We start from the raw sequence: 288,358 nt of genomic DNA, 5'->3' as shown, positions 1-288,358 counted from the left end.
ATCCTGTGCACTGCGGTGACCCCCGGTGCTGTAAAGTGCACTGCCGCTTTGCACAATGGCCAAATGATCAAAGGAAATAAACACCAGACAGCATGCAATAAAAAGCTATGTTTCACTGAGCAACTTCCCCACACATGCAATGCCAATTACAAGCAAAGCACTACATCAAAAAACATACATGAATTTGCATAAAGGGGGGTACTCACGGAGCGATATTCTAAGCAATCTGACTAGATTGCTTAGAATTTAAGCATTATCGCTCCGTGTGTACCCCCTACAGCAGGGGCGGCCAGACTTTTGGAGTCGGTGATCTACTGTGAAAGCGAAAAAACTTTAAAAGGGGCGTGGCATAACAAAAAGTGGGCATGGCATAACAAAAAGTGGGCGTGGTATAACGGAAAAAAAGGGACGTAGCCTTGCTGCGCAGAGTGTAATGACTGCCTCACACGAAATAACACATTGGCCCCCACAGGTAAAAACCTCAAACACATATGCCCCCACAGTGCCAGATACACATGCCCCCACAGTGCCATGTGCCCACAGTGCCAGATATGCCCCCACAGTGCCAGATACAGATATGCCCCCACAGTGCCAGATATGCCCCCACAGTGCCAGATACAGATATGTCCCCACAGTGCCAGATACAGATATGCCCCCACAGTGCCAGATTACAGATATGCCCCCACAGTGCCAGATTACAGATATGCCCCCACAGTGCCAGATATGCCCCCACAGTGCCAGATATGCCCCCACAGTGCCATGTGCCCACAGTGCCAGAAATGCCCTCACAGTGCCAGAAATGCCCCCACAGTGCCAGATACAGATATGCCCCGCAGTGCCATGTGCCCGCAGAGCCAGATATGCCCCCAGTGCCACATATGACCCCACAGTGCCAGATATGCCCCCACAGTGCCATGTGCCCACAGTGCCAGATATGCCCCCACAGTGCCAGATACAGATATGCCCCCACAGTGCCAGATATGCACCCACAGTGCCATGTGCCCGCAGAGCCAGATATGCCCCCAGTGCCACATATGACCCCACAGTGCCAGATATGCCCCCACTGAGCTATGTGCCCACAATGCCAGATATGCCCCCATAGAAGAGCTCACCGTTGGTGTGTGGAGAGCGCAGCGCGCGCTTCTCCTGTCTGCCGCTCTGCCTCCTCAGTCTGATCTCCGGCGGTGACGGCAGCGTGTATGGCTCAAATCAGGTGCCGGTCCACGAGCTCTCATTGGCTAACGAACCGGCACCTGATTTGAGCTATACACTCGGCCGTCACTGCCGCAGACTAGACTGTGGAGGCAGAGCGGCAGGCAGGAGAGGCGCGGCTTCGGGTGGCTGGGCGGCGGATCGCGATCGACTGGTCGCATGTCCGCGATCGACCAGTCGATCGCGATCGACTGTTTGGCCACCCCTGCCCTACAGCGATAGCGATGCGCAGCCCCACGCATTGCTATCGCTGGTGCTAGATTGTCCTGCCTTGCAGGCCAATCTAGCAGGTCGCTCACTTCACCCGCTGGGTGAAATGAGCGGCCCCCCGTCTCCCCCCGCACGCTCAGCACACATCACGCTGTGCTGAGCGGGGGGGGGGGGGGGCCTTAAGAGAGAACTGTAGTGAGCAGATTGGGGATGTCTTTTCATAGTTTAAAAAGACGGATAATATACATAAGATGAATGACATACTTTTGAGGCTCCTTTAAGGGAGACATCTTGTTTGGGGAAGACTTAAATAAAATTGTGTCTGGACTGCCGGCTGCTAAGACTGCCTTTCTCCCAAATACTAATCCTTCTGCACAGAAGGCAAAAGGTACCACTTTTCGCTCCTTTTGACCTCGAGGGAAAGCAAACGGTCAGGCATACCCAAGACAATCTCGTGCTTCCAAAACCACTAAGCCCAAGACAAAGCAGTCCTGGGCGGCCCGTCAGTCTGCTTCTAAGCAAGACATGTCTGCCGCATGATAGGGTGGGAGGCCGACTTCTGCAGTTCACCCAGGTCTGGTTAAAGACCACTTCAAGAAATGTCCCCCTTGCCAGTTTTGCACCATGGTCATTCCTTCGAATCCACTAAAGGCGCAAACTCTGCAGCAGGTTGTGAGTTCTCTCCTGGATACAGGAGTGGTAGTGCCGGTACCTCTGTGCCAGAGAGGCAGTGGTTACTACTCGACCCTGTTTCTAGTGCCGAAACCCAATGGGACTTTCCGGCCTATACTCAACCTCAAATTACTAAATAAGTTTGTGAGAGTGTCCAAGTTCCATATGGAGACGCTGCGCTCAATTGTACTGGCGATGGAACTAGGAGACTATATGGTATCCCTGGATATTCAGGATTTGTACCTGCACATACCTATTGCCAAGTCACATCAGCAGTATCTGCGGTTTGCTATTTGCAACCTACACTATCAGTTCCAGGCTCTGCCATTTGGACTGGCTACAGCTCCTCGGATCTTCACCAAGGTTATGGCTGTAATAACGGCACATCTCCGTCGCCAGGGTGTCAGGTCAGGATCCTGCTATATCTGGACGACTTGTTGATCCTGGCAAACTCCCACGATGTCCTCCTCAGTCATCTACAACTGACGGTAAGCTACCTACAAGTCCACGGGTGACTCGTCAATTGAAAGAAATCCTCACTGGTCCCAGCTCAGAGCATAGTGCACCTGGGAGCACTCCTGGAGACACACAGTCAATGTCAGTTCCTGTCTCCGGAGAAAGTCCTGAAGCTTCAGGACAGGTTAAGATGCTTCCTTTGTCTCCCGAGAGTGTCGATACATTCAGCGATGCAAGTACTTGGCCTGATGGTGTCGGCTTTCGACATAGTGGAGTACGCTGAATTTCATTCCCACCCCTTGCAGAGGTTAATTCTTTCTAAGTGGGATGGCCTATCTTATCAGATCAGATCTCACATGATTACTTTGACTGCGGAGGTTCGTCATTCGCTGACCTGGTGGCTACAGGACCAGCAGTTGAGCAGGGGCCATCCCTTCTGGATCCCCAACTGGATCCTGCTGACAACGGATACCAGTCTGCGGGGATGGGGTGCGGTGTTGGAGCAACACTCTTTTCAAGGTCGTTGGTCCAAGGAGGAGTCACTCCTCCTGATAAACATTCTGGAGCTGCGGGCGGTGCTCAATGCGTTAACTCTCGCCTTGCCTCTGATACAAAACAGGCCTATTCAAGTACAGTCAGACAACACCACCACAGTGGCATACATCAACCATCAAGGCAACACTCGAAGCCACATGGCAATGTTGGAAGTGTCAAAAATCCTTCAATGGGACGGAACGCCATCTGCCAGCAATATCATCAGTGTTCATTCCGGGTGTCCTAAACTGGGAAGCGGACGTCCTCAGTCATCAGGATGTACACGCCGGAGAGTGGAGTCTTCATCCGGAAGTCTTTCAACTCCTAGTGGACACGTGGGGCCTACCAGATGTAGACCTGATGGCATCTCGACACAATCACAAAGTTCCGGTCTTCGGATCAAGGACTAGGGATCCTCAAGAACTTTCGGCTGCCTAACGTGTTCCCTCCTGTTACTCCTGCCCAGGGTCCTGTGGAAGTTCAAGCAAGAAGGAGGAATACTACTTCTAGTCGCTCCGGCGTGGCCCAGACGGCATTGGTTATCAGACCTGCAGGGTCTATCGACAGAGCATCCTCTTATACTTCCTCAACGATCAGACCTCATTGTACAGGGCCCTTGTCTCTTTCCAGACCTGGCCAGACTGGCTTTGACGGCGTGGCTCTTGAAGCATCACTCCTGAGGGCCAAAGGATTCTCTGAGGCGGTCATCCAAACTATGTTGAAAGCCAGCAAACCAGCATCTGCTCGGATCTATTACAGGGTCTGGAATTCTTACTTCACCCTGGTGTGCTGATAAGAACTATGATGCGTACAGATTCAAAACATCCAGAATCCTGGCTTTCCAGCAACAAGGCCTGGACTTTGGCCTTCGTCTGGCCTCCATCAAGGTTCACATGTCTGCCTTGTCGGTATGGTTTCAGAGAAAAATTGCATCTATACCTGATGTTCATACATTTACTCAGGGTGTGTTACAAATTCAGCCTCCTTATGTCCCTCCTGTGGCTCCATGGGATCTGTCTATTGTCCTGAAAGCCCTGCAAGAGTCTCCTTTTGAACCTCTTGAGTCAGTGTAAATGGCTCACAGCCAAGGTCCTATTTCTACTGGCTATTGCCTCTGCTAGAAGGGTGTCGGACTTAGCTGCATTGTTCTGTCGACCACCCTTTCTGATTTTTCAGCGTGACCGGCCGGTTCTTAGAACTCGCCCAGGTTATTTACCTAAGGTGGTGTCATCTTTTCACCTTAACCAAGAGATTATGGTTCCGGCCTTTATCTCTTCTGACTTGTCCCCCAAAGAGCGGTCTTTGGATGTGGTAAGGGCTCTCCGTATATATGTGGAGAGGACTGCCTCTGTCAGGAGGTCAGATACCCTTTTTGTATGGTTTGGTTTCCACAAACGTGGCTGGCCTGCGAATAAGCAAACTTTGGCCAGATGGATTAGAATGGTGATTGCACAAGCTTATGTGCAGGCTGGACTTCCAGCTCCTACCACTATTAAACTGTTGGACCTTCTTGGGCGGCCCGCTGTGTCGCATGTGCAGAACAATTGTGCTAGGTGGCTACGTGGTCCTCAGTGAACACATTCATTAGGTTCTATGCCTTTGATACTTCCGCCTCCCAGGATGCTTCCTTTGGACGCCGGGTTCTCATACCTGCTAAGGCGCGTCTCCTCCCTTGAGGAACTGCTTTAGGATATCCCCAATGTTTCCTATGGAACACAGTGTACCCTGCTGCAGAAAAGGAGTTATGGTAAACTTACCATTGTTAACTCTCTTTTTGCGAGGTACACTGGCTTCCACAGGGCGCCCACCCTGACGCACCTAGCTTCTATGGGTTTGTATGGCATTAGCTGCTGGTCCCTTCTCGTGTCGTGAGAATGTGGTTCTGTGTGACTAACATCTGCCTTCTCTTTTACCTGGTCCTACATTGGACTGGTTAACGAAACTGAGCTCACAGTGCCTGTAGACGGGGTTATAGAGGAGGCCCAAATGCATCCTGGGACAGCCTAAAGCTTTAGCCTGTTGGTGCCTCTGGATCAAGATCCACTCTACATCCCCAATGTTTCCTGTGGAACGAAGTCCACCATAACTCTCCTTTTTTTTTGACCATTGAGTGATACATAGGAGCCCTTAAAAACTTTTGCCTTGGGGCCTGCAATAGATCTTATTATGCCCCTGGACCTTCTCTTTATAATTTGGCATAATATGAACTGGGGCACTGTATAGGGCAGTACACACGGGGAGAGATGTGTGCTGAGCGATCTGTCACATACCGCTCAGCACACGTCTCCCCCGCTCCGCACACAGCGTGATGTGCGCTGAGGAGAGGGGGGGCGCTCATTTCACCCAGCTGGTGAAATGAGCGATGTGCTACATTGTGCCTGGGGCTGCGCAACGCTATCGCTGTGGGGCATACACACGGAGAGATCCGTGCTTAACTTCTAAGCATCTTATGTCTAATGTGAATTGCACGTACTATGTTGCATACTGTGTACTGGCAGCCCTACAACTAGGGCACTACTACGCACTGGCGTAACTATAATGGGTGCAGTGCACACGGGCCCCTGGTTCCAGAGGGGGCCCACACTGCACACACTGCACCCATTTCTTCTATACTTACCTTTCCGGTGTCCATCGGCGACCGTGTGTGGGCCCCCTCCTCTCCCGTAGCCATCACCGCCGCTGCTAGCGCACTGAGCGCTAGAGACTCTGGAACAGTGCCAGAGTCTACAGCGCATGCGCAGGACTCCGGAAAAATGGCGTGGCGGCCATTTTTTGGAGTCCTGCGCATGCACTGTAGACTGAGTGCCAGAGTCTCAGCGCTGAGAGCGCTAGCAGTGGCGCAACGGCTACAGGAGAGGAGTCGGCCCACACACGGAGTCTGCACACGGGTCCCCGGTTCAGAAAATAAACTAGAGTGCTATTATGGGGCATAAAATGAATGACTGATGCGAAGAAGTTTCTCTCTAGCAGCATTGGGATGGGGTCCCCTTCAAAATTATGCTATGGGGCCCACAAATTTCTGGCTTCGCCTCTGCATCCATTAGATATCCCACACTTCCCCATTTATAAGTTGTCTCATCTTCTATTCTTCTGTTACAGTCTTAAGAACAAAAACAATGGGAAGCTGATCCCGCCGGTTATGGAACAGACGATATCCTATTTGAAACTGAAAGGTGAGATCTCGTTTGTGATGACAGTAGGGATTTTTTTTATATGCTTTGTCCTTTTGGTGTTAAGTATTAAAAACAGTCAGAGTTCGGGTATTAAATGTAGTTTGGTGAAATTCTGGGGTGGCTCTGATGACATTAATATTTATGTCTGTACAGGGCAATGACCATAACTGCTGATAATATGAAGACATGACTGAAAAGCACAGGACGTAGTTATAATATAAACCATATGTTTAATAAAAGCTGCATGAGGACGCATATAAGTCCTTAAATTAGTGATTGGAAGGTGGGAAGACACGTTAAGTTCAGAGGAACTAAGTTGATTCTTCTAGTATGTAAGATGCAGACACGTCAGTGTGGGCGTAGCCAAAAAAGTTATGTACGGCAATTTCCCGATTGTCCTCCGGTTGTCTCCAAGTGATACGTTGTGCTCTCCAGGTGATTCTTCATGTGGACCTTTTCTATAATGATCCATTTAGCCAGCACTGATAATGAGGTGCATGCCATTTTTTTTATTTCCTTTTTTTAAAAGTATAGACCTAGTATTTACTGTGCCAGGGACCACCACAGAGTTCTTAAAGGGAATTTATAACCATGATCTACACAGACTTTTTATTTATTTGTATTACATACCATATTACCTGCTCTCTCCTGGGCAAACAAGGTCATTATGCTGCATCTTGTATGTTGCTTTGATGCTCCAAATAGGATGACTGGTTAGATTGTGTTTTGAAGACTCAGAAACAATATTGCAGTATGAATGTGGGGATGCCATGCTGTGTTGCAGTAGGATTGTGGGGTGCTGTGTTACAGTATGAATGTGGGGATGCTATGCTGTGTTGCAGCAATTACTGTGGGGATGCTGTACTTTGTTGCGATATGAATGTGGGTATGCTGTACTGTGTTGCGGTATAAATGTGGGGATGCTGTACTGTGTTGTGGTATGAATGTGGGAATGCTGTACGGTGTTGCGGTATGAATATGGTATGCTGTGATGTGTTGCAGTATGAATGTGGGGATGCTGTACTGTGTTGTGGTATTAATGTGGGAATGCTGTACGGTGTTGCGGTATGAATATGGTATGCTGTGATGTGTTGCAATATGAATGTGGGGATGCTGTACTGTGTTGCGGTATGAATGTGGGGATGCTGTGCTATGTTGCAATATTAATGTGGGGATGCTATGCTGTGTTGCGGCATGCATATGGGAATGCTGTACTGTGTTGCGGTATGAATGTGGGGATGCTATGCTGTGTTGCGGTATGAATGTGAGAATGCTGTACGGTGTTGCGGTATGAATGTGGTATGTTGTGCTGTGTTGCGGTATGAATGTGGGATGCTGTGCTGTGTTGCGGTATGTATGTGGAGATGCTGTGCTATGTTGCTGTATGTGGGGTGCTGTGCTATGTTGCTGTATGTGGGATGCTGTGCTATGTTGCTGTATGTGGGATGCTGTGCTGTGTTGCGGTATGAATATGGGAATGCTGTACTGTGTTGCGGTATGAATGTGGGGATGCTATGCTGTATTGCGGTATGAATGTGGGAAAGCTGTACGGTGTTGCGGTATGAATGTGGTATGCTGTGATGGGTTACAGTATGAATGTGGGGATGCTGTGCTTGTTACGGTATGAATGTGGGGATGCTAGGCTGTGTTGCGGTATGAATAAGGGAATGCTGTACGGTGTTGCGGTATGAATGTGGTATGCTGTGATGTGTTGCAGTATGAATGTGGGATGCTGTGCTGTGTTGCGGTATGAATGGGGGATGCTGTACTGTGCTGCGGTATGAATGTGGGGATGCTGTACTGTGTTGCAGTATGAATGTGGGTATGCTGTACGGTGTTGCGGTATGAATGTGAGCAAGGGCATATTAAAAAAGGAGGGGCCCATGCTCCGTCTCTATTCGAGCACCCTCTAGCCAGCGGTGCAAGCGAGTAGACCCTGGTACTATGTTATAGTCTACCGCATCTGTGCAGATCTCTGGGAAAACGTTGCGGTGCCCATTTCCCCAGTGATTTATCTATTGCACATGCACATGCACATAACACTGGGAAAATACCCGCTGCAACATTTTCCAGGTGATTTGCGCAGAGCTAGCGCTGCTGGCACGACATTCTGGAGTGGTAAGTATTGAAGAACATGGGTACAGGGTATTCAGTGTGGCCCCTGACCCAGGAGCCCACGTACACAGCACACCCTGCACCCATTATAAATACGCCACTGGATGTGGGTATGCGGCACCAGGCTGCAATGTGAATGTGTGTCTAGTATTCAGTATAAACATTATCCACTCTACTAAATAGCACAGTTAAATATAAATCTATCAATACTACTGCAGAAGTGGCATCTCTTACTGGTAATCTTACTACCATATCTTCTGTTTATATTATGTTGACCTCATGGTGAGCGGCTTGTCTCTGTAGCAGAACATAATGACTGCATTTATCATGGTGAGTCAGCCTCTGTAGGGTCTCTAGTGCTCTCCCTGAGTGCTATCCAGGTACCACGCACACTTCAGTTATACCTTACTATTAGTCCTTGTTAAAGCTGTGCCGGTATCATTGCTGTGTGGGTAGGAAAACAGTTCCTACAACTGGGACATCGATATCAGTCTTTTCTTTCTCCTTTTAAAATACAAGTATTAGAAGATAGGTATTTTTTGCGTTAGAAGATGGGTAATTTTTTTATTTTCTGCGAGGTGGGTGGGTGGGGGGGGGGGGATTTTTAGTTTCAGTGTGCAAAAAAAAAATGTTTTGTATTGCAACTACATCTAATTACATCTGCTTATTATCAGCAGAGTCACAATGGTGGCTGTAAGGGTGATTTTCTTGTTGCCTGTCCTGGCGGTTCTGGCCTGGAGGTTGCCTTCCCTGGCGGTTCTGGCCTGGAGGGGTAAGGGTTTAAATAACAACCCTCTCCACTACCACCACCACCGCCTCCTCCTCCTCCTCCCAAGTCAGTGAATCTGTTTTGAGCTGGCACTCCATTCCACTTGGCCAAGAAAAGAATGACTATAAAGTATACAAACATATATGTGCTGTACTGGATACATCTGCCTCTTTATACAAAAAGAGGCAGTTGTATCCAAAAGTGAAAGGAGTGGAGAAGTGGAACTTTATGGGAAACTTGTCCACTTCTCCACTCTTCTTTCTTTTTTTTTTCAGAGCTGGATACTGCAATCTCTGAAAATCAAGTGTAACTACGTATATATAGGGCAGAGCCGTAACTAGACATATTGGTGTCTCACTTCTAGTTGTGGGAGATATAGGATTAGTTAGATACATATATAAATAGCTAAATAGTTAGCTGCATCCTAGTGAGGAACATCACAGAAGAGGCATCACCAAGTTGGTGAGTTTCTATCACTGTAAATTATTTACATTTGTTTTATTTAATAATTAATCGCTGACTAAGTGCCACATTTTATTTATTTTCATTGATTTTAGGTTAAGGGGATTTTATGGGGCGTTTGTGAAACTGGAAAATGAATGATCATTATATTGTCAGTGTGTCACATTAATATATATTTAAAACGTATATATGTTTAGGAGAGTAATGCAAGTAATTTGCTGTTTATATTCATTTGGGCAGCTGACATTAATACAGAATGTGTTGCATTTGGGGGGGTATTCATTAATAAGAGCGGGGGGGGGGTTACATATTTTTATTTGTGTATATTTTTGTCCTGGAGACATGTAGCGCGAAGGACCTGGATCAGAGATTCTGGCAGTGTGTACAGCAGCTCCGTATTTGGACGGCTGCGGTGATAGTATTGACTTGCAGAACCTCTGCATACGGAGACGCAGTTGCGCATGAAGTAGCCCCCACCTCCGGATCAGGCCCATAGTGTAGCGTCACGTGGGTTGCATGTGTGTCAGGGGCGCTCTGTGATATGACGCATTATGGCCCAGATTTACCAAGCCGTGGTAAATTGCAAGGCTTGATAAATCTGGGCCTTATGCTGTTTCAGTGGTGTTGGCAAAATGTTGCCAAAAACATCAGGTAAAATATAGCATTTGCACCCATATGCAGGGCACCTAGAGGGGGAGGAGCGGCCCACACACACCGATGCATGTTCACCGGAGATTTGCACCCTGGTGGGGTACAGCCACCCCCCCCCCCCCCCCCCCACAGGGCCTGTTCTTGTGAGCTTGCAATCTGTACTAATAATGGATGTGATGATCGAGTAGGAGGCTGAACTACTACATAGCTCCTCATTTTTCATAATCCTGAAGAACCGGACATTTGCTTTTTAATGCAATTTAAAAAAAATGTTAAAATACATTGAAGTATTACAGTATACAGATAGTACTTAAAGATGCTGTTCCTCTGCAATGATATGTGTCTCCCTGTAAATTATATGGATATTAAGGTGGTCACTCCGAGTTGATCGCTAGCTGCATTCGTTCGCTGTGCAGTGATGAGACAAAAAAATGGCACTTCTGCGCAATGCGCACGCGCGTCGTACAATTGCAACGAACGATGTAGTTTCACACAGGGTCTAGCGAAGCTTTTCAGTCGCACTGCTGGCGGCAGAGTGATTGACATGAAGTGGGCGTTTCTGGGTGTCAACTGAACGTTTTCAGGGAGTGTTCGTAAAAACGCAGGCGTGCCAGGAAAAACGCAGGCGTGACTGGGCGAACGCAGGGCGTGTTCGTGACGTCAAAACAGGAACTGAACAGTCTGAAGTGATCGCAAGCGCTGAGTAGGTATTGAGCCACTCTAAAACTGCACAAAAAAAGTTTGCCTTTCGTTCGCACTTCTGCTAAGCTAAAATACACTCCCAGTGGGAGGCGGCATAACGTTTGCACGGCTGCTAAAAACTGCTAGCGAGCAATCAACTCAGAATGACCACCTAAGTCACCAAGAAGTTCTGTGACATATAGAGGCACAAAGTTTCACACAATTAACAGAAATCTAAGGTGACGTCTTGTACCTGGTATATCACATCGTAATGGGGGTGCATTATTCCTTCTAATACACGTTTCCCTAAGGAACATTGAAGCGATGACATCACCCGTCATCCATCTATGAATGATGACATCAGAACGCTCAGTACAGATATTAGCTACTGGAGATTATACGTATATAAACATCACGTGTGTATTATAACATTAATCTTACAGACCATGTAACTTCGTTTACCTGATGTAACTGCGCCAATGTCTCTTTCTTCCCAGGCATGCGGGCGGAGGGTCTATTCCGAAGATCGGTCGCTGTTCACATCATTAAAGACATCCAGAAGCTGTATAATCTCGGTCAGTGTTCCACAAAGCAATCTGCGGTCACCCGAGCGAGTCATCTCATTGATACTGAATCTATTTGCAGCTGTAGCGCCCGCTCATTTAATTAGTTAATCATAAAGCCATTTGTAATCTAGATGTCAGGTTAGCGGAAGATGTATTGGGGCCTCTGGGGAGACGGCGGCAGGGATTTACAGTGTGCTGTATGAGGGGGTGGGGGCTGATACATAGAGGAGAGAAATTACCAGTTATGTTCCGTGGTGGAACAGGTCAGTGTCTGCGGAAAACATTTCCCAGGGGTAATGCTTCCCTGTGCGGACATCATGGTGAGTGTCATGGGAGAATATACTGCCCTGGGTCCTGACACGGATCTCTGGCGGGTGAAATGTCACAACAGAGATATTAGTAATTATATTTTATGTCCTCGTCGCTGTCTATGTCATCGGGTGACCCAGGTTTCTATGTCACACCATGCACACTGTGTCAGTTCTACCTAGTCAATCATTTCCAGCATCAATGGGGGGATAGTAATTTTCTATTTTATATATAAAATTCACCAGTCTGTCTGTTTGTCCAGTTATGCATTCGGACACCCCTGCACCGATTGGGATGAAACCAGCACGAGCTGGTCCAGGTGGATCCTGTCCAGGTTTTAGGGGGGTATGGGTCCCGGATGGTACATGCAGGGCAGAACTTTGACCCGGCGAGCCTGTTCTGGGCCTTCCACTGGTTGGATCTGGATGAAAACTTCACAGAGTGGTAACATTAGATAAAAAAAAAAACATTCTAGAGTGTTGAGGTCCTGGTCGGACCTCCCGTTGGTGTATTCCAGACAGATCTGTGACCCAGTGAGAAAGGTAAAATATATACAGCGCTAATTGACACAATGAGATCTAAGCAAATGTGTATTTAATAATAGTTTAAAAAAGCTTATACAAATAAAAAAGTATCAATCTGAAATGAATATATATAAATATATATCTCACTATTGAATCTTTGGTGGACTTTGAGACCTGATTAATACTACAGTAGCACCAACTGGTATGCAAAGGCACCAATAGGCATATATATAACCAGCATAAATACAGTCATGAATACGGACCAAGTGTATAATAATTCATCCGATTGGATGTGGTTACCAAGTCTGTGTTCCGTTTAAAGAGGCTCCCATAGATGCAAATTCGTGTAGCAACGGCAGCAATAGTTGCAATAGTTGGAGTCCTGGTTCACAGTTCAATGGGTGCTCCGTGTTCCAATGAGTGGGTTCTCCTATAGGAATAGTAGGCGATGGCAGTGCCAATGTGGAGTCCTGGTTCACGGAGACAAATGAAGTGCAGGGTCCTGACTGTAGATGGTGGTGCAATGGTGGTGCTGGTCAGCAAAAAGTCCACACAGGTCTCAACCTGTGACCCGGGGAGCCTGTTCTGGGCCTTCCACTGGATGGATTTGGATGGAAACTTAAATGAACTGTAATAACTGACTGAAATACCATAATTCAATGACCGGTAATAACTGACTGAAATAACCATAAATCAATGAACTAAAATAAGTGAGAGAAATGGAGGTGGGAAGATAAAAATGTTGTGTACCCAAAAGCCTTCACATAGCAACATTGATAATAGAAGGAAAACTTTAAAACCCTTCTCATAATGGAAATGTGATTATAAAACTAAACAGAAAGGAAAGCTGGGGATCAGGGCTACTGGGGACATATTCTCTCCATTTCTTTATGATGGACAGTGCTCCAGAGGATTTAAAGTCATAGAAATCTTTGTATACCTTATTAATTTTTTAATAACCTTATCCAGAATTTGTTTTGAGTATTCTTTTGATCTTCACGATGAAGCTTTTGTTTCACCTGTTAGACACTTACGGGCTAATTCAGACTGGATCGCTGCAGCTATCCGTTTACACATCAATCCAGTAAATGGTGCGGATGTCACTACTGTCTTTGTGAAATTAATCCCGCTGAGCAATAACAGACTTTCCATACGAGTGAAGCCGCGGGCAAATGCTAGTGTTGAATAACATTTCTATCGCTTGATGTGAAGTCTCGCTAATGCCCTCTCTTTATGTTATATACCCTCAGTGGGCACTTTATTAGACACATCTGCTTGTTAATGCAAATATCTAACCTACCAATCACGTGGCAGCAACTCTGAGTCAAAAAAGCCTGCAGACACGGTCAAGAGGTTCAGTTGTTGTTTTGACCGAACACTAGAATATGGCAGAAATAATTTACTTATCTTTGAATGTGAAGTCATTATTTTATTCTTGCTTATTTATTTGGTGCCACCGACTATGCATAACTGTACAGAGAATCTTTGTTCTTCACATTCTTCACATCAGTCCTAGCATACAGTCTAAATTACCTAACTTGAGCACACACATACTGTATACACCAGTGTTCATTTTAGTCTGCAACCAATTAGTCTACCACTATATTTTTGGAGAGCGGCAGGAAACCAAAGCACGCTCTGGAAACTTCTTTTCTCAATTCTTACACATCAAACATGAAGTATATCAGTAACAAAGTAATGACTTCCTCTGTGGTTCTTGAGTATGTTATTTCACTGCTTGAATTACTTTCGAATTCCAAGACCCAGTTACTATTCAGGAGTTGTTGTGTATGTAAAACAATTAAATATTAATGAGCGTGGGGGCGTGGCCACGGCGTCAAGCGGGTAGGCAGCGGGACACAGGAGCTCCCCGGACCATTAATCCTTATTCCCTCCTTGGCCCTTCCTGGAGCTGCATTTCGGGTGCTGCAGCCTCCTGTCTCCCTGGGGCAACGGCGGGCGTCCTCTGTTCCCTCCTGTCTGCGTCTCCTGGCCGCGCCGGCTGCCTCCCGAGATTCAGGCCTAGGCCGCCTGTGCATTCCCGGCCTCGATTTTGCGGCAATCCTGTGTGTAGCCTGAAGTGTGAGGCGTCCCCCTGTACCCCCCTGGAGGTGTATACCTGGCTGCTTCTGGTCCCTGGCACTGGGACTCAATAACTCTGCAGGAGGAGGGGAGAAGCTGTGGGCCCGGCGGCCATCTTAGAAGCAGCTCTCCCTGCAAGTCTCCATAGCACTGCACTCTGGCTCTGAAGAGGCTGTGGGGCTGGATGAGGTGACCCTGGGCATACTGTCCTACTCTCCTATATTTTTGCCCTTATCAGGTATTTATCCTTGGGCCCCCCTGGTCCCCTCCCTCAACTTTTATTATTGCTGTTTGGGACTTCTGTGCCTTATTGATACTGCATATCCGGACCTTTGCTGAGTTTTCTGACACTGAATATTCGGGACTTGCATACTGTTTGAGCCTCTCTGGGCCCGTGTTTGTGACTAGTCAGGGATACAACCCTTGGTCGCCATGGTGAAAGACGGCCAACGCGCGGCTGCGGCTAAATTGGAGAAGTTTGCCCGCCAGTCCACAAGCCAGCCGGCGCAATCATCTCCTAAATCGTCTCTTCCTACCTGCCCTGATCCCCCCGGCTGGGGCCGACTCGGGCGCTGATACGTCACCCTCTGCTCCTTCCATTCAACAGGTCTTGGAGGCTATAGCAGCTAGTGAACAACGCTTGTCGGACAAAATGGAGAAAGTGCAGTGTCACCTTTCATTATTGCGTCAGGATGTCCAGCGCATCCGTGAGAGAGTGGGTGAGGCCGAGACGCGGGTTTCTAATCTGGAGGATCTCTGTGGCCCCCTGAAGCAATTCGTCTCTACAGTGTCCCAGCAGGTCTCCGCAATGCAAACCAAGCTCCTGAATATGGAGGGACGCCTCCATAGAAACAACGTGCGGTTTGTGGGCCTGCCTGAGGACTTTCTGGAGTTGTACGGAGCAGACTCCTTTACCTCCCAGTTTGCGGTGGAACGGGCCCACAGGGGTACCTTTTAGGCCGTTACCTCCAGGTGCCCCACCCCGATCTTTTATTGCCAAATTCTTGCACTACAAAGACCGTGACTCTGTCCTGCGCCTGGGCCGCACGAAGGGCCCCATGCTTCGAAATGGTGTCAAGAGTGTCGGCATTTCCAGATTTTGCAGCAGACGTCCAGAAAGACCGGGCCCAATTCCTGCCCATTAAGCGTCGTCTTCGTGACCTGAATCTCTCCTACTCGATGCTGTTCCCCTCCAGGCTGCGTGTAGTGGCGGACGGGGAAACCAAGTTCTTCAATTCTCCGAGGGAGGCAGCGGCCTGGTTGGACAGATATGCTCCGGGCGTTCGTCAGCTGGCTCCGGACTGACATCCAGTTTGTTTTGTTTTGTTTTGATTTATTTTACTACCTGGGCCTAAGTCAAGCAAGTATATGTCCGGGGAGCACCCTCTTGTTTTGGTGGTTCTGGACTTTGCTGTATAGTGTTATTTACACATATGGCTTTCTCTGGGACTTTAGGTTTTTATGCTACGCATAGGTCTGCCGTAGGCATTTGGATCTCCAGGGTTTGAGGTTTGGTTTGGGATATGTGTATGCCGCAGTTCGGGGAGGTATACGGGGAGGTTGGTTGTTGTTTGGGGGTTGTTCGTTTTTATGTGATCTCTTTTTTTTTTCTTTCTTTAGTTTATTGTTTTCTATATGTGAAGTGATGGTGTACTGTTTTGGCTGGCTCGGCTTGCGACCCAGGGTCTGCGGACGGCTTGGTCTCCGGGGTGTTGGGCTGTCACCTATGGGGTTTTCTGAAGGGATTGTTCTCCCGGTACGAGTTTTGAGTGGGCGTGTGTGTTCCTGGCTATTTTTGATAACAAATCTACCTATCCACCTTGAGTGCTGTATACGTGTTGTGTCCCAGATGACTGCACGGGTCCTATGCCTGCCTTAAAATTTCTGGTCTGGAATGTCCGAGGTATTAACAATAAAGTAAAACGGTCCCTTGTACTTAAAATGATTAAGAAATACGACCCGGACATTGTCTGTTTGAGTGAGACCCATTTAGAGGGGAATAGACTGTTGTCGCTCCGCAGACCTTGGGTGGGGTGGGCCTATCATTCCTCTCACTCCTACTTCTCCCGTGGGGTGTCGGTTATGGTTAAGAGAACTGTCCAGTTTGAAATGCTTACGGTGAACACTGACCCTTATGGCAGGTTTGTGTTTCTGGAATGTAAATTGAGCTCCAGACCTTATTTCCTTTTATCGGTATATGTTCCCCCGCCATTCACGTATGATGTTTTGCAGAAGGCCGCCTCATTTGTTGCCTCTTCTCCTCACATCCCTGTTATTTGTTTGGGGGACTTCAATAACGTGCTAGATGCCTCCCTAGACAGGTGGAAGTCTCCTCGGACCCCCGGGTGGCGGGTGGCCCAACTAAATTTGCAGACTTTGTGAATAGTATGCAGTGGGTGGATGTTTGGAGGGCTCGCTGTCCTACGCTTAAACAATTCTCATGTTTTTCCAGCACACACGGCTCTTTTTCCAGAATCGACCTGGTCCTGGTATCGCCTGAACTTTTGCCTAGAATATCAGATGTTCATTATGAAGCACGGGGCGTGTCAGATCATTCCCCCTTGATAATGTCTATAGATGTGGAGTGCCAGAGGGGACAGTCGTATTGGAAATTGCATCCTTCCTGGCTGGTTCAGTTGGGTGATTGTTCGGACCTGACGTCTCAATGGGAGGTTTTTTTTGCGGATAATGTGGGCTCAGCCCCGGCGCCTATTATCTGGGATTCGTTCAAAGCTTTTTTACGGGCACACTGATTGGTAAAATTGCTGCACACAAATTGACGTCTAGGGAGAGGGCTCTTGAATCTGAGTTTAGGGACCTTGAGATCCGCTATTTGGCAGAGGGTACTGCTGCGTATAAAACACAGTGGTTGGCAGCTCAGACGGCATGGCTGGCCCACTTATCCGATAAAAATGCGCGTTCTCTTTTGTTTCGTGCCACTAATTTATATATGCAGGCGGATAGACCAGGTAGCTTGTTGGCCCACTTAGTACATTACGACCGGCCGGGGACTACGGTTGCGCAGGTGTCTGGCCCGGATGGCTCTATTGTAGACACCACCCCAGACATTGCGCAATTGTTCCTCTCGTATTACAGGGATGTATGTGGGTCTCAGTTGGCATGCTCCGCGGATGACTTGGATTTATATTTGAGCAGTATACCCCTCTCCAGGCTCTCCTCTGAGGCTCGTGATTTTTTAGACGCGCCTTTGACTTTAGAGGAGGTGACTGCGGCGGTGGGTTTGTTTCCCAATGGCAAGTCTCCAGGAAGCGATGGTCTTCCCATAGAGCTGTACAAGCAACATATTGATTTCTTTGGCCCTAAGCTGCATGGTATGTTTCTGGATATATTTGCCGCTGCTCAATTTCCACCCTCGATGTCCGAGGCTGTTATAATAGTATTAACGAAGCCTGGTAAGGACCCCAGTCTCTTGGAGTCCTATAGACCGATCTCTCTTATTCCCACCGATGCTAAAGTCCTGGCAAAAATTTTGGCGGTTCGGCTTAACACGGTAATTAAAACTATAATGCATCAGGATCGGTCCGGCTTTATGCCAGGAATGTCCACGTCTATTAACCGGCGCAGGTTGTATACTGTTTTGCAGGCTCCACATGATTTCCCCTCGGATTCAGTTGTGGTCTCCCTGGACGCAGCTAAGGCGTTTGATAGTGTTGAATGGTCCTATCTGTGGGGAGTCATGAAATATATGGGTTTCGGCCCTAGTTATATACAATGGATTAGACTGCTATATCAAAGCCCAAGTGCCAGGATCTTGGTAAACGGATACATATCTTCCTCTTTTATTCTGTCTCGGGGCACTAGGCAGGGATGCCCCCTCTACCCTACCTTATTTGCCATAGCCATCGAGCCTTTGGCTTGTTTTATTAGGTCACACTCGGACATCGAGGGAATTGCTACAGGCCCCTGTATAGACAAAATTGCCCTTTATGCGGATGACCTGCTCCTGTTCCTACATGTCTGTGCTGTATCCATGCCTATTTTGCTGCAGGTCATTGAGGAATTTGGTGGCTTTTCTGGTCTCCGTATTAATTGGTCCAAGTCATTTATTATGCCCATCATTGGCTCTCCTCCCCCTGTTCCGAAGCTCTCCCTGCCATTATGCTGGACGGACCAGTTTAAATACCTTGGAGTCCAAGTTACAAATGACCCTTCCGATTTTATACCTCTAAACCTTGACCCACTCATGCAGCAGATTATACGCAAGTCGAGAGCTTGGTGTAAGCTCCCGCTGACAGTGACTGGCAGGGTTAGCCTCATTAAAATGATAGTGTTGCCCAAATTATTGTATGTTCTTTTGCAGTCTCCGGTATATATTTTCCCGGCATTTTTTAGGAAACTGAATAGTATACTATCGTCCCTGGTCTGGGCCAACAGGAGGCCTAGAATACAGCTGAATACCCTCACTAGACGCAAAGCTGATGGCGGACTGGCCTTGCCCAATTTTCAGCTGTATTATTATGCTGCTCAGTTGTCACATCTTAGCCCTTGGATACAGGGTGGGGATGCTGGTTCTTTATATTGGGCATTTCTCCGATGATACTTTCCGGGCCTCTCTCCTGTGCAGGTTTTGCTGAGTGGTAGGGTTTCTCGGCTCTCTCCCCCTATTGTCTTCCAGGCTATGAAAATTTGGCTCGCCCTGAGGGGTCTGCTCAAGTTTGATGGTATGGACCCGGATACTCCCCTCTGGCACTCTACTTTGCTTCCTGAATTGGGGGTTCTTGAGGGTGGGGTGGTGTGGGTTTCTCATTCCATAGTTTCCATATCCCAGTTGTACAGTGATGGCACATTGAAATCTTTTCAGCAATTAAAGGAGGAATTTAATTTGCCCAATTCTTCTTATTTTTATAGATTCCTACAACTCCGACATGCCATGCAGGCACAATTTAGGGATTCACCCCCAGTGATTCAACCCTTTCCCAGAAAGACCTTTTTAAGTTCACTGAGACGAGTTAAGGTGATTTCCTTCACTTACTCGTACCTTCTTAACACACTTCACGCAGATCCTCTTTCGCGACTCCGTGCGCGTTGGGAGGGTGATTTGGGCCCCATAGATGAGGAGGATTGGGAGCTTGCTCTAGAGTACCCGTGTATGGTCACTAAGTCACTTAGGTTTCAACAAATACAGTTTTTTATTTGCATAGATCCTATATGACACCGGCTCGGCTGGCCAGGTTTGGGGGTGGCAGCTTGGCTGTTTGCCCTAAATGTGGTGCCGCTGGGGGTTCCTTTTGGCATTTAGTGTGATACTGTCCATCCATACAGGTGTTTTGGTCTGGGATTGGGTCGATTCTGGAACAGACGGGGATACCTAGACGTATGCTGACCCCGAGATTTTGTATATTGGGTATGGGGGGCCATGACTCATGGTCCAAATGGGAGGGCCTCTATGCTCGCAGTATCTGCGCCCTAGCTAAGGTGTGTATTGCGAGGTCGTGGATGGCCTCCAGTTGTCCTTCTGTGTCTGCTTTTACGACTCTGGGGAACAACACTCTATTCAAAGACCGCTATATTTATATGAAAAATAATGCTATTACTAAATATGAAAAAATTTGGTCCCCTTGGTTTGAATCTGTATATTCCTCCGCTACTATTACTCTATGAGGTGTGACGCCCTTTAGTGGTAATCAGTGCCTTGGGTCCTGCTGCGCTGAGTTGTGCTGCTACTCACTGCTTCTTCACTTCACTCTTTTTATTCTAGATGTCTTTAGGTTTTGTTTGTTTTTTTCTTAAATTTATGTGGGCTAAATTATGCACACTAGTTAGATTGCAAATTGTTTGGGGAGAAAACTAAAAATGGTTACTATGCTGTTTGACAACTTGTTTACAGATGTCGTCACATTCTTATATTATGCGACTGGAAACATTATGTGAGTGATATTTTATCAGTTGCATTTTTTTTTTCTTCTTACTCTCCTTCTGTCCAACTGTTATATTGGTGCACTGCACAAGTATGTTATTCTTGTTCTCACATGTAAACTGCGATATCTGTATATTCATTCCTTATTGAATAAAAATTACTCTATTTAAAAAAAAATATTCATGAGCGTAACCAATCAGTGTTCCCCTGTCAATCCGCAGGAAAACCAGTGAATTTGGATGAATACGGAGATATTCATGTACCTGCGGTCATCCTGAAGACCTTTCTACGTGAACTCCCGGAACCTCTGCTGACCTATGCCTCATACCGGCCTATCCTGGAGATCGCCAGTGAGTTACATCTGCCTGGTGTGAATCAGGGCATCCTCTGTAAGATACAATAGGCGGAGGCTTATTTGCAGATCTCCAGCCAGATATGACCCCTTTAACCTGTTACGCTTTAAAGCTGCTTTTCCTATTGACTTTTTTTTTTTTTTTAAGTCAAATTAATTGGTTCTACATTAAAAGGGACATTCCCTAAATCGGGGAAAAAGATGATTCAACTTTTCTTAGTTTTCTGATGGACAAATAAAACAACAACAACAACAACAAAAACATACTCTGAAGGTGTAGCTAACCTATATACCTGTGAGCACCTGAGCTCTTTTTTTTTTTTGTGCTAAAAAATATTTTTTCATTTTATTCCTTTATAATGTCTTTCAAAAAATTGCCATCTGAATGGCATAGACCAAGGAATCCCAACACTAATTTTTGTATATCCCATGTTGCTTCTGCACTGTGCTGGGTGCCTCCCGCCTCACTAACTGGTGGTAATACCACATACTTCTGTAGGTAAAGACAGATTTCAGAGCTCAAGTTATAGAGTTACCAGTATATGAGGAAATTCTCACCAGCAGGCTTTAATATACCAGGCAACTTAATGTACAGGTGTTGCAGACAATCCGTATGGACATCCTTCCGTACCCCTTAGCAGGCTTACAGAAAGCTGAGAAGGAACTCAGTGGAGGCACTAAGTAAGGAGGCAAGTTCTATGATACGTTAAAATGACACATGTTCAGTGTCAACATTCTGTCTCTTGACAGCTGATTGTAAAGTTAGGGTTAGGATGCGGTTAGGTTTGGTTCACAACTAAATAGTAAAATGCATTGTTGATATGCTTATTGTCAACATTTTATTTACTTTTTGAATGTTGACTTTTCATACCATACCCATTTACACATGAACAATACAGTAGGGTTGGCCATTGACCATCATTGATTACCCACCAATGTTAGATAGTTTTGGCATCAATGGTGGAGATCCAATGGTTCTCCACCATCGACGGCACAGAGACCCCACAATGTGTTTATTTTTTTTCTGTATTTTTTTTTACTTAGTTGCAGGGCATGGGGCCTAGCTACGCACCCAATGCTCCTGTGAAGCCCCGTCCCCAGTCTCTGATTGTCCCACAGTCCAGTTAGTAATAGAGCAGGGATGACCATCGGTGGGTGAAACCATCAGTGGTTCCCCTGTCTATGGTTGTATACCCTTGAGGTTCACCACCGATGGCACCATTGATGGTTAACCCACCTGTGATACATTAATAGGAAAGAAATAACCTTCTGGATTGTATTGGCTAAATATCCTAGATAGAAACTATAGAAATACTATGCAATAGCTTTGAAATGGAGCATTGCTTTTTCATGGAATTCCGTAGATTTTATCAATTAAAAAAAATCGGTTAAAAAATAAAAGTGACTTCTGTTTAAAAAAAAAAAAAATCCCTAGTGTAACTTGTTCCGTCATTTTGTTACAGATGTGGAGACCATTCTACGTGTCAACAGCTGCAAACAAATCGTACATCAACTCCCGGAACATAACTACGCCGTCCTGAAGTATCTCATGTGCTTCCTAAACATGGTAAGTTTCAGAAGCTTCCGGTGTGTTACTAGTTTTCTAATGCCGCTAAAACCTGGGTTATTGCCATTATAACCCAAGTTGCGGCTCAGTGGAAAGGGCTCCCCCCCAAAAAAATCTGGGTAGCAACCAGGGATTGACATGGGACAAACACAGGTTTAAGGACAGTATAAACGGGGAACCCAGCGCATTCGACCTGGATCCGTTTACAGTATGGGGACTGGGTAACAAAAAAGTAACTGGGAGGAAGAGATTACAGCCTCCCCATATGGTCCAGACCGTTCTGGTTTTTACCCCATCCCCGATTCATACAGGGAGGCTGTAATCTCTGCCTTCCAGTCTCCCCGGTGACACATGCCTCGCAACAGGTCGCAGTTCCAGGGTCCAGACCGTTCCGGTTTTGACTCAGTCCTGTGGAGATCTGGATTTCCCAGTGCTTGCAGGTGATGTCATTTTCAAGCACCCGCAGAAGAGAGAGACTGCACCAGTGTACAGTGTAAACGGCGCCGACCGTGTGAACGACGTCTGTCTCAGGTCTAACCTGGATTGGAACCGCGTTCCAAATCCTGGGTGACGGCCCTGGAATTTTGATGGAAAAGGGTAACGGCAGCGGCTCTTTCTAGATTTTTTTCCCTCTAACGTCCTAGTGGATGATGGGGACTCTGTAAGGACCATGGGGAATAGACGGGCTCCGCAGGAGACAGGGCACTTTAAGAAAGAATTTGGATTCTGGTGTGTTCTGGCTCCTCCCTCTATGTCCCTCCTCCAGACCTCAGTTTGAATCTGTGCCCGGACGAGCTGGGTGCTACTTAGTGAGCTCTCCTGAGCTTGCTAAAAAGAAAGTATTTTGTTAGGTTTTTTATTTTCAGAGAGATCGGCTGGCAACAGACTCTCTGCTACGTCGGACTGAGGGGAGAGAAGCAACCCTACTCTCTGCAGATAGGTCCTGCTTCTTAGGCTACTGGACACCATTAGCTCCAGAGGGATCGTACACAGGATCGCACCCTTGGTCGTCCGATCCCGGAGCCGCGCCGCTGTCCCCCTCGCAGAGCCGGAAGACAGAAGGCGGTGACAGAAGCAAGAAGACTTCGAAATCGGCGGCAGAAGACTCCAGTCTTCATATGAGGTAGCGCACAGCACTGCAGCTGTGCGCCATTGCTCCCACACTACACCCACATACTCCGGTCACTGTAAGGGTGCAGGGCGCAGAGGGGGGGGGGGGGGGGCGCCCTGGGCAGCAATTAGAGACCTCTTTGGCAAAAGTTTGCATAATATACAGTTGGGTACTGTATATATGTATGAGCCCCCGCCAAAATTGTACATGAAAGCGGGACAGAAGCCCGCCACTGAGGGGGCGGGGCTTCTTCCTCAGCACTCACCAGCGCCATGTTTTTTCTCCACAGCATCGCTGAGAGGAAGCTCCCCAGTCTCTCCCCTGCAGTTACACGGTAGAAGAGGGTAAAAAGAGAGGGGGGGCACATAGTTAGGTGCAAAAATCAATATATACAGCAGCTACTGGGTTAACATTAAGTTACTGTGTTATTCCTGGGTTAATAGCGCTGGGGTGTGTGCTGGCATACTCTCTCTCTGTCTCTCCAAAGGGCCTTATGGGGGAATTGTCTTCAGATGAGCATTCCCTCAGTGTGTGGTGTGTCGGTACGTGTGTGTCGACATGTCTGAGGTAAAAGGCTCCCCTAAGGAGGAGATGGAGCAAATATGTGTGTGAGAGGGTGTCTCCGTCGACAACGCCGACACCTGTTTGGATATGTGTAATTAAGTGCTAAGGTGAATTTATTGCACAAAAGATTAGAAAACAGACAAGAAATTTACCCATGTCTGTCCCTATGTCGCAGAGACCTTTAGAGTCTCTCAATGCTCACTATCCAAAATAATAGACACTGATATCGACACAGAGTTTGACTCCAGTGTCGACTATGATAATGCAAAGTTACAGCCAAAATGGCAGAAAAGTATTCAATATATGATTATTGTAATAAAAGATGATTTGCATATCACTAATGACTCATCTGTCCCTGACACAAGCGTACACATGTTTAAGGGGAAGAAAGCTGAGGTAAATTTCCCTCCTCTCATGATGAAAAAGAGCGGGAATCTCCAGACAAGAGACTGCAGTTTCCCACAAAGAATTCTCAAGCAGTATCCTTTCCCCACTAGGGCCAGGATATGATGGGAATCTTCCCCTAGGGTGTCACGTTTGCCCAAAAGGTAGCCCTGACGTAACAGCTATTCTCAGGGATCCTGCAGATAGCGTGCACAGTCTGGTACTCTACTCAGACCGGCGATTGTGTTGGCATGGGTTTATAGCGCTGTGGCAGCGTGGACAGGTACCTTATCAGCAGAGATTGAGACCCCCCTAGTATGTATATAGATATATATATGTATATATAGATATATATATATATATATATATATATATATATATATTAAAGATGCTGTCTTAAGAGATATGTATATATAAAACATGCCCAAAGAGACATGAGTATACTGGGTCCTAGAGTCAAAGCTATGTCGATTTCTGCTTGACGTGTCCTGTAGAATATGCAATGGACAGATGATGCCGACTTAAGAGGCATATGGAAGGCTGAGGATTGTGTGGAGAAGGGATCTCGGACCTGGTCTCCACAGCTATAGCTGGTAATTCTGATATTTTGCCTTATATTCCTGCACAGCCTAGGAAAGCACGACATTATCAAATGCAGCCTTTCGAACAAAGAAACAAGAAAGTCCGAGGTGCGTCTTTTCTTGCCAGAGGCGGGGGCAGAGGAAAGAAGCTGCACAACACAGCTAGTTCCCAGGAACAGAAGTCCTCCCCGGCCTCTACAAAAATCCACTGCATGTCGCTGGGGCTCCACAGGCGGCGCTAGGCCCGGTGGGGGCACGCCTTCGTAAGTTCAGCCACAAGTGGGTTCACTCCCTGTTAGATCCCTGGGCAATAGATATTGTGTCTCAGGGATACAAGCTGGACTTTGAGAAGATGCCCCCTCACCGATGGCCCTGCCGGCTTCCCCCCACGAGAGGCAAATAGTGTTAACTGCAATTCACAAATTGTATCTTCAACAGGTGGTGGTCAAGGTTCCCCTCCTTTAACAAGGAGGGGGTTATTATTCGACCATGTTGTAGTCACGAAACCAGACGGTTCGGTCAGACCCATATTGAATTTAAAATCCCTGAACATATACCTGAAAAGGTTCAAGTTCAAGATGGAATCGCTAAGAGCGGTCATTGCAAGCCTGAAAGTGGGAGATTTTATGGTGACTCGGGACATAAAGCATGCATACCTTCATGTCCCCATTTATCCACCTCATCAGGCGTACCTCAGAATTGCGGTACGGGATTGTCATTACCAATTTCAGACGTTGCCGTTTGGTCTCTCCACGGCCTTGAGAATATTCACCAAGGTAATGGCGGAAATGATGGTGCTCCTGCGGAAGCAAGGTGTCACTATTATCACGTACTTGGACGATCTCCTCATAAAAGCGAGATCAAGAGAGCAGTTGCTGAACAGCGTATCACTTTCTCTGGAAGTGTAACGGCAACACGGCTGGATTCTATATATTCCAAAATCGCAGCTGGTTCCTACAGCTCATCTGCCTCTCCTAGGCATGATCCTAGACACAGACCAGAAGAGGGTTTATCTCCCGATAGAGAGAGCTCAGGAGCTCGTGACGCTGGTCAGGAATCTATTAAAACCAAAACAGGTGTCAGTGCATCACTGCACTCGAGTCCTGGGAAGGAGGGTGGCATCATACGAGGCCATTCCCTTCGGCAGGTTCCATGCGAGGACCTTCCAATGGGACTTACTGGACAAGTGGTCTGGATCACATCTTCAGATGCATCGGTTAATCACCCTTTCCCCCAAGGCCAGGGTGTCTCTCCTGTGGTGGCTGCAGAGTGCTCACCTTCTCGAAGGTCGCAGATTCGGCATTCAGGACTGGGTCCTGGTGGCCACGGATGCAAGCCTCCGAGGGTGGGGGGCAGTCACACAGGGATGAAATTTCCAAGGGCTGTGGTCAAGGCAGGAGACTTGCCTTCACATCAATATCCTGGAACTAAGGGCCATATACAACGCCCTAAGTCAAGCGGAGACCCTGCTTCGCGACCAACCGGTTCTGATTCAGTCAGACAATATCACCGCAGTGGCTCATGTAAACCGCAAGGCGGCACAAGGAGCAGAGTGGCGATGGTAGAAGCCACCAGAATTCTTCGCTGGGCGGAGAATCAAGTAAGCCCACTGTCAGCAGTGTTCATTCCGGGAGTGGACAACTGGGAAGCAGACTTCCTCAGCAGGCACGACCTCCACCCGGGAGAGTGGGGACTTCATCAAGAAGTCTTCATGCAGATTGCAAGTCGGTGGGAACTGCCACAGGTGGCCATGATAGCATCCCGCCTCAACAAAAAGCTGCAGAGATATGGCGCCAGGTCAAGAGACCCTCAGGCGATAGCTGTGGACGCACTGGTGACACCGTGGGTGTTCCCGTCGGTCTATGTATTTCCTCCTCTTCCTCTCATACCCAAGGTGCTGAGAATCATAAGGAACCGAGGAGTGAGAACAATACTCTGTGTTCCGGATTGGCCAAGAAGGACTTGGTATCCAGATCTGCAAGAAATGCTCACAGAGGACCCGTGGCCTCTGCCTCTAGGACAGGACTTGTGCAACAAGGGCCCTGTCTGTTCCAAGACTTACCGCGGCTGCGTTTGACGGCATGGCGGTTGAACGCCGGATCCTAGCAGAAAAAGGCATTCCGGATGAGGTCATTCCTACGCTGATAGAGGCTAGGAAGGATGTGACGGCTCAACATTATCACTGTATATGGCAAAAATATGTGGCTTGGTGTGAGGCCAGGAATGCCCCTATGGAGGAATTCCAGCTGGGCCTTTTCCTTCACTTCCTACAGTCGGGAGTGACTTTGGGCCTTAAATTGGGTTCCATTAAGGTTCAGATTTCGGCCTTATCCATTTTCTTTCAAAAAGAACTGGCTTCTCTGTCTGAAGTTCAGACGTTTGTAAAGGGAGTGCTGCATGTTCAGCCCCCTTTTGTGCCTCCAGTGGCACCTTGGGATCTTACCGTGGTGTTGAGTTTCCTGAAATCACACTGGTTTGAACCACTCAAAACGATGGAAGTAAAATATCTCACGTGGAAGGTGGTCATGCTACTAGCATTGGCTTCGGCCAGGCGTGTGTCAGAATTGGCGGCTTTGTCACATAAAAGCCCTTATCTGGTTTTCCATGCGGATAGAGCAGAATTGCGGACCGCCCACAATTTCTGCCGAAAGTGGTTTCATCCTTTCATATAAACCAACCTATTGTGGTGCCTGTGGCTACTACTGACTTGGAGGATTCCGAGTCGCTGGATGTAGTCGGGGCTTTGAAGGTTTATGTAGCCAGAACGGCTAAGGTCAGGAAAACAGAATCTTTGTTTATCCTGTATGCTTCCAACAAGCTTGGGGCGCCTGCTTCAAAGCAAACTATTGCTCACTGGATCTGTAACACGATTCAGCAGGCTCATTCTGCGGCTGGGTTGCCGCTGCCTAAATCAGTTAAGGCCCATTCCACAAGGAAGGTGGGCTCTTCTTGGGCGGCTGCCCGAGGGGTCTCGGCATTACTGCTTTGCCGAGCAGCTACTTGGTCAGGTTTAAACACCTTTGCAAAGTTCTACAAGTTTGATACCCTGGCTGAGGAGGACCTTGTGTTTGCTCATTCGGTGCTGCAGAGTCATCCGCACTCTCCCGCCCGTTTGGGAGCTTTGGTATAATACCCATGGTCCTTACGGAGTCCCCAGCATCCACTAGGACGTTAGAGAAAATAAGATTTTACTTACCGGTAAATCTATTTCTCGTAGTCCGTAGTGGATGCTGGGCGCCCGTCCCAAGTGTGGACTTCTTCTGCAATACTTGTATATAGTTATTGCTTAAATAAGGGTTATGTTTGGTTGCATCAGGGTTGATCTGATGCTCCGTTGTTGTTCATAGTGTTAACTGGGTAAGTTTATCACAAGTTATACGGTATGATTGGTGTGACTGGTATGAGTCTTGCCCTGGATTCCAAAATCCTTTCCTTGTACTGTCAGCTCTTCCGGGCACAGTTTCTCTAACTGAGGTCTGGAGGAGGGGCATAGAGGGAGGAGCCAGAACACACCAGAATCCAAATTCTTTCTTAAAGTGCCCTGTCTCCTGCGGAGCCCGTCTATTCCCCATGGTCCTTACGGAGTCCCCAGCATCCACTACGGACTACGAGAAATAGATTTACCGGTAAGTAAAATCTTATTTTTTTTCTTCGATATTAACGTTTTTCTTTCCAGTAGCTGTTTGGTGGAAGCCCCTGTCCTTTACCGCCCGAGGGCATCACATACTGCATTGTATGGAAAGCTGCAATACGAGAAATGAGTGACACTTCATTATTGGAATTCAAAAATTCTAATTAAATATGTACAGTTTCAGTTAATCTCTACCTGGCTTCATTGACCTTAACGGGCGCTCTTACGGAATCCCTGCGCCACTCATTGCTGTTTGAAGAACGATCCTTTTCTGTTCAGCCGTGTGGACCCTGCACTGTGAATGACATTTGCTGAACAGTAGATGCATCATCTCTGTGCACTCGCTGAGAGCCAGGTACTTGAGGCGGTAATGAGGTGTGCGGAGATCCTCAATAATCTGTCCAGTAATTAGCCGGCGGAGCATTGCATTATGGACAGGACAGAGTACATTAACGCCCGGCCTTTCATTAAACCCACAGCCTCACACTCCATAACTGCGCCAGTCACTTGCTATCTGGATTGAAGGACGTGTCTGGATGGGCTGCAGGAACATAATTCAGACAAAATGTGTATCTCGATGTGTGCATAAATCTGATTACTCAATTAGAACAATGATATTAGCAATTCCCCATGTGACACATTAAAGTCATTAGTTTTGTAATTGCGCGGGTGGAACTGCATTATTAAGATAGAATCTATTATGCAAAAGCAAAATAAATAGATAACTCAACAATTATATACTAATCCCCCCTCGCAGATAATTTGCCTCCTAACACAACAGAATCATTCAATTTATAAATAAACACAATTTGGCTAAATGGTCGTTTTCTTCCACGTGGACCTGTGACCGAGTCCCGGATGCTTTATAATCCGGCTCGCATAGGAGAGAGCATTTTGTTTAGCTCACTCTTCTCCTCTTCCCAACTGTCATCTTCCAATGACTGCTGAGCAAACTGGGGGAAGCCTGCTCTGGAGACAGCCTAATGCCGGCCAGGGGAAAGCAGAATGCTTACAGCACCGTAGCTACAAACTGCTTGCCACATAGGGGGTCATTCCGAGTTGATCATAGCTGTGCAAAATTTTGCACAGCTACGATCAACTTTCCTGACACTTATCTCCTGATATACTCTGTGCTGCTGGGGACCCTGCTCCTCCCACTATATAACTCTCAGTCTGTGGCTTCCTGCTGCCTCCATTCCCCTCCTCACATCATGTCACTGCCCCTGTCACATGCAGCCCTGTCCTCCCTAACACATCATTCATCTCCTGATATACTTTGTGCTGCTGGGGGACCATGTGCCTCCGACTATACAGTATAACTCTTGTCTGTGGCTTCCTGCTGCCTCCATTCCCCTCCTCACATCATGTCACTGCCCCTGTCACAAGCAGCCCTGTCCCCAGTTACAAAATCACAGAAGCAGTTACTGCTTTCACAAACTCAGCATACTGATCTTTAAAAACACTTTGGGGCAGATGTACCAAGCCTTGGAGAGTGATAAGAGATAAACTATCAACCAATCGGCTACTGTCATTTTTCAAACACAGCCTGTAACATGGCAGTTATGAGCTGATTGGCTGTTTTTTTGGTCGATATAGAGTATTTTTACCATCGATGGGGGAGAACAAGATGGTTTCCCTCCATCGATGGCATGTCATAACCAAATTTTTTTACTAGGTGCCGGGACATGTAACATAGCTCCGCCCCTGACACCCACAAAGTCACGCCCCCCAGCCCCTTATTGTCCTGCGGCTCGCTCAGTACTAAAGTAGGGGGGTGACCATAAATTGGTGAAACCATCTAAACTTTTTTTCTAACACAAAGACCTGCTTCCACTTAGTATTCTAGTAAATTGGACTAAAATGAATTTCATTTATTTACAGGTATCTCAGGAAAACATCAACAACAAAATGACCGCTTCCAACCTGGCCTGCATATTCGGTTTGAATTTAGCGTGGCCTCGGGAAGGAACGCCCTCGCTGAACGCGTTGGTACCGGTGAATATGTTTACAGAGCTGCTCATTGAGCACTATTCCACCATCTTCAACACCAGGACGGTCCCTGGAGAGTCGCTGCCCTGACCCGCATGGCGGATGTTAATAGCGATCTCGCACAAATGAGATGACGATTAACGTTCTCCGCTACCCTTCTCCACCTTGTAAAGATGTTACAGAAATTTGCACTCGGAAAGGTCACGGATTGAATATTTATATATGAGATTATGTTACAAAGTTATTTCATGAAGATGTTTTTATGTAAAGAGAAAATACTGCTAACAAATGTCCTCACTGTGATTTATCTGCTCCCAGTAGCCAACTGGTTTTGAAGGACAGCTCAGAATTCTGAAGCCAAAATGAGGCGGAGCTATAAATAGAGGGTGGGGCTTCATGATTTGGAGGCGTGGCTTGGGAACGGCCTGTGTGGATGTCATGATGGAGTGCTAGGGGTATTAGCCGTTTGTTGGGACCCCCTCTCAAATCACACCCTCTAGAGGTCTGACCTAATGAGACTTGGGGGTATATTTGCCAAACAACGATTCTCCGCATCTTTGACCGCTGAATTTAAGACGGCAATTCTAGTAAATTCTTCATCAGGTTGGTTTCGCATCTATTGCTGTTGCGGTATTAAATCCAGCAGTCAAAGCTGCCAGGCAGTAATGCGCCATTTTGAAAAGCTGCTGATAAATAAATATACCCCGTGGACAGTGGACACATCTTCAGATCTACTTGAGGAGAGGGCTGGATTAAAGATGCTGGATGAGTTGACCATCAGCACTGTCTGTCAATTTTGATTGGTTGCTTTTGTATTGACCCCTCCTGCACTTTATTCCTTTGCACCACGGTTATATCATATCGAGTCATGGCTATTATTCATGTTATTTATGCGCCGTTCCATCTGCGCTGCTGCAACAAAAGAAGATTCCGCTTTAAGTTATAAGTGGTAAATGATTGGCCGTGGGGGGGTGTTCCTATTTTATTACATTTTATATTGAAAATTTGATTCTTGCATTTAACACTGTTCTTTCTTATGCATATACTTCATTCCATTCTATTGTGTACAAATAGGGTAATGCAGCGTTCCCATTTACTAACACTGTCATCACTGTTATTGTGTGGTGTAAGCGTACACATTTCTATACCTGATGTATTATTGACGTGTTGGGTATATGATCCTGGCGGTCAGAATACCGACACCAGCATGTAATTGGTTGACAGCGACTTAGGTCAACACTGTTAAAAGGTCAACATGTTTAAATGATCGACATTTCAATGGTCAGCACAAAAAGGTTGACACTTTTTTTTTTCTGTTTTAGTCCAAACCTAAACCTGACTCTGCCCGTAGTGCCTAACTACTAACCCCCTCCCTCCCACAGCCTTACCCCAATCCTCCCCCAACTTGCCTTACCCTAAATCTTATCCTAACCTTCAAAATTATGAAAAATCACATAAAAAGTACATTAAAAAAAATTACACCTTAATTGTGTCGACGATTTAAATGCAGAATTTTTAAACCTGTCGACCTTTTAACCATGTTGATCTAAGTTACTGTCGACCAATTACCCTGTCGACCTAATGTCACTGTTGATCTACCATCCAAATACCTTTTGAAGTTGGAGGTATCTTGAAAGAGACACAACATGCTTTCAATACTATTAAAGGTGGGAAATACTATGACTTTGTGTACATTGTGTATGATTTAGAATCATACACAGTATTAAAAGTTGAAGAAGCAGTTCTAGAGCTGTAAAATGATTCCATCAAGTGGAAGGTGTTCCAAACCTGCTTTCTATGAACCGCAGTTGCAACTGCGACATCTGCAGGCTAAACTCAAGTACTGCATGCCATTAAAAAGAAAATCCTAATGTAACACACGTGTGAAATATTTAAAAAAAAAACTTCACAGTTCACTTACATTTAGTTTAATACAATATATTTAAAAACCTAACTTTACAAAGGAAGATTTCTAAATTCTATATACTGTACTATGCCCTTCAGCTTCTTAATGTTGGCATGGATTAAAGCCGTCTTCATAAGTCGCTAGAGCACCTCGGAATCTGCTGCCTTTTCATTTCCAAATAATTACAGTACATAAGAGTGTCATCAGACCAAATGGAGGTAATAGTTATTAATACAAACACTTAAAGAAACCTACAAGGTCGCTTTTAGCGTGTTCTAGAAGACAGAAATTGCTTTGAGTCAGCAGCACTTAAGACCAAAGCTGGCAGGAATCAACTATGTTTCTGCTGTCTATTTATTTGCCGGTTAAATAAAGTTGTATTTGAATTGAAGACTATTTTAGGTCAATATAAATATATACTGTAAACTTGCGATTCAGAATGTTTTTTTTTTTTTTGCTTTTTTTTTACATTTGTTTATTTTTTTTTAAAACATGAATATTTCAAATACAGGTAGGTGTGTGATTTTGCAAACTTTAGTAATTCATTAGATTTTGGCTGGTCTTGTAAACATTTTGTAGAATATAGGGCCAAATGCAACGTAAAGCGACGTTGATCCCTGATCAGTAATATGTTCATCCTCGCTCACCACAGGTTCTATTCCCACTGTATGGGTGTCGTGGAAATAGTCCCTGTGGGTCGGCATTCTGTCTGCCGGTACTTTGATCGATCGGGATCCCGACTTCGGCATGGTGATCGCCGGGATCCCGAGTGCCGGTCACATGACCACATCCCTCTATAAGGAGCGATATTCCCTATCTGTAGGTGCATTCCAGCTGCATTTGAATAGAGGAAACATGAAGGCAGCAGACTTTTGGGTGTAAGTGGCGCGGGCAGCGGGTTTGAGGCATGATTTGCATCATCACAGCCACTCCTCCACTCTTCATAGTGGTGCAAATCGGGCATCACACAGTAAGGACTGGGCCGTGTGGGCTTCATTTGCAGCCAGTTCTGCTCCTAGGGAAGAATAGGGGAGAGTTCCCCCGCTCTTGTGGGAGTATGGGAGACCTCACGAAAATTCTGGAGTCTCCCGGACATGCAGGTAGAGTAGCCAAGTATGGTGGTAGGTGTTTATGCTGTGCGAATATTTCACAATGTGTAAATGGATTTAAGTTGGTGATAAGGCACCTGATACACTTAAGAGGACATCCTTATAACCTTCCAAGGGGCTGACCATTAACCTTATTAAAAATTAAGTATGTAAATAAAATAAAAAACTTTGTTTAATATATCAGCAGTTAGTGTATATAAGTGTTACAAGCTATAACAAACAAATGTGACCGTAAAGCAGGAAGAAACTAGGGGCTACTAATGGATCGTTGGAGGACCACCTGTTGCCCTAGTTGTTCATCGCTGGTTTAAGCAAAAGATTTGCTGGACACCGGACACAAGTTAACCAGAATTTCTGTTTCGTTTAAGGAACAAAAACCAAATGAAGTTTTATTCATTTCTGCTAGTGTTCATGGCCCTCATTCCGAGTTGATCGCTCGGTAATTTTCTTCGCATCGCAGTGAAATTCCGCTTAGTACGCATGCGCAATATTCGCACTGCGACTGCGCCAAGTAATTTTACAATGAAGATAGTATTTTTACTCACGGCTTTTTCTTCGCTCTGGCGAACGTAGTGTGATTGACAGGAAATGGGTGTTACTGGGCGGAAACACAGCGTTTTCGGGGCGTGTGGATAAAAACGCTACCGTTTCCGGAAAAAACGCAGGAGTGGCCGGAGAAACGGGGGAGTGTCTGGGCGAACACTGGGTGTGTTTATGACGTCAAACCAGGAACGACAAGCACTGAACTGAACGCAGATGCCGAGTAAGTCTGAAGCTACTCTGAAACTGCTAAGTAGTTTGTAATCGCAATATTGCGAATACATCGGTCGCAATTTTAAGAAGCTAAGATACACTCCCAGTAGGCGTAGGCTTAGCGTGAGCAACTCTGCTAAATTCGCCTTGCGAGCGATCAACTCGGAATGAGGGCCCATGTCCCTTCAGTAGTGATAAGTCACCATTCCTGAAACCTTCCCCTAGCATTCACTTATTATTACCAGTTATTTACATAGCGCACACATATTCCGCAGCGCTGTACAGAGAATATTTGGCCATTCACATCGGTCCCTGCCCTAGTGGAGCTGTCAATGTATAATTTTTGGATTGTGGGTGGAAACCAGAATACCCGGAGGAAACCCACGCAAGTACGGGGAGAATATACAAACTCCACACAGTTAGAGCCATGGTGGGAATCGAACCCATGACCTCAGTGCTGTGAGGCAGTAATGCTAACCATTACACCATCCATGCTGTCCAAGGGGTTAATATAATAGGGAACATTGTGCATTTCTCCAATGTTATCCCTCCCTGTACCAGCAGGTGTCAGGGAAAACTCAGAACGGAACATAAATGTCACAGCCGGCTTGAAATACAGGATTTTCATTAGAGAAGAGGAATGCGCTGCATACACCTAATCACTGCCCCCTCCATCTCAGTGCATGTTTTATTCAGCCTGTCAGCTCCTGAGCACTGTGATTAAATGTACTGTACACTGCAGATTTAATGTGTATATCCAGTCAATTCCTGCCACATACGTACACGCTGCATCCTGCAAACAATGCTTTCAATCACTTCCAACTTTATGGTTTATGCAGATTTAGGCCGGGAATAAAACACGGAGTCGGGTGAGATGGAGAGCGGAAGGCAGAATAAGTGCCTGTTCCCGGCGTTGCTGGCCGTCGGGCTAATCCGGCCTCCGTCATTATTCCAGCAAACATCTATTTCAAGCTGTTAGGTGTTCAACAATCTCTAAGGAGCATCTGGGGATTCTGCAGCCTTTCTGGATACTTATCTCTGTTGTTAAGGTTCTAAAGTCAGAGCATCTAATTGTTAGTCTTCATTCCCTCTCATCTGTCTCTGTGTACCTAGGGCCTAATTCACACCTGATTGCTGGGCAGCGATTCTTGCACTCCTGCGATCAGATACTCGCCGCCTACAAGGGAGTGTATTTTAGCTGTGCAAGTGTGCAAGCGCATGTGTAGCAGAGCGGCACAAACTGATTTTGTGCAGTCTCTGCGTAGCCCAGGACGTACTCATCCGCTGCGATCACTTCAGCCTGTCTGGGAACGGGTTGGACGGCAGACACCTGCCCTGAAAACGCTTGGGAACGCCTGCGTTTTTTCCAGAAAATGGTCAATTGCCACCCACAAACGCCTTCTTCCTGTCAATCTCCTTGCGATCGCCCGTGCGATCGCTTTTTTTCGCACCATCCCGTCGCTATGCATGATGCCCAGTGCAGTCATCTGACGCACCTGCGCATTGCGGTGCATACGCACACGCAGTTCGGACCTGAAAACGCAGCCTAACAATCAGGTCTGAATTACCCCCATAGTAGTGATGAGTTAATCGCTGTTCCATATTTACCTCATTGTGTATATGGATGGGTGCAGGATGTAGGACGTTTGTCCAGCACTATATGGCCTTAAGTGTTGTGCATATAATTCCCCTGATCATTTCCTCCCCTCTGGATGTTACCCCTATTACACTTGAACTTAAAGCAGATTGGACGGATATCATGGTTGCCCCAGGATTTACAGAAAATAAATTGTGGAATTGTGAGCCGGATACAAAGAAAAAGGTTGTACGGTAATGCACTTGCAGCTGTGAATTTGTGTGCAGCTAATGTGTGAAAGTGTGGTAATGCTGCCGCCTGGAGATTTATTGAGAGGCCCACCGGATGCTTCACGAGTCCAAGTGGCTCCGTACAAAGATGCAGCGTTGCTTGCGGATCAGTGGTGGATTATCACATTTCTGAGTGGCCGTGTGGTCGGCCGGTATGGCTGCGGGAAGTAAGACGCCGGAGCCACTGTTACTGCGTACCGGATCGCAAACACTCTTCGTGACACTCCTGCATTATTGATACCTCACCCAATTACATCCCCCATACAGTCCCTGGCTGTCAATCACTTTGCAAGTAAATACTCTCTGTGTCCGCTGTCGCAAGTCCATCGCGGCATATGGCAGTGCGAGCTAGACACATGCGCAGTCGGCCGATAATCGCTCCACTGCGAAAACATCTAGTTTGCTTACAGCTCTGAATCAGACCGCGCCATTGCAGAATGGTGACACAAACCCAATACTCAACGATTCTATCAGTGCGACCTCTGCAGAGCGGCCGGTTCCACCGCTACATGGCTCAGCTCTAGCCCAGATCCACCGCAACATCGCTCAGCTCTAGCCTAGTTCCACCGCAACATCGCTCAGCTCTAGCCCAGATCCACCGCAATATCGCTCAGCTCTGGCCTAGTTCCACCGCAACATCGCTCAGCTCTAGCCCAGTTCCACCGCAACATCGCTCAGCTCTAGCCTAGTTCCACCGCAACATCGCTCAGCTCTAGCCCAGTTCCACCGCAACATCGCTCAGCTCTAGCCCAGTTCCACCGCAACATCGCTCAGCTCTAGCCCAGATCCACCGCAACATCGCCCAGCTCTAGCCCAGATCCACCGCAACATCGCTCAGCTCTATCCCAGTTCCACAGCAACATCGCTCAGCTCTAGCCCAGATCCACCGCAACATCGCTCAGCTCTATCCCAGTTCCACAGCAACATCGCTCAGCTCTAGCCCAGTTCCACTGCAACATCGCTCAGCTCTAGCCCAGATCCACCGCAACATCGCCCAGCTCTAGCCCAGATCCACCGCAACATCGCTCAGCTCTATCCAAGTTCCACAGCAACATCGCTCAGCTCTAGCCCAGATCCACCGCAACATCGCCCAGCTCTAGCCCAGATCCACCGCAACATCGCTCAGCTCTATCCCAGTTCCACAGCAACATGGCTCAGCTCTAGCCTAGATCCACCGCAATATCGCTCAGCTCTAGCCCAGATCCACTGCAACATCGCTCAGCTCTAGCCCAGATCCACTGCAACATCGCTTAGCTCTAGCCCAGTTCCACCGCAACATCGCTCAGCTCTAGCCCAGATCCACCGCAACATCGCTCAGCTCTAGCCCAGATCCACCGCAACATCGCTCAGCTCTAGAGCCTGGTTATCAACTGGGTGGGAATAGGACCGACTGAGGTCAGACCACCTGAATCTCGCAGCAGGAGATGAGCTGTCCGCCCCTGTGATTTAGGAATGACAAGCAGCCACTGATGGTCTGATGGTGACTAGTGATGAGCGGGTTCGGTTTCTCGGAAACCGAACCCCCCCGAACTTCACGCTTTTTACACGGGTCCGAGGCAGACTCGGATCTTCCCGCCTTGCTCGGTTAACCCGAGCGCGCCCGAACGTCATCATCCCGCTGTCGGATTCTTGTGAGGCTCGGATTCTATCGCGAGACTCGGATTCTATATAAGGAGCCGCGCGTCGCCGCCATTTTCACACATGCATTGAGATTGATAGGGAGAGGACGTGGCTGGCGTCCTCTCCGTTTAGAATAGAAATAGATAGTGAGAGTGAGACACTTGATTTACTGGAGCTTAGGAGTACTCAGAGAGTGCAGAGTTTACTAGTAGTGACTGACCACTGACCACCAGTGCAGTTTTATTATTATTTAATATAATCCGTTCTCTGCCTGAAAAAAAACGATACACAGTGACACAGTATACCATATCTGTGCTCAGCCTCAGTGTGCTGCATCATCTATGTATATCTGACTGTGCTGAGTGCTCACTGCTCACACAGCTTAATTGTGGGGGAGACTGGGGAGCAGTTATAGCAGGAGTACATTAACAGTGCACACTTTTGCTGCCAGAGTGCCACTGCCAGTGTGACTGACCAGTGACCACTGACCACCAGTATATTGTGATTGTCTGCCTGAAAAAGTTAAACACTCGTCGTGTGGTGTTTTTATTCTATAAACGCATTCTGCTGACAGTGTCCAGCAGGTCCGTCATTATATAATATATACCTGTCCTGCAGTAGTGATATATATATATATTTTATATCATTATCATCCAGTCTATACTAGCAGCAGACGCAGTACGGTAGTCCACGGCTGTAGCTACCTCTGTGTCGGCAGTCGCTCGTCCATAATTGTATACCTACCTGTGGTGGTTTTTTTTTTTTTTCTATCTTCTTCATACTAGTAGTTAACTTTAGGAGTCTGTAGTGCTGACAGTGTCCAGCAGGTCCGTCATTATATAATATATACCTGTCCGGCTGCAGTAGTGATATATATATTTTTTTTATATCATTATCATCCAGTCTATATTAGCAGCAGACGCAGTACGGTAGTCCACGGCTGTAGCTACCTCTGTGTCGGCAGTCGCTCGTCCATCCATAATTGTATACCACCTACCTGTTGTTTTTTTTTTTTATCTTCTTGATACTAGTAGCTTACTTTAGGAGTCTGCAGTGCTGACAGTGTCCAGCAGGTCCGTCATTATATAATATATACCTGTCCGGCTGCAGTAGTGATATATATATATTTTTTATATCATTATCATCCAGTCTATATTAGCAGCAGACGCAGTACGGTAGTCCACAGCTGTAGCTACCTCTGTGTCGGCAGTCGCTCATCCATCCATAATTGTATACCACCTACCTGTGGTGTTTTTTTTTTTCTATCTTCTTGATACTAGTAGCTTACTTTAGGAGTCTGCAGTGCTGACAGTGTCCAGCAGGTCCGTCATTATATAATATATACCTGTCCGGCTGCAGTAGTGATATATATATATATTTTATATCATTATCATCCAGTCTATATTAGCAGCAGACGCAGTACGGTAGTCCACGGCTGTAGCTACCTCTGTGTCGGCAGTCGCTCGTCCATCCATAATTGTATACCACCTACCTGTTGTGTTTTTTTCTTTCTATCTTCTTGATACTAGTAGCTTACTTTAGGAGTCTGCAGTGCTGACAGTGTCCAGCAGGTCCGTCATTATATACTACATACCTGTCCGGCTGCAGTAGTGATATATATATATTTTTTATATCATTATCATCCAGTCTATATTAGCAGCAGACGCAGTACGGTAGTCCACGGCTGTAGCTACCTCTGTGTCGGCAGTCGCTCGTCCATCCATAATTGTATACCACTTACCTGTGGTGTTTTTTTTTCTTCTATCTTCTTGATACTAGTAGCTTACTTTAGGAGTCTGCAGTGCTGACAGTGTCCAGCAGCTCCGTCATTATATAATATATACCTGTCCGGCTGCAGTAGTGATATATATATATTTTTTATATCATTATCATCCAGTCTATATTAGCAGCAGACGCAGTACGGTAGTCCACGGCTGTAGCTACCTCTGTGTCGGCAGTCGCTCGTCCATCCATAAGTATACTAGTATCCATCCTTCTCCATTGTTTACCTCAAGTGCCTTTTAGTTGTGCCTATTAAAATATGGAGAACAAAAATGTTGAGGTTCCAAAAATAGGGAAAGATCAAGATCGACTTCCACCTCGTGCTGAAGCTGCTGCCACTAGTCATGGCCGAGACGATGAAATGCCAGCAACGTCGTCTGCCAAGGCCGATGCCCAATGTCATAGTACAGAGCATGTAAAATCCAAAACACCAAATATCATAAAAAAAAGGACTCAAAAAACTAAAATAAAATTGTCGTCGGAGAAGCGTAAACTTGCCAATATGCCATTTACCACACGGAGTGGCAAGAAACGGCTGAGGCCCTGGCCTATGTTCATGGCTAGTGGTTCAGCTTCACATGAGGATGGAAGCACTCAGCCTCTCGCTAGAAAAATTAAAAGACTCAAGCTGGCAAAAGCACAGCAAAGAACTGTGCGTTCTTCGAAATCACAAATCCACAAGGAGAGTCCAATTGTGTCGTTTGCGATGCCTGACCTTCCCAACACTGGACGTGAAGAGCATGCGCCTTCCACCATTTGCACGCCCCCTGCAAGTGCTGGAAGGAGCACCCGCAGTCCAGTTCCTGATAGTCAGATTGAAGATGTCAGTGTTGAAGTACACCAGGATGAGGAGGATATGAGTGTTGCTGGCGCTGGGGAGGAAATTGACCAGGAGGATTCTGATGGTGAGGTGGTTTGTTTAAGTCAGGCACCCGGGGAGACACCTGTTGTCCGTGGGAGGAATAGGGCCATTGACATGCCTGGTGAAAATACCAAAAAAATCAGCTCTTCGGTGTGGAAGTATTTCAACAGAAATGCGGACAACATTTGTCAAGCCGTGTGTTGCCTTTGTCAAGCTGTAATAAGTAGGGGTAAGGACGTTAACCACCTCGGAACATCCTCCCTTATACGTCACCTGCAGCGCATTCATCATAAGTCAGTGACAAGTTCAAAAACTTTGGGCGACAGCGGAAGCAGTCCACTGACCAGTAAATCCCTTCCTCTTGTAACCAAGCTCACGCAAACCACCCCACCAACTCCCTCAGTGTCAATTTCCTCCTTCCCCAGGAATGCCAATAGTCCTGCAGGCCATGTCACTGGCAATTCTGACGAGTCCTCTCCTGCCTGGGATTCCTCCGATGCATCCTTGCGTGTAACGCCTACTGCTGCTGGCGCTGCTGTTGTTGCTGCTGGGAGTCGATGGTCATCCCAGAGGGGAAGTCGTACTCGTAAGACCACTTTTACTACTTCCACCAAGCAATTGACTGTCCAACAGTCCTTTGCGAGGAAGATGAAATATCACAGCAGTCATCCTGCTGCAAAGCGGATAACTGAGGCCTTGGCATCCTGGGCGGTGAGAAACGTGGTTCCGGTATCCAGAGCCAACTAGAGACTTGTTGGAGGTACTGTGTCCCCGGTACCAAATACCATCTAGGTTCCATTTCTCTAGGCAGGCGATACCGAAAATGTACACAGACCTCAGAAAAAGACTCACCAGTGTCCTAAAAAATGCAGTTGTACCCAATGTCCACTTAACCACGGACATGTGGACAAGTGGAGCAGGGCAGGCTCAGGACTATATGACTGTGACAGCCCACTGGGTAGATGTATGGACTCCCGCCGCAAGAACAGCAGCGGCGGCACCAGTAGCAGCATCTCGCAAACGCCAACTCTTTCCTAGGCAGGCTACGCTTTGTATCACCGCTTTCCAGAATACGCACACAGCTAAAAACCTCTTACGGCAACTGAGGAAGATCATCGCAGAATGGCTTACCCCAATTGGACTCTCCTGTGGATTTGTGGCATCGGACAACGCCAGCAATATTGTGTGTGCATTAAATCTGGGCAAATTCCAGCACGTCCCATGTTTTGCACATACCTTGAATTTGGTGGTGCAGAATTATTTAAAAAACGAGAGGGGCGTGCAAGAGATGCTGTCGGTGGCCAGAAGAATTGCGGGACACTTTCGGCGTACAGGCACCACGTACAGAAGACTGGAGCACCACCAAAAACGCCTGAACCTGCCCTGCCATCATCTGAAGCAAGAAGAGGTAACGAGGTGGAATTCAACCCTCTATATGCTTCAGAGGTTGGGGGAGCAGCAAAAGGCCATTCAAGCCTACACAACTGAGCACGATATAGGAGGTGGGATGCACCTGTCTCAAGCGCAGTGGAGAATGATTTCAACGTTGTGCAAGGTTCTGCAACCTTTTGAACTTGCCACACGTGAAGTCAGTACAGACACTGCCAGCCTGAGTCAGGTCATTCCCCTCATCAGGCTTTTGCAGAAGAAGCTGGAGACATTGAAGGAGGAGCTAACACAGAGCGATTCCGCTAGGCATGTGGGACTTGTGGATGGAGCCCTTAATTCGCTTAACAAGGATTTACGGGTGGTCAATCTGTTGAAATCAGAGCACTACATTTTGGCCACCGTGCTCGATCCTAGATTTAAAACCTACCTTGGATCTCTCTTTCCGGCAGACACAAGTCTGCTGGGGTTCAAAGAACTGCTGGTGACAAAATTGTCAAGTCAAGCGGAACGCGACCTGTCAACATCTCCTCCTTCACATTCTCCCGCAACTGGGGGTGCGAGGAAAAGGCTCAGAATTCCGAGCCCACCCGCTGGCGGTGATGCAGGGCAGTCTGGAGCGACTGCTGATGCTGACATCTGGTCCGGACTGAAGGACCTGACAACGATTACGGACATGTCGTCTACTGTCACTGCATATGATTCTCTCCCCATTGAAAGAATGGTGGAGGATTATATGAGTGACCGCATCCAAGTAGGCACGTCAGACAGTCCGTACTTATACTGGCAGGAAAAAGAGGCAATTTGGAGGCCCTTGCACAAACTGGCTTTATTCTACCTAAGTTGCCCTCCCACAAGTGTGTACTCCGAAAGAGTGTTTAGTGCCGCCGCTCACCTTGTCAGCAATCGGCGTACGAGGTTACATCCAGAAAATGTGGAGAAGATGATGTTCATTAAAATGAATTATAATCAATTCCTCCGTGGAGACATTGACCAGCAGCAATTGCCTCCACAAAGTACACAGGGAGCTGAGATGGTGGATTCCAGTGGGGACGAATTGATAATCTGTGAGGAGGGGGATGTACACGGTGATGTATCGGAGGATGATGATGAGGTGGACATCTTGCCTCTGTAGAGCCAGTTTGTGCAAGGAAAGATTAATTGCTTCTTTTTTGGTGGGGGTCCAAACCAACCCGTCATTTCAGTCACAGTCGTGTGGCAGACCCTGTCACTGAAATGATGGGTTGGTTAAAGTGTGCATGTCCTGTTTATACAACATAAGGGTGGGTGGGAGGGCCCAAGGACAATTCCATCTTGCACCTCTTTTTTCTTTCATTTTTCTTTGCGTCATGTGCTGTTTGGGGAGTAGTTTTTGGAAGGGCCATCCTGCGTGACACTGCAGTGCCACTCCTAGATGGGCCAGGTGTTTGTGTCGGCCACTTGGGTCGCTTATCTTAGTCACACAGCTACCTCATTGCGCCTCTTTTTTTCTTTGCGTCATGTGCTGTTTGGGGGGTGTTTTTTGGAAGGGCCATCCTGCGTGACACTGCAGTGCCACTCCTAGATGGGCCAGGTGTTTGTGTCGGCCACTTGGGTCGCTTATCTTAGTCACACAGCTACCTCATTGCGCCTCTTTTTTTCTTTGCGTCATGTGCTGTTTGGGGGGTGTTTTTTGGAAGGGCCATCCTGCGTGACACTGCAGTGCCACTCCTAGATGGGCCAGGTGTTTGTGTCGGCCACTAGGGTCGCTTATCTTAGTCACACAGCTACCTCATTGCACCTCTTTTTTTCTTTGCGTCATGTGCTGTTTGGGGGGTGTTTTTTGGAAGGGCCATCCTGCGTGACACTGCAGTGCCACTCCTAGATGGGCCAGGTGTTTGTGTCGGCCACTTGGGTCGCTTATCTTAGTCACACAGCTACCTCATTGCGCCTCTTTTTTTCTTTGCGTCATGTGCTGTTTGGGGGGTGTTTTTTGGAAGGGCCATCCTGCGTGACACTGCAGTGCCACTCCTAGATGGGCCAGGTGTTTGTGTCGGCCACTAGGGTCGCTTATCTTAGTCACACAGCTACCTCATTGCGCCTCTTTTTTTTCTTCTTTGCGTCATGTGCTGTTTGGGGAGTAGTTTTTTGAAGGGCCATCCTGCGTGACACTGCAGTGCCACTCCTAGATGGGCCAGGTGTTTGTGTCGGCCACTTGGGTCGCTGAGCTTAGTCATCCAGCGACCTCGGTGCAAATTTTAGGACTAAAAATAATATTGTGAGGTGTTCAGAATAGACTGAAAATGAGTGGAAATTATGCTTATTGAGGTTAATAATACTTTGGGATCAAAATTACCCCCAAATTCTATGATTTAAGCTGTTTTTTAGGGTTTTTTGAAAAAAACACCCGAATCCAAAACACACCCGAATCCGACAAAAAAAATTCGGTGAGGTTTTGCCAAAACGCGTTCGAACCCAAAACACGGCCGCGGAACCGAACCCAAAACCAAAACACAAAACCCGAAAAATTTCCGGTGCTCATCACTAATGGTGACTAGTTTCACCACTAAGGGGAGGCCGCTCATGGAGAACATCAGATCTGATCGCAGCAGCAAATTTGTTAGCTAATGGGCAAAACCATGTGCACTGCAGGGAGGGGCAGAAGTAACATGTGCAGAGAGATAGATTTGGGTGTGGTGTGCTCAAACTGAAATCTAAATTGCAGTGTAAAAATAAAGCAGCCAGTATTTACCCTGCACAGAAACAAAATAACCCACCCAAATCTAACTCTCTCTGCACATTATATTTGCCTCCCCCCCCCCCCCTGCAGTGCACATGGTTTTGCCCATTAGCTAACAAATTCGCTGCTGCTATCAGATCTGAATTAGCCCCCCAAGTCCCCATGGTTGCGCACACTTAAATTATCAATGGCTTCTCCTCGATGTTGTAAAACCACCCATAGGTCGACCCTCCTGTGATTATATTGGTAAGTAGAGGGCTGCATGTGACAGGGGCAGTGACATGATGTGAGGAGGGGAATGGAGGCAGCAGGAAGCCACAGACTGAGCGTTATATAGTGGGAGGAGCAGGATCCCCAGCAGCACAGAGTATATCAGGAGATGAGTGATGTGTCAGTGAGGACAGGGCTGCATGTGACAGGGGCAGTGACATGATGTGAGGAGGGGAATGGAGACAGCAGGAAGCCACAGACTGAGAGTTATATAGTGGGAGGAGCAGGGTCTCCAGCAGCACAGAGTGTATCAGGAACATGATGTGAGGACAGGAATGGAGGCAGCAGGAAGCCACAGACTGAGAGTTATACAGTGGAAGGAGCAGGGTCCCCAGCAGCACAGAGTATATCAGGAGATACTGTAAGTGATGTGTCAGTGAGGACAGGGCTGCATGTGACAGGGGCAGTGACATGATGTGAGGAGGGGAATGGAGGCCACAGACTGAGTTATACAGTGGGAGGAGCGGGGTGCCCAGCAGCACAGAGTATATCAGAAGATGAGTTATGTGTCAGGACAGGGCTGCATGTGACAGGGGCAGTGACATGATGTTAGGAGGGGAAAGGAGGCAGCAGGAAGCCACAGACTGAGAGATAAATTGTAAGGATGTGCCCTGTGGGCACATCTGTGTTGTCCCTAGTTGGGGACAGCGCTGGGGCAGCTTGTCTGTCCCCAGCGCTGGGTGCGTGGCGGCGGCGGCAGGTGTCCGGTGCAGGGATTACCCTTTTCCCTGCACCGGACCCCAGGCTGGAGGGTTTGAATGTTGGTGCCCTCCGGGAGCCAATCGCGGCTCCCGGAGCGGCGGCCAATCAGGAAGAGACGCGGCGAGCCAATCAGCGCTCGCCGCGTCATAGGCCCCGCCCCCGGCGTCTGACGTCAGACGCCGGGCGGGAGCCGTTCGGACAGGAGGCCGCGCCGAAGAGCGCGAAGAAGAGAAGACACGGCCGGGAGCAGCGGAGGAGGTCGTCGGCGCGCCGGAGCGCAGAAGAGGATCCGGCGCCGAGGAGAAGACGACGACCGCGGGGAGAGGAGGTCCTGAGGCCGCGGAAGAGGCCAGAAGACGTCGGCCTGCAGAAAGAAGATGTCCAGCGGCGGCTGGACGCAGGGAAGAGACGGAGGCGCCGCTGGCCAGGACGGGTCAGCGGCAGAAGACGGTGGAGGCCCCCAGGTTAGGTAAGGCCTCAGTGAGGCTATCCTCCCCCTCCCCTTTTCCTCCCTCGACCACCAGGGACGGGCATTAGGCCCGAGGACACAATTCAGGCGCTAGGCCTGGGCGCAGTTAGGAGTTTGGGCCCCCAATATTTGATGAGGTGGTTTGGGCATTAGGCCCAAGCCACCCCACTCATGCGGCACCAGTTAGGCGGGCACTAGGCCCGGGGAACAATCTAGGCACTAGGCCTGTGGCTAATAGAGGGCGTTAGGCCCTAGGGTATTTGTGGCCAAATCAGGGATACGATAAGGTGACCCTGGGCACAAGGCCCAGGTCACCCAACGGGCGGCAAGTAGGCGGGCGCTAGGCCCGTGGGCAAAGTCAGGCCTCCGGCCTGTGGGCAGTTAGGGGGCGCTAGGCCCAGCGAAGCAGTGTTTCCCTGAGGTGAGTAAAGGTGGTACTGGGCGCTAGGCTCAGGCCACCCTGAGAGTACGGTAGGTGGGTGAGCTGTGCGGTCCCCACTACTGGGTGTTCTGGGTCGGGTAGATAAAGGGACAGCACCGTTTTATGTTGTAACTCCGATAGTGTGTTATATGTTGTTACCGTGCAGGGCAAAGTGTATGTGTTGTGTAAGTTGTGCAAAGTTGTGTTGCACCACACCCACAGAGCTAGTTTGAGGGCTCCGCTGTTGTAGATAGTATAGGGTGTGACACTAAGTCAGAGTTAGGCCCTGCACGGCTGTTTCTCTTTGCCTCCTTACAGGGACCTGTAAGTGGAGAAGATCGGAGTGCAAGACTCGTGACGGTGAGTAGCATCCGTGTACGTCTGTCCCTTGTTTGTCCCCGAGCGCCGGAGTTAGGATTGCTCACGGACGTGAGAATGCCTTTCATCACACTACGTGCGAAAGCGCGAGTGTGTGAAAGCTGGGTAGCTGAGGCTTTGTGCCGGTGATGACCATTCACCCAGCCGGTGAAGGTCGCAGCCACCCCTGGGGTATCCCCTGTTCCACTGGAAGAAGGGTCGATACCCCCTTTAATGTAAACCATTCTCTCCTCAGCTCGGTCGACGGTCAGCTCCAAGAGGGAATCGCCGTGTCCGGATCCGACTGAAGAATTCCAGGTCCGTTGAAGGTTCCGGTACCTGAAGGTGAGAGAGAGCGGCGCCTGGTGAGTACAGAGTCTACACCTGCACGGCAGCAGGCACCACCACACGCACCGCACCTCTCACACTTGGCGTAGTCGGCAGGATCAAAGAGACCGGATCACGGACACGATGTGGAACGCCACCAAGAAGACCTCCCTGCGGACGGCTCCGGAGAAGACTCACCCCCGGACGTGTGCGGACCAGAGCGACTGGGTGACGGTGTCTGGGGCAGACATCCTGAAGATGGTGCAGCGGTCGGTCCAGCGTGAAAAAGAAGAGCGCCGGGAGAAGGGGCGCAAGAAGGCCGCTGTGACGCCCTGCAAGAAATGTCGGCAAACAGGTCACTTTGCCGACGAGTGTACTTGGCGAGAGACGTCCCCAAAGAAGGTGGTCCAGGAAGCGGACCGAAGACGTCAGAAGGGCCAAGCGAAGAAGGAGTCCTGGTGTTTGCTCTGCGGAAACTACGGGCATGAGCACAACAGTTGTCCTTGGGACGAAGAGTTGAGCGAAGACGAGGTTGATTCCTGGTGTGAAAACTGTGGAGATCCCCGACATCGGCTCCAGGAATGTCCATGGACTGAAGACCGGACGGACTACGAGGCCACGGTGAAGCAGCTGACGGAGTCTCGTCAGCAGCTTTGGGACCGGGTGGCTGCAGAGCCTGTGTGTGCGCTCTGCGAGGCGAGAGGACATGCGCTTCCCGATTGTCCGTGGAACGAAGACCGGATGATTGCGGATGGTTGCGCCCAGAGATGGGAGGAGGAAACCAGGGAAATGGAGCGGAAGGCCTTGCTTGAAGTTAGTTCGCAGGTGCCCATTTCCTCTGAGCCGGAACCAACGGGTGAAGATTCCCCAGTGAAGGAGGTGGATCAGGAACCCGTCTTGGAGAAGGTGGCAGTGGCCCTCCCTTGTTGGAAGTGTCGGCGACCAGGACATGCGGCCAGTGAGTGCCCTTGGGAAGATGCCGGGGGCCTACTCTGTCCCAAGAAAGTGACCCCAGTAAGGCAGAATCCTTTCCCGCATGAGGCGGAGGTGGACGACTGGGAGGTGAAGAGACCACGCTGCGAAGAAAAGCGTGAAGACCCAGTGACTGAGACGTCTGGAATCTCTCCACGATTGAACCGTACACGACCAGGACGTGCGGAACAGGAGTGTCCTGGGTACCAAGAGATGCCAGCGGAAGCGAAGGAGTACGCTAAGGAAGTAACGATGCCAGCGGAAGCGAAAGAGTACGCTGAGGAAGCAGAGGTGCCAGCGGAAGCGAAGAAGTACGCTGAGGAGGAAAGTAATACCCCAGTCCAAGTATCGGAGGAGGACTCTGACTACGGTGAGCTGTCCGCCGACGAATCCCTCCCAGAACAGATGGAGGACGACTCTGGCGTCGGAAGCGCCGACGAGAGTGACTGGCAGGATCGGGTGGAGTCATGCTCCCAGTTGAATGCCCTCCGTGAAGAGGAGGAGATAGTCCTGGAGCAAGAGTACCTGCCGGGAGTGCCGAGATGGACCGACGTACGGGGACAGGACTGTGATGCCGTGGGAGGACCCGTTCCAGAGGAAGACACAGGACCTTTGGAGATGCCCCACGAGGAAATTCGACATGTGGTGGCTGTTGCCCGGGAGGAAACGGATGCCCCGGAGGATTCCGCTATTGGGTGGTGGTCGATACCACACCCGGAAGACAGGGACGAAGCCACAGACGATATCGGAGGCCAAGAGTGGGTGACTGTTGTCCCCGTGGAAGAAGATTCCCCTTGGTGGCCAACGTCAAGCGACCGTGAGGAGATGCCACTCCCCCAGAGGATCCGCCGATGGAGGTCAGGACGCAAGAGGAACCCGGAGCTGGAGGAGGAAGGATGTAGGGTCACAGCTGGTCCAGGCTGGGCCCCCGAATGCACCCTCGCCGGAGGGACCTCGGAATTCCCTGACCCGCGGACAATGGGCGTCGTGAGGAACTTTGTAGGGACTACAAAGGAAAAAGGGGGGGGAAATGTAAGGATGTGCCCTGTGGGCACATCTGTGTTGTCCCTAGTTGGGGACAGCGCTGGGGCAGCTTGTCTGTCCCCAGCGCTGGGTGCGTGGCGGCGGCGGCGGGTGTCCGGTGCAGGGATTACCCTTTTCCCTGCACCGGACCCCAGGCTGGAGGGTTTGAATGTTGGTGCCCTCCGGGAGCCAATCGCGGCTCCCGGAGCGGCGGCCAATCAGGAAGAGACGCGGCGAGCCAATCAGCGCTCGCCGCGTCATAGGCCCCGCCCCCGGCGTCTGACATCAGACGCCGGGCGGGAGCCGTTCGGACAGGAGGCCGCGCCGAAGAGCGCGAAGAAGAGAAGACACGGCCGGGAGCAGCGGAGGAGGTCGTCGGCGCGCCGGAGCGCAGAAGAGGATCCGGCGCCGAGGAGAAGACGACGACCGCGGGGAGAGGAGGTCCTGAGGCCGCGGAAGAGGCCAGAAGACGTCGGCCTGCAGAAAGAAGATGTCCAGCGGCGGCTGGACGCAGGGAAGAGACGGAGGCGCCGCTGGCCAGGACGGGTCAGCGGCAGAAGACGGTGGAGGCCCCCAGGTTAGGTAAGGCCTCAGTGAGGCTATCCTCCCCCTCCCCTTTTCCTCCCTCGACCACCAGGGACGGGCATTAGGCCCGAGGACACAATTCAGGCGCTAGGCCTGGGCGCAGTTAGGAGTTTGGGCCCCCAATATTTGATGAGGTGGTTTGGGCATTAGGCCCAAGCCACCCCACTCATGCGGCACCAGTTAGGCGGGCACTAGGCCCGGGGAACAATCTAGGCACTAGGCCTGTGGCTAATAGAGGGCGTTAGGCCCTAGGGTATTTGTGGCCAAATCAGGGATACGATAAGGTGACCCTGGGCACAAGGCCCAGGTCACCCAACGGGCGGCAAGTAGGCGGGCGCTAGGCCCGTGGGCAAAGTCAGGCCTCCGGCCTGTGGGCAGTTAGGGGGCGCTAGGCCCAGCGAAGCAGTGTTTCCCTGAGGTGAGTAAAGGTGGTACTGGGCGCTAGGCTCAGGCCACCCTGAGAGTACGGTAGGTGGGTGAGCTGTGCGGTCCCCACTACTGGGTGTTCTGGGTCGGGTAGATAAAGGGACAGCACCGTTTTATGTTGTAACTCCGATAGTGTGTTATATGTTGTTACCGTGCAGGGCAAAGTGTATGTGTTGTGTAAGTTGTGCATAGTTGTGTTGCACCACACCCACAGAGCTAGTTTGAGGGCTCCGCTGTTGTAGATAGTATAGGGTGTGACACTAGGTCAGAGTTAGGCCCTGCACGGCTGTTTCTCTTTGCCTCCTTACAGGGACCTGTAAGTGGAGAAGATCGGAGTGCAAGACTCGTGACGGTGAGTAGCATCCGTGTACGTCTGTCCCTTGTTTGTCCCCGAGCGCCGGAGTTAGGATTGCTCACGGACGTGAGAATCCCTTTCATCACACTACGTGCGAAAGCGCGAGTGTGTGAAAGCTGGGTAGCTGAGGCTTTGTGCCGGTGATGACCATTCACCCAGCCGGTGAAGGTCGCAGCCACCCCTGGGGTATCCCCTGTTCCACTGGAAGAAGGGTCGATACCCCCTTTAATGTAAACCATTCTCTCCTCAGCTCGGTCGACGGTCAGCTCCAAGAGGGAATCGCCGTGTCCGGATCCGACTGAAGAATTCCAGGTCCGTTGAAGGTTCCGGTACCTGAAGGTGAGAGAGAGCGGCGCCTGGTGAGTACAGAGTCTACACCTGCACGGCAGCAGGCACCACCACACGCACCGCACCTCTCACAAAATAGTGGGAGGAGCAGGGTCCCACAGCAGCACAGAGTATACCAGGAGCTGAATGGTGTGTTAGTGAGGACAGGCCTGCATGTGACAGGGGCAGTGACATGATGTGAGATGGGGAATGGAGGCAGCAGGAAGCCACAGCCTGAGAGTTATATAGTGGAAGGAGCAGGGCCCCAGCAGCACAGAGTATATCAGGAGATGAGTGATGTGAATACAAGGCAGCATGTGACATGATGTGAAGAGGGGAATGGAGGCAGCAGGAAGCCACAGACTGAGAGTTATATAGTGGAAGGAGCAGGGCCCCAGCAGCACAGAGTATATCAGGAGATGAGTGATGTGTCAGTCAGTACAGGGCAGCATGTGACAGGGGCAGTGACTGGATGTGAGGAGGGGAATGGAGGCAGTAGGAAGCCACATACTGGAAGTTATATAGTGGAAGGCGCAGGGCCCACAGCAGCACAGAGTATATCAGGATTCTCTCTCAGAATGTCCGTAAGACACACACAGTTTCCGGGGACTCTCCCAGATAAAAACTTGCAAGAGTATTGAAATATTTAGGGAACACTGCACACAAAATAAACTATGATGCAGTGATCTAATCTAAACTGGGTGAAACGCATTAGATCATCAGGGTGGTAGAACAAGTTTGAGTCACAACTACACAAACGTGTAAAAATCCAGCCACCTGCAAACTTAAGGACCCCTCTTTCATTAAATAAACTTTCTCTGTAATTATTGCAGGTGTACTTGTGATCCTAAAATATACCCCGCTATGCTGGACCACAAAGCACAGAACACACCCTAATAAAATTATAGACGGAGGTTACTTATTCTCCAGCACACAACTGGTATAAACATCAGATCCCACTGCACCCGCGGGAAATCTACCTCTCCTAGTTATAGGTAAAATCTTAATATTAATTTCACTTCTGGCCAATGAGGGGGCCCTGCCCTAATGATGTCACTGCGTCCTAGAGAATAGGCTGTTATCTCTCCATCATTGGTCTAGAGGAGAGAATGGCTTCTGCTGCAGTGCAAAGTACATGGGGGGTAATTCAGACCTGATAGTAGCAGCAAATTTGTTAGCAGTTGGGCAAAACCATGGGGGTCATTCCGAGTTGATCGCTCGCTAAAAACTTTTTGCTGGCTTGCGATCAAATAGTCATCGCCTATGGGGGAGTGTATTTTCGCTTTGCAAGTGTGCGAACGCGTGTGCTGCCGACCAGGCTGAAAATTTTTTGTGCAGTTTCTAAGTAGCTCTAGACTTACTCAGCCCTTGCAATCATTTCAGCGTGTCTGGTCCGGATTTGACGTCAGACACCCGCCCTGCAAACGCTTGGACACACCTGCGTTTTTCCAACCACTCCCTGAAAACGGTCAGTTGACACCCACAAACGCCCTCTTCCTGTCAATCACTATGCGTTCGACTGTGCGAACGGATTCTTTGTTAAATCCATCGCTCAGCAACGAACTGCTTTGTACTCGTACGATGCGTCTGCGCATTGCGGTGCATACGCGTGCACAGTTTTGCCGCGGTTGAGATGATCACTGCACTGCAAAAAGTTGCTAACGAGCGATCAACTTGGAATGTGCCCTGCAGGGGGGGGGGGGATATAACATGTGCAGAGAGAGTTAGATTTGGGTGGGGTGTGTTCAAACTGAACTCTACTGTAAATTGCAGTGTAAAAATAAAGCAGGCAGTATTTACTCAGCACAGAAACAATATAACCCACCCAGATCTAACTCTCTCTGCACATGTTATAGTCTCCCCCCCCCCCCCCCTTTCAAGGAGTCCACTCCAGCACTGGTGGGGTTATCGATGGCATTGAATAAACTCTCATCCATAATTCAGGGAACTTTTACAGTGAAGATTCATGTTGTAAAAGATGTGTTTGGAATTCAGTATGGGAGCGAGAAGCCGTGCTGGTCGTCCCCTGCAGTGTCTCTGATAACAGTTTCTCTTGACAAATAATAATTGCGCCATCGCGGCTCTCCTTTAACAGACCCTCTGGAGCATCTAGCCGGCATCAAAGGACAATTTTCAGATCATCTCTCTAGCTATAGAGAAGTTGATTACGGTGGATGACTCGGCACAGATGTGTTTGTCCGATATACTCTTCATTTCTCTCAATAAGATGGAATTTTGAAGAACAGAATTGGAGGGGGGAGTGGGCAGATTCTGCAGGAGCACCATATATCCTTTTTGTGTATCCCCCCCCCCCCCCCCCCAATAAGGTAATAATGCAAAAGCCACACACTGAGGAGATTTATCGTGGGATCGATATTGCAGTATTAAGTTTCTAAGCAGAAAATGACAGGTCATCGTTTTGTATTCCCTTCATAGCTGAAAATGACACGCATACATATACATATGGGCAGTGGCGGAAGCCGGGCCAGGGCAGCGGATGTAGAATTGTTGTGGTTTTTGCCCCCCTACCCCGGCCAATCATCTAACTCCATCACACAAGCCTACCCCCTATAAAGGAGTCACCGCCAATCTTGCTTGCAGAATTTGATGGGACAGATATGCAGAGTATTACCGTCCAGGACTGAAGAGGTCGGCATTCCACCCACGTCGGCGCCACCCACACCTGCTGCCTGAAGGCAAATGCTTCTGTTTTCCTCCAGAAGTTCTGTCACTGTATGTGAGCCATGTTCCCTATAGCGACTTCCCAGAATCCCCATGACCACCTGCATTTCAGGTGTGGCTTTAATGTCAGAGAAAACGCATATCAAACGCATATGTGTCCACTGCGCATTTTTACTAGTGAATTAGACACTGCACCAAGAGGGAGATGGAGATAAGCCTTGGAGAGAGATAAAGTACCAGCCAATCAGCTCCTAACTGCCATGTTGCAGGCTGCGTTTGAAAAATGACAAGAGCTGACTGGTTGGTACTTTATCTCTCTCCCAGGCTTTAGTGCATCTGCTCCCAAGTGAGGTGACAGAAATATTTTTGTTGATGTTGCACACTGAAATAAGTCCACCAATTGCCTCCACATTTGTAAATCGCAAGATTATATATATATGGGTGTGGTATGCAAGGTCGACAGGGTCTCTAGGTTGACAGGGTCTCTAGGTGGACATGGTGTAGGTTGACAGGTCAACATGAGTTTTTTTGTGTCGTTTTCTCCATACAGTGACCAGGAACCCCAATTAGTGCACCGTGTCCCCTCGCATGGCTCGCGGCTTTGGGCAAGGTGCCTCGCTGCGCTACCGCTGCACTCAGCACATGTTACTATTCCCAATCATAGTCCGCATGGATCGTTAAGTATGAAAAAGGTAAAAAAAAAACCTGTGAAAAACGCATGTCGACCTTTTGACCTGTCGACCCAGAACATGTTGACCTAGAGTTGCTGTCGACCTACTGTAAAGACCGGATCCCTATATATATATATATATATATATATACACAGTATATACATATAATGGGTTACTTCAGAGGTGGTTGGAGTGAAGCGAAAGATGGAGCTAGATTTGGCCTCTGCTGAGTATTTGACACCATTCACCAAAGTTCCGCTATGGCAAATGTCCGCGCCGCTGAAGGCTTACACTGGAGAAATGTATGACTTAACTGTAAACAGCTGATCCAGGGTTTTCAGCCAGAAGAGATCAACTGTTGGCACTCCGGGGGGTGCCGGGGTGCAGGGACACTGAGACATCCATGGGGTCTGGGTGTGGTGAGGGCATGGCCTAACACAGGAGGTGCCACCACACACCCTCCCAAAAAAATCAATGCAAAATACTATATGCCAAGTACTTCAGAGGGGGCCATTTACCCCACTCAGCAGCTGTCCCTGACCCCCGCCAGGCTCCTCCAATGTGCCTACTTCCCAACGTGCTTTCCCTACTCGCACCCCTGCTGAGGTGCAGCTCAGTCAAGGTGCCATTCAGCCTCCCTGTCCTCTGACATCACCATTCATCCAGATACTCCGCCCCTGTAATTGCTGACACACACGGCCTATGTATCAGGCTAAGGAATTTGGTTTTCCCAATATTTTTGCCACCAGCTATTTATAATACCGCTGTAGTTACACTGTTCCCGTTACCTGATTTGGTTTATAGTTTATGCTGCTCATTATATTCTCAGGGAAAACACGTCAAACACCATTCAAAAGAAGAGCAGGAGGAAAGAAGAAAAGAGCGTCCCGCTATTATATAATGACTCTGTTGCCGATACTTTACATGGAGTCAGCCATGACACATTCACAGACTGTTCCTTCATTAGAAATACCGCCACTGCAATAAGTGAGGTATGTGGTGTGGAAACCTAGAATAAACCAAGTGTATGTTACAACTTTATTGTATCTATTGCTGACACACAGCCAGCTGGGGAAGGCCATTGACCATCAATTATTCAAAATCATCGATGGTCTATGGCCAATGTAGAATCGTATACTAGAAGCAGATAGTTTCCCACCATCGATGTTACAGAGCAACCAATTTATTTTTCCTCAAGGTGCCGGGACATGGAGCTTAGCTTCAGCCCACAACACTCCCATGACACTCTGCCCCCGGGCTCTCATTGGCCCACAGCCTAATAAATTGTAAAGCATGGGTGACCATCGGTGGGTGAAACCATTGATGGTTCCATTGCAGGTGGTTTCACACCACTGAAGTTACCCATTAATGGTGCCATTGATGGTGACCACCGATGACCATCCCTACAGCCAGCCATGAAGTGCGATGCACAGGAAATGACAACACAACTTTAAGCAAGTTACAATAGGAAAGAAAATTGAATATAAAACAGAATATGGCGCCACCTGCTGTATGACTGCAGCAGCCCCCGGAAGCCTTTGTGGGACAACTCCACAAGTCAACCCCATCTGAAGAAGAACACTATATGGAATACAGCATACCAAATATAATAAATATATAACCTACACTAAATTATTAAGGGATGAACATTGTGGGTCTACATTTTTGGAGCACTATTTAAGACAGCACTAGATGAGTGTGGGGGTTTTACAAGGGCAAATCCCTCTTTGTGGACTGTTCTTGCTTTAAGTATAAACAAATGAACCCCTATCCTATGTATACTCATTAGACAGCAGAGAGTATCATTGTAAAATCGTTATTATAACCGCTTTAAACATCTAGAGGCCAAATTGCCAAAATCACAGCAGTGCTTGCAAACCGCAGGCTACGACATTTGGACCTATGTCATTGCGAGTATTTCCCATTTCTGGGATCTACCTAAACATTCAAACGCAAAATCAGCGTCCGTCCTTTGGCGGCTATTGACGTGCAGACATCTTTTAATATAGTTTTTTTAACTGCTCTGACCAAGACCTGCAGCAAAAATGTGCAAAAGAACTCATTAAGACCTAATTATTAGAGATGTGCGGGTTCGGATTTAACGCCAGAATTAACGCCAGTTCGGTTTAATACGGATTTTTTCTATTGGCTATCCAAAACACGTGACATCCGTGAGCCAATAAGATGCCGTTTTGAGAACCGAGTAAATCCGAGTAAAACCGAACCCGCTCATCTCTACTATAGGATGGTTTGCCCTAATGATCTTATACTAAACAAAAGCTGCAGAACCAGCAGGGGACAGATCTATAAATACAGGGGAATGACTGGTCAGAAAACACTTTAATGGGGTTTTATAAAAGGCAAAAAATAATTTTTTGGGCAGTGTCTGCAATGCTGTTTAGTGACATTTTGGAACCAATAGTTGTATGAAAAACATAATTTGGTAAGAATCTAAAGTCTGGGGAATGTTTTAAACTCAAATAGAATATAGAATAAAATGCTTATTTAGCAAAGACCTTTAACCATCCATGAGAAAGAAGGTTTCATTTTGTGGTAGAAAATAAGATTTTACTTACCGATAAATCTATTTCTCGGAGTCCGTAGTGGATGCTGGGGTTCCTGAAAGGACCATGGGGAATAGCGGCTCCGCAGGAGACAGGGCACAAAAAGTAAAGCTTTTCCAGATCAGGTGGTGTGCACTGGCTCCTCCCCCTATGACCCTCCTCCAGACTCCAGTTAGGTACTGTGCCCGGACGAGCGTACACAATAAGGGAGGATTTTGAATCCCGGGTAAGACTCATACCAGCCACACCAATCACACCGTACAACTTGTGATCTAAACCCAGTTAACAGTATGATAACAGCGGAGCCTCTGAAAGATGGCTTCCTTCAACAATAACCCGAATTAGTTAACAATAACTATGTACAATTATTGCAGATAATCCGCACTTGGGATGGGCGCCCAGCATCCACTACGGACTCCGAGAAATAGATTTATCGGTAAGTAAAATCTTATTTTCTCTATCGTCCTAGTGGATGCTGGGGTTCCTGAAAGGACCATGGGGATTATACCAAAGCTCCCAAACGGGCGGGAGAGTGCGGATGACTCTGCAGCACCGAATGAGAGAACTCCAGGTCCTCCTTAGCCAGAGTATCAAATTTGTAAAATTTTACAAACGTGTTCTCCCCTGACCACGTAGCTGCTCGGCAAAGTTGTAATGCCGAGACCCCTCGGGCAGCCGCCCAAGATGAGCCCACCTTCCTTGTGGAGTGGGCCTTTACAGATTTAGGCTGTGGCAGGCCTGCCACAGAATGTGCAAGTTGGATTGTGCTACAGATCCAACGAGCAATCGTCTGCTTAGACGCAGGAGCACCCATCTTGTTGGGTGCATACAATATAAACAACGAGTCAGATTTTCTGACTCCAGCTGTCCTTGCAATATATATTTTTAATGCTCTGACAACGTCCAGTAACTTGGACTCCTCCAAGTCACTTGTAGCCGCAGGCACTACAATAGGCTGGTTCAGATGAAATGCTGACACCACCTTAGGGAGAAAATGCGGACGAGTCCGCAGTTCTGCCCTGTCCGAATGGAAAATCAGATATGGGCTTTTGTAAGATAAAGCTGCCAGTTCTGACACTCTCCTGGCCGAAGCCAGGGCTAGAAGCATGGTCACTTTCCATGTGAGATATTTCAAATCCACCTTCTTTAGTGGTTCAAACCAATGAGATTTTAGAAAGTTCAAAACCACATTGAGATCCCACGGTGCCACTGGAGGCACCACAGGAGGCTGTATATGTAGCACTCCCTTAACAAAGGTCTGGACTTCAGGGACTGAAGCCAATTCTTTTTGAAAGAAAATCGACAGGGCCGAAATTTGAACCTTAATAGATCCCAATTTGAGACCCATAGACAATCCTGATTGCAGGAAATGTAGGAATCGACCCAGTTGAAATTCCTCCGTCGGAGCACTCCGATCTTCGCACCACGCAACATATTTTCGCCAAATTCGGTGATAATGTTGCACGGTTACTTCCTTCCTTGCTTTAATCAAAGTAGGAATGACTTCTTCCAGCATGCCTTTTTCCTTTAGGATCCGGCGTTCAACCGCCATGCCGTCAAACGCAGCCGCGGTAAGTCTTGAAACAGACAGGGACCCTGCTGAAGCAAGTCCCTCCTTAGAGGTAGAGGCCACGGATCTTCCGTGATCATCTCTTGAAGTTCCGGGTACCAAGTCCTTCTTGGCCAATCCGGAACCACTAGTATCGTCCTTACGCCTCTTTGCCGTATAATTCTCAATACTTTTGGTATGAGAGGCAGAGGAGGAAACACATACACCGACTGGTACACCCAAGGCGTTACCAGCGCGTCCACAGCTATTGCCTGCGGATCTCTTGACCTGGCGCAATACCTGTCCAGTTTTTTGTTGAGGCGAGACGCCATCATGTCCACCATTGGTCTTTCCCAACGGGTTACCAGCAAGTGGAAGACTTCTGGATGAAGTCCCCACTCTCCCGGGTGAAGATCGTGTCTGCTGAGGAAGTCTGCTTCCCAGTTGTCCACTCCCGGGATGAACACTGCTGACAGTGCTATCACATGATTCTCTGCCCAGCGAAGAATCCTTGCAGCTTCTGCCATTGCACTCCTGCTTCTTGTGCCGCCCTGTCTGTTCACATGGGCGACTGCCGTGATGTTGTCCGACTGGATCAACACCGGTTTTCCCTGAAGCAGAGGTTCTGCCTGGCTTAGAGCATTGTATATTGCTCTTAGTTCCAGAATGTTTATGTGAAGAGACGTTTCCAGGCTCGTCCATACTCCCTGGAAGTTTCTTCCTTGTGTGACTGCTCCCCAGCCTCTCAGGCTGGCGTCCGTGGTCACCAGGATCCAATCCTGTATGCCGAATCTGCGGCCCTCCAATAGATGAGCACTCTGCAACCACCACAGAAGAGACACCCTTGTCCTTGGAGACAGGGTTATCCGCAGGTGCATCTGAAGATGCGACCCTGACCATTTGTCCAACAGATCCCTTTGGAAAATTCTTGCGTGGAATCTGCCGAATGGAATTGCTTCGTAAGAAGCCACCATTTTTCCCAGGACTCTTGTGCATTGATGTACAGACACCTTTCCTGGTTTTAGGAGGTTCCTGACAAGCTCGGATAACTCCTTGGCTTTTTCCTCCGGGAGAAAAACCTTTTTCTGAACCGTGTCCAGAATCATCCCTAGGAACAGCAGACGAGTTGTCGGCATTAACTGGGATTTTGGAATATTCAGAATCCACCCGTGCTGTTTTAGCACTTCTTGCGACAGTGCTAATCCCATCTCTAGCTGTTCTCTGGACCTTGCCCTTATTAGGAGATCGTCCAAGTATGGGATAATTAATATGCCTTTTCTTCGAAGAAGAATCATCATCTCGGCCATTACCTTTGTAAAGACCCGAGGTGCCGTGGACAATCCGAACGGCAGCGTCTGAAACTGATAGTGACAGTTTTGTACAACGAACCTGAGGTACCCCTGGTGTGAGGGGTAAATTGGAACGTGGAGATACGCATCCTTGATGTCCAAGGATACCATAAAGTCCCCCTCTTCCAGGTTCGCTATCACTGCTCTGAGTGACTCCATCTTGAACTTGAACTTCTTTATGTACAGGTTCAAGGACTTCAGATTTAGAATAGGCCTTACCGAGCCATCCGGCTTCGGTACCACAAAAAGAGTGGAATAATACCCCTTCCCTTGTTGTAGAAGAGGTACCTTGACTATCACCTGCTGAGAGTACAGCTTGTGAATGGCTTCCAAAACCGTCTCCCTTTCGGAGGGGGACGTTGGTAAAGCAGACTTCAGGAAACGGCGAGGTGGATCTGTCTCTAATTCCAACCTGTACCCCTGAGATATTATCTGCAGGATCCAGGGATCTACCTGCGACTGAGCCCACTGCGCGCTGTAATTTTTGAGACGACCACCCACCGTCCCCGAGTCCGCTTGAGAAGCCCCAGCGTCATGCTGAGGCTTTTGTAGAAGCCGGGGAAGGCTTCTGTTCCTGGGAAGGAGCTGCCTGTTGCTGTCTCTTCCCTCGACCTCTGCCTCGTGGCAGATATGAATAGCCCTTTGCTCTCTTATTTTTAAAGGAACGAAAGGGCTGCGGTTGAAAAGTCGGTGCCTTTTTCTGTTGGGGAGTGACTTGAGGTAGAAAGGTGGATTTCCCGGCTGTAGCCGTGGCCACCAAATCTGATAGACCGACTCCAAATAACTCCTCCCCTTTATACGGCAAAACTTCCATATGTCGTTTTGAATCCGCATCGCCTGTCCACTGTCGCGTCCATAAAGCTCTTCTGGCCGAAATGGACATAGCACTTACCCGTGATGCCAGTGTGCAGATATCCCTCTGTGCATCACGCATATAAAGAAATGCATCCTTTATTTGTTCTAACGACAGTAAAATATTGTCCCTGTCCAGGGTATCAATATTTTCAATCAGGGACTCTGACCAAACTACCCCAGCACTGCACATCCAGGCAGTCGCTATAGCTGGTCGTAGTATAACACCTGCATGTGTGTATATACTTTTTGGGATATTTTCCATCCTCCTATCTGATGGATCTTTAAGTGCGGCCGTCTCAGGAGAGGGTAACGCCACTTGTTTAGATAAGCGTGTTAGCGCCTTGTCCACCCTAGGAGGTGTTTCCCAGCGCTCCCTAACCTCTGGCGGGAAAGGGTATAATGCCAATAATTTCTTTGAAATTATCAGCTTTTTATCAGGGGCAACCCACGCTTCATTACACACGTCATTTAATTCTTCTGATTCAGGAAAAACTATAGGTAGTTTTTTCACACCCCACATAATACCCTGTTTAGTGGTACCTGTAGTATCAGCTAAATGTAACGCCTCCTTCATTGCCAAAATCATATAACGTGTGGCCCTACTGGAAAATACGGTTGATTCGTCACCGTCACCACTGGAGTCAGTGCCTGTGTCTGGGTCTGTGTCGACCGACTGAGGCAAAGGGCGTTTCACAGCCCCTGACGGTGTTTGAGTCGCCTGGACAGGCACTAATTGATTGTCCGGCCGTCTCATGTCGTCAAACGACTGCTTTAGCGTGTTGACACTATCCCGTAGTTCCATAAATAAAGGCATCCATTCTGGTGTCGACTCCCTAGGGGGTGACATCCTCATATTTGGCAATTGCTCCGCCTCCACACCAATATCGTCCTCATACATGTCGACACACACGTACCGACACACAGCAGACACACAGGGAATGCTCCTAACGAAGACAGGACCCACTAGCCCTTTGGGGAGACAGAGGGAGAGTTTGCCAGCACACACCAAAAGCGCTATATATAACAGGGATAGCCTTATAATAAGTGCTCCCTTATAGCTGCTTTATATATATCAAAATATCGCCATAAATTTGCCCCCCCTCTCTGTTTTACCCTGTTTCTGTAGTGCAGTGCAGGGGAGAGACCTGGGAGCCGTCCTGACCAGCGGAGCTGTGAGAGGAAATGGCGCCGTGTGCTGAGGAGATAGGCCCCGCCCCTTTTCCGGCGGGCTCGTCTCCCGCTATTTAGTGAATCTAGGCAGGGGTTAAATATCTCCATATAGCCTCTGGGGGCTATATGTGAGGTATTTTTAGCCTTTATATAGGTTACATTTGCCTCCCAGGGCGCCCCCCCCCAGCGCCCTGCACCCTCAGCGACTGCGTGTGAAGTGTGCTGAGAGGAAAATGGCGCACAGCTGCAGTGCTGTGCGCTACCTTTAGAAGACTGCAGGAGTCTTCAGCCGCCGATTCTGGACCTCTTCTGACTTCAGCATCTGCAAGGGGGCCGGCGGCGCGGCTCCGGTGACCATCCAGGCTGTACCTGTGATCGTCCCTCTGGAGCTGATGTCCAGTAGCCAAGAAGCCAATCCATCCTGCACGCAGGTGAGTTCACTTCTTCTCCCCTCAGTCCCTCGTTGCAGTGATCCTGTTGCCAGCAGGACTCACTGTAAAATAAAAAACCTAAGCTAAACTTTTTCTAAGCAGCTCTTTAGGAGAGCCACCTAGATTGCACCCTTCTCGGCCGGGCACAAAAATGTAACTGGAGTCTGGAGGAGGGTCATAGGGGGAGGAGCCAGTGCACACCACCTGATCTGGAAAAGCTTTACTTTTTGTGCCCTGTCTCCTGCGGAGCCGCTATTCCCCATGGTCCTTTCAGGAACCCCAGCATCCACTAGGACGATAGAGAAAGACACATAACAAAAGACCTTTTCTTATGATCAGTTCCCTTCCCAAGAGCAAGAGATACTTTGTGACTTTTGGAAGAGGATTCACAGATCTCTCTGAGGACCGGATGTTCTTTTAATGACCCTCTTTCAGCAAAAATCCGCCAACTTAATACTGTAGAATAGATAACAAGTATTTCAGGACTAATTTGCTAAGAGTATTGGTGAGGTTGAGCGAGAACCCATTTAGGGAAAGGGCTTTGGCTAACCTTGCAGTTGTACAATCAGGGCAAGATATATAGTTGTACACAGCGAGGATTAATTTGCAGGTGAATGACAGGAAGCGTCCGTTGTGTGGGAGGTAACTGGGAGTGAGGGAAAAAAATGAGGGCGTGTCGGGACCGTTTTAGAAATCTTTATCAGCCGCTGACTGAGATCTTGGGGGTCATTCCGAGTTGTTCGCTCGCTAGCAGTTTTTAGGAGCCGTGCAAACGCTATGCCGCTTCCCACTGGGAGTGTATTTTAGTTTAGCAGAAGTGCTAACGAAAGGATCGCATAGCGGCGGCATAATTTTTTTGTGCAGTTTTAGAGTAGCTCAAAACCTACTCAGCGCTTGCGATGACTTCAGACTCCTCAGTTCCCGTTTTGACGACATGAACACGCCCTGCGTTCTCCCAGCCACGCCTGCGTTTTTCTGAACACTCCCTGAAAACGGTCAGATAACACCCAGAAACGCCCTCTTCCTGTCAATCACTCTGCGGCCAGCAGTGCGACTGAAAAGCTTTGCTGGACCTTGTGTAAAAATGCATCGGCTGTTGTGAAAGTACGTCGCGCGTGCGCATTGCGCCGCATGCGCATAACTGGCGTTTTTTTGCATCATCGCTGCGCAGCGAACATTTTCAGCTAGCAATCAACTCGGAATGACCCCCACAGTTCGATTTGCACTAACTTTCCTTGCGATTTTTACTATATTGGCAAAATCGCAAGGATAAATCTCACAGTGTGTATGCACCTTCAGATTCATCATAAAGAGGCAAATGCAACCCTGAAAGCCATCCGCAGAATGCTGAACCCAAACCATCCTTCAGAGGCCAAACCCAACCCCTCATTGAGCTGGATTTATGTAGAGGGTCGAATCCGTTCCGCCATACAATTAAATTCATATAGAGGGCCGAATCCGGCAAACCAATAGAACTGTATTAACAAATGTAGCAGCCATCATTGAGGGTGTGACTACATTTTGGTGATTAGTGTGCCCGTTGGCAGGCACGTGCAAATAGTCGCACCTATTGGAATTACAGTGTACAATCGCAGGGGCAACTATTCGCACCCCGGTGCACTAACTCGCTGCCACAATGTGGTTGCACATGCGCAAGCGTCGCAGCAAGGATGAGGGCTACAATATCTATATATAGAGGGCCGAATCCAGCCCCCCAAAGAACTGGAGTCATATAAAGGGCCAAATCCGGCCCCCTATAGCAACGGAATCTAATAGACGGACGAATCTGGCTCCTCATAGAAGTGAATTGATATAGAGGACTGAATCTGGCCCCTAATTGAAATGGATTTATGGAGGACCGAATTCAGCTCCTCATAGAGATACATTTTATTAGAGGGCCAAATCTGGCCCCCATAGAATTGGAATCTAATAGAGGGCCTAATCCGGCCCTCCACAGAACTAGACTCATATACAGGACTGAATCATGCCCCCACACAGAACCGGACTCATATACAGGACTGAATCAGGCCCCCACACAAAACCGGACTCATATACAGGACTGAATCAGGCCCCCATAGAACTGGACTCATATACAGGACTGAATCAGGCCCCCCCACAGAACTGGACTCATATACAGGACTGAATCAGGCCCCCCACAGAACTGGACTCATATACAGGACTGAATCAGGCCCCCCACAGAACTGGACTCATATACAGGACTGAATCAGACCCCCCACAAAACTGGACTCATATACAGGACTGAATCAGGCCCCCCACAGAACTGGACTCATATACAGGACTGAATCAGGCCCCCATAGAACTGGATTTATGTAGAGGGCCCAATCCATCCCCCATAGAAACAAATTCTAATAGAGATCGGAAGCTGGCCCCTTAACGAACTTGATTGAACTAGAGGGCTGATCTGTATAACCTGAATGTCGACATGTGAATATTCACAATGCTGACATGGAACTGTTGACACGGTCATTATATCCACAGTACAGGCTTAGGATATGGCTGTGGGTAGGGCAGGCTTAGAGCTCTAACACTAAATAAATGCTATGTGGCGGTCGTTGTCCTGGCGCCGGTCTTCTGAGCGGTGTCAGGATTATGGCATCGGTCACCTGACTGCCGGCATGCCAAATGTATCCCGTTAACATGGGTGTGATACCTTTTGCCGGCATTTGGGATGCCCTGGCGTCCCAAGTAGTAGAATTATTATTATTATTATTATTATTATCAGTTATTTATATAGCGCACACATATTCTGCAGCGCTTTACAGAGAATATTTGGCCATTCACATCAGTCCCTGCCACAGTGGAGCTTACAATCTATGTTCCCTATCACATGTACACACAGACACATTCACACTAGGGTTAATTTTAGTTTTGAAGCCAATTAACCCATCAGTATATTTTTGGATTGTGGGAGGAAACCGGAGTCCCCAGAGGAAACCCACTCAAGTACTGGGAGAATATACAAACTCCACACAGTTAGGGCCATGGTGGGAATCGAACCCATGACCTCAGTGCTGTGAAGCAGTAATGCTAACTATTACACCATCCGTACTGCCGACAGTTGTTGGGGTTAACTCCCCCTACCCTAACCCTCCCTTGGTGGCTGCAAGGGCTAAATCTAGGGGGGTGGCGGCTATGGCTAACCACCCCATCTAGTGCCTAACCCCCCTTATAATGTCTAACCCTCCCCCCATGGCCCTAACTATAAAACTCTCCCCAATACTTACTTGCAGGATGTCTGCAGTCGGTGTACTGGTGCCGGTCTTCTGAGCAGTGTTGGGATACCGGTGTCAGTCACCTGACTGCCGGCATACCGTCCACTGGGATGCCAAATGTATCCCGTTAACATGACGACTATCAACACACACCATGTCTAAATTATGACTATGGCAACATTCATGCAGACAGTCGACGGCAGCCCATGGGGAAGAGTGCAGACAACATCCCAAGGGGCAGAGGGCCAACTGCAGCCCATAGGGCAAAGTGCCGAAGGCAGGCCATCAAGCAGGGGGTTCAAATTTAGACCATCATGCAGAGGCCTGAATCCAAATCTAACCCATCATGCAAAGGGCAGATTCCAGGCCATCACACACAGGGCCCATCATATACAGGTCCAAATCCAAATCTGGCCCATCATGCAAAGGGCCGTAGCTGGCCCGTCATAGAAGGCTGAATCCAGTCACAGTGACTGGAAGCAGATGGGAAAGCCGCAGCCCGTTTCGGGATTATGGGGACATCGATGGTTGCCAGCCATTGGCTTCTAATGCCCATGCCTTCGACTGCACATGACCAGAAAACTTGTGCGCAATTGCAATAGAGGTGTATGGGATATGCACGGTCTCAGAAAGGTTTTGAAAATATATTGGACTTTCTTGGGGTGGTGGCTCAGCGGATGCATTGGGATGGTCGTGTTACGGGAGTGTCGCTGATAGTGGTTGCGTAGCGATGCAGAATCGCTCACAAAGGAGGCCATATGCAGACGGAGAATCAGCAGCTGACATAGCGCTGGTGCAAATTTTGATAGTGAAACTGATGGTGCAGCTAAATATGCAACAAGACTGCTGCAGAGCTTACTGGCTCTATGCAAATGTTAATAACAACATTATTATTAGTAATAAATTAAGGATCCTGTGCACGTTGCCGAATTCTAATTCACCAGCCACGAGCCCACCCACATCCAGGACATATGCACCAAATGTCATTTCAGTAATTGCAAAAATAAGTTTACGTTTAGAATTTAAAGTTGTATCGAGGTCACAGATTAATAACGGTTAAAGAGTCGAACGGCATTTGTAGCCAATTAACCTCAGACGCTTGCTGGAATTTTAATAAGTAGGGCAGAAACACGACCCTTTACAAAGGCGGCGGTAAACTCGCTTTTCAGAGCAAAACAGAATTAGCATACTGTGCAGAGCACAAATAAAAACAATTACTTTCAAAGTATCTGGGGAACGGAACAATACATTTTGCAAAAGCCCTATCTGTACGTTTCCTACCTAATGATGAAAAGTTAACTCAAAACAATAAACAAAGCACTACAATAAAGCCTTCAAGCAGAAGGCGCAATTAACTTCTGCAACTAACAATTTTGAAGTTCCTTGCAATAACCAGGATGTTAGATCTCAGGCTGTTGAAAGAAACTGACCCCTCCGGAGTGTAGGAAAAGAAAAATTGAAAATATTTCGGGAGATTAAAGCTCAGTAAATCTACATTTTCTTGAATCCACATTAATTATTGAGGCACCCTGCAGTGCAATGTAATTGGCTGCTGTCTGTTAGCGGAGCTGCTGAGTTTTTAGGTTAGCATTACAAATGTATTTTGATTTTCATTAAAAACTACTTTGGTTTTAAAGAGATTATTTTAATGAACACACAAAGGTCTGAACGGCGAGGCATCTACAAGCTCACAGCTGTCTTACTTTTTATCCTTTGGTCTCTGCTGGTCCAGCAAAAAACACAAAACAAAAAAACCAAGTGGTAAATTTGCTGCCACAGCTGCTGTAGGGAAGAGGATGGCTGTCCAGAAATGCTAAGCTTGGCAAAAGGAAAGCGAGATTCGCAGGCACATTTTTGTTTGTAGCTGTGATCAAAGCTTTGTTAAGTCCTATTGGCAAGACAGGCTTCTTGTTTATCCTTCCAGGATCCATCATATATTGTTCATTTATGTGACTAGACACACTGGGGCTTCATAGCCACAGTGGAGGCAGCCATTTTGAAAGAGAATTCATGAGCCTGCAGCTTGTCAACTTACAGGTAACCAGTGACATCATCAGTGAGCCGGTCTCACTGAACTGGAGAAGTCTCATGAATTAATTTCTGGACGACAGACAGGCTGCATACTCATCAAAATTATTTTAAGCCACAAGATGGCTGCCCCCGCTGTGTGTTAGTGGTGGGTACAATTTAAAGTAACAAGATCTCTTTTTTTAAATTCTGTATCAGAATTATCCCTGAAAATGTGATCTTTATGCACTGTTACAGCTCAGATTTTCATTAGATGGTCACAATTTTCCAAATTTTGACAATAGTGATGGGATATCAATAAATAGGGCATGATTTGGGTGAATAATGGCCCTCATTCCGAGTTGTTCGCTCGGTATTTTTCATCGCATCGCAATGAAAATCCGCTTAGTACGCATGCGCAATGTTCGCACTGCGACTGCGCCAAGTAACTTTGCTATGTAGAAAGTAATTTTACTCACGGCTTTTTCATCGCTCCGGCGATCGTAATGTGATTGACAGGAAATGGGTGTTACTGGGCGGAAACACGGCGTTTCAGGGGCGTGTGGCTGAAAACGCTACCGTTTCCGGAAAAAACGCAGGAGTGGCCGGAGAAACGGTGGGAGTGCCTGGGCGAACGCTGGGTGTGTTTGTGACGTCAACCAGGAACGACAAGCACTGAACTGATCGCACAGGCAGAGTTAGTCTGAAGCTACTCCAAAACTGCTACGAGGTTTGTGATCGCAATATTGCGATTACTTCGGTCGCACTTTTAAGAAGCTAAGATACACTCCCAGTAGGCGGCGGCTTAGCGTGTGTAACTCTGCTACATTCGCATTGCGACCGATCAACTCGGAATGAGGGCCAATGGGTGTGGCAAATGCCGGTAGTCATCTTGGATGCTTAAGGTAACCAATTCTAGGGGTCACTGGTAGGGAACCAGAACTAAGTATAACTCAGTTGGAATATATTTGCTCCACAAAACACAGGTGTAAAATGCATTTACTAAAAAGAAACCCCCCAAAAAACCTAAACTACAATTAACCACTTAACTGACGGTTTTTCCCTTCATTTTTTTTTTTAAATTACTATAGTTTAAAAAGTATTTTTTAAAATATTTAAATATTATATTATACACATCTACAGGACGAATCTCCTTGTCAAGAACTGGGGGGCACAGTGGGGCGGCGCAGTCGCATGTGATCTGACCGTGCCAGTTAAGTCATTAAATGTAACTTCTGCGAAATGCATGCAGGACAGCTTTAGTAACCTAAAAAAAACAACAAAACCAGCAGCAACAACTTTTTGTCCCGTGTAGAATTTTTTTTCCTATAAAGCACAAGCAATAAAAAAAATGGCCTATCAGCGTCAGTGTGCGCTCACAATCACCAGCAATTTGCTAGTAGAGGAGACGGTCGTCAGCAACTCATTAGCACCCGCCGTTGTCCACAAATAAAATAGTTGACAGGCAAAAATATGCTACCCAAACAGGCGTAGTACGTACGCTGCATCAACCCCAACGTGCTCCCATTGTTTCAGAAACCGTTATGCCCAAAAGATGGAAAGATGTGGACGTTTGCAGAAGTCAAACTATAACATGACACAGTATACTTCACTAGTTCACGGATAAACTGTACTGAGTACATATTACCTGGTTGGAAGGTTTATATAACAGCATTACACACAGGAGCGGATCTAGGCACGGGCAAGCCGGGCGGGGGCCCGGGGCGCTGCAGCCACTGGGTACAGTCACCCCGCAGGCGCCCGGAGCCCACCCGCACCCTGGCTGCAGTAGGCGCCGTGGGCCGTGTGGGCGCCCGCTTTAGCCGGCGCCATTGTCAGATGCAAGAGGTCATAATTGACCTCTAGTGTCTGTGCGGCGCTATGGGAGAGACGTCATGACGTCTCTCCCATAGATCCAAGGAACGGGCGGCCAGAGACGGAGCAGCAGTGGTCGGGAAGCAGGAGCGGGGCTGGTGAGTATTGTTTTGTTTTTTTTGTCTTTGTAAGCGGCACTACTAGGGGGCACAACTACTGGGGGCAGATCTACTGGGGGGCATAACTACAGGGGCACAACTACTGGGGGGCATAACTACAGGGGCACATCTACAGGGGGCAAATCTACTGGGGGCACAACTACTGGTGACAAATCTACTGGGGGCGCCACAAGTTCTAGAACCGGCCCTGATTACACCAATAAATCACACAATAATTGCGTATAAGCCCCAAGGGGAAAATTATCTATTCAAGATTTTTGGATGCTGCAATAATAATAAACATGAAACGCACGGGGTTTCATATATTCAATACTTCATATTTATATTAATTACTTTATCCCCTTTAAATGGCTAAAACCGTAAAATGACCACTTTTGAAAAGCGCTGCATAGTAAATTTTTAAGTGTTCTACAGGTTCTTCTAATTATAATTCACATTGACCATAGAGAATCTGTTAGAACGAAAGAAAAGGTGTTTTTTTTTTCTTTTTTGTTAGTGGCAAGTCCTTAAATAATCAATCATCAAGTTAAAGTGTATTTCCCTGTTCTATTGATCCAGAACCATTATGTTCAACGGTGTCTCTACAAGAGCCTTGCAGAGCAGTCAGGTCTCGCCTCTTATGTCTGCGCTCCGTGGGTGTGATAGCACCTTCATTAATGAACATACGGCTTTTAACTGTGTAGTAAAGAGGCACATCTCTGGGCCAGAGAACGAAACACTAGGGGAATTTATTATAAGCATTAACGAAGACCTGTCACTGTTAATTTTTACGTAACAGAAGCCGGATCGGGCCACTTACCTATTGATAACGCTTAACTCTACACAACGACAAAGTTGCTTCAAGCAGTGGTTGATTGAGGTCTACAGCTTATATTTTATTTGCCCAATTAAATTGTGTAGAACCTTTATCAATATTAATACTGGCCATTTAAAGAAAAAATTATGAAAACCCCCAATTATTACTATGAAACACTTTCCATTTTATTGATAGTAACTATGGTAAAAGATATGTTAGCATTACACTAGCGTGCAAAAGTCTCTGGCCAAAGCCAAACGTATATTGCTCTATCTTAATGAATACCAACTTTAATCGCTCCCTAAATGATTAGAAACGAGACTTTAGGACTTTACTTCAAATGTTTTATACTTAATTTATCAAATTATTTGTAAACACAAGCGTATTTCATTTTCATCGCAGACTCAAGAGTTTATTGATATGCTAAAGTAAGAAATTTAGAGCTGGTCATTAATAAATCTGGAATGTATGTCGATTCATTTTATTTAATAGGATTTTTTATATAAAATATATTTTTGTTAATTGAATATTTTATATTTTCCTTTTTTTATTTTAATTTCCTTTTTTAGTGTTAAAATAAATAACCTTAAGTTTTTCAACTCTTTCTGAAAGTGACTACACTCAATGACAAATTGCAAAAAAAAAAAAAAAAAAATTCCATGCTTTGGTGTAACGTATCCATTAGTTTGATACAAATAAAGAGGTACAAACGTGACTAAAACGTTCTGGATGACCCATGTGTACATTAAAAAGGGAATATAAATACATTATCGTAATGAACAAGTGAAACTGAAGACTTCCAGCAACTGAACTCTAAAAAATGTAACAAACTCCAGTTGATATGTAAAACACATCTACGTAATGTATTGGACACTGGATCACTGGAAAAAAGTATTGTGGACCGACGAGTCTAAATTTTTACTTTTCGGAACAAGATGACATCAGTATGTTCGAAGAATGGTTGGAGAACGTGTGTTAAGCTGGCCAAACACCTAATGATTTATCTGTCAGATCTGGCTGGTTGGAACGAAAATCTGGTAATGTATGAGAGCAAATGACAATTGACCATTTGCTCCTAAATGCTGTAACACTGACAAAAACGGTCATTCAGACAAATTGGTTAAATCAAATGGATTTAACCAATTTGTCTGATTGACCATTTTTGTCTTTTTTTCCAGTGTTTGGGAGCAAATGGTCAATTGTCATTTGTTCTCATCCATTACCAGATTTTTATTCCAACCAGCCAGATCTGACAATAAATCTGTAGGTGTATGGCCAGCTTAAGTTGTGTAAGTCATACAGTTAAACATGGTGGTGGCCATGTCATGATCTGGGGTGGGTTTGGTTGAGGAAAGGTTGGAGATTTAGTTCAAATAACATCAATTATGGATAAGAAATGATACCAAAGTATTTTAGAACATCACGCTGTATCAAGTGGAATTTAAAATATTGGAAAGGGGGTCACCATGCAAAAAGATAACAACCCTAAGCACGCATCTAAACTGTGCATCAATTATTTAAAAAGTAAAGAAAAGCAGAAAGTTCTGATCTTAATCCCATTGAGAAACTCTGGGATGAATTAGACAGAAAAGTTTGTGCAATGGCTCCAACAAATACTAAAAACTTATGGGAATGTCTGAACGAGGCCTGGAAAGGCATAACTTATGAAACTTTAGAAAAGTTGGTGTCTCGAATGCCCAAATTGTGTGAAGCAGTGCTACGCACCAAAGTAGGAAACACTGTTGAAAGCCAAATTTAAGCTGAACTTTAAGTTGTACTATAAAATTATAAATAATTTTGATAATGTTTAGTTACAATATCATATGAAGCATTATTATGAATAAATATTTTCATTATTTCACTAAATTTTGTCTTTTCTTACCAATATTTTTCCTTGGCCAAAGACTTTTGCACACTAGTGTACATAACTACTGTAGGACAACTGTGGACTAACCTTTGGAAGTAGTTTCAGCACTTAGTGGTACAATGCAAGATAATATATAAAAATCACTTGTATGATGTGTTTTGCCTCCACTCTTCATAGAACACCCTGAAAAATCAGCTCAATTGCTCCCTACAGAGTGTGGAGGCGGCCATTAAGTGAACTGGACCAATGTGTGACAAAATATATACTTTCTTTTCCCAGAGAACAAGTTACATCACTGAGGCATTAGGCCACTAGTCCTTATTTAATTAAAAAACTGAATGTTGGTTCAGCATACAAAATGGCTGCCTCCACTGTGTCTAAGTGCTCGGTATACTTTAAATACACAGGAATGACGTACAACTGGATGCATCAAACATATACAAATCCAATATCAATTTCTCTTCCAGCATTTGCGTGGTCACATTTCAAAATCTTGCACATACAGTGCCTTGCTAAGGTATTCACCCCCCTTGGCTTTTTACCTATTTTGCTACATTACAACCTGTAATTTTTTTTTTTAATATGAATTGTATGTGATGGATATGTACAAAATAGTCTAAGTTGGTGAAGTGAAATGAAAAAAATGTATATACAAAAGAATTTAAAAAAATAAACATTTGAAAATTGGCATGTGCATATGTATTCACCCCCTTTGCTAAGAAGCCCCTCAAAAGTTCTGGTGCAACCAATTACCTTCAGAAGTCACATAATTAGTGAAATGAAGTCCACCTGTGTGCAATCTAAGTGTCACATGATCTGTCAGTATAATCACACCTTTTCTGAAAGGCCCCAGTGGCTGCAACACCACAACGCAAGAGGCATCACACCATGAAGACCAAGGAGCTCTCACAACAAGTCAGGGACAAAGTTGTTGAGAAGTACAAGTCAGGGTTGGGTTATACAAAAATATCCAAATCTTTGATGATCCCCCGAAGCACCATCAAGTCCATCATCTTCAAATGGAAAGAACATGGTACAACAAACCTGCCAAGAGAGGGCCAGCCACCAAAACTCACAGACCGGGCAAGGAGGGCATTATTCAGAGAGGCAACACAGAGACCAAAGGTAACCCTGAAGGAGCTGCAGAGTTCCACAACAGAGACTGGTGTATCTGCACGTGACCACAATAAGCTGTACACTCCATAGAGCTGGGCTTTATGGAAGAGTGGCCAGAAAAAAGCCATTACTTAGTGTTGAAAATAAGAAGGAACGTTTTGAGTTTGCCAACAGGCATGTGGACGACTCCCCAAATGTATGGAGGAAGGTGCTCTGGTCAGATGAGACTAAAATTTAACTTTTCAGCCACCAAGGAAAACGCTATGTCTGGCACAAACCCAACACATCCCATCACCCCAAGAACACCATCCCCACAGTGAAACATGGCGGTGGCAGCATCATGCTGTGGGGATGTTTTTCAGCAGCACTGACTGGAAAACTGTTTCGAGTCGAGGGAAAGACGGATGGTGCTAAATACAGTGATATTCTTGAGCAAAACCTGTTTCAGTCTGCCTGTGATTTGAGACTGGGACAGAGGTTCACCTCCCACCAGGACAATGACCCGAAGCATACTGTTAAAGCAACACTCGAGTGGTTTTAAGGGAAACATTTAAATGTGTTGGAATGGCCTAGTCAAAGCCCATATCTCAATCCGAATGAGAATCTGTGGTCAGACTAGAAGATTGCTGTTCACAAGCGGAAACCATCCAACATGAAGGAGCTGGAGCATTTTTGTCTTGAGGAATGAGCAACAATTCCAGTGGCAAGCTCATAGAGACTTATCGAAAGCGATTTGCAGCTGTAATTGACGCAAAAGGTGGCTCTACAAAGTACTGACTTTAGGGGGGAGAATAGTTATGCCCGCTAAAGTTTCCTGTTATTTTGTCCTATTTGTTGTTTGCCTGTAATTGTAGTGTAACAGAACAGGACTCACACTAACAGATATGTAAAGTTTTGGAGCAAAAAAAGAAGTTGTAAGAAGATGTTGGAGGGAAAGATATCCACAGCTAAGGATTCAGCTCTCAATCAATGTCCAATAGGATAACATTCTCTATGGCACAGATCCAAACTTTCCTCCCACATGTTCTGCTGTCAGAAGCAGAGATCAGCAATAATAAAAGCTTAGTGTACATATTTACCAAATTATGTGCACACATTTGGTGAGGTCCATTTCATAGAAACATATGGAACACAAGTGTACCCTTTAATAATGGACTCACTATATCCATATATTAGGAATCAGGAGAATACCCAATAGTTTATCAAAGTATTCTACTGAATAACAAAGTTGAAGTACTAGACTTGGGGGTATATTTACTAAGGTCCCGATTTTGACCGAGATGGTGTTTTTTCTTCAAAGTGTCATCTCGGGAATTTACTAATCTCAAATCTCGGCAGTGATGAGGGCATTCGTATTTTTTTTAGAAGTCAAAGAAAAAAATTACGACTGAATACACCATCGGTCAAATACGCCTGTTATTTGGTAGAACTCGGTAATTTACTAAAAAGTGTAATTCACAAACACTGCCGGCAATAGCCAAACACTGCCGTGAAAAAATACAATTTGTAGAAAAATGCTAAAATAAAACAGACCTGCTTTTTTTTACCGTGTTCTGATAGGCATGCACGGATCCATGAGATCCGGGCATGTTTATCAGTGGGAAGGGGTTGGATTGTGTTAAATTTGCTGGGAAAAAATGCGTGGGGTCCCCCCCCCACTAAACAAAACCAGCCTCGGGCTCTTTGAGCCGGTCCTGGTTCACAAAATTTAGGGGGGAAAATGACCGGGGTTCCCCCATATTTCATAAACCAGCACCGGGCTCTGCGCCTGGTCCTGGTTCCAAAAATACGGGGACAAAAAGCGTAGGGGTCCCCCGTATTTTTGAAACCAGCACCGGGCTCCACTAGTCAGGTACATAATGCCACAGCCGGGGGACACTTTTATATTGGTCCCTGCGGCCCTGGCATTACATACCCAACTAGTCACCCCTGGCCGGGGTACCCTGGAGGAGTGGGAACCCCTTAAATCAAGGGGTCCCCCCCCTCCAGCCACCCAAGGGCCAGGGGTGAAGCACGAGGCTGTCCCCCCCATCCAAGGGCGGCGGATGGGGGGCTGATAGCCTTTTGTGAAAATGTGAATATTGTTTGTAGTAGCAGTACTACAAGTCCCAGCAAGCCTCCCACGCAAGCTGGTACTTGGAGAACCACAAGTACCAGCATGCGGTGGCAAACCGGGCCCGCTGGTACCTGTAGTACTACTACTAAAAAAATACCCCCAAAAAAACAGGACACACACACCGTGAAAGTAAAATTTTATTACATACATGCACACCACCATACATACATACTTACCTATGTTCACACGTGGCTCGGTCCTCTTCTCCATGTAGAATCCTAGGGGTACCTGTGAAAAAAATTATACTCACATAATCCAGGGTATCTTCTTTCCTATGTATAATCCACGTACTTGGCAAAAAAATAAAACGGAAACCCGACCACGCACTGAAAGGGGTCCCATGTTTACACATGGGACCCCTTTCCCCGACTCCTGTTAAAGAGGGTCCCTTCAGCCAATCAGGGAGCGCCACGTCGTGGCACTCTCCTGATTGTCTGTGTGCTCCTGGAGTGTCTGTCAGGCAGCACACGGCACAGATACAATGTAGCGCCTATGCGCTCCATTGTATCCAATGGTGGGAACTTTGCGGTCAGCGGTGAGGTTACTTTCGGTCAACCGCTGACCGCAAAGTTCCCACCATTGGATACAATGGAGCGCATAGGCGCTACATTGTATCTGTGCAGTGTGCTGCCTGACAGACACTACAGGAGCACACAGCCAATCAGGAGAGTGCCACAACGTGGCGCTCCCTGATTGGCTGAAGGGACCCTCTTTGACAGGAGTCAGGGGGGGTCCTGGCAGTCGGGGAAAGGGGTCCCATGTGTAAACATGGGACCCCTTTCAGTGCGTGGTCGGGTTTCCGTTTTATTTTTTTGCCAAGTACGTGGATTATACAAAGGAAAGAAGATACCCTGGATTATGTGAGTATAATTTTTTTCACAGGTACCCCTAGGATTCTACATGGAGAAGAGGACCGAGCCACGTGTGAACATAGGTAAGTATGTATGTATGGTGGTGTGCATGTATGTAATAAAATTTTACTTTCACGGTGTGTGTCCTGTTTTTTTTGGGATATTTTTTTAGTAGTAGTACTACAGGTACCAGCGGGCCCAGTTTGCCACCGCATGCTGGTACTTGTGGTTCTCCAAGTACCAGCTTGCGTGGGAGGCTTGTTGGGACTTGTAGTACTGCTACTAAAAACAATATTCACATTTTCACAAAAGGCTATCAGCCCCCCATCCGCCGCCCTTGGATGGGGGGGGGGGGGGCAGCCTCGGGCTTCACCCCTGGCCCTTGGGTGGCTGGAGGGGGGGACCCCTTGATTTAAGGGGTTCCCACTCCTCCAGGGTACCCCGGCCAGGGGTGACTAGTTGGGTATGTAATGCCAGGGCCGCAGGGACCAATATAAAAGTGTCCCCCGGCTGTGGCATTATGTACCTGACTAGTGGAGCACGGTGCTGGTTTCAAAAATACGGGGGACCCCTATGCTTTTTGTCCCCGTATTTTTGGAACCAGGACCAGGACACGAGGACATGCACTGAGACTGGAGGGGGGGAGGTTCAGGGGAAATTTGCGGAAAAATTATTTCACAGAAAGGGTAGTGGACAAGTGGAATAGCCTCCCATCAGAGGTGGTAGAGGCTAAGACAGTAGAGCAATTTAAACATGCATGGGATAGACATAAGGATATCCTTACAAAGAAATAAGGATCAAATAAGGTTAGTGATAAAAAAAAATAATATATAAAAAAAAAAAAAGGGGCAGACTAGATGGGCCAAGTGGTTCTTATCTGCCGACAAATTCTATGTTTCTATGTTTCTATGTTTAGGCGCAGAGCCCGGTGCTGGTTTATGAAATATGGGGGAACCCCGGTCATTCCCTCCCCCCCCCCCCCCCCCCCCCATTTTTGTGAACCAGGACCGGCTCAAAGAGCCCGAGGCTGGTTTTGTTTACGGGGAGGGGGGAGAACCCAACGCATTTTTGATTTTTTTTTTTAACAATTTTCTTTTTTTCTACGAAAGGTGCACAATGAAGCCCAGCACGGATCTCACAGATCCGGCCGAGATTCATTGTGTTAATGTCGGCAGTGTTTTACAATTCACTCCCGTAAAACACTGCCAAAAAATACGACATCGACATCGGAAAATTCGAAAATGCAGAATACGACAGCGTAGTAAATTAGTCGTAATAAATTCAAAAAGTTGCAAATTTACACTTTCGATATCATTCGTGTTTGAACTTTAACCTCATTCGGAAAAATACGAATTTTAGTAAATATACCCCTTGGTGTTAGAAGTGGGATGCAGACAGCTGTAGCAGAAGGGAATTGGCAAATTTGGACTATTATTCAAAATAACATTTAATTATATAGTGTCAGCATATTCCATTGCTCTTTACAATAGGGATCCAGCAGGCACTGGGTAAGATCATTTTTTGGTGGAAATGTTTCCAATCTACAGCATTAAACTATTGGGGATCCTAGGTGATCAGAGTATTATTTTTCCCTTTTTTATTTTAATACAGAGATCCCTTACAAAATTGACTATTGCTCTTTCTCTTACGTCCTAGAGGATGCTGGGGTCCACATTAGTACCATGGGGTATAGACTGGTCCACTAGGAGCCATTGGCACTTTAAGAGTTTGAGAGTGTGGGCTGGCTCCTCCCTCTATGCCCCTCCTACCAGACTCAGTTTAGAAAATGTGCCCGGAGGAGCCGCTCACAGCTAGGGGAGCTCTCCAGAGTTTCTCTAGTAAAGTTTATTTTAGAGTTTATTATTTTACAGGGAGGCTGCTGGCAACAGCCTCCCTGCTTTGTGGGTCTAAGGGGAGGGGGGGGGGGGGTAGCAGTGTCCGGCCTGCGGGGTTTGAGCCACTATCGCCGCTGACAGGACACTGAGCTCCTGAGGGGATAGATCGTTCCCCGCCACAGGGGATCGCTCACCCCAGCAGCATGCCGCCACCCCCTTACTGAGCTGAAGATCAGTGGCGAGTGAGTCACTGACCCCCCAAGCAAGCGGGGGGCCGGTGTGAAGATGGCGGCATCAGGGTAGGAGCGCAGTTAACACTCAGCAGAGGCTCAGCGGTACATAGTGCGGCGCTGTGAGGGGTGCCCTGAGCCAGCGCCTACACCCTACACTGGTCACACAGTCTGTCGGGGTCCCGGGACCTCAGCCAGCATAAATCCTCAGGCCAGTATAATCCTAGGAAGAGCATGAAGACAGCGCCATTTTGGGGGCGGAGCTTCTCCTCAGAGCAGATCCAGCAGCGTTCAGAGCCATTTTCCTGCCTGCACAGCGCTGTCCAGGAAGAGCAAGTCCCTCCAAAGCAACTCCAGCTATCTCTCACGGGACCAGGGGGTTGTAGAAGGGGTATATGGGGGGGGGGGGAGGGCTGCAAAACAACTGTGTAACCTATTAAGGTGCACAGTCAGCATTGATAGGGGGTCTCCCTTTATATTAAAAGCACTGTGTGTGGGTTGGATCCAATCTCTGTCTCTCTCTTGCCATTCTTGGGGGTGAAACTCTGTCTGTCCTCCCGTGTGTATGTGTGTGTGTGTGGTGTGTCTGTGGTCTCCATTAAGCAATGTCCAGGGAATCTCTGTCATATGCTGCAGAGGATATGTCCTCTCAGGATGATCCCATTCCATGTAATCAGGATTGTACTGGTTTAGCACAGATTCCAGCAATGGAGCCTGAGTGGTTATCCTCTATCAAATCTATGATTTCTCAGATTTCAAATAAGGTTGCACAAAATGATTCTGCAACTCAGGTTTTACAGAACTCTATGGCAGTCTGGCCCAGTTCTGGTACTGTACATCAGGGCTCCCCGCTGTATATTCACATAAACGTGCCCTTGCACAGATCATGCAGGATAATACCGATACTACAGACGGTGATGGGGATGTGTTGCAGGGGGCAGCATCTCTTGCAAAAGGGGTGTAGTTGATGATAGAGGCTATTAGGGATGTGTTGAATATTGCTGATACAACACCCGAGCAGGTTGAGGCTTACTTCACTGAAAATAAGAGTGCCTTGCTAACCTTCCTTGCGTCAATGGAATTAAAGGTTATTTTTGAAAAGGCTTGGGAAAACCCGAATAAAAAATTCCAGATTCCTAAAAGGGTTCTGGTAGTGTTGCCTTTCCCGGTAGAAGATAGGAAAAAATGGGAAAATCCGCCTATTGTTGACGCGTCGGTATCCAGAAAAAGGTGGTTTTACCTGTTCCAGGATCTACCGCCTTGAAAGAGCCGGCTGTTCGTAAAATTGATAATACGCTCAGATCCATGTACATGGCTTCTGGGGCAATCCTACGTCCCACTATTGCCAGTGCTTGGATTGCCAAAGCTATAGTAAAGTGTTCAGGCACGTTACTTGAAGACTTGGATACTATGGAGAAATGTGATGTTGAATTGTTTTTACGGAACATTCAGGATTTGGCAGGATTTCTCAAAGAATCCGTGAAAGACCTGGGTTCCGTGGCTGCGGGAATTTCTTCCATGTCTGTATCAGCTCATCGAGGACTCTGGTTGCGCCAGTGGTCTGCCGACGCGGAATCCAGGAGAAGTGTGCAGACCCTACCCTACACAGGTCAGGCTCTCTATGGGAAAGCGTTAGATGCGTGGATCTTCACGGCTACGGCTGGTAAGTCACCTTTTCTTTCCTCAGCTACACCTGCTCCGAAGAAACTCTTTTCTTCAGCTACATCACAGCCCTTTCGGTCTAACAAAACCAGAAAGGCCAAGCCGTCCAACACCTTCTTTTGAGGAGGTCGGCCCAAGTCCAAGAAATCTGCGGCTGCAGGTTCCCTGGAACAGAAACCTGCTTCAGGTACACCAAAGTCCTCCGCATGACGGTGGACTGCAAGCCCCGGTGGTGGGGCCGGTGGGAGCGAGACTCAGGCATTTCAGTCACTTCTGGGTGTCATCCAGCCTGGACCCCTGGGTGCAAGATATTGTGTCTCAGGGGAACAGGCTGGAATTTCAAAATCTCCCTCCTCACTGATTTTTCAAATCAGGCTTGCCAGCTCTGCTGGTGGACAGGACTGTCCTGCAAGAAGCCGTCCGGAAGTTGGTAGAGACACAGGTCATTGTGCCAGTACCACCTCCTATGCAAAACAAAGGTTACTATTCGAACCTTTTCGTGGTACCGAAACTGGATGGTTCAGTCAGGCCCATTCTGAACTTAAAATCACTAAACCCCTTTCTGAGGGATTTCAAGTTCAAAATGGAGTCTCTAAGGGTAGTGATATCAGGTCTGGAGGAGGGAGAATTCCTAGTATCCCTGGATATCAAGGATGCGTACCTCCACATTCCGATTTGGCTGCCGCATCGAGCTTATCTTCGATTCGCACTATTGGACTGTCATTTTCAGTTCCAGGCCCTACCATTCGGCCTCTCCACAGCATCGAGGGTATTCACCAAGGTGATGGCGGAAATGATGATTCTCCTCCGCAGACAAGGGGTGAACATAATTCCATATCTGGACGATCTGCTGATAAAAGAATCGTCCAAGGAGAAGCTGTTACGGTCCATAGCTCTCACGACCAAGCTTCTCAGGGAACATGGCTGGATCCTGAATCTTCCAAAATCACATTTGGAACCAACCAGGAGGTTGTCCTTTCTGGGAATGACCCTCGACACGGAAGTGCAGAGGGTGTTTCTTCCAGAGGAAAAAGCGTTGGTGATACAAACAATGGTCCGGGATGTCCTGAAGCTAACCCGGGTGTCGGTTTATCAGTGCATTCGCCTTCTGGGAAAGATGGTGGCTTCTTACGAGACCCTGCAGTACGGGAGGTTTCACGCTTGGTCCTTCCAACTGGATCTCCTGGACAAGTGGTCGGGATCCCGTCTACACATGCACCAGAGAATACGTCCGTCACCAAAGGCCAGGATTTCACTCCTCTGGCGGCTGCAACTGCTTCACCTTCTGGAGGGCCGCAGGTTCAGGATTCAGGACTGGATCCTTCTAACCACGGATGCAAGTCTCCGGGGCTGGGGCGCAGTCACTCAAGAGGAAACTTTCCAAGGAAGGTGGTCAAGTCTGGAAGCCGGCCTGCCGATAAACATTCTGGAACTAAGAGCCGTCTACAATGGTCTTCTTCAAGCGGCCCACCTTCTGAGAAATCGGGCCGTTCAAGTGCAGTCGGACAATGTGACAACAGTGGCTTACATAAACCGACAGGCCGGAATGAAGAGCAGAGCTGCAATGTCCGAGGTAACAAGAATCATCCTTTGGGCAGAAAAACATGCGTTGGCGTCAGCAATCTTCATTCCGGGAGTAGACAACTGGGAAGCGGACTTCCTGAGCAGACACGATCTCCATCCAGGGGAGTGGGGTCTCCAACCGGAGGTGTTCAAGGAGGTAACAGATCTTTGGGGCGTACCCCAGATCGACATGATGGCCTCTCGTCTCAACAAGAAGCTTCGGCGGTATTGTTCCAGGTCAAGGGACCTGCAAACAGTGGCGATGGACACCCTAGTGACTCCGTGGGTGTTCCAGTCGGTGTACGTGTTTCCTCCACTTCCACTCATCCCAAGAGTTCCAAAGCTCATAAGGAGAACAAGGGTTCAAGCGATCCTCATTGCTCCAGACTGGCCAAGAAGGATTTGGTACGCGGATCTTCTGGATCTACTGCAAGAAGAGCTGAGGCCTCTTCCTCTTCGGGAGGATCTGCTGCAGCAGGGGCCGTTTGCCTATCAAGACTTACCGTGGCTACATTTGACGGCATGGAGGTTGAACGCCTGATACTAGCTCGGAAGGGCATTCCGAACAAGGTTATTCCTACCCTGATACAGGCTAGGAAAGGATTAACGTCTAAACATTACCATCGAATTTGGAAAAATAAGAATTTACTTACCGATAATTCTATTTCTCGTAGTCCGTAGTGGATGCTGGGGACTCCGTCAGGACCATGGGGATTAGCGGCTCCGCAGGAGACAGGGCACAAAAGTAAAAGCTTTAGGATCAGGTGGTGTGCACTGGCTCCTCCCCCTATGACCCTCCTCCAAGCCTCAGTTAGGATACTGTGCCCGGACGAGCGTACACAATAAGGAAGGATTTTGAATCCCGGGTAAGACTCATACCAGCCACACCAATCACACTGTACAACCTGTGATCTGAACCCAGTTAACAGCATGATAACAGCGGAGCCTCTGAAAAGATGGCTCACAACAATAATAACCCGATTTTTGTAACAATAACTATGTACAAGTATTGCAGACAATCCGCACTTGGGATGGGCGCCCAGCATCCACTACGGACTACGAGAAATAGAATTATCGGTAAGTAAATTCTTATTTTCTCTGACGTCCTAAGTGGATGCTGGGGACTCCGTCAGGACCATGGGGATTATACCAAAGCTCCCAAACGGGCGGGAGAGTGCGGATGACTCTGCAGCACCGAATGAGAGAACTCCAGGTCCTCCTCAGTCAGGGTGTGCCCCTGACCAAGTATCAGCTCGGCAAAGTTGTAAAGCCGAGACCCCTCGGGCAGCCGCCCAAGATGAGCCCACCTTCCTTGTGGAATGGGCATTTACATATTTTGGCTGTGGCAGGCCTGCCACAGAATGTGCAAGCTGAATTGTACTACACATCCAACTAGCAATCGTCTGCTTAGAAGCAAGAGCACCCAGTTTGTTGGGTGCATACAGGATAACAGCAAGTCAGTTTTCCTGACTCCAGCCGTCCTGGAAACTATATTTTCAGGGCCCTGACAACATCTAGCAACTTGGAGTCCTCCAAGTCCCTAGTAGCCGCAGGTACCACAATAAGCTGGTTCGGGTGAAACACTGACACCACCTTAGGGAGAAACTGGGGATGAGTCCGCAGCTCTGCCCTGTCCGAATGGACAATCAGATATGGGCTTTTTTGAGACAAACGCCGCCAATTCTGACACTCGCCTGGCCGAGGCCAGGGCCAACAGCATGGTCACTTTCCCTGTGAGATATTTCAAATCCACAGATTTGAGCGGTTTAAACCAATGTGATTTTAGGAATCCCAGAACTACGTTGAGATCCCACAGTGCCACTGGAGGCACAAAAGGGGGTTGTATATGCAGTACTCCCTTGACAAACTTCTGGACTTCAGGAACTGAAGCCAATTCTTTCTGGAAGAAAATCGACAGGGCCGAAATTTGAACCTTAATGGACCCCAATTTGAGGCCCATAGACACTCCTGTTTGCAGGAAATGCAGGAAACGACCGAGTTGAAATTTCTTCATGGGGCCTTCCTGGCCTCACACCACGCAACATATTTTCGCCACATGTGGTGATAATGTTGTGCGGTCACCTCCTTCCTGGCTTTGACCAGGGTAGGAATGACCTCTTCCGGAATGCCTTTTTCCCTTAGGATCCGGCGTTCAACCGCCATGCCGTCAAACGCAGCCGCGGTAAGTCTTGGAACAGACATGGTACTTGCTGAAGCAAGTCCCTTCTTAGCGGCAGAGGCCATGAGTCCTCTGTGAGCATCTCTTGAAGTTCCGGGTACAAAGTCCTTCTTGGCCAATCCGGAGCCACGAGTATAGTTCTTACTCCTCTACGTCTTATAATTCTCAATACCTTGGGTATGAGAAGCAGAGGAGGGAAGACATACACCGACTGGTACACCCACGGTGTTACCAGAACGTCCACAGCTATTGCCTGAGGGTCTTTTGACCTGGCGCAATACTTGTCCAGTTTTTTGTTCAGGCGGGACGCCATCATGTCCACCTTTGGTCTTTTCCAACGGTTCACAATCATGTGGAAGACTTCCCGATGAAGTCCCCACTCTCCCGGGTGGAGGTTGTGCCTGCTGAGGAAGTCTGCTTCCCAGTTGTCCACTCCCGGAATGAACACTGCTGACAGTGCTATCACATGATTTTCCGCCCAGCGAAAAATCCTTGCAGTTTCTGCCATTGCCCTCCTGCTTCTTGTGCCGCCCTGTCTGTTTACGTGGGCGACTGCCGTGATGTTGTCCCACTGGATCAATACCGGCTGACCTTGAAGCAGAGGTCTTGCTAAGCTTAGAGCATTGTAAATTGCCCTTAGCTCCAGTATATTTATGTGGAGAAAAATCTCCAGACTTGATCACACTCCCTGGAAATTTTTTCCCTGTGTGACTGCTCCCCAGCCTCTCAGGCTGGCCTCCGTGGTCACCAGCATCCAATCCTGAATGCCGAATCTGCGGCCCTCTAGAAGATGAGCACTCTGTAACCACCACAGGAGAGACACCCTTGTCCTTGGAGATAGGGTTATCCGCTGATGCATCTGAAAATGCGATCCGGACCATTTGTCCAGCAGATCCCACTGAAAAGTTCTTGCGTGGAATCTGCCGAATGGAATCGCTTCGTAATAAGCCACCATTTTTCCCAGGACTCTTGTGCAATGATGCACTGACACTTTTCCTGGTTTTAGGAGGTTCCTGACTAGCTCGGATAACTCCCTGGCTTTCTCCTCCGGGAGAAACACCTTTTTCTGGACTGTGTCCAGAACCATCCCTAGGAACAGCAGACGTGTCGTCGGAAACGGCTGCGATTTTGGATATTTAGAATCCACCCGTGCTGTCGTAGAACTACTTGAGATAGTGCTACTCCGACTTCCAACTGTTCTCTGGACCTTGCCCTTATCAGGAGATCGTCCAAGTAAGGGATAATTAAGACGCCTTTTCTTTGAAGAAGAATCATCATTTCGGCCATTACTTTGGTAAAGACCCGGGGTGCCGTGGACAATCCAAACGGCAGCGTCTGAAACTGATAGTGACAGTTCCGTACCACGAACCTGAGGTACCCTTGGTGAGAAGGGCAATTTGGGACATGGAGGTAAGCATCCTTGATGTCCAGGGACACCATATAGTCCCCTTCTTCCTGGTTCGCTATCACTGCTCTGAGTGACTATCTTGATTTGAACCTTTATATGTAAGTGTTCAAAGATTTCCCATTTAGAATAGGTCTCACCGAGCCGTCTGGCTTCAGTACCACAATATAGTGTGGAATAATACCCCTTTCCTTGTTGTAGGAGGGGTACTTTGATTATCACCTGCTGGGAATACAGCTTGTGAATTGTTTCCAATACTGCCTCCCTGTCGGAGGAAGACGTTGGTAAAGCAGACATCAGGAGCCTGCGAGGGGGAGACGTCTCGAATCTCCAGTCTGTACCCCTGGGATACTACTTGTAGGATCCAGGGGTCCACTTGCGAGTGAGCCCACTACGCGCTGAAACTCTTGAGACGACCCCCCACCGCACTTGAGTCCGCTTGTACGGCCCCAGCGTCATGCTGAGGACTTGGCAGAAGCTGTGGAGGGCTTCTGTTCCTGGGAATGGGCTGCCTGCTGCAGTCTTCTTCCCTTTCCTCTATCCCTGGGCAGATATGACTGGCCTTTTGCCCGCTTGCCCTTATGGGGACGAAAGGACTGAGGCTGAAAAGACGGTGTCTTTTTCTGCTGAGATGTGATTTGGGGTAAAAAAGGTGGATTTTCCAGCTGTTGCCGAGGCCACCAGGTCCGATGGACCGACCCCAAATAACTCCTCCCCTTTATACGGCAATACTTCCATGTGCCGTTTGGAATCTGCATCACCTGACCACTGTCGTGTCCATAAACATCTTCTGGCAGATATGGACATCGCACTTACTCTTGATGCCAGAGTGCAAATATCCCTCTGTGCATCTCGCATATATAGAAATGCATCCTTTAAATGCTCTATAGTCAATAAAATACTGTCCCTGTCAAGGGTATCAATATTTTCAGTCAGGGAATCCGACCAAGCCACCCCAGCGCTGCACATCCAGGCTGAGGCGATCGCTGGTCGCAGTATAACACCAGTATGTGTGTATATACCTTTTTAGGATATTTTCCAGCCTCTCAGCTGGCTCCTTGAGGGCGGCCCTATCTGGAGACGGTACCGCCACTTGTTTTGATAAGCGTGTGAGCGCCTTATCCACCCTAAAGGGTGTTTCCCAACGCGCCCTAACTTCTGGCGGGAAAGGGTATACCGCCAATAATTTTCTATCGGGGGAAACCCACGCATCATCACACACTTCATTTAATTTATCCGATTCAGGAAAAACTACAGGTAGTTTTTTCACACCCCACATAATACCCTTCTTGTGGTACTTGTAGTATCAGAAATATGTAACACCTCCTTCATTGCCCTTAACATGTAACGTGTGGCCCTAAAGGAAAATACGTTTGTTTCTTCACCGTCGACACTGGAGTCAGTGTCCGTGTCTGTGTCGACCGACTGAGGTAAATGAGCGTTTTACAGCCCCTGACGGTGTTTGAGACGCCTGGACAGGTACTAATTTGTTTGCCGGCCGTCTCATGTCGTCAACCGACCTTGCAGCGTGTTGACATTATCACGTAATTCCTTAAATAAGCCATCCATTCCGGTGTCGACTCCCTAGAGAGTGACATCACCATTTCAGGCAATTGCTCCGCCTCCTCACCAACATCGTCCTCATACATGTCGACACACACGTACCGACACACAGCACACACACAGGGAATGCTCTGATAGAGGACAGGACCCCACTAGCCCTTTGGGGAGACAGAGGGAGAGTTTGCCAGCACACACCAAAACGCTATAATTTTACAGGGACAACCTTTATATAAGTGTTTTTCCCTTATAGCATTTTAATATATATATACATATCGCCAAATAAGTGCCCCCCCTCTCTGTTTTAACCCTGTTTCTGTAGTGCAGTGCAGGGGAGAGCCTGGGAGCCTTCCCACCAGCATTTCTGTGAGGGAAAATGGCGCTGTGTGCTGAGGAGAATAGGCCCCGCCCCCTTTTCGGCGGGCTTCTTCTCCCGTTTTTCTGAGACCTGGCAGGGGTTAAATACATCCATATAGCCCCCAGGGGCTATATGTGATGTATTTTTAGCCAGAATAAGGTACTATCATTGCTGCCCAGGGCGCCCCCCCCCCAGCGCCCTGCACCCTCAGTGACCGCTGCTATGAAGTGTGCTGACAACAATGGCGCACAGCTGCAGTGCTGTGCGCTACCTTATGAAGACTGAAGAGTCTTCTGCCGCCGTTTCTGGACCTTCACTTTTCGGCATCTGCAAGGGGGGTCGGCGGCGCGGCTCCGGGACGAACCCCAGGGTGAGACCTGTGTTCCGACTCCCTCTGGAGCTAATGGTGTCCAGTAGCCTAAGAAGCCAATCCATCCTGCACGCAGGTGAGTTCACTTCTCTCCCCTAAGTCCCTCGTAGCAGTGAGCCTGTTGCCAGCAGGACTCACTGAAAATAAAAAACCTAACAAACTTTTACTCTAAGCAGCTCTTTAGGAGAGCCACCTAGATTGCACCCTTCTCGGCCGGGCACAAAAATCTAACTGAGGCTTGGAGGAGGGTCATAGGGGGAGGAGCCAGTGCACACCACCTGATCCTAAAGCTTTTACTTTTGTGCCCTGTCTCCTGCGGAGCCGCTAATCCCCATGGTCCTGACGGAGTCCCCAGCATCCACTTAGGACGTCAGAGAAAAATATGTATCTTGGTGTGAGTCCAAGAAATTTCCTGCGGTGGAGTTTCAACTGGGACGGTTTCTCCTCTTCCTACAAGCTGGTGTAGATATGGGCCTGAGGTTAGGATCTGTGAAGGTCCAGATTTCAGCCCTATCCATTTTCTTCCAGAAACAATTGGCTGACCTCCCTGAGGTTCAGACCTTTTTGAAGGGAGTTCTGCACATCCAACCTCCCTTTGTACCACCTACGGCACCTTGGGACCTTAACGTGAATGTTGCAGTTCCTCCAATCGGACTGGTTCGAGCCTCTACAGGAGGTTGAGGTCAAATTTCTTACATCGAAGGCTGTCACGTTGTTGGCCTTAGCTTCTGCTAGACGTGTGTCGGAGTTGGGGACTTTGTCCTGTAAAAGCCCATACTTGATCTTCCACGAAGATAGAGCTGAACTCCGGACACATCAGCAGTTTCTTCCGAAGGTTGTGTTGGCATTTCATATCAACCAACCTATTGTGGTGCCAGTGGCTACTGACTCCTCAATTACATCAAAGTCCTTGGATGTTGTAAGGGCTCTAAAAATCTATGCGAAGAGGACTGCTCATCACAGAAAATCGGACTCTCTGTTTGTCCTGTATGATCCCAAGAAACTTGGGTGTCCTGCTTCTAAGCAGACGATCTCTCGCTGGATCAGGTTCACTATCCAGCATGCGTATTCTACGGCAGGATTGCCGTGTCCTACGTCTGTCATGGCCCACTCTACTCGTAAGGTGGGGTCTTCCTGGGCGGCTGCCCAGGGTGTCTCGGCTTTACAACTTTGCCGAGCTGCAACTTGGTCTGGGTCGAACACGTTTGCAAAGTTCTACAAGTTCGATACTTTGGCCTCTGATAATCTGAAGTTCAGTCGATCAGTTCTGCAGGAGCCTCCGCGCTCTCCCTCCCGTTTTGGGAGCTTTGGCACATCCCCATGGTACTAATGTGGACCCCAGCATCTTCTAGGACGAAAGAGAAAATAGGATTTTGGTTACCTACCGGTAAATCCTTTTCTCGTAGTCCGTAGAGGATGCTGGGTGCCTGCCCAGCGCTTCGTTTTCCTGCTATAGTTATTTGGTTCAGTACAACTTCGTTTTAGCGGAGTACTGCATTGTTACTTGGTAAGTAATGTTTCAGCGGTTGCTGAGTTTTCAAGCTAAGTTAGCTTGATGTGCATTGTATGTGTGAGCTGGTATGACTCTCGCCACTATCTGTGTTAAATCCTTCTGTCGAATCCCCCATTGGCTTGAATTTTTTACCTCCCCTCGTCTTAATTATGAACATCCAGATGCAGTACTAATTTAGTCTGTACTGGCTGCTTAAAAATACTTCCTTTATTATATAAACTAACATTGGCCACCTGTGCCCCCAGACACGTGATGTTAATGTATATCATTATGTGTTTGGTACTAGTTGCCCAGCAACCATAAAACTTCCTGGACCCATACCCCATTCAAGTTCCGCTCACGTGACCTTGGGGAAACACACGGCCATTCGTGCGTCCGGTCACGTGACGGTAATACACGTCACGGTTTCTCGGCACTGGTTTCCTAGTAACCACGGACTCCCTTCCTTTCCCTTTCATTGGCTCAGCCCTCCTGCTCCCGTCCACGTGACCCCGGGGGACGCGCTTGCTGTGTTCTACGGGATCCCGCTGGCGGGCGCGATCGTTTATTGCAGGAACGACCGTTCTAAAGGTCATAGATACAACTAATGCTACGGAGGTGCCCTGTCCCCCTGTAAGTAAAACACTGAGGATATATTTAGAGGTTAAACACAAATATAGGTGTCCCGGCCTCTGTGTGCTGATGGGTCACATGACTATCCTGAACTCTGACCTTGCTTGTTGCTTAAATGATTTTTTATTTTTTTATTTCCATATAGCAAACAAAGCTGTTTCCTTAGAATTTTATGTGGGTTTGCCTCCCGAACTGCCTAATATTTATATTTATTATAATAAGGAGTAAACTTTATTAAATTTTGTGGATGATTGAAATAATTAGTCACATCACACCTGATGGGCATTAGGTGTTTAAAGAGGTTTAAATAGATCCCATATTCATTCTGAGTTATACTTCTGATGAAGCTAGGTGACCGTGCCTAGGGAAACGCGTTAAGTGACAAGCTGCCACCAACATATGCATTCCATCCTGTGAGGATCCAGATATGGACTTTTAACACGAATATTCCTGCCTTGGAAATTTCTCTGTGGGACTGCATCATTACAACACCGATTGGAGATAATCAGCCTCTGCACAAAACATCACAGCTTGCCTGCTGTTACTCTTCAAGCTCTTGGAGGACTCCATCACCATGGGTAACACCAGCTGTATTTAAACAACATTATTCCCCAGGGAACTTTATTTCTTAGTCCGGGATCACATGTGGATGCATACTAGCAGCTATTCTCATTTTGATTCTCAGCTTCAATCTATGCCCAACTTTATTTGTTTTTAAGTGATATTTTAACTGTTTAGTGAATAAATTATTTACTTGTTTCAATTCATCCACGTTTCTGTTATTAATATTGGAGAAACTTCTACTAGCGCCAGTATACTTTTTTCAATATTGCATATACATTTGGGACTGACAATCCCTTACTGGCAGCTGTGACAGCGCGTCTGGTTTTTGCTTTTCTGTCGAAGATGTCCGTCTCCTCGGGCACAGTTTCTAGACTGAGTCTGGTAGGAGGGGCATAGAGGGAGGAGCCAGCCCACACTCTCAAACTCTTAAAGTGCCATGGCTCCTGGTAGACCAGTCTATACCCCATGGTACTAATGTGGACCCCAGCATCCTCTACGGACTACGAGAAAAGGCTTTACCGGTAGGTAACCAAAATCCTATTTTTTCCGCCCCACTAGTTTGCATATTAAAATTAAATGGGAATGTCCTATCTGCAAATGTAATATTTGGAATCAATAACTGCACATTAAAATCGTTAGACTTTGTTCAAGTAAAATGTAAAGATAGGTTATGTCTGAATCTTGCCAAACCATTTGTGTTTGGCAGGATTCTGAACTAAATCCTTAATCCCACACTTACATATTTATAATAGCAGATCTGTGTGCAGTTTTGTAATGGAGTATATAAAATGTAGCAGATGTTCCAGCGCCAGCAAAAGTTATGTTACAGCCCCGTGGAATGCAAATAAACAATATTCTTAATAAATCTACAGCCCTAAATAAAAGCAAAAAAAAAAAAATTGGATTTCTCTCCATGAACACAGTGATCAAAATATTTCAACACGAGTAACACAAAATTGTCAATCAAGTTTTAATGCATCATAGAAGTAAAACTACATTGTAATATTTAGGACAAACACTTTTTCTATGCACACTAAATGGACTGTCCCCTTAAATGAAACCAAAATAAATAAAACTACTTTTAACAGTCCAATACATTTCTTCATATATCCCCTGACATGTTCTAGCTGCACATTTTACATTTTTATTTAAGAATAAAATAAACTTAAAAAACCCTTTAAACCTAAAAAACTACATTGCAAGCCATATTTGAATGTGTAATTGGTGTAAAATAACCAATGTATAACAATTGTGTTTTAATCAAGTTTGCTTTGTTCATCAGTAAAAGAATATAAAAATCTTGGTCAACCCATTGGTAAGTGTATTAAAATAGATCTGTATAGTACTGCACAGTTTCTCCCGGAGTTGTGAAAATGGTGGATGGGACCATTAAACGTTATTAGTGATCGACCACCAAACCGTTTTGTAAGACATTCACAACTGTGTGATATGCAAAATGTACAGCAGAGCTGCCTTGTTTTGTATACTCGTCAATGATAATGATTCTCAATATGAGATTTGTGTGATATTTTCTTTTTTAAGCAGCCTATAATGAACGAAGCATGTATTTCAGTGTCAAGACTTACATTTTGTTTTTGTTAACAAATAAAATGTTGAAATGGGCAAGGAAGCCGGGTACATATGTGCATACCTCTTTGAAATACTTCATTAAAAAATATAATAATAAAAAAAAAAAAATTCCAACACTGAATAAAAGTGATCAATAACAGCCAACAATTTCGGTAAAGCTACTATAGTTTTGATATATAAAGCGAAAATAAATGGTTTCAGCAAAATACATTTTTGAAAGGTGCTTAAATATTTAGGTTTTTTGTTGTTGTTGTTTTTTTTTTTTAATGACTTTGACCATTTCCAAGCTGTTGATGTTGTAAACAATTAACTATCACATATGTCTTCATGAAGGGAACAAAACATGTATATTAAAATTAAATATCAGACATGTTGCTTATCTCTTGAAACCAAACGTAGTTTGGTTAGTCTGTGGCCTATTAAGGCGCTAGGCTACGCTGACCGCTGTGGTATCAGGAAGACTAGCTTTTGAAATATACAGCGGAAACAAAAATAATTTTCGAATAAAAAAAAAAAAAAAGTCTTCCCTGCCTGCACAATCCCTTCTACCTAATAACCCAAAGCATTAAACATTGATATGTAAAAAACACCAAAATGATATTATATCAGATATGAGAAACTCCATTTGAGGCAGTTTTTTTCTGTACCATATAAGCAGATACTTCTGCGAGCGTAAAATAAAAAATGCATATTGTTCCTTTCACATTACTTATTTTTATAATAAAAATGCAGTACAAAAAAGGTAAAGTTTTTTGGCATATTGTCTGTACTGGCAAAATAAATAAATAAATAAAAATAAATAATATTAATAATAATAAAAAAAAATCTGTTGAAAAAGATTTTTTTTTCTTTTTTACCAAAACGTAAATATTTCGACCTACCAAAGTTACCCACTTTGTCATTGTTAAATCTTTCAAGATGCAAAATAACAAAAACAAAAGGAAACCTTAATGAGAAAATACATCAATAGCAAAATAAGTAAAAATTAAGGAGTTTTACAGTCGTACTTTGTTAAATAGTTCAGCACGCGTATACACAAGCATGAAAATACTTCAATATCGCACTAGAAATGCTAAGTTTATACAGTTTTCTTTTAATATATCTGCAAACCTCAGCTGTATTAATACTGGAACAAAAAAATCAGCTTTTGTTTGAAGGCTCTGAGTAATTGCTAACATAACCCATTCCAACCGCCCCTTTAAACAATTAACCTGAATACATGTGGCAGATTTGATATGAAAGGGCTGTAAAGTAGTCCAAAAAACAATTTGTACAATTTTTGTTACCTATTCATATCCCCCAAAATAGAGTCCCGAAATCCCTTTCAGACTTAATTGTACTATAATTCAATCTTTTGACAAATAAACAAAAGGTGAATTGTTAGGCAAGGGAGCGCCTTTCATCTCGTTATGAGCGGAATTTGGCCCTTTCACACACAGTTTTTATTTTTCTCCATCTCTTAATAATTCAGAAGTATTTAAGGCCAACGTAAAAGGAAGTGGAAAAAACAAACAGACGATAAGCACTGAAGGTGGTGCAGCATCTGACGTAGCAATCACTGCTCTTTCCCCACCACCGCCGCAGTTGGGTCTTTCAAGACACGTTAATGTGTTTGCGAGCCCTCTTGTACATCGATGCAATGGGTGCGAGCGTTTCAGAAAAAAAAAAAGACAGACCGGTCTTTCATGTCTTTTTCTTCTTGGTGAAATTTGCTCAAAGTTATTGTTCCGTCTGGCTGTGTCAATTGTTACTGTGAGACTGCTGCAGGCCTTTGTGTAAAGTAGGGGTGGCGGAGGAGGGTTTGATCCAGGGGACCGTCAGCAAGGAAGAGGAGGTGGTTGTGGTCATGGTAACCTGAAGCATCTGCTCGTTCTGTATCAGTCTAATGAGAGATTTCAGACGTTCCAAAGATGACTGAGTCCCCCTCTGCTGGGCGAGTAAGCTATTCTTCAGCTCTAAGCATTTCTGTCACACGGGGAAGAGAATGAAATAGGATGGTTACATTAAAAACGGTCTCTACGCACAAATGGATAACACTAAACTGGATGGGTATAGTATAACGGACAATAAAGGACTATAATAAATGGTCGACAGGGTCAAAAAGATGACGGGTAAATGGTAGACAGTACAAAAGGTTAACAGAGTCAAAAAGACATGGAAATAGTCGACACAAAAAGGTCGGCATAAGTTTTCTATTTCTTTTTTGCGGTCAATTTGTATGTTTTATCCCCTGTGATGACAATTCGTGGTAACGTAGCAGTTCGTCATGTTTCGGGCAAGGTGGTTCGTTCCGCTACCACTATGCTCTGCATAAATTACTACTGTATTCCCAATGGTACTCCACATTAATGGTAAACCAAGCAAAAGTTGAATTTTTTTTTTTGAAACCTCCCCTCCCCAACAATAAAACTTATTTCTACCATTGCCATGTTGACATTGCCAAACTTTTGACCTCATCAACCCAATGCCTGTCGACCATACGGTGTCGACATATTGACTTTCTGTCTAGACAGTGTCTATCCATAGTCCGGAACCCTACCTTCTAGTGGTAAGTGAAGCAAAAACTGAATTGGTTTCTAACCTATCTACTTGTGAACTAGAGATTTCAGTGGCATCTCTCAGTTTAAAAGGATAATGGGCCTAATTCAGCAAGGAACGCAAAGCAGCAAAAGGGCTGGTCTCGCAAAAACTACGAGCAGGGGCGTGTTGTGGGCGTATGCTGATCGGTAGGCGGTGCATACGCAATTTTTGCAACTGAACGCACATTCAGACCGAAGCGAAGTTGCCCATCTGTATGCAGCAGCTGCACTCAGAGTCTGTACACACGCACCGGCTGCAGTGCGCGACCCTTCACCTTGTGGCCCAATCCTGTATTGACAGCAGCAGCCGTCGGGGGTGGGGGTGTCGACCTGGTATTTCGAGGGTGTGGTAGCGGAATTGGGGGGGGGGGGGGGGGGAGGTGTCGGGGGCGTTTTCAGGGCTGTTGAGTGCTGCGCAGGCAGGGGCCAACCTGGGCGGGAGCTTCCAGCATGTGAGTAGATGGATGCAGATCTTGCTGCGGGAAGGACGATCTGCATCCATTTCTGAATAACCCCCTTTGTTCCCACCACTGCAGCCCTATGCTAGTTGAATGTACCGCCTATATACAGACCCAATGCTCAACACTGCACCTTCTTTTGCCATCTATATACAGCCCAGTGCCACCATGATAACCCTGTATCCAGTGCCCCTACCTTACACTACTTTAGCAAGGCCAGTGTGCTCTCCATATTAGCTGGTTTAAAAGTCCGGCCAGTGCGGCCACACGAACGAAGAAGAACCCAAAGAGATGCCATCACTTCCATCCAATAAAATCACAGTAGGCTTCCGCCACTGAAGCGGCCATGATTTCACACTTAGATGCTTTAGCGGCGTTATATTCTCTTGTTGTCTAGAACTAATGAAACCACTTGTTGTCAACTTTATAGCTGGTCACAACCGTGTGGGCTATAGACGACCATCTGGGTGGGGCCCCCATTGGACGTAGCTGATCTCATGCAATACAGTATCTCTACAGAACACAGCAATCACGTCAAGGCAATGTAGACTAACATCACGTTTAATGAGGGTAACGTTCTCACCTTCATGGCATTGTTCAGGAGTCTCTCTTGATCTTCGAGCTGTCTCTGTTCGTGTTTCAGTTCATTGCCTTTCTTCATCAGCTTCCGCTTCTCTTCCTCTTTCACTGGAAAATAATACAGTGAGTAAGCCGGGGCGCGCACTGTACAAATGCATGCTGGGCAGCGACTTCCAGGACCGAGGTTACCCCCTACCCTATGCTGCTAGTTCTACATCTCTTGTGTTCTCCAAAATGCGTCTTTGCGCTCTACTGTAACAGAATATAAGCCTCAACCGTGAGGGTTACTTTTGTACATACAGTAGGACGTGTCTCTTTTATCCAAATGATGAGATTCTTCAACAACCACATGGAAGTGCCGGAATAAAACAACACAAGGAAGTGCCGGAATAAAACAACACAAGGAAGTGCCGGAATAAAACAACACAAGGAAGTGCCGGAATAAAACAACACAAGGAAGTGCAAACACCACTAGGAAGTGCCGGAATAAAACAACACAAGGAAGTGCCGGAATAAAACAACACAAGGAAGTGCAAACACCACAAGGAAGTGCCGGAATAAAACAACACAAGGAAGTGCAAACACCACAAGGAAGTGCCGGAATAAAACAACACAAGGAAGTGCAAACACCACAAGGAAGTGCCGGAATAAAACAACACAAGGAAGTGCAAACACCACAAGGAAGTGCCGGAATAAAACAACACAAGGAAGTTCCGGAATAAAACCCAACAGCTTCGTCCACATTGTTGCACTATAGTGATACTGGGCAATATACAGATGCAAATGGTGCGACTGATGTCACAAATCACATGGTTTGTCCAAAAATTAGATCTATGGGGTCTATGTACTATGCCTTTGAGAGAGACAAAGTACCAGCCAATCAGCTCCTAACTGTCATTTTTCAAACACAGCCTGTAACATGGCAGTTAGGGGCTGATTGGCTGGTACTTTATCTCCATCCACTTTATCTCTCTCCAAGGCTTAGTACATAGGCGAGAACTGTATGATTTTGTTGTTTTGCTGGGTAAAATATACCAATTGTTATGTTAACTAGAAACCTATATTATATTATGGAAGCAATACATTTTATTTTCCATAGGTAACATTTAACAATTCAGGTCGCGTCAGCAATACAGTGTAACATTCTAACTACACATGCAGCAAAACTAAACAGCCATAGCATAGTGTCCTAACGTGCTGCAATATATAAAGTTAGATTAGTCCAGTGTTTCTCATGGACGCAAAAAGTCAGGAGGGTGGAGCCAGGGCAGGCATAAAGTGTTGGGCCCCGCCCCATGGCATGGCCACGCCTCCTTCATGTGCCTTTTACAGCTCTTTTGATTAACCCAGTCAAACACTGTCCTATTGGAACCCTAGCATCAAGGTATCTTCAAGAATAATTAGTACCACCTGTAGATCTATTCTATTATGTTAGTCAATCAACACACCTGTGCTCCAGCTAGAAGATCTGGAAAACATGCACTGTTAGGGTTCCATTAAGAATGGGTTGGAGAAACACTAGGTCAGTCCAAAACACTGGAATAGGCACATGAAGGAGGCGTGGTCATGCCATGTGACAGGAACCAGTGCTTTATGTCTGCCCACCCTCCTCGGCTCTTGGCACCTCTGTTTGGTTGCTATAAGTTACAGCACAATAGGGCTCTTACATCATGACAATAAATACACCTCATAAGGGATTACTTACCTAGTACCACAGTGCATATAGCACAAATACAGTATCAGCTTTGATTAGACAGACAGTGCCAGACTGAAAAAAGCCTCAATCTGATTGGCTGTTATGGATTACAGAACAAATGAGCCCCACTGTCTCTTTATGTGCAAGTAATAAGGACAGAAAGAGTCACACCTGTTTTGTGTGTCACGTAAGACTGAACAATCGCAAGCGCCCCACTCCACGGCACCGTCTCCTTCTTTAATACCTAATGGTGAAGACAGGAAGAGGAAGATTAGAGTTACACATAATTCCTGGAAGGGAGGAAGGGGAAGGGAAGGGGGAAACAGAACAAGTTTCTCCTGCGATCGGTCTTAGTATGACAGAGGAGCTGACAAAATGGGCAGAATATAAGATGGGAGCGGATATACATTAAAATAAGATTTTACTCACCGGTAAATCTATTTCTCGTAGTCCGTAGTGGATGCTGGGAACTCCGTAAGGACCATGGGGAATAGCGGCTCCGCAGGAGACTGGGCACAACTAAAAGAAAGCTTTTAGACTACCTGGTGTGCACTGGCTACCCCCACTATGACCCTCCTCCAAGCCTCAGTTAGGATACTGTGCCCGGAAGAGCTGACACAATAAGGAAGGATTTTGAATCCCGGGTAAGACTCATACCAGCCACACCAATCACACCGTATAACTTGTGATACTATACCCAGTTAACAGTATGAAATATAACTGAGCCTCTCAACAGATGGCTCAACAATAACCCTTAGTTAGGCAATAACTACATACAAGTATTGCAGACAATCCGCACTTGGGATGGGCGCCCAGCATCCACTACGGACTACGAGAAATAGATTTACCGGTGAGTAAAATCTTATTTTCTCTGACGTCCTAGTGGATGCTGGGAACTCCGTAAGGACCATGGGGATTATACCAAAGCTCCCAAACGGGCGGGAGAGTGCGGATGACTCTGCAGCACCGAATGAGCAAACTCAAGGTCCTCCTCAGCCAGGGTATCAAATTTGTAGAATTTTGCAAACGTGTTTGCCCCTGACTAAGTTGCAGCTCGGCAAAGTTGTAAAGCCGAGACCCCTCGGGCAGCCGCCCAAGATGAGCCCACTTTCCTCGTGGAATGGGCTTTTACTGATTTAGGATGCGGCAATCCAGCCGCAGAATGCTCCAGCTGAATTGTGCTACAAATTCAGCGAGCAATAGTCTGCTTAGAAGCAGGAGCACCTATTTTGTTGGGTGCCTACAGGATAAAAAGCGAGTCAGTTTTCCTGACTCCAGCCGTCCTGGAAATATAAATTTTTAAGGCCCTGACTACGTCCAGTAACTTGGAATCTTCCAAGTCCCTAGTAGCCGCAGGCACTACAATAGGTTGGTTCAAGTGAAAAGCTGATACCACCTTAGGGAGAAACTGGGGACGAGTCCTCAATTCTGCCCTATCCATATGGAAAATCAGATAAGGGCTTTTACATGACAAAGCCGCCAATTCTGACACACGCCTGGCCGAAGCCAAGGCCAATAACATGACCACTTTCCACGTGAGATATTTAAAATCCACAGTTTTAAGTGGCTCAAACCAATGTGATTTTAGGAAACTCAACACCACGTTGAGATCCCAAGGTGCCACAGGAGGCACAAAAGGGGGCTGAATATGTAGCACTCCCTTTACAAATGTCTGAACTCCAGGCAGTGAAGCCAGTTCTTTCTGGAAGAAAATCGACAGAGCCGAAATCTGGACCTTAATGGAACCCAAGTTTAGGCCCATAGTCACTCCTGACTGTAGGAAGTGCAGAAAACGACCCAGCTGAAATTCCTCTGTTGGGGCCTTCCTGGCCTCACACCATGCAACATATTTTCGCCAAATACGGTGATAATGGTTTGCGGTTACTTCTTTCCTGGCTTTTATCAGCGTAGGAATGACTTCCTCCGGAATGCCCTTTTCTTTAGGATCCGGAATTCAACCGCCATGCCGTCAAACGCAGCCGCGGTAAGTCTTGGAACAGACAGGGCCCCTGCTGTAGCAGATCCTGTCTGAGCGGTAGAGGCCATGGGTCCTCTGATATCATTTCTTGAAGTTCTGGGTACCAAGCTCTTCTTGGCCCATCCGGAACCACGAGTATCGTTCTTACTCCTCGTTTTCTTATTATTCTCAGTACCTTCGGTATGAGAGGCAGAGGAGGGAATACATAAACCGACTGGTACACCCACGGTGTCACTAGAGCGTCCACAGCTATTGCCTGAGGGTCCCTTGACCTGGCGCAATATCTATGTTTAGGCGGGACGCCATCATGTCCACCTGTGGCCTTTCCCAACGGTTTACCAACAGTTGGAAGACTTCTGGATGAAGTCCCCACTCTCCCGGGTGTAGGTCGTGTCTGCTGAGGAAGTCTGCTTCCCAGTTGTCCACTCCCGGAATGAACACTGCTGACAGTGCTAAGACGTGATTTTCCGCCAATCGGAGAATCCTTGTGGCTTCTGCCATCGCTATCCTGCTTCTTGTGCCGCCCTGTCGGTTTACATGGGCGACTGCCGTGATGTTGTCTGATTGGATCAGTACCGGCTGGTTTTGAAGCAGAGGCCTTGCCAGACTTAGGGCATTGTAAATGGCCCTCAGTTCCAGAATATTTATGTGTAGGGACGACTCCTGACTTGACCAAAGTCCTTGGAAATTTCTTCCCTGTCGACTGCCCCCCAGCCTCGAAGACTGGCATCCGTGTGTCACAACTGAGGGCCTGAGCTGACGGGAGGCAGCCTCAGTTGTAGGGGCTGAGATGTACCGGAACCTGGGAGGTTGTATCAGACCCCTGGACATGTAAGTAGCATGAATAATAACTGCCCGAAGGCGTGACCACGACAACTTGGATAAAAGTCAATGATGTTTATTATGACAACTCCGCAACACAGCAGCAGTAAAAGAAAACGTAAAAGTCAGCAAAGAATAAATACAGTTCCTGGGTACTACAGGATGGCAGGAGCCACAGGGCACTGGTAGTGTGAGATAGTTCTTATGATCTTCTAGATGGAAAGTCCTTACCAGGCCCGACTGTAGCAATGGAGATAACCCAGGATTGTGCCAGCTGGTGTTCCAGGAAAAGCTGGGTTGCTGAAGATAAAACAGCTGCTGTGGATACTGGCTGGAACCAGACTGTTGTTAGCACGGAGTGGATACTGGCTGGAACCAGTTAAATAATAAATGAACTTGGGAGCGATGAAATATGAACTGAAATGTATAACTTGAGAGCGGAGAAATAATAATACCGGTGGAGAGTGGTAAAGTGTAGAAAGGACACCGGCCCTTTAAGGGAAGCTGTACTCTGCTGGAAGCTGAGCTGGAAGCAGGTAATGTTGTAGCTGGAAACAGATGAATCCACAATGGATTGGAGAGTCAGGCTACACCGCAGGTGGAATGCTGGTGCGGGTCTCTATGGTGGAAGTCTTGAGACAGGAGCTGGAACCTGGAAGACAATCACAGGAGAGAGACAAACAGGAACTAGGTTTGACAACCAAAGCACTGACGCCTTCCTTGCTCAGGCACAGTGTATTTATACCTGCAGCAAGGAAGGGATTGGCTAGGCAATTATGCAGATTAACAATACTGACAACAGATTGGAGGAAATGATCAGCTGACAGAATCCAAGATGGCTGCGCCCATGCAGACACTTGGAGGGAAGTTTGGTTTGTAATCCATGTGGTAATGAAAACAGTAATGGCGGCGCCGGCCACTGGAGACAGGAGACGCCAGGCTGACAAGTGCACATCCAACCACGCGGACACAGCGGAGGCCGCGGCTGACGTAATCGCCACTCTGACACTCTGCATGCAGAAGCTCAGGGACGGCGGCGGAGGCCGCGGGAGACGCCATGCCAGATGTAATAAGGCGTTACTGTGACAGCGTCTCAGAGAGACAGGAGAGGATGCAGGAATGTGAACATTAGGATAACAGATGGGATCCGGTCCTGGAGCGCTGAGCCAGCCTTAGGAGGCATCTGATGGGTAAGAAATGGCGTCCAGATACCCGGATCGTGACAGCACCCCCCCCTTTAGGAGTGGCCCCAGGACACTTCTTTGGTTTTTGAGGAAACTTGGAATGGAATCTCCGGACCAAGGCAGGAGCATGGACATCAGAAGCATTGGTCCATGAACGTTCCTCAGGACCATAACCCTTCCAGTCAATAAGATATTGTAGTTGACCGTAACGGTGACGTGAGTCCAGGATCTTGGCCACTTCATACTCAACGCCTCGTTGAGTTTGGACTTTCGGAGTTGGAGGAAGTGAGGAATGAAACCGATTCAAGATCAGCGGTTTCAACAGGGAAACATGGAATGTCCTGGGTATTTTTAAGAAGGGAGGCAACTGGAGTCTGTAAGCAACAGGATTGATGACTTGTTCAATCTTGAAAGGACCGATATAGCGAGGTGCAAACTTCATACTGGGAACTCTTAACCTCAAATTCTTCGTGGATAACCATACCCGATCACCCACCTTGAGAGCAGGAACTGCTCGACGCTTCTTATCCGCAAACTTCTTGTACCTGAACGATGCCTTGAGCAGAGCTGATCGTACGCTCTTCCAGATATTGGCAAACTGATGCAAGGTGATATCCACTGCGGGAACAGAAGTTGCTGGAAGCGGTTGGAACTCAGGGACTTTAGGGTGGAATCCAAAGTTAGTGAAGAATGGTGTTGAAGCAGATGAAGAATGATACTGGTTGTTATGACAGAACTCGGCCCAGGGAAGTAATTGAACCCAGTCATCTTGAGAGGAGGACACATAGATGCGGAGGAAGGCCACCAAGTCCTGATTCACCCTCTCGGTTTGACCATTGGTCTGAGGATGGTAAGCCGTGGAAAACTTTAGCTTGACTTGGAGGACTTGACATAAACTTCGCCAGAATTTGGCTGTGAATTGAACTCCTCGATCTGAGATAATTTCTTCAGGAAGACCGTGGAGTCGGAAGATCTCTTGTATGAATACTTGAGCCAACTTGGAAGCTGACGGAAGACCGGTGAGAGGAATGAAGTGTGCCATCTTGGTGAACCGGTCAACTACCACCCAGATGGTATTGAACTTGTTGCACATGGGTAAGTCTGTAATGAAATCCATCGACAAGTGGGTCCATGGTCGACGGGGAACGGATAGTGGAACCAGTTGCCCCGCAGGCGACTGGCGGGATACTTTATGTTGGGCACACCTTGGGCAAGATGCAATAAACTCCAAGACGTCCTTTTTCAGAGTTGGCCACCAATAGGACCTAGAGATAAACTCCAGGGTTTTTTGGATACCTGTATGTCCGGCAAAACGGGAAGCATGGGCCCAATGCATGAGCTTCTTCCTTAGCATCGGCTTCACAAAACTTTTCCCTGATGGGGGCGTAGAGTCCATCCCTACCGTGGAGAATGCCAACGGATTTATAATAGGATGCTTGTCTGAAGACTCTGACTCATTTTCTTGCTCCCATGAGCGGGAAAGGGCATCGGCCTTGCGATTCTGAGAGCCCGGACAGAACTGGAGTTTAAAGTCGAACCTGGAAAAGAAAAGTGCCCATCTGGCCTGACGAGGGTTGAGACATTGTGCGCCCTTCAGGTATAAAAGGTTCTTGTGGTCTGTAAGTATGGTGATTGAATGAGAAGCTCCCTCCAACAGATACCTCCACTCTTCTAGAGCGAGCTTGATGGCTAGCAACTCCTGGTCGCCAATGGCATAGTTGCGCTCAGCTGGGGAGAACTTCCGGGAGAAGAAACTGCAAGGGTGTAAATGGCCATCTTTAGCCCTCTGAGATAACACCGCTCCTACTCCAACGGAGGAGGCATCCACCTCTAAGATGAAAGGAGAGTCGATGTCAGGCTGTTTCAGAACAGGCGCAGAGATGAACCTTTGTTTTAAAAGATGAAATGCTTGCATGGCTTCTTCAGACCACTTGGACGGGTTAGCACCCTTCTTAGTGAAAGCAGTAATAGGCACCACAATGGTGGAAAAGTCTCGTATAAACTTTCGGTAATAGTTGGCGAACCCTAAGAACCTCTGGACCCCTTTGAGGGTTAAGGGTACCGGCCAATTTTGGATTGCTTGTAGTTTCTCAGGATCCATCTCTAGTCCGGAACCGGACACAATGTACCCTAGAAACGGAATGGACTTGACTTCAAAGACGCATTTTTCTAATTTGCAATAGAGATGATTGACACGGAGACGGGACAGAACCTCTTTAACCCAAAAACGATGTTCCTCTAAATCGTTGGCAAAAATGAGGATATCGTCTAGATAGACCACGACATGACGGTATAGAATGTCTCTGAAGATCTCATTGACAAAATGCTGGAAGACAGCTGGAGCATTGCTCAATCCGAAGGGCATGACGAGGTACTCATAATGTCCGTCACGGGTGTTAAAGGCGGTCTTCCACTCGTCACCCTCACGGATCCGGATGAGATTGTATGCACCTCGCAAGTCCAGCTTTGTAAAGATGGTAGCTCCGCTAACTCTGTCAAAGAGCTCAGTAATCAGGGGTAAAGGATAACGGTTCTTGATGGTAATGTCGTTCAAACCTCTGTAGTCGATGCACGGCCGCAGACCACCATCTTTCTTTTTTACAAAAAAGAAGCCTGCGCCGGCTGGAGAAGAAGAAGGTCGAATGAACCCCTTTGCTAGGTTCTCTTTAATATATTCCTCCATAGAATGCGTCTCAGGCAGAGACAACGGATAAGTTCGGCCTCGAGGTGGAACCTTCCCTGGAACGAGATCAATCGGACAGTCCCATTCTCTATGAGGAGGAAGGATATCAGCAGAAGCTTTACTGAACACATCCGTGAAATCTTGATATGGAGGAGGTGGAACATCAGACGACCTGGGGGAGGAAGAACAGACAGGCAATACTTTAAACAAACATGTCTCAGCACAGGAGGAACCCCATGCCAGGATTTGCGTAGTCGTCCAATCAATTGTAGGATTGTGAAGACGGAGCCATGGAAGGCCCAGGACCACAGGATGTGTGGCTCTTGGAATCACTAAAAAAGAAATAAGTTCGGAATGAAGAACTCCCACTCTCAGACGAACTGGTAGAGTCCTTAAAGAAATAACTGCATCAAAAATTTTGCTGCCATCCACGGCAGTTAAAGAAATTGACGAAGGAAGTCTCTCGGTGGGTAGGGACCACCGTTTAACATAGGCTTCGGTAATAAAGTTCCCAGCTGCTCCGGAATCAAGGAGGGCAATGACGTTCCGATAACGTTGAGCAACTGGAAGCGAGACTGGGAGATTACAATCTTGAGGAGATGGAGAGGAGATCATTACTCCTAGCCGGCCCTCTCCTTGGCGAGCTAGGATTTGGAGTTTCCCGGACGTTTGGGACAGGCATTAATGGTGTGTGACGGAGCTGCACAATAGAGACAGAGAAACTCGGAGAGACGTCTTCGGCGCTCAGCAGGAGTTAAACGGGAACGGCCAAGTTGCATGGGCTCATCTTTAGATGGTGACAGTTGACGAGGAGGAGGAGCAGAAGATTTTGGAGCAGATGATCTTCCACGCTCAGTTGCTCTCTCTCTGAAACGTAAATCAACTTTCGTGCAGAGTGAGATTAGCTCATCTAACTTAGAAGGTAAGTCTCTGGTAGCTAACTCATCTTTAATACGCTCAGATAAGCCATGCCAGAATGCAGCATACAGGGCCTCGTCGTTCCATGCCAGTTCGGATGCCAGGATCTGGAACTGTATCAGATATTGTCCTACAGTACGTGACCCCTGGCGTAAACGGAGAATCTCGGATGAAGCTGAGGTTACCTGGCCTGGCTCGTCGAAGATGCGCCTGAATGTTGACACGAAGGCAGTGTAGGAAGATAGCAGGGTGTCGGACCTCTCCCATAACGGTGATGCCCAATCAAGGGCTGAGCCACTGAGAAGAGAAATAATGTAGGCAATTTTTGTACGGTCACTGGGAAAATTGCCAGGTTGTAGCTCAAACTGAATCTCACACTGGTTGAGAAATCCCCTGCAGAATCTTGGAGATCCGTCAAATTTTGCTGGCGTTGGAAGATGAAGACGTGGAGCAGAAATGGGTAAGGTGGGTGGTGTTATAGCTGGAGTCACTGTGGTTGCCGCACCAGACGCGCCTGATCCACGGAGAGTTGTCTGAATCCCATCCAGCCGAGTAGAGAGATCCTGGAGACAGCGGATGATGTGGCCCTGTGCAGCCTCCTGATGTTCTAGTCGGGCTGCCAGTTCTTGCATCGGCCTGGCCGCTTGATCCTGGTCTCCGGCTGGATTCATTAGGTCAGTGCTTACTGTCACAACTGAGGGCCTGAGCTGACGAGAGGCAGCCTCAGTTGTAGGGGCTGAGATGTACCGGAACCTGGGAGGTTGTATCAGACCCCTGGACATGTAAGTAACATGAATAATAACTGCCCGAAGGCGTGACCACGACAACTTGGATAAAAGTCAATGATGTTTATTATGACAACTCCGCAACACAGCAGCAGTAAAAGAAAACGTAAAAGTCAGCAAAGAATAAATACAGTTCCTGGGTACTACAGGATGGCAGGAGCCACAGGGCACTGGTAGTGTGAGATAGTTCTTATGATCTTCTAGATGGAAAGTCCTTACCAGGCCCGACTGTAGCAATGGAGATAACCCAGGATTGTGCCAGCTGGTGTTCCAGGAAAAGCTGGGTTGCTGAAGATAAAACAGCTGCTGTGGATACTGGCTGGAACCAGACTGTTGTTAGCACGGAGTGGATACTGGCTGGAACCAGTTAAATAATAAATGAACTTGGGAGCGATGAAATATGAACTGAAATGTAGAACTTGAGAGCGGAGAAATAATAATACCGGTGGAGAGTGGTAAAGTGTAGAAAGGACACCGGCCCTTTAAGGGAAGCTGTACTCTGCTGGAAGCTGAGCTGGAAGCAGGTAATGTTGTAGCTGGAAACAGATGAATCCACAATGGATTGGAGAGTCAGGCTACACCGCAGGTGGAATGCTGGTGCGGGTCTCTATGGTGGAAGTCTTGAGACAGGAGCTGGAACCTGGAAGACAATCACAGGAGAGAGACAAACAGGAACTAGGTTTGACAACCAAAGCACTGACGCCTTCCTTGCTCAGGCACAGTGTATTTATACCTGCAGCAAGGAAGGGATTGGCTAGGCAATTATGCAGATTAACAATACTGACAACAGATTGGAGGAAATGATCAGCTGACAGAATCCAAGATGGCTGCGCCCATGCAGACACTTGGAGGGAAGTTTGGTTTGTAATCCATGTGGTAATGAAAACAGTAATGGCGGCGCCGGCCACTGGAGACAGGAGACGCCAGGCTGACAAGTGCACATCCAACCACGCGGACACAGCGGAGGCCGCGGCTGACGTAATCGCCACTCTGACACTCTGCATGCAGAAGCTCAGGGACGGCGGCGGAGGCCGCGGGAGACGCCATGCCAGATGTAATAAGGCGTTACTGTGACAGCGTCTCAGAGAGACAGGAGAGGATGCAGGAATGTGAACATTAGGATAACAGATGGGATCCGGTCCTGGAGCGCTGAGCCAGCCTTAGGAGGCATCTGATGGGTAAGAAATGGCGTCCAGATACCCGGATCGTGACACCGTGGTTACCAGGACCCAGTCCTGTATGCCGAATCTGCGGCCCTCTTGAAGATGAGCACTCTGCAGCCACCACAGTAGAGATACCCTGGACCTTGCAGACAGGGTTATCAGCCGATGCATCTGAAGATGCGATCCCGACCACTTGTCCAAGAGGTCCCACTGAAAGGTTCTTGCATGGAACCTGCCGAATGGAATTTTGCTTCGTAAAAAGAAGCTACCATTTTTCCCAGGACTCGTGTGCAGTGATGCACCGATACCTGTTTTTGTTTTAGGAGGTCTCTGACTAGAGATGACAGCTGCTTGGCTTTCTCCTGCGGGAGAAACACTTTTTTCTGTTCTGTGTCCAGAACCATCCCCAGGAACAGTAGGCGTGTGGTAGGAACCAGCTGTGACTTTGGAATGTATAGAATCCATCCGTGCTGTTGTAGCACTTCCCGAGATAGTGCTACTCCGACCAACAACTGCTCCTTGGACCTCGCCTTTATAAGGAGATCGTCCAAGTACGGGATAATTAAAACTCCCTTTTTTCGAAGGAGTATCATCATTTCTGCCATTACGTTGGTAAAGACCCTCGGTGCCGTGGACAGTCCAAACGGCAGTGTTTGGAATTGGTAATGGCAATCCTGTACCACAAATCTGAGGTACTCCTGGCGAGGATGGTAAATGGGGACATGTAGGTAAGCATCCTTGATGTCCAGGGATACCATGTAATCCCCCTCCTCCAGGCTTGCAATAACCGCCCTGAGCGATTCCATCTTGAACTTGAATTTTTTTATGTATGTGTTCAAGGATTTCAAATTTAAAATGGGTCTCACCGAACCGTCCGGTTTCGGTACCACAAACAGTGTGGAATAGTAACCCCGTCCTTGTTGAAGTAGGGGCACCTTGACTATCACCTGCTGGGAATACAGCTTGTGAATTGCCTCTAGCACAGCCTCCCTGCCTGAGGGAGTTGTCGGCAAGGCAGATTTGAGGAAACGGCGGGGGGGGAGATGCCTCGAATTCCAGCTTGTACCCCTGAGATACTACTTGAAGGATCCAGGGATCCACCTGTGAGCGAGCCCACTGATCGCTGAAATTTTTGAGGCGGCCCCCCACCGTACCTTGCTACGCCTGTGGAGCCCCCGCGTCATGCGGTGGACTCAGAGGAAGCGGGGGAAGAATTTTGATTCTGGGAACTGGCTGACTGGTGCAGCTTTTTCCCTCTTCCCTCGTCTCTGTGCAGAAAGGAAGCGCCTTTGACCCGCTTGCTTTTCTGAAGCCGAAAGGACTGTACCTGATAATACAGTGCTTTCTTAGGCTGTGAGGAAACCTGAGGTAAAAATTTTTCTTCCCAGCTGTTGCTGTGGATACGAGGTCCCAGAGACCATCCCCAAACAATTCCTCACCCTTATAAGGCTCTATGTGCCTTTTAAAGTCAGCATCACCTGTCTAGTGTCGGGTCTCTAATACCCTCCTGACAGAATGGACATTGCATTAATTCTGGATGCCAGACGGCCAAATATCCCTCTGTGCATCCCTCATATATAAGACGACGTCTTATGTTCGCAAAATAGTATCCCTGTTTGACAGGGTTACAGACCACGCTGCAGCAGCACTATCTGCAGGTCTCAGTCTAGTACCTGAGTGTGTAAATACAGACTTCAGGATAGCCTCCTGCTTTTTATCAGCAGGTACCTTCAAAGTGGCCGTATCCTAAGACGGCAGTGCCACCTTTTTTGACAAACGTGTGAGCGCCTTATCCACCCTAGGGGATATCTCCCAGCGTAACTTATCCTTTGGCGGGAAAGGGTACGCCATCAGTAACTTTTTAAAAAATTACCAGTTTCTTATCGGGGGAACCCACGCTTTTTCACACTTCATTCACTCATTTGATGGGGGAACAAAACACTGCCTGCTTTTTCTCCCCAAACATAAAACCCTTTTTTAGTGGTACTTGGGTTAATGTCAGAAATGTGTAACACATTTTTTATTGCCGGGATCATGTAACGGATGTTCCTAGTGGATTGTGTATATGTCTCAACCTCGTCGACACTGGAGTCAGACTCCGTGTCGACATCTGTGTCTGCCATCTGAGGGAGCGGGCGTTTTTGAGCCCCTGATGACCTTTGAGATGCCTGGGCAGGCGCGGGCTGAGAAGCCGGCTGTCCCATAGCTGTTACGTCATCCAGCCTTTTATGTAAGGAGTTGACACTGTCGGTTTATACCTTCCACCTATCCATCCACTCTGGTGTCGGCCCCACAGGGGGCGACATCACATTTATCGGCATCTGCTCTGCCATCACATAAGCCTCATCAAACGTGTCGACACAGCCGTACCGACACACCGCACACACACAGGGTATGTTCTGACTGAGGACAGGACCCCACACAGCCCTTTGGGGAGACAGAGAGAGAGTATGCCAGCACACACCAGAGCGCTATATAATTTAGGGATTAACACTATATTGAGTGAATTTTTCCCAATAGCTGCTTGTATATACAATATTGCGCCTAAAGTTAGTGCCCCCCCTCTCTTTTTAACCCTTTGAGCCTGCAAACTACAGGGGAGAGCCTGGGGAGCTGTCTTCCAGCTGCACTGTGAAGAGAAAATGGCGCCAGTGTGCTGAGGGAGATAGCTCCGCCCCTTTTTCGCGGACTTTTCTCCCGCTTTTTTATGGATTCTGGCAGGGGTATTTATCACATATATAGCCTCTGGGGCTATATATTGTGATATATTTGCCAGCCAAGGTGTTTTTTATTGCTGCTCAGGGCGCCCCCCCCCCCCAGCGCCCTGCACCCTCAGTGACCGGAGTGTGAAGTGTGCATGAGGAGCAATGGCGCACAGCTGCAGTGCTGTGCGCTACCTTGGTGAAGACTGATGTCTTCTGCCGCCGATTTTCCGGACCTCTTCTTGCTTCTGGCTCTGTAAGGGGGACGGCGGCGCGGCTCCGGGAACGAACACCAAGGCCAGTTCCATGCGGTCGATCCCTCTGGAGCTAATGGTGTCCAGTAGCCTAAGAAGCCCAAGCTAGCTGCAAGCAGGTAGGTTCGCTTCTTCTCCCCTTAGTCCCTCGTTGCAGTGAGCCTGTTGCCAGCAGGTCTCACTGTAAAATAAAAAACCTAAAATAAACTTTCTTTCTAGGAGCTCAGGAGAGCCCCTAGTGTGCATCCAGCTCGGCCGGGCACAGAAATCTAACTGAGGCTTGGAGGAGGGTCATAGTGGGAGGAGCCAGTGCACACCAGGTAGTCTAAAAGCTTTCTTTTAGTTGTGCCCAGTCTCCTGCGGAGCCGCTATTCCCCATGGTCCTTACGGAGTTCCCAGCATCCACTAGGACATCAGAGAAAAGGGAAATCTTGCCCCTTACAAGTTTTGACATTGCCCCTTGCTACTGAGATTACTTTGTCAGTTTAACACTAAACAATAAAGTATATACTCTAATAGTGACCACCATCGCTGCAAACACTATCACACTCTACCGTACACAGAACTCCTCACAACCTGACAAGTGTAAATATTTCTTGACATAATGAGGTGGTCTTTAGGGTTAGGGCGCCATGATTCATAAAAGTTTGGGAACCACCGGGCTAGGCTGTTGTGAGGGTGGGGGGAGTTTAATGCTAGGCTGCAGGAAAGGGAGGCTAGGGGTAGGCTGCGTGGGGTTGGGGAGGGGCGGTCGCTTGGGGACGGTTAGGGTAGGGCTATGGGAAAGGGCAATAAATAATGGAAAATATCTTTGGCGCTACCACCTTTATGTTAATTATTGATGAAAAAGTCTATAAGAATGTCTGCCTTGAGGAAGAGTTTATCAGAACTCGAAACGCGTTGGCGGCCATTGAATCCATCTACCTGCATCCAAATTTGAGAGGGAGCCTGCCTGGTCCAGCTGCCGGTGTTTTGCCTGGAGGGAGTAAGGAGGAATTCCGGAGACTCCAATTTTATGCTCTTTCCATTGCTCCATGCTGGGAGCTTGACACGGTACGGTTCCAATCATATGTAGAAACAAAGAATTTTTTATTGGATGGAAGAAAAAAATTCTTTTTAAATGTTTTATCATTTGTGTCATTTAAAATAAATCTGAACCCATTTTACAAAGAAAAATACTACACTATATATTTGCCTTTCTTCTGTTTATATGTATACTGATCTATGAGGAATCCCGAGATCTGAAGAAAGTTGGAAGACAGCAAGATCAGAATTCAGTTACAGAGAAAGCTTATGGGACATTCTTATAGACTTTTTCATCAATAATTAACATAAAGGTGGTAGCGCCAAAGATATTTTCCATTATTTATTTCTCTTTAGCTTTTTTGGTGATTGGGAATCACTAGAATATATCTAGGCTGCTTTTTTCCACCAAGCGCTATTTTTTATTCCTTGTTGTTTTTTGTTACTATGGGAAAGGGCGGTTAGGCTGTGTGGGGGAGGGCTCGGGGTGGCGCGGACAGGACGGTTAGTGTTAGGCGTCAAGGGGGGGGGGCACTTGAGGACGGTTAGGGTTAGGCTGCGGGCAGGGGTGTTGGGTAGGGGTATGCTAAAAATACTTTCTGGTATGTGTTTGGATTATAGCTGCTGGCATCCCGCTGTCGGTCTTCTATCGGGTTCCAGAATGCCGGTATTTAGTACCCAACCCCTTATTAAAATAATACAAACTCAGAGGCATGAGACCAAAAATGCGCTGTCTTACAGAAAATGAGCTCATTGGGGCTATGGTATCTACAAAAACCTAACTCTGGAGACTGTCTCCTTCCACCCTCTACTGATAACTAGAAAAATCATAGTAGGTGTGCACTTGTCGCTGATACACAGTGGTGGTGGCTACTCTGTGGGCTGATACACAGTGGTGGTGGCCATTCTGCAGGCTGATCCACAGTGGTGGTGGCCATTCTGCAGGCTGATACACAGTCTTGGTGGCTGTTCTGCGGGCTGATACACAGTGTTGGTGGTGGCCATTGTGCGGGCTGATCCACAGTGGTGGTGGCCACTCTGCAGGCTGATACACAGTGGTGGTGGCCACTCTGTGGGCTGATACACAGTGGTGGTGGCCATTCTGCAGGCTGATCCACAGTGGTGGTGGCTGTTCTGCGGGCTGATACACAGTGCTGGTGGTGGCCATTGTGCGGGCTGATCCACAGTGGTGGTGGCCACTCTGCAGGCTGATACACAGTGGTGGTGGCCACTCTGTGGGCTGATACACAGTGGTGGTGGCCATTCTGCAGGCTGATCCACAGTGGTGGTGGCCATTCTGCAGGCTGATACACAGTGGTGGTGGCTGTTCTGCGGGCTGATACACAATGCTGGTGGTGGCCATTGTGCGGGCTGATCCACAGTGGTGGTGGCCACTCTGCGGGCTAATACACAGTGGTGGTGGCCACTCTGTGGGCTGATACACAGTGGTGGTGGCCATTCTGCGGGCTGATACAGTGGTGGCCATTCTGCGGGCTGATACACAGTGGTGGTGGCCATTCTGCAGGCTGATACACAGTGCTGGTGGCCACTCTGTGGGCTGATACACAGTGGTGGTGGTTACTCTGCGGGCTGATACAGTGGTGGCCATTCTGCGGGCTGATACACAGTGGTGGTGGTTACTCTGCGGGCTGATACAGTGGTGGCCATTCTGCGGGCTGATACACAGTGGTGGTGGTTACTCTGCGGGCTGATACAGTGGTGGCCATTCTGCGGGCTGATATACAGTGGTGGCCACTCTGCGGGCTCAACTAATAGTCATAAGACTGCGGCTGATCAAATATAACTAGGGAACACAGATACTGTATCACAGAGACACGAGCCACTTCATGCCTCAGTGGTGTCACTGGTTCCTAGTGAATGAACAGGCTTGTGCGTTCCTGAATATTGGTTCAGCCCACAAATGACTGCTCATACTGCGTCTTACCGCTGAGGCCCAAAGCTAAATACTTCTGTCTGGTGCTGCGCGATTAAGTTTAAAGTATAATGTGTGTGGAGCAAGATGGCGGTGATTGCAGAGTATTACATTGGCTGATAGGAGGGGCTGGGTGGAGTGAGGGTGTATCTTTTGAACAGAGCAGACACCTAGAATTATGGAGCAACGCAAACACGAGATTTAATTTTGCACAGCAATCTTTTTAAAATAAGATACAATAGGGGGGGAAGGGGCGCATATTTAGGGTGGTGTTCCTTACCATGCACAGACGGGCCCAACCATACTCGCCTATTTTTCTTGTATGTACGGGAGACTCACAGATCTGTTAGAAACATACCGGACTCTTGGGACAGTAAACCACTATCTTGGATCCGGCTTCCCTTTTTTGAGAAGTGGGCAGGGCCTTTATACACTGCAAATGGCATTGGTATAACCCAGGAATGGGGAACCTTCGGCCCTCCAGCTGTTGTTGAACTACACATACCAGCATGCCTTGCTACAGTTTTGCTATTTGGCCATGGAAAAACTGTTGCAGGGCATGCTGGGATGTGTAGTTTAAAAAAGGCTGGAGGGCTTCCCTGGTATAACCCCACCCTTGCTGCGTGATGACACGCCACCATAGTAAAGCCAAAGCATGTTGGGTTGTGCATCCAGTGTGTATCGCTGGTGAAGTCCGCTGTGTGTAGGTGACACAAGTGCATCCGAATGTTGATGTAATAAGCCAGAAACGTTTTCTAGAAAGTGCATGGAAAGGCGACCTGCACCTTATCTCAGGGCTGAACAGATACTTTCCTATTATTCTACTATTTGTAAACCCAACCAGGGTTTATAATCAGACTTCCAAATAATTGTAGGAAACATAAGTACAACACAAACGAAGGAAAATTGTCGTAGACCTCTTCTCACCTTTTGGTGGCACTTTGGGCACATCCAGACCGCCTTGGGTGCTATTTTCACAGGCGAGTCTAAGCAGTCTAGATGGTAAGCTCTTGGACAAGTGCCGCAGGGCTGCAAGTTATTGGCACCTTTGCACGCTGAGCAGTATTCGTCGTGGATGATGTTGCCCTGTTTAAAAATGAGAAGGAAACTATGAACAGATCAGTCAGAGGACTGACTACAACAAGGAAAATGAACACAGGACCGGGGGAGACCAGGACGCCTCTTACACCTGACCGGGCAAAGTGTCAGTGCCGAGAGAGCAGATGATAAGGGATGTGCAAGACTGTGGGTCCAATGCAGTTTAGCCCTACTTAGGGGGGGGGGGGGGGGTATGCAATTAGTGCCTTTTTTTGGCTAGACGAAAAAACTGCGCTAATTCGACCTAGTGTATTTAATTGCGGGCGTTTTCGCCCATTTTTGAATCACTTTTTTCGCCCCATGCATTTTCGCTTTTTTGTTCTGCCGAATCGGCATGGACGAAAATGGACCCAAAAACGGACGAAAATACCCGCAAATTCGACAAAACACATAAATTGGCAGCAAATTAGCCGGTTTCTTTTTTGACCAGTCGAAAAACAGCACTTTTATTTTATTTATCGGAGTGCCTTTTTTTTCGACTGGATGAAAAAACGGCACTAATTGAATAACCCCGTTAGTTATAATTATATCTGCCATGCGTGCGCAGAGAAAAAAAAGGCAGAGATTCACCTATATGTGGAGTTGTACGCATCTTTGCGACCGCGACGCCCATTTCTATATGCTTGGTTTCGTTACAGTCATCTCAGAATTAGGCCAGAAGTATCTACAAAACCTTAAATTGGACTGGTCTCCGTCAGCAGCTCAGACATTAATTGCATTTTAGTATATTAGTTTTTGTGTTAACGCCAGATTATATTACATATAGGTAACTGTGACTACAGCCATGGACACATTTAGAGGTTACTAATCAGGAAACACAAGGTCATATAACATGATAACGGTTTCTTGAAATATTCACGATATATACAGTGGCTATAAAGAGTCGTCGCCCCTTTGGCACATTACACATTCTATTTTCTTACGTCGTGGATTCAAGACGGATTTGTTCTGCAATTATTCAGACATTGATCAACACGTCTTTAATTTCTAATGGAAAAAAGCTTATCCTAAGCTAACCACAAACTACAAAAGAACAATTGATTGCGTAAGTGTTCAAGGTACAGCGGTCACGTAATTAATGGACTGGAATCCACCTGTGTGCAATTAAAGAGTTGAAATTGATTTAAGACTAAATACACCTGACGGTGGTTCCTCAGACGCTTACAGCATTTACAAACCAAACCTTCGTCATAACATTCAAAGGACACGTGGGATGTCACCTAGAGGCCTGTGCCACACCTCTGACACAGATACATGTAGTTCTCCACGGCAGAGCCGAGAGAAACTAGCCATAGGAGAATAAACAACTCGGCACTTAGGGGGTAATTCAGACCTCATCGCTAGGCTGCGTTTTTTGAAGCCCTGCGATCCGATAGTCGCTGCCTACAGGGGGAGGGGTAAAGTGCTGTGTAGGTGTGCAATCGCATTTGTAGCAGAGCTGCACAAACATCAGTTTGTGCAGTTCTGTGCAGCCCAGGACTCAGCCGCTGCATTGTAATCCTGCTGATCGGGACCGGAGCTGACGTCAGACACCCTTCCCTCCAAACGCCTGAGCCCACCTGCATTTTTCCGGACACCCACAAACGTCCTCTTCCTGTCAATCACCTTGCGATTTCCCGTGCGATCGATTTTCTCGCACCATCCCGTCGCTAGGCACCGATGCCCGGTGCAGTCGTCTGACGCGCCGGTACATTGCGGTGCATACGAACGCGCAGTTCAGATCTGATCGCCCACTGTGCGAAAACAGCACAGCAGCAATCAGGTCTGAATTACCCCCTTAATGGGAGGGTAATAATAAGATCTTATAACTGAATCTCCTTCCCCAGACGTGAAGGAAGAGTCAATGATCTGATGAGACCAAAGCTAATCTATCTGGCCTTGGCCATATGTTGAGTACCAGCCTACCACTGACCACCATCGCTAGAACACTAAGCTTACCGTGCAGCTTGGTGGCAGGAGCATAAGGCTATAGGGTACATATACTATTTGGCGGTTTGTCAAAGTGGCAGATGATTGGCAGCTTTAGCCGATACGTGTAATGAGAAGGCTGAAATAAATGTAAAATGCAGGTTCGTTGCTTTCTAACTATCAGTCACAGTGGCTGACCTTCAGTGACTGACAAACCAGCCAATAGTAACCCTCCCCGCATGTGCGGATGCTTCTCCTCTACTGGGAAACGTATGAAAAGAACAAATGCAAACTGGAAGGAAAGAGAGCAGACGGCAAATGTTGGAGGAAAACCTGATACAACCTGCAAACTGCTTAGGACCTTTGGGGTAGTTTATTTTCCAGCAGAGCCATGTCCCGGCGCAATCAGGTAAAGCCACACCGGAGTGGCTTAAATACAAAAAAATACATGTATGCTTGGCCCTGTCAAAAACCCAGACTGAAAATCTGATGTAAAACTTGCTGTCCAATTACTGTCCGTATCCATCATAACCGCAGCATCCAGATGTACAAAGCTGACGGAGATGTATTACTGGCCGCACCCATCATAACCGCAGCATCCAGATGTACAAAGCTGACGGAGATGTATTACTGGCCGCACCCATCATAACCGAATCATCCAGATGTACAAAGCTGACGGAGATGTATTACTGGCCGCACCCATCATAACCGCAGCATCCAGATGTACAAAGCTGACGGAGATGTATTACTGGCCGCACCCATCATAACCGAATCATCCAGATGTACAAAGCTGACGGAGATGTATTACTGGCCACACCAATCATAGCCGCGGCATCCAGATGTACAAAGCTGACGGAGATGTATTACTGGCCGCACCCATCATAACCGAATCATCCAGATATACAAAGCTGACGGAGATGTATTACTGGCCGCACCCATCATAACCGAATCATCCAGATGTACAAAGCTGACGGAGATGTATTACTGGCCGCACCCATCATACCCGCAGCATCCAGATGTACAAAGCTGACGGAGATGTATTACTGGCCACACCCATCATACCCGCAGCATCCAGATGTACAAAGCTGACGGAGATGTATTACTGGCCGCACCCATCATAACCGCAGCATCCAGATGTACAAAGCTGACGGAGATGTATTACTGGCCGCACCCATCATACCCGCATCATCCAGATGTACAAAGCTGACGGAGATGTCTTACTGGCCGCACCCATAATACCCGCATCATCCAGATGTACAAAGCTGACGGAGATGTATTACTGACCACACCCATCATAACCGCGGCATCCAGATGTACAAAGCTGACGGAGATGTATTACTGGCCACACCCATCATACCCGCAGCATCCAGATGTACAAAGCTGACGGAGATGTATTACTGGCCGCACCCATTATATCCGCAGCATCCAGATGTACAAAGCTGACGGAGATGTATTACTGGCCGCACCCATCATAACCGAATCATCCAGATGTACAAAGCTGACGGAGATGTATTACTGGCCGCACCCATCATACCCGCAGCATCCAGATGTACAAAGCTGACGGAGATGTATTACTGGCCGCACCCATCATAACCGCAGCATCCAGATGTACAAAGCTGACGGAGATGTATTACTGGCCGCACCCATCATACCCGCAGCATCCAGATGTACAAAGCTGACGGAGATGTATCCAGACAGCCCCGCTCCCTAGTAGCCGCTATGTAATCGGCTATTGTATCATTTCCCCTTTGTAAGTAAGAAAACATGCTGGTGTTTATTTTATGTGAAGAGAGTATTTTGTGCTGATCAGTAGTAAGGATTCCCAAATCAACTCATTTTGATTCCATTAGGCAAGAAAATGAAATGAGAAAAAGGGGGGTAAATACTTTCCAGCTACTGTATGCAAGTTTCCATAGCAGGACCGAATCAGAGATATTTTAGGTCATATTCCAGGGTTTCCCAAACTCTGCCATTACAGTCCAGATTTTAAGGTTACCCATGCTTGAGCACAGGTGACTCAGTCAATTTGATTTAACCATCTGTAAATAGTGGAGTTTGAGAAACTCTGCTTTGAAAGAGTAGATGATAATTCCCCATGCTCACACTATGGGAAATATCTTCTACTGTGTAAAACCCTAGAAACTTGCAGTAACCTCTGTGAATTTATGAATAGCTTCTGAAACCAGCCTCGTTTTTCCTGGTGAACCTTTAAACCTATTCCTGGCCTTGTTAATGACGGAACAGAAGGAGCATGCGTAAAATCTTTTCCCTAAAGACAAAAGGTTTCTGTACTGGACAAACCTTGACAACATACCTTCCAGCCGGAATCCGAATTCGCTAGCACATAAAAAAGGGCAGAAATAAGTTAGTCAAAATAAAAAAAATAAACTAAACGCAACAAAACTGGGATAGACATGTATAAGTATTGCGTTAAGCAGTAAGTTCTGTGAGGTTAGTCCATTAACTGTACATGTGAAGTGTTTTAATGTACTACACGGACACGTTTCTGAATGAAGAGTTTGTGGCGAGATTTAAGGGGGGGGATTGGCGCTAGGGGCTCAATAATGTTGAAAGTTGCTGGCTATTATATCTATGAATAAAGCTAATGGCATATAACAGTGATGGGGAACCTTTGGCACTCTAGCTGTTGTTGAACTACACATCCCAGCATGCCCTGCTACAGTTTTAGCATGGCCAAATAGCAAAACTGTAGCAGGGCATGCTGGGGTGTGTAGTTCAACAACAGCTGGTGCACCAAAGGTTCACCATCACTGGCATATAGCAAAGTTCTTGAGGCCAGCTGTGGGGTTGTGCAAGTCATTGAAAGATACTATTTCAAGACGCGTATCTGCGGTGTTTAAAGTCACAGCATTCCCCTATGAAAATACCACTAGGGTCTATGGTACAGGCAGCAGTTTTGAGGGCCACACTAGGAATCTGTGACATCGCTGAGGGTAGATGGGTCCTTGACGTCACCGCATGGAGTGAGCAGGAAGTCGGCACGAAGGGGCGTATTCATTTAGTGCCGGTTCTTTCGTCCAGGCAAAAAACTGCACTTTTCGACTGTTTATAGGTCGAATTTACATTCAAACTATTCAATGCCCGTGTAATTTTTTCGACTGGAGGAAAAAAACTACGTGGATTGGCGAATTTGCAGCCGATCCACATGTTTTGGCGAATTTGCGGGGTGTTTTTGGAGTCGCTTTTCACCCATGCCGATTCGTCCACAAAAAACCCGAAAAGGCATGGGCGGAAAGTGACTTGAAAATGGGCGAAAATGCCCGCAATTGTATACACTAATGTCGAATTAGTGCCATTTTTTCAGCTAGCCGAAGAAAACGGCGTTAAATGAATACGCCCAAGTGTTCCAAAAACTGTACTGTGCAGATCTTTTCAGCATACGACTTTCCCTGACATTCAACGAGTAATTTCAAATTAAAATTTCCAATTTTCTGATTAGCAACTAATCAATTAGGTCACACAAACAGCCACAGGTGCATTAATCATACCGCGCATTTCTTGTGCGAAGCATCTAATAATGCCGCAATATTAATTACTGCCATTACTGGAATGCAGATTATAGCTAATGTGTAGCCGTCACTCTAAAAACAATGCGGAGGCATTATGTTGTGGGCTGAATTTAGTATTCATGAGAATAATAATCCACTAGAACTAGTGAGACCGCTCTCGTGAGGCACGAGGTGACGTCACAGCTTCCTAGTGAATTCATAGGCTGCATTCCATACTGGCAGCTATTTTGTGGTATGAACCAATGTTAGGTGCCTCAGTGAGGCTGCAGGTTATTACAGTTCACCAGGAGAATGTGTATTATAAGGAATGACACAACGCCTAGGCTAAATGATTTTAGACTACGGCTCTGGGCCTTTAAATTGTCACCTGACCGCTTCTGGGACTTCAAATCTCCCTATAAAAATAATGATTCCTTCTTTAATTAAAAGCCTTCCATTGCTAATTTCTGAGTTGGCTTTCTACATGAAAAGTCATTAGGATCGAATTATAAAAGGCAGAATAGAATAAAGTACTGGGACAAGCTGCGGACACTTGTCAGATACAGAGTTTTGTTTCATACCCTGTAATAATCTGTGAGGGGGCAGTGACTGGAAGAACAGTAATGACACTAAGACACAGTAGTTACATGAACAGAACTACAGAATGGTCCCAGAGATGGGGACTTACCTCTCCCTGATATAAACGGATTAGTCAGATAGTGTGAAGCCAGGCGTTTCCGCTGCAGACACAACGAGAGCGCAAATCAGACATAGAATTTACACACCAGCCATTGTATTCAAAAACACTCAGAAAACATTTGAATCTCAGCCAATCGCAGGACCCGGTTGTGTCGTACCCCTTTTACACCATCAGTATATAACACGGGTTATTGCCCATAAGCGGGCATAACCCGTGTTGCTGTTTGGTGTAAACGGGTCGAGTTGAAATAATCCGGGTCGAGTTCCCCAGTATTCCAACCTGGGTAGTTTGCAAGGTTGAACACGGGTTCAACCCGGCAAACTGTGCAGTGTAAACGGGAGCCGGATCGCATCGACCCGGCTTCCTGTTCATAGTGATGTACAGGCGGGGCTTGGAGATCATGTGACCTTCAAGCTGCACAACTGGCAACGTCACCAACTCGACAATATGCCAGGTGGGAAAGGGCGCTGGGGTGGGTCGCAGCCAGGTACCACTCGTGTCAGGCTCCGACCCGCTATTTTAGTCTAAAAGCGGTATAAGAGAAATGATCGGGGCAACTATGAGGAACATAGCAGCTAAGTAAGAAAAACAAAAGTTCTGGGGGTAATTTATACAGCTCTAAAATAAACAGTGGTCCTTAGTCAGGTTCCGAAGCATCCGGCGCATTAGACGCCAGTGTTCGGTATTTTGCGCTTGTTCCGGACCCTTTAAGCATTATTAATAAACAAATAAATACAGGGTTTTGGCCTATTAATACAAAGGATCAATCACTGTCTGACCATGTAAGAATGATTTCCATGACCCTTATTTGCAGTCAGGTCCGTATTCCCATACTCTTACTACTCAGTGGTTTTATGTTTACATTATGTGCGAGTTTTTATCCTCAATCCCTTATGGTAGAAAAGACTAAATCTGATTATTCAGCATTACAGGCTGAAGGGGTAAAATTGCTGTACGCAGTAATCTTGCGAGAACTGAATAAACTACGGTGAACATTACACATCATAGCTGACTGTCACAAAACACAAAGCAATTACATCGGCTTCTTTCATTTGCCAATTTATTTTCCAAACATGAGAAGTCCCCCAGCTTGAGCCTCTGAATATGCATGAGCAGATCATTCAACTCATCCCCCACCCGGCCCCCCTCCCTTGTACAGAACAAGCAGCACGGAGCGGCCGGCTCATCGCAGTGTGTATATCGGCAATAGCTGGGATGTTCTCTGACCAGCGTTAGGGAGGACATATAAACTTATTAGTGAGCACCTGTACCTCTGGTTCTTGTAGGCCGCTGTAGGCTGGATTGGCCGTGCTTCTCCTCTTCCGCTCGTGGCGCTTGCTTTGGATTTCTGCAACCGTGAAATACATGGTCATTGGTATTTTAAAGATATAGATGTAGCCATGATCATCAAACTGCGATGCGACATTATTCGCTGCCGGCGATCGCACCATTAATTCCTTTACGCGATCGCCGGCTGCGAATAGTTGCAGCAAGCCATGCTGCAGCATGCTACATTGTCCCCCATCCATCTTATTAACAGAGTAGTTGTCTCCGCTATAAATGCGCATTTGGTGCAAGAAATCGGCCTGGTAGCGGGCGGCTAGCTGCATACGCAAAGCTCCGAATAGCCCACAGTTCCGCCTACATGCGCACAGCACACGAGTCCTATGTGCAAATGTCCGGCTCACACCCCATCACAGTCACTCGTGTCAATATATGGCAAAGTAATAAAAAAGTGATTGTTCAGTACAATATCTTAAACGAGCAGATGCGTGAAACATGTAACAAGGGGGAAACGCCTTGATAGATGTATGTATTATGCTAATTAAATGAAGTGTGGAAAGAGACGTAGAAGACCCTGAAATGGAAGGCATCTAGGTACTGGCGTGTCGTACTAGCAGAAGAACATAGTGGCCATCAGTGTAAATGGAAGATAAGCTTTATTACAGGGTGAAAACCAGATGTCAGTCTGCAGCTGCCATTATGGGAATAGCCGGAGCATTAATAGCGTTTAATGCAGATTAATACATCTTTGTCTTTTAATGTTTTCTTGTTTGTTTAGAAGTGCAGTGTTTGTTGTAAGTGGACAAAGGATTAATTAATTGCTCCCCAGGAAATGATACATGCTGATAGTAGTTTTGCCTGCAGATATGGAATGTCAGCAATCATTAACAAGTAAGTGTAGCAGCCCCCACCCATTCCCGACCACCGCCTGATGCGTCTGTTCCTTCTAGGTTCCAGAGTCCAGGCATCATACAGACACTGCAATATGCCGCTTCCATCCTTTATATACATATATAGGGAGAAGCACAGAGCATTTCAGCACTGGTATAGCCTCTGGGAGGGGAGGGCACCACCGCTCTGACAGACACCAGTCCCTGAGTGTAATAAGCAGAAACCAGCACAGGCTGCCTCACCCAGGAACCGGCTGAAGGCTTATTATTGGGGGTAGGGTTTCTATCGATACTTTAGTGGAACTCAGTCATAAAATGACGTGACATTGAATAATCGGTATCCGACAGACGTGTTCTCCGTCTATATCTGTTAATGGGACGGACCTGTTTGGGAGGATGAAGCTCCACATGGTAAGACTCAGCAGTTCATGTTTTATCTAACTCACCTTCCAAATGTTCTGTGGTGACGAGGCCAAGTGCTACCATGAAGGCGATTTTCTGGAGAAGAGAGGGAAAACAATAGCATGATACCGCTGTGACGATCCGACAAACGCAGCCATATACAGGGATACACGGTGTTTGGACTGTGAACTTATCTCTTCCTTGAAACAATGATAGTAAAGCATTCGCACAGACGTGTGCATGTCATACTTACTGTACCTACTCTCCTGGAATGTTTGGGCCACCCGTGAAGCTCAGGGTAAGGGAGGGGCGGTTTCTACTGGTCTCCCAGGAGAGCGGTGTACCTTACTGAAGTGGCTTTAATGACAAGATTTGCGTAACTACAGACCCACCCCTGCTGGCGCTATGACAACATGAATCACTTTATTCCTCTTTAAGCCACTGTGCAAAAGGAACAATAATCACTGGTTCTATAATCCTACTGCGTCTCATCAATATTCTCTGCTGGGTTTTTATGTTGGGAGGCTCTGATTGGCTGCATTCTGCCCCCTCCCACTTCTAACTTAGCCATCCACGGGACATTCAGTGTAGGGCTGAGGTTCTACAGGGCATTTCCTTATTAGAAATTACGTCCCATGACATTTGGAATTAATATACGCTTTATAAAAGGGCTTAGAAAAGGAGGCGGCTTAACTCCAATGCAAATGCTGGAAGAAAAAGCTGCTGAAACAAAATAAAGCCCCTTAGTTCCTGGACGCCCCGCACAAGATAAAGTGCAACCAACACGTCTCAGAAATGTGACAATGAATCTGCTGCTATGATGCGGCTACTGGGTCCCATTCTAAGTGGCAGATCATTCTCAGCTACGTGGAAACGCTCGTTTTTTTACCTCTGGATTCTCCTCCTTCTTCTTTTTGGTAGCTGAGGGTCCCTGAGGCGGTTTTTCACAAGGTTTCGCGCTGTCAGCCTTGTTCTCCAGCTTTCTTTGAACTTGAGGCTGTATGATGATTACCTAGGACACATATAATGTCTGCATGACAAGAGTTCCGTGATCTGCAGTCCGTTCAGATGACGAATGAAACGCGACTGACGGATACTGTTTTAGCTGTGGGATTTCCCAGTATGTAGCAATGATGTGCTACCGGCATCTGCTATACTGTACAGGGGGTACTCTCTAGGTGCTGTGGAACTACAAGTTCCAGCCTATCTTGCTTGACACCTTAGCTTCAGCTACATGAAATTTACCATAGCATTGAAGAACCCCATTTAGCAATGCTTTGCATGAAAGGAAGACTCCCCTATATGTTCATATACTACAGGTAAATTTACTGGTGATGTTGCCCATACAGGGGCGTCTTAAGAGAGGAGGTGGCCTGTGTGCACACTCCGGGTGGGCCCCCTCCTCTGCACGGCGCAGTAGGCTGCGGTAATATGCTGGAGTCTGCTGCGCATACGCAGGTCTCCCGAAACATGGCGCCCGCCATGTTTCGGAGACAAAAGTCATACTGCGCATGTGTGGCGGCCATTTTTGAGGTGTTTATTTGCCACGGCAGCTGTCACTGCAGTGCCCGGCGGTGGTGGAGAGGTGAATTTGAAAATATGGGTGCAATGTGTGCGGTGTGGGCCCCCCCCAGGACCCAGGGGCCCGTGTGCACCGCACCCACGCCAATGTGCCCAAAGCAACCAATCAGATTTTTCTTTCATTTCTCGATTGCATCCTAGAAAATGACAGACAGAATCTGATTGGTTGCTCTGGGTAACTTCACCATTTTTCAATTTTAGAAACTTTAGTAAATATACCCCTACCTATACTGAACCCCCCCCCCCCCCCCCCCCCCCCCCCCCCCCCGCAGTGATTCCATACTCTTCCTGTGTTGGCGTCGCCTTCCACTGGGTGCTTCGGTCTCGTCAAATGACACTTAGGTTGCCAGGCTTGTGGCTGTATTAGCTCTGGTGGGTGTATGCGGTGCACAGTAATTACACCGAGATGCCACATGTATAGGGTTACATAACGTTCTCTGTATATCACTGCGGTATACAGTCCTCCCTTCAAGGCTACATTATTGCACTATTAGATATTACACACACGTTCCTTACAACCACTGTGCACGTGAGCTGTGCGTACGATCGATAAAGATATTGTTGATGTTGCTCTCTCCACCTACCTTGCTGTCAGCACTGATTAGGAGCGGTTGAACTTTGATTCCATCGTTAACCACCGACACGGTGCTGGTGCTCAAGGGGTTTGCATTGCTGGACGAGGTGGATACGATAGCGTAGGCTACCCCTGCACTGCTCAGTGGCGTGGAGATAGCCGGCTCCGCCGCGCTCTGCGTCGGCCTGTTGGAGGCCTGGAGGTGGGTGACGGTGGTGTTGTTGGCAGTCGGGAGGGCTGGGCTGGGGTTTTTGATGCTGACTACTGTGGCCTTTTGGAAAGTAGGGGGCTGTTTAGAAGGCTTGTCTCTGCACGAGGAGATGGGGAGGCTGTCTGGGATCAGAGTCTTTGGCCTAACCTGCAATCATATAGATAAGAATACAGGCACGTGTTAAACAATGCGGAACACTTATCCACCAGCGGTTATTTCATGCACTCGAGGGGGGTTGGGGGCTCGATTACAATGCAAACTAGTAACTTTATTTTGGGTGTGGATCGCTGGGTCGACACGGACTACATCAACACCTGAAATCAGTTGACATGGTCATTAGGTCGATGTGGAAAAAGGTTGACATGAGTTTTTTTGTAAAAAAAAAAATGTGGTGTTTTCTTCGTAAAGTGACTGTGAAACCCAATTAAAAAAGGTTAAAAACTCATGTCGACCTTTTCATGTGTCGGCCTTTGCCATGTCGACCTAATGACCATGTCGACCAATAGTGGTTGACCTAATGAGTGTCGACCTAAAGACCCCTACCCTTATTTTTATGGGTGGTGGATGATAGATCAACAGTCAATAGTTCCACAGTCGACGTCAAAAAGGTCGACAGGTTTAAAAGGTGGCCAGGTGTCGACCTACTGACTGTTGTTCTGTTAATCCACACCCTTTCTTGTTTCCATTCGCACCCTTAAAGAAGGGGGTGCACCTTATTACACAGCAGCGAGAACCAGCACTGCCTGGCCGCCTCATTGCACTGTATTGAGTCCCCCCCATACTGTCTACACCGTGTCCCAATGTCTTCGTCATTCTTGGCTAGGCTCAGCTGTGTCCGTGGATGAATGCAGCGGACAAATGCATGTGTTTCTGATCACTGTAATGCAGCGAACCCATAGGATGTGATTTTTCACGTCAATACCCACAATGCATTTCTGCATTAAAGCCACAATATGGTAAGACAGAGTATTAATAGGCAGCACAGACTAATGTATTATAAGCAGGGGCGCAGCCAGAACTTTGTGGGCCCCATATCAACATTTCGAAGGGGCCCCTGTCCCAATGGTAGACACCTGTTGGCAGCAGCAGTTAATGTTATGCCCCATAGTTTATTTTATGAACCACGTTATGTCACATTGTATGGCTGCCAGTACACATAATGCAACACAGTGCCCCCAATTCACATTATGACGTACAGTGCCCACAGTTCATAGTATGCCTATATTATGTAACATAATGCCCTCCAGTTTATTTATACCACATAACAATGAGCAGGTCCAGAGGCTTAGCTAGGTGTATTGTAGGCAAACGTTTGTAAGGGACCCCATGTATCACCCAAATGTATATACAGTACTGTAACTTGACAGGGAAGATGGGCCCCTCTCAGCTCTGGGCCCCATAGCAGCTGCACTGCTTGCACCTATGGTAGCTACGCCCTTGATTATAAGCTACAATCAAAATACTTCTTCTCCAGAGTGCCTATACTGTAGCACAGGCAGGCATCCCGTGGCAACCCAGCTATCGTGGAACTACAAGTCCAAGCGTGCACTTCCTCCCGAAGGCTGGCAGGGCCTGCTGGGAGTTGCAGGTCTACAGCAGCTACAGAGCCACAGGCCGCACATCCTGCTGCAGGGAAATCTAAAAATAAATAAGTGCAAATAAAAAGTTGTGGGTGTTTTTCATCACTTTTCATTGCTTTGGGAGATTATGACATAAAGAGAAGCAGCTCCCACAATGTCTGCCACCTTGTGGCGTACAGATAGATCACGCCCAGGCTACAGTATTTATGAACTAGATTTTGTCAGGTCAAAAGATCTAAACACATCAGTTTTGCTGCACAATCCATCAAACATGCCGCATCATTAAGCAAACCCCTGCTCTGCGGTGGCGCTGGCTGTAATGATTTGCTGATGGAGGTGCTGGGGGGGGGTAAGAGTCGCACGAGTGAGCCAGCTGCCTACAAGGATCAGGAAGAGCCAGGCGTAATTGTATGCCTTCAGGTTACCAACCCAATGTTCATATTCACCGACACTGTGTGTGTGTGTGTGTGGGGGGGGGTGACTAGAGCCTGTAAATGACGTTGTGCCACTGAGGAACCAGCACAGCTCTTGCCAGATGCAGTTTTGTGATATCCTGTGGACGTTCCATAAGTAAAGCCTGACACAGGTTCTGCGTTGGATTTCCATTTTGCTTATTACATAGTGGACTACTTTTTAATTAACACTTTTTTTTTTCTTTTACTACTCAGAAATTGACAATTCTTAATGAGTGAATTAGGTGAAGAACATCTATTTAAACTTATCCAAAATGATTTTAGTTAAAAGAAAACAAAAACTTTTTTTTCATATTTATAAAAAAAAAAAATGTTGTTTTTTTTTTACAGAACATCGGAAATATGGCGACTTTCATTTTTGCAGCCTCGCAGCCACCAGGTGAAACACAGAAACACTGAGCCGGGTGATTCTGCCTGCCTGATGACTTTGGGGGTTATACAGAGATGGACGAAGATAATTTCATCCGCAGCCAGATCTGCGTCCATCTCCTCACATGGTGGGGGCCGTCCAGCACAGGTCAGGGCCGCCCAGTAAGCGTGAGGCCGCCTCCCGATGCGTCCGCAATTAGGTTGTGGATGAATCGGAACTAAGATTAACCCCTGGCAGCGCAGTCAGCTGCCATTTTTTTTTAATTGGTCCGGACCTGTCTTCGTTCAGTCCACCTCACTCCCCCAATGCTGCCCCGCGTGCACCCGCTACTGCGGCCACACGCACACTGCAGTCAATGCGCGTGCGCAGGCCAGATGGACACGGCTGCTGCATGTGGACATGCAGCCAAGTCCATCTCAGAATTTACCCCCTAAATCCCAAACTGCAACATTACGACCACTGGGGCTCTTCAGTATAAAATGATGCGATTAGTATGTAGCAAACAGCTAATTCTCAATTTCTTCACGGATGGTAAAGTTTCAGCAAATAGCCAAAAACAAAACAACCCACAACCAACACTTCTGTATGGTCTAGGATTTATTTTATGCAGAGGTAAATTGCCCATAATTCAGGGGTTTAACAAGTTGAATTTTTTTTTCTATATTTGTTTGAGAAATAGAAATAAAGCTAGTAGGATCCACAAGTGATAAACAACATTTAAGGGATTAGTAGAGATTAGGTTTTGAGGATGAAAACACCTTGAGCTCACAATAATTGTTCTAATTATCAGTATTCTTAGTGCTTAGAGCGTGCACCTGCATTTTCATTTTTTCTACAAGACACTACAATTAGGGTGTACATTCCAGCCCTCCCCCTCCCTCCTTATTATGTATGTATGTACACTTAAAAGGTAGAGACTCCACCTACATGGACTAGCACTCGTCCCACCTGCCCGTAGGCGATTTTAATTTTTGAATTAGTATAGTACTTTGTGCTGGGTACATATTGGATTGGGCACTATAAAAGGTAAGTCCTGAATAAATTTATATAATGTCTCAGTATTAGGGATGTTAAGGACCCATCTGATGAGGTTCACCATGACGTGGTAGGTGGGCATACATTTTTGGCCAAACATGTGCTAAGAACCTTATTTGTACTCCATGTTAAATTGTAGCTTATTAGAATTGCTGTGATTATCAGTATCTTTAGTGCTTAGAGTGTGCACCTGCATTTTCTCTTTTTTCTGCACAGCTCACAATAAAAACACTTGTTGCAGAGTACGCATTATATGTACACGATTAGCATCAGAAGATAAGTTAAGTCAGAGTTTTCTACAGAACATTTTGAAGTCTTTGGATGTAACCATATAGCATCTTTATATACTGGGTCCTGTCCACATAACAAAATTACTGGACTCTGATTTCAAGTACCTTTGCGATCTATCAACAGATGGTTTGCCTTTGGTAGGGTATGTTACATAGGGTTGCGGTGCAGGACAAAAGATTTCATCTTGTGTACTATATAACTAAAAGCCTTGATTTTAGGATGCACAGTATGAAAGTAAAATCTTACACGTACTCTTCAATGTAGGCTTAATCACTAAGGCTAGGCTTCACTGCTGCAGTCTTGCAATATTGATGCATTTGCCTTAAATTGGTAATTCTGGATTTCAGTGGTAAAGTCTTTGTTTGAGGAATTTACAATATTGGCAAGCAAGTCATTATGAACCAGCAGCTCTCGTCCTCGTGAATCTACCTAAGTGGCTGACTGCTTAAATGAGGAGTCCCAGTAATAATCGTTTGCGCACATTCATTTGAATTCAAAAGGAATCCACCTAGCAATTAGACAGGGTGAGCGTTTCACCTCTGTGCAGGGGCTAGAGTGAGATAGGGATCTTATAAGAGGGCAAACGCCACATTCCGTCTCTGCAAGCATCAATAGTGCGCTGACATACAGAGCTGTTTGTAGCCAAGGACATGGCAAAATCCATCATATTTCTAAAAACACAAAGACGTACGCACAGACACGCATATGTACAGTCAATGTGCCTTTCTTTCACCATCTGTGGAGTCAGAATACCCAGGTCACTTCACAGAAACAGCCTTGAACCCAGTCTATGGGGAAAAGTCAAGCACTGGCGATGTGCCGTCAAGCAGCGCCACGATGCCCAGCTGCGCACATACCAGTCAGTTACAGACGATCCAACATCACAAGTTTACCTGCACATCTCAATGGGGTGCAAAACTTGCAACGAAGATGGACGCGATTTACTGATCAGGAACCGCAAACTGTGTCCACCACGCTGAAATGAGTTTACTACCTGTCGTATCTGGTCATAGTCCCCTCATTGCGGAGTGGGAATATGGAGTGGTCTTTCGCATTGGTTCCCTCACTCACTCAAGTGCCTGCACACAGAGGCAATGCTCCCCCTCTATAAGCACTGGCTGTATTCCATCTGAATACACATTTATGTGCATGGATGAGCAGGGACAAAACTAGAGTAAAGGGCCCTACACACATGGCGATGTGCCGCTGATGGGCAACCCGGCGGCCGATATGGCCGACCCGGCGGCCGATATGGCCGACCCGGCGGCGGAGGAAAGGTTACGGGAGGAGTGAAGGTTCTTCACTTTCCCCGTCACCCGGCTCCATAGCAGTGCAAGCTAATATGGATGAGATTGTCCATATTGGCCTGCATGTTTAAACGAGCCGGCATCAACGATGAACGAGCGCGGGGCTGCGCATCGTTCATCGTTGGTGCCTACACACTGCACGATATGAACAATATCTCGTTCATTAATGAACGAGAACGTTCATATCTTTCAGTAGTATTGGCCAGTGTGTAGGGCCTATAACTCTCATGTCTGCCTGTGATCTTCAGGGACAAAATTTTGCATCTGGTTTAACTATAAAAGTCCTGTACCATTATATACCTATTATATATAACAACAGTTGCTGCTATGATATGATACTAGGTGATTCATCACGCCCTACGGGTGCTCTTCACACCATCGCAAGGGGCTACGCCCCTTTAACCCTTACACGTCCATGGGGCATGCAATATTTTTATTATATGTAGTATTACCTCCAATCATAACTTTGTCAGTGGTTAAATATTGCACGGACAAAGGGCGTGTGATGGTTAAGGGGCCGTAGCCCCTTGCGACGGTGTGAACATCGCACGCAGCGCACTATGAATCACCTAGTAGGCGCAGTGGTTGGGGGGAGTGGCAGGTGTGGGGGAGACGTGGATTGGGGAGGGGGTGGGGGAGTGGTGGCTGCGGGAGTGCCGCAGGTGGGGGAGGTGCGGGTGTGGGGGTGCTGCAGGTGGAGAAGGGAGTCCTGAGCCACCGAGGGTGGGAGAGGGGCGGGTGCGGGGGTGGGGGAAGGGGCAGTTGCAGAGGGTGCGCGGGTGGGCGCCACGGGGAGGGGCGCTGCAGGGGGGGAGAGGCGGGTGCGGTGGTGCCGGGCATGGGGGCGCTGCGGGTGGGGGAGGGGCGGGTGCGAGGGTGCCGCTGGTGGGGGAGGGGGGAGGAGCGCCACGGGTGCAGAAGGGGCGGCCGCGTGGGTGGGGTAGGGGCGGCCGCGGGTGGGGAAGGGGGTGCTGGGGGGACGAGCGTGGGAGTGCAGCGGGTGGGGGAAGGGCGGGCGCGGGTGCGCCGCAGGTGGGGGAGGTGCGCCGCAGGGGTGTGGGAAGTGTGGCCGCAAGTGGGGAAGGGGCGGTCGTGGGGGTCGGGAGGGCAGCCGCGGATGGGGGAGGGGGTGCCCGCATGCAGGCTCAATCTAGCACTGGCGGAGCCGTGCATCGCTATCGCTGGGGGACATACACACGAGAGATCAGTGCTTAATTTCTAAGCAATCTGTTCAGACTGCTTATATTTTAAGCACGGGTCTCTCCGTGTGTACCCCCCTTTAGTTACATCATCACACAAACCAGCTAAAAGTCTACGGTCAAAGACTGTGAACTAAATATAGAAAGTAAGTAGATACTCCATATTATATGGTATGTATTTTTACTTTTAATTAGATATATGATCCACTGTCAACCATCACATGTGATCACTTAGGAGGATATTTATCAAAGCTCAGAGAGAGATAACCTGGAAAGAGATAAAGTACCAACCAATCAGCTCCAGTAATTTTACAGGCTGTGCTTCAAAAATGACAGCAGATGATTGGTTGGTACTTTGGGGGCAGATATTCTAAGCCAGAGCGATAAAGTGGAGAGAGATAAAGTACCAAGCAATCCGCTCCTGTCATTTTTCAAACAGTCTGTACCATGAGTTAGGAGATGATTGGCCTGTACTTCATCTCTCTACCAGGCTCAGTACATAGACCCCTTTATCTCCCTGCACTTCATTGCTCTCCAAAGCTTAGTACATATCCCCCACAATCTCTCTCCAAGCTTTGATAGATCTCCCCCTTACAGCAAAAACTTGGCAAATGTTCCACAGTGTGATATCGCAGGAAGTTTCTCAGGAGCCCAGTGAGCGCCAGTAAATGTCTCAATAATACTCCTGAATATTTACATCTGCCCATAAGACAGCTGTAACACACATTACATGTAATATAGGTTTACTTCTACTGTATCCGGATATTTCTGGCAGTTGTGTGTAAGTGACTGGTCCTCGTCAAACACAACCGAAACATCTAACCTCTATTTAAATATATACAATATAATTCCAAATAATATTTCAGGCCTACTCGCCCCAACATACAAATAATGGATGTAGCTTATGCCGATCACCTGTTCTTAGGATGATGTCATAGTTTTATATTTACATACTGACATAACAACTTTTCCAAATAATGGTCTGACACATACATTGCATTTATTTTCCTGCACCGGGCGATAAGGAGACACCCGGAACCCATCTGTGTCGGCAATGGAGTAGGTGCTGCTGCATGTATATATTGCACATATCCTAGTGAGCGGGTTGCTTACCTGAGGTAGCGCGACTGGTCTATGTCCTGCCAATCTGTGCAAGGAGCTGACCTGAGGGACTTTAATTGGCACTGCAGTAATGGTGCCCAGCGTCTGTACGGAAACAAGAGAGCCTGGTTAATGACACGTTGCGTAGCCCGCTGCGAGAACTAGGAACGCAATATAAAACAGTTAAACAAGTTGGAATAATAAAGCCAATAAGCAATGCAGAAAAGTACACAAAAACAATAGGTCCTAAATGTAAAATAAAAAGATAATCACACGAGGGTGTGAATTTGGTGAGTGCCCCCCTGGGAGGACTATAACATGGTGATGCTTAGCGTGACTGCATAGTCAGCATTTACAGGTCTGCAGCTGGGGCTGTAGGCCTTCCCTTAATGTGTGCATGCTTTTCCTGCTGGTGCCATCGCCAAGGGCCTGTTTCTACGCAATGCCGATGTTCCCTGTACTGAGACTGCGCATGCGTCACGATCACATTGTGCATGCGCCAAAGTAGCTTTGCGATGCCGCTTGCAGTGAGGATTCGCAGAGTGATTGACAGGAATGAAACCGTTTGGTGGAGGTACCTGAAAGTGGCTGCAAAAACGCAGGCATTCACACCTGTGTATCTGCCTTCAGCTGCGATCATGTACGTACAGAAGCTTGGCGCCAGCGTCGCTACTGCTGCGGTCAGTCTGCGGGACCATAGACTCAAAAAAGCAGTAGCGTTTGGCATGAGCGTACTAATCTGAAGTAGGTTTTGTGATCATTAGGATGTTAATCAGTGTAGCTTGCATTAGTTAATTATCACGCTCATTCAATGAAAAAAGACTAAGGACCCCTCCCAAATTAATGTGACCTGAAGATTGGGTATAGATCAGGGCCTGGATCATAATGCGATCACCTGATTTCAGCAGCTCGTACACAGTAACCATAAGGATTTAGCGTTAATTTGCCTTTAAACATCATGTAAAAAAAAATAATAATAATATATATATATATATATATATATATATATATGAGAACAGACTTTGAAACGTTTGTTCTTTAGAAGAGTGAAGTGAATTAGCTGCAGCAGCAACTGCTGAGGTTACTGTACCAGCGGAGCGGAGAAATTAGTCTCATGTTACTACAATTGCTGCTTAAAGCATCTTAATAAAAACGCCACAGTGATGTAGACATAGAAGATACATTTTTATTGATCCCATCTATTTTGATCACTGGAAGGGAAGAAAAAGATAGCGAACAGCCGGCACAGACAGACTGCATTCTCTCAGTCGTATCTATAGCCTTCATCACTTGCTTAGCACTGATGGTATAATCATCAGCTGTACAGTATACTGTGTGACCACATGCCAATACAATCTGGAACATTTGCATAGTATAATTAACAGACACACCCACATTACAGAAGAATATATATATATACCCAGTATATATTGAAAATATATACACACACACACACACACATGTGTATACTATATATATATATATATATACACACACACACACACACACACACACACACACAGTGTATATATATATATATATACACACACACACACACATACATACATACATACATACACAGTATATAAATCAAGCTATTTCTATTAGGGACTAGAATATTAAAGACTGACCTATCACTGTGCATTTGTGTGTGTGTGTGTGTGTGTGTGTGTGTGTGTGTGTGTGTGTGTGTGTGTGTGTGTGTATATATATATATATATATATATATATACACACACAAACAGAGAACCCAGCACTCACCAAAGTAAACTCACTTATCCTCAACAATTCAATAAATGTATTTATTAGAGCGATGTGGTCATGGGCTACATGCACCCCGCCCTGTGAGTGGTAAGTACAGCTGTGTACCCCGCTTCTGTGGTGGAGAGTGCAGTGTTATATGCACCCCGCCCTGTGAGTGGTAAGTGCATAGCTGTGCCCCGCTTCTGGTGTGGTGAGTGCTGTGGTTTTTCCTCTGTGTGTATATATATATATATATATCATGTGGTCACACAGTATACTGTACAGCTGATGATTATACCATCAGTGCTAAGCAAGTGGTGAAGGCTATAGATACGACCGAGAGAATGCAGTCTGTCTGTTCAGGCTGGCTCAGGCTGCTCACTATCTTTTTCTTCCCTTCCAGTGATCAAAATAGATGGGATCAATAAATAAATATATATACATACATACATACATACACACACACACACACACACACATACATATATACACACACACACACATACATATACACTGCTCAACAAAATAAAGGGAACACTAAAATAACACATCCTAGATCTGAATGAATGAAATATTCTTATTAAATACTTTGTTCTTTACATAGTTGAATGTGCGGACAACAAAATCACACAAAAATTATCAATGGAAATCAAATTTATTAACCCATGGAGGTCTGGATTTGGAGTCACCCTCAAAATTAAAGTGGAAAAACACACTACAGGCTGATCCAACTTTGATGTAATGTCCTTAAAACAAGTCAAAATGAGGCTCAGTAGTGTGTGTGGCCTCCACGTGCATGTATGACCTTCCCACAACGCCTGGGCATGCTCCTGATGAGGTGGCGGATGGTCTCCTGAGGGATCTCCTCCCAGACCTGGACTAAAGCATCCGCCAACTCCTGGACAGTCTGTGGTGCAATGTGGCGTTGGTGGATGGAGCGAGACATGATGTCCCAGATGTGCTCAATTGGATTCAGGTCTGGGGAACGGGCGGGCCAGTCCATAGCATCAATGCCTTCGTCTTGCAGGAACGGCTGACACATTCCAGCCACATGAAGTCTAGCATTGTCTTGCATTAGGAGGAACCCAGGGCCAACCGCACCAGCATATGGTCTCACAAGGGGTCTGAGGATCTCATCTCGGTACCTAATGGCAGTCAGGCTACCTCTGGCGAGCACATGGAGGGCTGTGCGGCTCCCCAAAGAAATGCCACCCCACACCATTACTGACCCACTGCCAAACCGGTCATGCTGGAGGATGTTGCAGGAAGCAGAACGTTCTCCTTGGCGTCTCCAGACTCTATCACGTCTGTCACATGTGCTCAGTGAGAACCTGCTTTCATCTGTGAAGAGCACAGGGCGCCAGTGGCGAATTTGCCAATCTTGGTGTTCTCTGGCAAAAGCCAAATGTCCTGCACGGTGTTGGGCTGAAAGCACAACCCCGACCTGTGGGCGTCGGGCCCTCATACCACCCTCATGGAGTCTGTTTCTGATCATTTTAGTACACACATGCACATTTGTGGCTTGCTAGAGGTCATTTTGCAGGGCTCTGGCAGTGCTCCTCCTGTTCCTCCTTGCACAAAGGCAGAGGTAGCGGTCCTGCTGCTGGGTTGTTGCCCTCCTACGGCCTCCTCCATGTCTCCTGATGTACTGGCCTGTCTCCTGGTAGCGCCTCCATGCTCTGGACACTACGCTGACAGACACAGCAAACCTTCTTGCCACAGCTCGCATTGATGTGCCATCCTGGATGAGCTGCACAACCTGAGCCACTTGTGTGGGTTGTAGGGAGGTCATACAGGCACGTGGAGGCCACACACACTACTGAGCCTCATTTTGACTTGTTTTAAGGACATTACATCAAAGTTGGATCAGCCTGTAGTGTGTTTTTCCACTTTTATTTTGAGGGTGATTCCAAATCCAGACCTCCATGGGTTAATAAATTTGATTTCCATTGATCATTTTTGTGTGATTTTGTTGTCAGCACATTCAACTATGTAAAGAACAAAGTATTTAATAAGAATATTTCATTCATTCAGATCTAGGATGTGTTATTTTAGTGTTCCCTTTATTTTTTTGAGCAGTGTATATATATATACACATACATATACTAATATTTTATATATATATATATATATATATATATATATATATATATATATATACACACACACATATATATATATATATATATATATAAAAAATAAGTTACAGCAGGTACACAAAGCAATGAGGTGTGCAAACACCACAAATGAATCTAGGCCCTCATTTCGAGTTGATCGGTCGCAAGGCGAATTTAGCAGAGTTACACACGCTAAGCCTACGCCTACTGGGAGTGTATCTTAGCTTCTTAAAATTGCGACCGATGTATTCGCAATATTGCGATTACAAACTACTTTGCAGTTTCTGAGTAACTTCAACCTTACTCTGCCTGTGCGATCAGTTCAGTGCTTGTCGTTCCTGGTTTGACGTCACAAACACACCCAGCGTTCGCCCAGCCACTCCTCCGTTTCTCCAGCCACTCCTGCGTTTTTTCCGGAAACGGTAGCGTTTTCATCCACACGCCCATAAAACGCCGTGTTTCCGCCCAGTAACACCCATTTCCTGTCAATCACATTACGATCGCCGGAGCGATGAAAAAGCCGTGAGTAAAAATACTATCTTCATTGTTAAATTACTTGGCGCAGTCGCAGTGCGAATATTGCGCATGCGTACTAAGCGGATTTTCATTGCGATGCGATGAAAAATACCGACCGATCAACTCGGAATGAGGGCCCTAGTGTAATGACTTGTATTGGAAGTTAATGGAAGACAAAGGTGCATCAGCAATGTGGGAGAATGTGGCAGCTAATCTGCGTATTTGTAATCCGCGTCCAGTTACACGGCTTCCCTGTATGCTCCCGTGAGTTGATCCAGTGCTGTGACAACGTGCGAGAGACATGAAGTACCGATTTTCTTCTCTCTTTAGCTGTTGTTTATTCAATATTGGAGATGTGAGAGTAGTAATGTGGCCGCGCAGCGATACCATGGCAACCGCAGAGATGACAATGCGGAATATGAATGGCTATTTACTAAAAGTAATTTCAACATTCATTTTCCTGCCGGAGTGTAGTGTTTAACCTTGAGCTGCAGCTACAATAGCAAATCGCATGTGCCACATTTTCCTTCGTTTTAGATATTTTATGCACGATACTGATAGGAATAGCAAATACAGTGATATATTCTGGCAATAATGCAGAGGTGGCTGAGAGAATACAGATTCCAGGAGCGAGTCAGCTTCATCTGTCACTTCCACTGCACAGTGGCAGCTACTTGTGCTGCAGTAATCGCATGCCTGCTCTCTGGGAGACTTACATATTGGGAAGTCCGCACGGGTTCACCCTTCCACATCCTGCCTGCTTTCTAATGAATTGGGCGGGATGGGGGCGTGGCAATATGATCCCCAATTATCCCACCCCCCACACAATGCTATTACCCCCCACCAGGGCTGCCATCAGAAATTGTGGGGCTGGGACTAACAAAATACACAGGTTCCCCCCCCACCCCCAACAAAAAAAAAAAGAAGTCTTCGCTGTGCATCAGCCCACTGTTGTTGTGCAGCTCTTCAGGTATCGGTGGTAGGAGCCCCCCTCACTGTAAGGGCCCAAGACTCCAGTCCCCCCCTGAGGGCTGCCCTGCCCCCACCCCTTCCGCACTGGCCACCTGTCCTTGGGCCTCCTATTGCCCCTCATTGCTCTATAGAATACAAGCCCAAATAATTACAGGTCAATCCTAAATAATTTCCAACCAGGTTATTGATGAAAGGGAAGCTACACCTGCAGCCACACCACACTGGACATGCCCAATCTCTATGTCTCTATTAGGGAGGCCAATCCCGGGATCGGGATCGGCGGGATCCCGGGATTTAGGTCCAAAAACGGCCGGGATTCAATCCCGGGATTGATTGAGGGATCAGCGTTGAGCGTCCTCAGGACGCTCAAACGCTGCCCAGCTCCCTCCTCTCAGCTCCCCCTGCGCAGCGTGACCTGTGCCTGTGAGGTCACGCTGCGCTGTCAGCAGCCGCAGAGCAGGAAGTTACGGCGGTATTCACCCGCCGCCTCCTCCCTGCTCCCCCTACACTTACCCACCGCCTCCTACCGGCTCCTCCTGCACTTACCCGCCGCCTCCTCCCAGCTTCCCTGCACTCCTCCACCGGCTCCCCTGCACTCCCCCGCTGCCTCCTCCTCACCAGCTACCCGGCTGTGCAGGTTTGTACTTTTTTTTAATGTCTACGGTGCAGGTGGGGAGGGGCGGGGAGGAGCGTGGGGGATGGCCGGAAACAGTTGAAAGCCAATCCCGGGTATCCCGGGATTGACCATTTTTCAATCCCGATACCCGGGATTGAAAAAATGGCCCGGGATTGGCCTCCCTAGTCTCTATGTGTAACGGCGGCTCAGGAAGCACCGATACACCAATCAAAAAATGTTTTCCCTATGGCTTATACGAGACTGGTTACCACCCCGTCAAAATGGAGGCTGTACGCCGGCGAACGGAGCAACACTTGAATTGCTTAGTTGGACGCAGACACGCAAAACCCTTGAAATCCCCCCCATAGAGTTGAGGAGCAGCGTTAGACTTTTATTATATAGGACTAGTGTTTATAGAAATAACCCTGCACTCCTTGCACATTGGGACAGCTGTGGGCCAGGTATAAATTCATTATGGATTGATTCAGAAAAATGCATTGCTCACGTTAAGACTAATACTCCCCTTTTATAATATCAATGCGATTAAAGGTCATTATACATGAAACGCATTTATCACTTGGAAAAATCTGCCCTTTACAATTAGAATTATACAGCTCACATGGGCTTAGTCTGAATGGAAGGAACGTGGCTTATCTGTATATGGGCATTGGAATGTATGTATATATGCCTTGTGGGGGGCATAAAAAGATGACATATGTAAGAGAGTACAGGCCGGGAAGGGAGGCTTGCAGAGGAGAATATTCATGTGCAAACAATTAATGTACAGTCAAAGTGCGGAGCCTGTTTCCATACAACACACTATCACTGCCATGTAATACACAGCTTATCGTTCACAGATAAACATACACTGAGTAAAGGGTAGCCTGTGATGCGGTTTATCATCTTGCAACGATATGCAGCCTCACTTAGCAATCAAGTGCCATTGATGCAGTTCCCAACATGGGAATGAATGAATGGAATGCGGATGATCTCGGAGCACAATGATCAGCAGCTGTGCTGCAGCACATTGCTCTGCTAACTCACTGGACTGATGAGCTATTAACATGCTGTACGAGCTGCTTCTCAGAACCACATCTGTCAGCAGTGTCCTAGGGATTGTGCATTAGGTTCAGAAGTGTTCTAAGCAGAATGTAAGGCCTGGATCCACAATTGCTATACAGAGGTCTCTTTATACTGCTCCATTGGACAATCACTAGAGCCTACAGAATTAGCAGCTTGAATGTAGGTTGAGCCTACGAAGTGGCTGCTGTCAGTGTGTGGCACACAACGCTTCTCGTCTTTCCAAGCCAGCAAATCAGGACATAGGGGCTGGTGAAACAGGTACGGAGAAATGGTGTAGGCATCTAAGATGCCTTTGTGTGGGTGGCAGACCTCCCAACACTATCAGCAGACAGGACATATGTTTTGACTTTCAGGACACTGGGACAGTCCCCTTAATCCACCTAAACCAAGACAGATAAAATTTATCATGCAAGTTCACCTCCACTTTGACTAAATCTCTCAGGTGTGTGCGCGTTACTTACCTGGTGCTGAGATGGCACCGGGATACACTATGGGAAGAAGACAAGCGGTGGAGGCAGTGTGATGCTCCAGGCAATGTTCTACTGGGAAACCTTGGGTCCTGGCATTCATGTGGATGTTACTTTGACACATACCACCTACCTAACATTGTTGCAGACCAAGCACCTCCCTTCATGGCAACAGTATTCCAGTATGGCCTCTTTCAGCAGGATAATGCTCCCTGCCACACTGTAAACATTGTTCAATGCTTCCCTATCCAGTTACATTCCCTTTGCAGTCCCCATAACCTCACATTTTGTCTTCCAACATTGCTGGGTGATCCTATCATACAACCCACTAAGAAGCTAGCAATCTGGGGAAACATTATGTAACAGGTTGCATCTACCCTTGTGTATCAAAACCTATTTCCCTCTAGATTGTAAGCTTGCGAGCAGGGCCTTCCTACCGCTATGTCTGTCTTTGCCCTGTTTTGTTCTATAACTGTTGTTCTAATTGTAAAGCGCAACGGAATATGCTGCGCTATATAAGAAACTGCTAATAAATAAATAAATCAGTGCTGTTTTGGTGGCATGAAGGGGTCCTACACAAAATTAGGCAGGTGGTTTTAATGTTATGGCTGATAGAGGAATACAGAGATAGAAAGAGAGCTTCAAGTATCAAACTAATGCAGTAAGATACTTCCATGTAAGAAGAAACCAGGAGTAACATCCAGGGCGACCCTCTCTTCTTGTACAATGTCCCAGTTCCCCCAGGTGTTTTTATTTTACTGCTGTCGGCAGAGCTCTCTACAATATTTGCCCACTACAGAACAGTCCATTGTTTTATCTTGAACCACCCTGGGTGCTTTCAGAAGTTAGTTTGGGGGTCATTGTTGTTTGGGAAATCCCACCTTCGACAGAGACCCAGCTTTTTGACACTGGGTTCAACACGCTCCCTAAAAGGACCTTTAAATCTCCAGATCTCAATGATGCCAGTGCATCATGGCAATGCCAGGTCCAGCTCAGCAACAAAAACATCATCACTGGACCACCTCTATGTTTTACCGTAGGGAATGTTTTCTTTTTGTCTAAAAGCTTAATTTTATTTCTGCAAACATCGGGATGAGGAGCTTTATCAAACAGCTGTAATTTGATCTCATTTGTCCACAGGAAATTCTCCAAGAAAGAGTTTGGCTTGTTCGGGTGGAACAGTCGTACCTGGTGCCTGAATCTGACTGAAGTGCTTTCTCCACCATCCGACCAATCCTCCATTGCAAGCTTTAAAAAAGTTTTCTTTTTTTCTGACAGCAGCCACATCACAGGAGTTTGCCAATAGTACCGTGGGCCTTAAACGTCTTCATAACATTGCGTACGGTCATAACGTGAACATCAAGTTCTACAGAGATTGATCTGTAACCTTGAGATTGTCCACTCTGGGTTACAACTTCAAGTTTGACGCCCCTGTGGCTTTTCTCTGTTCCTCCATCCTCAGTAGTACACCCAGCAACACAACGCAGAAGTAGGAGTCCCTGAGTGATGTTTATATGGCAGGCCCCTACATAAGACCTCAGTTCCAAAGGGAAAGATTATTATTTGCAACTGCCCAATATTTTTGTACCCAGCTGTAACAGTGGTTTATTGGTGAAATCATATGTAAAGTGGTGTTAAATTAAGTATAGTACATTAGCATTGATATTATCCAGAGCTGGGCAATAAATGCTGCACTGGTTTCCAGGAATGCCAATGCTGTCCTCCAATCTAAATATATTGCAGGGTCTGATTTGACTACATTATTGAATGATTCTTTATAATTTCCTGGCTTGAAAACCAGTTTTTCGTATTCAGCAGCCAGCATGGCAGGAATAATGCAAAATATAAAACGAGCAAGCAGAATGTATTACAGGCCGACCGACGGCTAATTTGTTGTAACTTCATTGTACCACTAGTTGTGGCTTCTTATGGGTCTCCAGCAGGCAGATTCCGCAGTGATACTGCGGTGATGGAAATCACCCATCAGTTGGGGGTTGAGAGTTAGATGACAAATGCTTGACATATAAGGTCAGTTCCGAACAGGTCTGATAAGCTAATGCTACAGGGAGCTACTGGCCATATGAGGAGACACAAACTCCAAAGGCCTTATCATTAAGGGTGGTGTGGCTGGATCACAGGGGGCACCTTCATAGGTTCTCAAAGTCGGTCCTCAGGACACCAAATAATTCATATTTTCCAGGTCTCCTCACAGAATAACAAGTGAAACAATTAGCTCCACCTGTGGATCATTTAAAATGTGTCAGTGCATAATGAATACACCTGTGCACCTGATAGGTGACCTGGAATGCGTGACCTGTTTGGGGTCCTGAGGACCGAGTTTGAGGACCTATGTTCTAGGAGGATCAACCAGTGAGTTACACACAAATTACAGAGTTGTCATCTGCCAATCAGATTTCATCAGTGCAATAGCCGTGGTCTCACATACTGTACCCTACTTTGTAAGATGTGTGGTCATCTTGCTGATCATTCTGGAATCAGTGGCCGCTGATCTACTCATTCCGCCTGAATGATATACACCACTCTGCTCTGCCTGTGACCCACGCCTCTCCTCCCCTCTTGTAGCCTCTTCTCATCTACTGCCTCAAAGACATCTCCTATGCTGCGTTCCCCACCTATGGAACTCCTTGCTTCGCCTTGCCAAACTTTCCCCCAACCTACAATCTTCCAAATACTCCCTTCAAACCCACCTCTGCAACCATGCCTTCCATATGCCCTCCTAGAACCTTTTGTCCATTCCTTCCAACCATCATGTACACTTGTGTACAATTTACTCCTACTTTCTCCGATTACCCCCTCCCTACAGTATGTAAGCTCTCACAGACAGGGCACTCTCTTCCATTTGTCTCAAGTTCTTACCCAATTCCCGATATGTCCTTGTCATGTTTTATGCTGAATTTCATGCGATTAACATTTGTTTATTCCATAGATACAGAAATTGAATCTGCGCTAGCTGTAATTGTTTGGCACAGTATACATTAGTTTTAGAGACCATTCTGTTTCCGCTATCCCCCACCTCTGGCCACCCCACTCTGTACTAAAGGATAGCGATAACAATTACTTCTCCAGCATATCGTCGGAGTCATTCACATTTCTGAAAGACTCCTCCCGGAAATCGGACTCTGCGCATGAGCACAGTATCACATTCTGGAGCCGAACAAAGGCTGTAAGATCCCTCTCCTGTGAGATGAGGGGGTTCTTCTCATCTAAGGCACAAAGCAATTTACGCTATAGGCGGATGGCATAAACCAACCAGGCCAAACTCTGAAAAGATTTGCATTTCGGAGTGTGGTACATAGGGGTCAGATCGTAGTCCCCACTGATAATAACGGGAACTGCGATCTGCACCGATAATTGGAGATTTCTGTGAAAGCATCTGTATTAGGCTATTAGTAGATAGCGGGGCAATATTATGCAGAAACTGTAATGTCTCCGTCATTTTATGAAAACCTGCCTTGATAAATAGGCCTCTAGATCTGCAAACAGCTGCAAAAAGAACATGGATCCTAAACATGAACAAGTGCTCTCTCTCTCTTATTAATGAAAATAGAATACTAAAATAAATGTAACAAAGACAGTTGGCTTTCCTCCACAACCTTCATCTCCTGCATTAGTCTTTTTATTTAATATATATAAAAAAAAATCTTGAGATTTTCGTTAAGTGCTTCTTTTTTATACGTATATAAATGTCAAATCTCTTTAAAGTTTTAGTAAAAGCATTCCTCGCTTAAATAAAGTGACTTGTTCCTGTAAGAGAACATCCACCCTGGAAAATGCTCAAAATTTAACAACCGCACAACACCAGTTCCCTTTATATATGGACTATTAAAGAACAGACCTATACATATAATAGTTCTGCGATAAACAAATATATAAATACACGTCCAAATGTACTTATTCCAAAATAAAATACACAGTTATTACCGATTATATTTTTTGTACCACATACAATGCTTTCTTGTATTTTCACCTTTTAGATGGTATTTTGTATGTCATACTTATTGCATACTCTGATATATAAAAGAAAAAATTGTTTAAAAACAAAATACACATTTACTAATCTATATATAAATGTGGAAGCCCTCACTCACTCGCTCACTCACTCACTCACTCAATGACTGATCACTAATTCTCTTCCTTCCCGATATGTTAGGTAGATGAAATGTAATACAGGTATTCTGCAGTTGGGAAATCGGAAAACTACGTAATTAGAATTTTAATAAACCTGCCCTATGGGGATGAAAAGGGGGTTGACATAATGACGTCATTACCGATGCGTGGCTTGCATTGTCTGAACGATAACCCCCAAACGGACAATCGGATCAAAATTTGGATTGCGCGTCCAGTGGGTAGAATTTAATAAACTACAAAAATGGCCAGGTCACTTTTTACCGTATCTGCTATGGGTTCTCCTGAGGTAACGCCAAGAACCGGGATTACTATTACTTACATTAAGACGTCTCAAATCTGTACAGATTTACCAAATTTTTAACACTCATTTATATTTACAACCGTGAAAATCAGTAACTCCCGTGCGAAGGATGGTTAGAACAGCTAGTCTATTTACATGTATGTCTATCGATAAATTTTCTCTCTCTCTCTATATATTATTTATGTATATATATATATATATATATATACACATATATATACACACACACACACACACACACATATACATACATACATACATTATATATATATATATATATATATATATATATATAGAAAGGAAATTGGCGCCCAAAGGTTATTTTAACCTATAAATACAGGGAACCCAGTGGGTTTCACAATTAACATTGATTTTAAAACATAAACATGAACTGTTCTTTCATAACAAATGTATTAAAATGTACAGAAGCAATGAAGCAAGTCCATCATATTACACAGACAAAATGATGTAATTTCTCTTCGAATACTTCATCTTTGAAGTTGATAGAGAAATATCGGCATCTTAGTGCAGTATCTTTAATCGTCCTCATATACTATTCAGAGATAACATCAAATATAACAACCCAACGCGTTTCGTCTAGTAACTAGACTTCATCAGGGGTATGTCTTTTGATATTAACATTTATCAAAATGTGATCAGAGTGGACACTCAGGATTTTTCAAAGAATAACTTCAAAACATCAAAAAGGAGACTGCCGAAGCTTCAAGCCAGTCTGAAGCCAGTGGTACTCCAGTGTCCTGGCTGAATTCTGATCAATCGAATATATGAGACTGGCTTGAAGCTTCGGCAGTCTCCTTTTTGATGTTTTGAAGTTATTCTTTGAAAAATCCTGAGTGTCCACTCTGATCACATTTTGATAAATGTTAATATCAAAAGACATACCCCTGATGAAGTCTAGTTACTAGACGAAACTCGTTGGGTTGTTATATTTGATGTTATCTCTGAATAGTATATGAGGACGATTAAAGATACTGCACTAAGTTGCAGATATTCCTCTATCAACTTCAAAGATGGAGTATTCGAAGAGAAATTACATAATTTTGTCTGTGTAATATGATGGACTTGCTTCATTGCTTCTGTACATTTTAATAAATTTTTTATGAAAGAACAGTTCATGTTTATGCTTTAAAATCAATGTTAATTGTGAAACCCACTGGGTTCCCTGTATTCATAGGTTAAAATAACCTTTGGGCGCCAATTTCCTTTCTTTTTATATTTTCTGTATCTAGTCCCTCCTAACAAGGGACTTAGTGAAATAGGCAGCCCCACCCAAGGAGTACTGTATCTTATTGTATCTAATTAGCCGTAGAACAGCGCAGAAGGAGAGTATTTGGTTGATATATATATATATATATACACACACACATACTTACATACATACACACACACACACACACACACACACACACACACACACACACACACACACACACACACAGGTTGAGTATCCCATATCCAAATATAACAAAATACGGAATATTCCGAAATACAGACTTTTTTAGAGTGAGAGAGTGAAACCTTTGTTTTTTGATGGCTTAAATGTACACAAACTTTGTTTAATACACAAAGTTAATAGTATTGTATTAAATTACCTTCAGGCTGTGTGTATAAGGTATATATGAAACATAAATGCATTCTGTGCTTAGACTTAGGTCCCATCACCATGATACCTCATTATGGTATGCAATTATTCCAAAATACTGAAAAATCCGATATCCAAAATACCTCTGGTCCCAAGCATTTTGGATAAGGGATACTCAACATGTATATTATATATATATATATATATATATATATATATATATATATATATATATATATATATATATATATATATATATATATATAAGCTGGTATCGGATCGGCACTCTCCTGGATGTGGAATGAATGGCTCCGGTGCCTTCTGGAAAAATTCATGCAGATAAGTAGCTGTATGGCAAACAGCGGCACTCAGAGACTGACAAAGCCAAAATAAAGTAAAGTGCTGGTGCTATTTATTCCATAAAACAGGCTAAGTATTCCAACGTTTCGGGGCGCGCAAGCCCCTTTGTCAAGGTGAGCCAAATACAGAGTCTGTATTTGGCTCACCTTGACAAAGGGGCTTGCGCGCCCCGAAACGTTGGAATACTTAGCCTGTTTTATGGAATAAAGAGCACCAGCACTTTACTTTCTTTTGGCTTTGTCAGTCTCTGAGTGCCGCTGTTTGCCATACAGCTACTTATATATATATATATATATATATATATATATATAAGCAGGTGTGGACGTGAAAAGAAGCAAACAGTTTAGATCTAAACCAAACACTGCTGAATAAACAAAACTCAGGACAATTATTAGGCCACACCCCTAATATACACCCAGGCCACACACCTTCACAGATAAAGCAAGGTTAAACTTTCCAGTGAAAATACCCAAACACTATTTTGCGTTGAGCTGCCCTTCAAGATTGCATTTTATAACATGGACATAATGTCATAAATAATCTCCAATATGTGCAAGTAAGATGAAAACTAATAAAGCAGAAAAACAAAAGTATGCGGTGTAAAATAATCCATCTGATGTACACACATGCATTGCCTCATAACATACAAACAGCGCAAAGAAAATGAATATACGTTTTCAACCATGATGTGCAAACTTAAGTGCTTAATAAATGTAATTGGTACATTGGGGGTCATTCCGAGTTGTTCGCTCGGTAAAAATCTTCGCATCGCAGCGATTTTCCGCTTAATGCGCATGCGCAATGTCCGCACTGCGACTGCGCCAAGTAAATTTGCTATGCAGTTAGGATTTTTACTCACGGCTTTTTCATCGTTCTGGCGATCGTAATGTGATTGACAGGAAATGGGTGTTACTGGGCGGAAACAGGCCGTTTTATGGGCGTGTGGGAAAAAACGCTACCGTTTCCGGAAAAAACGCAGGAGTGGCCGGAGAAACGGAGGAGTGTCTGGGCGAACGCTGGGTGTGTTTGTGACGTCAAACCAGGAACGACAAGCACTGAAATGATCGCAGATGCCGAGTAAGTCTGGAGTACTGCCGAGTACTCAGAAACTGCTACGAGGTGTGTAATCGCAATATTGCGAATACATCGTTCGCAATTTTAAGATGCTAAGATTCACTCCCAGTAGGCGGCGGCTTAGCATGAGCAAATCTGCTAAAATCCGCTTGCGAGCGAACAACTCGGAATGACCCCCTTAGTGCAGAAAAATCCCATTTCCCTTTTTTTCATTAGCAATTTCCTCCCTTATCTGCAGAGGTAGATTCTCCCATTCAGTATACCTGCAGCTGCTACGGGGGTACCTGGGTCATACTGTATGAAAGGGTGTGAACTATGTCAGCATCCTAAGAAGCGACATCACTTCCTCTGTGTGATGATCATGAAGCTAGTTACTGGCGTTATATTCAGTGCTTGCTGCTGCAGGAGGCCTATACCCAGCACTAGGCGTAAGGTCCAATGTGCAAGGAAAGTGTTAAACATACAGATTCCGCTGCGCTTTCACTCTCCAAACAGCACAATAGAGGAAACTAATGCTCAGATGCCGGGAGAATATTGACTTCAAATGTCATCAGTCATGTTAATGAAAAGCTTGTAATTAAGTGCTGTCTTGTCTGTTACACTGAACCTCTATAGAAGCTGGAAGTGGCCTTGTTTTCTGCACAGCCTAAAGATAAGGATGAAGGTTTATCTCGTTGCATGAATCCATCTTGATCATTAAATTATACATAGTGAGTGAGTATTACACCGCAGCAAGGCAGCCTCCTTTACAAGGAGCGATTCTACTACTCCCTCCATCATTACTGGTATCTCTCGACAACGCAAAAGTGTCACTGACCGAAACACAAGCAGCGATACACAACATTTAAATATAAAAAACACACACACACACACACATATTACATATAGTCACACATACATATACAATAGAACACACACACACACACACACACATATTATATTATATATTATATATAAAAATACACGATTAGCCAGACGACTGTAGGGTGCTCCTAAGTGGGCCCTCGATCTGGGTCCACCGAAATATACAGACGTTTCCACCGGTGTGGAATAGGACACTCTCTCATAAACACATCGGTTTAAAAAGTTAATTTTATTCATTTGGTTCATATGTTGCCATAGATGTCCGCGTTTCGACCCCTCAACGAGATCTCTTTCTCAAGACAGTGCATACATGTCGATACTATTGACTAAAACAACAAATAAATCCATAAAGTTAACATCTATCAAAAAAAGGAAAAAATACATCAACAATGACATAGACCATAGACCATGAAACGTCGACATCTATGGCAACATATGAACCAAATGAATAAAATGAACTTTTTAAACCGATGTGTTTATGAGAGAGTGCCCTATTCCACACCGGTGAAAACGTCTGTACTACCAAATTTATCATCTATTTGAGCACGTCCCTGCGGACTGCACTACGTCGGGAAGACTGATCGGACTTTACGAGAGCGAATGGCCAATCACAAATTGGCCATCAGAAATGCTCTAACATCCGGCAGTAGTGACCAGCCGGTAGCCAGACATTTTGTCCATGCCCGTCATAGTGTAGCCTGCTTGAAATACATGATCATTGACCATGTACCAGTGAGACTCCGTGGGGGCGATAAGTCCTTGAGATTACTGCAGAAGGAATCCAGGTGGATTCATGAACTTCAGACATTGTCTCCGCAGGGACTCAATGAGACCCTTGGATTGCATTGTTTTTTATAAGTCGCCCATGATTGCTTTATGGCAGGCATGTCCAAACTGTGGCCCTCCAGCTGTTATGAAACTACATATCCCAGCATGCCCTGACACAGTTTTGTTGTCAGAGAATACTAAAGCTGTGTCAGGGCATGCTGGGATGTGTAGTTTCTCAACAGCTGGAGGGACGCAGTTTGGACATGCCTGCTTTATGGGTTCATAAATGCTGCACACCTGATCCAGCTATTGCTGCACTTCGTGTATGCATAACGTGTAATATACTTCTGTGATGTTTTATCCGTGTATTGGTGCTTCTTAAGCCACCCTTCGTAATGTATTCGGTGCATAAAGCTGAGGTTTGTGTAAGAATATTTTATCCAATATTCCATATTTTGATACTTTTGATATTTCAAGATTTGGGCTGTGCTGTTTTGCAGTATTTTGGTATCTTGTATCCTGTACTCTGTATCATCATGTTCATGTTTTTGTGTTCTCTGTGTCGGATTTGTGTATGTATCTTGTTGCCCTGGTGATGTGTCGTGGGTTGTGTACGTCACTGCTGTGCGTCCGCACTGTGAACATACACTGGAGCTCATTATGCACGTGGTGCAGGCTGGGTATAAAGGTATGTTTTTTCTTGTATTCTGTGTAACCTGAGGACTAAGTAAACTCTTCGAAACGTTGTTGCAGATACCTGCCTCATTGCATCTTTCTGCTTCCGAGTGCCGCCTTCATCTACATATGTTGGATCTGTCGCAGACAGTTAACTAGGAGGGCACCGGGCCAGTATTCTTGTTTAACAGGAGTGCTACCAGCTATTTGAGATTATATATATATATATATATATATATATATATATATATATATATACACACACATACATACATACATACATACATACATACATACACACACACTGCTCAAAAAAATAAAGGGAACACTTAAACAACACAATGTAACTCCAAGTCAGTCACACTTCTGTGAAATCAAACTGTCCACTTAGGATCAACACTGACTGACAATCAATTTCACATGCTGTTGTGCACATGGAATAGACAACAGGTGGAAATTATAGGCAATTAGCAAGACACCCCCAATAAAGGAGTTGTTCTGCAGGTGGTGACCAAAGACCACTTCTCAGCTCCTATGCTTTCTGGCTGATGTTTTGGTCATTTTTGAAAGCTGGCGGTGCTTTCACTCTAGTGGTAGCATGAGACGGAGTCTACAACCCACACAAGTGGCTCAGGTAGTGCAGCTCATCCAGGATGGCACATCAATGCAAGCTGTTGCAAGAAGGTTTGCTGTGTCTGTCAGCGTAGTCTCCAGAGCATGGAGGCGCTACCAGGAGACAGGCCAGTACATCAGGAGACGTGGAGGAGGCCGTAGGAGGGCAACAACCCAGCAGCAGGACCGCTACCTCCGCCTTTGTGCAAGGAGTAACAGGAGGAGCACTGCCAGAGCCCTGCAAAATGACCTCCAGCAAGCCACAAATGTGCATGTGTCTACTCAAACGATCAGAAACAGACTCCATGAAGGTGGTATGAGGGCCCGACGTCCACAGGTGGGGGTTGTGCTTACAGCCCAACACGGTGCAGGACGTTTGGCATTTGCTAGAGAACACCAAGATAGGCGCCCTGTGCTCTTCACAGATGAAAGCAGGTTCTCACTGAGCACCTGTGACAGACGTGACAGAGTCTGGAGACGCCAAGGAGAACGTTCTGCTGCCTGCAACATCCTCCAGCATGACCGGTTTGGCAGTGGGTCAGTAATGGTGTGGGGTGGCATTTCTTTGGGGGGCCGCACAGCCCTCCATGTGCTCGCCAGAGGTAGCCTGACTGCCATTAGGTACCAAGATGAGATCCTCAGACCCCTTGTGAGACCATATGCTGGTGCGGTTGGCCCTAGGTTCCTCCTAATGCAAGACAATGCTAGACCTCATGTGGCTGGAGTGTGTCAGCAGTCCCTGCAAGACGAAGGCATTGATGCTATGGACTGGCCCGGCCGTTCCCCAGACCTGAATCCATCCAACGCCACGTTGCACCACAGACTGTCCTGGAGTTGGCGGATGCTTTAGTCCAGGTCTGGGAGGAGATCCCTCAGGAGACCATCTGCCACTTCATCAGGAGCATGCCTAGGCGTTGAAGGGAGGTCATACAGGCACGTGGAGGCCACACACACTACTGAGCCTCATTTTGACTTGTTTTAAGGATATTTAATCAAAGTTGGATCAGCCTGTAGTGTGTTTTTCCACTTTAATTTTGAGTGTGACTCCAAATCCAGACCTCCATGGGTTAATAAATTTGATTTCCATTGATAATTTTTGTGTGATTTTGTTGTCAGCACATTCAACTATGTAAAGAACAAAGTATTTAATAAGAATATTTCATTCATTCAGATCTAGGATGTGTTATTTTAGTGTTCCCTTTATTTTTTAGAGCAGTGTATATATAGATATAGAGAGAGTGAGAGAGAGAGAGAGAGAGAGAGAGAGAGAGAGAGAGAATGCTAATTATTACCTCTCACCCATGTAACACTCTGTAGCTTATGCTCCTTACTTATTAACACTTACTTACACTAGAGTAGTACCTTGGTCTGGCTAGCCTGTGCTGACTTGGGGCCTAATTCAGAGTTGATCGCAGCAGCAAATTTGTTCTCTAATGGGCAAAACCATGTGCACTGCAGGGGGTACAGACGCAACATGTGCAGAGAGAGTTAGATTTGGGTGGGGTGTATTCAAACTGAAATCTAAATTGCAGTGTAAAAATAAAGCAGCCACTATTTACCCTGTACAGAAACACTATAACCCACCCGAATCTAACTCTCTCTGCACATGTTACTTCTGCCCCACCTGCAGTGCACATGGTTTTGCCCATTGGCTAACAAATTTGCTGCCGCTATCGGGTCTGAATTAGGCCCTTGGTGAGGTTCCATGGCCTGGACTTGAACCTTAGTGTTAGGGACCCACCAGATTAAGTCACCTGGTCGTTGGTTGGTGGGCCCATATTGTGTTGCCATAAATTATGCTAAGAACTCCACTTTGCTCTTTGTTAGATTACAAAGTTTATTACAATTATCCTGATTAGCAGTGCTTAGTATTTTTAGAGTGTGCATCTGCAATTTTTTTTCTTCTGTGTGGAACTACCAGTCTAGCACCTCTCATTGTGTTTGGCATTAGGGTGTGCAGTCCAAGGTTCCCCCTATATATATATATATATATATATATATATATATATATATATATATATATATATATCATACTTGCCTACCTGACCCTCTCCATGAGGGAGAAAATGCTCTGTTCCTGGACTTTCCTGGTAATGTATGATTGCCATCACCTGTGGTGAGCTAGTTAATTGATAAGAAAGGCGTTTCACCACAGGTGATGGCAATCATACATTACCAGGAAAGTCCAGGAACAGAGCATGTTCTCCATCATGGAGAGGGGCAGGTAGGCAAGTATGATATACATATACACATATATATAATAAGATTTTACTTACCGATAAATCTATTTCTCGTAGTCCGTAGTGGATGCTGGGGACTCCGTCAGGACCATGGGGATTAGCGGCTCCGCAGGAGACAGGGCACAAAAATAAAGCTTTAGGATCAGGTGGTGTGCACTGGCTCCTCCCCCTATGACCCTCCTCCAAGCCTCAGTTAGGATACTGTGCCCGGACGAGCGTACACAATAAGGAAGGATTTTGAATCCCGGGTAAGACTCATACCAGCCACACCAATCACACCGTACAACTTGTGATCTGAACCCAGTTAACAGTATGACAAACGTAGGAGCCTCTGAACAGACGGCTCACAACAATAACAACCCGATTTTTTTGTAACAATAACTATGTACAAGTATTGCAGACAATCCGCACTTGGGATGGGCGCCCAGCATCCACTACGGACTACGAGAAATAGATTTATCGGTAAGTAAAATCTTATTTTCTCTGACGTCCTAGTGGATGCTGGGGACTCCGTCAGGACCATGGGGATTATACCAAAGCTCCCAAACGGGCGGGAGAGTGCGGATGACTCTGCAGCACCGAATGAGAGAACTCCAGGTCTTCTTTAGCCAGGGTATCAAATTTGTAGAATTTTACAAACTTGTTCTCCCCCGACCACGTAGCTGCTCGGCAGAGTTGTAATGCCAAGACCCCTCGGGCAGCCGCCCAGGATGAGCCCACCTTCCTTGTGGAATGGGCCTTGACAGATTTAGGCTGTGGCAGGCCTGCCACAGAATGTGCAAGTTGAATTGTGCTACAAATCCAACGAGCAATCGTCTGCTTAGAAGCAGGAGCACCCAGCTTGTTGGGTGCATACAGTATAAACAGCGAGTCAGATTTTCTGACTCCAGCCGTCCTTGAAATATATATTTTCAATGCCCTGACAACGTCCAGCAACTTGGAATCCTCCAAATCGCTAGTAGCCGCAGGCACCACAATAGGCTGGTTCAGGTGAAACGCTGACACCACCTTAGGCAGAAACTGAGGACGCGTCCGCAGTTCTGCCCTGTCCGAATGGAAAATCAGATATGGGCTTTTATACGATAAAGCCGCCAATTCTGACACTCTCCTGGCTGAAGCCAGGGCCAGTAGCATGGTTACTTTCCATGTAAGATATTTCAAATCCACCGATTTGAGTGGCTCAAACCAATGGGATTTGAGAAAATCCAAAACTACATTAAGGTCCCACGGAGCCACTGGGGGCACAACCGGGGGCTGTATATGTAGTACTCCTTTTACAAACGTCTGGACTTCAGGAACTGAAGCCAATTCTTTCTGGAAGAAAATCGACAGGGCCGAAATTTGAACCTTAATGGACCCCAATTTGAGGCCCATAGACAATCCTGTTTGCAGGAAATGTAGGAATCGTCCAAATGCGGTGATAATGTTGTGCAGTCACCTCCTTCCTGGCTTTTACCAGTGTAGGAATGACCTCTTCCGGAATGCCTTTTTCCCTTAGAATTCGGCGTTCAACCGCCATGCCGTCAAACGCAGCCGCGGTAAGTCTTGGAATAGACACGGTCCCTGCTGAAGCAGGTCCCGTCTTAGAGGTAGAGGCCACGGATCTTCCGTGAGCATTTCCTGAAGTTCCGGGTACCAAGTTCTTCTTGGCCAATCCGGAGCCACGAGTATCGTTCTTACTCCCCTTTGCCGTATAATTCTCAGTACTTTTGGTATGAGAGGCAGAGGAGGAAACACATACACTGACTGGAACACCCACGGTGTTACCAGAGCGTCCACAGCTATTGCCTGAGGGTCTCTTGACCTGGCGCAATACCTGTCCAGTTTTTTGTTGAGGCGAGACGCCATCATATCCACCTTTGGTTTTTCCCAACGGTTCACAATCATGTGGAAGACTTCTGGATGAAGTCCCCACTCTCCCGGGTGTAGATCGTGTCTGCTGAGGAAGTCTGCTTCCCAGTTGTCCACTCCCGGAATGAACACTGCTGACAGTGCTATCACATGATCTTCCGCCCAGCGAAGAATCCTTGCAGCTTCTGCCATTGCTCTCCTGCTTCTTGTGCCGCCCTGTCTGTTTACGTGGGCGACTGCCGTGATGTTGTCCGACTGGATCAACACCGGCTGACCCTGAAGCAGGGGTTTTGCCAGGCTTAGAGCATTGTAAATCGCTCTTAGCTCCAGTATATTTATGTGAAGAGACATCTCCAGGCTTGACCATACTCCCTGGAAGTTTCTTCCCTGTGTGACCGCTCCCCAGCCTCTCAGACTGGCATCCGTGGTCACCAGGACCCAGTCCTGTATGCCGAATCTGCGGCCCTCTAACAGATGAGCACTCTGCAACCACCACAGAAGAGACACCCTTGTCCGTGGCGATAAGGTTATCCGCTGATGCATCTGCAGATGCGATCCGGACCATTTGTCCAGCAGATCCCACTGAAAAGTTCGTGCGTGGAATCTGCCGAATGGAATCGCTTCGTAAGAAGCCACCATCTTTCCCAGGACTCTTGTGCATTGATGCACAGACACTGTCCCTGGTTTTAGGAGGTTCCTGACAAGTTCGGATAACTCCCTGGCTTTCTCCTCCGGAAGAAACACCTTTTTCTGAACCGTGTCCAGAATCATTCCCAGGAACAGCAGACGTGTCGTCGGGGTCAATTGAGATTTTGGAAAATTCAGAATCCACCCGTGCTGTTGCAGCACTACTTGGGTTAGTGCTACTACGTCCCCCAGCTGTTCCCTGGACCTTGCCCTTATCAGGAGATCGTCCAAGTAAGGGATAATTAATACGCCTTTTCTTCGCAGAAGAAACATCATTTCGGCCATTACCTTGGTAAAGACCCGAGGTGCCGTGGACAATCCAAACGGCAGCGTCTGAAACTGATAATGACAGTTTTGCACCACGAACCTGAGGTACCCTTGATGTGAAGGGCAAATTGGGACATGCAGGTAAGCATCCTTGATGTCCAGGGACACCATAAAGTCCCCTTCTTCCAGATTCGCTATCACTGCTCTGAGTGACTCCATCTTGAACTTGAATTTTTGTATGTACAGGTTCAAAGATTTCAGATTTAGAATAGGTCTTACCGAGCCGTCCGGCTTCGGTACCACAAATAGTGTAGAATAATACCCCTTTCCCTGTTGTAGGAGGGGTACCTTGACTATCACCTGCTGAGAATACAGCTTGTGAATGGCTTCCAATACCGTCGCCCTGTCTGAGGGAGACGTTGGCAGAGCAGACTTTAGGAACCGGCGAGGGGGAGACTTCTCGAATTCCAACCTGTAACCCTGAGATACTATCTGCAGGATCCATGGGTCCACCTGTGAGTGAGCCCACTGTGCGCTGAAATTCTTGAGTCGACCCCCCACCGCCCCTGAGTCCGCTTGTAAAGCCCCAACGTCATGCTGAGGGCTTTGCAGAAGCCGGGGGGGGGCTTCTGCTCCTGGGAAGAAGCTGCTTGGTGCACTCTCTTACCCTTTCCTTTGCCTCGGAGCAAATATGACTGTCCTTTCGCCCGCTTGTTCCTATAGGAACGAAAGGACTGCGGCTGAAAAGACGGTGTCTTTTTCTGTTGGGAGGGGACCTGAGGTAAAAAGGTGGATTTCCCGGCTGTTGCCGTGGCCACCAAATCCGATAGACCGACCCCAAATAATTCCTCCCCCTTATACGGCAATACTTCCATATGCCGTTTGGAATCCGCATCACCTGACCATTGTCGCGTCCATAAACTTCTTCTGGCAGATATGGACATCGCACTTACTCTTGATGCCAGAGTGCAAATATCCCTCTGAGCATCTCGCATATAAAGAAAAGCATCCTTTAATTGCTCTAAAGTCAATAAAATACTGTCCCTATCTAGGGTATCAATATTTTCAGTCAGGGAATCCGACCAAACCACCCCAGCACTGCACATCCATGCAGAGGCGATGGCTGGTCGCAGTATAACACCAGTATGAGTGTATATACTTTTCAGGGCAGTTTCCAGCCTCCTATCCGCTGGATCCTTGAGGGCGACCGTTTCAGGAGACGGTAACGCCACTTGTTTTGATAAGCGTGTGAGCGCCTTATCCACCCTAGGGGGTGTTTCCCAGCGCGCCCTAACCTCTGGCGGGAAAGGATATAATGCCAATAACTTCTTTGAAATTAGCAGTTTTCTATCGGGGTTAACCCACGCTTCATCACACACTTCATTCAATTCGTCTGATTCAGGAAAAACTACAGGTAGTTTTTTCAGACCCCACATAATACCCCTTTTTGTGGTACATGCAGTATCAGAGATATGCAAAGCCTCCTTCATTGCCGTGATCATATAACGTGTGGCCCTACTGGAAAATACGTTTGTTTCTTCACCGTCGACACTAGATTCGGTGTCCGTGTCTGGGTCTGTGTCGACCGACTGAGGTAAAGGGCGTCTTACAGCCCCTGACGGTGTCTGAGACGCCTGTACAGGTACTAACTGGTTTGCCGGCCGTCTCATGTCGTCAACTGATTTTTGTAATGTGCTGACATTATCACGTAATTCCATAAACAAAGCCATCCATTCCGGTGTCGACTCCCTAGGGGGTGACATCACCATTACCGGCAATTGCTCCGCCTCCACACCAACATCGTCCTCATACATGTCGACACACACGTACCGACACACAGCAGACACACAGGGAATGCTCTTATCGAAGACAGGACCCCACTAGCCCTTTGGGGAGACAGAGGGATTGTTTGCCAGCACACACCCAAGCGCTATAAATATATATAGGAACAACCCTATAGAAGTGTTGTCTCCCTTATAGCAGCTTAATATATCAAAAAACGCCAAAAAAGTGCCCCCCCCTCTCTGTTTTACCCTGTTTCTGTAGTGCAGTGCAGGGGAGAGTCCTGGGAGCCTTCCTCGCAGCGGAGCTGAGCAGGAAAATGGCGCTGTGTGCTGAGGAGATAGGCCCCGCCCCCTATTTCGGCGGGCTCTTCTCCGGTGTTTGTGAGACCTGGCAGGGGTGAAATACATCCATATAGCCCCAGGGGCTATATGTGATGTATTTTTTTAGCCAGAACAAGGTATTCTCATTGCTGCCCAGGGCGCCCCCCGCAGCGCCCTGCACCCTCCGTGACCGCTGGTGTGAAGTGTGTGACAACAATGGCGCACAGCTGCAGTGCTGTGCGCTACCTCATGAAGACTGAAAAGTCTTCTGCCGCCGGTTTCTGGACCTCTTCACTTTTCGGCATCTGCAAGGGGGTCGGCGGCGCGGCTCCGGGACCGGACTCCATGGCTGGGCCTGTGTTCGATCCCTCTGGAGCTAATGGTGTCCAGTAGCCTAAGAAGCCAATCCATCCTGCACGCAGGTGAGTTCACTTCTTCTCCCCTAAGTCCCTCGTTGCAGTGAGCCTGTTGCCAGCAGGACTCACTGTAAAATAAAAAACCTAAAAACTTTTTCTAAGCAGCTCTTTAGGAGAGCCACCTAGATTGCACCCTGCTCGGACGGGCACAAAAACCTAACTGGGGCTTGGAGGAGGGTCATAGGGGGAGGAGCCAGTGCACACCACCTGATCCTAAAGCTTTATTTTTGTGCCCTGTAACTTGCGGAGCCGCTAATCGCCATGGTCCTGACGGAGTCCCCAGCATCCACTAGGACGTCAGAGAAATATATATATATATATATATATATATATATATATATATATATATATATATATATATATATATATATATGATGGTGATGAAGGCGGCACTCAAACAGGCGTAGACAGCAGTAAAGTTTTTGTCAGTTTATTCCAACATGTTTCGGGGTAAATCCCCCGTCCTCAGGGTCATCACCATCCTATTACCAGAGGTCTTCGCCTCCAGGAGGGCACCGCAGCACCTTTTATCATATGCGTGAGTGACGAGTATACAGCAATCTATATATATATATATATATATATATATATATATATATATATATATATATACACACACATACATACATACACACACACATATATATATATATATATATATATATATATATATATATATACATACATATATATACATACACATACACACACACACATATACTGTATATACACATACACACACACACATATATATACTGTTTATACACATACACACACACACACAAACACAAACACACCCTATTATCTAGTTGCCCATTCTTTAACAAATACAATGAGCTAGCCAGTGCTAGATCCGCCCTAAAAACAAGCACGCAGAGTTCTATTCTAGAAGTACAAAGGTATTTGGAATAAGTTGGTAACATTTGCTAATTGCTAGTTTAATTAAATCGTCTTGTTCTATACAGAATGTTACAGTCCTACAATCTGCTCGGAAACACTTGTGCAGGATTTTCTATTTGGCAGAACCCTGAAAAATATGGATTTGATGATCCACGGCCAAAAACTGTGAATCACTGGGTCTGTGCTTAACATTCACAGTCCATCTATGCTCCAGCGATCGCTCAGCAATCTGGGATGCCAACACCTCCTCGCCTCTTCCCGACACTGTCCCCTGTTCCCTCCGCAGTCATCTCATTTGTGCATCACAACAAGAAAAAACGCTCATGTGTTATCAAATGCACAGAACGCTAATAAAAATAAGTACACCGTTCCGTATTTTCCCCGACACATATTTACTGTCGCTACAAACTTAACATGCAGCAAACAGAAAAATGGAATTAATTAGCAAAAGGAATCCCATGCATTCTTATATATTATTAACCCGTCAGACTTGTATTTCATTTTCTGCAAATGATCAGAAATCTGTGCAATATAAATCAAGCAAACGATCAATAAGAGTCGTTCTTATTTGGGATTCCAATTTCACTATCTGGGCGAGGGCTCTGTTCTAATTATATCCATTAACTACCAGATGGTGCAAAATGCAACTCCTAGCTGATAACACACAGGTCTGTGTAAGCACAACTGGTCATCTGAATGGTCATACGATACCGGGGAGAGATATATTCACTCGTAATAAGAACAGAATCAAATCTACCACATATTACATGTTCTAATGGAGTGGCTGTGACTGTACAATGTGACCCCTGGTGGTAGCACAAGATGTCAATGTTTAATGCATGAATAGAAAAAGAGTGTGCTGATTCAAGAGAAACATTAATTAAATGGAAGACGGTGATATACCATATAAAACAACAACAAACTGAATATTAAATTAAGGAAACAATTTACAAACTCAAGGAAAAAAATGTTTCATAAACTGTGTGTGTGTGTGTGTGTGTGTGTGTGTGTGTGTGTGTGTGTGTGTGTGTGTGTGTATATATATTTATATATATATATATATATATATGTATATATATATGTATCTATACACACACACATAGATACTAGAGCACACTTGAAATGAATACTTTCTTTACAACCATTGGGGGTCATTTAGAGTTAAATTTAAGACAGCTACGATCATCTTCCCTGACATGCGGGACACCCAGCCCCGCATGTCAGTTCGCCCCCCCCCCCCCCCCCGCAGAAGTGCAAAGACATCGCACAGCGGCGATGCCTTTGCACTTCAAGAGTAGCTCCCGACCAGCACAGCTTTAGCGTGCTGGCCGGGAGCTACTCATCGCTCCCCGGCCCGCAGCGGCTGCGTGTGACGTCACGCAGCCGCTGTGTCCCGCCCCCCGTTCGGTCCGGCCACATTTGCGTTGGCCGGACTGCTCAGACGAAACGGCGGCCAAATGCCACCGTTCCACCCCCTCCCGCCCAATGATCGCCTCTGCCTGGCAATCAGGCAGAGGCGATCGCAGCACTGCTACAGCCTTCGGCCGCCTAGCATGTGCCGGCGCATGTGCAGTAGGGACCCGCTCGCTCGGCTGCGTTAAAAACCACAGAGCGAACGGGTCAGAATGACCCCCATTGTCTCTTGTAATTCTGTCCTCATTGAAGTGTTTGAAGCACTTCTCAAATTAACTTAAAGGTCCAAATTCAATTGTGTTGGGTGCCGTTTTAAGTGAGGAAGGAGCAACCACGAATCCGCAATAAGTTATATACTCCCAAAACAACTGAATAGCTCCCGGTCATTTTAGACAAAAGCGAGATAAAAAAAAATTTCACCCAAGGGTGGGCACACACTATGCAATATCGCATATGATCTGGGTGATATTGGCCGGCTTGCTGCGATATTGTACAGTGTTGGACGTGCATCCGATGTGCGATATTGTTTACAAGGGCCATTTGGCAGCATGGCACCGCTCCTAACCCCCCCCCCCCATCCCCTGTCACAGTCGATGTGCGTATACACTTGCCGATTTCGGGGCCCCATCACAGACGATGTTGCATAGAATGATATAGTGGATGATATGACGATTCATACACATCGTTCGCGATAATGTCTAGTGTGTATGAACTGCGTCGCCTGCGCGCTCCCACATGTCACTAGCGCCATCGATTGCCGGCCGTGCATGCAGGTCCAACGGACGATATCACCAGCGAGGGCCACCGCTCCCCACCACCACCATTGTCCGTCGCTGGTGGCATCGGCAAGTGTATATGCACTTGCCAATGCCTGCCCCGCCACTAACGCGATCGCCGGGTACACACATCTTCCGGTGTGTACCCGGCATCAGATCTGGAAATCTATTCTTCCCTGTATCCGAATGTAAAATAGTTGCAAAAATCTCTCATTACAACAAAGTTTTTACTTCTAAAACACATTGTTTTATTGACACATAGATTTCTATATAGGGGTTTGATATGCAAGGTTATACATACACTTTCTAGCATAGAGTATCTAGCAGATGTCTTTCCTGCTGACTCGGTTTAACCTGCTGACCTCTGAACCTAACCTGACCCCCCCCCCCCCCCAATACCTATGGCGATGAATCAGCAGGAAAGGTAATTGCACTCTCCAGAAAACACTTAAAAAGTCCTAACATTGAATGAAGATGGTACCTACCTGGGCATGGGTCATCTCGGACACCCTCCTCGCTGTCATGTTTAAGGCGCCCCCCACCAGTCTGCTGGTTGTCTGTAGGTTGATTGGGGAGGTCTGGGGGGGCCCGGCGCTGTTTGCGGTGGAACCTGCAGAGGCCGTAGCCGTTTTCTGGCCATTGAGATGCGCAGTCACCATAGAGACGGGTGCTTTGGCCGGGATGACAGAGATGGCAATGCCTTGACCGCTTGGTGCCTTGATGAGCGGGATGGCCTTGGCACTCCCCACAGGACAGCTCCGAACCGCCAGCTTCTGCCAGGAAAGAGGGAAAAATAAAAAGTGGTGAGTTCAAAACTGCTTCAGACACAAACCCAGAGCCCTCCTACCAGTTTCCATGCACCTCCTCCTGCACCACCTACAACAGACACAGGCACAAAAGGGACGCTGCCGCTGCAAATATTCAGAGTGCACCATCTGGCCGTGTTATTTGCATTAAGCTTCATGCTCAGAGCAGAGGAGACCTGATTCAGAGAGCTCGTCCCACACAGAAGGGAGCAGAAGCAAGCAGCGCACAACCTCCTGATGAAATGACTCCAACCGGGCTAACTTAGGTGGCCGCTCTGATGCTGCTACATGAAAATCGCTGCATTTACTGCTAAATACCAGGCTCCCTCTGTCGCTGTGCGAATCCAGCTGAGCTGCCTGCGGAGAACACTAGATAAACAGCCAGGAAGATGCATTTCCTTCCTTGGAAAAAAAAAAAAATCAGGAACATTTATGTTTTCTCCACGTTTTAGGGCTAAGACAAATCAGGCGAAAAGCTCAGTTTAGGGGATCTCTGTATTTTCTATTTTTTTTGAGGGGGGGAATAATATTGTTTCTTTCTCAAACATTACAATGGATATAAAATAGCATTTAAAGCCGAGCTGTGCTTGTTTCATCACCAAAGTCTTGCAAAAGGTCTTTAATGAACGTGAGCCCAAATTGCGTGGATTGATGATTCACAAACAAATCAAAAATTCGTGACCGGAGAAGAGATCTTTAAAAATTAGGGTTTTTTTTGGGGGGGTGACATAAATGAAATTTTTGCAGGTGTCAGACGGAGATCTCCTTCGAACGCTGTTATGTGTTTAGCCTGAAATGTCTGTCCTGCATCCTTATTGTGTCTATGGTACTGTTTGGTGGTCTGCACGCCCGCGTTAAAAAGCCAGGTTCCTCTCGTCACTTGGACAGTGCAGATGATTATTACTGTTTACAGGGCACATTTTACAGAGCGTACACATCAGCAGGAGAGCCGCATGCCTGATTACACTCTGGCTGGCCGCAATCTTTCCTGCTCCCACTTACAATTCAGGAATTGAGAGAAATGACTACTGGATCCCTTTGATACTTCTGTATAAGATATAGAAAATAATGACGAACCAGCCACCTCGGCTATCCCGAAGGGTTTTTACTTGTGTTTGGTAAACACTGGAATCTAGAAGGTAACACGTGTCAGGCAGTTACAATAAATAGATCACATATTTTTTATTAAAATGCTCAAAGATTTATTGAACCTTTTTTTGATCTTTATTTTGCTACCTGTACTCTCATTGGAAGCCCCCCCCAGACTCCTATGGCGGCGTTTCAACCATGCTATAAAATACGGCTTGTACAAAGTGCTCATTCAGGATCTTGGGATGTTCCAATATTTAATTCTTACTGGTTGCCCAGATCGGAACCCTCAAGCCTATACTCAAATGAGAACCGAGGAAGCAACACTGGCAACCAAACCGTACATGGCTTTTAAAATGTATCAGAGAGTAATGAATACACCTGTGCACCTGCTAGGTGTCCTTCAAAACAAACTGTTGGGGGTCCTTGAGGACTGAATTTGTGAAACACTGAGTTAACCAAAGCAACCAAAAAGACTTTGTTAGATAAAAGGTGATTGATTGCATTTGGGTAACTTTTCTACATTATCTCTCTCTCTCCAAGGCTTGATACATCTCACCCAGAGGCCGAGGATACTGTAACAAATAGCTGGAAGCCCGGACTGGCTCACGCATACTCTCAGGAACGCTAGTCCTTCTGGTTGGAGTTGCCAAATTGCAAGACTGGGCTTGGGCTAAATGCTCTGTTCCCCTTTAATCTTTGAGTTAGCGTCCTATGAAATTTAGTGTACAATTTAACATCACAACGCAGACAATTTTCCACTATACTTCTGCCCATAGCCGGCTTAATATACCCCCATACCAATATGGCTTCTCATCTACACTCACCTGCCCGTATTACTGTATACAACTCCCTGTACTTCTGAACACGTGTAAGAGAAGCATGGCCACTAATACATTAATACGTCCTTCATGAAAGCATGTCAATGGGGAGGTGCAGGAGCGACTGATTGCTTCTTAATTAAGATTTAATTCTTATAATACTAGGAACGTGTTTAATGAAACCAGATTAGGAGAAAGAGCACGTTCAAGTGAAAGTCTGATAACAGCTGCCCTTTATAGATGAACATGATCTATACGCTAACCTACAGCTTTGTATACTGTCCTCCGGGGGTGCACGCACTCCTGATGTAGTGCCTCGGCCCAAATGACAGACCAGGACCTTCCTATAAATAATGTATACGAAGCTCTGCACGCAGATGCCGTGGAACCTTCCTAGAAGTCCGGTAGATCCCCGTTAAGATGCTCAGTTTCGGCACCAAGATTTATTCCAGCGGCACTCTGTGTCTGAGGACGCCCATGAGGACTGTTTTTTGGCGTTGTTACTATTGTGCAGTGTAGTTCATTATAACTAATACACATCACATGACTAGAGCTTAGAGCCGTCATGTCATTCAGTTTCATGTATTTTACTGCGTAGTGGGGGTTGGGGCATGACAACGCAAATTGCATCATTACGCATCCTTTACTCTTCCCTTAGACTTTAATCCAGGATCTCCGGGAGAGGAGGAAAGTATGCTACAGATCCAGCTGCTACACCCGCACCCTCATACCGTAGTTTTGACATGGGGGGTAATTCAGAGTTGATCACAGCAGCAAATTTGTTAGCAGCTGGGCAAAACCATGTGCAGTGCAGGGGAGGCAGGTATAACATATGCAGAGAGAGTTAGATTTGGGTGGGTTATTTTGTTTCTGTGCAGGATAAATACTGGCTGCTTTATTTTTACACTGCAATGTAGATTTCAGTTTGAACACACCCCACCCAAATCTAACTCTCTCTGCACGTTACATCTGGCCCTCCTGCAGTGCACATGGGTGGTCATTCCGAGTTGATCGCTAGCTGAATTTGTTCGCTGCGTATCGATCAGGCAAAAAATTGGCAGTTCTGCGCATGCGGCGCAATGCGCACGCACGACGTACGGTCACAACGAACGATGTAGTTTTGCACAGGGTCTAGCGATGCAATTCAGTCGCACTGCTTGTCGCAGAGTGATTGACATGAAGAGGGCGTTTCTGGGTGGTAACTGACCATTTTCAGGGAGTGTGCGGAAAAACGCAGGCGTGGCTGTGGAAACGCAGGCGTGGCTGGCCGAACGCTGGGTGGGCTTGTGACGTCAAATCAGGAACTGAATGGTCTGAAGTGATCGCAAGCGCTGAGTAGGTTTTGAGCTACTCTGAAACTACACAAAAATATTTTGTAGCTGCTGTGCGATACATTCGTTCGCACTTCTGCTAAGCTAAAATACACTCCCAGTGGGAGGCGGCTTAACGTTTGCACGGCTGCTAAAAACTGCTAGCGAGCGAACAACTCGGAATGACCCCCATGGTTTTGCCATTTAGCTAACAAATTTGCTGCTGCGATCAGGTCTGAATTAGGCCCATGGTGTTTTTTTGTGTTTCCTGCAGTTTATTCCCTCTGATCCCAGCAAAACATGCATAAATGTGATTATAACCTCCTAACACCCGTACTATAGTACTATAGTATAGACTGCTGAATCAATGTCATCACTTAACATAACCCTGCCACCGACCTCTATTGGGGGATTCTAAATGCGGGTATTTGCTCATAGTGGGAATTGAAGCTTTTGAAAGATCCACTGACAATTGCAAGATACTGAGCCTATATGCTACAGGCGAGTGTACCATACATTACTATACAGTGAGTTCTGGGAAGGACTGCAATAAAAACCTGCAGATCAGCATTATACATTTTGTCAGATGGTCCCTGCTACAGCAGCTGCACAACACCAGTCCCTAATACAGTTACCGCAAGGAGGGTCTTACTCTGGTTTGTTAGCAAGCCAATAAAGCAAGCAACTGGGCTGCACCAAGATGCACTGCAGGTGGGGCAGATGTAACATGTGCAGAGAGAGTTAGATTTGGGTGGGGTGTGTTCAAACTGAAATCTAAATTGCAGTGTAAAAATAAAGCAGCCAGTATTTACCCTGCACAGAAACAATATAACCCACCCAAATCTAACACTCTCGGCACACGTTACATCTGCCTCCCCCCCCCTGCAGTGCAGCACGGTTTTGCCCAGTTGCTTGCTTTTTTGGTTTGCTGGCAAACCTGCATAACCCCGGAATACGAATTGTGTAATTCCAGTGACAAAACAGCGGTTTGATTTCTATGTTACAGAGTTGCCATTTCTCCCTAGGGGACTGCTGTATTAAGCAGTGAATAGAGTGACGTTGCCCACGGCAACCAATAGCTTTTATCAAGTACATTCCATAAAATGACAGATAAATGCTGATTGGGCAACTTCTCCACTGGTCCCCTCCCCCACTGTTTTCACTTATTGATACATCTCCTCCTGAGTCACAAGCTGCTATGGTAATAACTTATAGGCTGTGAAGTTTTGGCGCACTGATCTTTTGGGAAATAAATCTGCTTGGCAGAAAACACATTGCCGCATCGCTCAACACCCAAAACTACCATATTCAGTGGCTTCTTCCAGGTTGCTATCGTCTACGATGTAGTACACATTAAGTACTATAAAGGTGGAATTCCGCAGACACCCAGTGGTTCCTCATACGGCAACACTTGGGTCCTCCAGTCACCTTACAGAGATGATCATGGAGCACTCATTGCATTATTTGCGACAGGTTTCGGTGTCACTGGCAACCGAGTGGCCTGCCGAGACAGCCGGCCATGATTAACATTAAAAAAATTTTTGCCTTTGAGGATGTGACCAGCTTCTTCAGACATTACACAAAGACTGGCTTATTGGAGGGGTATAGAGGGGGAGGAGCTAGTGCCAGCTCCCGGTTAGCACACACTCTATACCCCATTGTAAAGAGCACTCCAGTGTCCCCTAGTGGATGAAGGAGAAATTGATTTAATAAAATAAAAAGTTAAATCCTTTATTTATATTTAACTATATACCCGCAGCATGATCCTAGGAATATAGTAAATAATTAGCCTTTATTGGTAAAACAATGCAACAAGTACAATGGTTCCATTTATAATCTAGAGACCTGAAAGGCAATAAGCATAACACAGGCTACCGTCACATGCCACAGGTGTAATATATGCAAGAAAGTCTATTATCTGCGCAGCGCATCTCATTTGTAGGATGTATGAGCTTTGTGCCATATAAACCCACAACCAACACCACAATTATTCTGCATGAGTTATACGGGAGCATAAAACCATTACATAAACTCCCACTTCACATTTATAAAACTATGGGGGTCGATTCAGTCAGCCATGAGACTGCTCGTCCTGCAAGAAAGTGCGGGCATATGCTACAGGTAGTTCAAGCCCCGCCCACTTCCAAAGCTAGGTTTGATAACCAATGCAATAGGTGCTCTGACCTTTGACAATAGCATCTATTAAACAAATACACATGTGCTGTAACTAAGCAACAATACCACACTTTAACCACATCTACAAAGTTATGGATAAAACATGGGTGGTTAATAACACAATTCCTATCTACAGTACCAGATGATGGCCCTCATTCCGAGTTGATCGGTCGCAAGGCGAATTTAGCAGAGTTACACACGCTAAGCCGCCGCCTACTGGGAGTGAATCTTAGCTTCTTAAAATTGCGACCGATGTATTCGCAATATTGCGATTACTAACTACTTAGCAGTTTCAGAGTAGCTCCAGACTTACTCTGCCTGTGCGATCATTTCAGTGCTTGTCGTTCCTGGTTGACGTCACAAACACACCCAGCGTTCGCCCAGGCACTCCCACCGTTTCTCCGGCCACTCCTGCGTTTTTTCCGGAAACGGTAGCGTTTTCAGCCACACGCCCCTGAAACGCCGTGTTTCCGCCCAGTAACACCCATTTCCTGTCAATCACATTACGATCGCCGGAGCGATGAAAAAGCCGTGAGTAAAATTACTTTCTACATAGCAAAGTTACTTGGCGCAGTCGCAGTGCGAACATTGCGCATGCGTACTAAGCGGATTTTCATTGCGATGCGATGAAAAATACCGAGCGAACAACTCGGAATGAGGGCCGATATGCCTGGTTTCAAGTGGGAAAAGGTTTGCTACGAAAAAACACTTTTCACCCCCTTAGGAGGCCAAAAATCCCTGCTAAGTGGGTGGCTGCAAATAACTGTCACAGTTTCCAGACCACCCAGCAGGTCACATGTTTCAGGACACTCAGCTGGTGCACAGGGAGAGTTCAGTCATTTTCCAGAGCACAATGGTGATGAACTGTTAATGGCAGGCAGACATTTTGCCACATAACTCCGAAACGAAGCAAAAAAAATGACAACGCCAACATTTCTGCAAATCTATGGACCAAGACCTTTAATTTGGTATATGATGCTCAGGCATCATAGAAATATGTCACTCCTAAAAGTCACCCTTCTGCTATTAATACATAGATCAGTATTTTAAAAGACTTAGGGACCCCCCCCTGGACGCCAGAAGCACGCCAACCATGCTGGGGCTTTTGGGGTACTGCGACGTATGCCACAGGACCGGATCTGCAGGTGCGCAGATCATTAAACATTGGAGATTTGCATAAATATCAGACTTACGTAAATCTGAACCAGGCCCTGTGTGAGCTGTATAGATAACTGTATTTCTCTGACGTCCTAGTGGATGCTGGGAACTCCGAAATGACCATGGGGAATAGCGGCTCCGCAGGAGACTGGGCACAAAAGTAAAAGCTTTAGGACTAGCTGGTGTGCACTGGCTCCTCCCCCTATGACCCTCCTCCAAGCCTCAGTTAGATTTTTGTGCCCGAACGAGAAGGGTGCAATCTAGGTGGCTCTCCTGAGCTGCTTAGAGTAAAAGTTTAGTTTTAGGTTTTTTATTTTCAGTGAGACCTGCTGGCAACAGGCTCACTGCATCGAGGGACTAAGGGCAGAAGAAGCGAACTCACCTGCGTGCAGAGTGGATTGGGCTTCTTAGGCTACTGGACATTAGCTCCAGAGGGACGATCACAGGCCCAGCCATGGATGGGTCCCAGAGCCGCGCCGCCGTCCCCCTTACAGAGCCAGAAGAGCAGAAGAGGTCCGGAAAATCGGCGGCAGAAGACGTCCTGTCTTCAATAAGGTAGCTCACAGCACCGCAGCTGTGCGCCATTGCTCTCAGCACACTTCACACTCCGGTCACTGAGGGTGCAGGGCGCTGGGGGGGGGCGCCCTGAGACGCAATAAAAACACCTTAGATGGCTAAAAATACATCACATATAGCTCCTGGGCTATATGGATGCATTTAACCCCTGCCAGTTTTTCCTTAAAAAAGCGGGAGAAAGGCCGCCGAGAAGGGGGCGGAGCCTATCTCCTCAGCACACAAGCGCCATTTTCCCTCACAGCTCCGTTGGAGGGAAGCTCCCTGGCTCTCCCCTGCAGTCCTGCACTACAGAAACAGGGTAAAACAAGAGAGGGGGGGCACTAAATTTGGCAGATTAATAATACAGCAGCTATATAAGGGAAAAACACTTATATAAGGTTATCCCTGTATATATATAGCGCTCTGGTGTGTGCTGGCAAACTCTCCCTCTGTCTCCCCAAAGGGCTAGTGGGGTCCTGTCCTCTATCAGAGCATTCCCTGTGTGTGTGCTGTGTGTCGGTACGTTGTGTCGACATGTATGAGGAGGAAAATGGTATGGAGGCGGAGCAATTGCCTGTAATAGTGATGTCACCCCCTAGGGAGTCGACACCTGACTGGATGGTCTTATGGAAGGAATTACGTGATAGCGTCAGCACTTTACAAAAGACTGTTGACGACATGAGACAGCCGGCAAATCAGTTATTACCTGTACAGGCGTCTCAAACACCGTCGGGGGCTCTAAAGCGCCCGTTACCTCAGATGGTCGACACAGACCCAGACACGGACACTGACTCCAGTGTCGACGGTGAGGAAACAAACGTATTTTCCAGTAGGGCCACACATTACATGATCACGGCAATGAAGGAGGTTTTGAACATTTCTGATACTACAAGTACCACAAAAAAGGGTATTATGTGGGGTGTGAAAAAACTACCCGTAGTTTTTCCTGAATCAGATGAATTAAATGAGGTGTGTGATGAAGCGTGGGTTTCCCCCGATAAAAAACTGCTAATTTCTAAAAAATTATTGGCATTATACCCTTTCCCGCCAGAGGTTAGGGCGCGTTGGGAAACACCCCCTAGGGTAGATAAGGCGCTCACACGCTTATCAAAACAAGTGGCGTTACCGTCTCCTGATACGGCCGCCCTCAAGGAACCAGCTGATAGGAAGCTGGAAAATATCCTTAAAAGTATATACACACATACTGGTATTATACTGCGACCAGCAATCGCCTCAGCCTGGATGTGCAGTGCTGGGGTGGCTTGGTCGGATTCCCTGACTGAAAATATTGATACCCTGGACAGGGACAGTATATTATTGACTATAGAGCATTTAAAGGATGCATTTCTATATATGCGAGATGCACAGAGGGATATTTGCACTCTGGCATCAAGAGTAAGTGCGCTGTCCATTTCTGCCAGAAGAGGGTTATGGACGCGACAGTGGTCAGGTGATGCGGATTCCAAACGGCATATGGAAGTATTGCCGTATAAAGGGGAGGAGTTATTTGGGGTCGGTCTATCGGACCTGGTGGCCACGGCAACGGCTGGGAAATCCACCTTTTTACCCCAGGTCACCTCTCAGCAGAAAAAGACACCGTCTTTTCAGGCTCAGTCCTTTCGTCCCCATAAGGGCAAGCGGGCAAAAGGCCACTCATATCTGCCCCGGGGCAGAGGAAGGGGAAAAAGACTGCAGCAGGCAGCCTCTTCCCAGGAACAGAAGCCCTCCCCCGCTTCTGCCAAGTCCTCAGCATGACGCTGGGGCCTTACAAGCGGACTCAGGCACGGTGGGGGCCCGTCTCAAGAATTTCAGCGCGCAGTGGGCTCACTCGCAAGTGGGCCCCTGGATCCTGCAGGTAGTATCTCAGGGGTACAAATTGGAATTCGAGACGTCTCCCCCTCGCCGGTTCCTGAAGTCTGCTTTACCAACGTCTCCCTCCGACAGGGAGGCGGTATTGGAAGCCATTCACAAGCTGTATTCCCAGCAGGTGATAATCAAGGTACCCCTCCTACAACAGGGAAAGGGGTATTATTCCACGCTGTTTGTGGTACCGAAGCCGGACGGCTCGGTGAGACCTATTTTAAATCTGAAATCCTTGAACACTTACATACAAAGGTTCAAATTCAAGATGGAGTCACTCAGAGCAGTGATAGCGAACCTGGAAGAAGGGGACTATATGGTGTCTCTGGACATCAAGGATGCTTACCTCCATGTCCCAATTTGCCCTTCTCACCAAGGGTACCTCAGGTTCGTGGTACAGAACTGTCATTATCAGTTTCAGACGCTGCCGTTTGGATTGTCCACGGCACCCCGGGTCTTTACCAAGGTAATGGCCGAAATGATGATTCTTCTTCGAAGAAAAGGCGTCTTAATTATCCCTTACTTGGACGATCTCCTGATAAGGGCAAGGTCCAGGGAACAGTTAGAGGTCGGAGTAGCACTATCTCAAGTAGTACTACGACAGCACGGGTGGATTCTAAATATTCCAAAATCGCAGCTGATTCCGACGACACGTCTGCTGTTCCTAGGGATGATTCTGGACACAGTCCAGAAAAAGGTGTTTCTCCCGGAGGAGAAAGCCAGGGAGTTATCCGAGCTAGTCAGGAACCTCCTAAAACCAGGCCAAGTGTCAGTGCATCAATGCACAAGGGTCGTGGGAAAAATGGTGGCTTCTTACGAAGCGATTCCATTCGGCAGATTCCACGCAAGAACTTTTCAGTGGGATCTGCTGGACAAATGGTCCGGATCGCATCTTCAGATGCATCAGCGGATAACCCTGTCTCCAAGGACAAGGGTGTCTCTCCTGTGGTGGTTGCAGAGTGCTCATCTTCTAGAGGGCCGCAGATTCGGCATTCAGGACTGGGTCCTGGTGACCACGGATGCCAGCCTGAGAGGCTGGGGAGCAGTCACACAGGGAAGAAATTTCCAGGGCTTGTGGTCAAGCATGGAAACGTCATTTCACATAAATATCCTGGAACTAAGGGCCATTTACAATGCCCTAAGTCAAGCAAGGCCTCTGCTTCAGGGTCAGCCGGTGTTGATCCAGTCGGACAACATCACGGCAGTCGCCCACGTAAACAGACAGGGCGGCACAAGAAGCAGGAGGGCAATGACGGAAGTTGCAAGGATTCTTCGCTGGGCGGAAAATCATGTGATAGCACTGTCAGCAGTGTTCATTCCGGGAGTGGACAACTGGGAAGCAGACTTCCTCAGCAGACACGACCTCCACCCGGGGGAGTGGGGACTTCACCCAGAAGTCTTCCACATGATTGTGAACCGTTGGGAAAAACCAAAGGTGGACATGATGGCGTCCCGCCTCAACAAAAAACTAGACAGATATTGCGCCAGGTCAAGGGACCCTCAGGCAATAGCTGTGGACGCTCTGGTAACACCGTGGGTGTACCAGTCAGTGTATGTGTTCCCTCCTCTGCCTCTCATACCCAAGGTACTGAGAATCATAAGAAGGAGAGGAGTAAGATCTATACTCGTGGCTCCGGATTGGCCAAGAAGGACTTGGTACCCGGAACTTCAAGAGATGCTCACGGAGGACCCGTGGCCTCTACCTCTAAGAAAGGACCTGCTCCAGCAGGGACCCTGTCTGTTCCAAGACTTACCGCGGCTGCGTTTGACGGCATGGCGGTTGAACGCCGGATCCTGAAGGAAAAAGGCATTCCGGATGAAGTCATCCCTACCCTGATCAAAGCCAGGAAGGATGTAACTGTGCAACATTATCACCGTATTTGGCGTAAATATGTTGCGTGGTGTGAGGCCAGGAAGGCCCCTACAGAGGAATTTCAACTGGGTCGTTTCCTGCATTTCCTGCAAACAGGACTGTCTATGGGCCTAAAATTAGGGTCCATTAAGGTTCAAATTTCGGCCCTGTCGATTTTCTTCCAGAAAGAACTAGCTTCAGTCCCTGAAGTTCAGACGTTTGTCAAGGGGGTACTGCATATACAGCCTCCTTTTGTGCCTCCAGTGGCACCTTGGGATCTCAATGTAGTTTTGGGGTTCCTAAAATCACATTGGTTTGAACCACTCACCACTGTGGACTTAAAATATCTCACATGGAAAGTGGTAATGCTGTTAGCCCTGGCTTCAGCCAGGCGTGTCTCAGAATTGGCGGCTTTATCCTATAAAAGCCCTTACCTAATTTTTCATACGGACAGGGCAGAATTGAGGACTCGTCCTCAATTTCTCCCTAAGGTGGTTTCAGCGTTTCACTTAAACCAGCCTATTGTGGTACCTGCGGCTACTAGGGACTTGGAGGATTCCAAGTTGCAGGACGTAGTCAGGGCCCTGAAAATATATGTTTCCAGGACGGCTGGAGTCAGAAAATCTGACTCGCTGTTTATCCTGTATGCACCCAACAAGCTGGGTGCTCCTGCTTCTAAGCAGACTATTGCTCGTTGGATTTGTAGTACAATTCAGCTTGCACATTCTGTGGCAGGCCTGCCACAGCCAAAATCTGTAAAAGCCCATTCCACAAGGAAAGTGGGCTCATCTTGGGCGGCTGCCCGAGGGGTCTCGGCGTTACAACTTTGCCGAGCAGCTACTTGGTCAGGGGCAAACACGTTTGCTAAATTCTACAAATTTGATACCCTGGCTGAGGAGGACCTGGAGTTCTCTCATTCGGTGCTGCAGAGTCATCCGCACTCTCCCGCCCGTTTGGGAGCTTTGGTATAATCCCCATGGTCCTTTCGGAGTTCCCAGCATCCACTAGGACGTCAGAGAAAATAAGAATTTACTTACCGATAATTCTATTTCTCATAGTCCGTAGTGGATGCTGGGAGCCCATCCCAAGTGCGTATTGTCTGCAATACTTGTACATAGTTACAAAAATCGGGTTATTATTGTTGTGAGCCATCTTTTCAGAGGCTCCTCTGTTATCATGCTGTTAACTGGGTTCAGATCACAGGTTGTACGGTGTGATTGGTGTGGCTGGTATGAGTCTTACCCGGGATTCAAAATCCTTCCTTATTGTGTACGCTCGTCCGGGCAGAGTATCCTAACTGAGGCTTGGAGGAGGGTCATAGGGGGAGGAGCCAGTGCACACCAGCTAGTCCTAAAGCTTTTACTTTTGTGCCCAGTCTCCTGCGGAGCCGCTATTCCCCATGGTCCTTTCGGAGTTCCCAGCATCCACTACGGACTATGAGAAATAGAATTATCGGTAAGTAAATTCTTATTATAAATACATACACATTCCAACCTCATAGATACTTTTATTCCAGCACCGAGTGCTGCCTGGCTTTCTCACTGCGGTGCCGATACCTGCACTAGAGACAGTAAGCTTATTGGTGAGGGGCCACTATTCTTGTAAAGCAAAATACACACACACACACACGGGACTTGAACGAGAGCAGCTTTCTATAGATACTGCAGAATATCACACATGCTGTAAAGAGCAATGCGCCTCGTCTTCTGGATTATTATACTATGATATGCAACATAGTCAGACACATTATGTGTTCTGTAATGCGCTGATTATCAATAAATAAAAGCTGCTGCAGCACGTACATCTCCCTAGTGCGCACAGTACAACAATGGAATAACAAGTGCACGACTTAGGGGTAATTACAACTCAGTAAGAACTGCCTTTCCTTCCTTACTGTTGTGGTTTGGTAATTGGGAGCATAGGTCCATCTGCCATAGTGTGGGCTGATCCTCCATAAAGCCATTTGTATAACCGGCCAGCTGTTTCTCCTCGGACTCTCCACCCAATTAGGGTCTAGAGTGGGGCGCTTCTGAGAGAGACCGAGGCGAGGGTATAACTGTCCCCTTGATAATATACTCTGCCCTCCACCTTTATTCATACACAGCAACGAACAGTAAAATAAACAAACAAACAAAAAAACACGACATAGTCTGGGACAGCATAAAAACAACCATATGTTGGATGATACTTGCAGGAAGCATTTAGTACTGCGTCCCAGGTTTAATTGCAAAGTAAACATTTTAGCTGGTTTAAAACACACAGTATTATTCCGCGATAGTAAATCCCATCAGCCAGTAAAAGACCATAAAACTCAATTTTAACAGAAACCTTCTATAAAATGTTATTTTGCGCGGATGCCGCTCCGCAGCGGACCTAATCTGCCTTGAAGAATAAAACAACTACACACTGCGTTTATTTAATGTAATTACAAATTATAATCGCGTTACACAGGACACTTCCTCCCAGACAATTTACAGAACAGCTTCAAGTGAACAGCGTTTTAGGTTTTCCCTGTTTTCACAAACGAAAACCGTTGAAAAAAAAAAAAATCAAATGTATTTATTCAAAGATCAAAGCAAAGATCGCTTCTGAAACTCTGTAACACGGACTATTACCCCGAACGTAACAACTGAGCCATAAACCGGTTACAGCCCAGATCAACTGAAGGCCAGTAATAGGAAGTCTGTTTAAAAACCAATACAACCATAAGGCAATTACCATGATCTGCTGTACAATGAACCATACACGGGAGGGCAGGCCAAGCATCCTTACAGTATATTTAAAAGGAGTGTGGTATGGAGGGTCGACAGTGTCTAGGTCGACGGGGTTTCTAGGTCGACAGGTCAACATAAGTTTTTAATGTTTTTTTTGGTGTGGTTTTCTCCGTACAGTGACCGGGAACCCCAATTAGTGCACTGTGTCCCCTCGCGCTTCGTGCAAGGTGTCTCGCAGGTTACTATTCACAATTGTGGTCCGCGTGGATCGTTAAGTATGAAAAAGTTAAAAAAAAAAAAAAAATGTGAAAAACTCGTTTGACTTGTCGACCTAGAACATGTTGACCTAAAGAGTCTGTTGACCAATAGTGGTTGACCTAGACACTGTCGACCTAGATACCGGATACCATTTAAATGATTGCGCAACACTGCTGATTGGATAAACACTTCTGCCAAAGCAAACACTTTAGGCAAGCTATTATACAGCATGTTGCATACATGTAAAGGTTCCCGAGACAACTAATGTGGCTGCAGCCTATAAGGAGAATTGTACCTGGCTGGGATGTAACGTGTACAGTCTGCACACCCATAATACACCTGTTAAAATAACAGTCACCCGGTATTTAGAGAGCAATCTGGGAAAATAAAAGGTTTATGAAATTCAAGTTACAAGAGAAACCTGGACCTCCCACTACATACACCAATCTATAAAACGTTAACAGCTTGGCTGCAATACTTGATCAACCCTGCCCCCTCCTGGCGCGGAACAGACCTACAGGACATTAACCTCATCGTATAAATAGTAACTGTACTGTACATCTTATGAGTGGCAAAAGTGTTCCGGTCACGGTCCGTGGCATGGCGCTGTGCCAGTCCCAAGTGAGTTCAGATGTGTTAATGAGGGAGGGAGTGAGGACGCATAGCAGAAGTGCCAGGAATGACATGCGGATACCAGAACTGGCTGACTCTCATTGCCACAGCGGGATATGTACTAAGCTTCGGAGAGTGATAAAGTGGAGATAAAGTACCAGCCAATCAGCTCCTGACTGCCATTTTTCAAACACAGCCTGTAGTATGGCAGTTAGGACCTGATTGGCTGGTACTTTATCTCCACTTTATCTCTCTCCAAGGATTGGTACATCTGCCCCCAAATCTCTAAGCCTGCTACATTTCTGCAGCCAGGACTGGGTCCTGCTGACCTATAATAGATGTTGGCGTTAAATCCAACTGTACTTTTCAAAACGCTCAAATATGTAGTAGCCACTGACAATTCCTGCCATGACGCAATACATTTACGTTTTCTAAGCCTAACCTTACTGCAGTCTGCTGATTCTGCTGAACTGGCTAAAGATTTTCCCAAAAAAGTCCCCAAATTTTTTATTTTTTTTCAAATTGCGTAAATATTCGCTATTTAAATCTGATTCGATTTAATTTTTTTGTTAACAAATATGCAGATTTCTTAACACAATGATACTGAACTATTTATGCAATTTGATCATTTTTGAGGTATGGATTTTTTTTTCAAATAGTTCAAAAACAACAAAGACACAAACTCGGTTATGTTAACACATAGCTCGGCAGCCACTGTAAGATTACCTTGGCGTTTCTGATAGCCGCATGAAAAGCCCAGCTTGGTGTGCTCCAATCTCCTTTAAAGACAGGAAATCTGCTCTACAGAGTCACAATATTCTATTACAGCCGTCATTTAAATCTCGTTAGTTCTGATCAGCTCCTGATAGGTTTACAGGTATTTATTAACTGTATTAGGAGCCCTTTTAAAATCAACTTCTCATTTAGGTACAACAGTGTTTTAAATCACCTGGGTTATTCAGCATAAAAGAATTAATAATCAATTTACAAAGGTAATTATCATATCATAGGACATTCTTGGTGGAATTCAATTGCTGTTTGGGCGCCCAAGGGCAGCCATTCAATTGTTTGCCGATCGGACGACACTACACAATTCCTGCTCGCAACCTTCTGACCTGGTGAGCCAAAATCTGCGAAAAGTTGGCTGTTTAGCTGCACTGACCAGGACTTATACAGGGGTGTAGCTGATTTACACATTTGGTTGCGACAAGCGAGATAAGTAATGCAGTCGCGTCTGATTGGTAAAACCATTAAATAGCTCCGTCGGGCGCCCATTACTTATCGCCACCCAAAAAAAGTAATGCATTCGCCCTTTTAAAGTTTTTTAAAGCAATTACTATGATGGCAAGAAGATCCTCTATTTAAAAAATAAGTAAGAAAATGAAAAAAGCAAAAAAAAAAAAAAAAAAAAAAAAAGCAAACTTTAAAAAAACAAAGCCATATTGCTCATGGAAGAAGCAAAACCACTGCACATGAAAACATCAATGTGATGTCCAACTTAACAAATTAACAGATGCGCCTTGCACAGGGCAAAGGGGAAAGGTCATTTGAGGGCAGATCGGCAAATGCCATTTAACTCAGCACTGTGTTAAGGTCGGACTGTTGAGGATATAGAGGCATACTGTATTTACTAAGTACGGGGAACATTTTGGATTTAAATACAAGGTCCTGATTCAGAGTTGCAAGCAATTCCACTTGTGATTTTCAGCAGACGGCGCATGCAAACGCTAATTACAGTGAATTAGAGTGGCACCTTCTCCACCTGCGACTGACTGGGTGTAACTAGATGGCAATGGGGCATTTGCACATAGGTTATTTCAGAGGCGTGTTGCGCCAGGATAAAGCTGATGTGAATGCGTGCTGCAGATGACGCCGGCTGAACATGTATTTGTTTCCAAACACAGCGGGCGCAATTGTAGCTTATCTAAACTATGCCCCTTACCAATTTGTTTTTTTGCATGTGGCACCACAAAGGGACTGCAGAGTTGTACAGGGGTATAACATCTGAAGTGTATAAGACCAAAAGTAGTAGCCAAGAACATAACTTTACATATGTACATAATTGCAGTGCTAAGATTGCATAATTACATACACAATACAGAGGGGAGAGGGCCCTGCTCGCGAAATCTTACAATCCAGAGGGGCTATGGGTGGACAAAGAGGGTGAAGTGAAAACGGTTGGGCTGTGCAGGAGGCTGGAGATTAGGAGGGATGGTAGACCCCAATAGGGAAATCAGTTTAAGTACTGGACTGATGTCTGAGGCTGGGGGGCTGCAGGCAAGTCTCATTAGGCGTGGGAGGGCATTCCAGAAGTTGGGAGTGGCACAGGAGAAGGTGAAGGTGAGAGTGGGAGGAGAAAGAAGAGGAAGCGGTCATCGGCAGAGGAGCAGAATGGTTGAGGGATTAAGCTCATTTTAATTCCGGGCACAGATATAAAGTTTTTATTCAGAGCACATATCAGGAGCTCATTGCCATTGTAGCCACTGATTGCAGCCCATGTTATGGTAGAGGGTCTTGTGCAGACGGGAGCTACGGCAGCCAAATTAATTGAATTCCCCCCTTAGAGCACTGATGCAAACTGGGGCAGCTTATGCTGAACATCTAGAGTGGTTCGTAGAGGAGATCCAATTAAAGCAGAGATCTAAATTTATATTACCGATTTACAGTACATTTTCCCCTTCCGGTAGTACGGTATGGAACTCCATCACGAATATCTGAGGCTACCTGGAAGCAGGGCAAGACATAAAATAAGGTTCCTAGTTTGGGCCATGTTAACCATACAGTCAAACAGGGCCTATACTATTTTTTTTTTAAATTATTATTTATTTAGCAAACATCTTTTTTCCAATCACGTAACTAATAGAAGTCATAAGTTCTAAGTTGCCATCAACCCTATCTACAGAATAGCTTGTGCCTAAATGGACTACAGAGAATGCCCTTTATTTTATAGGACAAGCTGTGCTGTGTAGTTTAACCAGGTAGAAATAAAGAGATGGCGCCATCAGTGTTAGGCCTCTAACTCAGCACACTGGAGATAAGTCGCCATAGAGTACTTTCGGCAGAAGGCGAGGAAAAATAAATTACTATGCGTTACTCCATCTGCAAACGGCTTCTCCTGATCTGCGCTGTAATAATATGTGTTGCTAAGCTACAAGCTGTTAGAGAAGTTCATTAAAAGGACATTTTAAACAAAGCTGGCAGACACTGAAAACTAAAGACTGAGTATTTGGATCTATTCTGTAGAAGTGTTAGGAACGACTAAAAAGGAAGACAGCTCTGTAGGGAGAACTCCATAAAGAAGGTTCGCTTCCTCTCTAGTCCGCAGTAATGGGTTTTATTTTATTACGTCTCGTGCTAAACGTGTAACAGTGTCGCTTGGCGGAGAGCGCTACCTGCAAGAGTCCATTCAACAGAGAAAGCGCTAGATTATTTCCGTGAGCTAAAGATAGAACACTTGAGATTTTATCCAGGCAGCTATAGAATCCTTCTGTTCACTGTAGCCAAGGTTTATGCGGAATAAAAGACTATCACCTGTCATTGATAAAAACAATGTGCGCTGATCCCACAATCGGTCACGTGAATGTGTTTATGTGCAGCGGGAAGTGGAGAAGAACAGAAAAACATTCTGTACAGCGTGTGCAGAAACGGAACGGGCTGCGTATGGAAGTGTTAATGAAAAACAAGGATAATAAAGCTATAAAAAGGAACAAGATTTATTTTTGATGCCCGAGTCGTGTAGCACTTAATTTTCACATTTACACGATGAATCTGTAGTCTTAGGGTGACAATAAGCCACAACGGTGTGTAGTATAGGGGTTTACAAGTAGTGATTCACTGTCTGCAGAACTAACTAATAGGATTAACTGTATAACGCTGGGTATACGCTACACAATGCCATGCAATCATGGTACCTGCGACCACTTTGCCCGACCATCATGCAGTGTGTACTCCCAAGTCTGTCGTTTACATTCATCGTTCATCGCATCGCCCCATGTGATGTGCGGCGCTTAAGATGGGACGATGCAAAGTACGATGCAGTAACGCAAAACATCCCCCCTCCCCAACACGATATATTGTGTAATGTGTACGTGGGCACAATATGTTGTTGTACTGTATCGGGTCATTGCTAGATTGTTTTGTCAAGTGTGTGCCCAGCTTAACCACTTGCCTGGCTTAGTCGCATGAGATGCGACTGGAGCTAGGAGTAAGTTACCTGGCCAGGTCGCATCACATGCGACGCACTGCCCGCTGTGTCCCCTGCCGTGTGGAAGAGGAGATCCGTATGGCACAAGTGCAGACCGGATCTCCTTTGGCTCACCAAGTTCCCAGGACTCTGACCGCCAACATCACTTCCGGAATTACTCCCCAGAATGCAGTGCGGATGGCATTCTGGAGCACATGCCTCAGGAAAGCACAGTGTGGGAACTTAACTGAGGGCCTAATTCAGACCTGTTCGCTCGCTAGGCTTTTTTTCAGTCCTGCGTTCGCATAGTCGCCGCCCATAGGGGAGTGTATTTTCGCTTTGTAAGTATGTGTACACATGTGTAGCAGAGCTGTACAAACAGATTTTGGGGCTAATTCTGAGTTGATCGCAGCAGCAAGTTTGTTAGCAATTGGGCAAAACCATGTGCACTGCAGGGGGGGGGGGGGGGGGGGCAGATATAACATGTGCAGAGAGAGTTAGATTTGGGTGGGTTATTTTGTTTCTGTGCAGGGTAAATACTGGCTGCTTTATTTTTACCCTGCAATTTAGATTTCAGTTTGAACACGCCACACCCAAATCTAACTCTCTCTGCACATGTTATATCTGCCCCTCCTGCAGTGCACATGGTTTTGCCCAACTGCTAACAAATTTGATGCTGCGATCAACTCAGAATTAGGCTCTTTGTGCAGTCTCTGAGTAGTCCAGGACTTACCCAGCCGCTGTGATCACTTCAGCTTGTCCAGGACCGGAATTGACGTCAGGAACCCTCCCTGAAAACACTTGGACACGCCTGCGTTTTTCTATACACTCCCAGAAAACGGTCAGTTGACACCCACAAACGCCCTCTTCCTGTCAGTCACCTTGCAAATCGCCCGTGCAAACGGATCCTTCACACAAACCCATCGCTGAGCGGCGATCCGCTTTGTACCCGTGCGACACGCCTGTGCATTGCGGTGCATACACATGCGCAGTTTAAACCTGATCGCACGCTGTACAAAAATGCAGCCAGGCAGGTCTGAATTAGGCCCTTAGTTCCTCTCCCAGCACATTTTGTCTCACTTCTGCCTGTGCAGATGTTATGGAATATGCGCATTACATTGAATACAGTTGAGAAAACCAGAGATAGAAAGGAATATAGGAATAATAGCGGAAAGAAATGTAAGTAGTAGCACTCGGTGCCAGGCAGCAAGGCAAATACAATCCTGGTATCAATGCAAGTGACGGAAAGAAAATATTACCAATGTACATGTCACTACACCACATTTTTAATACGGGGGAGGAGGGGACAGTTTTTGGGCACTTCATATAAGACAGATATAAGATAACTCAATAGGGTTCGCTAACTAACAATCTCATTAATAAAAGATGGATTCACCATCAGCATAGAACAAAATTCTTTCCTGTAAAAGCAGTTAATCCGTGAGCTTCCTTACAACAGGTGTTGGACGTCCTAAGAAACGTTCTCTGTACCCAGGGCTGTGGAGTCAGAGTCATTTTGAAATGTTCCAACTCCAGCTTAAAAAACTATTATAATATTTTAGAAATATCAGTGACTGCATTAACATACTGTATGTACAGGCGTCTATGCCACTCTTCAAGATCACTCTCATGCATCCCTAGACATGCTACAAAAGGTAAATGGCAGGAGAAGAGCCAATAAAGTATGGTTGACCAAGAATAAAAACCAAAAAAAAAACAGACATGCACAGCAGTGTTTTTGTTCTGTTCTGAGTTAATAAAGTTTTGTTCAAAACAGGAAAAAACAAGCTGAATAGTGAAGCTGAATGCTGCTTCTACTAGACTGATGCGACTGTGAAGCCAGATACACACCAGGCAATAGTGTGCGCCATTATGATGAATGCTCCGATTCGACGAATCAATTATTGGAACTTAGCGTGCCCATACACACTGAGCAATTTCTTGCTCAGTGTATACTTTCTTTTGAGCTCTAAAATAGTGCAACGGAATTTGCTGTGCTCTATAACAAACTGTTAATAAATAAATAAATAAAATAGGATTCGTAGGTCGGGTACACTATAGTGTATGCAGCGCAAGCTATATCATTCATCCGATCAGTAGCGTTTTGAGCTTTTATCGGTTAAAAACGCTCTAACGCGCCGGCATACACACTGTTCAATTATCGGGCTGATCAAGCAATTATTGGTTAATTGACCCAATAATTGGATAGTGTGTGCATAACTTTAGTAACAAATAATATGACACTAATAAGTTGGTAATGTTACAGTACAGGTGATAGGTGAGGAGTACAAAACTAATGTTGTGTACAGAAGGGGTGAGAATTAGAATTAGTTACTGGAGGATTCATGATTGTAAAATAATGTATAGCATTTAATTACCCTACCGTCTTATTCTCTACAGCACAGGTTCTCAAACTCGGTCCTCAGGACCCCACACAGTGCATGTTTTGCAGGTCTCCTCACAGAATCGCAAGTGAAATAATTAGCTCCACCTGTGGACCTTTTAAAATGTGTCAGTGAGTAATGAATACACCTGTGCACTTGCTGGGTTACCTGCAAAACATGCACTGTGTGGGGTCCTGAGGACCGAGTTTGAGAACCACTGCTCTACAGCACAGGATCATGCCCAGGAAGGGCAGATGCGTCGCAGGAATCAGCTGCGACTTTGGAATGTTCAGAATCCAGCCGTGCTGACGCAACACTTCCTGAGAGCGTGCTACGCTGATCAGCAACTGCTCCCTGGACCTCGCCTTTATGAGGAGATCGTCCAAGTATGGGATAATGAATTGCCGCCAACACTATCTCCCTTTCCATGGGGGAAGTTGGTAAGGCCGATTTTAGGTAACGGTGAGGGGGCGTCACCTCGAATTCCAGCTTGTATCCCTGAGACACAACTTGTATAGCCCAAGGATCCACCTGTGAGCGAACCCACTGGTGGCTGAAATGTCGGAGACGCGCCCCCACTGCTCCTGGCTCCGCCTGTGGAGCCCCAGCGTCATGCGGTGGATTTAGTGGAAGCCGGTGAAGACTTTTGTTCATGGGAACTAGCTGTATGGTGCAGCTTTTTTCCTCTACCCCTGCCTCTGGCAAGAAAGGACGCACCTCTGACCTTCTTGCTCTTCTGAGAACGAAAGGACTGCATTTGGTAATACGGTGCTTTCTTAGGCTGTGGAGGGACATAAGGCAAGAAATTTGACTTCCCAGCGGTAGCTGTGGAAACTAGGTCCGAGAGACCGTCCCCAAACAATTCCTCACCCTTATAAGGTAAAACCTCCATGTGGTTTTTAGAGTCGGTATCCCCTGTCCATTGCCGAGTCCATAAGACCCTTCTGGCAGAAATGGACATTGCGTTTACTCTAGAGCCCAGCAGGCAAATGTCCCTCTGGGCATCCCGCATATATAGGACCACGTCCTTGATATGTGCCAGGGTCAGTAGAACAGTGTCCCTGTCCAGGGTATCTATCTCCTCAGACAGAGTATCCGTCCATGCTGCTACAGCACTACACATCCAGGCCGAAGCAATTGCTGGCCTCAGCAGTGTGCCAGAATGTGTATAAACAGGCTTCAGGATAGCTTCCTGCTTTCTATCCGCAGGATCCTTTAGGGCGGCCGTATCCTGTGACGGCAGGGCCACCTTCTTAGACAAGCGTGTCAACGCCTTGTCTACCCTAGGGGAGGATTCCCAGCGTAACCTGTCCGTTGGCGGGAAAGGATACGCCATAAGTAATCTCTTGGAAATTATCACCTTCCTGTCAGGGGAATCCCACGCTTTTTCACATAATTCATGTGAAGGGGGAAAAGTCACTTCATGCTTTTTCTCCCCATACATATAAATTCTCTTGTCAGGGACAGGGTTTTCCTCAGAAATGTGTAATACATACTTCATTGCTACAATCATGTAGCGGATGGCTTTAGTCATTTTAGGCTGCAACTTTGCCTCATCGTCATCGACACTGGAGTCCGATTCCGTGTCGACATCTGTGTCAACTATCTGCGATAGTGTGCGCTTTTGAGACCCTGACGGCCTCTGCGCTGTAGGATCAGGCAAGGGTTGAGACCCTGACTGTCCCAAGGTTACAGTTTTATCCAATCTTTTATGCAAGGAGTTTACATTATCATTTAACACCTTCCAGATATCCATCCAATCAGGTGTCGGCACCGTCACCACACTCAGCTGCACTTGTTCTGCCTCCACGTATCCTTCCTCATCAAACATGTCGACACAGGCGTATCGACACACAGCACACACACAGGGAATGCTCTGACTGAGGACAGGACCCCACAAAGGCTTTTGGGGAGACAGAGAGAGAGTATGCCAGCACACACCCCAGCGCTATATAACCCAGGGATTACACTGTACCTTAGTGTTTACCCCGTAGCTGCTGTTAAATATATTTCTGCGCCTAAATTTATGTGCCCCCCCTCTCTTTTTTACCCTCTATTGCACCTGCATACTGCAGGGGAGAGCCTGGGGAGCGTCCTTCCAGCAGAGCTGTGAAGAGAAAATGGCGCTGGTGTGCTGAGGAAGAAGGCCCCGCCCCCTCAGCGGCGGGCTTCTGTCCCGCTTTAATGTGTAAAAAATGGCGGGGGCTCGGGCATATATACAGTCCCAGACTGTATATATGTCTATTTTTGCCAAAAAGGTAATTTATTGCTGCCCAGGGCACCCCCCCCTGCGCCCTGCACCCTACAGTGACCGGAGTGTGCGGTGTGCTGTGGGAGTAATGGCGCACAGCTGCAGTGCTGTGCGCTACCTTAAGTGAAGACAGGAGTCTTCAGCCGCCGATTTCGATGTCTTCATGCTTCTGCTGCTTCTGTTCTTCTGGCTCTGCGAGGGGGACGGCGGCGCGGCTCCGGGAACGGACGATCAAGGTTAGGTACCTGTGTTCGATCCCTCTGGAGCTAATGGTGTCCAGTAGCCTAAGAAGCGCTACCTAGCTGCCGTGAGTAGGTTTGCTTCTCTCCCCTCAGTCCCTCGTAGCAGAGAGTCTGTTGCCAGCAGAAGCTCTCTGAAAATAAAAAACCTGACAAAATACTTTCTTTTCTAGCAAGCTCAGGAGAGCCCACTAGGAGCACCCAGCTCTGGCCGGGCAGATTCTAACTGAGGTCTGGAGGAGGGGCATAGAGGGAGGAGCCAGTGCACACCAGATAGTACTAAATCTTTCTTTAGAGTGCCCAGTCTCCTGCGGAGCCCGCTATTCCCCATGGTCCTTACGGAGTCCCCAGCATCCACTAGGACGTTAGAGAAATTCAATTACCCGCACCGACTGCGGGTGTAAAAGTATCGCCGGGGGGGGGGCTACCTAATTAGCCCCGACAAGCCGTCGCGTGCCGCGGCTAATCGGGGATTCGGCCGGTCAAATAGAATAGACCGACCGCAAAACCAGAAGAAACATCGGGAGTTTTCACTCCCGATGTCTCTTCGGGGGCTAATTGAATATCCCTCTATGTATTGCAGATATTTAATTGTCCTAAGGTTCAAACTGTAATCTACATAGAATACATGTAAAATATAAATTTGTCACTTATGAAGGAGTTGAACAGAGGAGCTGGGGACGGAATTATAATTAGTAGATGACCAATCAAATTTTTTTTTTAATCAAATGTGAGGGTCGGCCAAGAATCTTTTTTTTTTTTTTTTTTTTAAACCCTTTTTTTTGCATTAATATTTTAAATTGAATCATGCTTATGACATTAATACTATGCAACATTGATATGGATTAGAAACCTTGGTAATCCATGTTTTAATACTTTCTAACATTGACAAGTTATTAGGCTTTGATATGATTTATTTTACCTTTCAATAAAACAAAAAACAAAAAAGGTATTGCTTATTATTCCTATTACATCTGAATATATGTAGATAAACATTAAAACATACAAAGTACACTCAGACAGCTTAATTATGCTGAAGGTTTTGAATTGAAACATGGAAGAGATTAGACCATGAGGTATTTCTCTTCGTATCGCCTCTTTAATGTGTTGTAGTTGTTTGCCCTTTAAGATTGAGAATGTTGATGGTTTTCTCCTGTCCTATAGGATTGTTAGGGGAGGAGTTTGTGGAATCTCAACTGATGCTAGGTAGACTTAGTACATCTTCTGGTTCACCCTCCCTATATCTCGGGGGGGGGGGGGGGGGGGGTTTGTGTGTGTGTGTGTGTGTGTGTGTGTGTGTGTGTGTGTGTGTGTGTGTGTGTGTGTGTGTGTGTGTGTGTGTGTGTGTGACAATTTACGGCATTGGTTCAGCTCACTCAAATGAAGACCACAAGCAACAAGAATGTGGTATAATACCATGAAGATTGCCTTATAATAGGCTTTTTTTTTTTTTTTTTAAACCATTTGGTTTAAACCAGCCAAGCCTGTCCAATTTCCATTCTTTGTTTTAGCAGCCTTAATAATAAAATATATATGCAATTATATATGTAACAATCACTGTTTTTTCATCTTGTGCATGGATGGCAACTTTCCACCTAATTTGATGTGATCATCAATGTCCATTACTTTATATTAGATTTACTGTAATCAACAATTTTGTATATGATTGTATGAGGTGTGTGCATAGCACTCACATCAAGTGATAGGTGTAGATTTCCAGGCTGTGATTTGCAGACAGGCGGTCAGATGACAATTAGGGGTATATTATTAAAGCTTCTAAAAATGAAAAGTGTTGTTGCCGACAGCAACCAATCAGATTCTCTCTATCATTTTCTAGGATGCAATAGCGAAATTATAGCTGTAATGTGGTTGCTATGGGAAACACCACCACTTTTCTTGTTTAGAAGCTTTAGTACAGGGGTGGCCAATCAGTCAGCGACAAAGAGCCAAGAAAAATCTTTGGGCATGCCAAAGAGCCGACACCATGTGCACGCCAAAGGTACGTGTGCAAAAATGGTGCATGGTCTTGTGCCCGCTAGGCCACGTGCGTTATAAAATACATTAAAAAAGCCAGATCTAAAATAAAATACATAGAAATGGACACATCCACATAAAATACATTAAAAAAGCCAGAGCCAAATAAAATACATTTAAAAGCAAGATTAACATAATACACTTCAGTTCCTCCATGTCACTCCAGCCCCCCATGCCACCGTAGTCGCCCTTCATGTGTCCAGTAGCCCCTGCTCCAAACCCGAGGTGGTCCATGCTGAGGTAGCTGTAGTCCCCCTTTGCTTGCCAGTGGGTTCTCACCTAGTATCCGGCTCCCTCAGTCCACTTAGTGGCACTGGCACTGCGTGCCTGGCTGGAGCACTGTGGTTTCCGGATCTTTTGCGGTCACCTGACCTCAAGTGTCAGGAGCCGCATCTAAATGAAGAAAGAGCCGCATGCGGCTCAAGAGCCACTGGTTGGCCACCGCTGCTTTAGTAAATCTACCCTAATCAAAAACCTCTTAAACTTTTGCTTCCCCGGGTTCACGGAGGTGGTTTTCGCAGGACAGAGTGTAGGCTGGTTTCTGCAAGCTGCCTCTATGTCCGCTGCAAACTGCATCAATTTAAAAGGGACTTAGACTAGCATGGAACAAAGTAAGGGAATTTACATTACGCAGCAGAAGGTGATGAGTGTGCAAAATATATGCATATTATACGTCAATGGTCTAAAGAGGTTGTATTTAGCTGTAACATCAGCGATTTTGCAGTGTACGGTGATTATTGCTACTACAAAACATGGACATAAACAAAACCATTAAGTCCGTTATATCAGACTAAAATCTCTGTACTATGCATAGTAACCACCGGAATGTGACAACACCGTAAAGACAGTAACAAAAGGACAGGCAAAGGGAAGTGTAGCCATAAAGTAAATGACAATAAAGTCAGATTATCCTATGGGTGAGACAATACTGTAATATAGGTTTGTATTACCTAGCATTATTACAGGAATAGGAGGATTTGTGACATGAAGGTAGCACACTCGGGAAAGAAAAGGAACGTGATCAGTCTCCGTGACTGCTAAGGATTTCCATTGAAATATACTTCCAACATGAGTGATGTGATGGAACAGGACGGCATCTGCTCACTGACAAGGGGATGATACAGGTGGATCATGCCTATGGCAAAGGACACGTAACGAGAACGCAAAGCCATTATATGACATGATTATACATTAGACACTAGCATTTATACTTACCTAAGATGTCCACAGTGTTCCTTCACTCCTCAGTAGTAGCTCATCAGGTTAGAAAAAGGTATTCTTAAATGTAGTATGAGTGACTGACAGCCGGGCAGACTCGCTCTGGTGCACAGTGAGTGACTGACAGCCGGGCACACTCGCTCTGGTGCACAGTGAGTGACAAACAGCCGGGCAGACTCGCTCTGGTGCACAGTGAGTGACAAACAGCCGGGCAGACTCGCTCTGGTGCACAGTGAGTGACTGACAGCCGGGCAGACTCGCTCAGGTGCACAGTGAGTGACAAACAGCCGGGCAGACTCGCTCTGGTGCACAGTGAGTGACTGACAGCCGGGCAGACTCGCTCTGGTGCACAGTGAGTGACTGACAGCCGGGCAGACTCGCTCAGGTGCACAGTGAGTGACTGACAGCCGGGCAGACTCGCTCTGGTGCACAGTGAGTGACTGACAGCCGGGCAGACTCGCTCTGGTGCACAGTGAGTGACTGACAGCCGGGCAGACTCGCTCTGGTGCACAGTGAGTGACTGACAGCCGGGCAGACTCGCTCTGGTGCACAGTGAGTGACTGACAGCCGGGCAGACTCGCTCTGGTGCACAGTGAGTGACTGACAGCCGGGCAGACTCGCTCTGGTGCACAGTGAGTGACTGACAGCCGGGCAGACTCGCTCTGGTGCACAGTGAGTGACTGACAGCCGGGCAGACTCGCTCTGGTGCACAGTGAGTGACTGACAGCCGGGCAGACTCGCTCTGGTGCACAGTGAGTGACTGACAGTCGGGCAGACTCGCTCTGGTGCACAGTGAGTGACTGACAGCCGGGCAGACTCGCTCTGGTGCACAGTGAGTGACTGACAGTCGGGCAGACTTGCTCAGGTGCACAGTGAATGACTGATGGTCCCCTACAGTATCAATAAAACACTACTGGGGCAGTGGTGTACATGCCTAGCACTCTTTCTGGCCTGTCATAAAGGGATATGTGCAGGGACCGCGATTCAGTTCCAAGTTGAAAAAAAAATAATAGTAATTGAGGAGTGGGATAAAGAAATCTGTTTGGGTTTAGTCACAACATAAGGCATTTTTCATCCATTTTATTCTCTTATCACCACCTTGAGACAGCGATATCAGCACCAGGATTGTATTGCCACTTGTACTGCCGTGATGGTTATAAAATAGGCGTGCTCATGCTTTGCATGGTGGCGCTTATCTCTGACGAAACGCAACGAATCTTATCGCAGACAGTTACACCATGATGCTCTTAAAAAAAAAAAAAAAAGTATATTTTATTTCATTTTTTTATATAATGTAATTTAATTATATATAATGTAATTTAATTTAATTTACATATGTAATGGTAGCATATTCCCCAGTGCTTTACAATTGGTGTGGTCATACATTCCCCAGGCTTCGAAACAGGTAACAAAGCACTGACAGGGAATCAAACAGGAGTCAATGAGAATGGACAATGGGTACAAAACGTACATTAGGATAGACCATGGACTTTGCATGCCCTGTGCCTCTTCCCTGCTTCTACAATACAAGTTCCTAGGTACAGTATAGGATGTTCTCCTGCGTAACACTTGCTGCAGAACATATCAACATTCGTATAACAAAGAAATCAAATGAATGCCATATATTTTCCCCCGAGCTGACAAGAAACACCTATTGCTAGTCTCTGAGTGTTTGTGCCATATGGTTTGTGGATCATGTAGAGTCATCTTTCATTTACACGGCGGCGGCATTAAGACTCTGAGATTCAGGCAGCCAGGTGCAGCTCTGTTGACTCTTGAGAGGCCGCAAGCAATAACTAGGTAGGAATACATACTAATTACCAGAGGCCGGCACCCCGGCCGCCATGATCCCGACAGCGGGATACCGGCCACCAGTATACCGTCAGCAGGGCGAGTGATAGAAAGCCCCTCGCGAGCTCGCTGCGATTGCCATGATGCGGGCAATCTTTGGGTGTTGTGGACACCCATAGAGGGAGAATACCCTGGCTTGCCGGTAATCCGGCGGCGGCATTTCACTGCCTGTTGGGATTCTGGCGTCGGCATTGTGACCACCGGGATCCCGACAGGTAGGTAATTAGTATGTGCCTCCTGCTAGGTAATAGTCTCACTACAAAACCCACTGAAGGGGCAACGTTATCAGAGATGAAACTGATCCATCTTCATTTTCCTTGATAAACTCATCACTTGGATTTGTTAAATGACATCACTTTCCCAAACTCACCCATTACAGTCCAGATGGTTAAATCAAATTGACTTATGTATGAATTATGGGGGTCATTCTGAGTTGATCGCTCGCTAGTAGTTTTTAGCAGCCGTGTAAATGCATAGTCGCCGCCCACGCGGGAGTGTATTTTCGCTTTTGCAGGAGTGCGAACGCCTGTGCAGCAGAGCGCCTGCAAACACATTTTGTGCAAAACAAGACCAGCCCTGTAGTTACTTATTCTGTGCGATGATTGCTGCGATGATTGCTGCGACGAGTGATGCGGTAATGACATCAGATACCCGCCCAACAAACGCCCGGCCACGCCTGCGTTTTTCAAAACACTCCCAGAAAACAGTCAGTTGACACCCATAAACGCCCTCTTTCTGTCAATCTCCTTGCGTTCGGCTGTGCAATTGGAATCGTAGCTAGAACCAGAACAAAACCACAATGGACTTCGTACCCGTATGACGCGCGTGCACAGTGCGGTGCATGCGCAGATTAGCCATTTTTTTCACGGATCGCAACGCAGCGAACAACGGCAGCTAGCAATCAACTCGGAATGACCCCCTAAGTCACCTGTGCTCAAGCAGGGACATCCTAAAAACCTGGACTGTAATTTGGGAAACTCTGAATTACATCAATGTGTTCTTAGCAGGTGACTGTAAATAAATTCACTTTCAATGCTTAGAAATATTTAATAAATACGTATTACATTAAACATACCATAGGTAATGTTTGCCAAGAACCTATGGGCCTAATTCAGACTTGATCGCTGCTGTGCGTTTTCGCACAGCAGCTGATTAGGTCTGTACTGCGCATGCGATCCTTTATACGCCAAGTCTTGTTCTCTTTCTGCCCCAACACGTTTCACCCATGGTCCATCTCTTACCGAGTAAGCAATGGGTCACAGGGTGACACTTGGGGAGTCATAACGAGGAGACGGAACTTTATATTATTGTCTCCAAGTACAAACTTACTATTTATTTTATTCAGCTTCTTCAGTAGCAGCCAATATGCAGTCTCTAGGCAAATCATGAATGAGGAGATGATAGAATAACCAATACTGTTCATCCAGATAAAGGTACATAGAACTCACTAAAGCCAAATCAGTTCTCAAACCACTAATTGAAAAAGAAAAACAAATTTCACACCAAAACGACATTTCTAGCAATACACCATAAACTCTGGCAAATAAAGCAATGGCTGTACACACTAATTGCTCTGAGACGGCATTCTGCTGCTGTACGGTTCTTGCAGCATTACGGTGTTCATGGACCACAGAAGATTACCAAGTCACCAAATATAATATAAATGAGATATTAGCTCAGCTCTCCGGATGGATTGGCATCTGACATTACAAACTCAGCAGCAATTTCATTTTATATAGCATGGCCATCCTAGCATCTGCCAACTGACAAGACTTCTGTCTCCTCATGGACATTCTCCAATCTCTAACTGCATGCCAGGATTTCTTCATCACTCTGTTGCAGGTTGTGCATCTACGCAGAGCATTATATTATAATATATATATATATATATATATATATATATATATATATATATATATATATATATATATATATATATATATATATATATATATATATTATAAGTATTTCTGGGGCTTGCACACACAGGCGTTGCAAAAAAATGCCCATTAGTAGAATAGATAGTCGTTTTTGAGCCGGACGGCAGAGGAGTCTGACACAACACACAGACAAATACCGTTTCTTTCTGTATGTTCTATATGTAACCACTTCTAAATGAGCAACTAGAAATAAGTTTTATTTTTGGTACCATAGATGACTGAACATGATGGCTCTGATACAAAGCACATATTGTCCCCTGAATGCATATTTATTTATTACCAGTTATTTATATAGCGCACACATATTCCGCAGCGCATTACAGAGAATATTTGGCCATTCACATCAGTCCCTGCCCCAGTGGAGCTTACAATCTATATTCCCTACTGCATGTACACACACATTCATGCTAGGGTTTATTTTGTTGGGAGCCAATTAACTTACCAGTATATTTTTGGTTTGTGGGAGGAAACTGGAGTACCCAGAGGAACCCCACGCAAGTACGGGGAGAATATACAAACTCCACACAGTTAGGGCCATGGTGGGAATTGAACCAATGACCTCAGTGCTGTGAGGCAGTAATGCTAACCATTACACCATCTGTGCTGCCCGGCTAGCGGAACCCCCTCTATCCATAATTTAGGTTTCAAACCCATCGTCACCCGTTCCTATTCTTGGTATAGAACAGCCACCGTGAAACAGATGTAATTACGCTTTTATACAACTGTCCGCTGGCACGGCCTCACTGAACACCAGTTACAGCCCCTTGAGAGGTAAGTGGCGATGCAAACGAAAGGCACAAGACTCAAACACGGTCCTCAAAGCATCCTACCAGTCCAGGTTTTAGGGATATCCATGACTTAACTCAGATGGTTAAATCAAAATGACTAAGGTACTAATTCAGCTGTGCTCGAGCATGGATATCATTAAAACCTGGACCATTATGGTGCATTGAGGAAAGAGCTAGGTTCTGCAGTGTGCACAGTGTGAAAATGTGATACAGAACAAAACAAAACTGTATTTTGTTCTGACAGTGTCGCTTTAAGATTGTGACAATGAAACAGATTTATGGAAGGGAGAAGAACAGGTATATCATTAGAGAACAGTTCTGTGAAGTACATCCTTTACTGCTGCTGTAAAGCGGTTTGTACAGGAAGTTGTAGACTAGAGAAATAGTGCTGTACAATGGATACTGTCATCGCACATGAGCTAATGTTACTTCATGCTGTGTTACTCTACTGAGGACTCATCAAGTGGGATGTGATTTAAGACATTCGAGTGAATCAGCTATACAGCATTCAGAGAAATCGCTTACTAATGACAATACGATCATTTGCGTCAGATTAGAAAATATCATCTATTGCAATGTGCTACCTTTACACAGCACATCCAAATGAATATATATATATACATATATTTAAATATATATATATATATATATATATACATATACACACACACATACATATACACACACACATATTATAAATATATATATATATATATATATATATATATATATATATATATATATATATATATACACACACACACACACACACACACACACACAATCCAAAAAGCCCGGCTCTCTGACTGGGTGTGGTATGGAGGGTCGACAAGAGGTAGGTCTACAGTGTCTAGGTCGACCACTATTGGTCAACAGTAAGTAGGTCGACATGGGTTCTAGGTTGACATGGGTTCTAGGCCGACATGTACTAGGTCGACATGACATAAGGTCGACATGAGTTTTTTCACTTTTTTAGGTGTCGTTTTCTTTGTAAAGTGACCGGTAACCCCAATTAGTGCACCGCGTCCCCTCGCATGGCTCGCGGCTTCGGGCAGCTGCCTCGCCCCGCTACCGCTGCGCTCGGCACAGGTTACAGTTACCATTTGTAGTCCACGTGGATCGTAAAGTATGAAAAAGTTAAAAAAATGAAATATTTTTTTTCAAACTCATGTCGACCTTTTGTCATGTCAACCTAGAAACCATGTCAACCTAGAAACCATGTCAACCTACTTACTATCGACCAATAGTGGTCGACCTAGACACTGTCGACCTAGAGACCGGATACCCTCTGGCCGCGGTGTGTAGATAGTTGCTTCGGTGCCCGCCTAGGGTCTTTGCTGGCCCAATAAGTGTGGAGAGATAACTCGTCAGACTTGTTTACAAGGTTAAAATAACGTCCTCTATTCCTACATTTGGGGCCAACCCCCGTCATCAGGGATAACATCACATACACTGTACAATAAACAGACACACGCCAAAGGGTTTAAATGAAACTCCTGCAATGTTTCCTGTAATTGACCCTTAGGATTTTTGGTAATAGACAGATTTAGCAAGCAGTATTGTATGTTATATGGTTTCTCTGATTAATGAGTTATCTTATGTAATAGCCTGTATCACTATTGCTTTATTAATAGTAATTTATGTTAATATAGATTGGGTGCTACACTTTTGTTTGTGGTTTTATGCACATTAGCACTTTTGTTGATGTTGGTTCTCTAGCAACCTTACTTCCTACTTGCCTACCTGACCCTCTCCATGAGGGAGAAAATGCTCTGTTCCTGGACTTTCCTGGTAATGTATGATTGCCATCACCTGTGGTGAGCTAGTTAATTGATAAGAAAGGTGTTTCACCACAGGTGATGGCAATCATACATTACCAGGAAAGTCCAGGAACAGAGCATTTTCTCCCTCATGGAGAGGGTCAGGTAGGCAAGTATGCCTTACTTGTGTTGTTTAGAGCGCTTGCACTGACAGGTGCCGCTTGATGACATCACGGATGCTGCAACATCCGTTTCCGGTGTGTGGTCCCGGTAGTCTATAAAGGCGGCATCTCTCAGGTGAGCTGACTCAGGGCTAACTGAATGTTAGGTTTGGGAAATATGTCTGTTTATTGCACATTGTATGTGATCTTGTCCCTGATGATGGGGGTTGGCCCCGAAATGTAGGAATAAAGAATGTTATTTTAACCCAGTAAAACAAGTCTGACGAGTGCCGCCTTTTAATCTGAATCCCAGTGTCCCCTATGGATGATTGAGAAATAGAAGTGTTAGTCATTTATTGTGATCAATTAACAAAATGCAAAGTGAATGAACAGAAGAGAACTCTAAACCAAATCAATATCTGCTATGGCCACCATTTGCCTTCAAGGGCTGGAGAGCAGTACAATACTGAGTGTCTGCAGGCAATAGTGAGGCATGGTGGAGGTTCCTTGCTAGTTTGGAGCTGCATTTCAGCAAATGGAGTTGGGGATTTGGTCAGGATTAATAGTGTCCTTAATGCTAAGAAATACAGGCAGGAACTTATCCATCATGCAATACCATCAGTGAGGCATCTGATTGGCTCCATATTAACTCTGCAGCAGGACAACAACCCTAATTATACAGCCAATGTCATGAAGAACTATCATCAGCGTAAAGAAGAACAAGGAGTCCTCGAAGTGACGATATGCCCCCCACACAGCCCTGATCTCAACATCATCAGGTCTGTCTGGGACTACATGAAGAGACCAAAGGATTTGAACAAGCCTACATCCACAGAAGATCTGTGGTTAGTTCTCCAAGATGTTAGGAACAACCTCCCTGCCGAGTTCCTTCAAAAACTATGTGCAAGTGTACCTAGAAGAATTGATCCTGTTTTGAAGGCAAAGGGTGGTCACACCAAATATTAATTTGATCTAGATTTCTCTTCTGTTCATTAACTTTGCTTTGTGTTAATTGCTAACAAATAAAATATGCTTCTCAGTATAATAAAAAGCATAGTGATGTTGTTTTTGTCAAAACAATCCCACAGAAGAAAATAAAGTGAAAGTAATTCTTGGCATTCGTCATCCATCTACAATAAATGGATTACTGCAATGAATTCCCCTTAAAAATAATTCATGTTAAAGAGCTCTTTTTGTACCATATAGCGTCCAATTGCAAAAATGGAGAAAGATTAACTACTTGGAATAGCAAAACACAAACGTATTAAACTTCTCACTTGTTTACACAACAAAATGTATCACACTTCTCACTCCTTTACATTGATAGTTTATATTGATACAACCTATGTTAATCAGTACAAATACGCAGAGGTAAATAGACACAGGTCTTTTCAACTAGTGCAAAAAACCCATCGAATCAGTAGCAAAACTCTGTCATCAAATACTGAAACCAATCCAACAGACATCACTACCCCCAGATTTGTATAATTTATTCATTTTATACCGTCTACTTTTATACTTCATTCATGTTTTATATGCAACAATTACACTATATAAGTAGTTCCAGAGATATTAATCGATTCCTATAGATTGTAAGCTTGAAAGCAGGGCCTTCGTACCTCTATGGCAGGCATTCCCAACCACGGTCCTCAAGGCACACCAACAGTGCAGGTTTTACTGATATCCAGGCTGCAGCACAGATGGTTAAATCAAAATAACTGAGCTACTAATTAAGTCACCTGTGCTGAAGCCTGGATATCACTAAAACCTGCACTGTTAGTGTGCCTTGAGGACCGTGGTTGGGAATGCCTGCTCTATGGGCTTGATTCAATTCAGCACGGATTGAATAGCGCCGGGAATAAGCCCCTGATGCTATTCAATTCCCGCGCGCTGTCATGTCAGAGAAGGCTCGTTCTCACGGACTAAACAGGGTGTTTTGTCGCAAGAACCGGTATTCTCTGACTAAAGTGCCCGGCACGATGCTGTTTCCACTGCGCTAAGGGCAGAAACCAGCATTGCGCCTGCACTTTTGGCAGATTTCTGCTCACACCCCTCTGGGAGTGCGAGAACAAATCCTGTCGTCGGGCGTCACATCGCGCTGAACTGAGTAGCACCGGGAGCTATTTCCCGGCACTGTTTAATCTGCGCGGAATTGAATCAAGCCCTATGACTGTTTGTTATACCCCAGTTTTGTTTTATCATTGTTGTTTACAATTGTTAAGCGCAACTGAATTTTCTGCGCTATATAAGAAACGGTTGATAAATAAATAAGTTCCTCCCTAACACCCTCTCTCTCTCTCCTATTAGCAGCTGCACAGGAGACTGAGGCTTATTTGGGGATATCAGTTAGAATGTGCATAGAGTTATATGTAAACTGACTGGACAAGCAGCGGTTCTACCAGTCGCAGATATGGGGGTGGCAGAAAAATAATAGATTTTGGCCGGAGCACTTTAATCTCATCTGATAGCAATGACATAACAGCACGCGGATAGGGATTGTTGCCAACGGTGCTAACTGTAGATTACATAGTGAGGCGTTAGCGTGTGACTTTACTTCTTCCATCTACGTTCTGCACACATAGATGAGTGGATGATTAGAAGACATGCATACATTTACTTAAAGAAGCAAAAGTTGAGATGACTGTGCAAGCTTAAAACTTATTCCCTTCATTAGCACCAGGATTCTGATGGATTTTAAAGGGCAATTGAATTAAAAACAAAATCCGTTGATTCGTATTTAATATCTGTTGCCCATTTAAATGTGGCATCCACATAGTGATTTTGGGGGTAATGCAGAGTTAATCGCAGCAGCAAATTTGTTAGCAGTTGGGCAAAACCATGTGCACTGCAGGGGGGGCAGATATAACATGTGCAGAGAGAGTTAGATTTGGGTGGGTTATTTTGTTTCTGTGCAGGGTAAATACTGGCTGCTTTATTTTTACACTGCAATTTAGATTCCAGTTTGAACACACCCCACCCAAATCTAACTCTTTCTGCACATGTTACATCTGCCCCACCTGCAGTGCACATGGTTTTGGCCAACTGCTAACAAATGTGCTGCTGCGATCAACTCTGCATTAGGCACTTTACCCCCATGGTCACTTTCACCCGGAACAAAATACTCTGCCAAATGAGAAAAAAAGAAAAACAAGAAAAACAACAGCAATTTGTTTTAAGTGGGGTGGACAAAAAAACAACGTTAAATAAAAATGAGATAGGCAGTAATTAAACATGGCTTCCCCCTACAACATATGGGCTGCACTCTTAATGGGAATCACAATCTCACCTGAGACGCCAGTAAGTTTATGGCAGTTCTACTCTTGCTGGCCATGATACATGAAGGCCCTTGGCATTACCATACATGTATAAATACATGACAGCAGCCACATAAGTGTAGCATGAACCATCACTGAATAGCCAGTAACTGTTCCCTTTCAATGGATTTCCAAAAGATTGACTTTGCTGCACAATGGGGGTAATTCAGAGTTGATCGCAGCAACAAATTTGTTAGCAGCTGGACAAAACCATGTGCACTGCAGGGGAGGCAGATGTAACATGTGCAGAGAGAGTTAGATTTGGGTGGGTTATATTGTTTCTGTGCAGAGTAAATGCTGGCTGCTTTATTTCTACACTGCAATTTAGATTTCAGTTTGAACACACCCCACCCAAATCTAACTCTCTCTCTGCACATGTTACATCTAGTGTTCACTCTAGGCTGTTTTAGCAGGGCACCACGCCCTGCCCAATTTTTTAAAGGCAAAATCCGCCCTGCCCCTTTTACGGCGCCCTGCTAGAACAGCCGCCCGCTTCCTGCCCTCCCAGCGTGTAAAGATGCCGTGCGCCCATTCACGCTATTGGAGAGCTGGGGGAAGCCCAGCACTGACGGAGGTGCTGGGCACGCCCCCAACAGTGATGTCGACGGCCACAGACGCCCCCTATAACAACTTCTGTGGGCCGCACCGCCCACTAAAATGACGTTAGTGTGGCCACGCCCCCTAGTTTACATGGCCGCGCCCCCGTTTCGGGCGCGCGCGCCAATATGCCCCCGGAGTCCGGCGCCCTGCCCCACATTAATCCTAGAAGGAACACTAACATCTGCCTCCCCTGCAGTGCACATGGTTTTGCCCAACTGCTAACAAATTTGCTGCTGCGATCAACTCAGAATTACCCCCAATATTTGTACCGCAATAAGTGATCCAACCGTAAAAACTATAAAAAGGATGCGGGCGCATGTGCAGGGCCCCTCCTGCATACGCGCCCACATTTTCTGCAGGGGGGCAGCAACGCTCTGTTTCCAAGGCGGAGCGTTGCGGGGGAGCGGCTTAGGAACGGGGACGTGGTGGAGCTAACCGGGGCGTGATCGGGGCGACTGCATGACGTTGGGATCAAAAAGATAGTGGTGGCCCTCCTGCGGTGCGCCGGCAGGAGGCTTCCCTAATTTTAGCGATCACGCTGAAATTGCGGCGCGACCGCAATTTCAGCGTGGTCAAGGGGAATTTGCAATCCTTACTGAATCAGGTCCAAAGTACGTGTTCTTTTTCTGGCTTTTAAAAATGTCCAAAACGCTAATAATAAAATGTAAAGGTTCCAGTCAACACAGAAAATCGACTGCTCATATATTATAAAACTCAACACATGAAGTCAGGTGTGACAGCTCTGAATGGTAAGTGTACACTATACATGGACTAGAATCAGGCCTGGCCAACCTGTGGCTCTCCAGCTGTTGTAAAACTACAAGTCCCATCATGCTTTGCTACAGTTTTGCTATTAGGGAAGGCTAAAACTGTGACAGGGCATGCTGGGATGTGTAGTTTCACAACATCTGGAGAGCCACAGGTTGGCCAGGCCTGGACTAGATCAACATACAATCTCAGGTTTTTACAACAAAATAACATCAACATTATTATGGCACTTTCCAGTCAACAAATGTTGTATATATTGCTATACAGTATTTCACATTTTTAGCACTATCAGATATAAATTAAGATTGACTATATTCTTACTGCTAAAGGGACCACAAGTTGACACAGAGGGGGTCAATCCAATTCGGTGCAAGTTGGGTCCTGCAAGCCATTCCACTGTGAATATGCAACGCACATTTCATTTGCAATTCAATTCCAAACTCTTTTTCAGAGGAAATTCACCTTTTTTTTGTGCGCGAGCCCCATAGCAGATAAAAAGGTAGGGTAAATATCTTTACTTTAAAAGGTAAAAATATGGGGGCATTGTGCACCCCTCTCAATGAATAATCATGCAATTGGATGGGCAGGTGAATTTCTCTAAAAAGCTCAATAATAGGTTAAATGATGTGGGACAGGTACGTGGAGGCATTGCATTGATGGGAGAGGGGGTTCTGAACTTGTAAACAAGAGGTAAAAGTGTTTATCCAACTTTTTACAAAGTAGTATTAAAACACTGAAAAGTCACTTTAATTTGATAATGAAAACTTGCTTTCTATCATTTTTACACCAAGGGCAAAAAACGGCCATTTGACACCTTTAAATAACCTCCAATACTTTCTTTATGGCCACTAACAACCTTCTATATGCTCCAGCTATCTCAGTTGTCACTTTTCTGGTGTCCTGGATCGTTTCCAAACTTTTCCCAGTTCGCTTTTTGTAGAAAAGTCACGCAACCTCGCCGCCGGTACCGTGAAATGACATTTCTAACTGGATCACGCATTTCTTCGCTCAGTGCATTGCCGCGATGTATGCAAGTTTAAGGACACAAACTCGCTTTCACAAACTCACGCCTAACTGAATTGATCCCATGGGATGGACTCTCTCAGAAATATGGCAGCAAGCACTGATCTAACAAACATCAAATAAACACAATTGATTCAACATCTGCAACAAATATACCAAAACCATATATTTTTTTCTCTATGGGGATATTATTTAGGGATTACATATTAAATACCAATATTTTCATCTGAACTGGTCTAAAATAAAACAAAATACTGTAATGCATTCTATGGGGGGTATCCAATTAGCCACGGTAATTTACCACGGCTAATTGGTTCGCCGGGGTCTATCCTATTAGCCTCGATAGCCGGCGCCTATCCCATGATGCCGGCACTTATCCAGGTTTGGTATCACCTGCCTCTGGTGACTATTTTTTTACACGATAGAGTGCCACGAAAATACAAAGGTCCGTGACTTTTTGCGGACCTTGTGTATTTTCGCAAGAAAAAGGGGGGGGGGGGGGGGGGTTTCTCACAAATTACCTGGATAGGGGAGATAAAAATAAAATAAAAAATAGTGATAAAAATTTTGAAGAAAAAAAATTGCAAAAACCCATTTTTCATCTCCCCGGCTGATTGGATACCCTCCTAAAACTTTCAATAAACTACTCCCACAATACAATCCTCTTAAGAATAGGAAAAAATAATGTATCAGATGATCGTCTGATAAATGTATGAGCTAACTGAAAATTTTAGATTCATGGGAGATTTTCAAAAAGTGCAGTGACGACACAAATGATCTGCAAAGTGTTTTACGCTGGTGGAAAGGTTTAAACTGGGTTTGAGAACTATGCGGCTCTCCATTTCTGTTAGAACTAACAGGCCCAGCATGCCCTGCCAGCTAGGCTGCCTACATTTAATGTTTATCATCACCTGGAGCACACATCCCAGCATGCCCTGCTACAGTTTTGCTATTTGGCCATGCTAAAACTGTAGCAGGGCATGCTGGGATGTGTAGTTCAACACCAGCTGGGGTGCCAAAGGTTCCCCATCACTGACCTAGAGTAATAGGAATTCCCTATGTTCAGCAAAGTCATTCTGTCACACAGTGGGAACAACACTAGAATGGGGTGGTCTTCAGTATGCCGACTGACGGGATACCGGCGCCGGAATCCCGACAGCCGGCATACCGACACTTATTCTCCCTCGTGGGGGTCCACGACCCCCCTGGAGGGAGAATAAAATAGCGTGGTAGCGCGCCACCGTGCCCGTAGCGTGGCCCCCGCAAGGGGCTCATTTGCGCTCGCCACACTGTCGGTAAGCCGGCGGTCGGTCTCCCGGCGCCGGTATGCTGGTCGCCGGGAGCCCGGCGGCGACATGCTTGTCGCCGGGAGCCCCGCCGCCGGCATACCATACTGAACCCCTAGAATGATGTAGTCAATAATTTCACACTGTAAACATTTTGTTTATGAAGGAATATTAGTTGGAAGAAGGCTCCAGGCAGCAGCCATTTTTTCTGGACTGTAGACCAATGACAACACTACAAAGCTTTTTAAAGGAATCCAGTACCACAGATCGTAACATTTCTGTGCAATTAGTGCCACACAAGTAATCTGCTACTCTGTATTTTTACAGCTTGCAGTCTACTTAATCTATATGCATCGTATTTCAAATAAAGTTTATGGGTTTGGCCTCATCTCATTTTGCCTTTGAGATACTCTAGGTGTAGATTCAATTAGCAGGCCAGCTTACCCCGTAAGCGAGCGACTATGCGGTATATACGGTGCCCTGGACTTGCTGATTTTTGTTTGCAACCCTGTAGGTCTGTGTACAGAAATCTGAGAGTCTGGGGCAAGACTCTAAGGCATTGGCAGCGTTTCCACGCAGTTGCGGCGCCAAATTGCACCGTTCGCACCTAATTGAAGTGACTCTTTTGGTTCGAACTTCTCACAAAAACACTGCTGTCAAGATGAACAAACTAGGGACCCTGAAGGAAGGGGACTACACAGGAGAAATGTCACATCTTTGCACTACCATATACTAACGTACAAGCTCATCAAAGCAATAAAGATTTGTTTAATTCAAACTGTGTTTTAAAGATAGGTTCCAACAAGAACCATAACAGATGTGAAAATATGAAGAACATATAGAGAGAGCACTCCGCAATATACGAAGAACATATAAAGAGAGCATTCCGCAATCTGGCTAATACAGAGCTCTTCCCTATGTTTTATTAAAAAACTTGCTACTAAATATCATTAACTTTGTCTGTTTTCGATACTTATATTTGTTAAGCTTCCTTAGCTTATCACAGCCAAAATCAAGACGATAACATATGATGTTAAAAAAAGCAAAAAACAAAGGGACATTTAAGACAATTGAAGGAAAATGTAATGCAAACAGCAGCTGGGGTCTAAATCTCCTAAGAACGCTGCAGCAACTTGTTCTTTCTCAAGCTCCATATGTAAACAGCAGCATGTTGTATGAGAAGGATGAAGTCAGGGGCTGAGATGACAACAAAAATCAGATTATTAGACCTTCGCCAGGAAGATTTATAGAGCAATGATTATATAGAAAAAAAAAAAAAATGTAGCAATGTAGTGAATGGGAATGTGTGCTCATAAATCACTTCCTTAAGAGTGCAGTTTATGAAGCGGTTTTAGAAACTAGTGCAGGTAATGACGCAGCCGATGTACACACACTGGATGCCATCTACCATGACAGTAGAAAAATACAATTAAAAAAATGTTTTTACTTAGCATCTATGGTGATCTACACTACCTGGGCTTGTTGCATCATGTGTACAGAGTACATTGCATGCATGTGTGTGTGCTGCATACTTAAACCAAGATAAACCACGTATGCACATCAAATCTTTATTGTCACCAGCAAATGGGTTGTAATAACCAAGTACGACTAAACTTATACAAGGGATGAGCATTTGTGGCGTTGCACGTATCCGAGCCTGATTTTTTCCAGAAAAAAAAAATATGTTTAAACTCCCTTTTAACAATTGTTTCTAATGAATTCAGTTTAATTAAAAAAAGTATACATATTACACATCTACATGTAAATCATGAGCCTGTATGCAACTGCAAGTGTCAGCATTAAGTCTGAAGTATTTATGTACTTATTTTAATGCAGGGGAAATGACTGCAGCTGTTCTCTTTAAAAATGTTCTAAAAGCGGAATATAAACAAGGTGAGTGCTGCCTTCATTGCATTGTTGCAGGAAAGGGAAAATAACTGGAGTCAACAGCTTGCTTCTTCTACTCCATTATAGGTCTGACAGCCTTAGGTATCAGGCAGTGAAAGATTCGCTTGGCTAAAAGAAAGTATCTAGGTTCTGATTCCATGCGGTGATTAACCATCTTTATGTGTTGTGTGTGTATGTATGGGGGGTGTTATCCCCTCCCCCCTCTAAAAATGGCATCAAAGCAATCAAAATGGTAATGTTCAGCATGAATGGGGCCCCATCCCCCATCTCAAACTCTGCAGACTTTTCTCCATGTTAGGAAGAAACCAACACCCCTTCCCTCACAAAATGGAAGCTTCCACTACCAAACTGAGAGTGCTGACAAACCCTCATTAACGTGACGAGGCTTTCAAACTCCGGCAGAAGTGGGAGCTGAGCCTTAAATGCAGACCTAATGGGTTGGGGGTAACAAATGCAATCTTTGCATTGGGGAAGGTGCGTGTTCCACAGGAGCTGTCCCAACTTTGGTGCTGAAATGCTGCTGCATTCCTGAGGAAGGGCGATCGATTCATTCATTGAAGAGAGGGGGGAGAAGAAGAAAAGATCCAGCACAAATTCGCCCTAGGGTGTTACAGAAACACCACCCAGAACTACACGTTCCTTTTGCAAAACACACTCTGGGTTACACGCAGCTCTTTGCGCATTTCACTACACTGGGAGATGGGAGGGAGGGGGGCGGAGAAGAAAGCTTTCAATGGCATCTGTCCGTGGTGCTGAAAGGCGAACGGCCACACAACGCTCTTTTCCTCCCCCCTCTTCTTCTCGTTCCATTTCCGGCATAACACAACCAAGGAGGGGGGTCAGAGTGGGGGGTGGAAGGGGGTGGGGGGCTACACTGCTGGCAAGCAGACAGTTAACTTTGTGATGCCAAGAGAGTGAAAGTGCCTCCATAGAGAAAGTGCTGAATGGATCGGCTGCTGCAGCAAGCTGCAACAAAGGGCGCACTCCAACACCCATCTGCTGAGACCCCCCCCCTCCTGCCCCCCCCCCCCCACACTTTCTCATCAAAGTCACCCGAAGAGGGCACCGTTTGCACTTTCCTAACCGTGTCCACCAACTCCAAAATGGACGCCTCGGAGAAATAAAAAAATAATGCAAATTAAAATCAAATAATAATTGAGTGCAACTAAAAGTCCTCTGCACACAGTTCTCTGGGAAGGGTGGGGGTTAATATTGCACATACAGCCATTCCCCTTCACCAACCTGGATGACTTTTACAGGGAAAGGGGGGGGTTCACAAAGTATGGCGTGAGCAGAAAGAGAAAGACACAACACACTTAAGTGGGGATACAATGTAACCGATGTGTTACCCAGAGATGAGAACTTCTCCCCTGCCAGAGATCATGCAGCACCCCGGGGGGGCAGAGATAAAGTAACACTGCTACAAATACAACAGGGATGAGAATTAAAGCGCTGTGCAAGAGTCAAACCGCTGTCAATCATCGTGTGTAACATATGGGGGGGGGGCTTCCTTACACTCCCCCCCTCCTCCTTTTTTTTTTATTTTTATTTTAATATACATACACACAAAAATAACACAACTTGAGTTCATTCCTTTCCACAGGGGTGATCTGAGCATTATAGATGCGAGCTGATAAAGTTTCCCATACTCCCACTGCACAGCTGCACTCCATCACAAACACAACAAATCCCAGGGAAACACAACTACAAAGGGTTTATTAAATAAAAAATAATATTTCTAAAAAAATTTTTTTTAAAAACCCTACAAATCTGCATTTACCTGTGGATCTTGCTTCATCCGTGCAAGTAGTTTATTGGGGGGGGGGGGGGGGGGGAATAAAAATAAATACAGAACCCTTATTTAAAAGGGGAAAAAAACAACTACATTCAGAAAGAAAACAAAAAAAAACAGAAAAAAGAAAAAGAAGTGTCACATGAGGAGGAGGACGGAGAAAGTGCTTCAAGTTTGATGGAAATGGGGAGGAACAAAGAGGCAAGTAAACACAGTGAGTGTGCAGGCAATTTCCCCCAAGCCAGCTCATAAATATTCAGGTCTCGTCCTAATCTCCACGCAGCAGCACCGCAATATTACTTCCAAATCCTTGTTGCTTGCTCCAGCAAAAGACAAGGGAGGGGGCGGGGAGGAGAGGAGGGAGGGAAGGAAGAAGTAGTGAGAGAGAAAAAGGAGAAGGGGGGGGCCAAAAGATGGGGAAGAGTAGGGGGAAAGGAGGGGGAGAGAAGGATTGGGAAGAGTAGGGGAAAGGAGGGGGAGCAAAAGATGGGGAAAGGAGGGGGAGTAGGGAAGTAGAAAATGGGGAAGAGTAGGAAAACAGGGGTGGAAGATGGGAAAGTAGGGAGGAGGAGTGAAAGATGGGGGGGGGAGTAGGGAAGAGGGGGGTTGCAAGATGGGGGAAGGAGGAGAAGGGGGAGAAAAGTGAAAGTGGCCGAGCACATAAGTGAAGGAGAAAGTAGGAGCTGTCAGGGTGGGGGCAGCTGGAGACATGAAGTTGTCATCGAGGGCAGAATGGGAAGGAGAGTGAGACAGAAGGAAACATGGCAACAAAGTAAAAGTGATGACTGACACTAAAGCTGAAGAGAAGATTGGCAGAATAACACGGGGGCAGATGGGGAGTATGCTGACTTATGGGGTAGGGGAGGGGGTAAGAAAAGAACGAAAGAAGTGGGGGGAGGGGTGTAAAGTGAAGGAATAAATACACTGAGGGGGAAGAGACTAAAATACTTATCAAAATTAATCAGAAGATTAAAAAAAAAAAAAAAAAAAAAAGATGAAATGATGTGGAAGCATTTGAGGGGTGGGGGGGGGGAGAGAGAGCGAAGAGGAGGGCTGTCAGTAGGGGAGGGGGCATATTACTGGGGCAGATTGATGATGAGGACTTACTTAAGTAGTAGATCTGGGGAGGGGGGTAAGTAGAGGAGGGGGCACACTGGAGGGGGGTACGCTGAGAAGGCAGAGTATAAAGCAATGTGGGGGGCTGGTATATGGGGGGGGGGGGGGAGCTATCAACAATGGAGCAGGTGCCCGCTCCCCCCCCCCCCCCCCCAGCTGACAAAATAGTTGCAGAAGTGCCCCGCCTCGGTGCATGCCGGGAGCCAGTTGCCCCCTCCCGGGGGGGGCAGTTGGGGTATTACCTGGTGGCACTGGATCTCCACTTGGATGGCCTCCTGCAGGCTCTGCACCTCCATGCCGCTCCGTCCACGCACTTTCCCCGAGCACAAATCCCAGCCGCCAACTTTCCGGAGACAAATCCAAACCCACAGCCGCTCCTCGTCCTGTCCCCGGCGGGCGGGACACCCCGGTCCTCGGGGGGCAGCAGGGTGAGATGACCGGGCGCCGGGTGAGGAGGAGAACTACTCGGAGCGAGCAAGTTGTGAGAGGACCGGACTCATCACTCTCACTCACACGCCGGCTCGCCTCCCCGCCGCGCTGCCACTCGGGGGGTGATGCCCGGGCTCCTCTGCCCGTCGCCGGCACCGCTCTCCGTCTGTTACCCGCCCGGCTGGCCGGAGTTTGGAGCGGTCGCGAAGGAGGGACTACTTCCCCTGACCGGAGCGCGGAGTGATACAGCCGAGGCGCAGGGAGCTGAGCTGAGAAAAAAGTTGGTCCCACCACGGTGTTTGCTAGTGCTGCTGCTTCTAGAGGCGCGCCCCCGGCGCCTGGGATGCCCGGATGCGGAGGAAGAAGGGGGAGCGCGCTCCGACGGCTCGGGGACGCGCTCACGCTCTCTCATAAGGAGCTATGAATAAAGTGTGGATGTGAGAGGGACGTCAGGACGGTGGGCGGGGCCAGGGAGGGAAAGAGGAGGACTGCGCATGCGCACGGTGTCCTGCAGTCAGCCCCTTTGCTGGGATGGAGATGCTGATGCTGAGGAGAGGGGACAGCCAGGGGCTGCTGCTGCTGCTGCGTCACTCTGAGTGAGTGAGGGGCCGGTCACTGGCAGCTGTAGGAGGGTCCTGCATGCTTTGCACACAGCACAGCAGTGAGAGGAAAGCTGAAGTTAGTATTGTGCAGTCACAAGTACAGCATTATTACTATACATTCACAGATACTGTATATCCTATACAGGAATATATATATATGCTAGAAACACTCGTGTGCGGGGTGGGCCCGTCATGTGACCTGCTTGCATTAGCGTTATGAGCCATATATGTATATAACAATTCACTATTATTATATTGTTGCGTCGGAGAGCCTCGTGTCTCATAGGGCGTCTAACACAAGCTCATATATACAATAATAAGAACACGGTAGATTTCACAAAGTTTGTACGGTAGGGAGTGCTCCTTACATTATCTTGAAAGTGTGCGTAAACAGTGTAAATATAAATATATATACAGAGATAATATTTATTTAAACACACCCACTCGGTCTTGCATTAGGAGGAAGGATATACAAGACTGGCTAAGAAGAGTAATCCTGTTTACTGAGACACCTGTCACATCCTAGGGCAGATGTACGAAGCCGTGGAGAGTGATAAAGTAGAGAGAGAGATAAAGTACCGCCCGGCCAGCTCCATTCATATTGCAAACACAGCCTGTAACATGACGGGAGCTGATGATTGGCTGGTACTTTATCTCTGTCCACATTATCACTCTCCGAGGCCAATTGTAAAACAGAACGGAGAAATGCTGGCGCTATATAAATAACTGATAATAATAATAAAGTAAAATGATCAAGTCACCTGAGATTAGAGACTGTGACAGATATTTGCTGTGTTAGGGGGACATTTACTAAGCAGTGATAAGAGCGGAGAAGTGAGCCAGTGAAGAAGTTGCCCATGGCGACCAATCAGCACTGAAATAACATCTATAAGTTGCATACTATAAAAATGATACAGGGCTGCTGATTGGTTGATGGTAAATATCTCCACTGGCTCACTTCTCCGCTCTTATCACTGCTTAGTAAATGTACCCCTTAGTGTCTTCAAATATTCTCTAATTTGCATAATAAGAATTTTACTTGTGCAATCGGGCAATAAAGAATAAGGCATGCCGACCCTTCCGCACATCGGACCTAATTCAAACCCGATCGCTGTTGTGCGAAATCACAAGGCGGACGATTATTGAATGACTGCGCATGCGTACGGATTGTAATGCGTAGACGCAAGGCCAAAATGCAAATAAATCCTGCGTCTTTTTTGATTGCTAGGCGAGCGCAGGCTGATTGGCAGGAAGCCGGCGTTTGGGGGTGGTAACTGGACGTTTTCTGGGAGTGTCAGGAAAAACGCAGGCGTTCCCAAGCGTTTTCAGGGCGGGTGTGTGACGTCAGCTCTGGGTCCAATCAGCCTGTTTGTATCGCACTGTAGGAATAAGTCCTGGGCTGCGCAGAGACTGGAAAAAGCATTAGATCATGAGTGAGCTGCGAACGGATTAACAGCTGGCCGGCGTTTGCAAAGCTGTTCACACGGCGTACACAGACTTGCACGGGGCGGGTATTCCCTCTGTCTAGGAGGCGACTATCTGATCGCAGACCTCTGCAAATTCACATATGAGCGATCAGGTCTAAATTAGGCCTATAAACCAGCCGTAGGCCCGGACAGTGGTGCCGTGGTCTGTACACATTGTATCTGACTGGACATCATAATTGCAATTGTTTCCAACCTCTTTTATCATCCGTCCTACTTGATATCTCATATAACCCAATCAGAAGCTGATCAGGATCATACAGTATGTCCTTTCTGGCTCATACTTGCTGGCATATGTGGCCAATTAGGTCTGAGACAGTCTAATTGGTTGTCATTGTCACAGCGTGAATAATCAGCTTTATAGAAGGTTATAGACTCATGGCCAACAATTGTGGAATGTTATAGTTTAGTGTTTGTCTAATGTTCTTTACTTCTAACTGTATTTCCACCTATGACGGATCTCCTCTTATCCCTTTAACTCCATAGTTATTCTTGTCACCCCAACCAGAATCCTGGTACCCTTTAAACGCTGTATGGTTGATGTATTGGTTGCTATGGACAACTTCACTAGTCGTCTTTCCCCTCTTTTCACTGCTTCATGCATCAACCTTTAGCGGGATAACTGAGATTGTAGCTTCTGATTGGTCCCCCACTCACTCTCACCTTCCACTGACATATTAAAGTGGCAAATGAAAATGTTCGGTATTATCTTTAAATTCAGGTTGAATGTATGAAGGTGACGGATAAAGCTACAGCAAACATGCAAACTTAAGGTGCATACACACTTGCCGAGAAAATGAACCACGTCGCTCATTTTCACCCTTCCTGAGCGACGCCGTTCACTTTCTCGGCAAGTGTGTATTCTGGTGACGACGAGATATGTGCGGCCTCGCGGGTCATTAACGACCTTCGTTGTCAGCCGTGCATGCAGCTCAATTTGGACTGTCGTCCGAGAGCTGCATGCACGGCCCCAACCACGCTGTGACGTCACTGAGTGATGTGGTCGTCATATCGCTCAGTGTATATGCACTGCCGCCGACTGCCCTGGTCCGCGAGGGGAAACACTAGGCGGTGTCGCTCATAGAGAATAATCTGAATATTTTAGAATAATCTGAATATTTTCTAAAGGTGGGTTCACACTGATAGATATATCTGCTGATTAATTGATCGGCAGATATATCTATGGACGGATCGGGCAATGTGCTGTGCATACACACTGCCCGATCCGTCGGGGACTGACGTCATGAACTGGACGGGCGTGTACACACGCCCACCCAGTTCAGCTGTCAATCACCGCCGGCCGCTGCAGAATGTGTACGGGCGGCCGGCTGGTCGCCCGTACACACACAGCGATGCGCCAATATATCGGTAGATATATTGGCCGTCGGCTGTGCTGCGGGGCCGACGCGATATATCTGTGAACGACGGAGTCTACAGACATATCGCCCGTACACACTGGCCGACGGACCCGCGATAAATCGGCCGTTCAATAGAACGGCCGATATATCGGCCAGTGTGTACCCACCTTTAGTTCCACGAGGCTGACAACCAGGCCCATACATGACCAAAGAGACCTGTAAATAAATATAGATAAGCCTGACCTTATTACCCGTCCTGGTTCTTTCGATTAGGCCGATGGCTGCAGTCCCTCTAGACAGTGAGGATGGGGCGTTATGTCAAACAGGCTTTTTTTAAGTATAATTTTGACACATTTCCTGACATTCCCTTGTTGCAGGAGGTTGTGCGCTCCCACTTTTCATTTTTTTAAGTTAATATATGTTGCTAAGAGACACCGCAGCGTTAAGGAAGGCTTGTGACATACATGAGTGATGTGACATTGAATTCTGCAAGAGACAGATAATACTTGCCGCAATCCAGAAGGCTACAAACTCTCTTTCAATTATTAATCCATTTAAGATTTGTGTTTTTAATTTTTTTTCCGGGAGACTTGCACAAGTAACTCATGTTGTCGCATTGTGGGTCGGAGATCTAACCAAGGAAGAAAAAATAATTTGTGCATATATGCTCAGAAATGAAACTCTTCAAGGGACTTTTTTTTTGTTAATACAGTTTTGAATCGCTGAGAGTTGAGAGGTAAATGGTCTGAGACCACAGGGGGGAAATGGGGAGGGGAGGGGGGGAGTGTTAGCTGTCTCCCAATCATTGCACAGGAATGCCCATTATCTTGATCGCAACAGCGCCTTGCAGTTGCAGGAATCACTGCGATGGCATTGCATGAGGATTGTGGGCCTAATTCAGTAAGAATTGCAAATTCTACTGCAAATTAGCTGCGCCAGCAGGAAGCCCATCGCCATGTTCCCAATCGCGGCGGCTGTGTGTGACATCACGCAGCCGCCGCGATCACGCCCCCACCACGCCCCCGTTTGAGCCACACCGCCCCCCATTTGGCCGCGTCCTGGAAACGGGGCGTTGGCGCCCCCCGCCCCCACAACCGCATCTGCCTGATTGACAGGCAGAGGCGATCACATTTTTTTTTGCGGCCCACCCACAGAAAGTGCGGGCGCATCTGCAGGACGGGCGCTGAGCATGCGCCCGCAGGGCAATCGCAATAATTCCGGTTGGATCCAACCTGAATTAGCCCCAGTGTGTTTATATTCACAATTTATGTGATACTACTACTCCTAAAGGCGGCTGAGGGTAGTAGTCCCTCTTAAATCTTAATTTTAAACTTGTATTTTCCAGTTTTCATAAGTGTGATAATACTGTAGATGGGATTACAATTGGAATTCAGGATTAGCTACTGTTTTTTTTTATTGTTTGGATGTGATACTGGTCCTGCTTCACATGTGGGGTGGCTGTACTATTAAAACATTATTTTTAAAACTCGAACATTACCAGAACAGCCATTATGAATTCCAATTTATGGTTCATTAAAACACTATTTTTTAGTGTTGATATTATTACACGCAAAAAAAAAAAAAAAAGAAGGTTCTCTGAAAGTTGGAAATAGGACCTTTCTATAAATATTTACAGTAGTGTTCTGGTGGGATGGATATGAAATCCCGGCAGTCATTATCCTGACGGTCAAGATGCCGACAGCGGTAACCCAGCAGTCAAAATCCCAAAGGATCCCAGTAGGTATTTAAACCCTAGCCCTAAACCACCCCTCCTGAGGCCTAACCCTATCCGTCCACTCCCGCAGCCTAACCCTAACCGTCCCCTCCCGCAGCCTAACCCTATCCATCCCCAACAGCAGCCTAACCCTAACCATCCCCTCCTGCAGCCTAACCCTAACCATCCACTCCTGCAGTCTAACCCTAACCGTCCCTTCCCGCAGCCTTACCCTAACCATCCGCTCCTGCAGTCTAACACTAACCATCCACTCCTGCAGTCTAACCCTAACCATCCACTCCTGCAGTCTAACCCTAACCATCCACTCCTGCAGTCTTACCCTAACCGTCCCCTCCCGCAGCCTAACCCTAACCGTCCACTCCTGCAGTCTAACCCTAATCATCCACTCCTGCAGTCTAACCCTAACCGTCCCCTCCCGCAGCCTAACCCTAACCATCCACTCCTGCAGTCTAACCCTAACCATCCACTCCTGCAGTCTTACCCTAACCGTCCCCTCCCGCAGCCTAACCCTAACCATCCACTCCCGCAGCCTAACCCTAACCATCAACTCCTGCAGTCTAACCCTAACCGTCCCCTCCCGCAGCCTAACCCTAACCATCCCCTCCTGCAGCCTAACCCTAACCATCCACTCCTGCAGTCTAACCCTAACCGTCCCTTCCCGCAGCCTTACCCTAACCATCCACTCCTGCAGTCTAACCCTAACCATCCACTCCTGCAGTCTAACCCTAACCATCCACTCCTGCAGTCTAACCCTAACCGTCCCCTCCCGCAGCCTAACCCTAACCGTCCACTCCTGCAGTCTAACCCTAATCATCCACTCCTGCAGTCTAACCCTAACCATCCACTCCCGCAGCCTAACCCTAACCGTCCCCTCCCGCAGCCTAATCCTAACCGTCCCCTCCCGCAGTCTAACCCTAATCATCCACTCCTGCAGTCTAACCCTAACCATCCACTCCTGCAGTCTAACCCTAACCGTCCCCTCCCGCAGCCTAACCCTAACCGTCCACTCCTGCAGTCTAACCCTAATCATCCACTCCTGCAGTCTAACCCTAACCATCCACTCCCGCAGCCTAACCCTAACCGTCCCCTCCCGCAGCCTAATCCTAACCGTCCCCTCCCGCAGTCTAGCCCTAATCATCCACTCCTGCAGTCTAACCCTAACCGTCCACTCCCGCAGTCTAACCCTAACCATCCCCTCCTGCAGCCTAACCCTAATCATCCACTCCTGCAGTCTAACCCTAACCATCCACTCCCGCAGCCTAACCCTAACCGTCCTCTCCCGCAGCCTAATCCTAACCGTCCCCTCCCGCAGTCTAACCCTAATCATCCACTCCTGCAGTCTAACCCTAACCGTCCACTCCCGCAGTCTAACCCTAACCGTCCCCTCCCGCAGCCTAATCCTAACCGTCCCCTCCCGCAGTCTAACCCTAATCATCCACTCCTGCAGTCTAACCCTAACCATCCCCTCCTGCAGCCTAACCCTAACCATCCCCTCCCGCAGCCTAACCCTAACCATCCACTCCTACAGTCTAACCCTAACCATTTACTCCCGCAGTCTAACCCTAACCATCCACTCCCGCAGCCTAACCCTAACCGTCCCCTCCCGCAGCCTAATCCTAACCGTCCCCTCCCGCAGTCTAACCCTAATCATCCACTCCTGCAGTCTAACCCTAACCGTCCCTTCCCGCAGTCTTACCCTAACCGTCCACTCCCGCAGCCTAACCCTAATCATCCACTCCCACAGTCTAACCCTAACCATCCACTCCTGCAGTCTAATCTAACCATCCACTCCCGCAGTCTAACCCTAACCGTCCACTCCCGCAGTCTAACCCTAACCATCCCCTACTGCAGCCTAACCCTAACCATCCCCTCCCGCAGCCTAACCCTAACCATCCACTCCTGCAGTCTAACCCTAACCATTTACTCCCGCAGTCTAACCCTAACCATCCACTCCTGCAGTCTAACCCTAACCATCCACTCCCGCAGCCTAACCCTAACCGTCCCCTCCCGCAGCCTAATCCTAACCGTCCCCTCCCGCAGTCTAACCCTAATCATCCACTCCTGCAGTCTAACCCTAACCGTCCACTCCCGCAGTCTAACCCTAACCGTCCCCTCCCGCAGCCTAATCCTAACCGTCCCCTTCCGCAGTCTAACCCTAATCATCCACTCCTGCAGTCTAACCCTAACCGTCCACTCCCGCAGTCTAACCCTAACCATCCCCTCCTGCAGCCTAACCCTAACCATCCCCTCCCGCAACCTAACCCTAACCATCCACTCCTGCAGTCTAACCCTAACCATCCACTCCCGCAGTCTAACCCTAACCGTCCCTTCCCGCAGCCTAACCCTAACCGTCCACTCCCGCAGCCTAACCCTAATCATCCACTCCCACAGTCTAACCCTAACCATCCACTCCTGCAGTCTAATCTAACCATCCACTCCCGCAGTCTAACCCTAACCGTCCACTCCCGCAGTCTAACCCTAACCATCCCCTCCTGCAGCCTAACCCTAACCATCCCCTCCCGCAGCCTAACCCTAACCATCCACTCCTGCAGTCTAACCCTAACCATTTACTCCCGCAGTCTAACCCTAACCATCCACTCCTGCAGTCTAACCCTAACCATCCACTCCCGCAGCCTAACCCTAACCGTCCCCTCCCGCAGCCTAATCCTAACCGTCCCCTCCCGCAGTCTAACCCTAATCATCCACTCCTGCAGTCTAACCCTAACCGTCCACTCCCGCAGTCTAACCCTAACCGTCCCCTCCCGCAGCCTAATCCTAACCGTCCCCTCCCGCAGTCTAACCCTAATCATCCACTCCTGCAGTCTAACCCTAACCGTCCACTCCCGCAGTCTAACCCTAACCATCCCCTCCTGCAGCCTAACCCTAACCATCCCCTCCCGCAACCTAACCCTAACCATCCACTCCTGCAGTCTAACCCTAACCATCCACTCCCGCAGTCTAACCCTAACCGTCCCTTCCCGCAGCCTAACCCTAACCGTCCACTCCCGCAGCCTAACCCTAATCATCCACTCCCACAGTCTAACCCTAACCATCAACTCCTGCAGTCTAATCTAACCATCCACTCCCGCAGTCTAACCCTAACCGTCCCCTCCCGCAGCCTAACCCTAACCATCCACTCCTGCAGTCTGACCCTAACCGTCTACTCCTGCAGCCTAACCCTAACCGTTCACTCCCGCAGCCTAACCCTAACCGTCCCCTCCCTGCAGCCTAACCCTAACCCGCCAACGCAATAATGACCGTCAGGATCCCGACTATCTGTATCTTGTCCGCATCCTATCCTGGTCACATCTAACTATTATGACTGATTAATTTTTTTGCCGGATACATTACCACTAGTACTTCTAAATAAATGGAGGTTGGAAGTCCCTTTTTTTTTTATTTTCGGAATGTGGATATTTAGACTCTGTTTACATTCTATTATTTAATGACTAGAGGCCTGACTCAGAGCTGCTGCGATTTCTCACGTAGCCTATGCTTGAATATATGCAAATGCCCGGCGTCAGGATCCCCACCTAAGCTAGCGTGCATCAGACTATGCAAATGCTGCTATACCCACTTTCTTTATCTGCAGATCCAACGGTTGTTGAGAACATTGCAACATCGGATGCACATCGTCTCCTTGAGTAAGCCCTGGGCTGCGCAGATTCAGGTACATCTTTATTTTTCACTAAATATGACCGCTTAGCAGAAACAGACTGGGTCTGGCATTTTAATGTGTGCACGAAAGGGGGCGTGCCACGAGTCACAGGGGCCTGGCCTTGCATTACGTCTATGCCAGGCGGCCGAGCAGAGCACTGGGAGGCTGAGCTGCTCGGCCAGCCCCAGTCTCTTTGCGTGGCCGGACTGGCACTTCTGGCATGTGCCTGAAGTGCCAAATGAGCAGTCCAGCCCTGCCTCCGCGACTGTGGTTCTGCGATTGGGAACGCAGCCTCAAATACAGACACAACCTTGGAACTCCCATAACACGCACATGGACCGGCCTTTGTTTGCGTCCGCTTTCGGCCACCTCCCTGACTCCATTCTGAAACACCCATGGATCGCAGATGTCTTCTCAGGAGTTTGGAGCTCATTCAGAGATGGATACAGATCGCTGCATACACAGCCAGATCTGCATCCATCTCCTCACATGCTGGAGGCCACCCAGCACAGGGCAAGGCCGCCCAGCCTCTCGAGGCTTCCGCAATTAGATTGCGGACGCATCAGAACTAAAGTTGACCTCTGTCAGGCGGTCGGCCACCATTTTTTCAATCGGAGCAGCTGCATCTGACGTCCGCCCCTGTTCGCCCCCAACGCCACGTCGCCGCCCCACGAACGCCCGTCGCTGTCAGTCACATTGCGGTCGCATGTGTGTGCAAACCGGGCTGCAGGCCACATCAGCGGCCACTTCAGAATCAGCCCCTTTGCGATTACAGACACTTTGCAAACGCCGTCTCAAACTTCAGCTCGCCCATGTACGGGAAGACTTTTTTGCTTGGCGTTTTTAGTTGCAAAAAATCTCTCAACTACGAAAACATTAGCATCGGGTTCAACGCTAAATCAGGCCCGATAAACTTAAATTTGTGATTAATCTCTGATTTATGTGATACTACTTCTCTTAACATAGGCTCAGGGCAGTAGAGGGCCGGGCTGGACAGGTACTTTTCAGTGGGGCGTGGCCTAATCACAGGAGGCGCGGCCATGCAAGACAGAAAAAAATAGTATTTAAACGCCTACCTGGCCACCTGCAACTCAACACACAGCAGCGTGTGCTGGGTTACAGTGTGGCCAGGTAGGTGCTTAATATACTATTTTCTCTATCGTCCTAGTGGATGCTGGGGTTCCTGAAAGGACCATGGGGGGATAGCGGCTCCGCAGGAGACAGGGCACAAAAAGTAAAGCTTTATGATCAGGTGGTGTGTACTGGCTCCTCCCCCTATGACCCTCCTCCAAGCCTCAGTTAGGTTTTTGTGCCCGTCCGAGAAGGGTGCAATCTAGGTGGCTCTCCTAAAGAGCTGCTTAGAAAAGTTTAGCTTAGGTTTTTTATTTTACAGTGAGTCCTGCTGGCAACAGGATCACTGCAACGAGGGACTTAGGGGAGAAGAAGTGAACTCACCTGCGTGCAGGATGGATTGGCTTCTTTGGCTACTGGACATTAGCTCCAGAGGGACGATCACAGGTACAGCCTGGATGGTCACCGGAGCCTCGCCGCCGGCCCCCTTGCAGATGCTGAAAAGAGAAGAAGGTCCAGAATCGGCGGCAGAAGACTCCTCAGTCTTCTTAAGGTAGCGCACAGCACTGCAGCTGTGCGCCATTGCTCTCAGCACACTTCACACGGCAGTCACTGAGGGTGCAGGGCGCTGGGGGGGGGGCGCCCTGGGAAGCAATGTAAACCTATTTTTTGGCATAAAATACCTCACATATAGCCTCCGGGGGCTATATGGAGATATTTAACCCCTGCCAGAATCCGTTAAAGAGCGGGAGACTAGCCCGCCGAAAAAGGGGCGGGGCCTATCTCCTCAGCACACAGCGCCATTTTCCTCACACAGCTCCGCTGGTCAGGAAGGCTCCCAGGCTCTCCCCTGCACTGCACTACAGAAACAGGGTAAAACAAGAGAGGGGGGGCAAAATTGTGGCAAAATTATATATATTAAAGCAGCTATATAGGGAGCACTTATTATAAGGCTATCCCTGTCATATATAGCGCTTTTGGTGTGTGCTGGCAAACTCTCCCTCTGTCTCCCCAAAGGGCTAGTGGGGTCCTGTCTTCTTTAAGAGCATTCCCTGTGTGTCTGCTGTGTGTCGGTACGTGTGTGTCGACATGTATGAGGACGATATTGGTGTGGAGGCGGAGCAATTGCCAAATATGGGGATGTCACCCCCTAGGGAGTCGACACCAGAATGGATGGCTTTATTTATGGAATTACGGGATAGTGTCAACACGCTAAAGCAGTCGTTTGACGACATGAGACGGCCGGACAATCAATCAGCACCTGTCCAGGCGCCTCAAACACCGTCAGGGGCTGTAAAACGCCCGTTACCTCAGTCGGTCGACACGGACCCAGACACAGGCACTGATTCCAGTGGCGACGGTGACGAATCAACCGTATTTTCCAGTAGGGCCACACGTTATATGATTTTGGCAATGAAGGAGGCGTTACATATTGCTGATACTACAGGTACCACAAAACAGGGTATTATGTGGGGTGTGAAAAAACTACCTATAGTTTTTCCTGAATCAGATGAATTAAATGAGGTGTGTGATGAAGCGTGGGTTGCCCCCGATAAAAAACTGCTAATTTCAAAGAAGTTATTGGCTTTATACCCTTTCCCGCCAGAGGTTAGGGCGCGCTGGGAAACACCTCCTAGGGTGGACAAGGCGCTCACACGCTTATCAAAACAAGTGGCGTTACCCTCTCCTGAGACGGCCGCACTTAAAGATCCAGCAGATAGGAGGATGGAAAATATCCAAAAAAGTATATACACACATACAGGTGTTATACTACGACCAGCTATAGCGACAGCCTGGATGTGCAGTGCTGGGGTAGCTTGGTCAGAGTCCCTGATTGAAAATATTGATACCCTGGATAGGGACAATGTTTTACTGTCTTTAGAGCAAATAAAGGATGCGTTTCTTTATATGCGTGATGCACAGAGGGATATTTGCACACTGGCATCACGGGTAAGTGCTATGTCCATTTCGGCCAGAAGAAGTTTATGGACGCGACAGTGGTCAGGTGATGCGGACTCAAAACGGCATATGGAAGTTTTGCCGTATAAAGGGGAGGAGTTATTTGGTGTTGGTCTATCGGATTTGGTGGCCACGGCTACAGCCGGGAAATCCACCTTTTTACCTCAAGTCACTCCCCAACAGAAAAAGACACCGACTTTTCAGCCGCAGCCCTTTCGTTCCTTTAAAAACAAGAGAGCAAAGGGATATTCATATCTGCCACGAGGCAGAGGAAAGGGGAAGAGACTGCAACAGGCAGCTCCTTCCCAGGAACAGAAGCCCTCCCCCGCTTCTACAAAAGCCTCAGCATGACGCTGGGGCTTCTCAAGCGGACTCGGGGGCGGTGGGGGGTCGTCTCAAGAATTTCAGCGCGCAGTGGGCTCACTCGCAGGTGGATCCCTGGATCCTGCAGATAATATCTCAGGGTTACAGGTTGGAACTAGAGACGTCTCCACCTCGCCGTTTCCTGAAGTCTGCTTTACCAACGTCCCCCTCCGACAGGGTGACGGTCTTGGAAGCCATTCACAAGCTGTACTCTCAGCAGGTGATAGTCAAGGTACCCCTTTTACAACAAGGAAAGGGGTATTATTCCACTCTATTTGTGGTACCGAAGCCGGATGGCTCGGTAAGACCTATTCTAAATCTGAAATCCTTGAACCTGTACATAAAAAAGTTCAAGTTCAAGATGGAGTCACTCAGAGCGGTGATAGCGAACCTGGAAGAAGGGGACTTTATGGTATCCTTGGACATCAAGGATGCGTATCTCCACGTTCCAATTTACCCCTCACACCAGGGGTACCTCAGGTTCGTCGTACAGAACTGTCACTATCAGTTTCAGACGCTGCCGTTTGGATTGTCCACGGCACCTCGGGTCTTTACCAAGGTAATGGCCGAGATGATGATTCTTCTTCGAAGAAAAGGCGTATTAATTATCCCATACTTGGACGATCTCCTAATAAGGGCAAGGTCCAGAGAACAGCTAGAGATGGGACTAGCACTGTCTCAAGAAGTGCTAAAGCAGCACGGGTGGATTCTGAATATTCCAAAATCCCAGTTAATTCCGACAACACGTCTGCTGTTCTTAGGGATGATTCTGGACACGGTTCAGAAAAAGGTTTTTCTCCCGGAGGAAAAAGCCAAGGAGTTATCCGAACTTGTCAGGAACCTCCTAAAACCAGGAAAGGTGTCTGTACATCAATGCACAAGAGTCCTGGGAAAAATGGTGGCTTCTTACGAAGCAATTCCATTCGGCAGATTCCACGCAAGAGTTTTCCAGAGGGATCTGCTGGACAAATGGTCAGGGTCGCATCTTCAGATGCACCAGCGGATAACCCTGTCTCCAAGGACAAGGGTATCTCTTCTGTGGTGGTTGCAGAGTGCTCATCTATTGGAGGGCCGCAGATTCGGCATACAGGATTGGATCCTGGTGACCACGGACGCCAGCCTGAGAGGCTGGGGAGCAGTCACACAAGGAAGAAACTTCCAGGGCGTGTGGTCGAGCCTGGAAACGTCTCTTCACATAAACATTCTGGAACTAAGAGCAATCTACAATGCTCTAAGCCAGGCAGAACCTCTGCTTCAAGGAAAACCGGTGTTGATCCAGTCGGACAACATCACGGCAGTCGCCCATGTAAACAGACAGGGCGGCACAAGAAGCAGGAGTGCAATGGCAGAAGCTGCAAGGATTCTTCGCTGGGCGGAGAATCATGTGATAGCACTGTCAGCAGTGTTCATCCCGGGAGTGGACAACTGGGAAGCAGACTTCCTCAGCAGACACGACCTTCACCCGGGAGAGTGGGGACTTCATCCAGAAGTTTTCCACATGCTTGTAACCCGTTGGGAAAGACCAATGGTGGACATGATGGCGTCTCGCCTCAACAAAAAACTGGACAGGTATTGCGCCAGGTCAAGAGATCCGCAGGCAATAGCTGTGGACGCGCTGGTAACGCCTTGGGTGTACCAGTCGGTGTATGTGTTTCCTCCTCTGCCTCTCATACCAAAAGTATTGAGAATTATACGGCAAAGAGGCGTAAGAACGATACTAGTGGCTCCGGATTGGCCAAGAAGGACTTGGTACCCGGAACTTCAAGAGATGATCACGGAGGATCCGTGGCCTCTACCTCTGAGAAGGGACCTGCTTCAGCAGGGTCCCTGTCTGTTTCAAGACTTACCGCGGCTGCGTTTGACGGCATGGCGGTTGAACGCCGGATCCTAAAGGGAAAAGGCATTCCGGAAGAAGTCATTCCTACCTTGATTAAAGCAAGGAAGGAAGTAACCGCGCAACATTATCACCGCATTTGGCGAAAATATGTTGCGTGGTGCGAGGATCGGAGTGCTCCGACGGAGGAATTTCAACTGGGTCGATTCCTACATTTCCTGCAATCAGGATTGTCTATGGGTCTCAAATTGGGATCTATTAAGGTTCAAATTTCGGCCCTGTCGATTTTCTTCCAGAAAGAATTGGCTTCAGTTCCTGAAGTCCAGACCTTTGTTAAGGGAGTACTGCATATACAGCCCCCTGTGGTGCCTCCAGTGGCACCGTGGGATCTCAATGTTGTTTTGGACTTTCTCAAATCTCATTGGTTTGAACCACTAAAAAATGTGGATTTGAAATATCTCACATGGAAAGTGACCATGCTACTAGCCCTGGCTTCGGCCAGGAGAGTGTCAGAACTGGCAGCTTTATCTTACAAAAGCCCATATCTGATTTTCCATTCGGACAGGGCAGAACTGCGGACTCGTCCGCATTTTCTCCCTAAGGTGGTGTCAGCATTTCATCTGAACCAGCCTATTGTAGTGCCTGCGGCTACAAGCGACTTGGAGGACTCCAAGTTGTTGGACGTTGTCAGAGCTTTAAAAATATACATTTCAAGGACAGCTGGAGTCAGGAAATCTGACTCACTGTTTATACTATATGCTCCCAACAAGTTGGGCGCTCCTGCGTCTAAGCAGACTATTGCGCGCTGGATTTGTAGTACGATTCAGCTTGCACATTCTGTGGCAGGCCTGCCACAGCCAAAATCGGTAAATGCCCACTCCACAAGGAAGGTGGGTTCTTCTTGGGCGGCTGCCCGAGGGGTCTCGGCATTACAACTCTGCCGAGCGGCTACGTGGTCGGGGGAGAACACGTTTGTAAAATTCTACAAATTTGATACCCTGGCTAAGGAGGACCTGGAGTTCTCTCATTCGGTGCTGCAGAGTCATCCGCACTCTCCCGCCCGTTTGGGAGCTTTGGTATAATCCCCATGGTCCTTTCAGGAACCCCAGCATCCACTAGGACGATAGAGAAAATAAGAATTTACTTACCGATAATTCTATTTCTCGGAGTCCGTAGTGGATGCTGGGCGCCCATCCCAAGTGCGGATTATCTGCAATAATTGTACATAGTTATTGTTACCTAAATCGGGTTATTGTTGTAGGGAGCCATCTTTCAGAGGCTCCTCTGTTATCATACTGTTAACTGGGTTTAGATCACAGGTTGTACGGTGTGATTGGTGTGGCTGGTATGAGTCTTACCCGGGATTCATAAATCCTTCCTTATTGTGTACGCTCGTCCGGGCACAGTATCCTAACTGAGGCTTGGAGGAGGGTCATAGGGGGAGGAGCCAGTACACACCACCTGATCATAAAGCTTTACTTTTTGTGCCCTGTCTCCTGCGGAGCCGCTATCCCCCCATGGTCCTTTCAGGAACCCCAGCATCCACTACGGACTCCGAGAAATAGAATTATCGGTAAGTAAATTCTTATTTTTTTAAAGCAAAAAAAAAAAGTAGGGATTAAAGCAAAAAATGTTTTTTTAAAAAGTATAACTTTGCACCTTCACCCACCATGTACACTGCATGGGGTGGAAATACATTTATTGCTTTATTTTTTTTTTGCTTTATTTTTACACTGCAATTTAGGGAGTAATTCAGATCTGATCATAGTAGCAAATTTGTTCGCAAATGGGCAAAACCTTGGGGGTGATTCGGAGTTGATCGTAGCTGTGCTAAATTTAGCACAGCTACGATCAGGCACTCAGACATGCGGGGGGACGCCCAGCACAGGGCTAGTCCGCCCCGCATGTCAGTGCCAGCCCCCCCACCCGCAGAAATGCGAAAGCATCACACAGCGGCGGTGCTTTTGCATTTCAGGAGTAACTCCCGGCCAGCGCAGCTCCTACGGCTGGCCGGAAGAACATCCTCGCTGCCCGGGTCGCAGCGGCTGCGCGTGACATCACGCCGCCGCGGCCCACCCCCACAATGGTCCAGCCACGCCTGCGTTGGCCAGACCACGCCCCCTAAACTGCAGCTTAACGCCGCCATCCAGCCCCCTCCCGCCCAGCGACCGCCTCTGCCTGTCAATCAGGCAGAGGTGATCGCTACAATACAACGGCACCGGCGCATGCGCAGATCTGACCCGATCGCTGCGCTGCGATAAACTGCAGCAAGCGATTGGGTCGGAATGAGGGCCCATGTGCCTGCAGGTGGGGCAGATGTAAAATGTGCAGAGAGAGTTAGATTTGGGTGGGTTATTTTGTTTCTGTGCAGGGTAAATACTGGCTGCTTTATTTTTACACTGCAATTAAGATTTTAGTTTGAACACACCCAACCCAAATCTAACACTCTGCACATGTTACATCTGCCCTCCCTGCAGTGCACATACAGATGGGTCCATGGTTATCTTGACTAGTTTGCTGCGTATAGGCACACCATGGTTTATTAACATAGGCCCTCATTCCGAGTTGTTCGCTCGCAAGCTGCTTTTAGCAGCTTTACACACGCTAAGCCGCCGCCTACTCTGAGTGAATTTTAGCTTCTTAAAATTGCGAACGAAAGATTCGCAATATTGCGAAAAGACATCTCTGTGCAGTTTCTGAGTAGCTCGAGACTTACTCTGCCAGTGCGATCAGTTCAGTGCTTGTCGTTCCTGGTTTGACGTCACAAACACACCCAGCGTTCGCCCAGACACTCCTCCGTTTCTCCAGCCACTCCCGCGTTTTTCCCAGAAACGGTAGCGTTTTTTCCCACACGCCCATAAAACGGCCTGTTTCCGCCCAGAAACACCCACTTCCTGTCAATCACATTACAATCACCAGAACGAAGAAAAAGCCGTGAGTAAAATTCCTAACTGCATAGCAAATTTACTTGGCGCAGTCGCAGTGCGAACATTGCGCATGCGCACTAAGCGGAAAATCCCTGCGATGCGAAGAAATTTACCGAGCGAACAACTCGGAATGACCCTCATAAACCCTTCCTGTTGTTCTCAGCTGCAATACAATACAGAGAACAATACAGCAGGGGATTAAGTCATTACAGCAGGGGATTATGGCCCTCATTCCGAGTTGTTCGCTCGCTAGCTGATTTTAGCAGCATTGCAAACGCTAGGCCGACGCCCTCTGGGAGTGTATCTTAGCTTAGCAGAATAGCGAACGAAAGATTAGCAGAACTGCTACTAAATATTTCCTGCAGTTTCTGAGTAGCTCCAGACCTACTCCTAGATGGCGATCACCTCGGTCCGTTTAGTTCCTGGTTTGACGTCACATACACGCCCTGCGTTCTGCCAGCCACTCCCCCGTTTCTCCAGACACTCTGCGTTTTAGCCTGACATCCCTGCGTTTTTTAGCACACTCCCGGAAAACGCTCAGTTTCCGCCCTGAAACACCCACTTCCTGTCAATCACTCACCGATCAGCAGAGCGACTGAAAAGCGTCGCTCGGACCTGTGTAAAATTGCATAGTTTTGTGTGAAAATACTTAGCGCGTGCAGAATCGCCCATTTTTAGCCTGATCGCTATTCTGCTAAAAACGGCAGCGAGCGAACAACTCGGAATGACCTCCTACGTCCGACTGGCCAGTCTCAGTTAATCCTGTTAAAAGTCAAGATAAACATGGACCCATCTGTAGGTGGTCATACCGAGTTGATCGCTAGCTGCATTCGTTCGCTGTGCAGCTATGAGGCAAAAAACCGGCACTTATGCGTATGCAGCGCAATGCGCACGCGCGACGTACTTTCACAACAGTCGAAGTTTCACACAGGCTCTAGCGAAGCTTTTCAGTCGCACTGCTGACCGCAGAGTGATTGACATGAAGTGGGCGTTTCTGGGTGTCAACTGACCGTTTTCAGGGAGTTTTCGGAAAAACGCAGGCGTGCCAGGGAAAACGCAGGCGTAGCTGGCCGAACGCAGGGCGTGTTTGTGACGGCAAAACAGAAAAGGAATGGTCTGAAGTCATCGCAAGCGCTGAGTAGGTCTGGAGCTACTCTGAAACTGCTCAAAATTATTTTGCAGCTGCTCTGCGATCCTTTCGTTCGCACTTCTGCTAAGCTAAGATACACTCCCAGAGGGCAGCGGCTTAGCGTTTGCACAGCTGCTAAAAACTGTTAGCGAGCGAACAACTCGCAATGACCACCATGGTTTTGCCCATTTGTTAACAAATTTGCTTCTGTGATCAGATCTGAATTAGGTCCTTAGTTTGGAGCCTGGTGACTGCAAAAATGTTGCATGGACAACTGTACTCAGACCACTTGAACACTCCTCCCAAAATTGATACAGACTCAACTGAACCAATAACCCCATATGAAATAGACTAATAGCAGACTGGCGATTTTAGCTTCTAGACAACACTATTCCCTAAACCTTCATTACGATGCCTATAAAAGTAGAGATGACGGACGCTATACTTATGTTTTTGCAATCGAGCGATTATTGGTAAATTGCGCATGCATATGCTTCGCACTGCGTCTGCGCCAAAGTCTAGTAGCAATGCCGTTCACAGCGCTTACCTTCACGTGGTAAGTCAGGCACCATTTGTGCGCATCGACGGAGGAGTGTTTGCAAAAAATGCAGGCCTATCGTTTTTCGAGCATGCCGCTTGATAGGTGATTTTTTTTTTTTTTTTTTTCGAAATGGATATCCTAAACCAAACACAAAATCACTAGTCACAATTGTACAGCATCGAATTCAGTTTTGAAATTGATTTCAAAATCCAATCTAAGTAAATGTGTGATTTGATAAGTGAAAAAATAATGCAGATTTCTCTGACGTCCTAAGTGGATGCTGGGGACTCCGTCAGGACCATGGGGATTAGCGGCTCCGCAGGAGACAGGGCACAAAACTAAAGCTTTAGGATCAGGTGGTGTGTACTGGCTCCTCCCCCTATGACCCTCCTCCAAGCCTCAGTTAGGTTTTTGTGCCCGTCCGAGCAGGGTGCAATCTAGGTGGCTCTCTTAAGGAGCTGCTTAGAAAAAGTTTTTAGGTTTCTTATTTTCAGTGAGTCCTGCTGGCAACAGGCTCACTGCATCGAGGGACTTAGGGGAGAGAAGTTCAACTCACCTGCGTGCAGGATGGATTGGCTTCTTAGGCTACTGGACACCATTAGCTCCAGAGGGAGTCGGAACACAGGTCTCACCCTGGGGTTCGTCCCGGAGCCGCGCCGCCGACCCCCCTTGCAGATGCTGAAGATTGAAGGTCCAGAAACCGGCGGCAGAAGGCTTTTCAGTCTTCATGAAGGTAGCGCACAGCACTGCAGCTGTGCGCCATTGTTGTCACACACTTCACACCAACGGTCACGGAGGGTGCAGGGCGTTGCTGGGGGCGCCCTGGGCAGCAATGTATAATACCTTATTCTGGCTAAAAATACATCACATATAGCCCCTGGAGGCTATATGGATGTATTTAACCCCTGCCAGGCCTCAGAAAAACGGGAGAAGAAGCCCGCCAAAAAGGGGGCGGGGCCTATTCTCCTCAGCACACAGCGCCATTTTCCCTCACAGAAAGGCTGGTGGGAAGGCTCCCAGGCTCTCCCCTGCACTGCACTACAGAAACAGGGTTAAAACAGAGAGGGGGGGCACTTATTTGGCGATATATATATATATATATATATTAAAATGCTATAAGGGAAAAACACTTATATAAAGGTTGTCCCTGTATAATATAGCGTTTTTGGTGTGTGCTGGCAAACTCTCCCTCTGTCTCCCCAAAGGGCTAGTGGGGTCCTGTCCTCTATCAGAGCATTCCCTGTGTGTGTGCTGTCTGTCGGTACTTGTGTGTCGACATGTATGAGGACGATGTTGGTGAGGAGGCGGAGCAATTGCCGGTAATGGTGATGTCACTCTCTAGGGAGTCGACACCGGAATGGATGGCTTATTTAAGGAATTACGTGATAATGTCAACACGCTGCAAGGTCGGTTGACGACATGAGACGGCCGGCAAACCAATTAGTATCTGTCCAGGCGTCTAAAACACCGTCAGGGGCGTTAAAACGTCCTTTTACCTCAGTCGGTAGACACAGACACAGACACGGACACTGACTTTAGGGCCACACGTTACTTGTTAAGGGCAATGAAGGAGATGTTACATATTTCTGATACTACAAGTACCACAAAAAAGGGTATTATGTGGAGTGTGAAAAAACTACATGTGGTTTTTCCTGAATCAGATAAATTAAATGAAGTGTGTGATGATGCGTGGGTTTCCCCCGATAGAAAATTATTGGCGGTATACCTTTTCCCGCCAGAAGTTATGGCGCGTTGGGAAACACACCTTAGGGTGGATAAGGCGCTCACACGCTTATAAAAACAAGTGGCGTTACCGTCTCCAGATACGGACGCCCTCAAGGAGCCAACTGATAGGAGGTTGGAAAATATCCTAAAAAGTATATACACACATACTGGTGTTATACTGCGACCAGCGATCGCCTCAGCCTGGATGGGCAGCGCTGGGGTGGCTTGGTCGGATTCCCTGACTGGAAATATTGATACCCTTGACAGGGACAGTATTTTATTGACTATAGAGCATTTAAAAGATGCATTTCTATATATGCGAAACTCTGGCATCAAGAGTAAGTGCGATGTCCATATCTGCCAGACGATGTTTCTGGACACGACAGTGGTCAGGTGATGCAGATTCCAAACGGCACATGGAAGTATTGCCGTATAAAGGGGAGGAGTTATTTGGGGTCGGTCCATCGGACCTGGTGGCCACGGCAACAGCCAGAATATCCACCTTTTTTTTACCCCAAGTCACATCTCAGCAGAAAAAGACATAGTCTTTTCAGCCTCAGTCCTTTCGTCCCCATAATATCTGCTCAGGGATAGAGGTAAGGGAAGAAGACTGCAGCAGGCAGCCCATTCCCAGGAACAGAAGCCTTCCACCGCTTCTGCCAAGTCCTCAGCATGACGCTGGGGCCGTACAAACAGGTGCGGTGGGGGGTCGTCTCAAGAGTTTCAGCACGCAGTGGGCTCACTCGCAAGTGGACCCCTGGATCCTACAAGTAGTATCCCAGGGGTACAGATTGGAAATTCGAGACGTCTCCCCCTCGCAGGTTCCTGAAGTTTGCTTTACCAACGTCTACCTCCGACAGGGAGGCAGTATTGGAAACAATTCACAAGCTGTATTCCCAGCAGGTGATAATCAAAGTACCCCTCCTACAACAAGTAAAGGGGTATTATTCCACACTATATTGTGGTACTGAAGCCAGACGGCTCGGTGAGACCTATTCTAAATGGAGTCACTCAGAGCAGTGATAGCGAACCAGGAAGAAGGGGACTATATGGTGTCCCTGGACATCAAGGATGCTTACCTCCATGTCCAAATTTGCCCTTCTCACAAAGGGTACCTCAGGTTCGTGGTACAAAACTGTCACTATCAGTTTCAGACGCTGCCGTTTGGATTGTCCACGGCACCCCGGGTCTTTACCAAGGTAATGGCCGAAATGATGATTCTTCTTAAAAGATAAGGCGTCTTAATTATCCCTTACTTGGACGATCTCCTGATAAGGGCAAGGTCCAGAGAACAGTTGGAGGTCGGAGTAGCACTATCTCAAGTAGTTCTACGACAGCACGGGTGGATTCTAAATATTCCAAAATCGCAGCTGTCTCCGACGACACGTCTGCTGTCCCTAGGGATGATTCTGGACACAGTCCAGAAAAAGGTGTTTCTCCCGGAGGAGAAAGCCAGGGAGTTATCCGAGCTAGTCAGGAACCTCCAAAAACCAGGAAAAGTGTCAGTGCATCATTGCACAAGGGTCCTGGGAAAAATGGTGGCTTCTTACGAAGCGATTCCATTCGGCAGATTTCACGCAAGAACTTTTCAGTGGGATCTGCTGGACAAATGGTCCGGATCGCATCTTCAGATGCATCAGCGGATAACCCTGTCTCCAAGGACAAGGGTGTCTCTTCTGTGGTGGCTGCAGAGTGCTCATCTACTAAAGTGCCACAGTTATGCATTCAGGACTGGGTCCTGGTGACCACGGATTCCAGCTTGAAAGGCTGGGGAGCAGTCACACAGGGAAAAAATTTCCAGGGAGTGTGATCAAGTCTGGGGACTTCTCTCCGCATAAATATACTGGAGCTAAGAGCAATTTACAATGCTCTAAGCTTAGCAAGACCTCTGCTTCAAGGTCAGCCGGTATTGATCCAGTGGGACAACATCACGGCAGTCGCCCACGTAAACAGACAGGGTGGCACAAGAAGCAGGAGGACAATGGCAGAAACTGCAAGGATTCTTCGCTGGGCGGAAAATCATGTGATAGCACTGTCAGCAGTTTTCATTCCGGGAGTGGACAACTGGGAAGCAGACTTCCTCAGCACGACCTCCACCCGGGAGAGTGGGGACTTCATCGAGAAGTTGTTTCCACATGATTGTGCACCGTTGGGAAAGACCAAAGGTGGACATGATGGCGTCCCGCCTGAACAAAAAACTGGACAGGTATTGCGCCAGGTCAAGAGACCCTCAGGAAATAGCTGTGGACGTTCTGGTAACACCATGGGTGTACCAGTCGGTGTATGTGTTCCCTCCTCTGCTTCTCATACCAAAGGTACTGAGAATTATAAGACGTAGAGGAGTAAGAACTATACTCGTGGCTCCGGATGGGCCAAGAAGGACTTGGTACCCGGAACTTCATGAGATGCTCACAGAGGACTCAGGGCCTCTGCCGATAAGAAGGGACTTGCTTCAGCAAGTACCATGTCTGTTCCAAGACTTACCGCGGGTGCGTTTGACGGCATGGCGGTTGAACGCCGGATCCTAAGGGAAAAAAAAAAAAGGCATTCCGGAAGAGGTCATTCCTACCCTGGTCAAAGCCAGGAGGGAGGTGACCGCACAACATTATCACCACATGTGGCGAAAATATGTTGCGTGGTGTGAGGCCAGGAAGGCCCCACGAAGAAATTTCAACTCGGTCGATTCCTGCATTTCCTGCAAACAGGAGTGTCTATGGGCCTCAAATTGGGGTCCATTAAGGTTCAAATTTCGGCCCTGTCGATTTTCTTCCAGAAAGAATTGGCTTCAGTTCCTGAAGTCCAGAAATTTGACAAGGGAGTTCTGCATATACAACCCCCTTTTGTGCCTCCAGTGGCACTGTGGGATCTCAACGTAGTCCTGGGATTCCTCAAATCACGTTGGTTTAAACCGCTCAAATCTGTGGATTTGAAATATCTCACATGGAAAGTGACCATGATGTTGGCCCTGGCCTCGGCCAGGCGAGTGTCAGAATTGGCGGCTTTGTCTCACAAAAGCCCATATCTGATTGTCCATTCGGACAGGGCAGAGCTGCGGACTCGTCCCCAGTTTCTCCCTAAGGTGGTGTCAGCGTTTCATCTGAACCAGCTTATTGTGGTACCTGCGGCTACTAGAGACTTGGAGGACTCCAAGTTGCTAGATGTTGTCAGGGCCCTGAAAATATAGATTTCCAGGACGGCTGGAGTCAGGAAAACTGACTTGCTGTTATCCTGTATGCACCCAAAAAACTGGGTGCTCTTGCTTCTAAGCAGACGATTGCTAGTTGAATGTGTAGTACAATTCAGCTTGCACATTCTGTGGCATGACTGCCACAGCCAAAATATATAAATGCCCATTCCACAAGGAAGGTGGGCTCATCTTGGGCGACTGCCCGAGGGGTCTCGGCTTTACAACTTTGCCGAGCTGCTACTTGGTCAGGGGCACACCCTGGCTGAGGAGGACCTGGAGTTCTCTCACTCGGTGCTGCAGAGTCATCCGCACTCTCCCGCCCGTTTGGGAGCTTTGGTATAATCCCCATGGTCCTGACGGAGTCCCCAGCATCCACTTAGGACGTCAGAGAAAATAAGATTTTACTTACCGATAAATCTATTTCTCGTAGTCCGTAGTGGATGCTGGGCGCCCATCCCAAGTGCGGATTGTCTGCAATACTTGTACATAGTTATTGTTACAAAAAAATCGGGTTGTTATTGTTGTGAGCCGTCTGTTCAGAGGCTCCTACGTTTGTCATACTGTTAACTGGGTTTAGATCACAAGTTATACGGTGTGATTGGTGTGGCTGGTATGAGTCTTACCCGGGATTCAATATCCTTCCTTATTGTGTACGCTCGTCCGGGCACAGTATCCTAACTGAGGCTTGGAGGAGGGTCATAGGGGGAGGAGCCAGTACACACCACCTGATCCTAAAGCTTTAGTTTTGTGCCCTGTCTCCTGCGGAGCCGCTAATCCCCATGGTCCTGACGGAGTCCCCAGCATCCACTACGGACTACGAGAAATAGATTTATCGGTAAGTAAAATCTTATTTTTTTATTCAGTTTCAGTCGATTTAAATTGAACCTAAATCGAATACAAAATCGAACATTAGTACATATACCCCATAAGGTGGTCGGAGATAAAGGGGGTAATTCAAATCTAATCGCTGCTGTGCGTTTTTGCACAACGGGCGATTAGGTCCTAACTGAGCATGCGTATGCACCACAGCGCGCACGTGTTTCGGAAAGCATCAACGGGCATCGCCGGACAGCGACGGGATGGTGCGAAAAATCCGATCGCACGGGTGTTCTCAAGGTGATTGACAGGAGGAAGCCATTTGTGGGTGGCAACTGACCATTTATTCGGAGTGTCCAGAAAAATGCAGGTGTGTCCCAAGCGTTTTCAGGGAGAGTGTCTGACGTCAGCTCCGGCCCCGATCAGCCCGTTCTCATCACACTGTAGGAGTAAGTCCTGGGTTGTGCACACACTGCACATAGTAGATTTTCGCAGCTCGGCGTACACATGCGATCGCACACTTACACAGCAAATTTACACTCCCCCTGGAGGTGGCGACTATCTGATCGCAGGACAGCAAAATTAGCAGCCCAGTGATCAGATCTGAATGACCCCCTCAGTTTTTAAATTGATTTCAAAATCCAATCTAAGTACCGTATATACTCGAGTATAAGCCGACTTTTTCAGCACTTTTTTTTGTGCTGAAAAAGCCACCTCGGCTTATACTCGAGTCAGCGTTAGGAGGGACATGGAGGGCACAGCGCGCGGCTCTCCTGTGTCCCTCCTGCATCTCCGGCGGCAGTGGCGTGTGTGTTAAAGGAACTGCACGAACCGGCACTTCCTTTAACACACGCCGGAGACGCAGGAGGGACACAGGAGAGCCGCGCACTGCGCTCTCCGTGTCCCTCCTTCAGAAGACAGTGCGGGAGCGATGGAGGGTAAGTATCTGGCACTGTGGGGCATATCTGGCACTGTAGGGCATATCTGGCACATCTGGCACTGTGGGGCATATCTGGCACTGTGGGGCACATCTGGCACTGTGGGGCATATCTGGCACATCTGGCACTGTGGGGCATATCTGGCACTGTGGGGCACATCTGGCACTGTGGGGCATATCTGGCACTGTGGGGCACATCTGGCACTGTGGGGATATCTGGCACATCTGGCACTGTGGGGCATATCTGGCACTGTGGGGCATATCTGGCACATCTGGCATTGTGGGGCATATCTGGCAGCATGAGCGCATATCTGGCACATCTGGCACTGTGGGGGCATATCTGGCATTATGAGGGCATATCTGGCACTGTGGGGGCATATCTGGCAGTATGAGGGCATATCTGGCACTGTGGGGGCATATCTGGCACTATGAGGGCATATCTGGCACTGTGGGGGCATATCTGGCACTGTGGGGGCATATCTGGCAGTATGAGGGCATATCTGGCACTGTGGGGGCATATCTGGCAGTATGAGGGCATATCTGGCACTGAGGGCTGTGTACGGCTAGAGCTGCATTTCCCACCCTAGGCTTATACTCGAGTCAATAAGTTTTCCCAGGTTTTTGTGGTAAAATTAGGTGCCTCGGCTTATATTCGGGTCGACTTATACTCGAATATATACGGTAAATGTGTGATTAGATAAATGAAAGGAGAATGCAGATTTTATTTAATTTCAGTCGATTTAAATTGAACCTAAATCGAATACAAAATCGAACATTAGTACATATACCCCATAAGGTGGACGGAGATAAAGTACCATCAGCTCTTGCCATGTTACAGGCTGTGTTGAAGAATAACAGGAGCTGGTTGGTTGGTACTTTGGGGTCTATTTGTTAAGCCTTGGAGGGGGCGTTCAGAAGCCTGTGGCTTCGCTGGCCCTGGCAGCGTGGTTTTGTGGGACATCCTGAGTAGCCTGAGTATTACTCGGATGTCCAACGTCCGCCCAATATTCACGCAGAGGATCCATTACTGCATTTTCTGATACAGCCGTCATATCACGCAAGCCTGCAGTATGCGTCTTTTAACACGGGAGGCCTGCTACAAAGCCTCAGCGACTGTATCTTCACCGTAAATGTTGATATGTCATCTTAAACACCTAAACAGACCTAACTTGCTATTAGGCTGTTTGGTTCCGTATACCGTATACAGGAGCTGCACTGGAAGAGTAGATAAATTCTTAGCTTGGACGCCGTTCTGTAAGGAGACAGCGCTACTTACACTGTGTGTTGTTTTGCCACTTGCGTTGAAAATATGCTTTTTAATCTGACCTTCTAGCATCCGCGATTCGAGCAAACTGACAACAAATAGCGTTTTTCTTTGACCTTATATTTAAAATGAATAGGTTGGAACAGTGGGCCTAATTCAGATCTGATCGCAGCAGCAAATTTGTTAGCAGTTTGGCAAAACCATGTGCACTGCAGGTGGGGGCAGATGTAACATGTGCAGAGAGAGTTAGATTTGGGTGGGGGGTGTTCACACTGAAATCTAAATTGCAGTGTAAAAATAAAGCAACCAGTATTTACCCTGCACAGAAACAATATAACCCACCCAAATCTAACTCTCGCTGCACATGTTACATCTGCCCCACCCAGTGGCAAACGCAGGATTCCTAGAGGGAGGTTTCCAAATGCAGTCCACAATCTCCCACTCTGCAGAACATTGGAGCAAGTGCGGGAGCCTGGGAGAGCTGTAGAAGACCCTAGTAACGAACCTGGATATTAATGTAAGCATTGGTCTTTTTATACACTGGATACTGTATTGCACAGGTTCTCAAACTCGGTCCTCAGGACCCCACACAGTGCATGTTTTGCAGGTCTCCTCACAGAATCACAAGTGAAATAATTAGCTCCACCTGTAGACCTTTTAAAATGTGTCAGTGAGTAATTAATACACCTGTGCACCTGCTGGGTTACCTACAAAACATGCACTGTGTGGGGTCCTGAGGACTGAGTTTGAGAACCACTGCTGTATTGAATAGAGTATTTATATTTCTCTAACGTCCTAAGTGGATGCTGGGGACTCCGTCAGGACCATGGGGAATAGCGGCTCCGCAGGAGACAGGGCACAAAAATAAAGCTTTAGGATTAGGTGGTGTGTACTGGCTCCTCCCCCTATGACCCTCCTCCAAGCCTCAGTTAGGTTTTTGTGCCCGTCCGAGCAGGGTGCAATCTAGGTGGCTCTCTTAAAGAGCTGCTTAGAAAAAGTTTTTTAGGTTTTTTATTTTCAGTGAGTCCTGCTGGCAACAGGCTCACTGCATCGAGGGACTTAGGGGAGAGAATTTCAACTCACCTGCGTGCAGGATGGATTGGATTCTTAGGCTACTGGACACCATTAGCTCCAGAGGGAGTCGGAACACAGGTCTCGCCCTGGGGTTCGTCCCGGAGCCGCGCCGCCGACCCCCCTTACAGATGCTGAAGATTGAAGGTCCGGAAACAGGCGGCAGAAGGCTCTTCAGTCTTTATGAAGGTAGCGCACAGCACTGCAGCTGTGCGCCATTGTTGTCACACACTTCACACCAAGCGGTCACGGAGGGTGCAGGGCGCTGCTGGGGGCGCCCTGGGCAGCAATATTTTAATACCTTAAGGCAAAAGAATACATCACATATAGCCATTAAGGCTATATGTATGTATTTAACCCATGCCAGTTATCTAAATCTACGGGAGGAAAGCCCGCCGAAATAGGGGGCGGGGCTTATTCTCCTCAGCACACAGCGCCATTTTCCTGCTCAGCTCCGCTGTGAGGAAGGCTCCCAGGACTCTCCCCTGCACTGCACTACAGAAACAGGGTAAAACAGAGAGGGGGGGCATTTTTTGGCGATATATTGGATATATTTAAGCTGCTATAAGGAACAACACTTATATAAGGTTGTTCCCATATATATTATAGCGCTTGGGTGTGTGCTGGCAAACTCTCCCTCTGTCTCCCCAAAGGGCTAGTGGGGTCCTGTCTTCGATAAGAGCATTCCCTGTGTGTCTGCTGTGTGTCGGTACGTGTGTGTCGACATGTATGAGGACGATGTTGGCGTGGAGGCAGAGCAATTGCTGATAATGGTGATGTCACCCCCCAGGGAGTCGACACCGGAATGGATGGCTTTGTTTATGGAATTACGTGATAATGTCAGCACATTACAGAAATCAGTTGACGACATGAGACGGCCGGCAAACCAGTTAGTACCTGCCCAGGCGTCTCAGACACCGTCAGGGGCTGTAAAGCGCCCTTTACCTCAGTCGGTCGATACAGACCCAGACACAGACACTGAATCTAGTGTCGACGGTGATGAAACAAACGTATTTTCAAGTAGGGCCACACGTTATATGATCACGGCAATGAAGGAGGCTTTGCATATCTCTGATGCTGCAAGTACCACAAAAAGGGGTATTATGTGGGGGGTGAAAAAACTACCTGTAGTTTTTCCTGAATCAGAGGAATTAAATGATGTATGTGATGAAGCGTGGTTTAACCCAGATAGAAAAATGCTAATTTCAAAAAAGTTATTAGCATTATACCCTTTCCCGCCAGAGGTTAGGGCGCGCTGGGAAACACCCCCTAGGGTGGATAAGGCGCTCACACGCTTATCAAAACAAGTGGCGTTACCGTCTCCTGATACGGCCGCCCTCAAGGATCCAGCAGATAGGAGACTGGAAACTACCCTAAAAAGTATATACACACATACTGGTGTTATACTGCGACCGGCCATCGCCTCAGCCTGGATGTGCAGTGCTGGGGTCGTCTGGTTGGATTCCCTGACTGAAAATATTGATACCCTGGATAGGGACAGTATTTTATTGACTATAGAGCAATTAAAGGATGCTTTCCTTTATATGCGAGATGCGCAGAGAGATATTTGCACTCTGGCATCGAGAGTAAATGCGATGTCCATATCTGCCAGAAGGAGTTTATGGACGCGACAGTGGTCAGGTGATGCGGATTCCAAACGACATATGGAAGTATTGCCGTATAAAGGGGAGGAATTATTTGGCGTCGGTCTATCGGATCTGGTGGCCACGGCAACTGCCGGAAAATCCACCTTTTTACCTCAGACCCCCTCCAAACAGAAAAAGACACCGTCTTTTCAGCCGCAGTCCTTTCGGTCCTTTAAGAACAAGCTCACAAAAGGACAGTCATATCTGCCTCGGGGCAGAGGAAGGGGTAAGAGAGGGCAGCAAGCAGCCCCTGCCCAGGAACAGAAGCCCTCCCAGGGTTCTGCAAAGCCCTCAGCATGACGCTGGGGCCTTACAAGCGGACTCAGGAACGGTGGGGGGTCAACTCAAGAATTTCAGCGCACAGTGGGCTTGCTCACAGGTGGACCCCTGGATTCTGCAGGTAGTATCTCAAGGTTACAGGTTGGAATTCGAGAAGTCTCCCCCTCGCCGGTTCCTAAAGTCTGCTTTGCCAACGTCTCCCTCAGACAGGGCGACGGTATTGGAAGCCATTCACAAGCTGTTTGCTCAGCAGGTGATAGTCAAGGTACCCCTCCTACAACAGGGAAAGGGGTATTACTCCACGCTATTTGTGGTACCGAAGCCGGACGGCTCGGTAAGACCTATTCTAAATCTGAAATCTTTGAACCTGTACATACAAAAATTCAAGTTCAAGATGGAGTCACTCAGAGCAGTGATAGCGAATCTGGAAGAAGGGAACTTTATGGTGTCCCTGGACATAAAGGATGCTTACCTGCATGTCCCAATTTGCCCTTCACATCAAGGGTACCTCAGGTTCGTGGTGCAAAACTGTCATTATCAGTTTCAGACGCTGCCGTTTGGATTGTCCACGGCACCTCGGGTCTTTACCAAGGTAATGGCCGAAATGATGATTCTTCTGCGAAGAAGAGGCGTATTAATTATCCCTTACTTGGACGATCTCCTGATAAGGGCAAGGTCCAGAGAACAGCTGGAGGACGGAGTAGCACTAACCCAAGTAGTGCTGCAACAACACGGGTGGATTCTGAATTTTCCAAAATCTCAGTTGACCCCGACAACACGTCTGCTGTTCCTGGGAATGATTCTGGACACGGTTCAGAAAAAGGTGTTTCTTCCGGAGGAGAAAGCCGGGGAGTTATCCGAACTTGTCAGGAACCTCCTAAAACCAGGGACAGTGTCTGTGCATCAATGCACAAGAGTCCTGGGAAAGATGGTGGCTTCTTACGAAGCGATTCCATTCGGCAGATTCCACGCACGAACTTTTCAGTGGGATCTGCTGGACAAATGGTCCGGATCGCATCTGCAGATGCATCAGCGGATAACCTTATCGCCACGGACAAGGGTGTCTCTTCTGTGGTGGTTGCAGAGTGCTCATCTGTTAGAGGGCCGCAGATTCGGCATACAGGACTGGGTCCTGGTGACCACGGATGCCAGTCTGAGAGGCTGGGGAGCGGTCACACAAGGAAGAAACTTCCAGGGAGTATGGTCAAGCCTGGAGATGTCTCTTCACATAAATATACTGGAGCTAAGAGCGATTTACAATGCTCTAAGTCTGGCAAAACCCCTGCTTCAGGGTCAGCCGGTGTTGATCCAGTCGGACAACATCACGGCAGTCGCCCACGTAAACAGACAGGGCGGCACAAGAAGCAGGACAGCAATGGCAGAAGCTGCAAGGATTCTTCGCTGGGCGGAAGATCATGTGATAGCACTGTCAGCAGTATTCATTCCGGGAGTGGACAACTGGGAAGCAGACTTCCTCAGCAGACACGATCTACACCCGGGAGAGTGGGGACTTCATCCAGAAGTCTTCCACATGATTGTGAACCGTTGGGAAAAACCAATGGTGGATATGATGGCGTCCCGCCTCAACAAAAAACTGGACAGGTATTGCGCCAGGTCAAGAGATCCTCAGGCAATAGCTGTGGACGCTCTGGTAACACCGTGGGTGTTCCAGTCAGTGTATGTGTTCCCTCCTCTGCCTCTCATACCAAAAGTACTGAGAATTATACGGCAGAAGGGAGTAAGAACGATACTAGTGGCTCCGGATTCGCCAAGAAGAACTTGGTACCCGGAACTTCAAGAGATGCTCACGGAGGATCCGTGGCCTCTACCTCTAAGACGGGACCTGCTTCAGCAGGGACCGTGTCTATTCCAAGACTTACCGCGGCTGCGTTTGACGGCATGGCGGTTGAACGCCGAATTCTAAAGGAAAAAGGCATTCCGGAAGAGGTCATTCCTACACTGGTCAAAGCCAGGAAGGAGGTGACTGCACAACATTATCACCGCATTTGGAGAAAATATGTTGCGTGGTGTGAGGCCAGGAAGGCCCCCACGGAGGAATTTCAACTGGGTCGATTCCTACATTTCCTGCAAACAGGATTGTCTATGGGCCTCAAATTGGGGTCCATTAAGGTTCAAATTTCGGCCCTGTCGATTTTCTTCCAGAAAGAATTGGCTTCAGTTTCTGAAGTCCAGACTTTTGTAAAAGGAGTACTACATATACAGCCCCCGGTTGTGCCCCCAGTGGCACCGTGGGATCTTAATGTAGTCTTGGATTTTCTCAAATCCCATTGGTTTGAGCCGCTCAAATCGGTGGAGCTGAAGTATCTCACATGGAAAGTAACCATGCTACTGGCCCTGGCTTCAGCCAGGAGAGTATCAGAATTGGCGGCTTTATCATATAAGAGCCCATATCTGATTTTCCATACGGACAGGGCAGAACTGCGGACGCGTCCTCATTTTCTGCCTAAGGTGGTGTCAGCGTTTCACCTGAACCAGCCTATTGTGGTGCCTGCGGCTACTAACGAGTTGGAGGATTCCAAGTTGTTGGACGTGGTCCGGGCATTGAAAATATATATTTCAAGAACGGCGGGAGTCAGAAAGTCTGACTCACTGCTTATATTGTATGCACCCAACAAGATGGGTGCTCCTGCTTCTAAGCAGACGATTGCTCGTTGGATTTGTAGCACAATTCAACTTGCACATTCTGTGGCAGGCTTGCCACAACCTAAATCTGTCAAGGCCCATTCCACAAGGAAAGTGGGCTCATCCTGGGCGGCTGCCCGGGGAGTCTCGGCATTACAACTCTGCCGAGCTGCTACTTGGTCAGGGGCAAACACGTTTGCAAAATTCTACAAATTTGATACCCTGGCTGAGGAGGACCTTGAGTTCTCTCATTCGGTGCTGCAGAGTCATCCGCACTCTCCCGCCCGTTTGGGAGCTTTGGTATAATCCCCATGGTCCTGACGGAGTCCCCAGCATCCACTTAGGACGTTAGAGAAAATAAGAATTTACTTACCGATAATTCTATTTCTCGTAGTCCGTAGTGGATGCTGGGCGCCCATCCGAAGTGCGGATTGTCTGCAATACTTGTACATAGTTATTGTTACAAAAAAATCGGGTTGTTATTTGTTGTGGGCCGTCTGTTCAGAGGCTCCTACGTTTGTCATACTGTTAACTGGGTTCAGATCACAAGTTATACGGTGTGATTGGTGTGGCTGGTATGAGTCTTACCCGGGGTTCAATATCCTTCCTTATTGTGTACGCTCGTCCGGGCACAGTATCCTAACTGAGGCTTGGAGGAGGGTCATAGGGGGAGGAGCCAGTACACACCACCTAATCCTAAAGCTTTATTTTTGTGCCCTGTCTCCTGCGGAGCCGCTATTCCCCATGGTCCTGACGGAGTCCCCAGCATCCACTACGGACTACGAGAAATAGAATTATCGGTAAGTAAATTCTTATTTTAACACAACAAAGATGGTCTATAGTATAGCCTGTATCAAACATATTTAAATAATACATAAATACACAAACATAATAGAACCGGTACTGCACTTCTAAGCACGCATTCTCCACATCATGGTAAGGGTTCTGTCTCTTCTTCCTGGTAGCTACTCTCTGGTCCAATGCCATACTTACCTACTCTCCCGGAAGCTGCGGGAGGCTCCCGTTTTTTGGGGTAGCACCCCTGGAAGAGTGGGCAGGTCTCCCGCATCCTGCTCGCACCCTAGTGATGCGAGCAGGATGGAGAGATAACCTCCCGCCGGGAGGTTATCTGCACATGTTATATCTGCCTCCCCTGCAGTGCACATGGTTTTGCCCAACTGCTAACAAATTTGCTGCTGCGAACAGGTCTGAATTACCCCCAGTGTCAGAGATTGCTGCACTAGCTTGCTCTGTAATGCATCAGAGGCTGCTCTGGAACGAAAGGATTCAGATGTCCTCCCATTTGTCGTGTGTATTGGCAAAGTATTTCTGCAAACTGTCCTCCCCCCTTCCTCGGAGAGGGAGTAGCTGCTCTTCTACTTTAGAAAACAGCACAATGGGCTTGGGATAAAAAGATTGAGCCTTTGATTTGGGTTCCTAAATTTAACTCTGAAAACTAATAAAAGAAAAAAAGAGGGAACATTTTCACATACTGCAGTGTCCTGGAGCGCCGTCTGTGCCTTGGATTATATTACCCTTGTATTCGGGCACATCTGAAGATGGCATTAGCCTATAGGGGGTCATTCTGACCCGATCGCACGCTGCAGTTTTTCGCAGCGTAGCGATCGAGTCAGAACTGCGCAGACGCTGCAGTGCGCCGGCGCATGGCCGCCCGTCGCTGCACTACTATCGCCTCTGCCTGATTGACAGGCAGAGGTGGTCGATGGGCGGGAGGGGGCGAAACGGCGGCATTTGGCCACCGTTTCGTGGGCACAATCCACAGCTATGATCAACTCAGAATGACCCCCATAGTACTCTATGGGCTGCTGTAACACATGTGCATTGGCTGCACAAGATGCCGACTGATAGAGTAAGCTGCGTCAGCAGAAAGATAGAGAAACCAGCGTCGGCAGAGTGATAGCGTAACCCACATCAGCAGAGTGATAGAGCAACCAGTGTCGGCAGAGTGACAGGGTAACCAGTGTCGGCAGAGAGATAGCGTATCTCATGTCGGCAGAGAGCTATCATTACAGCGTCGGCAGAGTGATAGCGAATCTGCAGCAGGATGACTGCGTAACCAGCGTCGGCAGAGTAACAACATAACCAGCATCAGCAGAGTAATAGCGTAACCAGCGTCGGCAGAATAACTACATAACCAGCATCGGCAGAGTAATATTGTATCCAGCTTCTACAGAGATATAGCGTAACCAGCGTGACAGAGTGATAGAGTAACCAGCGTCGGCAGAGTGATATAGTAACTAGCGTCAGCAGAGTGATAGAGCAACCAGCGTCGGCAGAGTGACAGCATAAGCAGTGTCGTCAGAGTGATAACGTAAGCATCGTTGTCAAGGTGACAGCGTATCCAGCATCGGCAGAGAGCTAGCGTAACCAGCGTCGGCAGAGTTACAGCGTAACCACCGTCGGAAGAGCGACAGTGTAATCAGCGTCAGAAACTTGCTATAAAGACTGGCGAGCACAATCCCAATACTAAATATTGGAAATCCGCGGTTCCACACAGCCTCTTAAACTGTTCATATACACAGCATCCTCAAATAAGCATACAACTACCTATGATTTATATAAACACTGTCAGTGAGTGTGATGATTCAGACTTGCGTTACAATCACAGATGTTTAATGAACTGCCTACTCCCTACAGTCTGTAACTGTGTCAGGAGCATGAAGATCTCCGCCCCAATCCCCCCATTCCCACACCCGGGGCTGACAAATTTAGGGGTCTATAGGGGTCATTCCGACCCGATCACTCGCTGCAGTTTATCGCAGCGCAGCGATCGGGTCGGAACTGTGCACGCACCGCAGTGCGCCGGTGCATGCCGGACGGCCGACAGCCGTCATTCCCTAGCAATCGCCTCTGCCTGACTGACAGACAGAGGAGGTCGCTGCCGGGAGGCCGCCTTTATGGGGCTGGACTGTGCGGTGGGCGGGCAGCAGCTGCTGCATGACGTCACACGAGGCCGCTGCAACCAGGGGCAGCGACGATCAACTCCCAGACAGCCGCAGGAGCTGCTCTGGCCGGGAGTTACTCCACAAGTACAAAAGCTTTTGTACTTGTGTGTGTGTGTGTGGGGGCGGGGGGGGGGGGGCTTCCCCCGTGCTGGACGTCCCCCCTCATGTCAGGGAAGATGATCGTAGCTGTGACAGGCTGAAGTGATCACAGCGGCTGAGTAAGTCCAGAGCTACTCAGACACTGCACAAAATCATTTGTACAGATCTGCTACACAGGCGTTTGCACACTTGGAAAGCGTAAATACACTCCCCCGTGGGCGGTGACTATGCGAACGCTGGACTGCAAAAAAAACCTACGAGCGAACAGGTCTGAATTAGGCCCAATGTGTAGCCCTTACCACATAAACACCCCCTGTGATGGATTTAGTGAAACGCTTGTGATTGGCTGCTCATGAACGCCCCGCTGACACTGATTGGAGCTCCCTTCGTCTTTCAGGCACATAATATTTTTTCTGGGAGCATTATGTGAGCACACGTCAGGAATGATATATTTTGTTGTTTTATTCATAAAGGGGGTCATTCCGAGTTGATCGTAGCTGTGCTAAATTTATCACAGCTACGATAATTCACACTGACATGCGGGGGGACGCCCAGCACAGGGCTAGCCCGCCTCGCATGTCAGTGCCGGCCCCCTCCCCACAGAAATGCAAAGGCATCGCACAGCGGCGATGCATTTGCACTTCAAGAGTAGCTCCCGGCCAGCGCAGCTTTAGCATGCTGGCCGGGAGCTACTCCTCGCTCCCCGGCCTGCAGCGGCTGCATGTGACGTCACGCAGCCGCTGCGGCCCACCCCCCGTTCGGTCTGGCCACGCCTGTGCTGACTGGACCGCGCCTACGAAACGGTGGCCAAATGCCACTATTTCGCCCAGCGACTGCCTCTGCCTGTCAATCAGGCAGAGGCGATCGCAGCCCTGCCACGGCGTTCGGCCGTCTGGCATGCGCTGGCGCACTACGGCGCCGGTGCATGCTCAGTAGAGACCCGTTCGCTCAGCTGCATTAAACAGCAGCGAGCGAACGGGTCAGAATGACCCCCAAAGACCTATCACATATTTCTGCTGTATTAGATAGTTTGAAACATGGGCTAGTTGGCTTTAATGAAAAGGTGTGTTTTCAGTCTATGGATAATATGTTTACCTGTTAGTTGTTTGTAAGGATATTCTTATGTCTATCCCAAGCATGTTTCAATTGTTTGAAGTGCCTACTTACTAAACACTGGGCAGTCATGGGCAGGGCTTAAAGTGGTCCTAGAGAGGTGGGGGAACTCACCTCGCCCGCGACCCCTCCTGCTTAGGGCGCGCGCGTCGCAGAAAGGGGCGTAGCCTCACAAGGAAGGGGCGTGGCCACACAAAAGTACCACCAATTCAAAATAATGCCTCACAGTAGCACAATCTTATTCACATTGCCCACCCCACATACTAGTGCCCTTTACACACACAATGCCCACAATAGCAGAGGCACTTACACACACAATGCCCACAGCAGTGCCCTCCCCCTCCTAATTTTAGTTTGGTTCACAATGTAGCAGTATATGTTGAACAACCTTTGCTCACCTCTCTTATGTCTACTATGTGTCCCTTCTGCCTTCTTGTTTCCTTTGTCACTCTTCTCATGAGTCCATATCTTCATCCTAGGCAGTGCCGTAACCAGACATTTTAGCGTTGTGTGCAAGAAACAGCATTGGCGCGCCCCCCCCATATTTAAAATAGGCCCAGTGACAAAAATATAGGGGTAAGGGGTGTGGCCACAAAATAATACCAATTCATATTACACTGCACAGTAATCTCCATTATTCAAATTACGCTGCACAGTAGCACCACTTACACACATTACACCAGGTAGAGCCCCTAACACGCATTACGCCAGGTAGAGCTCCCTTTTACACATTATGCCAGGTAGAGTATCCTTTTACACAGTATAGCAGGCAGAGCCCCCTTTTACACAGCATGACAGGCAGAGCCCCCTTTTACACAGCACGGCAGGCAGAGTCCTCCTTACACACAGTACAGCAGGCAGAGCCCCATTTTACACAGTACGGCAGGCAGAACCCCATTTTACACAGTACGGCAGGCAGAGTCCCCCTTCTACACAGTAAGAGAGACAGAGCCCCCTTACAGAACCCCCTTTTACACAGTACGGCAGACAGAGCCCCCTTTTACACAGTACGGCAGACAGAGCCCCCTTTTACACAGTACAGCAGACAGAGCCCCCTTTTCCACAGTACAGCAGACAGAGCCCCCTTTTACACAGTACGGCAGGCAGAGCCCAATTTTACACAGTACAGCAGACCGAGCCCCATTTTACACAGTACAGCAGGCAGAGCCCCATTTTACACAGTATGGCAGGCAGCGCCCCATTTTACACAGTACGGCAGGCAGAGTCCCCGTTATACACAGTAAGAGAGACAGAGCCCCCTTTTAACAAGTACGGCAGACAGAGCCCCATTTTACACAGTACGCCAGACAGAGCCCCCTTTTCCACAGTACAGCAGACAGAGCCCCCTTTTCCACAGTACGGCAGACAGAGCCCCCTTTTACACAGTACGGCAGGCAGAGCCCCATTTTACACAGTACGGCAGACAGAGCCCTATTTTACACAGTACGGCAGGCAGAGTCCCCCTTATACACAGTAAGAGAGACAGAGCCCCCTTTTACACAGTACGGCAGGCAGAGCCCTATTTTACACAGTACGGCAGGCAGAGTCCCCCTTATACACAGTAAGAGAGACAGAGCCCCCTTTTACACAGTACGGCAGACAGAGCCCCCTTTTACACAGTACGGCAGACAGAGCCCCCTTTTACACAGTACGGCAGGCAGAGCCCCCTTTTACACAGTACGGCAGGCAGAGCCTCATTTTACACAGTACAGCAGGTAGCGCCCCCTCCAGGGGCAAACACAGGATTTTATGAGGGGGTTTTCCACACACACATATATATATAAGCACTCAGAATTTGATAAAGTGCAAAAAGGTTCTGTTTATTGAAATAAACAGCAGCTTTTTGCACTTCATCAAGTCTCCGCGTGCCGCCATATTACAAGCATATACTGCTTATGAGCACGACAGGTGCTGGATATTTCTATAAAGAGAGAGATACATGAGAAGGGAACAAGACAAAGAGAGAGAGACTTGGGGAGGGAGAAACATGGCGAGAGAGAGACATGGCAAGAGAGAGAGAGACATGGGAAGGGAGGGAGAGAGATACGTGGGAAGGAAGACAAAAAGAGTGACATGGCAAGAGAGTGTGAGAGAGACATGGAGAAAAAGACATTGTGAGAGAGAGAGAGACATGGCAAAAGAGAGAGACAGAAACATAGCAAGAGAGAGAGACATGGCAAGAGAGAGAGACATGGGAAGGGAGGGAAAGAGAGACGTGGGAAGGAACACAAAAAGAGTGACATAGCAAGAGAAGTTGAGAGACATGGAAATAGCGACATTGCGCGTGAGAGAGAGAGAGAGAGAGACATGGCAAAAGAGAGAGACACGTGTCAAAAGAGAGAGAGACATGGCAAAAGAGAGAGAGAAGGGGGAGAAATGACAAAAGAGAGCGTCATGGAGAGAGAGACATGACGAGAGAGAGAGAGTGGTGACGAGTGTTATGATTCTGATACTCAGGTCAGGGGTGATCTTATACGGTAGGACCTGAATACCAGAACGTAATGCTGGGAAAGGGGAATTGAAAGGGAATAGCCCCTGGCACCCTATCTCCGTTGTCTCGCCCGTGCTGTCAGTACACTCTTGCGAGACTATGGTTGCTTGGGCCCATGGCAGCCGCGTTTGAAGGGCGGATTACGTCTGCCCAACTCCGATGCCCCCTCAGGTCTTAATGAGAGACAAAGAGTGAACCGAGACAGGGTGATAACAAGGGGCCCTCTAACTGAACAACAAAGCCAGGGGCTACTAACAAAGCTGAAACTAAAGAATGCGCGGATTTCCGCCAGGGAAAAGAACAACAAAATACTCCACTTGTCCACTCTCCTACACGGCACCGCCGAGTACCGGAGAGGACTGTGGAAGCGGATACCTCCGCAAATGCTCCAATAACAGAAAACAATATAAAGCGGTTTAGGCCGCAACTCGCGGCGAAGCCGCCACTCACGAAACCAAGCAAGATCCTCTATCGACTGCCACAGGTAAACGAGGACCAGAAGAACTCCTTAGGATAAGACGGCTACACCAAGACTCAGCATGCAGGAAGCTATCACCGGCGTCTGTGTGAGGCACTGAGGAGGCTTAAAACCGGGAACCCTCCAATCAGAGTCCAGAGCCTAATTACCCAAAATGTCGTGCAGCTGCCTTGCTGCACGACCAGAGAACATGTGTAGTGCATGTTAATTAAACACCAGCAACGGGGAACGCGGTCCGCTTGTGGCGTCCCCGTTGCTATGGACCCGGCGGCTCGACACGCACGCGTCCTGGCGTTGCTAGGGACCCGGTGGCTCAGCGCACACGGCGTCCCTAGCGTTGCCAGGCGCCGTGCAGAAAGGGGAGACGGTGCAGCGGCCGGCTACGGACCGCTGCGCCTAACAGTACCCCCCCCCTTGAGGAGGGATTAAAGAACCCCTAAAGCCAGGTTTCCGAGGAAATTCCTGAAAAAATAATCTCTTGAGTCTAGGGGCATGTAGATCCCCATCCAGGACCCAAGACCTTTCCTCCGGACCATAGCCCTTCCAGTGAACCAAAAAATATAGTCGGCCCCGAGAAACTTTTGAATCTAAAACCTTCTCAACCAAGAACTCCTGTTGCCCCTGAACATCCACTGGAGATCTACCCTGGGAGGTCTTCCGAGGAAATCTCCTGGAAGAAACATATTGTTTCAACAGGGAACAGTGGAAAGTATTTCCAATTCTGAGAGATCTTGGCATGCGTAGCCGAAAAGCAACTGGGTTGACCTTCTTAATGATAAGAAACGGTCCAATAAATTTGGTTCCCAGTCTAGCCGAGGGTTGTCGGAGCTTGATGTTGCGAGTTGACAACCATACCTTATCTCCCACCTTAAAAGTGCAAGGACGTCGGAGCCTATCAGAAAATTTATTTTCTCGGAAGGCAGCTTTTCTGAGGGCAAGGTGCACTTTTCTCCAAATTGCTCTGAGGTGGGAGGTTAAGGTCAACGAGGAAACTGGAGAATGATGGAAAAAAGAGTTGGCTCTAGGATGAAAACCAAAAACTGAAAAGAATGGGGACTCCTTGGTGGAGGAATGACAAGAGTTATTATAAGCAAATTCGGCCAAAGGAAGAAACTCGGACCAATCATTCTGGAGTTTGGCCGAATACAAGCGTAAGTATTGTTTTAATGACTGGTTGACTCGTTCGGTTTGCCCATTAGACTGTGGATGGTAACCAGATGTTAAGGACAGTCTCATCTTCAATGATGCACAAAAACGTTTCCAGAATCGTGCGATGAATTGCGGACCCCGATCAGAGACAATATCAGTGGGCAAACCATGGAGCCTGAACACATGGCGAAGGAACAAAACTGCCAACCCTTGAGCAGAGGGTAATCGGGGAAGAGCAATGAAATGAGCCATTTTACTAAAACGGTCCACCACCACCCAAATTACTCGAAATCCGGCTGAAAGGGGAAGGTCTACCACGAAATCCATGGAAATATGAGACCATGGCCTGAGAGGAACGGCTAAAGGCATGAGTTGCCCAATAGGCAACGAACGAGGGACCTTATGCTGTGCACAAACCTGACAGGAATGGACAAATTCCTTAACGTCTTTAGAAAGACTAGGCCACCACACTGAGCGAGAGACTAACTCCAAGGTCTTTGTGATACCTGGATGCCCCGAGACTTTGTTGTCATGAAACTCAGTTAAAACAGTGCCTCTCAAAAATTCAGGGACAAAAAGACGACCAGCAGGAGTTAGCCTAGGAGCTTGGTGTTGAAGCTGGTTTAACTGAGTAAATAAATCCTGTGTGAGACCTGCCCAGATGACTGAAGATTGAACTATGGGGGTAGTAACAGGATTGCTATTGTGAACCGGAAGAAAGCAACGTGACAGGGCATCAGCTTTCGTATTCTTGGAACCAGGCCTGAAGGTGATAATAAACCTGAAACGAGTAAAGAACAATGCCCAACGTGCCTGCCGAGCATTAAGCCGTTTAGCTGACTCAATGTATTGCAGGTTCTTATGGTCAGTAAATACAGTAATAGTATGCCTAGATCCCTCCAGCCAATGCCTCCACTCCTCGAAAGCCCATTTTACTGCCAGTAATTCCCGATTACCAACGTCATAGTTGGATTCTGCGGAGGAGAATTTCCTGGACATGAAGGCACAAGGATGTAGTTCCAGAGACTCCGGATCTTCCTGAGAAAGGATGGCCCCCACTCCAACCTCTGAGGCATCAACCTCCACAATAAAGAGAAGCTCCGGATTAGGATGTCTGAGGACAGGAGCCGAGACAAAGGCCTGCTTCAAGGCCCGGAAGGCAAACTCAGCTTCAGGCGACCAATTGGAAGGATCCGCTCCTTTTTTAGTCAAAGCTACTATGGGAGCGACCAGGTCAGAAAAAGTATGAATGAACCGCCTATAATAATTTGCAAACCCTAAAAAGCGCTGAATTGCTTTTAAATTAGTGGGTTGCGCCCAATTAAGAATGGCCTGGAGTTTTTTAGGTTCCATGCAAAATCCCTGGGGTGAAATAACGTACCCCAAGAAAGACACTTCTGTGATGTGAAAATCACACTTCTCAAGCTTAGCATATAAATGATTCTCTCGTAGCTTTTGAAGAACCAGACGCACCTGGGTAACATGTTCTATAGACTCAGAGTATATCAAAATGTCGTCTAAATAAACGACCACGAACTTCCCAAGGAAGTCACAGAGAACATCGTTGATGAGGTCTTGAAAAACCGCCGGAGCATTTGACAGGCCAAACGGCATCACCAGGTATTCATAGTGACCCGACTGAGTGCTGAATGCCGTCTTCCACTCATCCCCAGATTTTATTCGGATGAGGTTGTAAGCTCCCCTCAGATCGATTTTTGAAAAGATCACGGCGGAGCGTAACTGATCAAAAAGCACTGAAATCAATGGCAAAGGATAGGTGTTCTTCACAGAGATTTTATTCAGCGCCCTAAAGTCAATGCATGGTCTAAGCGACCCATCTTTCTTCTCAACAAAGAAAAACCCCGCACTCAACGGAGATTTTGAAGGCCTAATAAAGCCTTTCTTAAGGCTGTCCTGAATGTAATTATTCATGGCCGTGGTTTCTGGTCCAGACAGGGCATATAATCTCCCCTTAGGTAAAGTGGCACCTGGTACTAACTCGATTGCACAGTCATAGGACCGATGGGGAGGCAGAATGTCCGCATTGCCTTTGGAGAACACATCGGCAAAATCCTGATATTCCACAGGAATAAGTTCTGGGACGGCTGCCGCAACCCGGACTGGACGAGAAATACATTCCTTAACACAAAAAGGACTCCATTGGGAAATTTCCCCAGACCGCCAATCAATGGTGGGATTATGAAAGGCAAGCCAAGGGTGACCCAAAACTACAGGGACTGCCGGACAATGTGTAAGGTAGAATTCTATATCTTCTGAATGTAAGGCCCCTACTGTAAGTAATACTGGAGGTGTGCGGTGAGTAATTATCCCATTGGAAAGCGGACCCCCATCTAACCCGTGCATGGTGATACGTCTATCCAAGGGAATCTGTGGAATGCCTAAGGCCTTAGCCCAAGCTAAGTCCATAAAATTTCCTGCAGCTCCACTGTCGACGAAGGCCGACACTAATGAACCAAGGCTACCAAAGAAAATTTTAACAGGAACTAATAAAGAGTCATTTGAGGAGATAAGCTGCAGACCCAAGTGAACCCCCTCACAATTCACTTGGTCAGAGCGTTTCCCGACTTGTTCGGGCAGTTGCGAGCAATATGTCCCTTACCACCACAGTACAAACAGAGACCAGAATTTAATCTTCTGGTTCTTTCCTCTGGGGACAGCCGGGAGAGACCCATCTGCATGGGCTCCTCGACGTCCTCAGGAAAGGTATAAACACTAGGACTAGGCCTAAAAGTTGTTCCTCTTTCAGCCCTCCGCTCTCGGAGACGACGATCTATTTTAATTGCAAGCTCCATGAGTTTGTCGAGAGTCTCAGGAGCGGGGGTACTGAAGGAGACTGTCTTTAATAAGTTCTGACAAACCGAGACGAAACTGACTGCGCAGGGCCGGGTCATTCCAGCCACAGTCGTTTGACCAACGGCGGAATTCGGTACAATACACCTCTGCTGGATTTTTAGCTTGTTTAAGAGCACGCAGGTGACTCTCAGCTGACGCCTCTCTATCAGGGTCATCATACAACAGGCCTAACGATTTAAAAAAGGCGTCTACTGATAACAAAGCAGGATCTTCCGTTCTTAACCCAAACGCCCAGGTCTGTGGATCACCCTGGAGCAATGACATAACAATCCCAACCCGCTGAGACTCAGTACCAGAGGACTTAGGCCTTAAACGAAAATAAAGCTTACAAGCTTCCTTAAAATTAAAAAAATCTTTTTGGTTACCCGAAAAATGGTCGGGTAAATGCATCTTTGGTTCTAGGACCACACTCGGGGAGGCTCGCAAAAGATCTTCCTGCGATCTCACCCGAAGAGAAAGTTCCTGAACCATCTGAGTTAGTTCTTGAATTTGGTTAACCAAAAGCTGACCGGGATTTTTTTTTTTTTTTAAAGTTTTGGGCCGGTGATAATGTTATGATTCTGATACTCAGGTCAGGGGTGATCTTATACGGTAGGACCTGAATACCAGAACGTAATGCTGGGAAAGGGGAATGGAAAGGGAATAGCCCCTGGCACCCTATCTCCGTTGTCTCGCCCGTGCTGTCGGTACACTCTTGCGAGACTATGGTTGCTTGGGCCCGTGGCAGCCGCGTTTGAAGGGCGGATTACGTCTGCCCAACTCCGATGCCCCCTCAGGTTTTAATGAGAGACAAAGAGTGAACCGAGACAGGGTGATAACAAGGGGCCCTCTAACTGAACAACAAAGCCAGGGGCTACTAACAAAGCTGAAACTAAAGTATGCGCGGATTTCCGCCAGGGAAAAGAACAACAAAATACTCCACTTGTCCACTCTCCTACACGGCACCGCCGAGTACCGGAGAGGACTGTGGAAGCGGATACCTCCGCAAATGCTCCAATAACAGAAAACAATATAAAGCGGTTTAGGCCGCAACTCGCGGCGGAGCCGCCACTCACGAAACCAAGCAAGATCCTCTATCGACTGCCACAGGTAAACGAGGACCAGAAGAACTCCTTAGGATAAGACGGCTACACCAAGACTCAGGAACTCAGAGAACTGGAAAGACCGGGCACAGCAGACCAGGAACAGACGTTCACCAAACATGAGCAGCATGCAGGAAGCTATCACCGGCGTCTGTGTGAGGCACTGAGGAGGCTTAAAACCGGGAACCCTCCAATCAGAGTCCAGAGCCTAATTACCCAAAATGTCGTGCAGCTGCCTTGCTGCACGACCAGAGAACATGTGTAGTGCATATTAATTAAACACCAGCAACGGGGAACGCGGTCCGCCTGTGGCGTCCCCGTTGCTATGGACCCGGCGGCTCGACACGCACGCGTCCTGGCGTTGCTAGGGACCCGGCGGCTCAGCGCGCACGGCGTCCCTAGCGTTGCTAGGGACCCGGCGGCTCAGCGCGCACGGCATCCCTAGCGTTGCCAGGCGCCGTGCAGAAAGGGGAGAAGGTGCAGCGGCCGGCTACGGACCGCTGCGCCTAACAACGAGAGAGAGAGACATGGGGGGAGAAATGGCAAAAGAGAGCGACATGGAGAGACATGACGAGAGAGAGAGAGACATGGCAAAAGAGAGAGATGGGCATGTCAAAAGAGAGACATGGAGAGATACATGATGGGACAGAGAGAGACGTGGCAAAAGAGAGAGAGAGACATGGCAAAAGTTAGAGAAACATGGCAAAAGAGACAGCAACCTGGAGAGAGAGAGAGCAACGTGGAGAGAGGGAATAGCAGCAGCAGCAGCAGCAGAAAAACTGGGCACCCAGAGCTGTGAAATGTAGGGGACAGCAGTTACCTGGAGGTCTTCATGTGGAGGGCGAGTTGTCTCTCCTGCCAGACTCCCAGGGGTGTGCCATGGTTAGGATAGGGCCTCGGGCCATCACTCACTTGCAGACAGCGGTCCGGTAGAGGTGGGGAGGGCATTATAGCCCGCGGATCACTAAGCTCAGGGGTGGGGTGGACTTTAAGCTGCTGCGCTGGCAGGGAGATGGGGAGTGGGCACGGGCATTACTGCACGCCGCTCAGCCTCACAGGAAACTCCGGCGGCTGCGGGGGGATTGGGCGTTACAGCCCGCGGGTCACAAGTTTTGGGGATTGAGGGACTGGTTAAAAACCGCAGCAGCGGCGACGGCATGGAGACGGTAAGGGGGGTCGGACATTACAGCCTGCGGCTCACACTAAACTCTGGTGGCTGCGGCAGCGGGGGAGATCGGGCACTGTAACCTCCCTGGCGGAGGGGGGGGAGGGAGAGGGCACTTTGAATCTGGCGCTGATTGTGCACCAATCACGGCTCCTGGACCGCCAGTTAATGTTCTCATTGGCTGGCGGTCCACGAGCCGTGATTGGCTCACGCCAGATTTTTTTAAAAACGCCCCTTCTTTTGATTGGAGCTGCAGCCGGTCCTTGAGCCAGGATTGGCTGGTGGCTGCTGCCACCTTTACAATGGAGCAGGGACCTGATGCTGTGGCCGGGCGGAGGCATAACTGGTTCCGCCTGCAATTAGAGGTGACGGAAAGCAGTTCCGCCCCATTCCGGCCCACTTTAACCACTGGCCATGAGGGTAGTACACCTATTTAGAGTAGGAACATAATTTAGATTACAGACAATTAAACATTTTGCTGTGATATTTCTGATCGTTTTTATGTGGAGCATTTACCAATTAATTAGACATTCTTATCAGTTAAAACAACAATGACCATTAGATTAGATAGATTAGCTAACAAAACAAATCCAATAGTTTATATAACGAAATAAAAATATGGAATAGTTACATAAAATTTGATGGCAGATAAGAACCACTTGGCCCATCTAGTCTGCCCATGTACACACACGCTAGGGTTAATTTGTTAATTTTGTTGGGAGCCAATTAACCTACCAGTATATTTTTGGATTGTGGGAGGAAACCGGAGTACCCGGCAGAGCCGGATTTAGGGGGTGGGGGGGCCCTTGGGGTACTTACCCCGGGCCCCCCTTTCCAAAAGAGCCCCCTGCCACACCACAGATTGGATCTCTTTTCTGATCCGATCTGCGGTGCTGCGCTCCCGTCCGCACACGGGGGAGGGGGGGGGGGTTCCGAGTACCTAGAAACACCCCCCCTCCCATCCTGCTGCCGATCCATTAGGAGCACAGCCCTAAAAGGGGTGTGTTTTTGCTGGCAAGGGGCATGGGCACACAATAGTACCCTCAATTTAAATTATGCCACACCGTAGTGCAATTTTATTCACATTTTATCATGCGATAGTGTCCCTAATTCATGTTACATCACACAGTAGTATCACTTTACCTTATAAACTTTACTCCTCACAGTAGTGCACATTACATCACACTGAATTGCTCCTTATTCACATCACACCACACCATATTGCTCTTTATTTACATTAGACCACACAGCAGTGCCCTTTCTATACGTTGCACCACAAAGTAGAGCACCTTATACACATAATGCCACACATTAGTAATGCATTTATACACATAATACCACACACCCTTACACATATGACACGCATTATTAATGTCCTTATAAACATAATGCACCTTACACATCATGCCAACCTTTATAAATGCACTTATACACATAATGTCCCTTACACATATGCCGCACATTATTAATGCCCTTATACACATAATGACACACATAGTGCCCCTTACACATTTGCTGCACATTATTAATGCATTTATACACATGACACACATAATGCCTCTTATGCAGAACACTATTGCACAACCAACCCACTCACACACAGCACTCACATGGCCGCTAATACTGTGACCTCTGCCTGTGCTCCGATACAGATGTGTCCTCATATATCTTGCCTCAATACACCATGCAGCAGGAGGTGCCTGTTGTGAGTCAGCTGGCAGCTCTGCTAACGTCGGGCACCTTTTTTTTGATGAAAATGCATCTTATTTGCATTGCTGTGTGGCTAGGATGCACAAGCAGCTTCTGCTGAATAAAATTATATGTGGCATGCCTATATACTGTGTGCGACTGTGGCTGTATCTGCATATGAAATGCTACACACCGAATATAGGCATGCCGCATATCATTTTAATCGGCAGAAGCTGCTGGTGCCCCTAGGCATTTGCCTAGTTTGCCTATGCCCAGGGCCGGCTCTGCTCAGGTGGGGTAAGGCTGCAGTTAGGGTGGGATTAGGATTAGGCTGCAGTTAGGGTAGGGTTAGGATCAGATTGCGGTTAGGGTAAAACTGCAGTTACGGTGGGGTTAGGGTTGGGCTTTGATTAGGTTGGGGTTAGTATGCTGCAGTTAGGGTGGGGGTTAGGATTACACTGCGGTTAGGGTAATGCTGGAGTTAGGGTTAGGCTGCAGTTTGGGTGGGGTTAGGATTAGGCTTCAGTTATGGTTAGGCTGCAGTTAGGGTGGGGTTAGGCTAGGGGTAGGATTAAATTGTGGTTAGGGTTAGGCTGCAGTTAGGGTGTTGGCTCCAGGGAGAGAGTGGGTGACATATATATATATATATATATATATATATATATATATATATATATATATTGGAAAAGCATGTACAGGTGCGCTGGTGACTCTATGATAAGCAGTCCACAGACCAACAGTCCGGGCTTGGAGCACAGGTAAGTTTAATTACCGCAGCACGTTTCTCCTATAATCACTCCGAACTCCAGGAGATAAGTTTTCTAAAAATAAAAGTAAGGAGAAGGTGCGCTCATAGTGCAAATCAATACTTTAATGGATAAAACACCGATATGTACCATCCAGGTACTCCTGACGAAGTGATATACGAAACGCGTTGGGGGCGTGGTCTGTCAGACGTCTCTCTTCTGCAAGTGTACTGGATGATCTGCTCGATTCCTCGGCACGGTGGCTTGACGGGTCCTGGCTTATTCACGGCCGGATACGGTGCTTTGTCCCGGACTGCGGTAGGCGATCACAGCTACAGCCTTGTGGAAACACTTTTATATCATGTGGTAATCAGCCCACAGTGTGGGTAATCAGGGTACGAGTCTTTGAGTTACCTGTCCTGGATGGTACATATCGGTGTTTTATCCATTAAAGTATTGATTTGCACTATGAGCGCACCTTCTCCTTACTTTTATTTTTAGAAAATATATATATATTGATATAATTCATCTGCCTTCTCTTTATTAGGGGCCCCACTGTCTTAAGTGCCCTGTGCCCCCCATGGTCTTAATCTGGCTCTGGTACCCAGAGGAAACCTACGCAAGCATGGGGAGAATATACAAACTCCACACAGTTAGGGCCATGCGTGGAATTGAACCCATGTCATCAGTGCTTTGATGTAGAAATACACAGTTATTACAGTCATGTATGTAAAACACTGTATCATGAACATATATTGTGCCCCCCCCCCTACATTTTGTATAAAGTCTCAAAGAATTTACGACTATTAACGGTAATCAAGTTACGGAACTATTTTATATTTTCTTTTCAAGTTTGATTGGAAATGGGCGTTCTATGTGGTGGAAAAGCTATAGTACACATTGGAAATGTTATATTTAATTCAAATAAGGCTTTACAAGACAATTATCATCCTTCATAAGTATTCAATGTACTCTAGGTCCAGGGTTATAGAATGAATATTATATTAATATTATAAAATGAATGAATGATGATGACAAAACCACAGATGACCCTGAATCCTGATATCCAGTAATCTAAGCAAGACAGGAGCCTGAATTTCATGAAAACACACAAAATTAACATTTTAACACGTTAAACGTCCACGGCCGCTGATCTATTTTTATTACGGTATAAATTTTTAATCTGACTCCACTGACAGTCTGATTGCTTTGTTTAGCTTAAGTTCATTATAGACACTCTGAAGTGCATTAAGCAGCCAGGCCGCCAACTGTTTGCAAGGGTTCCTACGGTTCCCCCATTGATATTATCACCCTGGTGGCCTGTGTATTACGGAGAGCGCTGGTGATATCGTGTAGCAATAAACAGGAACAAATGTGACTAGGGAAATAAATACTCGTTAATGTGAACCTGTCAGACGTTTTCTGTTAGGGAAAAATCAACAATTACTCAGAAGTATACAGCCGATCCGTTTACCCTCCGAAGGTGTAAGTGTACTTAGCCACAAAGGAGGTCACGTGATTGGATGTCAGGTGGTCTAATGATGCTTACACCCAATCACATGGGGTATGGGTCATTAGGTTGACCACACCTAGGTCGACAGTCATTAGGTCGACCGCTATTGGTCGACATGCACTAGGTCGACATGGAAAAAAAGGTTGACATGAGTTTTTTAACTTTTTTTGGTGTCGTTTTCTTCGTAAAGTGACGGGGAACCCCAATTAGTGCACCGTGTCCCCTCGTATGGCAAGCGAAAGGTTACTATTCCCAATCGTAGTCCACGTGGATCGTAAAGTATGAAAAAGTTCAAAAAATGAAGAAAAAAAATGTGAAAAACTTATGTCGACCTAGTACATGTTGACCTAGTGACCATGTCAACCAAGTGACCATGTCGAGCTAATGCATGTCGACCAATAGTGGTCGACCTAATGACTGTCGACCTAATGACCGTATCCCATCACATGCCACCCTATTCTCAGCCAGGACTTGTAACAAACCCGTATTTATGGTTGTGTGGTCCGAGGCTTTTCTGCATATCACACAACTGGTCCGGGGGGTGGATGAGATGGACCTGATTTGGGGCAACCAATAATCTCATGTCCGTCACTTTCTATATGGGTCGTCTGTGGCCTATCCTACCTCCCCTGATTTCAAAAACTCTATCTAATTTTTGTTTCTGTTCATTTGTCAATTGATATTAATCTTAAACATTTTCATATTGTTGTTTGCTTCAATCTTAAGGCCCAGATTTATCAAGCCTTGGAGAGTGGTAAATAGCACGGTGATAAAGTACCAGTCAATCAGCTCCTAACTGTCATTTTTCAAACACAGCATGTGACATGGCAGTTAGTAGCTGATTGGTTGGTACTGGATCACCGCGCTATTTATCACTCTCCAAGGCTTGATAAATGGGGGCCTTAGTTTGCGCTTGGTGACAGTGTGATATGGGGGATGAACTTGGGAACTATGGAGCATAAAACTAACAACCTCTGTGGAGAGATGTGTCCGTCTAGTAGGGGGGAGCGGCAGGCCTGTATTTCCCACAAGGCACCCCACACTACTGGACACACCACCACCACCACCACCACCACCACCACCGCTATATATCTCATGGCGGTTCTGTCTGCATCATCTACACAATGGGGGTAATTCAGAGTTGATCACAGCAGCAAATTTGTTAGCAGTTGGGCAAAACCATGTGCACTGCAGGAGGGGCAGATAAAACATGTGCAGAGAGAGTTAGATTTGGGTGGGTTATATTGTTTCTGTGCAGGGTAAATACTGGCTGCTTTATTTTTACACTGCAATTTAGATTTCAGTTTGAACACACCCCACCCAAATCTAACTCTCTCTACCCGTTATATCTGCCATACCTGCAGTGCACATGGGGGGTCGTTCCGACCTGATCACACGCTGACGTTTTCCACAGCGCAGCGATCAAGTCACTACTACCGCAATGCGCAGGCGCGTCGTACGGGTACAAAGCGGATCGTTGCTGGGCGATGGATTTAATGAAGAATCCATTCGCACAGCCGATCGCAAGAAGATTGACAGGAAGTGGGCGTTTATGGGTGTCAACTGACTGTTTTCAGGGAGTGGTTGGAAAAACACAGGCGTATCCAAGCGTTTGCAGGTGTCTGACGTCAATTCCGGGACCGGACAGGCTGAAGTGATCGCAGCAGCTGAGTAAGTTCAGACCTACTCAGAAACTGCACTTTTTGTCCCGCTCGGCTGCACAGGCGTTCGCACACTTGCAAAGCTAAAATACACTCACCAGTGGGCGGCGACTATGCGTTTGCACGGCTGCAAAAAGTAGCTAGCGAGCGATCAACTCGGAATGACCCCCAGTGAGCGTTCCTTCTTATGTCTTAGCTATTAGTACTATTAAATTCACCTACACTACACTCATTCTCTAATACCCCTTTCACATCGCACTAAAAACCCGGTATCGACACGGGTCAGTGTGCGATGTGAAAATAAGAATTTACTTACCGATAATTCTATTTCTCATAGTCCGTAGTGGATGCTGGGGACTCCGAAAGGACCATGGGGAATAGCGGCTCCGCAGGAGACTGGGCACAAAAGTAAAAAGCTTTAGGACTACCTGGTGTGCACTGGCTCCTCCCCCTATGACCCTCCTCCAAGCCTCAGTTAGGATACTGTGCCCGGACGAGCGTACACAATAAGGAAGGATTTTGAATCCCGGGTAAGACTCATACCAGCCACACCGTACAACTTGTGATCTGAACCCAGTTAACAGCATGATAACAGAAGGAGCCTCTGAAAAGATGGCTCACAACAACAATAACCCGATTTTTGTAACAATAACTATGTACAAGTAATGCAGACAATCCGCACTTGGGATGGGCGCCCAGCATCCACTACGGACTATGAGAAATAGAATTATCGGTAAGTAAATTCTTATTTTCTCTAACGTCCTAGTGGATGCTGGGGACTCCGAAAGGACCATGGGGATTATACCAAAGCTCCCAAACGGGCGGGAGAGTGCGGATGACTCTGCAGCACCGAATGAGAGAACTCCAGGTCCTCCTCAGCCAGGGTATCAAATTTGTAGAATTTAGCAAACGTGTTTGCCCCTGACCAAGTAGCTGCTCGGCAAAGTTGTAAAGCCGAGACCCCTCGGGCAGCCGCCCAAGATGAGCCCACTTTCCGTGTGGAATGGGCTTTTACAGATTTTGGCTGTGGCAGGCCTGCCACAGAATGTGCAAGCTGAATTGTACTACAAATCCAACGAGCAATCGTCTGCTTAGAAGCAGGAGCACCCAGCTTGTTGGGTGCATACAGGATAAACAGCGAGTCAGATTTTCTGACTCCAGCCGTCCTGGAAACATATATTTTCAGGGCCCTGACTACGTCCAGCAACTTGGAATCCTCCAAGTCACTAGAAGCCGCAGGCACCACAATAGGCTGGTTTAAGTGAAATGCTGAAACCACCTTAGGGAGAAATTGAGGACGAGTCCTCAATTCTGCCCTGTCCGTATGAAAAATTAGGTAAGGGCTTTTATAGGATAAAGCCGCCAATTCTGATACACGCCTGGCTGAAGCCAGGGCTAACAGCATTACCACTTTCCATGTGAGATATTTTAAGTCCACAGTGGTGAGTGGTTCAAACCAATGTGATTTTAGGAATCCCAAAACTACATTGAGATCCCAAGGTGCCACTGGAGGCACAAAAGGAGGCTGTATATGCAGTACTCCCTTGACAAACGTCTGAACTTCAGGAACAGAAGCTAGTTCTTTTTGGAAGAATATTGACAGGGCCGAAATTTGAACCTTAATGGACCCTAATTTGAGGCCCATAGACAGTCCTGTTTGCAGGAAATGCAGGAATCGACCCAGTTGAAATTCCTCTGTAGGGGCCTTCCTGGCCTCGCACCACGCAACATATTTACGCCAAATACGGTGATAATGTTGTACGGTTACATCCTTCCTGGCTTTGATCAGGGTAGGGATGACTTCATCCGGAATGCCTTTTTCCTTCAGGATCCGGCGTTCAACCGCCATGCCGTCAAACGCAGCCGCAGTAAGTCTTGGAACAGACATGGTCCCTGCTGGAGCAGGTCCTTTCTTAGAGGTAGAGGCCACGGGTCTTCCGTGAGCATCTCTTGAATTTCCGGGTACCAAGTCCTTCTTGGCCAATCTGGAGCCACGAGTATAGTCTTTACTCCTCTCCTTCTTATGATTCTCAATACTTTTGGTATGAGAGGAAGAGGAGGGAACACATACACCGACTGGTACACCCACGGTGTTACCAGAGCGTCCACAGCTATTGCCTGAGGGTCCCTTGACCTGGCGCAATATCTGTCCAGTTTTTTGTTGAGGCGGGACGCCATCATGTCCACCTTTGGTTTTTCCCAACGGTTCACAATCATGTGGAAGACTTCTGGGTGAAGTCCCCACTCCCCCGGGTGAAGATCGTGTCTGCTGAGGAAGTCTGCTTCCCAGTTGTCCACTCCCGGAATGAACACTGCTGACAGTGCTATCACATGATTTTCCGCCCAGCGAAGAATCCTTGCCACTTCCATCATTGCCCTCCTGCTTCTTGTGCTGCCCTGTCTGTTTACGTGGGCGACTGCCGTGATGTTGTCCGACTGTATCAACACCGGCTGACCCTGAAGCAGAGGTCTTGCCTGACTTAGGGCATTGTAAATGGCCCTTAGTTCCAGGATATTTATGTGAAGTGACGTTTCCATGCTTGACCACAAGCCCTGGAAATTTCTTCCCTGTGTGACTGCTCCCCAGCCTCTCAGGCTGGCATCCGTGGTCACCAGGACCCAATCCTGAATGCCGAATCTGCGGCCCTCTAGGAGATGAGCACTCTGTAACCACCACAGGAGAGACACCCTTGTCCTTGGAGACAGGGTTATCCGCTGATGCATTTGAAGATGCGATCCGGACCATTTGTCCAGCAGATCCCACTGAAAAGTTTTTGCGTGGAATCTGCCGAATGGAATCGCTACGTAAGAAGCCACCATCTTTCCCAGGACCCTTGTGCATTGATATACTGACACTTGGCCTGGTCTTAGGAGGTTCCTGACTAGGTCGGATAACTCCCTGGCTTTCTCTTCCGGGAGAAACACCTTTTTCTGTACTGTGTCCAGAATCATCCCTAGGAACAGCAGACGTGTCGTCGGAATCAGCTGCGATTTTGGAATATTTAGAATCCATCCGTGCTGTCGTAGTACTACTTGAGATAGTGCTACTCCGACCTCTAACTGTTCTCTGGACCTTGCCCTTATCAGGAGATCGTCCAAGTAAGGGATAATTAAGATGCCTTTTCTTCGAAGAAGAATCATCATTTCGGCCATTACCTTGGTAAAGACCCGGGGTGCCGTGGACAATCCAAACGGCAGCGTCTGAAACTGATAGTGACAGTTCTGTACCACAAACCTGAGGTACCCTTGGTGAGAAGGGCAAATTGGGACATGGAGGTAAGCATCCTTGATGTCCAGCGACACCATATAGTCCCCTTCTTCCAGGTTCGCTATCACTGCTCTGAGTGACTCCATCTTGAACTTGAACCTTTTTATGTAAGTGTTCAAGGATTTCAGATTTAAAATGGGTCTCACCGAGCCGTCCGGCTTCGGTACCACAAACAGCGTGGAATAATACCCCTTTCCCTGTTGTAGGAGGGGTACCTTGATTATCACCTGCTGGGAATACAGCTTGTGAATGGCTTCCAATACCGCCTCCCTGTCGGGGGGAGACGTTGGTAAAGCAGACTTCAGGAACCGGCGAGGGGGAGACGTCTCGAATTCCAATTTGTACCCCTGAGATACTACCTGCAGGATCCAGGGGTCCACTTGCGAGTGAGCCCACTGCGCGCTGAAATTCTTGAGACGGGCCCCCACCGTGCCTGAGTCCGCTTGTAAGGCCCCAGTGTCATGCTGAGGACTTGGCAGAAGCGGGGGAGGGCTTCTGCTCGTGGGAAGAGGCTGTCTGCTGCAGTCTTTTTCCCCTTCCTCTGCCCCGGGGCAGATATGAGTGGCCTTTTGCCCGCTTGCCCTTATGGGGACGAAAGGACTGAGCCTGAAAAGACGGTATCTTTTTCTGCTACGAGGTGACTTGGGGTAAAAAGGTGGATTTCCCAGCCGTTGCCGTGGCCACCAGGTCCGATAGACCGACCCCAAATAACTCCTCCCCTTTATACGGCAATACTTCCATATGCCGTTTGGAATCCGCATCCCCTGACCACTGTCAGAAATGGACATCGCACTTACTCTTGATGCCGGAGTGCAAATATCCCTCTGTGCATCTCGCATATATAGAAATGCATCCTTTAAATGCTCTATAGTCAATAATATATTGTCCCTGTCCAGGGTATCAATATTTTCAGTCAGGGAATCCGACCAAGCCACCCCAGCACTGCACATCCAGGCTGAGGCGATTGCTGGTCGCAGTATAATACCAGTATGTGTGTATATACTTTTTAGGATATTTTCCAGCTTCCTATCAGCTGGTTCCTTGAGGGCGGCCGTATCAGGAGACGGTAACGCCACTTGTTTTGTTAAGCGTGTGAGCGCCTTATCTACCCTAGGGGGTGTTTCCCAACGTGCCCTAACCTCTGGCGGGAAAGGGTATAATGTAGAGATGAGCGGGTTCGGTTCCTCGGAATCCGAACCCGCCCGAACTTCATTTTTTTTTACACGGGTCCGAGCGACTCGGATCTTCTCGCCTTGCTCGGTTAACCCGAGCGCGCCCGAACGTCATCATCCCGCTGTCGGATTCTCGCGAGGCTCGGATTCTATCGCGAGACTCGGATTCTATATAAGGAGCCGCGCGTCGCCGCCATTTTCACACGTGCATTGAGATTCATAGGGAGAGGACGTGGCTGGCGTCCTCTCCGTTTATAGAGAAGAGAAGAAGAGAGTGAGACTAGAGTAGAGAGAGACACAGTAGTAATTTTGGGGAGCATTAGGAGGAGTACTACTACTTGCTGAAGTGATAGATAGATAGATAGTGTGACTGTATAATGTATATCTGACTTGTGGGGGAGACACTGACAGTGGGGAGCAGTTAGAGTCTGAGAGCAGGACTCAGGAGTACATATAACGTACAGTGCACACTTTTGCTGCCAGAGTGCCACACTGCCATTGTGACCACACTGACCACCAGTATAATATATATTGTGATTGTCTGCTTAGGAGTACTACTTGCAAGTTGCTGATAGTGTGACCAGTGACCTGACCACCAGTTTAATAATCACCACCAGTTTAATATATATATATATATATAATTGTATATAATATATATATATAATATTGTATACCACCTACCCGTTTTTTTTTTTCTTTCTTCTTCTTTATACATACTACTATAGTAGCTTACTGTAGCGGTCTGCGGTGCTGCTGAGCTGACAGTGTCCAGCAGGTCCGTCATCAGTCATTACATAATAAATATATATACCTGTCCGGCTGCAGTACTAGTGATATTATATATATATATATATATATATATATATATATATTAATTTCATCTCATTATCATCCAGTCTATATTAGCAGCAGACACAGTACGGTAGTCCACGGCTGTAGCTACCTCTGTGTCGGCAGTCGCTGGTCCATCCATAATTGTATACCACCTACCCGTGTTTTTTTTTTTTTTCTTTCTTCTTGATACATACTACTATAGTAGCTTACTGTAGCAGTCTGCGGTGCTGCTGAGCTGACAGTGTCCAGCAGGTCCGTCATCAGTCATTACATAATAAATATATATACCTGTCCGGCTGCAGTACTAGTGATATTATATATATATATATATATATATATATTAATTTCATCACATTATCATCCAGTCTATATTAGCAGCAGACACAGTACGGTAGTCCACGGCTGTAGCTACCTCTGTGTCGGCAGTCGCTGGTCCATCCATAAGTATACTAGTATCCATCCATCTCCATTGTTTACCTGAGGTGCCTTTTAGTTGTGCCTATTAAAATATGGTGAACAAAAATGTTGAGGTTCCAAAATTAGGGAAAGATCAAGATCCACTTCCACCTCGTGCTGAAGCTGCTGCCACTAGTCATGGCCGAGACGATGAAATGCCAGCAACGTCGTCTGCCAAGGCCGATGCCCAATGTCATAGTACAGAGCATGTAAAATCCAAAACACCAAATATCAGTAAAAAAAGGACTCCAAAATCTAAAATAAAATTGTCGGAGGAGAAGCGTAAACTTGCCAATATGCCATTTACCACACGGAGTGGCAAGGAACGGCTGAGGCCCTGGCCTATGTTCATGGCTAGTGGTTCAGCTTCACATGAGGATGGAAGCACTCAGCCTCTCGCTAGAAAAATGAAAAGACTCAAGCTGGCAAAAGCACCGCAAAGAACTGTGCGTTCTTCAAAATCCCAAATCCACAAGGAGAGTCCAATTGTGTCGTTTGCGATGCCTGACCTTCCCAACACTGGACGTGAAGAGCATGCGCCTTCCACCATTTGCACGCCCCCTGCAAGTGCTGGAAGGAGCACCCGCAGTCCAGTTCCTGATAGTCAGATTGAAGATGTCAGTGTTGAAGTACACCAGGATGAGGAGGATATGGGTGTTGCTGGCGCTGGGGAGGAAATTGACCAGGAGGATTCTGATGGTGAGGTGGTTTGTTTAAGTCAGGCACCCGGGGAGACACCTTTTGTCCGTGGGAGGAATAGGGCCGTTGACATGCCTGGTGAAAATACCAAAAAAAATCAGCTCTTCGGTGTGGAAGTATTTCACCAGAAATGCGGACAACATTTGTCAAGCCGTGTGTTGCCTTTGTCAAGCTGTAATAAGTAGGGGTAAAGACGTTAACCACCTCGGAACATCCTCCCTTATACGTCACCTGCAGCGCATTCATAATAAGTCAGTGACAAGTTCAAAAACTTTGGGCGACAGCGGAAGCAGTCCACTGACCAGTAAATCCCTTCCTCTTGTAACCAAGCTCACGCAAACCACCCCACCAACTCCCTCAGTGTCAATTTCCTCCTTCCCCAGGAATGCCAATAGTCCTGCAGGCCATGTCACTGGCAATTCTGACGAGTCCTCTCCTGCCTGGGATTCCTCCGATGCATCCTTGCGTGTAACGCCTACTGCTGCTGGCGCTGCTGTTGTTGCTGCTGGGAGTCGATGGTCATCCCAGAGGGGAAGTCGTAAGCCCACTTTTACTACTTCCACCAAGCAATTGACTGTCCAACAGTCCTTTGCGAGGAAGATGAAATATCACAGCAGTCATCCTGTTGCAAAGCGGATAACTGAGGCCTTGACAACTATGTTGGTGTTAGACGTGCGTCCGGTATCCGCCGTTAGTTCACAGGGAACTAGACAATTTGTTGAGGTAGTGTGCCCCCGTTACCAAATACCATCTAGGTTCCACTTCTCTAGGCAGGCGATACCGAGAATGTACACGGACGTCAGAAAAAGACTCACCAGTGTCCTAAAAAATGCAGTTGTACCCAATGTCCACTTAACCACAGACATGTGGACAAGTGGAGCAGGGCAGGGTCAGGACTATATGACTGTGACACTGGGTAGATGTATGGACGCCCGCCGCAAGAACAGCAGCGGCAGCACCAGTAGCAGCATCTCGCAAACGCCAACTCTTTCCTAGGCAGGCTACGCTTTGTATCACCGGTTTCCAGAATACGCACACAGCTGAAAACCTCTTACGGCAACTGAGGAAGATCATCGCGGAATTGCTTACCCCAATTGGACTCTCCTATGGATTTGTGGCATCGGACAACGCCAGCAATATTGTGTGTGCATTAAATATGGGCAAATTCCAGCACGTCCCATGTTTTGCACATACCTTGAATTTGGTGGTGCAGAATTTTTTAAAAAACGACAGGGGCGTGCAAGAGATGCTGTCGGTGGCCAGAAGAATTGCGGGACACTTTCGGAGGACAGGCACCACGTACAGAAGACTGGAGCACCACCAAAAACGCCTGAACCTGCCCTGCCATCATCTGAAGCAAGAAGTGGTAACGAGGTGGAATTCAACCCTATATATGCTTCAGAGGTTGGAGGAGCAGCAAAAGGCCATTCAAGCCTATACAATTGAGCACGATATAGGAGGTGGAATGTACCTGTCTCAAGCGCAGTGGAGAATGATTTCAACGTTGTGCAAGGTTCTGCAACCTTTTGAACTTGCCACACGTGAAGTCAGTTCAGACACTGCCAGCCTGAGTCAGGTCATTCCCCTCATCAGGCTTTTGCAGAAGAAGCTGGAGACATTGAAGGAGGAGCTAACACAGAGCGATTCAGCTAGGCATGTGGGACTTGTGGATGGAGCCCTTAATTCGCTTAACAAGGATTCACGGGTGGTCAATCTGTTGAAATCAGAGCACTACATTTTGGCCACCGTGCTCGATCCTAGATTTAAAACCTACCTTGGATCTCTCTTTCCGGCAGACACAAGTCTGCTGGGGTTCAAAGACCTGCTGGTGACAAAATTGTCAAGTCAAGCGGAACGCGACCTGTCAACATCTCCTCCTTCACATTCTCCCGCAACTGGGGGTGCGAGGAAAAGGCTCAGAATTCCGAGCCCACCCGCTGGCGGTGATGCAGGGCAGTCTGGAGCGACTGCTGATGCTGACATCTGGTCCGGAGTGAAGGACCTGACAACGATTACGGACATGTCGTCTACTGTCACTGCATATGATTCTCTCCCCATTGAAAGAATGGTGGAGGATTATATGAGTGACCGCATCCAAGTAGGCACGTCAGACAGTCCGTACTTATACTGGCAGGAAAAAGAGGCAATTTGGAGGCCCTTGCACAAACTGGCTTTATTCTACCTAAGTTGCCCTCCCACAAGTGTGTACTCCGAAAGAGTGTTTAGTGCCGCCGCTCACCTTGTCAGCAATCGGCGTACGAGGTTACTTCCAGAAAATGTGGAGAAGATGATGTTCATTAAAATGAATTATAATCAATTCCTCCGTGGAGACATTGACCAGCAGCAATTGCCTCCACAAAGTAGTACACAGGGAGCTGAGATGGTGGATTCCAGTGGGGACGAATTGATAATCTGTGAGGAGCGGGATGTACACGGTGATATATCGGAGGATGATGATGAGGTGGACATCTTGCCTCTGTAGAGCCAGTTTGTGCAAGGAGAGATTAATTGCTTCTTTTTCGGTGGGGGTCCAAACCAACCCGTCATTTCAGTCACAGTCGTGTGGCAGACCCTGTCACTGAAATGATGGGTTGGTTAAAGTGTGCATGTCCTGTTTATACAACATAAGGGTGGGTGGGAGGGCCCAAGGACAATTCCATCTTGCACCTCTTTTTTCTTTCATTTTTATTTGCGTCATGTGCTGTTTGGGGAGTGTTTTTTGGAAGGGCCATCCTGCGTGACACTGCAGTGCCACTCCTAGATGGGCCAGGTGTTTGTGTCGGCCACTAGGGTCGCTTATCTTACTCACACAGCTACCTCATTGCGCCTCTTTTTTTCTTCTTTGCGTCATGTGCTGTTTGGGGAGTGTTTTTTGGAAGGGCCATCCTGCGTGACACTGCAGTGCCACTCCTAGATGGGCCAGGTGTTTGTGTCGGCCACTAGGGTCGCTTATCTTACTCACACAGCTACCTCATTGCGCCTCTTTTTTTCTTCTTTGCGTCATGTGCTGTTTGGGGAGTGTTTTTTGGAAGGTCCATCCTGCGTGACACTGCAGTGCCACTCCTAGATGGGCCAGGTGTTTGTGTCGGCCACTAGGGTCGCTTATCTTACTCACACAGCTACCTCTTTGCGCCTCTTTTTTTCTTCTTTGCGTCATGTGCTGTTTGGGGAGTGTTTTTTGGAAGGGCCATCCTGCGTGACACTGCAGTGCCACTCCTAGATGGGCCAGGTGTTTGTGTCGGCCACTAGGGTCGCTTATCTTACTCACACAGCTACCTCATTGCGCCTCTTTTTTTCTTCTTTGCGTCATGTGCTGTTTGGGGAGTGTTTTTTGGAAGGGCCATCCTGCGTGACACTGCAGTGCCACTCCTAGATGGGCCAGGTGTTTGTGTCGGCCACTAGGGTTGCTTAGCTTACTCACACAGCTACCTCATTGCGCCTCTTTTTTTCTTCTTTGCGTCATGTGCTGTTTGGGGAGTGTTTTTTGGAAGGGCCATCCTGCGTGACACTGCAGTGCCACTCCTAGATGGGCCAGGTGTTTGTGTCGGCCACTAGGGTCGCTTAGCTTAGTCATCCAGCGACCTCGGTGCAAATTTTAGGACTAAAAATAATATTGTGAGGTGTGAGGTGTTCAGAATAGACTGAAAATGAGTGGAAATTATGGTTTTTGAGGTTAATAATACTTGGGATCAAAATGACCCCCAAATTCTATGATTTAAGCTGTTTTTTAGTGTTTTTTGAAAAAAACACCCGAATCCAAAACACACCAGAATCCGACAAAAAAAATTCGGTGAGGTTTTGCCAAAACGCGGTCGAACCCAAAATACGGCCGTGGAACCGAACCCAAAACCAAAACACAAAACCCGAAAAATTTCAAGTGCACATCTCTAGTATAATGCCAATAACTTTTTAGAAATTAGCAGTTTTTTATCGGGGGAAACCCACGCTTCATCACACACCTCATTTAATTCATCTGATTCGGGAAAAACTACGGGTAGTTTTTTCACACCCCACATAATACCCTTTTTTTGTGGTACTTGTAGTATCAGAAATGTTCAAAACCTCCTTCATTGCTGTGATCATGTAACGTGTGGCCCTACTGGAAAATACGTTTGTTTCCTCACCGTCGACACTGGAGTCAGTGTCCGTGTCTGTGTCTGTGTCTGTATCGACCTGAGGTAACGGGCGCTTTAGAGCCCCTGACGGTGTTTGAGACGCCTGTACAGGTATTAACTGATTTGCCGGCTGTCTCATGTCGTCAACAGTCTTTTGTAAAGTGCTGACACTATCACGTAATTCTTTCCATAAGACCATCCAGTCAGGTGTCGACTCCCTAGGGGGTGACATCACTAACACAGGCAATTGCTCCGCCTCCACACCATTTTCCTCCTCATACATGTCGACACAACGTACCGACACACAGCACACACACAGGGAATGCTCTGATAGAGGACAGGACCCCACTAGCCCTTTGAGGAGACAGAGGGAGAGTTTGCCAGCACACACCAGAGCGCTATATATATATATATATATATATATAGGGATAACCTTATATAAGTGTTTTTCCCTAATATAGCTGCTGTATATATTTATATGCCAATTTAGTGCCCCCCCTCTCTTGTTTTACCCTGTTTCTGTAGTGCAGGACTGCAGGGGAGAGTCAGGGAGCCTTCCTCCAACGGAGCTGTGAGGAAAAAATGGCGCCAGTGTGCTGAGGAGATAGGCTCCGCCCCCTTCTCGGCGGCCTTTCTCCCGCTTTTTTATGGAAAAATTGGCAGGGGTTAAATGCATCCATATAGCCCAGGAGCTATATGTGATGTATTTTTTGCCAAAAAAGGTGTTTTTATTGCGTCTCAGGGCGCCCCCCCCCAGCGCCCTGCACCCTCAGTGACCGGAGTGTGAAGTGTGCTGAGAGCAATGGCGCACAGCTGCGGTGCTGTGAGCTACCTTATTGAAGACAGGACGTCTTCTGCCGCCGATTTTCCGGACCTCTTCAGTCTTCTGGCTCTGTAAGGGGGCCGGCGGCGCGGCTCTGGGACCCATCCATGGCTGGGCCTGTGATCGTCCCTCTGGAGCTAATGTCCAGTAGCCTAAGAAGCCCAATCCACTCTGCACGCAGGTGAGTTCGCTTCTTCTCCCCTTAGTCCCTCAGTGCAGTGAGCCTGTTGCCAGGAGGTCTCACTGAAAATAAAAAACCTACTTTAAACTTTTACACTAAGCAGCTCAGGAGAGCCCCTTAGCCTGCACCCGTCTCGTTCGGGCACAAAAATCTAACTGAGGCTTGGAGGAGGGTCATAGGGGGAGGAGCCAGTGCACACCAGGTAGTCCTAAATTACTATTGTGCCCAGTCTCCTGCGGAGCCGCTATTCCCCATGGTCCTTTCGGAGTCCCCAGCATCCACTAGGACGTTAGAGAAAGGTTCTTTTCAGAATTAGCGGGTCGCCTGACCCGGTAATTCAACCCGGTAAAAAAGAAGGGTTCTTACCGGGTTGATTACCAGGTCAGGTGCAGTGTGAATGGGAGCCGTTCCGATGCGACACGGCTCCCATTCACAGCATAGGCAGAGGTGGCGCAGGAGATGAGCTCATCTCCCGGCGCCGCCTCCACCCCCGCCCCTGCTGCTGCTGCGCCCTCCGCTGCTATGGCAACCGACCCGGTATATTGCCGGGTCGGAAAGCCAGCAACGGAGCGCAAATGCCGGATCCCACCCTGTAAGTACACGTTTCTCTTACCGGGTAGGATCCGGCATTTGCGATCTGAAAGCAGCATGATAGTATTACACTGTACCGTCACTGTACAATAGCAGACAGTACTTTGCAAAATTCAAAAACACTGTGTCACATGCGGAAAGGAAAAACAAAAAGTGTATTTTGTTGGTATGTTTTGTTTACAGTCTCCTCCAATAATTCATTTCAAAGTGCTTTTACTGTGGGCTTTAGCCATGTAATACCATTTAGCACGAGGGTTTGCTGTTTTGTTTTAAATGAAACATTTTTCTGTTGATCAGTATAAAAAAATTCCGGGAAGGACGGGAGTTTAAATGCGGGTCAGTACAAATAAGCATTCCGGTCAGAGACATGTCTATGGCCCTCATTCCGAGTTGATCGGTCGCAAGGCGAATTTAGCAGAGTTACACACGCTAAGCCGCCGCCTACTGGGAGTGAATCTTAGCTTCTTAAAATTGCGACCGATGTATTCGCAATATTGCGATTACTAACTACTTAGCAGTTTCAGAGTAGCTTCAGACTTACTCTGCCTGTGCGATCAGTTCAGTGCTTGTCGTTCCTGGTTGACGTCACAAACACACCCAGCGTTCGCCCAGGCACTCCCACCGTTTCTCCGGCCACTCCTGCGTTTTTTCCGGAAACGGTAGCGTTTTCAGCCACACGCCCCTGAAACGCCGTGTTTCCGCCCAGTAACACCCATTTCCTGTCAATCACATTACGATCGCCGGAGCGATGAAAAAGCCGTGAGTAAAATTACTTTCTACATAGCAAAGTTACTTGGCGCAGTCGCAGTGCGAACATTGCGCATGCGTACTAAGCAGATTTTCATTGCGATGCGATGAAAAATACCGAGCGATCAACTCGGAATGAGGGCCTATATACGCATTCAGCATAACACATACAGACATCAGATGCAAAGCGATGATCTTACTGAACTTTTTCAGCTTAGTCATAATGAACTGTACAAAGGGTAAAATTAGCTTATCCCAGGGACAGCAATTATGGCGATATAATTTTCTGTATTATTTATGTATTATTGCACATTAGCATTTATCAGGTTGGTTGAAGGGATAGATAGCTGTCGGCAGATGACCGACACCCTCCTGTCCTGTGTGCTTAGACAACTGCTTCTTTCTGTGGTCACACACAGTAGTACAAAGTAGCAGCGCTTAACATGAAAAACCAATAAAAATATATTATAAATGGAGATTATGACACATGGAGATAGATGGATTGAAAGGTAAGAAAAAAAAAACATTTAATTTAGTAAAAACAAGTAAAATACATTTAAGCTACACATAAAAACATTCAGAATCACCAATGGGAGCTGCTTAGAATAATAGTGTCCGTTCCTTAATTGACATGGACTGCAGATAGGTGTAGGGATTAGGATTAAATAGGGCTGAAGGCACAGTCCAGGTGTAACATTACCACAAAAACGCCCGCTGTAGGTACCCTGATGAGATCCCTTGAAAGGGTGATGGTAACGGGGTCCTGAGTCCTCACTAGATTGCGGAGTAGATGTGGATTGGCACAAGTGGCAAGTCCGTTCACCATTTTTTTCTGCACAATCGTGTTTGGAGTCCAATAAAGGTCCGGGCACATATGGAGCAGCTTCCAATACAGAATGGGTGATCTGAAGTAACAGCTAACGCGTTTCGCTGCAGACCCTGCAGCTTTTTCAAATATGTCTCTCTGTGGTCACCACCATGGCCTTCTACTGCCCTTGACACATTTGCACTGCTGCCTAGTCAGCCTCTGCTTCTGAACCCCACCTGGCACCGCGCGGCTCCTGGATGTCAGCGCTGGTTGCTAGGTGTCAGCACTGCTAGGTGCCACTGCTTATTCCTGATGAAGCTTGTTCTTTGAGCGGGATCCTCTTCCCATTGGCTCTTCAGACTTTATATGCATTCTGTTGATCTCTACTATGTTCCTGTGAGTTTCTCCATGTTGTGCCCCAGATTACATTTTGCAAATCTGCCTCTGTATTCTACCTCTGACCCCAGCCTGCTTTGTGGACTTATATGTTGACACCCATATCTATCTTTAGCCAGCCTCTGGACCATCTCCATCACTACCCCGTATGAGCACTCTCCCACCTGTCTGCCTTCAATTGTGTTCCATCCAATTCACCTATTCTGCAGTATACCCAGAGATAATAATTCCCTGCTACTTGGAGCTGAGACCTTGGGGTATCCGCTTAGCTGTGAGCAATTAGTGCTTTACAGGGTAGCTGGTTTATGTGAAGACCTCACAAAGTGGACCTCATTATTTCATTTTCTCCACAGGTATTGCTCTAACATTACATCAATCTAAGGCAGTGATTTTCAACCTTTTTTAACTCTCGGCACACTGAAAAAGAGTTTGAAATCGCCAAGGCACACCATTTACAAAAAAAAAAAATACTATATATATATATATATATATATATATATATATCATAACAAATATTAATATATATTTAATATAAAACAGATTGTTCCCCCCCCCCACCTAAAATTAAATTTACCCAATATAGTGGGTTTAGGAATAAATGGTCACGAGCTATTCAGCAAAGTCTTGTTCTTCCAATCAGCTGGCAGCTGAACAACTTAGCATATCATCGCCAAAAACTACTTAGATGAGGATCATAGCACGAGCATTCAATCAACACGTTCTAGAGCACGCGCCATTTATCAATCCATTGCCTAAGTGGGTGCCACATAAAATCAAGCCTCTGCTATATAGCGCTGCTGTAGCGCTGCTCTCCCCCGTCTGTCCGCGGCTCACCCCTGTCTCAGCTCCCGCATCTCAATACTTTTTTAAAAGTCGAATTTAGATGACATTGAATAGCCCAGGTCGGATCCATTCCGACAAATGAATGTCGGAATGGATCCGACTTCAATTGAATATACCCCTTAAACTAATAGTTTAATAATGCCTGTGTACTGTTTATAGCTCCACCTAATTGAGAGACAACTATTTTATAAAATTTATTGTAGTAGAACAAAGACAACTTAACCATAAAATACACATAGAAAAATAAAATCTCCAGGTAGCTCATGATACCTGATACTCCTGTATCTCTGCCTGCACTGCATACTGTCCTGCTCACACTCTGGCTGCTGGTTCTACTGCTGCTGCATAAGAGAGGAAGCTAGTGATGTCAGTGTGCTCTGGCCGGGGGGCCCCCTGACAAAAGGGGGCCCGGGGTACAGTATGCCCTGGGACCCCCTTTCCCCTTATTCTGGCTATGCCCTGTGTTTGAAAAATGACAGGAGCTGATTGGTTGATACTTTATCTCTCTCCGTCTTATCTCTCTCCAAGCATTCAATGTTTCGATGATCTTCGCTGTCTCTGATGTAGCTTGATGTTCACTGTTCAAATATTTGAATTTTAAAATGTTGTTTTTCAGTAGCTCGTTGGTTTCTGTTGCAGACAAACTGTACGTTACGCTAATTCCCAGTATGTACATTCCTTATAGTGATCCATACACACAAGCTTATTAAATACATTCTAATTGCATCCCAGAGGTTAGTACGATAGATGGAAAAATTAAAGCCTGCATATCTTGGGGGTTTGTTTTGTATAAACACAATGAAACGGACACGTTGATCCCTCTTCAAATTGCTAAACATATCCCTGTTAGAGTATATGATAATACAACAGTTATTCTTAATGCTGTAGGTGTTCATTAATAAACAGAACTCCAAAGAGTTTCTAATGAACTCAACGTGTTTATATACATTTGTCTTATATCCCATATTAAGTCCATTATGAGGAATGAAAGGTTATCTAGGCAACAGGAGATTAATCGTCTACTGTCAGCTGTAGTCATGGTGGCAAATTTACCTGCACTTCCATCATCTCGCTATTAATGGAACATAATAGAGAGGGTTTATTTACAGTCAAATCTTTTAGTGCAGACTGGCTGTGGGTCCGGTCTACACTTTTCTCAAGAAACTATTTGACACCTCCATTTTAGATTAATTTATATACAGACAAGATATTGACATGACAGTCTATGAAAGGTACTAATCCATCATTCAATACCATAAGGGAGGCGTCTGATTTGCTCCAGATTTATTGTGCAGCAAGACAAAGACACCAAGCATACAGCCAATGTTATTGAGAACTATCTCCAGAGTAAAGAAGAACAAGGAGTCCTGGAAGTGATGATATGGCCCCCACAGAGCCCTGATCTCAACATCATCGAGTCTGTCTGGGAAACCTACATCCACAGAAGATCTGTGGTTAGTTCTCTAAGATGTTTGGAGCAACCTCCCTGCTGAGTTTCTTCAAAAATTGTGTGCAAGTGTACCTAGAAGAATTGATGCTGTTTTGAAGGCAAAGGGTGGTCACACCAAATATTGATTTGATTTAGACTTCTCTTCTGTTCATTCACTTTGCATTTTGTTAGTTGATAAAAATAAACTATTAACACATATTTTTAAAAACCTTCTTACTTTGCAGCATTTTAACCACACCTACCTAAAACCTTTGCACAGTACTGTATATACACTGCTCAAAAAAATAAAGGGAACACTAAAATAACGCATCCTAGATCTGAATGAATGAAATATTCTTATTAAATACTTTGTTCTTTACATAGTTGAATGTGCTGACAACAAAATCACACAAAAATGATCAATGGAAATCAAATTTATTAACCCATGGAGGTCTGGATTTGGAGTCACACTCAAAATTAAAGTGGAAAAACATACTACAGGCTGATCCAACTTTGATGTAATGTCCTTAAAACAAGTCAAAATGAGGCTCAGTAGTGTGTGTGGCCTCCACGTGCCTGTATGACCTCCCTACAATGTCTAGGCATGCTCCTGATGAGGTGGTGGATGGTCTCCTAAGGGATCTCCTCCCAGACCTGGACTAAAGCATCCGCCAACTCCTGGACAGTCTGTGGTGCAACGTGGCGTTGGTGGATGGAGCGAGACATGATGTCCCAGATGTGCTCAATTGGATTCAGGTCTGGGGAACGGGCGGGCCAGTCCATAGCATCAATGCCTTCGTCTTGCAGGAATTGCTGACACACTCCAGCCACATGAGGTCTAGCATTGTCTTGCATTAGGAGGAACCCAGGGCCAACCGCACCAGCATATGGTCTCACAAGGGGTCTGAGGATCTCATCTCGGTACCTAATGGCAGTCAGGCTACCTCTGGCGAGCACATGGAGGGCTGTGCGGCCCCCCAAAGAAATGCCACCCCACACCATTACTGACCCACTGCCGAAACCGGTCATGCTGGAGGATGTTGTAGGCAGCAGAACGTTCTCCTTGGCGTCTCCAGACTCTGTCACATGTGCTCAGTGAGAACCTGCTTTCATCTGTGAAGAGCACAGGGCGCCAGTGGCGAATTTGCCAATCTTGGTGTTCTCTGGCAAATGCCAAACGTCCTGCACGGTGTTGGGCTGTAAGCACAACCCCCACCTGTGGACGTCAGGCCCTCATACCACCCTCATGGAGTCTGTTTCTGATCGTTTGAGTAGACACATGCACATTTGTGGCTTGCTGGAGGTCATTTTGCAGGGCTCTGGCAGTGCTCCTCCTGTTCCTCCTTGCACAAAGGCGGAGGTAGCGGTCCTGCTGGTGGGTTGTTGCCCTCCTACGGCCTCCTCCACGTCTCCTGGTGTACTAGCCTGTCTCCTGGTAGCGCCTCCATGCTCTGGACACTACGCTGACAGACACAGCAAACCTTCTTGCCACAGCTCGCATTGATGTGACATCCTGGATGAGCTGCACTACCTGAGCCACTTGTGTGGGTTGTAGACTCCGTCTCATGCTACCACTAGAGTGAAAGCACCGCCAGCTTTCAAAAGTGACCAAAACATCAGCCAGAAAGCATAGGAGCTGAGAAGTGGTCTGTGGTCACCACCTGCAGAACAACTCCTTTATTGGGGATGTCTTGCTAATTGCCTATCATTTCCACCTGTTGTCTAATCCATTTGCACAACAGCATGTAAAATTGATTGTCAATCAGTGTTGCTTCCTAAGTGGACAGTTTGATTTCACAGAAGTGTGATTGACTTGGAGTTACATTGTGTTGTTTAAGTGTTCCCTTTATTTTTTTGAGCACTGTATATACTGCATTGTTACTATTTTGTTAGTACCACAATTTCTCAAATGCATTCCCTTCTCATGATTTGTGATACTCACACACTATTGCACCAGGGGAGAGGAATAAGCCACTTGGCACTTACTAAAAGGCTGTGTAACTTAAAGGTCTTATAACTTGTTACATTTTGGGTAATGTGATAAAGATTCCATTTCAGACAAGGATGCAGTGTTTGGCATTAATGTAATGTAACAACATGCAGGAAATAATAACATTACACAATACTGTTGTCTAGAGATACTTAAGGGGGGTACTCACGGAGCGATAATCTAAGCAATCTGACTAGATTGCGCAGCCCCGCGCATCGCTATCGCTGATGCTAGATTGGCAACAAGGAGTGGATGAGGAGTGGATGAGCCATTTTCGCATGTCACGTCCAACGTTTCAATACCTGCTGGACCTACTTACCCCTGCACTTACTATGCAGACCACCCACTACCGGACACCCATCCAGCCAAGGAGGAGACTGGTGATTGCGCTGTGGTGGTATGCTACGCCAGGAGAGTACCACACAATCTCCTGTTTGTTCGGTGTTGGGATCTCCACTGTCTGCAGTGTTATACACCAGGTGACGAAGGCTATACTGGATACAATATACAAAAGGTTTATCTGCTTACCGCAAGGGCAGTGCCTAGATGACACCATCCAAGGCTTCGTGCGGCGTGGGTACCCTAAGTGTGCCGGTGCCATCGATGGGACCCATATCCCCATCATTGCCCCCCGTGACAACCCGGTGGATTATTATAACCACAAGGGATGGCATTCCATTGTCTTACAGGCTGTGGTCGACCATAAATACTGGTAAGTAAATTTGTCAGTGTTTTTTTTTTTTTTTTTGAAATGCAGTGCACCTTTATTTTTCTAAAAGTTGTTCAAAACTTTCTTCTAGCTTCACTGATGTATACATTGGCTGGCCTGGGCGAGCACATGACGCTCGTGTTCTTGCCAACTCCGATTTGTTCAAGATTGCGCAGGACAAGCAGGGTGGATGGCTTTTTCCCTGATAGGTAAAAAAAAATAAAAAAAAAAATATATATATATATATATATATATATATATACATGTATTATTCACCCCACCCCCTCCAATGTTTCTTTAAAGGGTTTGCCAGATTTCACTTTTGGTTGTCAGTTGTGATGGAATATATGTGGCCTATAGTGTTCCTCTTTTTAAAAGGTTTATTGAAATAGGAGTCCCTGTAGATTGCTGTCACCTGCTTCACCCCCATACCTGTTTCAGCAATCAAGTGATACTCATACTCTTGTATTTCTTTTCAGAAATCAAAGACAGTGGATGGGGTGGACATCCCAGTCCACATCAGTGGGGATGCAGCCTACCATTTGCGCCACTGGCTAATGAAGGGGTATACCCAGCATTTACAGCTGTCTCCCATCCAAGTGGCATACACCCACACTCTGAGTTCGGCAAGGATGCCTGAAAGGACATTGGCGCTGCCTCATGAAGAGGAATGATGTTGACCTCAAGTTTTTGCCCCATATAGTAGCGGCCTGCTGTGTCCTTCACAACATATGTGAGCTGCAGAAGGAACAGTTTCCAGAGGAGTGGACTGTGAAGGACCCTGAAGTGACACCTTCTAGTGTAGATTCGGAGGTGTCTGTTGGGCAACATTCCTCTAGTGCCGAACTCATTAGGGAAACCATTTGTACCAACCTTAACGAGATGTTAAATGATTAATAATGTTTACAATTTTATATAAACAAAAAGTTTGCACTGTTTTATCCTTTGTTTTAATTTTACAAAACCAACCTGTTAAATGCACAGGCATATATAGAGTAAAGCTTGCCATAAAATTATAACATGTGGGGAACACATAGCAAACATATTAATATAAAACACAAAAAAAACCAAACCCAACTCCTCCCCCCCCCCCCCCTCTTCCAAACATGAAAATTGTGACCTTATAACTGGCCAAAACTATCAAAGTTAAATACACAGTCCAAGGCAAAGACTGCCTATGGCAATTGCCTATATACTTTGTAATCTGGAGATGGATTCGGGTTAGGGGTGTCATAGTAGGGACCTCTAGAATACGGGGGATAACTCTGCTCGGGGGCTAGCTGGGTACATATGGGTACCCTGAATGCGAGGCAAGATGCGTTCCAGGAACTGAAATTGCCGGTCTTGGTAGTCGCACAAGATGTGTTCTTGGTGACCCATTATCTGCGTTATGAAGGAGTGCTGCAGCTCTCTTTCCTCCTGTTGCTTTATGTTGTTGTCCATGTTGCGCGTTTCTTCAGCTAGCACCTTGGTCATTGCCCGTGCAGCAAGCTCCACTTTGGTGGCTTTGCGTTTCCTCTTGGAAACTGTATATACTGCAAGGGGAGTAAGAAGGGAAAAAGGGCATATAAGAAAAAGCAGTGATGTTGATCGTTAGTGATGTGCACCGGAAATTTTTCGGGTTTTGTGTTTTGGTTTTGGATTCGGTTCCGCGGCCGTGTTTTGGATTCGGACGCGTTTTGGCAAAACCTCTCTGAAATTTTTTTGTCGGATTCGGGTGTGTTTTGGATTCGGGTGTTTTTTTACAAAAAATCCTCAAAAACAGCTTAAATCAAAGAATTTGGGGGTCATTTTGATCCCATAGTATTATTAACCTCAATAACCATAATTTTCACTCATTTCCAGTCTATTCTGAACACCTCACATTTCACAATATTATTTTTAGTCCTAAAATTTGCACCGAGGTCGCTGGATGACTGAGCTAAGCGACCCAAGTGGCCGACACAAACACCTGGCCCATCTAGGAGTGGTACTGCAGTGTCAGACAGGATGGCACTTCAAAAAAATAGTCCCCAAACAGCACATGATGCAAAGGAAAAAAGAGGTGCAATGAGGTAGCTGTGTGACTAAGCTAAGCGACCCAATTGGCCGACACAAACACCTGGCCCATCTAGGAGTGGCACTGCAGTGTCAGACAGGATGGCACTTCAAAAAATAGTCCCCAAACAGCACATGATGCAAAGAAAAAAAAGAGGTGCACCAAGGTCGCTGGATGGCTAAGCTAAGCGACCCAAGTGGCCGACACAAACACCTGGCCCATCTAGGAGTAGCACTGCAGTGTCAGGCAGGATGGCACTTCAAAAAAATAGTCCCCAAACAGCATATGATGCAAAGAAAAAAAGAGGTGCAATGAGGTAGCTGTGTGACTAAGCTAAGCGACCCAAGTGGCCGACACAAACACCTGGCCCATCTAGGAGTGGCACTGCAGTGTCAGGCAGGATGGCACTTCAAAAAAATAGTCCCCAAACAGCACATGATGCAAAGAAAAAAAGAGGCGCAATGAGGTAGCTGTGTGACTAAGCTAAGCGACCCAAGTGGCCGACACAAGCACCTGGCCCATCTAGGAGTGGCACTGCAGTGTCAGACAGGATGGCACTTCAAAAAATAGTCCCCAAACAGCACATGATGCAAAGAAAAAAAAGAGGTGCACCAAGGTCGCTGGATGGCTAAGCTAAGCGACCCAAGTGGCCGACACAAACACTTGGCCCATCTAGGAGTGGCACTGCAGTGTCAGACAGGATGGCAGATTTAAAAAATAGTACCCAAACAGCACATGATGCAAAGAAAAAAAGAGGTGCCTGACTTAAACAAACCACCTCACCATCAGAATCCTCCTTGTCAATTTCCTCCCCAGCGCCAGCAACACCCATATCCTCATCCTGGTGTACTTCAACAGTGACATCTTCAATTTGACTATCAGGAACTGGACTGCGGGGGCTCCTTCCAGCACTTGCAGGGGGCGTGCAAATGGTGTAAGGCGCAACCTCTTCCCCTCCAGTGTTGGGAAGGTCAGGCATCGCAACCGACACAATTGGACTCTTCTTGGGGATTTGTGATTTAGAAGAACGCACAGTTCTTTGCTGTGCTTTTGCCATCTTAACTCTTTTAAGTTTTCTAGCAGGAGGATGAGTGCTTCCATCCTCATGTGAAGCTGAACCACTAGCCATGAACATAGGCCAGGCCCTCAGCCGTTCCTTGCCACTCCGTGTCGTAAATGGCACATTGGCAAGTTTACGCTTCTCCTCAGACGATTTTGATTTAGATTTTTGGGTCATTTTACTGAGCTTTATTTTTTTGGATTTTACATGCTCTCTACTATGACATTGGGCATCGGCCTTGGCAGACGACGTTGATGGCATTTCATCGTCTCGGCCATGACTAGTGGCAGCAGCTTCAGCACGAGGTGGAAGTGGATCTTGATCTTTCCCTATTTTACCCTCCACATTTTTGTTCTCCATTTTTTTATGTGTGGAATTATATGCCAGTAATATATCAATAGCAATGGCCTACTACTATATATACTGCGCACAACTGAAATGCACCACAGGTATGGATGGATAGTATACTTGACGACACAGAGGTAGGTAGAGCAGTGGCCTTCTGTACCGTACTGCTATATAGTATATACTGGTGGTCAGCAAACTGTGCAAAACTGAAATGCACCACAGGTATGGATGGATAGTATACTTGACGACACAGAGGTAGGTAAAGCAGTGGCCTTCTGTACCGTACTGTTATATAGTATATACTGGTGGTCAGCAAACTGTGCAAAACTGAAATGCACCACAGGTATGGATGGATAGTATACTTGACGACACAGAGGTAGGTAGAGCAGTGGACTACTGTACCGTACTGCTATATATATATAGTTATACTGGTGGTCAGCAAACTGTGCAAAACTGAAATGCACCACAGGTATGGGTGGACAGTATACTTGACGACACAGAGGTAGGTAGAGCAGTGGACTACTGTACCGTACTGCTATATATATAGTTATACTGGTGGTCAGCAAACTGTGCAAAACTGAAATGCACCACAGATATGGATGGATAGTATACTTGACGACACAGAGGTAGGTAGAGCAGTGGCCTTCTGTACCGTACTGCTATATAGTATATACTGGTGGTCAGCAAACTGTGCAAAACTGAAATGCACCACAGGTATGGATGGATAGTATACTTGACGACACAGAGGTAGGTAGAGCAGTGGACTACTGTACCGTACTGCTATATATATAGTTATACTGGTGGTCAGCAAACTGTGCAAAACTGAAATGCACCACAGGTATGGATGGATAGTATACTTGACGACACAGGGGTAGGTAGAGCAGTGGACTACTGTACCGTACTGCTATATATATAGTTATACTGGTGGTCAGCAAACTGTGCAAAACTGAAATGCACCACAGGTATGGATGGATAGTATACTTGACGACACAGGGGTAGGTAGAGCAGTGGACTACTGTACCGTACTGCTATATATATAGTTATACTGGTGGTCAGCAAACTGTGCAAAACTGAAATGCACCACAGGTATGGATGGATAGTATACTTGACGACACAGAGGTAGGTAGAGCAGTGGCCTTCTGTACCGCACTGCTATATAGTATATACTGGTGGTCAGCAAACTGTGCAAAACTGAAATGCACCACAGGTATGGATGGATAGTATACTTGACGACACAGAGGTAGGTAGAGCAGTGGCCTTCTGTACCGTACTGCTATATATATAGTTATACTGGTGGTCAGCAAACTGTGCAAAACTGAAATGCACCACAGGTATGGATGGATAGTATACTTGACGACACAGAGATAGGTAGAGCAGTGGACTACTGTACCGTACTGCTATATATATAGTTATACTGGTGGTCAGCAAACTGTGCAAAACTGAAATGCACCACAGGTATGGATGGATAGTATACTTGACGACATAGAGGTAGGTAGAGCAGTGGACTACTGTACCGTACTGCTATATATATAGTTATACTGGTGGTCAGCAAACTGTGCAAAACTGAAATGCACCACAGGTATAGATGGATAGTATACTTGACGACACAGAGGTAGGTAGAGCAGTGGACTACTGTACCGTACTGCTATATATATAGTTATACTGGTGGTCAGCAAACTGTGCAAAACTGAAATGCACCACAGGTATGGATGGATAGTATACTTGACGACACAGAGGTAGGTAGAGCAGTGGCCTTCTGTACCGTACTGCTATATAGTATATACTGGTGGTCAGCAAACTGTGCAAAACTGAAATGCACCACAGGTATGGATGGATAGTATACTTGACGACACAGAGGTAGGTAGAGCAGTGGCCTTCTGTACCGTACTGCTATATAGTTATACTGGTGGTCAGCAAACTGTGCAAAACTGAAATGCACCACAGGTATGGATGGATAGTATACTTGACGACACAGAGGTAGATAGAGCAGTGGACTACTGTACCGTACTGCTATATATATAGTTATACTGGTGGTCAGCAAACTGTGCAAAACTGAAATGCACCACAGGTATGGATGGATAGTATACTTGACGACACAGAGGTAGATAGAGCAGTGGACTACTGTACCGTACTGCTATATATATAGTTATACTGGTGGTCAGCAAACTGTGCAAAACTGAAATGCACCACAGGTATGGATGGATAGTATACTTGACGACACAGAGATAGGTAGAGCAGTGGACTACTGTACCGTACTGCTATATATATAGTTATACTGGTGGTCAGCAAACTGTGCAAAACTGAAATGCACCACAGGTATGGATGGATAGTATACTTGACGACATAGAGGTAGGTAGAGCAGTGGACTACTGTACCGTACTGCTATATATATAGTTATACTGGTTGTCAGCAAACTGTGCAAAACTGAAATGCACCACAGGTATGGATGGATAGTATACTTGACGACACAGAGGTAGGTAGAGCAGTGGACTACTGTACCGTACTGCTATATATATAGTTATACTGGTGGTCAGCAAACTGTGCAAAACTGAAATGCACCACAGGTATGGATGGATAGTATACGTGACGACACAGAGGTAGGTAGAGCAGTGGACTACTGTACCGTACTGCTATATATATAGTTATACTGGTGGTCAGCAAACTGTGCAAAACTGAAATGCACCACAGGTATGGATGGATAGTATACTTGACAACACAGAGGTAGGTAGAGCAGTGGCCTTCTGTACCGTACTGCTATATAGTATATACTGGTGGTCAGCAAACTGTGCAAAACTGAAATGCACCACAGGTATGGATGGGTAGTATACTTGACGACACAGAGGTAGGTAGAGCAGTGGACTACTGTACCGTACTGCTATATATATAGTTATACTGGTGGTTAGCAAAATTCTGCACTGTTCTCCTACTAGTATATATATACTACAATGCAGCACAGATATGGAGCGTTTTTCAGGCAGATAATGTATAATACTGGTGGTCACTGGTCAGCAAAACTCTGCAGTATCCTCCTACTATATAATACTGCTGGTCCCCAGTCCCCACAATAAAGCAATTAGCACGCTGAGCACAGATATTTGCAGCACACTGAGCACAGTCAGATATGGAGCGTTTTTCAGGCAGAGAACGTAGATATTTGCAGCACACTGAGGACAGATATTTGCAGCACAATTTGCAGCCCACTGAACATAGAAATTGAGAGGACGCCAGCCACATCCTCTCACGATCATCTCCAATGCACAAGTGAAAAATGGCGGAGATGCGCAGCTCCTTATATAGAATACGAATCTCGCGAGAATCCGACCGCGGGATGATGACGTTCGGGCGCACTCGGGTTAACCGAGCAAGACGGGAGGATCCGAGTTGCTCGGACCCGTGCAAAAAAAGGTGAAGTTCGGGCGGGTTCGGATCCCGAGGATCTGAACCCGCTCATCACTATTGATCATACGTGTTTGTGGCCTCCTCCCACCTGCACTAGATACACTCTGCGACAGTAAACTATATGGCGGGTGGTTATGGTGGCGTATAGTGCAGAATTCATGTTTATTGGAATGTGGGTGTTTAGAACAGAAATGATGCTAAGCAAGGAGAAATACTATTGGTGCGCATCACAGGGGGATTTGCCTGGAGTGCCGCGCCCACATCTGTTTCCTGGCCAATCACAGCGTCCGCACTGTTGCCGGGTAAACTGTCATCAATCGGGTTGGCGTATGAGTCCAGATCGGGGTGGATAGGGTCATCTGCGAATAGTATGGGGTATGATGTTGATCGCCCACATTGGGTACTTTTCATGCTGGACTCACTCTCATCAGCAACCACAAATGGTGAGTGTGTGGCAGAGCTGGAGGATGACAGGCTGATTTGGTCACTGAGCGCAGTGTTGCCAAAAACTGATGCACATTGCTCATAAAACATCCAGTTGCGCCTTGGCTCATAAAACATCCAGTTGCGCCTTGGCTCATAAAACATCCAGTTGCGCCTTGCAGCCCCACTTTTGTTCCGGTTGTAGTCATGGATGCGGTTAAACTGTTTTTTGAGCCCTTTCAGCTTATTCACCACTTGTTGTTGGCTACGGATGATGCCACATGAGGCCAGGGTCTTTGTTATGTTGTGGTATATCTGGGCATCCTTTACAGTACCTGTGATCTGGTGCCGGATCTCCTCTTCCTTCTAATACTTAAAAGCTCCCTCACCTCCTCATTTGTCCAAGACACTGCAGGGGTTAAAAAGCGCTGCAGGGGTCTGTTGTGCCACAGAGCAGCAAAGTACCTGCCTCCACGCTGTGTGATGCCTCTGCGCGTCTCTGAAAAATCACAACACCAGGAAGTGCCCTGAATAGCCAATCAGCATCAGCAGAGGCAACCCGGGAAGGCAGGACGTTCACACTGGCCAGGATCCCAGGAAAATCCCGGGACCAACCCTGGTAGATAGCAGGGTTGAAATGCCGGGGCAATAGTTCCCGGGATTTTGTCCCGGGACTCTTTCACACCAGCGCTACACCCGGGTTGTTGCCGGGGTCAACCCGGGAAAATAGGCTGGTGTGAAAGGGGTATTAGTGTGATGTGATACTGTGTGACGTTGTAGCCTAGTATCCGGTCTTTAGGTCGACCCTGTCTAGGTCGACAGTCACTAGGTTGACCACTGAAGGTTGATAGTAAGTAGGTTGACACTGAATGAAGGTTGACACATGATTAGGTCGACAGGTATGAAAGGTCGACATGGTCATTAGGTTGACATGGGCAAGGTCGACACACAAAAGGTTGACACAGATTTTTTTTGCTTGGTTTCTGGACCTTCTCATACCTCCTCTATCCAAGTGGGCATAGAGTTGCCTATAAACCTTGTGGCAAGCGTAGCGAGCCGCTGTGTCCGAAGTGTAGCGCGCAAACGGGTTTCAACTGTCGGTGGCCCCAGGTGGAAATTCAGGTCAAGAAACCTCCCAAAATATACCTAAAAAAATTTCAAAAATACCTAATGACCATGTCGACATTCCATGCCTGTTGACCTAGTCATGTGTTGACCTTCAGTCAGTGTAGACCTACTTACTGTCGACCTTCAGTGATGGACCTAGTGACTGTCAGCCTAGACAGGGTTGACCCAATGATCCGCACCCCTGTAGCCTATAGAGGTTATTCCCCCCTAACCCTAAACCTTTCTCCAGGGCCAACACTCTTTGTTTGTTTCATGTTATGACTGGCGTAGTTCCTTTGACATTTTTCTCTCTGAGTCACTTACTCAACATTCAGCGCTCTCTCTTCATTACGCATTCTTGAGGGAGCCCCTAGACTATAATTGACTTGTATCCCGAGACACTTCTGAATATCTATCACCAACCCCTCAGGCTCATTAGTATTAGTCCCTCAGATACCCCTAACAGCCCTAAGGGGACCTCTTTCACTGTTTCTGGGTTTGCTTTTTGGTTAAGTGTTCCTGGGTTCATCTAAGGAGATTGGATAATGCTTTCATAGTAGACACTGTGCCCCTTATCCTGAGTGGGCTATTATTGGCATCCTACCACAGGGTGTGAGGGCTTCTAAGGGAACCAGAACACGTTTGCTGGTAATCTCTGCTGCGACCGGCAAGAGTGTGCTTCATCTATGGATCCAGGAATCCCCTTCACCTCTGTCATTGTTCCGACATAGGGGCTAATTCAGACCGGATGGCGGCAGCGATCGCAGTCTGAATTTTTTTGTGGAGTGCGCTCATGCAGCGGGCACACTGCGCGTGCGCACCCTGGGAGCCCAGTGAGATGTTAAAAGCATCTCTGAGCTGCGATCGCCTCTGCCAGATTGACAGGCAGAGGCGGTCGCGGGAAGGGGCGTGCCAACGGCGTTAGAACGCCATTGGTAAGTGTGGTCCGGACAACGCAGGCGTGTCCAGGCCTTTGGGGGTGGCGGGGTGGGCTGTGGCGTGCAGGAACTGCGCTGGCAGGGAGCTAATCACCAGGTGCAAAAGCTTTGCCGCCGTGCGGTGCTTTTACACCTGTGCGGGGGAGGGGGGAATAGGGTCTAACATGCGGGGCGGACTAGCCCTTTGCTGGGCGTCCCCCCGCAGGTCAGAGTAAATGATCGTAGATGTGCTAAATTTCACACATCTACGATCAGATCTGAATTACCCCCATAAGCTGTATTACATATCCAGTGTGTTCACACGGGATCAGACAATCTTGCACCATTAAATAGCATTCCTATCACTATGACATGTATTTTAATAGACAGTCTGACAAAGAAGTCATAAAGCTGTAACCCTAAAGAGGTAACTAGATAGAGACATTGAAAATATGTAAAAGCATTAAAAAATAAATATATATATATATATATATATATATACAGTATATATATATATATATATATATATATAGTACTGTACTGTGTGTGTGTGTGTGTGTGTGTGTGTGTGTGTGTGTGTGTGTGTGTGTGTGTGTGTGTGTGTGTACTTTATTAACTTATTTCTGTTATCTTAGTATAACGAGTTTCAGAACTTCTGGATGGCTGCAGCCACATCAGGGGAAGGTACAGCTTTGGTGGTAGGTGATGGAACAGGCTGTTAGGAGTTTGGTCTTCCTCCATCGGGTGTAGTACGGTATGCCGGCGCTCAGGCTCCCGGCGACCAGCATACCGGCGCCGGGAGCCCAACCACCGGCATACCGACAGCGTGGCGAGCGCAAAGGAGCCCCTTGCGGGCTCGCTGCGCTCGCCACGCTGCGGGCACGGCGGCGCGCTACGCTCGCCACACTATTTCATTCACCCTCCAGGGGGTTCGTGGACCCCCACGAGGGAGAATAGCTGTCGGTATGCCGGGTGTCGGGATTCCGGCGCCGGTATACTGTGCGCCGGGATCCCGACATTCGGCATACTGAAGACCACCCCCTCCATCTGCAGGTGACACATTTTCTTCCTCAATAATACAGAGAATGACTTCTGGATCTCCCTGTGAATCACCTGCTGCTGCCGCTGCTGTTCAGGAGTGCGCTGTGGAGCAAGGAGCTCATGGACGTGTAACGAGGAACATCTGTGCAAGTACCACAGCAGTTCTGGACAAAATCTATGTTACAGTACCTGAGTCTCTCTCTTGTTATGACATGTGGAGCAATTGAGGTACTGTAAGTATACCTGCTCTGTGACTTACCTGTGGAAGTAAGAAAGCATGCTTCTTTAATGCAAAACTTGTTAAACATCATATACACGCTTATAGTGAAATCATATTGGGTATACTCACCAGACTGAGCTTGTGAAAGAGGCCTGACCTTGTCCCAGACATTATATATTATTTATTAACAGTTTCATATATAGAGCAGCAAATTCCGCTGCGCTTTACAATTGGAAACAACAGTTATAAAACAAAACTGGGTAATAACAGACAGTCCTAGAGGTCGCAGGGCCCTGCTCGCAAGCTTACACTCTATAGACATTATCTCTTTCTAGTATTCTAGTATCCCACAAGTAAGTACTGGCTTCAATGCGGCAATAGCGCTTTTGTGTGTGCACTCGGGGGGGGGGGGGGGGGGGTCATTCCGAGCTGATCGTAACTGTGATAAATCTAGCACAGCTACGATCAGGCACTCAGACATGCGAGGGGACGCCCAACATGTCAGGGCCGCCCCCCCCCCCCCCTGCAGAAGTGCAAAAGCACCGCACAACGGCGATGCTTTTGCATTTCAGGGGTACCTTCCGGCCAGCACAGCTCCTGCGGCTGGCCGGGAGAACATCTTCGCTGCCCGTCACGCAGCCGCCGCGCCCCCCCCCCCCCAACGGTCTGGCCACGCCTGCGATGCCCGGAACGTGCCCCCCCCTCCCAGTGACCGCCACTGCCTGTCAATCAGGCAGAGGCAATTGCTAGGCAACGGCGGCCTTCAGCTGTCTGGCATGCGCCGGTGCACTGTGGCGCCGGCACATGCGCAGTTATGACCCGGTCGCAGCGTGCGATCGGGTTGGAATGACCCCCAGGTTTTCTGAATTGTCCCTGAATGCACAGCAGGAAATAATCATTGAACTGTGGCTTGCAAGCACCTCAGAATCACGACCTTTGAACCTGTAACTGGGAAATATCTACAGGTAACTTTGTGTAAAACTACAA

At 47.0% G+C, this 288,358-nt stretch overlaps 2 protein-coding genes across 4 annotated transcripts in view; one reads left to right on the top strand and one right to left on the bottom strand.

The window, feature by feature from the left end:
* ARHGAP8 (Rho GTPase activating protein 8) overlaps positions 1-32,770 on the top strand; it is a 91,946-nt gene extending 59,176 nt beyond the window's left edge. Inside the window, exons 7-11 of the mRNA XM_063930065.1 lie at positions 6,184-6,257; positions 11,433-11,510; positions 20,516-20,644; positions 22,110-22,213; positions 30,366-32,770. Of these exons, the coding sequence (XP_063786135.1) occupies positions 6,184-6,257; positions 11,433-11,510; positions 20,516-20,644; positions 22,110-22,213; positions 30,366-30,563 (583 nt within the window). The 3' untranslated portion in view covers positions 30,564-32,770. The remainder of the gene's footprint in view (positions 1-6,183; positions 6,258-11,432; positions 11,511-20,515; positions 20,645-22,109; positions 22,214-30,365) is intronic.
* A 57,995-nt stretch (positions 32,771-90,765) lies between these two features.
* Positions 90,766-206,920, bottom strand: PHF21B (PHD finger protein 21B). Of its 3 annotated transcripts, none has more exons than XM_063928902.1 (14): positions 206,316-206,920; positions 160,733-161,020; positions 131,685-131,777; positions 124,116-124,463; positions 122,840-122,962; positions 121,995-122,046; positions 120,646-120,722; positions 119,363-119,414; positions 117,480-117,502; positions 113,087-113,245; positions 110,128-110,247; positions 96,886-96,958; positions 95,023-95,126; positions 90,766-93,367 (listed from the first exon to the last, which is right to left on the bottom strand). In XM_063928902.1, exons 1-14 carry the CDS (start codon positions 206,367-206,369, stop codon positions 93,143-93,145), a joined length of 1,791 nt encoding a protein of 596 aa, XP_063784972.1. In that variant the 5' UTR covers positions 206,370-206,920; the 3' UTR covers positions 90,766-93,142. The 3 variants fall into 3 exon arrangements, with proteins under 3 accessions (XP_063784972.1, XP_063784973.1, XP_063784974.1); XM_063928903.1 differs by lacking the exon at positions 206,316-206,920 and adding an exon at positions 204,946-205,242; XM_063928904.1 differs by lacking the exon at positions 110,128-110,247 and having other exon boundaries at positions 206,316-206,918.
* Positions 206,921-288,358: the final 81,438 nt, after the last annotated feature.

This window comes from Pseudophryne corroboree, chromosome 6, assembly GCF_028390025.1.
Source record: "Pseudophryne corroboree isolate aPseCor3 chromosome 6, aPseCor3.hap2, whole genome shotgun sequence".
Taxonomy (NCBI): domain Eukaryota; kingdom Metazoa; phylum Chordata; class Amphibia; order Anura; family Myobatrachidae; genus Pseudophryne; species Pseudophryne corroboree.
Note: the sequence above shows the minus strand (reverse complement) of the source record. Positions and strands in the feature narration are given on the sequence as shown.

Excerpts from the sequence above, each read along its gene's own strand:
- PHF21B (XM_063928902.1), bottom strand. The coding sequence starts at position 206,369 with ATGGAGGTGCAGAGCCTGCAGGAGGCCATCCAAGTGGAGATCCAGTGC. Across the intron at positions 161,021-206,315 it reads TGGAGATCCAGTGCCACCAG|AAGCTGGCGGTTCGGAGCTG; the intron begins GTAATACCCCAA and ends CTTTCCTGGCAG. Across the intron at positions 122,963-124,115 it reads TAATCAGTGCTGACAGCAAG|GTAATCATCATACAGCCTCA; the intron begins GTAGGTGGAGAG and ends TATGTGTCCTAG.